Source organism: Rhipicephalus sanguineus, chromosome 6 (assembly GCF_013339695.2).
Source record: "Rhipicephalus sanguineus isolate Rsan-2018 chromosome 6, BIME_Rsan_1.4, whole genome shotgun sequence".
Classification (NCBI taxonomy): Eukaryota; Metazoa; Arthropoda; class Arachnida; order Ixodida; family Ixodidae; genus Rhipicephalus; species Rhipicephalus sanguineus.
In genome coordinates, this window is record NC_051181.1 from 93,731,308 (window position 1) to 93,994,936 (window position 263,629).

General features: G+C 46.0%; 4 protein-coding genes, 1 long non-coding RNA gene and 1 other non-coding gene across 9 annotated transcripts in view; 2 read left to right on the plus strand and 4 right to left on the minus strand.

Moving 5' to 3' along the window:
- Window positions 1–83,414, minus strand: part of LOC119397419 (uncharacterized) — a 157,792-nt gene extending 74,378 nt beyond the window's left edge. Inside the window, exons 1-5 of one of the 2 annotated variants that reach the window (XM_049416854.1) lie at window positions 83,260–83,414; window positions 45,911–46,050; window positions 43,160–43,227; window positions 32,421–32,501; window positions 30,140–30,283 (exon numbers count right to left, since the gene is read on the minus strand). In XM_049416854.1, coding sequence (XP_049272811.1) covers window positions 30,147–30,283; window positions 32,421–32,501; window positions 43,160–43,227; window positions 45,911–46,050; window positions 83,260–83,382 — 549 coding nt within the window. In that variant the 5' untranslated portion in view covers window positions 83,383–83,414 and the 3' untranslated portion in view covers window positions 30,140–30,146. Of the gene's footprint in view, window positions 1–30,139; window positions 30,284–32,420; window positions 32,502–43,159; window positions 43,228–45,910; window positions 46,051–83,259 lie in introns of those variants that run through there. The other variant, XM_049416855.1, reaches the window with a different exon arrangement.
- LOC125759000 (THAP domain-containing protein 6-like) lies at window positions 8,437–10,259 on the minus strand. 3 transcript variants are annotated; one of them, XR_007416551.1, is made up of 4 exons: window positions 9,975–10,259; window positions 9,648–9,825; window positions 8,978–9,094; window positions 8,437–8,705 (listed from the first exon to the last, which is right to left on the minus strand). XR_007416551.1 is itself a non-coding variant. In XM_049416856.1 (4 exons), exons 1-4 carry the CDS (start codon window positions 10,047–10,049, stop codon window positions 8,568–8,570), a joined length of 504 nt encoding a protein of 167 aa, XP_049272813.1. In that variant the 5' UTR covers window positions 10,050–10,259; the 3' UTR covers window positions 8,437–8,567. The 3 variants fall into 3 exon arrangements, 2 of the variants coding, with proteins under 2 accessions (XP_049272813.1, XP_049272814.1); XM_049416856.1 differs by having other exon boundaries at window positions 9,979–10,259; XM_049416857.1 differs by lacking the exon at window positions 9,648–9,825 and having other exon boundaries at window positions 9,979–10,259.
- Window positions 69,698–79,560, minus strand: LOC119395992 (uncharacterized). Its single transcript, XR_007416552.1, has 5 exons — window positions 79,455–79,560; window positions 76,693–76,760; window positions 72,153–72,233; window positions 70,041–70,192; window positions 69,698–69,855 (listed from the first exon to the last, which is right to left on the minus strand). It is a non-coding gene; the product is annotated as an uncharacterized LOC119395992 (long non-coding RNA).
- A 38,165-nt stretch (window positions 83,415–121,579) lies between the features above and the next one.
- LOC119395994 (dipeptidyl peptidase 3) lies at window positions 121,580–223,513 on the minus strand. Its single transcript, XM_037663021.2, has 22 exons — window positions 223,331–223,513; window positions 222,350–222,587; window positions 213,161–213,288; window positions 199,289–199,402; window positions 191,998–192,103; window positions 179,647–179,798; window positions 178,050–178,169; window positions 177,386–177,475; window positions 170,760–170,897; window positions 170,439–170,513; window positions 167,984–168,083; window positions 167,381–167,502; window positions 166,855–166,985; window positions 156,233–156,291; window positions 154,432–154,626; window positions 144,136–144,242; window positions 143,289–143,462; window positions 139,563–139,687; window positions 137,300–137,420; window positions 132,814–132,990; window positions 125,944–126,106; window positions 121,580–121,804 (listed from the first exon to the last, which is right to left on the minus strand). The coding sequence occupies exons 1-22, from the start codon at window positions 223,400–223,402 to the stop codon at window positions 121,662–121,664; spliced, it is 2,850 nt and encodes a 949-aa protein (XP_037518949.1). The 5' UTR covers window positions 223,403–223,513; the 3' UTR covers window positions 121,580–121,661.
- Window positions 223,514–223,627: 114 nt separating this feature from the next.
- Window positions 223,628–243,076, plus strand: LOC119395995 (V-type proton ATPase subunit S1). The gene is made up of 9 exons (XM_037663023.2): window positions 223,628–223,772; window positions 224,338–224,461; window positions 225,243–225,302; window positions 228,952–229,174; window positions 229,915–230,000; window positions 230,721–230,968; window positions 232,500–232,550; window positions 238,002–238,203; window positions 241,118–243,076. Exons 1-9 carry the CDS (start codon window positions 223,654–223,656, stop codon window positions 241,325–241,327), a joined length of 1,323 nt encoding a protein of 440 aa, XP_037518951.1. The 5' UTR covers window positions 223,628–223,653; the 3' UTR covers window positions 241,328–243,076.
- On the plus strand, window positions 229,638–229,711 carry Trnas-gga (transfer RNA serine (anticodon GGA)). The gene has a single exon. It is a non-coding gene; the product is annotated as a tRNA-Ser (tRNA).
- Window positions 243,077–263,629: the final 20,553 nt, after the last annotated feature.

Below are 263,629 nucleotides of genomic sequence, written 5' to 3' on the forward strand. Positions count from 1 at the left end.
ACGCAGAACGGCGCGCCGACCGTGCTACACATCTCAGCAAGAGTTACAAGGGGGCCGCGCATGTAGCTTACGTCGACGCAGCAGAGTACCCGCAACAACCGGTCATGGCGCTCGCTGTCGTCACGGGACAGAATCATGTAACTACCACCACCAGCTCCCTACTCACCACACAACCCGAAGAGGGCGAAGAAGCTGCCATCGCTTTAGCCTACACGACGACTACTGCCTCTTGCATTGTTAGTGACAGCAAGACAGCTATCCACAACTTCACCAAGGGCCTCATTTCACCGCAAGCGAACCGCAAACTTGCAAACACATCCTCATCTCATCGCCGCCAAGTTCATTTAATCAGGGCTCCGGGCCATTCGGGCCTTGCCGGGAACGAAGCCGCTCACGACGTTGCCCGAGAAATTGTCCACCGGGCACGTCACCCGTCATCAGAGCAGCTACCCTCCCGACGAGCCCAGCAGGCTGAGGACGAAGAAGTCGAGTCCTGGTGCGGCCACGCGAAACAAAGAATGCTCAAGTATGGTGAAATTGTCATGCATTACCGTAGGGCAAGATTGAAGTACCCACCCCCTGACAAGTCGCTAAATAAGCAACAGTCGACAACATGGCGATTATTACAGACGCGAACATTCCCTACACCCACGCTGTACAGTTGCATATACCCGGACGTTTACACACCACAGTGCAAAGCTTGCGGGATGGCTCGCGCCAACCTCGACCACATTATCTGGGCATGTCCCGCAGCGACACACACCACCAAACACAGCAAGAACCCTAAACTTAAGATAACCACGCCCGAGCAGTGGGAGGCTATGCTGCTCAGCGCGTGCCCGGATGACCAACTCTGGGCAGTCCGGCTGGCCGAAGACGCCGCCAAGACCCAACGTCTGGCCGCCGCCTGAGGAAGGGGGGCTCCGGTAGGGCTAGTCTCTTGGCCCCCGCCTCCCTTGACCCCAGCAAGGACACAAATAAAGTTATGTCTCTCTCTCAGCGGTACATACATAGAGATAATACTAGGAAAGGCAAGGCAACGGCGGCTGCAAGTTGGCGTCGAAGCAATGGATGGCTTACGCGAACGACAACGTGCCCGCAGAGCTGTGGGAGATGCTAACGCTCTGTTTCACCGCGAATTTGTGCCTCTGGAGTTTGGACATCCGTGTCTTGTGTGGGATTGTCTGTGCTTTAACTGGAACCTCTCTGTTCTGAGAAGCAACTTCGAAAAACCTAGCATCACCTAGCTAAAGCCTAGCAACAACCTAGAAGCAACCTGGAAACAACCTCGCATCACCTAGGTAAAGCCTAGCAACAACCTAGAAACAACCAAATTAGACTTCAGAATCCTTCAACTTTGCTGTTCCAAGCCTTGCACGAATTCTTGCAAACTTTGCGATGTTTTTGGCGATGGCGTTCAATAATCTTGCTTTCCGGCTGCTCTGGATTAATCTTAATAATGATTTAATATTCAGTCCCCTGAACTGTTTCATTTTAGCCTAAAATTGACATTGACTTTTGGCAGGCGGATTTTTTTTTCATTGTGCCGCTATGTGTAAGCTGTAGGGATATTTCTTTTCGTGAAGAAAGAAAGGGCGACAGACGCAATTCCATAGTGCAGTAAATCATCTGAGTCCCTTTCGATGTGACACTTGGCAAGTTAAGCACGGTCGACAGCTTGGCGAGTTGGTGATTGATCATGATAACGCGCCCGAAAGACTACAGAGTTCACAATGCACAAGTAATTGCGAGAGCCTTGCATGTGTATGTTTTCCTGCTGCGCTCGGTTCCGAGCACTGCTTCACATGCACGTTATCATGGTGGGGTAGTGAACCAGGTACAACCGCTGTTACGAAAGCGCCTATAGAGATTTAATTCAGGCTGTAGTGACCTCTCTTTAAAGCATTCGTAGTGTGTAATTTGAACACTTATCGGCTTCTATTGCGCCTCAGAAACAATTGGCTACCGTGTATTAACCGAAACAAACATTTTTTGCGCGTCAGTTAAGCCCAATTTGACTGGCTCAAAAAGAATTATTGATGTAGCATTGACCGTGTATTGCATTGAATTATCGATATGGCACTGACCGTACAGCACTGATGTGAGCCCGGCAGACTCCTTCCTGCTCCTAAAGCTCACGAGAAGTCTCAAAGGTCACAGTTTCGATGGTGTTTCCGCAATCGAACAGGTTGTCACAGGGTCTCTGATAGAGAATGAAGTAGACAGTGTTTTAGGAAGAGGAAGAATTAGAGGTCGGCCTCGAAAGCGGGTTTCTGGCCTGCTACTCCTCAACAGGGCAAAGCAAAAATGGAGAGAATGAGAAAGAGGGAGGTATGATATCAGATGACTATGTTGTAGTGCAAAGAGCCACTGCTTTTACTACACCAATGTTTTTACACCATAGCACATGCTAAAGAGGAGCATATAAACCTGCCTTGCTCAAAAACCTCAACAGGTGCTCTAACCTGCTTCGGGCGTGGCCTGCATATTTCCAAGAGCCCAAAAGAACCTTCTCCGAAAGGGGCCGGGAGTCCAGATATCAATGACGCATGTAAATGTCTGTCTGGCAGTCGCTTGTTAAGGACACGCGCAGAGGAGGTCGTGAATAGTCTCTGACGCCTGACACGCACTGCAGTTAGGTTTTTGCTCCCGTCCATACTTGTAAAGGTATCGTCGTGCAGCCAGCCTTAATTCACGTAGTTGTGTTTCCTGGTCTCTTCTTAGCCAGAATGGAAGCCGAGAAGGAAGACCAGAGTGGAGTCTCTAAAGCACGGAGGAAGGAAAAAGAGGAGAGGGCATGCCCAGCCGGCGCGCTGCGGGAAAAGTGTGGAGGAAATGACGTCATGGCGGCCATATTCACTGGGCACAATGGCGGCGTTTTGTTATTGATGTGGTGCGGTGCGGCATCGGTTAGCATCGGTCCGGCGGTTCAGCGGCGGTGTGCGCGTTTTCGTGGGCCTCGCACCTAACCGTGGCGTGCTGCAGTTGTACGACAGCATCCATTCTTTGTGCCGCATTGTTAGCTACGCGGTGTTCTCCCGGTGGTGGCTGTAACCAGAATTCTGAACTAGAAAGCGTGGAACGAGCGCGCGTATACGTACTTACTTTGGATTTGCAGTGTCCAGCAAAATCATGCTGAAGAGCCATCATAGAAGATAGCAACTGTGCTCCAGAATCTGTTCAATGAATGCCTTGCAGGTCAGTGACAGTTATGCGGTGTTGGTAATTATGACAGCGGACGATGCATTTGCGGCCCGCAGGTCCTTATTCAAGACTGTAATTGGACCTTGTTTTTCATGTTCCTTTACAGTTACGGCATGCTTGTGCGTATTAAATTACCTGTTCTGCTTCGCTTAAGATGCTCGCTTTTCGCAGTATTGTCTGTATTAGAGCAAAACTCGTTAAAATGTCTACTCACACCTGCACAAGGTCACCAGGTGCACCTCGTTGAATGCGCGTCGGACAAAGCCGTTCGAACGATGGTGACCAAATTATTTTAGAACTCAAGACAGAAGGAGCAAAACACATTTTAATGGCACTTATGACAAGTACAAGTACGGAGGAAAATTGTGAAGTACACATCGAGCAGTACATCTACAATTCAGTGACGTGCAAAAATATTTTACCACAAATATTTGTGACTATAGCAATCCGAAAAATCTGTCACGTTGTTAGTCTTTAAAAACAAAAAAAGAATCACTTTTGTTGAGCATTGGCAGCATCTATTTCAAGCCTTCTTCGGGGAGGGTGTAGGTGTACCATTCAAATGCAAATTAGAGACTGAATACGGATGTAAGAAGCATAGGTCAGCAAAACTTGTGGAGCCCACTCAAACTCACTTATCAAATATTTTTTGCGCTTAGGGCTCATTCGGACTCACACTCACGAAAATTTTCTTCAACCGGACTCACTCGAACTCAAATTCACCCCTCACAGCCTGATCCGAGTCTGACTAAGCTCCGAGTGAGTTTATTCATGAGTTAGCCTAGAATTAGCTTTTTCAACCATGCTGTCACTGCTCTTTAACGCCAATACCTCACGTTATCGGTGCTCTTCCGGGCACCTTTTGATACAGTACCTTCGAATAGTGAGTGCTCGCAAACCAGTACAGTCATTTTTCTTGAAAGGATAAAAACATAAGATGTGTTTATCAAGAACTTCCCTAGAAGAGTTGGCGAGGTGGGTAGGTGAAGGCATCTCCATCCGCAATTCGCGCCTCTGATCAATAAACATTTAAATGGGGCATGAACGTCACTGCTTTGGAATAGGTTTGAGTAGACGTGAGTATAAACGTGAATTCAGGTAATGCTGATAGTAATGCTGAAGACTAGTAGATAGCTCGGCAAAAACAGTGGAACTCACTCAAGACTCACTAAAGAAATATATCTTGTGCTTTGGGCTCGCTCAGACTCGCCAAACTTTTTTCCTGAGCCTAACTTACTCGGACTCACACTCATGAAAATTTTCTTCAAACGGACTCACTCGGACTCACCAAAATATTACTCACGCAGACTTACTCAGACTCGCGGCTCGACTCTGAGTGAGTGGACTCATGAGTGAGTTCGCCAACCTGTAGTAAGAAGTGGTGTGCAATATGAATACCAATACAATAGGGAGTACACACAAGTGTTAAACTTCTGTGGGCTTAATTCTGAGAGAAGGGCACATGATCATTTCAGTGTAATGAACATAAAGTGTACCCAAAACACAGTTTTGGTGCATTACACCCATTCAGGTGTGGGATGCCATAGTCATTTCATCCAATTATAAACATATCCATTGATTAATTGTGCATTGAAACGAGAGGCAAGCACAGAACATCTCAGTATACTCAGCTGCATTTAGACGTTAGGGCATCACACATAAGAGCATCATCACACATAAGAAACATTGATTTGGACTACAAAAGCAGATAGCAGAGACATAGGGAAGATAGAAAAAACGATATTGTTACTTAGCCAATTAAATGTTCGAATGGAATGCTATTGCCCTTTAAACTGGGTCAGTTTTGTGAACATTTGGCGCACCTGACTGCTGTGAAAACTTTGCGTTGTCTGCTTACCGACATGATATAGGCGCACATTCAAGTAAGACTCTGCGACACTTCTTAAAAGATGGACATAGTGATTCTCCAGTGGTGAATTATCAAACATGTGTGTGTGCAGTTCTGCAAAGAGTTGTTTATGCTGCAGTGATTCAAGCACTTGGAGTACAAGGTCCTGCAAGAGTGATCTTGATGCTAACATCTTCATGTGCACAGCCCATCGAAGAAGAGATTCTGATTTCTTGCAAATTTCAAGGACACTTTTAGATGGGTAGTGAAGCGCCCCCCTGCTTTTCCTTTGAATGAATGCAGTGTCTGCTGCACCTGAAGTGCTAAACAATGCTTCACTACAATGGGCACACATCAGCTTTGAGCCCAGCTTGTTTGCCACATAGCCAGCAATGTAGGCAACAGCCCGACTTCCAAAATCACTTATGTGTTCGAATGATGCACAGTAATCATGTTCACTGACTACATAACTATGCTCAACGGTCTCTTCAGACAAGAGCTGCCTCCTCTGAATGGTGGCATTCAGCAGTTCTGTTGCTGAATGCCTCTTGGTTGAGCTGCATGACAGTATAGTTATGCGGTCCAGCACTTGACAATTGCCAGAAACAACATCAGACAGTTCATTTTGGACGATCACTTTTTTAAATGCTGCTTGAAATTGTTGGGATGTCGGGTTGTCGTTGTGCCCTCCATGTGCTCTAATTAAGCCAAAAAATAATTCCAAATGATCCTGGCAAATTTTATGCCCAGGAATGTACTTTAGTATCTTCTTTTTACAAATGAGAAAATCATACATGGCTAACAGACTGTTCATGCATATTATGAAGCCCAAAAAGGCAGTTTTCCGCCCCGTTTCTATTAAATTTCTTCTGTTTGCAGGCTCTTTCAAGAGGGAAAGGTATCGTATTGTGCTGTCAAACAATTCTTTGATGTTATTTACATTCTGTTCATTGACTGGTTTTTTCCACCCTCCCTGATGCATGCTGCAGGAATTGAGTATGTCAAAGAGGTTATTAATAATCACTAAAAATTCCTCAGTTGCCTCCGAATTTGCGAATCCTCTCAAGCACATTGCCCTACATTCAGCAATTGCTGTTGCCACGGATAGGCTCATCACCTGGGCTTCCAGGCGGACCTTCATTGGTTGCCTTTGCCACTCGATGTGAGCCCTTCGCAACTTATTTGCCAGATGCACTCCCTCCTTATCTTGCAAGTCATGAAGTGCTTCTATGTGCGCCCACGATACAACTTTTCCATCCTGGTTAATAAAATATTTGTGGTGTGCAAAGGCATTTCTCACCAGCTTTAGCATGTGGCAGGGATCAAGAAAAGCTGCAACTGGTTCGTTAGTAGCTGGGTGCTTGAAGGTTGTTTGAAGGTTCTGAATATCTGCAAAATTGCAACCTAATTCTTGAAGCATTGCAATGTTAGCTGGCGCACCATCGCATGTCAGAGAAACAATCATGGCCCCTGCTTCATGAGCTGTCAGCAAGCTCTGCTTAACTAAGTTCGCTCGCTGCTCACCTACAAGCCCATCAACTAGGAAGTAGCCAAGAGGAACTTTCCAATGGCCATTAATGGAGACAGCCATTATCACGAAGGCGGCTTTTGCCTGTGGCAAGCAGTCACCTTCGGTTCCTGCGCCCATGTCTACATAGCCTTCAAAGTGACCACTTTGCCACTGTACCTGATGTCTAATTGACATCTCGTCAACTATGAGGCTGCATACAGCTTGATGTCCTCGACTGCTAGTTTCTAAGCATTTCAATTTTAATGCAGTCACAGCCTCTTTAGAGAATCCCGCTTTTCCTTCAACACTCTCATACCATTTTCTTAATGTTCGAGGGTGTGGCAGGCATGTGTCAAAGACTTCCCTTACATATTGATATGCCCGAGGAGAGTAGAAGTTCAAGGTAAGAGCAAAAGCCCTTAGCTCAGGTGAATACTTTCGGGGGTGTTGTCCTGTCTGTTTTGCGACCTGTCGTTTCAAAAGATGCTGATTTGCTGCACCTAGAGTGTCAAGCACTGAAACCTGCTCTCTGAGCAAAATGTTTTCTTTGGTTAGTGTTTTCAAAACTGATTTCAATTCGGCATTTTGTTTTTTAAGGCGCCTCTTGGACTGCTGAAGTCTTTTGATTGCTTTCCTTGATCTTTGCTGCTCTGAGGCAAGTCTTGCTGTGCGAGCTCGCAAAAAAGCCTTTTCAGGGGTGTCGACCTACAATGCAAAACCAGATAGAATAAAACACTAACTTGTCAGGTGGTAACGTGCGTCACTTGTGAAAGGCTGAAACACTTCTAATAACAATATGACTGAGCCAGGGAATTTGGACATTGAGCCATAATTTTTCCTTATTCCTGCTCCTTCTGTTGACACTTGCACTTATGGTATTTAAAACATTCAAATGTAGGACAACCTTGTACTATCATATCTTGGTCGCCTCTAAAAGACCTCATCGATATTAGCCAACCATTTTCTATAACTTGGAGCACAGGTCATTCGTCATTTAATATTGCAGTCATCAATTGATTTGTATGTCATGCAGATAAACATGGCATGTACAGTTTGCATGCGTTGCTTTGATCAAATTATGACTTTAACACCCTTTCTTGTCTTGTTATTTTATTAGTTTACTGAACTAAATATTGGGACTGGTTGTGCTACTCTTGATGTATACACGTGCATTGCTTTGGTCTGATAGCTTGCATTTGTTCATCATCTTTACCTTTGCCTGCTTTCTTTTTCTTGGTGTTTCAAATGGTGCCGGTATGTCTTCTGGCCTTTGTAATTCCTGTGGAAGTAGATGATACCATCTTAATAAAAAACGGTTATTTGTAATTCTGACAATGCTGATATTCACAGGGGCTTGCATAGCCAGTTTTAAGAGGTACTGCTGCACACTTAATAGCATTTTGAACTATAATTGAACTATTAAAATAATTGAACTATACTGCTTCTCGAAAAATTGAGGTGGGCTAGTACATGCATTGCTTCTTATCAGGACACTGCAACCACATAACTAAAGAGAAAGTGCATATTATGTTAATAAAGCCTCAGCTAGAGAAGGTATCACTTGGTATATCATTCAACATTTATGTCACGTGGAAGTGTGTGTTTACCTGCTCATGGGCCGGCTCCCATTGAATACCAGCAACTTGGCCGGATGGACCTGGTGTGGCGATGCTGGCCTGTGCTTCACTCTCCTCACCAATATCCATGGGAGTCTTTTAGAAAGAGCACGTGCTAGAAATTTTTACTTCTACATCAACTGTAACATCAGTTTACTTATAACAGAGGACAAGCATGCCTGATGAGTAGAACAGAGGTGAATTTTCACCTGTACAAGTGCTGGCTCGATGAAATGACTGGCACTTAGGTTGGAGGGATCTCGGTCAGGTAAACTGATTGGATCTGCACTTTCATGCTGTATATCCATGGCTTCCTAAAAGCAAGAATACCTATGCTATTCAGTGGTTTGCTCTTCAGCAAAGTGTTCAAAGTAGTGAGCTAATGAGCTTAATAATAAAAAAACGAGAGGGGAAAAGTGATGTGCACCTGTTGGAGTGTGGACTGCCCGTGGAAGCCTGCAGCTAAGTCAGGCGATGCAGGTGTGGAGAGGCAAGCTTGGAGGCCTTCATGAGAAGTTGCAGCAACCTGATAGTTATATATCACTGCTAGTTAAAAATGCCTTCATGAAAAGCTGTACAAAGCATTACAGATGAAGCGAGGCATTGAAACTGGAGGAATGAGTGCAATATAACTGTCATTCCCACAGTTTCTGCATATTGCGTTATTTGCATTGCATTGTACAAATACACATTGAATTCTAATGCACCAAGTACAACCACAATATTTTATTGTTGAGTGGCTGCTTCAAGCATAACTTGGCCTGTAAGCATATTATAATGATCAAGTGAAGTGTTTACCTGTGCAAGCAGCAGCAAGCCTTCAGCGCAACCTTGCATGAGCTGAGGGGAATCAAAGGATGAATCGGTGCTTGCTGCATCAGGTGCTCTATCACCTTGTTGTACTGGATGAGGTAGCTGGGGGATTAAAAACTTAGTATTACAATTGTAGATCGGATGTAAAAAATAAAACAAGAAAAGAAATAACAATGGCACAGGGGTTGCATTACTTCATATCAATATAAATTAACCATGTATACGTGATGCAAGAGGCACTTACAAAACTCTTGCTTTTGATTACCACGTTTATATCTAAATTTCTAGATGCTGGTTATGAAATTGCTACCTTAAGTTTTTTTTTGCACCCCACCAATTCGTGCACAGAGTACTAACAGGTATGAGTATGTGCTGTTAAATTTTAAGAGAAAAATATAATTTCGTCAGTGATGTCAAAAGAAGGAAGCCTGAATAGATATGAACTGGTGCATGATAATTTGTTTATTTATTTAATTGCTTATTTATTTATTTTGAATTATAACATTTATTGTATGTCAATCCTTTTTACCATCATTTACCACTATAATGCTAGCGACATACAGGTATCAAGATCGTTTACCAGAGAGAGAAAAATATAAATCGTGAACTATGTATAAGAGAACGGAAATCGGTTCCAAAGTTCATTCATTCTCACCAAGAGAGTAGGAACTGCATGCTCTCGTAGGCGGACTTTGAACGCGGACGTGCGATCAAAATGCTCCTCTAAGAAATGCTTCGAACAAACATGAGCTTCCTTTGCAGGTTCCCGGCGAATATGCGGGGGCCAAATTGCTTCTATCCACTTTGTCCGACGAACGGCATCTTTGGGAAACCTGATAATGGATGGTTACACAACATATGTATTGCACAGTAATGTATACACGCAGTATAACATGTTATATTATAAATCTACAGAACGATTGCCACTATGCGAATTCGCTTGGCCTCTACTCTAACGCGTCCACCGAATAAGTAAATCTACTTACAAATGGTAGGAGGTGGCTGGTACTCCTTGTGAGCCGCGCGACTTGCATCCTGGCACACAACAGCTGGGCATTGCGGCTGTGACCGCGCACACAGCGACGTGCTCGCAGTGGAGCTTCGAGGGATAGTGCCAACGCAGTAAGACGTGCCGCTCGTACTATTCGAAATCCTCAGGTGTACACAATCATATCCTGCTTTCGTTAAGAAAGGAGGAATGCTGTGTTTGTTTACGGGCGCTGTTTGAACCGGGCGGGCATCCTTGAAGGCTGTGTCCGCGCGTGAACCACCCCTTCCCCACCACGCAAGGTGCTTAGCCGGGTCCCCGATAAGGGAAACAGAAACAAGCGCCTTCTCTTTTCTCTAATAAACAGGCAATTATCCCGGAGTGTCATGAGTGTGCATATTCAAATGGACTTCGTTGAATAACCAAATGCCAAGTGAATTTGCGCCAAAAGAAGACGTCGCCAGACAGTGCGAATTCGAAGCCGCCCCCGTGAGCGGGCCCCCCGTATCTTACACCAGAACGTGAAGTTGCCCCCTGCGCGGGCCCCACGGTCCCGGCGCCGCGCAAAGTTCAATGTAAACACCGTGCGCACCGGCGCGGCAGGAGGAAAGGCTCCTCTCCCACAATTGACCCCAAGGAATCTCGGGAGAGGGATTTCGACGAAGACGACCTAGAGCTCGGGGCAGTCGAACCTTGGCTTGGGCGAAAGGAAGACGTACGCGACTCGAGCACAAAAGAAGTAAATTCGGACTTTATTGTCTTTTACGTGCAGAAGCGAAATTAGTTTGTGATTTGGACTCTTACTTAGCGATGTTGAATATCGAATAAGCCATTAGCTATGTAATATTGATGACAGTACCTTCTGTGTGTATTCTATTTTTTATGTATATTCGAAAAGTAAATAGCCGAAGCGAAAAGTGTACATGTGCATCCCTCTGGTTTCCTTCACTTTACTGACGGTGACGACACGGAGACCTTTTTCCCTCGCCTTCCGTCGGCTGGCTTTCTCTGCCATCCTTGGCGGCTGTGTCCGCGCGTGAACCACCACTTCACCACCAAGCAAGGCGCTTAGCTATGTTCCCGATAAGGGAGACAGAAACAAGCGCCTTCTTTCTCCTGTTCTCAAATAACTAGCCACTTATCCTGGAGACATCTTCCCTCGCATTCGGCTGGCTTTCCCCGCCGTCCTTGGCGGCTGTGTCCGCGCGTGATCCATCCGGGAGACCTTTTCCCACGCATTCCTTCGGCTGGCTTTCCCAGCTTTCGTCCTAACGCGATCCTCGCCTTTAAGTTCTCCGTAGGTACCAGTGCGCGTGATCCACACCAGAGACATCTTCTCACGCACCTTCAGTTGGTGTTCGCTGCTTCGTCCTAATGAAATCCTGGCCTTTGGGATATCCGTTGAAAACAGTACGCTTCGGACATAAGGGAAGCGAAAACAAGGAGGCCGCCGCAACCTCAACGGGCTGTCATGTATACATGCTCCACCGACGCCGATTTTAGTGGCATAACTACGGGCCTCCGGGTTTATTGCAGAGAAGACATGTTTTTGTATCGCCGTGCCTAGCTCACAGCCTGGCCGAAAGTTCCATAAAGCCTAAAGAGAAGCGTAAAAGAAAAGCGATCTGAAAGAAGCTGTACAAATTTCGGCGCCTGGTTCGTTGCGCAGCAATGAATTGGCTGGTCCGACATAACATCTTTATTTTCACAAGAAACTGTTCAAATAAAAAAAAAACTTAACGTGCAACTAGCGGAGTGCAAGAGTACAATACCCAGACGGAGAGATTTCGTCAGCCGTATCGCGGCAGAACAGCGCGTTAAAATCCGTTCAGTTGGTTTCGGATAGCACCGGCGCGCGCGCCGCGCAGCCCACGTGCTTTTCGAGCCGGAGAGAGAGTCGCGCCTTTCGCTTCACATTCGGATGTAAACAAGAGAGGAGAATTTGCCCAGTCAATATGGCCGACTTCCGGCTTCACCACGGCTTCACAACGAGTGACGTCAGGGCCTCTCCTCAGTATATTCCTTCCTCCATGCTCTAAAGGCATTCTTGGCGATCGCCATTGTCATCCCACAATCGTTTCATGGACGTTTTCATAGAGCTAGACAGCAATGCGTTGACGTCGTACCGGGAAAAGTGAATTCATATGACATCGCAACTAGTGCGCGCCGTATTTGTCTCTGCATCAGCTTGTTCATTCCCAGCTTTGGTAGCGGTAGCTACCTTTTGGAGAGCCTTTTCAGTGTTGTGAATCGTGTTGTCACCGGTTTATTGATGCCCAAGGAACCCACCTTCAAGTATTTTAATAATATGTACCCATCGCATCAAGAAAATATTTTACAAGACATAGTCTCATTACTTCAATGACACATCAACTGCGCTGGTTTGATATACCAATTAGTCAGCCTTGCACCGACACCAGCAAGTGTGAAGAAGCAAAAAATAAGAAACGGAAATGTAGCTAAATAATATTTAGGCTGAGATAAAGCACAACTTGATCATTTATTTCATATAATACTCACTAAGATTTCAGAGAGGCGTCCTTTTTTTTCCTCTATTGAATAAGTGGCGCTAACACCAATGATGTAATTGTCGTAATAAATCAACACCGCGGGAAGCAATCTGAAGAAGAAGACGTCGACGACAGACGGCAGTAGATGCACCGTGTCCAGTGAGTCCTGCTCTTGAAACATAATATGGTTATTTCTATTACCCGTTTTTTATGTACACGTCGTACAGGAAGTGCCAGATTTTATCGCACGTTTACACCGAGCTCTCGTGCGAACAGGTGTCGTAATTTTTAAAATGTTCGTTTGCGCCGACATCTGTGGCTTGGTGAAGCATTGATATCGCAAGTCCTTGCGCCATCTGTTATACGCCACTGTTGAAGCCCTCTGATGCTTAAGCACCGTTGTTGGTTGCATGCTCGGGTGTAAATTTCAGTGACATTCAATGTGGTTCCTTTTTTAAGTGTCTTAAACACTGACACAAGAAAAACTTGCGTCCTAATGAGAAGCAAATATCTGGAACAGTAAGACGTACTCTACAGGTGATGTGAATTGGCACTTTGCAGATGGCACTTCGAAGCTTATTCCTCCAAATTTTTCTTCCTTCCAACAAGTACCTACGTGGGCAATTTGTTTGGCCTCGTGATACTTGTTGATATGCAGTACTAATGTGTCGAGCATACATTATTAAGAAAATGCAATACATACGTCGCCTAATGTTTAAGACACCCGGCTGTTACGCGCTAGCTTCCTCGTTCAAATTGACGGCGAAAGTTATGGTAATTTGTCACTAATTTGACAGGTTTCACGCCTTGTTAAGATCCACCTATTCAGATATATGTAACGCTACAAGTTAGAGATTGGGATAACACACTCAGTATAGGTGGTGGCTATCCGGCATAATTTTGTTTATTCTAAGATAAGTACTTACGGTTTGCATACTCGAATATATAGGCTGTGTTTTTTTTTATAAATCGAATGACACGAAATTACCCCAATATTAGGGTCTCTTAAGCGACGAATGCTGTGCATAAAATAACTGCGGAATTGCATCGTGTGGAGGCACATTCCTAAACGGCCCTACTTGCATAAATACTATAGTGGCTGCTAAGTTTTAGACGCACTACATTTCATCTAACTAGATTACATTTCCCCGTTGGAGTTTGAGTCATCTTGAAGTAAAAACGCCTTTCTTGCGCAGCGATCGCGATGACCGAGCAAAATTTCACAAAGCAATCAGACCAATACGCCACCGTAATAAATTACTCGTTCAGCCCCATAATATAGTTAATTTATTTAAAATCCATTGAATAATTCTCAAGGGAATAGAGCCAGGATTTCCTTCTCTTTAAATTCGCGCCACAACATCAGTACCAATAAGTCGATGTGAAAGGATAGGTTAATGGGCGTTCTCGCGTTTCAGTCTGCATCGGGCAAAGCAAAAGCGATTTAAACGTGCCACCTTCATTCACTGTTTCCCTAAGATATACGTAGTATTAGTTTGCTGGTAGTCTGAAGTTATTAACTAGACACGTGCAGCTGCAGTTGAAGATTATTGCGTCATTGCTAACTGATACGAGTATGAGCGCTGACATCTAAGGTTCGATTCTTCACCTACGCTTACACTGGCAAGTTTACTATTGTAGAAAAGTAGTGAAGCGACATGGGGTCAAACATACCAGCTTAACGCAATGAAGTCTTCAGAAAACGAGGCAGTATTTTGTCGCCCTCGCGCCTGATGCAGGTTGAACACAGGACACTGCTGAGACGAAGATGGCCGGTGCGGATGATTTCAACCCTGCCCTGCTTGAAGGAGGAGATGCGGCGGAAAGACTTTTCACGAACACACTCTTTGACAGCCTGCTGCCCTGTGCATCAACGCCTGAGAGCTCATGCGAGCTTGCCGAGCATCTGTCGATGTTGAACGAGGTGCTCTTTTGTGCTGCGGTTGAACTGCGAGAAACACCAGAGCCGTATGGTCAGCTGTCCCTCGTGAGTTTGGCCGACAAGGAAGTTCACATGCAACACGAAGCGGGAAAGCCCAGCCAAGCCGTCGCCCTTCTTCACCATCTGTTAAAGACACATTCGTGCATAGACCGCGTCTACATCGACAACGCCATGCTCAGCGAATATGGGCCACTAATTTGCGATGCCCTCAAGCGCAGCCTTTCGATTAGGGCACTGAGCATTGATATCAGAGGATCCGTCGTAGAAAAATATGTCGACGACGCCTTGTTTTCTATGGAACGCTTGGAAGAATTGGAATGTCTAGCCCTTTCGTCGTGCGACGAACTGTGGTTTTTTCTGCCGAACATCGTTCGCATTCTCTCATCACTGACTACTCTCAAGATTGCCGAGTTGCGCCTGAGAGGCAGTAGAGCCAGAGACCTCGTCGCAGCGCTGAAAGAAAATAGTACACTCAAAGAGCTGTCGATCCACGGTTCTGTGATATGCGAAGCTGGACGAGGCGAGTTCGCAGAGTACTTGAAGATTAACACGTCCCTCATCACACTCACTATAGGAGCAGATGACGTCAGCAGGAGAAACTGCTTCAACTGGACGGCAGAAGGACTCCTCGTAAACGAGGTGGTGAAGAACGTAAATCTGAGTAACATACTATTCGATCGAGTGAATGCCCAACTAGCGGCGCAGATATTCAGCGAAAATAAAACCATACGCAGCTTTAACGTAGTGTACTGCCCTCAAGCATTATCTCTTCAGCCGAACACGGATTACAACTTGTGGCACGCACCACTTTCCAACAACGATACGCTAGAGGAACTCAGCCTGCCCTTCTCCATCTGGAACCCGGAGCAGTGGGCCGAGTTCTTTTGGACTGCCGCGGGAAAGGCGAGTCTGAAAAAAATTGCCGTTTTCGTGCACCTGACCGCTCATCGTCACTTGCAAGCCTTGTGCAAGGTTCTCAAAGAAAGCGGAGCCGAAGAGAAGGTCTCGCTGGGAACCTACTTCGTCCGTCACAACGTGGACTTGGTCTACTCTAAGGCATTCTCGGACATAGACATGTTCTGTTTCGGCGACCAGTTGGTACGGCTCGTGCGTCTCTTGCAGCCGTTTAACCACATAACCTCCATACGCTTCAGCGTCAGAATGGGAGATCCGCTGTTGGCTTCGTCCATCGCCGCGTATATTCAAGGTACGACGTCGCTCCAGAAGCTGCTTCTGACCTTGTACTGTGACGACGGTGACACGGAAGAGAATACGAACACATCTTGGACAGAGCTAGTGGGCGCGCTGTCTTCAAACACGAGCGTCAAAGAACTAGGAGTGTACGTGGACATCAATTACGATGACAGCGACGAACAAGGTGCCATCAACGCTGTGTTGTACCAAGAACAAGTAGAACGTCTTGCCCAAGCGATGAGATGCAGCCGCACCATAAGGAGAGTAAACTTTGGTGCGGAACACTCGGCAGAGGTTGCCACCTTCCTTCGGTGCTTCTCCGAGGGCATCGCCGACAACTACGTCCTCGTCGGCATCAACCTATGCGGAAAGTTGGGCACGCAAGCGACGCGGGACTGTTTTAAGGTTCGGGACACCGTGCGTCGAAACTGCGGATTCCTTGCACAAGCCACGCATTTCATCAGAAGACATAGACTGGACAGGTGGGTATCGTACAGTGAATGCCTGTATACAGGTGAAATTCGCTAAGGTTATCATGCGACGGAATAATGTGCGTAGGCGTGGCCTCTTTAATGGAAAACGCATGCTAAATGGCGGACATCGTAGTCAGGTCGACTCGCGTGCAATGAGAGCTACCGTCTTTCTTTGTAGAAGTGCGCCGTTGAACTATCTGCTGAATACGTAGTGTATTTGTAGCATGCAGTGCAGGAAAAACCGCTATGGAGCCCTCTGTGCAAAATATATGTGTATCATAAGTTTAAATCTCATCGTAAAATGTGGCATCGAGCAGGCCCGTAGCAAGGAATTTTTTCCGCGGGAGGGCTCCGCTTGCTGAAGGCCTTGACTATTCTAGAAAAACACCTATTTTCATTATTTATTTCTGAAAAAACACCCCCTCATCAGGTTCCGGGGAGAACGGACAGGCCCCAAGCTCCTTCCCCCCTCCCCTCTTGCCTACGGGCTTGGTATCGAGCATAATATTTGTCGATTCAAGTGTCATGAAACCAGTGTCGATGTGTCTAGTAAGCTCTCCTGCTTTAAGTTGGAAGCTCCATTACCTGTTAATTGAAAGCTTATTAGTGAAATATGTCTAATAAGTGAATAGTACAATTTTACATTGCTGTGGAAGTACATTGTGACTTTGCGTAATCGATGGGGGAGATGTTAAGCATGTAGGCGATGTGACGCTCACACAATTTCAATCTTTAGTTATTATTTAGATAGGCTGCAGGGTAGCTATTGTTTTCGGGCATGGCCACTTTGCTTAGGGTGGTAATTCGTATATGATAGGCAACTGGCTGAGTTGATGGTTCCTGCTGTTTTACTGAATTTTGGGTACTGTTGAACTTCAGAAGTAACGCCAAATGTTAGATTGGACTAATGGTAGGCTTGGCTACTAATTGATGGTCACATTTTATTGCTTCCGGCAACAGGTGATTGTCTCTTGTTGATGCGCTCAAGCGTACTCATCTAATTAGCCGAACTAGAATAATATGGGTTGCGTCAGTGCCGTTGACCCACGTTATAGTAATTTTCGTTTTCCAGCGCAAACCTCTTCAAGCAAGAAATAAATATCTTATTACGCACTATTAAAGAAGCGAGATGTCAGTTAAACGAATGTTTTCTCACAATATGGCGGCAGCCCACCAAGGTGGCTGAGAAGCCCCGCGGGCAAGTGCTTCACGGCCACTCGTCTTCAGCTTCGGAGAGCACCGCACTAGCTGATGACCATGTCGCACCGTAATATTATATGCCTTATTAAACAAATAGGCAGAGTTTATATATAGAGTTATTAGTGACTAGAGAAGCTAAAAAAGGCGGCCAGCAAAACGTCATCACTTTTCTGCACTTTGACAGTGCTCTGGGGGCCGGGCATGACTAAGCAGAAAACATTTGTCGTATTAATATACTTAAAGACGGAAAATTTCTACTTACAATGCTGAAAACGTTAAGCATTGAAAATTTGTTAGCCAAGCTATTCAGTGATTACCTCAGCGAGAAATGCTTTGGTCAACATTGAAAGAATAATATACTACTCGTCGCTTTGCAAAGATTACAAGGCAATTATATATGTACATATGCCAAGCTGTTCATGATCGCGGTATTTCATTGTTTTCTGTAAATGGCCGCTTCCTCCTTTCAATTTTGCAATCTATGTCGGAGGATAATCACTTCCAGTTCCAGCCCTCTTCTTGACTTTGGAACCCAATATTGGTCGTAAGACGAGTAATAACAAGCTCTGTGTCCGCGCTCAGTTCCATCTAGATCGTGGTATTGGTTCTATTCCATCGTACTTGCCGGCACTACTATAATATATATCTACTTTTGGAACATACTTCCCCTTCGTTATATCACCGGCTTTTGGTAATACGCAATGTACCCTCTTAAGTCGTGCGGCTAGGTTTTCAAAGTGCTTTAATTAAAAAGTCTTTTTCAATTACGCAGGCGCTCCGCCGCAGCCCTAGAGCAAGTATGGCGCCACACCGGACTTCTCGAAGAGCTCGCCGAGCAGCAGTCCCTCAGCGTGGCCGAGGTAACATCGGTGGTTCGATGTGGGCTTCGCAGTTTCGAAGGCCTGCACGACTTCATGCGGCTATCCTGCGTCGTCCAGCACAGCGTAGTGTGCGAGCCTGTCCAGGACAGTAGCCCTCAACTGGACGCTCTCAACGAGGACTGCTGGAGGCTCGTCCGCCGCTACTTGGTGCTCCATGACGTCAGACGCTCCAGGGAGCCCGCACCTCGCAGTCAGCACTGATGGGACATTGACCTATAAGAAGCTGAGTTCAAATCGTAATTTTCACTTTGTACGGCGACACGAGACTACAAATGGATTGCGCCATTCAAAATGTCGTTTTTACAAGGACTCGAGGCAGCTGTGGCAGGGACTTCGTGGCGATCAATTGACTGCAGCGATGGCCGCGCCTCTGCAGGCATTCGTAGACAGTGTGTTGCGCCACCTCAAAGAGTGCCAAGCGTGCGCTCACGGAAAGGCGAGAGACAAGCTGTGCTCTTATGGACAGCTTGAGAGCCGATTGTGTGTGTCCGAGAATGGTAGGGTAGTTATCGACATGTCACAACGATTCCCGTCACCTATGCAAGTACACTATTTGACTTTAGAGGAGCCGTTCTCTTTGCCATTTTCTAGGAATCTCGTTGAAACAGAACTTGAGAAAGCTGTCGCTGTTCTATTTTGCGGCTTAACAAAGGTCGCTGCAGTGGCCTCATATTTTACCACATGCTTATAACTCGAACTCGCTAGCGAAATTTTGTATCGCTACTACCGCAACATATAAGGCAATCGACTTTTTAACCGCCTATAAACATTCGTAAATTTTCTGTCAACCGTGCTAGCTATACTGACACACACTCGCGTGTGCAGTGTAGTCCTATGATATCGGCTTAACTTCGGTACTATAAGTAAGGCAACTTCACATGCAACATCTGACTATTGCATACTCACGCGCCTGTTATGGAGCGGTATGAGTGGAAATTATGTTTAATGAGATTATTATAGCAAAAATATTAGTGCGTTTGTATGCCAATTAATTAAACTACCGTTATCATGCAAAGTGGAGCGTCGTTGGGTAGTTGTTATTGCGTAGTCCGAAGTCAATGACAGCACGAACGACACGTACAAACTGAGATCGACGCTACGAGAACTGGCTAACAACTTTTTTTCTTTATTGCGCCTAGGTAATATACAGAAACAGGAATATGCGCGAGACTTCCCAGACAAATCATGACAAAGATGACGACGACATCGTTTTTAGTTATGATTAAAAGCTTTTTATAATTTCGAGACGGGCCTAAGAAGCAAATTCTAAGTCCAATATTTTTTTTTCCCCTAGGGATATAGGCGCCATACTGACGCTTGAAGTACCAAAGCTCTTCGTGAATTGCGTGTTCTTCCACTATCGGCCGCACGTTCCTTTGGCGGTGTCTGCCCAAAGCCGACTTCCGCGCGTACAGGGGTTTGGGAAGACACCGCCGAGAAAATTGTTGCCTTCTTGCGTGTTCTGTGTCAGAAGTAACGTAATCAAGGGCACGTGTGTCAGTACAGCGCGCTTCACCTTTTCGACCCAGCTGCGCGTGAGTGTTCACGCAGTGAGTCCACACTCAGATCTACGAGGCAGATTTCAGTCGGTGCATGTGCTAACAGCCGGTGTGGCTGCCTGAAGCCTTCTGGCGTGCCCTGTTATAAACGTCACGTAACCTAAAGTTTTGGATACGTGATAAAACTAAAAGGCAGCACAAAACTCTCGTCACACGCTTCCAGTGCTCTTCATGATGCCACTGATGTCACAACGGGTCATAGGAATTGCCCAGTGATGTACATTGTGTTTCATCTTATGTGAACATCAGATGTTTTGGCTTATTGAGGACATATAAAGCGTTATTTGGCCGTCTTTTTGCATACATGTCAGTTATACTTCAGGCAAACAATGGGCGGTAATGTCGCTCAAAATTCAATCGTGAACAGCCATTCAAGAAGAAAAAATCAAAGGCAGGCTTGACGAAACTTTTGACAATATGTTCCCCTGAAACTAGCGTGAAACTAGGTTCACTAGAACCTATTACGTTCTGTAGTGATCACCGTATTATGAACAATAGTTAATAACATGGGTATCTACTTTATACGCAGCATTCGAGGCTTCCACACAAGTTAGTCTGGCTAGCCACATACTGCCTCAAATTGAAAGAGACCAGGAAGTGTCCCCACGGAGCAAAGGCTGCTTAAGCTCATATGCGGTACATTGTTCATCGGCACCAATCTCAGCCACTGAGCACCCATACACTGCACGTTCTATGATCTCCCAGGCACCTTATCACAAGTGGTATGGCAATGTGAACAAAAAGCCGTGGCACCTAAACAAATAAACACTAACAGAAGAGCAATCGGAAACCGATGTATACCATACTCATGCCCGAAGAATCATACTGAAGTAAAATTTGAGATTTCGCTAGTTGGCAATCCATCTTCAACAGCCAGCGCAGAACGGGCAAGGGACAAGAAAAGGAACATAGATGAGCGCTCGTCTATGCTCCCTTTCTTGTCTCTTGTCCGTCATGCGCTAGTTGCTGAAGCCGAAGAATCGTTTAACTTGTGCAAGAGGTGGCCATGGCCCGCGGCTACCTAATGAGGAGGCCGCCCACCTAGAGAGCACAGTGCGCTTGTCCCGAATGGAAGTTTGTTATCTCCCTCTCGGCAAATAGAATGTCTTTGGCATATTCCCGTGTCGCACATCTCTCCGGCAATTGAAGTTTCTTCAAAATATCCCACGTCTTTGGTATAACGGGCAGAGGTGAGCAAGACACGTGAAGGATACGATACGTATTCGCTTAATCAGGAAAACATGTTACTGAAACTTCCCGGGCAGAAGGTCCCACGTGAAAATAAAACGTGCACATAATGCAGATTTTGTTGTGTACTCCCATTGGTTGTTTCCCGCACGTTCTGAATAGGCTAGTTCTATCGGCGCAGCAATTTCCATTTCTTAAAAGCAACATCACGCCATTGTTAGATGTCAGAGCTCTTTTACACTTCCATAGCGTAAGAACGACCGTTTGACTCGTAGTGCGTCTCCCTTGACATAAAGACGAAGGAGTTAAAAAAGAGTTCACAGGTGCCCGTGTCACAGCGGTAATGACACTTTCCAGATATTGCGAAACGCTAGAAAACACAACGCGCACACAATGAAAGTACTGTTGTTTCTGTTGTGGGCTCTTTTCTGCACGTGCCTTAAACTCCAGTTATTCAGTGACAGTAATTTCCTTTACGAGGATGCAAGTAGGCCTTCGTTAAACTTTTCACAGGGAGACCAGCGGTGCGTAGTGACGAGAGAGAAAGGAGGGTAAGGACGCTAACGGCCACTGGGCGGCGCGAGGGAAACAGCCCTATTGGCTTCCAGTTCGGAAAGTTGAACCCTGCCTCTTGTGTAGCGTCTCTTTTGTGCCTTGGATTCGGAACCGGCCTCCATAATTAGGTTGGTATCTGCGGGACGAGGGCACTTCAGGCTGCCACTGGCTTTGCGCCTTCCGTTTTCCTCCGGCGTTGTTACGAAGTAGAGGCACATTGCCTCGTATTTCTCAATCTCACATGGACGAAAGCTGGCGGAGTGGCACGGGCACAAGATCCACGTGAGGCGATAGGCAAGGATCCGCGGTTTTCTTGTGTTTCTTTACCAGCACTGGGGAAGCCGACAGCGAAGCGGCTTAGAAACTCCCAGCTGAAACAAGTACGTCCTCAGAATTCCTTTCGTTTCCGTTGCTTTTGTTATCTTGCAACATCGAAAAACATGTCAAGATCTTAAACAAGCTAACTTAGCATCGTGCTTGATTCTAACACCTCTCTTGGCGTCATTGTAAGGTGAAATCTCGCTCGCAAGAAGATGCGAAGTCAAGGAGATGTACATTTTACTGTTCAGCTGTATTAATGCCGAACGCGAGGTATAAAACAGGTACCGGCAATGAAAATGCTTGGGCGGATCACAGCTTCTAGTGGTGCAGGTGACGCAAACGTGAGTGCCACTAACAAAGTGGGCTGCGAATCCTAACGAAGGGACACTTAGTCTATTGTTATACTCATAACGACCTGGTGGCTCTTTGTGATTACATCAACTGACATATGTGAGCTTCTATGTGCTGTTGCAAAAGTCTAAAATTAGCAAGTCGAAAAATTAATCCCCCCCCCTTTCCCCTCCCTTCTAGTGCGCGCACTCACATATGCTGAGCAATGGAGCTGTCGATCGCAGCTACATCTGCAGCGTCCGAGTGACTATTCCAAAGTGCTAGCTGAGGGCCACTCAAGTTGCCGGTTCGTTTGTGCCATGCTTATTTTTCTTCGCACACAGTCATCCCTTGGCGCGTTCCATATTGATAGAACAGCATGTCAGTTTGCTGTAACGGTTAGGGGTATTGGTTGTCACCCAACCAACGCTGCTAGCGTTGAAGCGTGGCTGTGCCGAATAAACATCTGAGCCGCTTGATACTGCATTGGTTTGGAAAAATGCGTGTGGTTCGAAAAAAATTACACAGTGTAACTTTTCTTTCCTTGGTTTACAAGATGCAATTTTTTGCATACTTCACTGCACCCCATCTTTCACTACTGTCGTTTTTTTTTTCTTATTCCTTGCTTCGCTCTCTTGTGTTTCACTTAAGTTCAACAAAAACAGTCTGGTGGGCTAGTTGGTACCGCACAGCTTGAGTTTTATTCAGTAGAAAGACACTGCACTACGGAAAACACGAGAACGCCACAGTGCTGTGTCCTTGTGTTTTCTTTCGCCCTGCGTCCTTTTTGTCGTGCTAAACCCAACAAAACAATAAGTACCCGTTTATAAAGGCAATACATGTCCCACACCGCTCCAGCAACACTCCTTGTTCGAGGATATTTTATCACTTCAACTCTCCGTCATCATCTGAATTTTGGTCTTACATGGTTGTATACCATATGTTATTTGTTGCTTCGCTAGTCAATAGCGCCCAGCGTATTTAGAAATTACCTAAATAAAACTCATAGGGTCCCTTATACATTCATCTAAGACGACTGGGTGGCGAAACCACCTTCTTTATCTTTAGCCGATGTACTGATCTTGCCCCGCCAACCTCCGAAAGCTTTGTGCACCCAGCGTGGTTTTGCATTGCCTCCAGGATCGGAGGCAACTCACCTGGTTTTGCACTGCCTTCGTGATCTGTCCACTTTTGACCAAGCTACGATGTCATGTGATCCCGGCATGTGACGTCACGCCAATATTTGTAACGTCATCACGTGATGGTGATTTTTGCACCCCTCGTGTGGTACACGACGCCGCGGGACGCCGACGCCAACTTATCAATATCGCTTATCAATTAAACCGTAATGCACATATGTTTTTGTGTTTGTTCGACTCAACCTAACCAGACGAACAGGATTCTGCATGGCTAGACCTTTTTTTCGGCCTGTATGAAGGCGCCTGCCAGGAATGCAGATTAGTCACAAAACAATTCGCATCGAAAGTAATTACTGGCTAAATAGGTAAACGGTTAATCGTTTACCAACTAACAAAGTTCATCAGCCATGCCTGGGCCAGAACGGGCCTCGGCGGAGTAGCCCTGCCCTTGGCGTTGTCAGGGAGTTGTGCGCCATCAAGTCAATGGCATGTCAACGTTCGGTATTCGAACGCTCGCTTTCCGAACTACCATGTACACGCCCCTGAAAATCACGTAATTGATGTTTCTTTTTCCTGCCACGGCTTTCAGGCGACAGCGGAGTCGCACAGTGAGTGAAGTAGTGCTCGCGCATTACGATGCAGACGATTTGGAGTGCTATTTTGTAGGTGACTGTAGCACAACCGTGTTTCGTGGTACTACACTCAAACGACTGAGGGGAAGTTCCCAATTCATGCGTCACTCACCGCATTTACCATATAGTCGAAGAGACCTACCGCTTATGGAGCTAGAGAAATAAGCGCACCTGGGCCGAGACATATTGAAAAGCGTCCGTACTCGGCCTGGTTTCAGTTGCTCAGTTGTTCTGCCTATCCAAATAGCATTACTCATAGCATGTACAATAAAAAGTACTTAAAATTAAAGTGTGCATCCACTTAATCGTTTAACCAAACGACTGCATGGTAATAAAACTGCTTGGAATGGTGCCGTTTAAGCGCCTGCTACGAATTCATCACCAAGAAAAGGACCGGTACAACCAAAAGAAGCACTAACCCCCGTATTCAGAATCGCTCCTTGACTTGACTTGCCACCGCCTTCAACGCGTTTGGAACGTGCTGCCTTTAGGCGGTGCCAAGGCAGCACAAACGCGTTTCAAACGCGCTCTCTTGAGACTGCGGCAAGTCAAGTTCAAGTCAAGGGGCGTTTCTGAATACGGGGATAATTGTCATTGAGAGGAAGAAATTTCACCATCTCCCACTAAAGGGAACCATGTGGGGATGCGAAAGAGCACATGGGTCGACTTAAGGTTCCGTTCATCACGATCACCTTGCCCGATGTTAACGTGCCCTTGCATGTTGTGCGCACCATGAATTCACTGTAGTTGTTGTTGCTGTTACTCGTCCCGAACTCTGGTTGGAGCACGCCTCGCAGGTTCATCGCGCATCTGCAGAATCTCGTTTCCTGACGCCAACACATGATTGCTGAGAGAGCGTAAGCGGAGAGGCCACAGCGTCTTACCCAGCCCCTTACACAGGCCAGAACGCGCTAGCGCGTGCCAGCACACGTGGTTTTGTCTGCGTTACGCCAAGCTAGGCCAGCATACGGCAGCCCGCGCCCCTAAAGTGCTCTGCATGTATCGTCATCAAGGCGGTCGAAGAAGAAGACAACGAACACTTCTCCTTGGCGCAAGCGCACGCTCTGCCCGTATCATCATCAATGCAGTCGAAGAACGAGACGGAGAAGGCTTCTCCATGGCGCGAGCGCGCGCTCAATATGTTACAGATGGCTATCGTAGGTTTTAGAAAGCGGAAGGTCGCCAATGGAATACGGACAAAGCCCAGCGCAAAAGCTGCTTCGAATCTAAAAAATTACACCATCTCCCACTAAAGGGAGCCATGTGGGGATGCGAAGAAGCGCATGGGTCGACTTAGTTCCGTTCATCACGGTCACCTTGCCCGATGTTAACGCGTCCTTGCAAGTGGAGCACACCAGGAATTCACTGTAGTTGCTGTTACTCGATGAGGGTGGCGATTGGGCTTGTTGGTATGGTTCGCATGCTAATTGATGGTAGCGCAGGCCAAAACCACGGACAAAAGCGCTGTGGTGTCTCATGTACCTTCTTTTGTCTGTGTCTTTGGCCTGCGCTACCATCAATTATGCTGTTACTCGTCCCGAACACTTGTTGGAGCACGCCACGTGGGTTCATCGCGCGTCTGCAGAATCTCGTTCCCCGACGCCATCACGTGATTGCTGAGAGAGTCTAAGGAGAAGAGGCCACAGTGTCTTAACCAGCCCCTTACACAGGCCCGAACGCGACAACGCGTGCCAGCACACGTGGTTTTCTCTGCGTTGCGCCAAGCTAGGACAGCATACGGCAGGCCGGGCCCTAAAGTGCTCTGCACGTATCATTATCAAGGCGGTCGAAGAACACGAGGAAGAAGACTTCTTGGCGCCAGCACGTGCTCAGATGGCTGTGATAGGCGGGACGGTCACCAATAGAACTACGGACACAGCCCAGCGCAAAAGCTGCTTCGCATCTAAAACAAATGGGAAGAAGTGCGCCTAGCGTCCACAAGCCAACCTCGTGTGAAGCCGCTAGCTCCTCGTGTTCGTGTCACATTTTCCATCATGCTCCAGAAACGGAAACTTTATTGTCAAATCAATGAGGTTCGAGTCCGGCGTCTTTTCAGTGAGCCTGGACACCCACCGCGGACGCGGTTTTGAGGCCTTGCGAGGTCGATACAGACACGTTCAGACACGATACAGACACGCACGTATATACATACACACGCGCATATACAAGCGATACAGAGAAGCACGAATTTTCATGCACACGCGATACAGACACGCACGCACATACATACCACGCGATACATGCACGCATACACATACATACACCCGCGGGTACAAAGGAGAGACACGCACGCACGTACGCGCGTATATGTACACGCGCGAATACACACAAGCGCATGCACGCGCAGGCGCACTCATACACGCACAGATACGTGCTCAGTGCGCACACGCACATACACACGCGCCAATACAAGTATGCAGAAACGAACTCAGCGCATACTTGCACAAATACACACACATACGTGCGCACACGCACACACAGGCTCAAAGGCACATACACAAACGCACGCAAACGATGGAGCACACATGCACATATGCACAAACGTACGCACACACGCGAAACCACGTGCGCACACGCACATACACACGCAAGTGCACACATGTACACATACAAACACGCATGCACCCGCACACACACGCCTCGAGGGCTCACGCCAGGAGGGTTCATAGCGTTGCGCGAGGAACTAAGAGCGCGCGAAGTTTGCTTGCGCGCGCTTTTCGTGGCGTCAGCGTCACCTGACTTGAAGGTATCGCGTGTCGCAACCATTCAGCGTTGCGGATGTGCGGGCTCCGCGAAAGATAGGGTGAAAAAAAGAGGAGGTCGACGGTGCGGCGAGGGTGTGGCGGCGTGGATAAAAGAGCGCCGCTACTTTCCAACATCAAAGGGCTTTAGCTGTACCCAATGCGCTGCCGACGCACGTGCATGACGCTTCACAAACAAGCCTTATATCTCTCACCGGGAGATATAAGGACTGTGAGCGCGGAACGTAGCTTGAGTTGACCTCCTTCCCACATTCACGGCTCAAGCTACGAACTCTGCTTCTCGTGTTCCTGAAGCGCTGTGTGGTATATGTGTCAGCAGAGGCGTAGGTTACCCTATTACTGTGGCGCCCACACTTTGGCGTTTATCTTGTTGAATGTGGCGATTTGAAGTAATGCATATCGAGTAGGCAAAAATCAGGTGTATGCATTAAGGGACAAGGAAGGCAAGGTCACAAGCAATATGGATAGAATAGTTGAGGTAGCGGAAGAGTTCTACAGAGATCTGTACAGCAGCCGAGGCATTCAGGATGATAACGTAAGAAGGAGTAATAGCGCAGAGGAATCTGACATCCCACCAGTATTGACAGGAGAAGTAAAGAAAGCCCTAAAGGGAATGCAAAGAGGCAAAGCAGCTGGTGAGGATCAGGTAACATCAGACCTGTTGAAAGACGGTGGAGAGATTATGTTAGAGAAACTGGCCACCCTGTATACGAAGAGCCTCTCGACGGGGAGGATACCAGAATCTTGGAAGAATGCCAACATCATCTTGATCCAAAAGAAAGGGGACGTCAAGGACCTGAAAAATTACAGGCCCATAAGCTTACTGTCCGTTGTCTACAAGCTATTTACAAAAGTAATTGCTAACAGAATTAATACGACATTAGAGTTCAATCAACCAAGGGACCAGGCAGGATTTCGTACAGGATTCTCAACAATAGACCATATTCATACTATCAATCAGGTGATAGAGAAATGCGCGGAATACAACCAACCCCTATACATAGCCTTCATAGATTACGAGAAGGCATTTGATTCGGTGGAGACATCAGCAGTCATGCAGGCACTGCGGAATCAAGGCATCGACGAAGCCTATATAAACATAATGGAAGAAATCTACAGCGGATCCACAGCCACTATAGTCCTCCATAAAGAAAGCGACAGAATCCCAATAAAGAAGGGCGTACGGCAGGGAGACACGATCTCTCCAATGTTATTCAGCGCGTGTTTACAGGAGGTTTTCAGGGCCCTAGATTGGGAAGAGTTAGGGATAAGAGTTAATGGAGAGTATCTCACTAATCTACGATTCGCTGATGACATTGCATTGATGAGTAACGCGGGAGACGAATTGCAGCTCATGATTACTGAACTGGATACGGAAAGTAGAAGAGTAGGTCTGAAAATTAATATGCATAAAACTAAAGTAATGTGGAACAATCTTGGCAGAGAACAGCGCTTCGCGATATGTGGCGAGACACTGGAAGTTATAAAGCAGTACGTCTACTCATGACAGGTAGTAACCGCGGAGCCCAACCATGAGAGTGAAATAACTAGAAGAATAAGGATGGGTTGGGGCTCATTCGGCAAGCATTATCAAATCATGAATGGTAATCTACCACTGTCCCTCAAGAGGAAGGTATATACCAGCTGCATCGTACCGGTACTTACCTACAGAGCAGAAACCTGGAGACTTACAAAGAGGGTTCAACTTAAATTGAGGACGACGCAGCGAGCGATGGAAAGGAAAATGATAGGTGTAACCTTAAGAGACAGGAAGAGAGCAGAGTGGGTCAGGGAACAAACGGGGGTTAAGGAAATCATAGTTGAAATCAAGACGAAGAAATGGATATGGGCCGGGCACGTAGCACGTCGGCAGGATAACCGGTGGTCATTAAGGGTGACTGACTGGATTCCAAGAGATGGCAAGCGCGTGAGGGGGAGACAGAAAGTTAGGTGGGCGGATGAGATTAAGAAGTTTGCAGGTATTACGTGGCAGCAGAAAGCACAGGACCGGGTTGATTGGCGGAACATGGGAGAGGCCTTTGCCCTGCAGTGGGCGTAGACAGGCTGATGATGATGATGATATCGAGTACCAGTGATTATTATGTGCTTGTTGATGCCAGTTTTGCGCAGTATTCACTATAGCTGTATCCAGGTGCATGTTAACTACGTCAGCTACTACAAGACATAAATCATTAAAGTGTCGTCATTAAAGCGTCGACAGTCTGCGGGCTACTCGCAAGGCTGTTCTTCCCTGCTTGTATGCTGCGTCGGTGGACAGAACCGAAGCCGTCCAGTCTATTTCATTCATTCATTCATTCATTCATTCATTCGTTCATAGGGCTATCAGCATGGAAGAAGAAATTTAGGAAAGATCGTCACGTGACAATGCTGAAGTCAAACATAAAAAAATGAAACAGGAGCTTGCTGGGAATTGTGATCAACACATGAAAAACGAGGAGGGAGCGGCGTCCGAGGAGGCTGGTTTGTGGACTCCAGGCGAGCGCGCGTTCGTCAGTTTTTGCTGTTTCCATGAGCGCAGGAAAAAAATTACAGCATGTCCCACTCAAGGGAACCATGTGGGCGTGCGAAGCAGCGCACGGGTCGACTTAAGGTTCCGTCATCACAAGCACCTTGCCCGACGTTAACGTGTCATTGCATGTGGAGCACACCATGAATTCACTGTAGTTGCTGTTGCTGTCACTCGTCCCGGACTCTTGTTGGAGCACGCCACGCGGGTTCATCTCGCGTCTGCAGAATCTGCCATTATTGAATAGTGAGCCGCGAAGCAATTTCTTTTTATATATGATCAAGGAGATATGCATCACCCCCAGGGTGCCACGTTTGACAACAATTGCGGGAACGAGACGGTCTCTTATTTCCTTCTCCATAAATCATTTAGTCTTACTAGCTTATTAGCTACGTAAAAATATTTTGGTTAGCACACTTTTCGCAAAGGAGATAGATGCCACGAATTCTGTGTATCCCGTCTGCTTTGATAATATCTTAGCGGAGGCACATTTTCCGCTCTCTAAGCGCCACTGAAGGTCACTCACGTCACCCAGTTCATAGGGTACACAGGTATTTTGAAAGACTTGAATATATTTATGTGCACTGTATGCTTTGTGATTTTGCAGGAATCCAGTGAAAGAAATACGCAGTCGCTACGATGAGGTGGCCCGTCGCTTTAACAGCGATATATTGACGGGGATACAATTATCACACACGTTCGGTCGCCGAACCGCATGACGACGCCAGTTTCCGTAAGTCCCGCAAGATGTTCAGATTCTGCAATGAAATAGTTTTGGCATGTAATACACAGTACCTGATTTCGCGTCAAGAGGCATTAGAAACTAACGTCTCTTGAAACATACGCTGAATTAGGAAATTAACCTTTCCGCGAACAGCAGCGCCTGCTTACGGTTATCACTCAATAGAGGCTAAACTATGTTATGGACGCTCACTCACGCATCTTTCCCGCCACTAGTAGTCGCCTTCGCCATCAGGACACAGGTCTCTGCTGTGCTCCGGTACTATAACACCACATGTGTCAACGAAGTGATCGATGCAGTCTTGTGGAACGCTGTCCTTTAGCTGCTTGACAACCCAGAGCGTGCATTCTGAAAATCGGTGACGAAAAAAGTCCTTACCAGTCCAAAATTCGTAGTCGAAAATTCGCAACCGCTTCGACAGAGAGATAAGTGTCGTGTTCCTCGTTTCTTCCTGCATGCCTTCAGAAGAGCGTTACAAACACTATCAGCTTTAGGAATATTATTCTATTGAGTAATTTAATTGCTCCTTAGACTCCAGAGCGTCACGCTTCTCCTCTATACTTTTATTCAACACGGTTATTCTATGCTCTTTGACTAACTGTCGGACTGAAGTGCGCATTAGAGCAAAATACGAAGTAGTGCTAATTAGTGCATTGTTTACATTCTTCGTTGCACTAAACGTTATAGGCGTGGGTAACTGAAAAGCTCACAAGGTCCCTATGCATTCGCCTGATACGGCTCGCATGAGAAAGCTACCTCTTTTTTCTCGGTCGATGCATTGATCATCACCTTCTCCGAAAGCTTTCTGCGCTGAACGTGGTTCTGCACTGCCTCCATGTCCTGAGGCATTGCATTATTTCTGCAGCTCACCTCCTTTCGCACTAATTCCGTGACCGCCACACCTGTTACCAAGCGACGATGTCATCTGATGATATCAACATGTGACGTAATGATGACGTCATGCGTTTTTGCAATTGGTGATGATTTTTTCCCTCCATCACTTGTGTCGACGCAGCTCCCGGCGACGGTCCATTTTCACGTTTCGTGGGGCACCTAAAGCTGCAGCCTTAAAAAATCCCACTACTAATTGGCCAATTCCTTCTTTTTGGTATGAGCCATAATGATGTCAAAATGAAGAACTAACATGCACTGATCATCGTTCTTTCTACCCTTTCAGCTTCTTTTCGATATTTTTCGACTGAATGCAGTTATGGTGAAGTGGCAGAGTACACGCCTCCAACGCGGGGTACTGGATTCGATTCCCAGTGCGGCCGGGCACCCGCGGCTCTTCTAATGGGGTGAGGTACCCCGACCTGGAGCTCGGTAGTGTAGCGGTATTCATCTCAAGAGGTATTCATCTCTTACATTAATTTCTGTCCCCCCTCCACATGACGTTGTGACATTCTCCATTGCATGGGCTGAACCACTATATCTCTTATTAAATGCCATCTTCGACCGAGCGAACATCAGCGCGCTCGAGTTCGCCTGGACCTGCCACGGTGGTCAAGTGGTTAAGGTGCTCGACTGCTTACCCGCAGGTCGCGGGATCGAATCCAGGCCCAGGCGGCCGCATTTTCGATGTCGGCAAAAATGTTAGAGGTCCGTGTACATAGATTTAGGTGCACGTTAAAGATCCCCACGTGGTCAAAATTTCCGGAGCACTGCACTACGGAGGCTCTCATAATCATATCGTGGTTTTGGGACGTCAAACCTCAGCAATTCACAGTATTATTACTTATTTCGCCTGCTTACGCTTTTTACAATAGTCGCTGTGAATTCCTTCAACCGTTTCTCCTTTCCAAAAGCTTAGTGTGTGAGTAGGATTGCGCAGCCTGCGGCGACGATGTCGATATCGTTCGCGTTGCTCTCAGCACAGGCAAATATGTATTACAATAAATTATTCATCTCCGCCTTTTACCGATAATAATTCAACAGCAAAAGCACCACGGTAAAGTAGCAAATATCTTATACGCGCCGGCTGCAGATAGGGAACTGCCATGCACTACACTAAGCAGATCCTTCTTTCCCTAGAATAATTACACTATATACCTGAAAGTGCGCTTTAGTAGGCACAATATTAAATAAGGACTTCGCTATATCACCCAAAAGGCAAGAGCAGTGACATCGGTACCAGCAGTAGCTGACGCATTCGTGTTTCCACTGTTCATTAGTCCCACAACGTAGTTAGGTCACCGGGGGTGGGAGTGGGGGGGTGTTACGCGGGAAAAGAACAGCCGGACGTCCCTTCAATTTTCGTCTCGCACTCCTCCATTTCGCTCTTTCTTTAACGGGCTCTGGGACAATTTTAATTATGCTACCGGCTGAGCCAACCATGCAAGAGAGTAGCTATCACAAGTTATGAGAGCAGACGAACGAAGTTCAGCGTAGTATTTAACGAATACTACCATTCTTGCGATTTCGGTAGTCGTTACATCACTATATATTAGACTACTTTCACAGGCATGCTCTCCTTCTAAGGCCTTACGATGTCCTCGGTACTCCACATCGATCACAAGGCACTTTTTGTAGTCCGTGTAGTAGACAATGACGTCCTTTGGAGTTGGCTCTGAAAAATATTAGGAAAACAGTAGATACCTGTTAACACGAATTATAATTTGAACGCTTGCGTGTTATCGAAAGCACATTCTGAGGATTTTTGCTAGAGTATATTTACACTTTAATGTAGCAACATATTCTTCAATCGCGAAACTTGTCTTTAGAAATTATCATGAGTTGCAAACAAGTATTTTATGCACACGTAAACGCATACCTCTAATGGTATACAAGTACTTATTTTGGAAATTAGGTTAACGATGGTGTCTCTCCTTTGGTTAATATTTTTGCCTTCCACCCTCGGTATTTGCTGGAAAGGTAGCCATGATTTGAAGTAAGGGACAACCGCTACCAATTCCAAATATCACTAAAGCTTTAAACTCTTCAATGTCATTTCATTTATTTGATTTCGTACACCTCAAGGCCTCGAAGGCATTACATAAGGGGGGGGAGCACATCTGGTTTGAAAACAGTACAGCAGAAAGTAACTGGTAACAAATTATGCAAAATAAGCAGAACAAAAACCCGTAGCATGGGGTGATGTTACCATCACGCTATGGTGGGTATACTTTGTTACAGCAGATGGGGCGGGGAAGGAACAATGAATCAACTGAAGGAAAAGATGGCTGTCGCCTTCAAGTCATCTTAGGCAAATGCATAGGCTACCCTGTGAGTCTTTTTAGTACAGTGACCGCATCACGCCTTATCAGGAGTCAACCGTCTAGAGTGATTTACACTACTTTGTTGCAAATACATCTTATTGTGACGTTCGATGCGAAACTAATCAATATTTTATATCCCCGTCGTGCATGCCGTTTTGACCCGTGCTCTCAACGTTTTTATTTCTTGTTTAAATTTCAAGTACATACAACGCGCTTACACGGCAGCTGCTGAAAACTTGGATGTAATCAAAGGTTGTTGCCTGCAAGGACCATTTATGTTTATTACAATGACATGACACGTCATTTTTCATGCGCTTAGAACTCCGAACAAAGGAACTGGACCGAAGGCCCTGGCTTGGCAATCGCACACGCGCAGCACGTGGCATACGTATATTTCGCTTTAACGCAGACTCGGAAGCCCTAGCACGAACGCTGAAATCAGTTATCGAAAACGGGCTTGAAAGACATTTTGAGTGCGCCACCGCCATAGAAGAGTCGCGAAAACAAATCGTCGCCATACATGCAGATGTACACATTGATGGCTAGCAGACGACACCAGGAGCGATCGAAGCTGAACGTGGTCCTGACGGCAACTCCGCTCGATTTCGCTGGGCATTTTGCTTGAACATTCAGTACAAATTGCTTTATGAACTTGCTCACAAATGTTTCAATAACTCTTGCAAGACAGACCAGCCGCTTAGCGTCGTGCAGCCTTCACGTATCGAGTGCGCGCGCGAAGAGCAGCACCCGAGTCTTCTCTTAGACGTCACGCGCGAGACGGCGCCACTCAAAGATCCCGAGGCGAACAGGAACGCCTGATGTTACGCTAGTGGATCGAGATTTACTGTTTTTGGCGGTGCTGAATTGAACTCGACCTTACAGAAAGTGTTCCGTCCAACATACTAGTTCTCCACAGATACCAAAAGAATAGATCTTAATGAGCACATTATTATGAAATGCCCGACCAGGTACCTTTGAAAAGCCCAGAAATATTGCATTTATCTGAAGGAACACGTCCATATAATTTAGCAAATCGTGCGTAAGTCGTCCCAGTTCGGTTTCACAAGAGCGTTGCTTGCGGGAACCATGGTGTACAGAGTAGAAAAGGTTAATTGTTTCGAGATTTGCCATTAAGCTAGTAGCGATTATGTGTTCAAGCGGTTTCTATTGGATACTAGTGAGGGAAATTGGTCTGGAATTAGTTGCAAGTTCTTTAGTTCATTCTTTTAAATTGCGACAATTCTTCCTATTTTCCAATCGCTGGCAACAACCGAGTTTCGAAAGAATTGTTTAAGTATTAGGCGCCGTACTTCCAAATGCGAAGCATTTCTTAGCGAGCCCAGGCACTTTCAGCGTTTCTATCTATCTATCTATCTATCTATCTATCTATCTATCTATCTATCTATCTATCTATCTATCTATCTAGCCGCCTACGTCTTGGTGCTCTCGTGATCGCCACCTTAACATGGTTCGACCAAAATTGGCATAACGAGTGTTTCACGAATATGACTATCTAGTCGTGACATGAATGACGTGATAATCCTGTCGTGTGCGTCGTCAAATCCTTCCATCGAGACAGGTGTAGCACATGCCCGTATACCAAAGGCGGCGGTATGCGGGTTGTTCTACGGGCGATTGACAGTCTATAGCGGACAGCGTCGAGCGTTGATAACCGTCCCTGCCGGTCATACTCGAATACATCAAAACAAGACAAGAAGTGGGCGTGGCAATATCTACCCAGGAACCACGAGAACAGGCATTGCTAATTTAAATGCAAGAGTGTTAACAAAAATCAACACAATAGTGTTTACCTGACGAATAAAGAATAAAAACAAGGATCCCAGCAGGAATCGAACCCAAGAATTATGCGTCGCACGCACGTATTCTACCAGACAGTCACGCCAGGTCTTGAGACTGCTTTGGAAAAAGACCCTATGCAGGTGTAATGTCGGTGCAGCGCCAATTGTGGTTGCAGTTCTGGCTATGTAATTTTATAACGAAGCAATAAACACACATATGTACTGCAAAGATACAGGCGTCATTTCGGGTCAACGCCAATTATGTTTCCAATGTTGTCTCCACTTTTATAGCAGTATATTATTATTTCATTTGTGTTCCTATGATTCAGCAAGCTATATTCAAACGTTGCTTGACCCAGGAGGCATACGGTAACGAAAGTTACGTATGATTGGCTGGGGAAATGCATGGTATTCATATCATCACACCGAAATGTGCACTCCGTTTCGATAATACTGGTGTCTGTGCTCTAACGTGAGTGCTGGCGTTGCTTCAGACCATAAGTTCCAGTAAAATGCCAGTGTAGTCGGCGTGCCTGGTAAGTCCACAATGTGCACACAACTACTCCATTTAAAAAACACGTTGATCCACGCCGTAACGCTTGGCTCAAACCCAAAGAAATGCAGCATAGAACTACTCGCTGACAGCTTCGCATGAAACCAATTCCCACAAGGCGTCGTATCTGCCGAATTTTTTCTAGGTTCTCTATTTTAAAGACGTTTGCCATTAACGTTGTCGCAACCTGCTGATCAAGCTATTTTATTCTGTCAATCAGTTTATATAGACCATGCGGGCTAATCTAAACAAGAGGTACAGCTGTGGGTTCAAAACAGAAGTCCACTATGGTATGAACGTTAGGCGCGGGATTGGCAGTGAAAACAGACTAGAAGTAAAATCTCGCGTTTGCTTCATCTAAATCATTTGAGGCACTCTTACTGCATTATTGATTGACTGCAATTCATGCTGTCGCATATCTATTCTTGGCATGATGATATCAAATCAGAAAACACTATTTGATATGCTGGTACCAAATGCAAAAATTGTGGCAGATCTCACGCATTCTGGGATTCGACTTCATGCTCAGCTGTCAGCAAGTAGCTGCTGATGCCGCACTTTGAGGCATGTTTTTAACTCTGCTTGTTTATGTATGCTACATGCCCGCCTCGGTTTCCCGTAGAGTTACGTTTTTCGCGAAACGCTGTTGCTACTCTCAGAGTGTGTTTCCGTGCAAGTTCTTTTCTCTTATGCGCGTGCTTTTCAAGGCTAAAATAGTCGTTCAAAACTATGTGCTAACAGGCCCAACACGAAACTATTCTAATTCTTTGCGATTTTATACATTGTCTGCCACTGTGCAGGCGAAAACTGGACCGTAGATGATGTAGTTGGAAGTAGTGACCAGCGCATCGTAGTTTCTGAAAGGTAATACCCGGCTTCTGACAATAAATTTAGGCAGTCATTTTTTCGTATGCAAAGTATTTGAAATACGGGAACCTCGAAGCGCCCTTCTAACGTTACCATACCCGCTTACCGTTGCCCGTGGTATATGGGTATGTGCCACACGTGTCTGGAGGAAAGGGTTTGACGACGTACGCGACAGGAGTCCCACATTATTCATGTCAAAACCACAGAGTCATATTCGTCAAACCCTATAACTCTCTCATGCCATTTTTGGTCAACACTATGCTAAGGAGGCGATCACGAGAGCACCCAGACGTAGGCAGCTAGCTAGCTAGCTAGATAGATAGATAGATAGATAGATAGATAGATAGATAGATAGATAGATAGATAGATAGATAGATAGATAGATAGATAGATAGATAGATAGATAGATAGATAGATAGATAGATAGATAGATAGATAGATAGATAGATAGATAGATAGATAGATAGATAGATAGATAGATAGATGCGAATGCACCATGAGCGTGGCATGTAAATCATGACATACATGTCATGGATGTCATGGTTATCGTGCTACCACCTGTTATTCATGTTCTTCATAAAGGCACATCGCACAATACCAATTTTGGTGTATATCAATCTAGTGAAACGGCCGCGAGTGTGCCATCAGCGTGGCATGTAAATCATGTCATACATGACATGCATATCACCATTTTCATGTTACCACGTGTCAGTTATGTTCGTCATACAGAAATGTCTCGTCAAACCAGTTTTCGTATGTATCCCTTCATTTAAACGGCCGCGAGCGCCCCGAGACCATGTCATGTAAATCATGCTGCACATGACATGCGCGTCATGATTTGCATGTTAGGACCTGTCATTATGTTCGTCATGACCTTGTCACGCCGTACCAATTTTGGTATATATGAAATTAACGGAACGGCCGCAAGAGCCCAAAGGCAGCGGATTGTAAATCATGCTGTTCATGACATGCGTGTCATGACTTTCATGATATGACCTCTCATTTATATCGTAATAAGGCCATGTTATGACACACCAATTTTGGTATACATCCGATTAACGAAACGGCCAGGAGAGCACAAAGTCGTAGGTGGATAGATAGATAGATAGATAGATAGATAGATAGATAGATAGATAGATAGATAGATAGATAGATAGATAGATAGATAGATAGATAGATAGATAGATAGATAGATAGATAGATAGATAGATAGATAGATAGATAGATAGATAGATAGATAGATAGATAGACGGACGGACGGACGGACGCACGGACGGACGGATGAATGGATGGATGGATGGATGGATGGATGGATGGATGGATGGATGGATGGATGGATGGATGGATGGATGGATGGATGGATGGATGGATGGAAATGCTCAAAGTGTCTTTGGTTCGCTAAAAAATGCATCGCATTTAAAGCTATCCCCGTGCAAGTATTAGAAGCAAACAGATCGTAATTGGGTTTCAGGTTGATACGTACTGCATTATGCGATAAGTCCGTGTAAAGGGGCCTATATTAGAATATTCACTATTGTTCACATGTGGCTCATGTCTTGACATTTATCACTGACCACTCGCTCCCTCCGGAAATATTGTTTGATATAATTGTGGCGACCACTGCGCACAGACCTACGCAGCCTCCGTCTCGTCACTGATTAGCCCGGCGTGACACAGCTACTTGCTTCAAGACGCTTCCGATAAAAGACAGCGCCACGCAGTTTCGTCGGAGGCTTACGTCACCACTACTGGCTATATAACCCAAGCTACCAAGCTTGGTTGCATGTTTGTTTTTCTAACCTTTCGAAGCGCAGCATCGGCATGCTTGCCCTGCTGCTGCTACTACGTTAATAATATAATAATATCTGGGGTTTAACGTCCCAAAACCACGATATGATTATGAGAGACGCCGTAGTTAAGGGCTCCGGAAATTTCGACCACCTGGGGTCCTTTAACGTGCACCTAAATCTAAGTACACGGGCCTCAAACATTTCCGCCTCCATCGGAAATGCAGCCGCCGCGGCCGGTATTCGATCCCGCGACCTTCGGGTTGCTACTACGTTAATACGTTAATACTACGTTAATACTACGTTACTACGTTAATACTACGTTAATGAACATCGTTTGTTTTTATGTTGGGATCCGTCCTTCACGACTCCGCATCCCACATCTGGTGACCCGGAAAACGAACAAACCGCACCGCCATGACCCGGACCTTGGAATGACCTTCCAGAAGATTCCACGGGACCTTCACGCCGAGTCAACCGACCTCTGACACGCCTATCACGATGGCGCTGCGACCGGATGAAACCACGGCGCACTGCATCTTGCTGCCGCTGGAGTTTCCCGAATTCTGGCCGCAATGTCCAGCCATCTGGCTCATCAAGATGGAGGCTGGTTTCTCCCTGCGTAACATCGTCTCGCAGCAGGACAAGTACGCCATCACGGTAGCTACGCTTCCTCCTGCTCTGCGACGCGTTGTGCCTCCTCTTGGGCCGCAGGCATACAACCAACTTCGAGGGTTCGTGCTAGCCCCACCGCCACTGGCAGCAACCGTGCCCGCACCCGCCGTAGCAACCGTGCCCGCACCCGCCGCAGCAGACGTGCCCGCACCCGCCGCAGCAGACGTGCCCGCACCCGCCGCAGCAGACGTGCCCGCACCCGCTTCGGCAGACGTGCCCCCGGCACCCGCGACGGCAGACGAGCCCCCGGCACCGCCCCCGACGGCAGACGAGCCCCCGGCACCGCCCGCGACGGCAGACGAGCCCCCGGCACCGCCCGCGACGGCAGACGAGCCCCCGGCACCGCCCGCGACGGCAGACGTGCCCCCGGCACCGCCCGCGACGGCAGACGTGCCCCCGGCACCGCCCGCGACGGCAGACGTGCCCCCGGCACCGCCCGCGACGGCAGACGTGCCCCCGGCACCGCCCGCGACGGCAGACGTGCCCCCGGCACCGCCCGCGACGGCAGACGTGCCCCCGGCACCGCCCGCGACGGCAGACGTGCCCCCGGCACCGCCCGCGGCGGCAGACGGACCCGCAGCTGCTGAAGCCACCCCGCACGCTGCTTCCTGGCGTGTTGCTGTCAAGCTTCCGCCGTTTTGGTCGGACTCACCCGAGGTCTGGTTTGCCCAGGTAGAGGCCTGGCGCACATCAACCAAGACCGGACCCGCTACGACTACGTCGTCGCCCACTTGGACGCACGTTATGCCAACGAGGTCCGGGATATCCTCGCAAACCCGCCAACGGCTAACGCGTACGAACACCTGAAGACCGCACTTATCCATCGCTTATCACCCTCAGAAGAACAAAAGATACGACAACTGCAGTCCGCTGAGCTCGCTGAGCGCAACCCTTCGCAGCTCCTGCGCCACATGCGTGCGCTCGCGGGCAACATGCACGTACAGGATTCTTTCCTGCGATTGCTGTGGCTCCAACGACTCCGCCGCACGCCCAAGCAATTCTGCAGGCACAGGTCAGGCTACCTCTCGACGAACTTGCGGAAATTGCTGATCGCGTCGTCGAGGCCTCCTTACTGCAGTTGTCGCCCACCACCCAGGCTGTCGCCGCACCGCTGAACACCACGGAGCTTGCGCGCCGTATCGACGACATCGATCGACGGCTCACCTCCATCCAACAACACCTGGGTGAACGTCTTTCGATGCGACAGCGCCGCCATTCGCCAAGCCGCGACCGAAACACTACCTCATTGCCGCAACCTGACATCAACGGTCCGTGCTACTACCACCGACGCTTCGGCGACAAAGCCCGGCAATGTCGTCCACCTTGTTCCATGGGACATGCGGAAAACAACAACGGCAGCTCGTGGAGACGGCCGCAAGCTGCCAACCCGGAGGCCGTCGCATCTTCGTCACCGACCAGATCACGAAGCAGCGTTACATGGTCGACAGCGGTTCCGACATTTGCTGCTATCTGCTGAACTATCTGCTGCGACATGTCAACAGGACGAAGCAGGCCCTACGTGCCCCTGTGCCATCGCCGTGGTCTTTTCAACCAGCTCCACAACCTCAGCCATCCCGGCACACGTGCCTCTACACGCCTCGTGGCTGACCGCTATGTCTGGCCCTCCATGCAGCGGGATTGTCGCACGTGGGCGCGTTCCTGCATTCACTGCCAACGTGCAAAAATCACCAGGCACGTCACGTCCCCACTCGGAACATTCGCTCAGCCCTCAGGTCGGTTCGAGCACGTCCACCTCGACATCATAGGACCATTTCCCCCGGCAGGATCCTACCGCTACTGCCTCGCCGCCATCGACCGCTACACTCGATGGCCCGAGGCATGGCCTCTCGAGGGAATCACCGCGGAAGACGTCGCCTCGGCCTTCTTCTCCGGCTGGATTGCCCGTTTTGGCGCTCCCCGCCGCGTAACCACCGACCAAGGGCGACAGTTTGAGTCTCGCCTATTCAGGCTCCTGGGATTAACCATCGGGTTTGAACGCTTGAGGACCACGAGCTACCATCCCTGCGCCAACGGAATGATCGAGCGTTTTCACCGACAGTTCAAAGCCGCCATTATGTGCCACCCGGACTCAACCTGGCTCGAGGCCATCCCAGCTGTCATCCTCGGTCTTCGCGCCACCTTCAAGCCGGACATCCATGCTACGCCAGCAGAGCTCGTCTACGGGGAACCACTCCGTCTGCCAGGTGAATTTCTCGCAGCTCTGCCATCCAGCACTACGACGTCAGACCCCACCGACTTCGTCGCCCGGCTCCGACGCACCATCGCTGCCCTACGCCCGTCCCCTGCAGCCCACCATAGCAAGCCCACACCTTTTGTGTTCAAAGAGCTAGCATCGTGCACGCATGCTTTCCTCCGCGACGACACCGTCCGCCGGCCTTTCCAGCCACCCTACAGCGGACCCTATCTAGTCGTCCATCGCGACGACAAGAACTTCACCTTGCGCTTGAACGGGAACGACGTCCGCGTCTCGATTGACCGACTCAAGCCCGCATACATCGCGGCAAACGAACCTGGCAGCGCCACGCTTTCAACTGGCGTCCTTCCACAGCCACCGACGTCGCAGCCCGCTCCTTTCACGACACGCTCTGGACGTTTGGTACGCCTCCCGGATTTCTACAGACCCTGAGGGCTCTGCACTCCGCGGGGGGGGTGATGTGGCGACCACTGCGCACAGACCTACGCAGCCTCCGTCTCGTCACTGATTAGCCCGGCGTGACACAGCTACTTGCTTCAATACGCTTCCGATAAAAGACAGCGCCACGCAGTTTCGTCGGAGGCTTACGTCACCACTACTGGCTATATAACCCAAGCTACCAAGCTTGGTTGCATGTTTGTTTTTCTAACCTTTCGAAGCGCAGCATCGGCATGCTTGCCCTGCTGCTGCTACTACGTTAATAAACATCGTTTGTTTTTATGTTGGGATCCGTCCTTCACGACTCCGCATCCCACATAATCGTCCCGAACGCGAGGGAGAAGGATTCTTGAGGGCACCACTCTCAAAGTGGTGAGTGGCCTCGCTCGCGACTCGGTGATTTGCACTTCTATTGACGCCAGACAGTTACTGGATTACTAACAACTTGTATCGCATAATCATGATAATGTGCGATAAGACTGGTGAACCTGCCCTACAGGCTGGTGGGGAGCTGTTACTTTGTTACATCGAAGTGCAACATCGTAAACAATAGTGTCCGCGGAATATAGAACATTCCGCGGATATGCATCACCTGTTACTGCAATACCGACCCCTGTCAACGCTCTTGGATTTGTCGAACTTAGGTCACTACTTTGTCAGTACGGTTGCTTCCTAATAATGACCAGTTATAAATATTTCAGTGTATGTCGCATAAGATCAGGCTAGGTCACTTGAAATTTTCTTGTTGCCACTAGTAAACCTGAGCTATTACTTTGTATAAATGGCATCATTTGTTCATAGCACGGCTTTTAATTCAATCTGCATCTTCGTGCGCCAACGATCTGCATAATTTGACTTTCGTAAAAGTGACTTCTTATCATCACTCAGTCAAAGTTACTATCTTTTAAAGTGAACATTTCTTTCGGATGAGTCATGATATGTAAAAACAAAGTAAATGGGCCTTCAGAATTTTGAAAAGTTTTTTAGTTACTTCGAACCATAGCTTTTATATATTAGCCAGCCGCTCGGTCGTTAACTGGTTCCCTTTTATCTGCCTCATCACGCAGACAATTTAACTGAACGAAATCAACCTTCGTAATGATGACTGTTAACAAGTGACATTAAAAGCTAAAAATATTACTTCCGGACCAGTCGATCCTTGATGAAACAACGCTTTGTTAATGCGCGCCATTGCTCGTCGCAGTGAACGTAAACCACGCGGATTTCAGAACGGTGTGAGACTCAGTACAACAGAATAATATTTTCGGGCAGAAAAGCATTTGCTATGTGGTGCTGGGAAAGCGCGAACTTCTTCTCCATAGACAGATGACAGATACTAAGGGTTGCGTTTGAAGCCAGTCGATATTTGTCACTGATCAAGTGGGCCTCTCTATTGGGAGTATAGCATTTAATCCTGGAATCAAGAACAAGGGGAAGCCATGCGCAACCGTGGAGGCCGCTCGGCCGCTCGCCTCCCAAACTGCAAATTGTATATTGAGAGTGACAATACGGGACAGTTTTTAGACGTCTTTCCCTCTGGTCATTGCCTCGTACCAGAAGCAGTGTGGGTGAGAGAGCGGCCCTAGTTGAACTTCTGTGACACCTATTATGCCGTGCTTTAAGAACACACATTTGCGTTAATTCAAGTGGTGATAGATATCTGTTTAGTTTTTACCTCCCGGAAACGTCATTTCGGCCAACCCCGGTTCGCTTCCTGGGTTTACGTCGAAGGGAACTTCTGTCCTGAAAGAAAATCAGGAGTCAGAAATGAGGAAAGCTGGTGGTTCGTTTCGGTAGTCGAATCAAATAGGACTTATTCTAAATGCCGAATATGCTTAATGACCAGTGGGAAAACCCCGAAGGGACGAAACTGTGGAACCACCGGCGCTGATTTTCCTTGTTTATTTCATTGAATCACTGAACCATTTCGTTAAGCCTCTTTTTTTTACTACATGTTTGTAACCTTAGCGCATTTTTTTTAACCTTAGCGAAAAATGTATACCATTGACGCGAAGTCTCCTGAAGGTAACGCTACTAAAGAGATCCGAAAACTTCATGTTTCTGTGAATAACACAGAAAACGTTCTAATTTTCATGTCTCCAGTATGAGGCCGAAAACTGCAATATAGGACAAAAACTGATTCGTCGCGCATTCCTGCGCTAGATTGCTTTTTCCCGTGAATGGTCCTTCCTCTCCACTGAGGCCGCCGCGACGAACTGGGTGAGTCATAAGGAAGGCTCAAAAAGAAGAAAAAAAGAAAAAGAAGAAAAGGAACAAAGGAGGGTATACGTTTCGCTGCATGATTGTCAGTCGAAGCACGTGGCACTTTAACAATAGTAGGTTCGAAATTCCTAGAAGAAGCTAGGGCTCAACTCTCATTGGCTTTTGTTGTGTATGTGCCATACCGAGCTCCCTTAGAAACGTTAATGCCTGCTGGCTGGAGTGTATTTAACTTGTGAATAAGGTATGACTCTCTATATTTTCTGTCTCTCGGGGACCGGAAGTTTGACTGAAGTATGTAAAGTTTGAGATCGTCAAAGTTGTGACCTGCTACATTAAAATGCTGTTATAAGAAGTTATAACTTCTTCGCCGTGTCCGCGCGATGCATGTTTAACCTATCATTAACAGGCTGTCCTGTTTCGCAAATGTACCGTTTTACAGCGAAAGCTGTTATGAGATCATTTCACCGGCCGTTTTTGGCGCCGTAGTTGTCCGCCGCCGCCGCCGCCGCCGCCGCCGCTGCCGCCGCCGCCGCCGCCGCCGGTGTCCGTAACCAGTATCGCTCGAAATAAGAAAAAAAAACGAAATAAGAAAAAATTCCAGGATGGAACGAGGTTCGAACCTGGGCCCTCTGCGTGTGAGCCCAGTATTCAACCTCTGAGCCATGCCGGTGGTTGAAACTGCTTTGCAAAAAGGTCCTATACAGGCTTCGTGTCGGGAACGAACCACATTAGCATATGCAATATAGCGTGGTAGAAGAGTAAAATAAGCACCAAGCGTCGCACAACGCGAATTCTATAACCAGGCGTCACACAATGCGAATTGCGCAACGAGTAGGTTGTTGATTGCTTCCAACCCATTACAAAGGTCTCTGCCATAATTCTTCGTCGTCATCAGGCACAGCATCAACAAAGTGCGCATAATGCCTTGCATGCGTTTAGCAGATAGCACGGCTCTCCGTAGAATGAAGAAAAATGGCACAGTGCCTGCTGCCCTACTTCTCAAAAATTACAATGATTTATAGCGTAGTGGGTTCCTCGCAAGTGCACTTGTATTGGTTGCCAAGGAAGCCCATAAGCGCATGATCCATTTCCTCGGGGTCTCAGTAAAGTTCTTCGCACCCCTCCCCCGTCTCTCTCCCACGTCAGCGTATGTTATACAGCATGACGGCAGAGGGAAATAGCGACCGGGCTTCACCCAGTGCAAATTACATAACTGGTGGGCCGTTTAAAGCTTCCAACCCATTACAAAGGGCTGAGCCGTAATTCTTCATCGTCATCAGTCGTCGCGTCAACAAAAGTGCACATAATCCCTTACAGACGTGTAGCTGGTGCCTCGCTTCTCCGCAGAATGACGAATAATGGCTTAGTAGGCGCTTCCCAACTTCACGAAAATTTGATTTATGGCGTAGTGGGTACCTTTCTAGTGTACTTGTATTGTAGCCCCAAAAGAGCTTACAACGGGCTCTTGAAACGCCGCTCTTCCAGCTTTCGCTGTGACTGTGCTGCGGTTTCAGCGCAGGCCTGGCGTTTTTTTTTTGACACTATGAACATTCGATCATGTATATAACATTTGAACTAGTGCAGGTAAAACTAGATTTTGTATGAAGGACGTAATGCCTTCCGGTTCCTTAAACTATCACGTCATCTTGAAGGTGTTTACAAATCTTACATCTTGGACGACAACAAAGTGTTATGTGGGCAGTAGAATGAGGGGAAGTGTAATATGTGCTTAATTATTATTACACTACGCTATTTCAGGTGTATGGTAAATTGTAGGCTGAACAATTGTGTGGGTTTAAGTAGGGTAATTTTAACCGTGACGTAGGGTATTCTCCAAAAACTGGTGCCCCAAAAAAAGCTCACGGGACCAGTAAATGTTCTAAAAGTGTGTCACGCCGTTACTCAGAGAAGAACGGATGCCTTTTTAAGCGCTAGGAGGAGCAGAGAGAGATATTATGTGCGCTAAAGGTCATAATTTGCGACGGGGGTAAATTTGGTTTAGGCGAGGGGTCGGGGAAAGATGTTGAGACGCACCCCCGCAGGCTTTCATGGGTGGCGCCATAAACTATTTCAATTTCTTGCGCTGTTGCGTGGTGGTTTTGTTGCCGTAGGGGTGTGTACTCAAGCAGGAGTTTAACGTAAGTCAACTGTGTGAAGGAAAGACGTTATGCTCCATGCGCAAAAAGAAAGACAGACGGCTTACCCTTGTGACGGGAAGAACCAGACGTACGTTGTCTCATAAGTCTCCGGGTTAAACTCCGTTCGTTTCGCGTAGAGGCACTCGAAAATTGTGTCGTTGTCTGCGTCACTTATAGATACCAGATCATCGAACGCTGCGAACACCTGGAGAATGTTAGAATACATGACTGCATCGACATCATCTAGCAAGTAACAGTGAAATTGGCACTCTATAGCAAGCCCTTCCATTTCATCTTCCTAAAAAGGGATGAATGATTTAGAATGAAATTTCTCACTGGGGAGGGGCTATTTGAAACGGATACAGTAATTTATTTCAATTAGGCATCACTTCAGTAATGCCCCAAAGCACGGGGTGGTCTACCTGCCTTGCATTCACGCCGAAATATTTTAAACACAGGCTATAATTTTCTCCACTAGTGGGCATTTTAACATTTCGCCTTGCTTTTTTAACACGAAAGTGTTTGATGCCAGGTCCACTAAGTACGTCTGTTACGCATATGACGTTGATAAAATAGACGCCAACGGATTCCCATTATTTTAATGGTTTACGGTAGACGGTCATATTTGTTTATTTTATTTGTTTACGGATGATCCCAGCTGTACGTATGAATACCATTTTTCGGTGTCCTTACGTTTCGCAGCGTAAGCTGTTATGACCCAAATACAGCCGGTTTTGATGGCGTATTGTCCACTGTCGAGGCAGACGTCTCTGCCACCGTCGCCGTCATCGGTGTCCTTCACTGCTACCGCACACAACGAGAAAAAAATAATCGAGAGTTCGAGCGAGTTACGAACACAGGCACTTTCCGAGTCAGTCGAGTATTATACCACTGATCCAGACAAATGCTTCAAACATCTTCGCGAGAAAAGCCTATACAATCGTCGTTCCGGGCGAGAAGTCGTGTTAAACGATGCGACATCGCGTGGCCGAAGACTAAAACTACACCAGGCGCCACGCATAGCACGTCAGCGCAGGATTCCAGCGGGGGTATTTTCGCAGCAAATAATGCAAGTCATACAACTGCTTGCCACTTCTTTTAGTAATACTGCTGTATATAGGAGGAGGAGGAAGGAAATGAAGGAAAGGCAGGGAGGTTAACCAGACGCGCGTCCGGTTTGCTACCCTACGCTGGGGGAAGGGATGAAGGGATTAAAAGAAAGAAAGAAGAGGGAAGAAGGCACAGTCAGGGTACATATGCACATGTCCATTGAATGCCTACAAGCGGTCGTTTAAGCCGGTCGATTTTAAAAACAGCGGTAATGCTCGCGTCGCTTTGCTGGCCTGCGATGCGTAGGGCCACGATCCGAGGATCTTCTCTTCGGAAAACGGTCTGTCGTCTAACTTGTTCAGCGCATCGCGCAGAACGTTTCCTTCGTTCCCAAAACGTCCACAGAAACACAGTAGATGTTCTATCGTTTCGTTGCTATTGCACGAGTCACATTTTGAGGTGTCTGCCATTCCTATGCGAAAAGAGTACGCCTTCGTGAAAGCTACTCCTAACCACAGGCGGCACAGTAAAGTTGCATCACGGCGGGGGAGGTGCGATGGAACTTGGAGCTTCCTCGATGGGTCTAGTTCATACAGGCGACGGTTCCAGACACTGGGGTCACTCAACCAAGTTTGCGTCATGGTGTCAGCGAACGAGCGTAGACCCTTTGCAGCGTCTGTCCTCGACAAGGGTATTGGGGTTGTCTGGGCATCCTCGTGAGCGGACCGAGCAGTATCATCAGCGAGGTTGTTACCCACAATACCACAATGTGCCGGCAGCCATTGGAACACAACGTCATGTCCCTTCGTAAAGCTTGGTGAAGAGCTTCTCTCATTTCGTTCACTAACTGCTCGTGCACCCTTCGTCGTAATGCTGATTGCAGACTCTGAAGGGATGCCTTAGAGTCGCAAAAGACAGCCCACTTTTGAGGCTGGGCTTCCGCGATATAAAGGATAGCAGCACGTAAGGCGGCAAGCTCCGCTGCTGTTGATGTCGTCCCGTGTGACACCCTGAACTGGACAGTCACTTGGCAGGCCGGAATAACAACAGCACCTGTGGAGCTGTCGGCTAAGACTGATCCATCGGTATAAATGTGTGTCCATACTCCTCGTTGAGTAGTGACAATGTCGACTGCTGTATATAACGTCAAAAATGCCAATAGTGCTAAAATTATGGAATGGTACTACCCCCTTGGACCATCAAAGGGCAGGTAATAAGCCAACGAGTGCCCTATACCTGAAAGATCATAAAAACAATTTAAGCAAACTCTAGCCTAATTATACCGTTAATTATTACGTAAGAACATGTATCTTAATTATCAGAAGCCAAACACGGCGCCCTGGCGCAGCTCTGCAGGCCATTGACTACATTATAACTCTGCCCCTTTGCACGATCAAGCGGTTGAATATTACCTGCCCTGAATATTACATGCTTCGATTTGGACGTCAGCGTGCGGCGGCGCTGCCTCATAGACGGTCAGACTCGTCTCTCTATCTCGGGAATCCTGTCCGACATCGCTCCAATGGCCATCCGCATGCTGATACCTTCCTCGCCGTTCGAAAAAAATTCGGCAGATCCCACGCCCTGTGGGAATCGATGTAATGCGAAGCAGCCAGCAAAGAGCTGCATACATCGCCTTGTTTGTCTTTGAGCCAAATGAAATCATTCATGCCATGGCATCTAGTCCACCATATATCGCATGTTTGCCATGCACGCATGCATGCACAATCTAGTGTACACCATGGCAATGAAACGCATATTATGGTATATAAATGCATGACCTGTCGTTTATGTTCATCACGCACTCGTGTCATGCCGTACCAATTTTAGTATATATCACGTTAACAAAACGGCCGGAAGCGCACCATGACAGTGACATGTAAGTCATACCATACATGACATGCATAACATGTTTCGCATGTTAAGACCTCTCGGAGGGGATACAGCGCAAGAGAAAACGAGGACAAGAAAGGCGACGCACACAGAGCGCTGACTTACAACACTTTGTAAGTCAGCGCTCTGTGTGCGTCGCCTTTCTTGTCCTCGTTTTCTCTTGCGCTGTATCCCCTCCGATGTCTAACCAACACGCCCAAGCTTCGATACTAAGACCTCTCATTTATGTTCGTCATACAGTCACATCGCGCAATACCAATTTTGGTGTATATCAAAGGAGCGAAATGGCCGCGAGTGCACCATGAGTAGAGCATGTAAATCATGCCATACATGACATGAATATTATGGTTTTTCATGTTACCACCTGTCACTAATGTTCATCATACAGTCACATCGCGCAATACCAGTTTTAGTGTATATATCAACCTATCGAAACTGCCGAGAATGCACCATTAGCGTGGCATGTAAGTCATGACATACATGGCATGCATGTCATAGTTTTCATGTTACCACCTGTTATTCATGTTCTTCAGTCACATCGCGCAATACCAATTTTGGTTGCATATCAATCTAGCGAAACGGCCACGAGTGCGCCATGAGCATGGCATGTAAATCACGTCGTACATTTCATGCATGTCATGATTATCATGTTACCACCTTTCATTTACGTTCGTCATACAGTGGCGTCGCGCAATACCAAATTTGGTGTATACCAAGCTAGCGAAACGGCCGGGAATGCACAATGAGCGCGGCATGTAAATCATGACATACCTGACCTGCATGTCATGATTTCCATGTTACCACCTCTCATTTACGTTCGTCATGCAGTCGCGTCGCGCAATGCCAATTTTGGTGTATGTCAAGCAAGCGAAACGGAACGAGTGCGTCATGAGCATGACATGTAAATCATGTCGTGCATGTCATGCATGTCATGATTTTCATGTTACCACGTCTCATTTACCTTCGTCGTACAGTCGCTTCGCGCAATACCAATTTTGGCATATGTCAAGCAAGCGAAACGGAACGAGTGCGTCATGAGCATGACATGTAAATCATGTCGTGCATGTCATGCATGTCATGATTTTCATGTTACCACGTCTCATTTACCTTCGTCGTACAGTCGCTTCGCGCAATACCAATTTCGGTGTACATCGAGCTAGCGAAGCGGCCGCGAATGCATCATGAGCGTGGCAATTAAATCATGACATACATGACATGCATGTTATGGTTTTCATCTTACCAACTGTCATTCATGTTCTTCATGCAGTCACATCGCGCAATGCTAATTTTGGTGTATATCAATCTACTGAAACTGCCGCTAGCGCATCATGAGCGTGGCATGTAAATCAGGTCGTACATAACTTGCATGTCATGATTTTCATGTTACCACATCTCACTTACGTTCGTCATACAGTCGTGTCGCGTAACACCAATTTTGGTGTATATCACGCAAGCGAAACGGATGCGAATGCACCATGAGCGTGGCATGTAAATCATGACATACATGTCATGGATGTCATGGTTATCGTGCTACCACCTGTTATTCATGTTCTTCATAAAGGCACATCGCACAATACCAATTTTGGTGTATATCAATCTAGCGAAACGGCCGCGAGTGTGCCATCAGCGTGGCATGTAAATCATGTCATACATGACATGCATATCACCATTTTCATGTTACCACGTGTCAGTTATGTTCGTCATACAGAAATGTCTCGTCAAACCAGTTTTCGTATGTATCCCTTCATTTAAACGGCCGCGAGCGCCCCGAGACCATGTCATGTAAATCATGCTGCACATGACATGCGCGTCATGATTTGCATGTTAGGACCTGTCATTATGTTCGTCATGACCTTGTCACGCCGTACCAATTTTGGTATATATGAAATTAACGGAACGGCCGCAAGAGCCCAAAGGCAGCGGATTGTAAATCATGCTGTTCATGACATGCGTGTCATGACTTTCATGATATGACCTCTCATTTATATCGTAATAAGGCCATGTTATGACACACCAATTTTGGTATACATCCGATTAACGAAACGGCCAGGAGAGCACAAAGTCGTAGGTGGCTAGATAGATAGATAGATAGATAGATAGATAGATAGATAGATAGATAGATAGATAGATAGATAGATAGATAGATAGATAGATAGATAGATAGATAGATAGATAGATAGATAGATAGATAGATAGATAGATAGATAGATAGATACGCTCAAAGTCGCAGAAGTTCGCTAAGAAATGCTTCGCATTTAAAAACCTTGGAGAGTTTTCTAGAGTTAACAAAACCGTGCAACCTCACTCAGCCGCCTAAACATACGGTGACACACCACATCGTCACCCGGGGTCCACCGGCAGCCGCTCGACCACGCCGCCTGTTTGGAGACCGCCTAGCTATTGCTAAACGGGAGTTTGACCACATGCTGCAGCTCGGCATTATACGCCCGTCGTCAAACGCTTGGGCTTCGCCGCTACATTTGGTGCCAAAGCGTGATCCTGGTGGCTCGCGTCCTTGTGGGGACTATCGAGCGTTGAACGCCAAGACTGTCCACGACGGCTATCCCCTACCTCACATCCAGGATTTTACATCGCGCCTCGACGGCTGCACAATTTTCAACAAAGTGGATCTTGTTAAGGCGTACCACTAGATTCCTGTCGAGCCCGCCGACATACCTGAGACCGCCATCATAACGTCTTTTCACTGGTGCTCTTAGGTTTACGAGCTGTCATCTGGGCAGACCTGCAGTGCTCAACAGCAGAGCTGGCGTATGACACTTCTCTACGGCTTCCGGGAGACTTCTTCACGTCAGCGAAGCTACCAGACCAGCCACAACAATTCCTACAACGCCTGCTCGACTGCGTTTAAGACCTCCGGCCCACCTCCGGACCACGACGCGGTCAGACCACCTTTGACACTACCCTACGAAGGACCATTCGGCGTCCTTAACCGCACCTCCAAAACTGCGACTCTTCTTCAGCACGGCCGTGAAGAGACAGTCAGCTTGGACCGACTTAAGTCGGCGTACCTGGAGACCACCATAGAAAGCCTCTCATCTACGCCTGACCTTCCGTTGGACTGCCGCAAACGGCATGTCACATTCAGACTTCCAGTCGACACGGGGGGCCCTGTAGCGCCCTCGTTCGGCCGGCGCGCAAACCGGAGAGCGCGCGATGGCGAGAGAAGAAAATAAAGAAGGTGCTAGGCTGTGGCCCGTGAAGCCACGGCTCACGTTCCGGCGTCTTTCCTTCGCTGCTGTGGCATAAGCCTACAGTAGTTTACCACAGTCCCACAAGATAAAGGTATATAACAGCTGCATCTTACCGGTACGAAGCAGAAACCTGGAGGCTTACGAAGAGGCTTCAGCTTAACTTTAGAACGGCGCAGCAGTGGAACGAAAAATGATTGCTGCAACCTTAAGGGACAGAAAGTGAGCAGAGTGGGTCGGGGAACAAACTAGTCGTAAGACCATTTTAGTCGAAATCAAGAAGAAATGGGCGTGGACAGGGTATGAAGTGCGTAGGCAAGCTAACCGCTGGTCACTAATAGTAACAGGCTGAATTTCAAGTGAAGAGAAGCGCGCGAAGGGGAGGCAGAAAGTTAGGTGGGCAGATGAGGTTAAGGAGCTTGCGGGGATAACGCGGCCGTAGCTAGTACAGGACACATTTGATCGGCGAAACAAGGAAGAGGAATTTTCCCTGCAGCGTACGCAGTCAGTCTAATGACGATCATGACATACTTATACATATACAAAACGGCACGGTGACGCCAAGGAAAAAAGTCCGCCAACGCCTATATAATTCCTGTAGCATTGAAAGAATGGCGATAAATCAGTCGCTTGAGTGGTGGTATTGAACGCATAGGTGAAAAAAGGGAGGATCATGACTCATTTGAAGTGGTCGGATGCGGCATTGCAAGTGAGCCTCTGAACTGAAGCGCTCAGTAGCCCCCCCCCTCCCTCCCCGCCTTTTTCTTTAAGATGGTAAGCGGCAGTTCTCCGACGGATTACATATGGCACTCGGCAACCAGAGTTTCAACCCCTAAGGACACGAATACACGCCCTCTGTCACTAAGTAGTTCCCGAGGAGTACAACGCCAAAGTACTAAATTGTGCGTGAAGATAGCAACTTCGCCTGAAGTAGCAACAGGAAGTGCCCGGCGCCGGTGTTCCAGGGTAAGAGAACCCCGCAGCTCCGCGAAATGTAGCGGTGTTAAATACATCGCAACGTTATATGGCAAGACTGTGGCAGACCGCGTCCGCGGACAAAACGACGCGAGGAACAGCAGTTTTGTGCACCCCTAGCCGCCGCCGATGCCTCTTTTACAAGTGTCGCGATACTCGGTGGCGGCACTCCCTAGCAGTCATTGTGACCTTTTGTCTCGTGACGTAAAGATCGTCTTAGCACTGTTATCAGCACTCGCCCTTATGACTCACTATGTGACGGATGACTATCGTTCGCTCGAAGGGAAAAGAGGGGAAATTGAAGGAGAGCCAATGCGCACAGAAGAGCGAATGGGCGAGAAAACGACGTGAAGCCGCTGCCGCAGAACGTGCATCCGCACCCGATAGCTTTGCTGGCTTCCACCTTCACAGTAGTGGAAAGGCACTGAATTTTTTTAGCCACAGCGAAGGGAGCGACAACTGCCCAGAACATGAAATGAGATGACTTCACTGATGGAAAGATTGTCGTTGCATTGACTCAAACCAACCGTTTCTTTCATGATAGATGGATTTATATTTGTATTTCTTGATTGAAAGTCGCGAAGAATCACCTGTGGCGCCTCTGGCGGCAAAAACATGAATGATCCGGTGAACCCGGCCACGTGACCGTTGATTGCTGTACGCGGTCGACGATTTCTTTGTAAGTGTTGAAATATTGTTTGTTTCTTTATACTAAAACGTATTACTCCATAAAAATGTACATATGGGCCTGCGTTAGTAATATGCATTAAAGTGGCGCTGCCTTCGCGTGACGTAATGATCCCATGTTCGTCAGCGCGTCTTGAGAAACTTTTCAGCGCGCTCATGCAACCGTGCACGCAGTTTTCATGTCGTTAAGATTTCGGAGCGACATAGTTTTGCTACCTACGCATCGTCTCAGAAATGACGCGGGCTTCTACTCGGCGCGGCCTCGCATATGCGTAGTGACGTCTTCGATGCCTTGGCTTGGCTCATGCATCGAGAAAGTAACGACGGCGGGACAAGCCACCCATGACACAGGCACAGGCAACCTTGGACGCATGCGCACAACGCGGTACAAAGACAGGGAAGGAGTATAATGCCACATCATCTCACTGTAACAGCTTCTTGTTTTAAAAAATAGTTGAAAAGCACTAAATAAAGGTGGTTAAGCATAGTTACAGGAACTCCTGCGAAAGCAGAACAACAATAGCTTTCACAATCCGCGAGAAGGGCTGGCGGCATCGCTATCAATTCTCAGCGTTGCTGGAGGAAAGCTCCGTCCGTGTTTAGAGCCTTTGAGATCGAAAAATACTGCTTGTAAGATAACTACGTGCTTGTGGGATTAACTACTGCAGCTACCAACACTGCGAAGGGTGAGCTTTCTGCCGCGCCGTAAAGAAATTGGTCGAGAAAAATCAGTTGTCGGTCCCTTTAAGCAGTCCCAGCGTAGTCGCACACCAAAACTTGAATCTTTGTCTTCTCCACTTCAGGAGGCACGTGCCAACAGTGCCAGTTGCACTGTTTTCTGAAGCAGGATGGCAGACCGGGTGTGTTGGTTGGAATGCATGGTACTTGAAGAACAGCGCAAGTGACGGGACCCAAGAAAGAAAGGACACATGCGACGCTGTACTTGCAACTGAGCTTATTGGGAGAAAGGTTTACTTTTTATTGCGACAGCAAATATATGGACAGTCTCGACGGGTTTTTGCCGTCGCTGTTGCCGTCGCCGTTGCCGTCATGTCCTTCCGGTATGAAGTGCAAATTGATAAAATCCCCCCGCGAATTGTACGTTCTACCGCGGGTAAAACCGCGCGAGCGGCGGCGATGAACGCGGCCGAAGCAGAGTTCAAACGATCCGGCCAGGGTGCATGCGATAACATCACCCCGCTCGAGAGGCCTGCCGTCGTAGGAGACAAGAAACGCCCCGCCCGTTTTTAACGAGCTTTGAAAGACGCGAAGACGCGAGGAAGGGGGGGTGGGTGGTAGTGTCGCGCGAGGAGCAACTTTGAACTTTGAATCTAAGGGCGCGGTCGCGATTGCCATCAAAGCCATCACAGCGGGGTGGGCGACTCGTATACCTTCTACGTGCTGCGCTCTCAACGCGAAGTGACTATGCGGAGAGCATCGCTCCCTGGAGCGGCCGCATTCTCTTACACCAGCGTTTTGTAGTTACGCGAGATCGGATACAAAACAGTTAGCTGCCAGCCTCACTTCTTGTAACACTGCAAATTAGTTGCTATCGCATTCATTGCTTCGCCCTTGCGGTGAAACTGTGACTTTTTTAAGCCGGGTAAAAAGCATGTTTGCATGCTGATTTTCAAAAAACAACGCTGGTAAGAACGTAAAAAGCATTAAAATGTTGTCTCATATACCCACGTTCCACTAAAATTGAGCAAACCTATATCTTTACTAGACAAGCCTTCAGAAGCCTGGCTAACACAAGTTATTTCTCTTCTTGAAAAGCGAAAGGCATCCGCCACTGCTCTAGTGGAGTCATCTTTACGCGCAAACAGAATACCATATCAACAAAGAACGGTGCGCAGCCAATTCAAAGCCGTGCTTAGCAAAATCCGTTAATTAGTTCGGTAATAATTCTGATGTTCAAACATTCCCATATTCACACATTTGCCTGTCTGTCATACATCCGAAAAGCAAGACAAATATATATAGTATTCTACGCGCACTTTTACACAGAGAAAACTTGTTTTGCTGTTCTATTTCACAGATTTATGCCCTGTCCAATCGTTTATTTTTTCCTTGAACTACGGATCGTAGCTTACCCATTCTTTTTTTTCTTGTTTTGGAGCGGTAAACAGCGTAGGGATGCTAAACTTTCCCACGCGTTTTTAAACCTGTGTGAAAGCGCATGGACGCAATGCATCACGATTACATTATTAAGTGCTTCATGCGGGCTAATGCGCGGCCCACGTTGTGTTTCATGCTCAGTGATTAAGATATAATGTGAATTCACATTTATATCATAAATAGTACAATAGAGTTTAAAGAATAGACCTAACGTCCCCTATAATTCCCTTGCCCTGATTGTCTGTACATTTTCTTTTCTTTTGTGTGCAACAAAGAAAAACTAACGCTTAAATTCCCACTTTATTGTCCAGTCTTGACGAGGGTCTCATTCCAGCAGACTTGAAACCTTCAAGTAATATGCGAGGGCTTATTGGGCAGCTGCCAGCTCGTAAAACGTTCACGGGCTACGTGACACCAGCTGGAAAAAAATCACAGCATATCCACGGTGTGAATGATGATGAGTGGGCGAAGCTGCGGAGGTTCATCGGTAAACCGTGAATCTTCCGTGAATTCTGCCCAGTACATCATCACCGACATGAGATCGGGCGCGTTTATACTAAAGGTTCGATGAGTTATGACGACTTGCAGCTCACTTTAATTTTACATGTACGCTGTGAATTTTCATTGTTTAGAAAACCATTGCTTTAGAAAACATCTGGCGTCTTTCGTTAAACAGCTGGCGTATTTTCGTTTTGCTTTAGAAACATCTGGCGTTCTTTCGTTTTTCTTTTACAAAACATCTGGCGTCTTTCGTTGGTTTATTTCATCAATCAACGGCGTTTTGAACAAAATTTTTATTGTTTATTCACGCACAGGAGAAATCTCACCAGGCACTACCTTGGAGGTAAAGAATAGATGCTAATGGGAATGAGAGACAGAAGAAGTCGGCTTTTAGCTAACGCTGCGAATTTTTTATTGTTCAACAACGCACAGGAAAAATCTTCCACCGGCACAACCTTGGAGGTCAAGATCTCGTACTAGCGTTACGACTGGTTACGCACTACTACTACTACGACTACGAGGGGCGAATGGCTGCCGCCTTAAGGAGCTTCGCCCCTTAAAAAAAAAAGCATTCCACACTCGCCACCATGCCAACGAGTGGCGCTGGCTAACACTCCCAGGTTTTCATGGACAGAAATACCCGATGAAATAGACGGGTGGGCGCGCGTCGCTGTAGTTTAATTGGTAGAGCATCGGACGCGTTATCCGAAGGTAGCAGGTTCCATCCCTGCCGGCGGCTAGCTGTCTTTTCGTCCACTTCAATTTCTTCATATTTATATTATAATTGCTACAATACAGTTCAAAGACTACAAATATTCTGCCCTATACCTTTCTTGGCTTCGTGGTCTGTTGGTTTTCACTGAGATAGTGTCTAACAACGCTGAAAATGTAACAGGTCACGGATGCCAGGAGGTCAGCGGCGGTTCATGAAGCAGTTGGACAAAACAGTGGATATGCGTGAAGAGTTGTGCTGACACCTTCATAACTATCCACAGAGTTTGCAGCATGATGAATTGAAGTCATTCCGCTTTTAAGCATTACGTGAGAGTGCGTCTTGTTGCATACAGTCAAAGTGCATCATGCAGGTGATAAAACGTATTTTTATTCTCGAACCGTACCTTTTTAAAGTCGAACTCTTCCCGCGGATACTTCAGTGGTCCTCCCGGTGCGCCGAGCTTGCTCACGACGAAGACGGGCGGCAGCAGAAAAGAGACCAAAGCGAATGCCACGACACCTTGCATCTTGTGCTCTCTAAGCCAGGGATTCCCATGGCTCCTTCTGGAACGATGCTTTTATCCTGTTCAATGAACTTACTTTTGGAGGTAAAATAGCAAGTTTAATTTCGCATTTGTTGGCCTACGTGATTTATGGGCCAACCTTTTGCTTATGTGTACTAAGTTATATTAATAGCGCGACCAACAAAAAAGCAACATGCGTCACAAGAGTGACACTTGCTGTACACTTTTATACGTTTCTTCATTCCTGTCACAGACGGTTGAGTTCTGCCTAGCTATGGAACGTATTACTTGTTAGAGCCTAGCGCGACACTCATGCCGAGCATTTTCTGACACCGTATGACCTCGCTCTGATTCTGTGAACTCCGAAGCATGCTTTCATGCGTAATTCACGACGGCAAAATAACAGCGTCTTCTTTTTTTACATTTGCTTGAATAAAAAACATCCCCACATGCCACTGTGAATAGCTGTGCTCGGCGCTATTGTAGTTGCAAACAGCTGTTTGATCTGCTCCTAGGCAGAGAACACTCGTTTTAGAAAATAAGCCCCGAGTCCTTTGTGCTAACAGCTAATAACAGGTTCCACCAAAGCTGTGTCAGATGATTCACTTGGGTATCACGGCCTCGGTTTCATAGCCGACTCGATTTGATCAATCTCACGTGACCCTGCCATAGCGTTCGTGTTAGGTGTCTTAACAAAAATTATTCTGCCAGATGAGCTGACCCAGCATGCTGCTGACCTACGTTGTTATTTTTGACACCGCTGTCACTTATTAGACCGTGCAAGCCACGTTCTCGGACAAACGTCCCTTTCAAAGCATCGGTTGGGAGCCCCATCTATCGGCGACACATCATCTAGCAAGAAGCTAACAGAATGCTTTCTCGGAATATCATCGAGCCTTGCTGCATTTCAATAAATAGAAGGTCTACAGTTGAAGATATTGCGCTCATTATTGACACCTAAGTGACACCATGAAAACGGAACTCCATCCACTACAACGACGCCTTACATTGTCTCCATGGGGCACAATATCTTGTATCTGTAAGCCTTCGCTCGGATGGTGGCATCGATATGTCACTGTGGATGACATCTTGTCTGTGAGAAGATGGGCGCTATTTATTCCCAGTGGTCTCCAGTGGTTCAAAATCGTGCTCTCGGTTGGTGCATTGCACCGGCCATATTTTATTACATAGTAGGCGCTCTGCTACGCGGATTCAAGTGGGTGATCTACCTCTGCCACCCACGTGATGTAGCCGTTTGGTGTTCCGAAGCTGATGGTGTTCCAAAAAACCTAGCGCAACGGAAAAACCACGTGACGCGCTCATCCAAAGACCCTCCTCACCCGCGGCTGGCGCGCTCCAAAGGAATATAAATAAAACTAAATACCTTTTCATTCCGGAACTAGGCTTTGAGCCCGCGTCCCCCATGTCCGAAAGCGAGAGCCTTGAACAGTAGGCCACATAACCTTTTTTCGCTTAATTTATTGTCTTTATTCAGATCAGACAGAGACATAAGACAGACATACCAGCCAATCATAGGCTGGCAAGAGAGGCAATCAAAACTCATGGATATGCATCAGAGTTTCCACCCTAGGAAGCCAGTCCGCTTCCAGGTATTGGAGTTTGTACACCTGTATTATTCGGCTAATATATTCGCGAGATTAATTTCTTATCGCCTTTATGTCTATATCTGCATAACGTACGACAATTCTCGACAACTAAGTACTATAAAAGCTTAGAAGCCTTATAATATGAAGCAGCATGCCTTCTTAATTTCTCAGTCGGAAAAAACTTAACGATGTAACTGTCTATTGACAGGTCTTTCTTCAAAGTTCGTTGAAGAATATCCTAAAAGAATTACCCTCCTCAACAGTCTAGAAATACATCTTGAATCCTTTCAGGTTTTCTGCAAGTGAAACAATGGTTACACCAGGGTATGAAGGTTCATTTTTCCTCCAAATACCTCTTTACTTCGAGTATGTTGGTGTGTAATTTGAAGAAAAAACTCTTTACACCCCTCTCAGCGTCACCTTTTTGCCCTTTTGAGAATAGTACTCGGCCAGCATTGCACTGGGTTCAACACAAGGAAATGGGAAGAAACACGTCACACAAGTCTTTATACAGTTTCTTGCGCGACACATCGCAGAGGTATTTAATAAAGAAATGAGCTTGCAATACACGACACGACACGCACCATTCTCTCAAGTATCCAAACACGCTGTCTGGCATACAATACGACGATACAGCTAAATTTGGCAGAAATCAACCTAACCTAACCGGGCACACCGTTTGTAAAAATTGGTCTGTTACATTGCGGGAAAAATATTGGACCATCTCCCCGAAGGGAACCCTGATGGGATGCGAATCAGCCGCGTTGCGCACGGGTGGCGTCACGGGTTGAACGGCGCTAACGCGGATGCTGCGGTGAGCGCTGGAAGATTCGTTTGAAGCGAAACTCGGTGTAGCGTTTACTGGTGTAAACGTTTGTTTGAAACGCAGACACGGGAGGCCAGCGGGCGTTGAAGCCGCCAGCTGCGGGCGCTCCGGCGGGTGAGGGAGAGAGTGACGTACGCGTGCACCTGCGAGAGAAGCGTGCGAGGGGAGCGTGACGTCAACGCCCAGCTGCGGCGTGACCTACTTGACACCGCTCCAACACCTGCGCCGAGGGAAGCGCGTTGCCTCGCGTTTGTGCGGACGGACAGCGTTACACAGGCTAGTCAAAGAGCTGCTTCGCATCTAAAAACATAAATGATTAACCAGCTGTCTCATACAGTTTAAAGAACTTGAGCTCTCCTTGACGAACACTCCTGAAGAGGCTTGTTCCCTTAATCTTTTTCCACGTAGAACCCCAGATGAAAACAGCAAAGACGCGACGTAACTCTACAATGCTTACACGTGAGCAATGTAGTATATGCCTTACGTACCACAGCTTACTTATAAGAAACAAGTTGCAAACCGTCGCACGTGCAAGCATCGATAGACCCAGACCATTAACTCTATCGACACTATCGCACACCGGGGCAACTTATCCACGCGAGTACTGTTCACTGTCCTTACAGTGCTGCAGTGGCACTCCCCCATACTTTATTGGCGTATTGACCCAAGGCACGTTTGCAAAGGATTCTGGAGTTGATAACCAGCAGCCGTGCCAAAACCCAAGCAGTTTTTTTTTAACACGAAAGTGTTTTAAGCCGGGGTCCACCAAGACTTCAGTGACGTATTTCCGTCACGGAAATGACGTCGAAAAAATATGCACAATCAGATGGCAAAGAAAAAAAGGTACCGCCAACGGGCATCGAACCCAAGACCGCTCGGTCCGCAACAACAGATGCCGGGCACGCTATCCACTGCGCCACGGTCTTTTTTTTTTTTTTGCTTTATTGCCTGCTTCCAGACATAAACCACATCACAAACACATAGAATAAATAACATCAAATGTTGTCCGTCCTACTGGACAGACCTCAATTTTAAAATTCCTTGAGCACTGTCAAGGGTTCCACTCTCGATAACCACTCAGGTACAATCTCCTGCGTTTTCTGCAATTCAACAAATTTCGACATACACTCTCGAAAGTACATTCTTGCGGGCCTTGCATCTGGATCGCAGTGAAATCCTGCCATACGAGCCCGCCATAGACAGTGGAGGCCGGTTAACATTATTAAGTCTAACGGCAATCCATTCTCATTATCTATTGGGAGAAACCTGATACCGTATTGATCTAACGGGAATTCCTTCTTGATTGTCCTCTGTAGTACATCCCAAAAGTACACGCCCTCCCAGCAATGTATGTCAATAGTTTCTGGCTTATTACAGATAAGGCAGTCTGAGCCCCAAGGTAAGAAAAAACCACGCTCCTCAAGGAATACCTTGACATGCAATGTGCCTGTGTGAAGCTTAAAGAAGAAGGACGTGCTAAAAAGGGTTAAAAGAATGCAAGTGGCGCCTTCCACTGCGCCACGGTCACAGACTCTGGAGGCTTTACGAACGCGCCTTTTACATCTACCACTCTCCCGGTCGGCTGGGTGGTGTTGACCTCTGGGAGTGGTAAGGCAAAATAATTCGTCATTGCTGTGGCCTCCGCGACTAGCACCTGCAACGCGTTTACGCGTCCGTCCCGTTCGGCGCGTTTTCAACAGAAGTTTAATTTTGTCAATGCCTTAACACACCGCGAGGTGGCGACCTTTGCCCAAGCGTCGTAAAAGCGTCGGCCTCGCTCAGCATCACGCTAATACAAACCAAAAATAGCTCTGCGACGCGCGCCTGCCTCACCTGGCTGTAACAGCGCGTTCCATGCTCACGCGCTCGCCCCGAGAAAAATCGCGGCCGGGCTACCGGGGCGGCACGACGCGCTTTGCTTTTCCCTCTAGTCCGGCCGTGGTGTTCAATCACATTTTAACATGCCGCGGGATGGCGACCAAGTTCTGCGTCCAATATGCGACGTTCTTCTGGCTATCACACCGCGTTCTCTGATTACGCTTTCACCGTTAACTACTACAGCTACCACAAGGGTTTATTTATTCATTTAACATGGACGTTAGTCGTCGGGATGGAGATGTACCACCAATCATCAAAGTGGCTGCATACACGTTAAACGGCACCATTAGCTGCCAGACATCAATATACAGTGTGCAAACTCTCTTATTTGAATGTACAGTAAACATTCAATTACTTCTGTGAGGGCACGCTTTACTTTCGTGTTATTCCGATTCCTATGACGGAGGGATCAACCGTGTTTTTTCAGTTATTCGAGCTGCTTTTTACTGCATAAAGTTGTTTCGCATTTTCAACAACTCTCAGTATGCTCTCCTGGCCCGCACAAAATACAGCTATGTCGTCATCACGCGCAAGGGGACGTACTTCTCGTGTGTATATGCAGGAAAGTCTCGAATGCCGATGCTAGCGATTGCACTGAGCCGCAGAAGGGCTCTATTTAAAAAGAGAAAATCAGAGCGTATTCCTGGAGAACAGAATGTGGTATTTTGATGCGTTTCCCTACGGTCTTATTTACTGCGAGCCGTGTTGAACAATTTCTGTAAGGCATGGCGACACCGTTCATGATAACAGTACCAAGATTAACGTGCTCTAAAAGGCCTGTGAGTAAATCGTGAGGCACTTTATCATACGCTTTTTACGAATCAAGTCGTAGCATTGTGATTCCTTCGCCTGTAACATCGCAACATCCGAGAACACATCTCGCCTTGTGAATGTTTGTTAGTATTGTTCCGCCTTTCATTCCGCATGTCTGGCGTTGGCCAACTGATTCACGTATGACAGTTTGCAATCACTAAAGCACAATGCTACTGAAGTTTTGTCAGCATTATTTAATAGCGTCTGTGACCTTGGCGTGCTACAACCGTTGGTCTCAACCTGGCATACTGTCTTCATCCTCAAAACAAAAGATGCCACGCTCCCGAGACGAGTTTCATTCTACATACCAATAGCGCTCACAAATGACGATTGTAAAATTTATATGACGGTTTTGTAGCGTTAGCTCCACTGGCCGAGCTGAAGCAGTTTCGCGTGGCAGTCAAAGAGCTGTGCTAAGCATGCGCGAGAAGCGGTGACGTCACGGCACACAGTTGGCGCCACTGGCGCGCCGGAGCCGCTGCCGCCGCGGGCCTCGCGCGTCTGCACATTCCAGAGGAGTGACGTCATAGATGCGGCAGACACACTAGAGCAGGCGCGTCCCCAGCTGTGGCGCCTCCGTTGCGCAGTAGCCACGTTTCACACTGCGCCGGGCGTTGGAGCCATAAAGACGGCATCGTGCTTCTACATTCACCACCGGGCTGTCTTTGTGGCAACAGAAAAATGACGCTGAGCAAAAAATAATTATACATGTGTCACGTATTGCGTATACCGTGTCTCCTCTCAGCTCTCCTGGTTGTCTAGGATCAAGCTAATCCTAGACAACCAGGAGAGGTGAGAATAATCAGCTGAACCTTAGCTCACGCTACGTATATCCTGGCATATCCGACATAAGCCACTACAATTTGTTACTCGGCCATGCGCCCACGCATGTCCAATGTGAACTGAACTGAAGCGTACGGCGGCGTTCTACCGACGATGCAAAAAAAAAGAACTCGGAGCAGTAGACTTGCTATGACAGCTTCATTGCAATATTTCGTGCTGGCGTACTAAAAGCGATCTGCTTCACAACGCTTAAGCTAGATATCAGAAATTGCAGATTTCAGGAAAATTTCAACTTCGAAAAAAATTTTATTTTTAAACCGCGTCTCCGTGATCGTATGACGGTCATTTCGTTGTACCGTTTTAGACGGTGACGAACGCTGGAAAGAATATCGTAGACATCATGCCGATTCAGCCCAAAAAACAGCGTTCCGGGGACAGCCGCTACTTTCAATAGAATTCAACGCTTAAAGGGTGCTTTCCGCAATGCGAAAGAAAGAGAAAAAAAAGAAAGTTAAAGATACAGAGAAAGAGAGCGAAAGAAAGAAAGAAAGAAAGAAAGAAAGAAAGAAAGAAAGAAAGAAAGAAAGAAAGAAAGAAAGAAAGAAAGAAAGAAAGAAAGAAAGAAAGAAAGAAAGAAAGAAAGAAAGAAAGAAAGAAAGAAAGAAAGATGGGGGAAGGACTCCTGAATTTTTCCTCCGCCTTTTACGAGGCATCACGAAACATTATCGACATTCCTATCTTTCCGTCGTGTCCGCCCTGATCAAGCAAGATTACGGGCTCAGTAGAATTTTCCTGTGCAAACCTCTTCTTAAGACGTTCGCAGCTTCTTGGCTATTCGCTCCTACTTTTGCAAATTTGTCAAAAAAATTTCCGCGCTTTGCTCGCCCTCCGACTCGGCTCCTCAGGCAAGTCACTACATATATCCAGAGTACTGAGAAAATCTCATGCGTTGTCCAGTCCCATTTTTACTGCTTACTTCTTCCCCTATTCCGGCTCTCTTTGACGCGTCAGCTCCAACAGAAGTGCGTACCCATGCCCGTGGTCCTGTAATTGGCGTTGACCTAGCCCAGAAACGTCTGTTTAGTCTGTAATGTTGGGTAATGTCCCTGAATGTGGTCAGGCGATCACCCCACGATCATTCCAGTCGCTTTTTTGTAGTTGCCAATGTTGTCATCGTCCTGCTTTCTGGGGCGGAGGCGGCGACCGAATCGGCCGCGGCTTGATGATTGAGACTTCGAGCTGCAGCGTGGGCCGCCTGATTGCCTGCAAGCGGGACGCTGGTGGGAGCCGGGGTCTGCAGGAGGAATACCGTCGCATTTTCGGTTTCGAGATGTGAGGACGACGACGTCGAGGCCATCGCTCCTCGAGACTCGCCATCGTCTCCGCTGAAATAGTGAGCTTGAGGCATGCAGGCCGCCTCCCACGAGACGCGACGCGCGCGAAACCGCGGATGACAGCCTGCGAGTCGTTGATCACGACAGCAGCTTCCGGCACCGCGACCAGAGCGAGAGCCATCGCGGCCTCTTCGTCTGCCTCTTTGTGTCCCGTGCGCACCGTGGCGCTCGCAATGCATTTGCCCTAACGTGCCCGGATATTTTAGATGCGTAGCATCTTATGGTGGAGGCTTTGTCCCTCACTCCCGCGTCCCGCGGCGTCCACCCCCCACTGCGCATGCGCGTCCCCTCCCCCTCTCTCTCCTCTCCTTAAGAAGAGCGATGAATTGGGCTAGTTGGTGGTCGTTCATGGTTTCCTTCTTGTGCTGCAGATGACGAGACGAGGACGGTAGGTCGATACAGGGACACAGGACAGGTGGTGTTCCTGTATCGACCTACCGTCCTCGTCTCGTCATCTGCAGCACAACAAGGAAACCATGAGCTCTCCTCTCCTGCACTCCCCCTCCTCTCCTCTAGGAATTATCCACTCTACGGAGTGGCGCGCACGACAGGTCGTGCGACAGCTGCATGCTCCGCAGGGGCGCCATGGTAGTTCCGCGGTATGAAAACGACGGAGCGCGCGCTCCTCATTCTTTCCTGTGCTGCGCCGCGATGAGCGCTCGGGCTACTGCCGCGAAACGGGAGCGGTGACGTGGCGATCCCGAACTTCGGGCTCGCGAAGCCGAAAGGAAACGTGAACGGCGGCAAACAGACCCTGAACTCGGGGCTCGGGAAGCCGAATCAAAACGTCAACGTCGAGCGGTGGATCTCGAGGCGGCGCGGCAACGCGAAGCCGAATCGAAACGTCAACGTGGAGCGGCGTTGTCTATCTTCTCTTATAGATTCTCATTCATCTTCACAATAAAATTACACCATCTCCAGCTAACCATCTCCCCGCTGCTTCGCATCCACACATGCTTCCCTTTAGCGCGAGAAGGTGTAATTTTAACGCGATAGCGTTAGGGAGCTCGTGTCGCAGAAATTCCGCCGTCGGCGTCGGGACCGTTGGTTGTGAGCGAACAATCGTCCGTGAGCGAAAAATCGAGAAAGAAGCAAATAAGATTAAGAATAAAATTTTCGGTCCCATTGAGGATCGAACCCGAGCCGTTCGCGTGGCAAGCAGGTGTTCTACCACAAAGCCACGACGTTACTTGCAGCTGCTATGGGAAAAAACACGACATAAATGCCATGTAGTGGAAGGAGTCTCCTTAACGCATTTTGTTCCATAGGTGTCACGACGAAAACGAGCCCATTCGGCGATTCGTAGGCGTATTTGGGAGGCCATCAGACTACGTCGAAAAAGGCCGGGATAGTGCAGCCATCGCCGCTAAAAACACACACCAACTTTCAAACACCTCTAAAAATGGACAACTATGTCCATCTAGCGGAAAACATATCAAGCCAATGCCGCCTTTCCAGAGGAGGCGTTGATCAAGCAAACAGCAAACGCTAGATAATGTGCTGCCATCTGTGAGGCATTGTGAGACTCTTCATGGCCTCCGAGATGGGAAGCGCGCGGCGTGTATATTGGAAGCCATGCGACTCTTGCTTTAGATCAAAAACCTGTATGTACCATTCTCGCGCGCTCGCGTGTGTGTGTCTGTGTGCGTGTGTGTGTGTAAGAATACACATTAATAAGTATGCACTTAGTGGTTGAAGTGCGCACTATGGGCCGGATTTCGCTATTGCGTTCAACTCTTAAAGGCGAAGCCTAAGGGTCCCCCAATTTTTCCTTTTTTTTTTTTGGAGAGTACCCTCCTTCTTTTAGCCGAGCCGCCACTCCGTGCGCCCTCCTCTCCTGCCTCTCGTCTCGATGCTTTCCGGAGCGCCCCTCAGGCCGTCACCCGGGAAACGCGCGCGAACCATTTTAAATGCGAAGCATTTCTTAGTGAACTTCTGCGACTTTGAGCGTGTCTATCTATCTATCTATCTATCTATCTATCTATCTATCTATCTATCTATCTATCTATCTATCTATCTATCTATCTATCTATCTATCTGGTGACAATAGTGTATGTATGGCGTGACAATAGTGTATGACGAACACAATTGACAGGTCCTAATGTGCAAATCATGACACGCATGTTATGTACAGCATGATTTACATTACATGGTCTCGGGGCGCTCTTCGCCGTTTAAATTAATGGATACATACCAAAACTTGTATGATGAGACATGAACATAAGTGACACATGATAACATGAAAATCATGATATGGGTGTCATGTACGATATAATTTACATGCCATGCTCATTGTGCGCTCGCGGCCGTATCGCTGACTTTGTATACACCAAATTTGGTATTGCGCAACGATACTGTATGATGAACGTAAATCAGGGGTGTTAACGTAAAAACCTTGATATGCATGTCGTGTACGACAGAATTTACATGCCACGCTCATTGTGCACTCGCGGCCGTATCGCTGACTTTATATACACCAAATTTGGTATTGCGCAACGATACTGTATGATGAACGTAAATCAGGGGTGTTAACGTAAAAACCTTGATATGCATGTCGTGTACGACATAATTTACATGCCACCCTCATTGTACACTCGCGGCCGTATCGCTGACTTTATATACAAGAAATTTGGTATTGCGTGCCGAGACTGTATTATGAACGTAAATCGGAGATAGTAACGCGAAAATTATGACATGCAAGTTATCCAAGACATCATTTACATGCCACGCTCACTGTCCGATCGCTGCCGTTTCGCTCGCGTGATATGCATCAAAATTGGTATTGTATGACGCGACTGTATGAAGAACGTTAATGAGAGGTGGAAACTTGAAAATCATGACATGCAAGTCATGTACCACATGACTTACATGCTACGCCCATGGTGCATTAGCAGCAATTCCGCTCGCTTTATATACACAAAAATTGTTATTGCGCGACGAGACCGTATGATGAACGTAAATTAAAGGTGGTAACTTGAAAATCATGACATGTACGACGTGTACGACATGACATGAAAGATCATCGCCCCGCTCCTGCGAACGCCATTGCTCTTCGCCCTACAGGGCGTAGTCGCCTTCGTGCGCTTATCTCGAGGAAAGAAGGGGCGGCCGGTGGGGTGGAGCGGGGGGTATGAAGGTCACTTCGCTCGCTGCAGTGGCCGCGTTTGCGAAAGGAGCGCGCTGCTCGAACAAAAATAAGTAACAACTGTGACAATTAGTTCGCGCTCTTCCCCTGTATACCTGTCCGTTCCTTTCGTGCGCCCTGCTTTATGTATGAGCAATGCGCTTCAAGTGTCGAGCTGCGACGCATTAGTTCGTGCTCGTCCTGTCTGCGTTCTTTTCGTGCGTCTTTTTGGCTCGAGCGACGCGCTGGCAATTTCGAGCTGCTTTCCGTTCTTCGCGTTACATTCCAATTTATTGCTATCGCATTCATTGCTCCGCCGTTGCGGCGAAACTGTGACTTTTTTCATAAATTTAAATGGGCAAGCTACTATAGCCACTGTAGGAAACCGATTAGAATAAAAGTAGATATTTCTTACATTTATCGATAAAAAGTGACGTTGATTAGAAAGATGATGATAATAATGAATAATAAAATTATAGCGGTGTGTAATAAAAGCACCCATATTTTAACTAACTTAGCTTTTCTTTACATGGGAGCCATTTCAAGGACGACCTACAACATTATCTCACAGAAATATGAAAAATTTGTTAATCGAAAGCCCTCACAAGACGTCTGTGTCGTTCACAGTATGACACTGGTATTTCATGAATAATTATCTCAGCTCTGACGCAGTCGATCAAATTCTTCTTGGTTTCCAAAGTTCTCATCCGTCAGCTAACAACGCTTTCAAATTCCCAGAAAGTTCGGTCTCTCCCTGCGTCTTCATAGACTTATGTTTTTTTTTAAGTAGTTTGTGTGGATAGCTTTTTTTGTATCTTTATGAAGTCCATCTCACGTTGCATACTGACATTCGCGAGATGAACGTCGAAGAACAGGACGCCCAGTTAATGGAAATGGTTTCGCAATAATTACATGGCGTTCTACAATCCACTAAAGCTTTCTTGTAAGGTGATGATGAAGGCACCGACACTATGTGAAGGCGGCTGAACAGAAAAATTCGTCAAGAGTAACCTGCTCAGTATATTCATCTACCACTTCATCACATCCAGTTGTAAATACACGCAACGCACCGTTTTAATAAAGCACGAGTGTTGGGAAATTGAGAAGGAGAGGTATCCAGCAGTTTCTATATGATGTTTTTACAGAACGAAAGCAAAATTGATGTTAATGTGAGAAGCTCGCCGCTGCGGTGAACACTCTAAAAGGAAAGGTTTTCAATAATTAGGGGAACAAATGCAGCGATAATTTACTGAGTTACTCAAGCAGTTTTAGTTTTCCTAGCCGGCACCTCAGCGGGCACATCTCTACTGAAAGCTTATGGGTGTCGGGAACAAAGCATTGCGCAAGCCACTTGAAGTTTATTCGCAAGCTAATTTATCATTCGTTTTGTGAACCAAGCCATTATTGAATAGTGAAGTGCGAAGCAGTTTGTTTTTATATATGAAACAATGCGATTTGCATCACCCCAAGGTGCCATGTTTACCAACACTTACGGGAACGAGGCCGTCTCTTATTTTCTTCTCAATAAATCATTGACTATTAAGCTACATAAAAATATTTTCGTTAACGCACTTTTTCAAAGGAGGTAGATGTCAGCAATTCTTAGTATCCCGTCTGCTTTGCTAATATATTTGCGGATCTACTTTTTCCGCTCTCCAAGCGCCAGTGAACAACACTGGCGTCACTCAGATCACAGAGTACACAGGTGTTTTGAAAGACTTCAATATATTTATATGCACTGTATGCTGGTGTGATTTCGCAGGAATCCAGTGAAAAGAATACAGTCACTACGATGAAGTGGCCCGTCGCTTTAACAGCAGTACTATATTGATGGCGATGCAATTATCACACACGTTCGGTCGCCGAACCGCATGACGACGCCAGTTTCCGTAATTCCAGCAAGTTGTTCAGATTCTGCAATGAAATATTTTTGGCATGTAATACACGGTACATGTTCTCGCGTCAAGAGGCATTAGAAAGTAACAACGTGGCCAAAAAATAACGCTGAATTTAGGAATTAGCACTTTCACAGGACACCAACGCCTGCTTACGATTATCACTCAATAGAGACTAAGTTATCGTCATGGACGTTGACTCACGCATCTTTCCCGCCACTAGTAGTCGCCTTCGCCATCAGGACACAGGTCTCTGCTGTGCGCTGGTACTATAACACCACAAGTGTCAACGAAGTGGTCGATGCAGTTTTTTGGAACGCTGTCCTTTAGCTGCCTGACAACCCAGAGCGTGCATTCTGAAAATCGGTGACCAAAAAAGTGCTCAGCAGTCAAATATTCGTAGTCAAAAACTTGCAAACGCTTCGACAGTGATATAAGTGTCGCCTTTTTCGTTTCTTCATGTATGCCTTATGAAGAGCATCAGAAGCACTATCACCTTCAGGAATATTATTCTATTGAGTAATTTGATTGCTCCTTAAACACCAGAGCGTCACGCTTCTCCTCTATACTGTTCTTCAAGACGGTCAATCCATACGCTTGGATTAACTGTCAGACCGAAGTGCACATTAGAGTGAAATACGATGTCGTGCAAGTTAGTGCACTGTTTACATTGTTCGTTGCACTAAACGTTATAGGCGTAGGTAACTGAAAACCTCATAGGGTGTCTTATGCAATCGCCTAAGATGACCCGAATGCGAAAGCCACCTCTTTCTTCTAAGTCGATGTATTGGTCCTCGCCCGCCCCCTCCGAAAGCTTTCTGCGCTGAACGTGGTTCTGCAGTGCCTCCATGTTCGGAGCCATTGCATTATTTCTGCACCTCACCTCCTTTTGCACAAATTCCGTGATCGGCCCACCTTTGACCAAGCGACGATGTCACGTGATGACGTCAGCATGTGGCGTCACGTTATGTGACGTCATGATGACATCGCACACTTTTGCGATCTATGACGTCATCACCTGATGATGCTTTTTTGCATCACTCGTGTATACGTAGCTGCCGCCGACGGCCAATTTTCACATTTCATGAGGCATCTAAAACTGCAGCCTTAAAACTCCATCCACTAATTGGCCAATCCCTTGTTTTGGGTATGAGCCATAATGATGTCAAGGTTAAGAACTAAAAATAACTGATCATCGTTCTTTCTACCCTTTCAGCTTCTTTACGACAGTTTTCGACTGAATGCAGTTATAGTGAAGTGGTAGAGTGCACGCCTCCAACGCGGGGTACTGAATTCGAGTCCCAGTGTGGCCGGTCACCCGCGGCTCTTCTAATGGGATGAGGTACCCCGACCTGGTGCTCGGTAGTGTAGCAGTACTCATCTCCAGAGCTTCCTTCACCTTTCCACTTTCTTACTATAATGTATCTCCCCTCCGCCCGTGACGTTGTGACGTGCTCTCTTGCATGCGCTCAAGAAAGTAGACCCTTGTGAAACCACTATCTCTCTTTTTGAATGTTAACTTTTATGAAGTGAGCATCGGCGCACTTGAGTTCGTCTGTGTACGCTTTTTACAAAAGTCGCTGCGAATTCCTTCAGCCGTTACTCTTTTATAAAAGCTTAGCGTGCGAGTCGGATTCTGCAGTTTGCGCCGAGGATGTCGACGTCCTTCGTGTTGCTCTCAGCACAGGTGATGATGTCTTACACTGAAATTATCATGTTCGCCGTTGACCGGTACCAGTTCCACAGCAGCAGCACCACGGGTAATTAGCAAATGTCTTATGCGCGCTGGCTGCACACAGCGAACTCATATACGGTACTCTAAGCACACTCTTCTTCGCTGGAATACATACAATAGCTGAAAGGGCGGTTTAGTCGACACAGTGTTAAATCAGAACTTCGCTATACCACAGAAAGCAAGAACCATGAATTCGGTACCAGCAGTAGCCGACGCATGCGTGTTTCCGCAATACCCTTCGTTCCACATCGTCGATAGGTCAGAGGAGTTGGGAGGGGTTGGGTGTGCTAGGGTGCCTTGACGCCCGCTAGGGTGTGTGATACGCAGGGAGGGAACAGACGGTCGTTCCTTCAGTTTTCGCCTCGAACGCCTCCATTTCTCTTTTGTGCTGGAGCTTTGGGGCAATCTGAAATATGCTACCGGCTGAGCTAATCGTGTAAGACAGCAGCTTCCACCAGTTATGAGAGGGGGCAAAGTATCGCGTAATCTTTGACATATACTGCCATTTTTGCGGCTGGTAATCGTTACACCGTTATATATTAGACCACATGCACGGGCTTGCTGTCCTTCTAATTCCTTACGATGTCCGTGGTACTCCACATCGACAACAAGGCAGTTTTCATAGTCGGTGTAATATACGTTGACGTCCTTTGGAGTCGGATCTGAAAAATTTTAGGACAAATAGTATATACGTGTCAGGCCACGAATGTAATGCTTCCGCTTTAGAAAAAGCACATTCTCAGGGTTTTTTCTAGTATAATGACCCTTTAATCAAAAAACATATTCTTAAATCACGAAACTTGATTTAGAAATTGTCATGAATTCAAAAATATATTTATATGGTATACACACGTAAGTGCATACCTATAATTGTATACACGTATTAAAGACGATAGTCTTTCTTGGGGAACTTAAACGCAGAAATTTTGGTCTGTCTTTCTGTCTGTCTGTCTTTCTGTTTGTCGGCACGTCCCTCGATTCAGCCACTCGGCCAAAGTTGAACCACGTGCCCAAGGGCCAGCCGTCTTGAACTGGTACAGCTGTTCATACTTGTGAACGTTGTCGATCAAAAAGTAAATATCATGCATATCTGAGGTGCAACATCACTAGGTAAGTATTAGGTGGCGTGTTCCTTTAATAGAAAATGCATACATACGTAATTTTAAGGACCCTAGTTTCTTAAGCTGCGCTGAAAATGCATAAGAATGGAAGCTTGAGCGAGTTGGTATGCGTTCATCTTTGTTGAAACAGCGCTCACTAGACGACGACGAAGTAAAAAAATCACAGCATATTCACGGAGTGAATGATGATGAGTGGGCGAAGCTGCGGAGGTTCATCGGTAAACCGTGAATCTTCCGTGAATTCTGCCCAGTACATCATCACCGACGTGAGATCGGGCGCGTTTATACTAAAGGTTCGATGAGTTATGACGACTTGCAGCTCACTTTAATTTTACATGTACGCTGTGAATTTTCATTGTTTAGAAAACCATTGCTTTAGAAAACACCTTGCGTCTTTCGTTAAGCAGCTGGCGTCTTTTTCGTTTTGCTTTAGAAACATCTGGCGTTCTTTCGTTTTGTTTTTACAAAACATCTGGCGTCTTTCGTTGGTTTATTTCATCAATCAACGGCGTTTTGAACAAAATTTTTATTGTTTAATCACGCACAGGAGAAATCTCATCAGGCACTACCTTGGAGGTAAACAATGGCTGCTAATGGGAATGAGAGACAGAAGAAGTCGGCTTTTAGCTAACACTTACACTTCTACAGAGACAGAAGAATTCGGCTTTTAGTTAACGCGCACGCTGCGAATTTTTTATTGTTCAACAACGCACAGGAGAAATCTCCCACCGGCACCACCTTGGAGGTCAAAGGGTAAGACTTGTTACTCACTACTACGAGCACGACGAGGGACGAACGGGTGCCGCCTTAAGGAGCTTCGCCCCTAAAAAAGGCACAGGACAGGCGCTGCCTGTCCTGTGCCTTCTTTTACTTCGTCGTCGTCTAGTGAGCGCTGTTTCAACAAAGCTGAAGATGCGACTGCGCTGAAATTTGCCTTCCTCCGTGCCCTTCGCACGAGCTCATTGTTGTGTTTCGGTTTCCGTTCTGTATTGCACTGTACGAATGCCATGGGTTGGTGTTGAAAAACTTTAGTTTTGAGAAGGCCGAGAAGGTGAAAAAAAATATTTAAAAAATGAAAAAGCAGCGTTGTGGGCGGCCTTCAGGCTGCCGGTTGTGGGCGCCGCTCTGGCGTTCCTGTTTTACTCAGGCGACGTGTAAATAAAAGAGTGTGTGGAGAGTACTCATTGAGTGCGGACGTTTCTCTGCTTCAGCGCTTCGCGCCAAACCGCGTTTTCGGGCTGGCTGGCGTCCCCGCCGGTCGCGTTGGTCACCGCCGGTCTTCGCCTGCTGCTGCGCCGGGACTACCAGCACGCAACACAGCACTCATGTTTCCCGACGTATTGCCAGATGGCGTCCATATCTCACACAGCGACTCTTCTATCGTCTTTACACGACATTTGCAGCGAAGCACGCAGATACGCGGCCATTTTTTTACTACGGCAATTAGGTTAACAATGGTGTCTTTTCTTTGGTCAATATTCTTGCTTTTCACCCTCGGAATTCGCTGAAAAATTAGGCATAACTTAAAGTAAAGCACGATCACTACAAATTCAAACTTTCGCCAAAGCTTCACACATTTGATTTTCGTTTCATATATTTTATTTATTACACTTTAAGACCCCGCAGGTTCTAAAAGTGTAATAATAATAAATTATAAGGGGGCCATACATCAGGTTTCAAAACAGCACAGCGCAAGACAAAGTAAGTGTTAACATATTAAATCAAATAAATAGAACAAACAAAAGCAGCATATGGTAACACGAGGACAAGTTAACAGCACGCTATGGTTGGTGTACCTTGCCAGACCAAATGGCGGATTAATTGTTCGCGACTTTTTTCTCGATCGGAGCCCCAAGCTATGGTGTTAGGAAGAGTATTCCACAAGGTCATTGTGTGAGGGAAGGAGTTATTCATCGCCGATGTTCTACCACTAATTTGTGTGGTGGGACGTCTGTGGGCTAATCTTGAGGTGATTTCACAGCCGAGTTTCGTAGGGCCTCCCTTGCAAGCGACTGATATAGGAAGGAATGAAGCAGGCAAATATGAGCAATTGAGCGACGTGATTCGAAGTGCTGGCTGGTATGTGTTATAGTTATACTAATGTACGGTGACTTATGGGATGATATGACATCCTGCGTGGTTTCGTATTTCATTAGTAAGGTATGATAGTGATGGGTAGGATTACGCGTAATCGATTTTCAGTCGCATATCTGCTTGGTGTGCCAGCTTCTTGATGTCATCAAATACGGAACCAAGTGTACTCGATGCCTCAGAACAGGTTGTTTCAATATGTAACACCCATGATTGTTATGGCGTTAAATACACTCCTAGGTACTTGTAAGTTTCGGTGTAGCTGAGAGGGGACGAATTAATGTGGTATGCATAGTTTGTCATTTTGTTTATTCGCGAGAATGACATTATTTCGTATTTCGAGAAGTTCAACGGCCTGAACCATTGATTAGACCATGCAGCGATACTGCCTAATTATTTTGTAGAATAGCCACGTCATTTAAGATGTGAATAATACTATAAAGAACGCAGACAGCGGCGAAAAGTCTTGAGTTTTGAGCGTATGTTATCGGGTAGGCTTTGATGCACATTTAAAGCTACCCTGTACCTGGAAGAATGCCTGACGTTACTGTAGTTTTTCGAGATTTACTTTTTTGGCGCTGGTGAATTGAACTAGACTTTTCAAAAAGTGTTCCAAATAACATTTAGGCTTGACCGCTCCCAAAAGAAGAGAGCTTAATCAGAAAATTATTATGAGAAACCCGACCAGATACGTTTGAAAAGTCCGAAAATATTGCATCTATCTTAAGGAGCTCCTCCATATAATTTAGCAAATCGTGCGTAAGATTTGCCAGCTGAGTTCACAAGAACGTTGCTGCGTAATCCATGCTGCAGAGGGTAGAAAACGTTCATCAACTCGAGATGTGCCATTAAGGTAGATTATGATCATGTGTTCAAGCAGTTTCAATTGGATACTAGTTAGGGAATTCGTTGGGTAATTGGTGGCAAGTTCTTTATTTCATGCATTAAAATTGCGACAATTCTTGCTATTTTCCCATCGCTGGCCACTACCGAGTTTCGCAAGAAATAATTAACATTAGGCACATTATTTTTCTAGATTTGCTGTTTTTAGCAATTTTACCTTTAATGTCGCAGCCCGCTGATAAAGCTATTTCAATGTTGTCAATCAGTTTAGATACGCCATCCAGGCTTATCTAAACATCAGGCACAGCTGTGGGACAGAATTCCGCTATGGGTTGAAGGTTACACTCGGGATTGGCAGTGAAGACAGACCAACAGTAATTATTAAGAGATGTTGATCACTCGTAAGACTTGACTGGCTCATTAATTTCGTTTAGGATTTGAATTTGGTTTGATTGAGCCTTGGTTCAAATCATACTCCAGAAGTTCATGGAGCTAGTATGCAGAATTTTGAGTAAATCGGAAGAAAGGAAGCTAGCGTTGGCTCCATCTAATTCTTTGATGCTCTCTTACCGCACTTTTGATTGATTTCCATTCATGATGTGGCATTTCTATTCTTGACATGATGGTTTTTTGAAGCTCTCTTACTGCACTATTGATTGATTTCAATTCATACTGTCGGATTTACATAACATCATGCGCAAGCGTATTAATCTTTGCTGCTGCGTCGCTTCTTGATAGTGGAATAGGTTCCATCGCGCTTTTTTCGTGAGCATTCTTACCCTATTGAGAGTATAGCATTTAGTACTGGAAACAAGGGCAACGGGAAGTCATGAGCAACCATGCAGCTTGCTCGATCCCGCACCTGCCAAATTGCAAATGGTATACTGAGAGCGACAGTACGTGACAGTTCTTAGACATCTTTTACCTCTCGTCATTGCCTCGCACCAGAAGCACTGTGGGTGAGAGAGCAGCCCTAGTTGAACTTCTGTGACACCCATTTGTGTTAGTTACAAGAACACACATTTGTGTTAGTTACAGTGGCGAGAGATATCTGTTTAGTTCTTACCTTCCGGAAACGTGAATTGTACCAATCCAGGTTCGCTTCCTGGGTATGCGTAGAAAGCAACTTCCGTCCTGAAGGAAACGCAAGAGTCAGAATGACGAAAACTGGTGGTTCGGTGCGGTACTCGAATCGAATAGGGCTCATTCGAAATGCCGAATATGCTTAATGGCCGATGTGAAAACCTCGAAGGAACAAAAGTATGGAACCGCCAGCCGTGGCTTTTCTTGATTATTTCATTGAATCACTGAAGCATTTCATGAAGCCTCTTTTGCATTACAAAATTGTAACCTTAGCGCCTTGTTTATTCACACTTCCGCGTTCACGCATTATCTCATTGTCAAACCTAGAGAAAAATTTGCCTCCGTGCTGCAACCTTCCATATGCCTTTATGTTTTTCTCTCGTTTACTACAACCACTCCTCTTTTAATGAATTTGGCTTCGAGGGTTTTATTAACTAAATAAAAAATAAATAAATAAAGTACCAAGATACATGCAGCTCAAGCTTTTCCAGGACCACCGACGCTATATTGATCACCGCATGGTAGCTTTTTCATAGAACTCGAGTATCACCGAAGCAACAGTGTCATCAATCTGTCATCAGCTGCGCATTAAATTAAATACTCCTGAAAAAGTGTCGCCTTGAATACTGCAGTCACTGTTGTATTTAAGCCTACTACAGTTGCATATTATCTCGAACGCTCTAGTCCCTACTGTATGCGAACTCGCTCTAGTTTTCTTTATTGTGTTATTTTTTGTCCGTTGAACGTTATCAAGGTAAGCTAGCGCTGAATAATTGTTTGACGTTTTAGGTATTAACTGAAAATGGTTGCCTTAGTACTAGGAAACTATTCGAATATAATTCCATCCTTATCCGTATTCGATTAGGTGGCATTACTATTCACTATTCGATTGGTACTCGCTTAAGGTCGAAAAGAAATCATTACTCGAACAACCCTAGACATAATTGTTCGATCGTAACACTGGCGATGAAATAGAGCTGTGAGAGAATCCTTCTGGGTTGGGTCTTTGAATATACCTTGGTAAATTCTCATGCAAATTTCAGCATCACACCTATACTCTATCCGGCATTATATGCCGGATAGAGTATAGGTATTGCCTACGCGAGAAAACTGGCAAATATTATTTGCTACTTTTTTGTCACATTGTAGACATTGTCGTGAAAATATTCCGCAAGAAATTTTTTGAGTGAAGACTGAAGTTTTCCGTCTGGTAACATTCAACTGTGCTCGGTACAGTAAGGACCCCTAACACTGAAGCTAAGCAGCCAACATAGCCAAACTAGGTCGATGGCTGTAAATATCCCTTCTATTTATTTTTCTCCCACTGAACCGTTTCGCCGAAATGCTGAATCAAAATGGAATAGAGGAAAGCGTGGTGTACGTTTTCGTGTGCATTAGATACGGCTCTGCGCTGCAACCTTACTAATTAGAAGGTTTCGTCACCTCCTTTTTAAATGGAGCATTGTGACAGGCTACGATAATAACAATGACATTGTAGGCACTAGTATATATGACAATGTTGCCAACCATAGGGTAATTACTCTACATGTGGGGCATTTTCGGAATTTTTTGGGGCATCGTGGGGTTGCAGGGTGGTAATATGCGTTTCTTATCAAATGTAGGGTAATTTCCATTTTTCGCTCTTTATAGATCAGAGAAACATGTATACGATCGACGCGACATCTCCGAAGGTGACGCTACTAAAGATATCCGAAAACTAAATGCTTCTGTGAATAACACAGAAAATATTCTAATTTTTATGTCTCCAGCATAAGGCCGAAACCTCCAGCATAGGACAAAGACTAATGCGTCGCGTAATCCTGCGCTGGCATTATTTTTTCCCATGAATAGCTTCTTTTTCTTGTGCTCTCCTTTTCGCTCGTGGCGTGGAGGGGCTTTTAAACTTTGCGTCGGCGGCCCGCTCCAGTTATTAGGAGCAAAGCCTTAGATTTTTCTTCAACCGCGAAAATTGGCCATCGGCATCTTCAAGATCTCGCGATACCTGACGATAATTCGCGAGAGATGGCATCGGTGTGAATGGGAGTGGTACGAAAAGCCATCATCATGCGAGGACGTCAATCTATGACGTCATTATGAGATCACAAATCGCCCATATTTGTGACATCGTCATGAACAATTTGTCTGCCCGTCTCCTGTGTTTCATATTTTTTAGTCTATCTTTCAACCTAATTTTCAAACCTCTGAAGGCACCGCCGACTTCAGTGTCACCACAGGTCAGCATGTCGTACTGTGAAATATAGCATGTGATTTATTATTATTACACAAGGTTATTTTAGGAGTATGGTAAAATGTAGGGTGAACAATTGTGTGAGGTACAGTCGGGTAATTTTGATCGCGACGTAGGATATTCCCCACAAATTGCTTGGCAACATTGGTATGTGAACCGAGCTCACGGGACCAGTAAATGTTATAAAAGTGTGTCACGCCGCTAGTAATAGAAATAGCAATGCTTTTTTCAGCATCAAGGCGAGCATGGGGGTGTTATGCGTGAGAAAATTTGCGAGGTGGGCAAATTTGGTTTAGGCGAGGGGTCGGGGAAAGATGTTGAGAAGCACCCTCGTAGGTTTTCATTGGTCGCGCCATAAACTATTTCGATTTCTTTCGCTGTTGCGTGGTGGTTTTGTTGCCGTAGGGGTGTATACTCACGCAGGAGTTTGACGTAAGCCAAGTGTGTGAAGGAAAGACGCTATCCTCCATGCACAAAAAGAAAGACAGACCGCTTACCCTTGTGACGGGAAGAACCAGACGTACGTTGTGTCATAAGTCTCCGGGTTAAACTCCGTTCGTTTCGCGTAGAGGCACTCGAAAATTGTGTCGTTGTCTGCGTCACTTATAGATACCAGATCATCGAACGCTGAGAACACCTGGAGAATGTTAGAATACATGATTGCATCAACATCGTCCAGCAAGTAACAGTGAAATTGGCACTGTATAGCAAGTCCTTCCATTTCATTGTCCTAAAAAGGGATGAATGATTTAGAATCAAGCTTTCTCACTGGGGAGGGGCTATTTAAAACGGATATAGTAAATTATTCCAATTGCGTATTACTTCACAAATGCACCGAAGCAAGGGGTGGTCTACGTTCATGTCGAAATATTTGAGACACAAGGTATCATTTTCTCCACTAGTGTGCATTTCACCATTTCGCTTGCCTCTTAGGGGCGAAGCACCTTACGGTCTCGGCGTATCGGCGTACATCGTGCATCGTCGTCTGCTGTCGGGACGGTCCATTTGCTTGGGCGCAAGAGAGGGCGCGACCGCCTCAGCGCTCGCCATGTAGCCAGAGAGAGCGAACGGCGCGCCTTGGCTATGGAAACGCTCTTTCTGCGATGAACGCTGAACTACCAGCTCGCAAGGAGCGAGAACGCGCTCTCGCCCGCGAGGAACAACGCCGACGCAGGCAGCGTCTGCTAGCGAGTTTCTTGGTTGAAAAAACCGACTGCTCGTGCTGGACAACCGTTCACCGGCCACCGCGTATATAGAGGCACTGGATTTTGACCTGCAGTGCAGTGCCGGTGGGAAAATTCTGTTGTGCGAGTTGAACAATAAAGATTAGAAGCGTGCAGGTTAACTAAAAGCGCACTGCGGGTCTCTTCTGTCTCTCATTGCCCATTAGCAGTGATTTTGCTGTGGGAAACAACGGCGCACACTGCATGCTCGGCCCCTCCACAGGTTTTACGTTAGTGGAGCTAACACACCCCTCTCTACATGCTTCGCCTCTACCAAAATTTTTATACTACTATGTCTTTCAGCGTCCCCTGCGGGCGTATATATGTCTTCACATAGTTTTTGTACAAATTTATTCCCTATGACAATCTCAGCCGTTTTTTCGCATACGATGCTTCGACTGTGTAACTTAATTCTATGGACTTCACGACAGACATATACTGTGCAATAGGAAGTGAACTTTCAAGACTACATTCTAAATTTTTAATTTTGGGCATTGGGTGCATGAGAGCACCATTTTTCCCGTTAGTGTAATGGTTTACACTAGACGGGCATATCTGCTTACTTTATTTATTTACTGATGATCCCAGCTGTACGTAAGAACACCATTTTTCGGCGTCCTTATGTTTCCCAGCGTAGGCTGTTTTAAGATCACAACAGTCGATTTTGATGGCGTAGTTGCCACTGCCGTAGCCGACGTCTCTGCCGCCGCCGCCATCGGTGTCCTTCGCAGCTACCGCGAACAACGAGAAATACACAATCCAGAGTTCGAGCGAGTGGAACGAGCGGACACTCTGCGTGGAGGCCGAGTATTTTACCACTGATCCGGACAGGTGCTTCAAACATCTTCGCGAGACGACCCTATACAGTCGTCGTGCCGGGCGAGAAGTCGTGTTAAAAGATGTGATATGGCGTGGCAGAAGAGTATAAAATTACACCAGGCGTCCCGCAATGTGAATTGCGTACCGAGTGGATGGTTAAAAGTTTCTCACCCTTTACGATGGGCCCATCCGTTATTCCTCATCACGATTATGATCAGCCACAGCATCAATAAAGTGTGGTGCTACGTACGTGCGCGTAATGCCTTAAAGACCCGCAGTGGGTATCTTGCTACTTCGCAAATATGATGACAATGCATACAGAGGCGCCAATGGGCGAGAAAACAACGTGAAGCCGCTGCCGCAGAACGTGTATCCGCACCCGATAGCTTTGCTGGCTTCCGTCTTCGCAGTACTGGAACGGCACTTAATTTTCTTAGCCGCAGCGAGGGGACCAGCACTAAGCAGTCCAAACTTAGCCGCACACCAAAAATCGAATCGCTGACTTTTCCACTCCAGGAGCCAAGTGCCAACAGTGCCACTTGTACGCTCCTCTGAAGCCCAATGGCACTGTGTGAGTGGGTTGAAATGCATGGTACTTGAAGAAAAGCGCACAAGACGGGACCCAAGAAAAAAAAAAGACACATATACAACGCTGTATTTGCAACTGAGTTTATTGGAAGAAACAGTTACTTTTTTAAGCCGGGTAAAAAGCATGTTTCCATGCTCGTTGTCAAAAAGCAACGCTGGTAAGAACGTAAAAAGCATAAAAATGTTGCCTCATATACCCCCGTTTGACTAAATCCGGCGTTAGCCCTCATTGAGCAAACCTATATCTTCCCTATACAAGCTAAAGTGGTTGCTTGGGCGAGTTGGCACGACATGTTGGAGGGAAACCGCGCGAAAGACAAAAGACCAGGCCGAGAAGGACACAAAGAGCAGCGCTGACTTACAACAAAAGCTTTATTCGTCAACCCACGCATTATATAGCTGCGCAGTCGAAAACGAAAAGAAGAAACAAAGCATGACAAGTCGAAGATAAAAAACTAACAGAAACGTCACCAAAAAGCAAGCTCATTGCGCGTGCAGTCATTCAGATAGAAAAACAACCTCCTTTTCTGACAAACTGAAGATCTGCTCACGCATGCGTCACCCAGCCTAGCTATTTCCAAGGCCTCTAGTATTTCACGTGTAAGTTGGTCCCGATGACGCTTCACAACCACACATAGATGAAACTCAGGAATGCACCCGCAATCTCGGCAATGAATGCCCAGGTGGCCAGACACCGCCGAGGAAACGCTGTATGCGCGTTCTTCGAGACGCTCATTAGGACACCGGCCTTGGCCTATGTATCGTGTACCATAGGTGTCGGGCCGTCAACCCTGGAGCTAGAAAAACCCGCGCCTGCCCGACTAAGCATCGGACCAAGTTTGTTCGTTGCGTGCAAGTCATGGTGTATTCCCTACCATTGTCTATTATAATAGCAGTATAATACGGTTAAAAGGCTACAAATGACGTCCTTATAATTCCCTTGGCTTCAATGTCTGTAGTTTTTCCTTCCGTTTGTGTCTAACAAAAAAACTAGCCCTTAAATGCCCACTTCATTGTCAGTTCGTGGCGAGGGTATCATTCCGGCAGACTTGAAACTTTCAGATAATATAAAAGGGTTTATTGGTCAGCTGCCAGCTCGTAAAACTTTCTAGTGCTACGTGACACCAGCTGGAAAAAAAAGACCATGCCAACGAGTGGCGTTGACTAACACTCCCAGGTTTACATGGACAGAAATACCCGATGAAGTAGACGGGTGGACGCCCGCCGCTCTAGTTCAATTGGTACAGAATCGGACATGTTATGCGAAGGTAGCAGGTTGCATCCCTGCCGGCGGCTAGTTGTCTTTTCGTCCACTTTAATTTCTTCACATTTATATTATAATAGGTGCAATACAGTACAAAGACTACGAATATTCTCCCCTATACCTTCCTTGGGTTCCTGGTCTGTTTTCACTGAGATAGTGTCTAACAGAGCTACAAGTGTAACAGGTCACGGATGCCAGGAGGTCAGCGGTGGTTCATGAAGCAGTTAGACAAAAGATTGGATATGCGCGAAGTGTTATGCTAACACCTTCTTTACTATCCACAGTGTTTGCAGCATGATGAAATAAAGGCATGCCGCTTTTAAGCATTAAGTGAGAGTGCAGCTTGTTGCATACAGTCAAAGTGCATCATGCAGGTGATAAACACGTCTTTTTATTCTTGCACCGTACCTTTTTAACGTCGAACTCTTCCCGCGGATACTTGAGTGGTCCTCCCGGTGCGCCGAGCTTGCTTACGACGAATGCGGGCGGCAGCACAAGAGAGACCAAAGCGAATGCCACGACACCTTGCATCGTGTGCTCTCTAAGCCAGGGATTGCCATGGCTCCTTCTGGAACGATGCTTTTATCCTGTTCAATGAACTTACATTTTGGAGATAAAATAGCAAACTTAATTTCGCATTTGTTGGCCTACGTGATTTATGGGCCAAGCGTTTACTTACGTGTACTAGATTATATTGATAGCACGACCATCAAAAAAACAACATCCGTCACACGAGTGACACTTGCTGTATATAAACAACTAGACTTTTATACTTCTTAACATTTTAGTACGTTGTTTCATTCCTGTCACAGACGGTCGAGTGGTGGCTAGCTATAGAACGCATTACTAGACAGAGCCTAGCGTGACACTGATACGGAGCATTGTCTGCCGCCATATGACCTCGCTCTGATTCCGTGAACTCTGAAGCCTGCTTTCATGCGTACATCACGACGGCGAAATAACAGCGTATTCGTTTTTACATTCGGTCGAATAAAAAACATCCCCGCATACCAAAGTGAATAGGTGTATTCGGCGCTATTTTACATGCAAATAGCTGTTTGATTTTCTTCTAGAGAGACAACGCTCATTTTAGAAAATAAGCCAAGAGTCCTTTTGTGCGAACAGCTATTAACAGGCTCCGTCAACGCTTTGTCAGACGATCCACCTGGACATCACGGCCTCGATGCCGCAGCCAACTCGTTTTGACCAATTTCGCGTGACCCTACCATACGGTTCGTGTTAGGGACCTTACAAAAATGATTCTGCCATATGATCTGACACAGCGTGCTAGCGGCCTACGTTGTGTTTTTTCACAGCGCTGTCACTTATTAGACCGTGCAAACCATCTTTTCGGACAAATGTCCTTTTCAAAGCGTCGGTTGGGAGCCCCATCCATCGGCGACGCTACCCTTAGTGAGTGACACATCATGCAGCAAGAAGTTAACAGAATGCTTTCTCAGAATATCATCAAGCCTTGTTGCTGCCCATGGCCACCCCTGCTGTTCCCATTAAACAAAAGGTCTACAATATAGATGTTACGTTGATTATTTACACCTAAATAACACCACGAAAATGGAAGTCTACCCGCTACAACGACGCCTTTGATTGTCTCCATGGAGCGCAATATTTTGTTTCCGAAAGCCTTCACTCCGTTAGTGGCGTCTATATGTCACTGTCGATGACATATTGTCCGTGAGCAGATCAGCATAATTTTTCCCAATAGTCGCCATTGGATCAAGAGGATGTTAAAATGATGCCAAAATGATGCAATGATGACCTCGGTTGATGCATTGTACCATCCACATTTTAATACATAGTAGGCGCTCAGTTACGCGCCTTCAAGTGATTCATGTGCCTCAGCTACCCGTGTGATGTAGCCTTTTGCTGTTCCGAAGCTGATGGTGTTCCAAAAAACCCACCGCCGCGGAAAAAAACACGTGACGCGTTCATCCGAAAACTCTCCTCACCCGCAGCAGGGATGCACCAAATGAATAATAAACAAAACTAAATACCTTTTCTTTCCAGAACTAGGCTTCGAACCCGGGTCCCCCCTGTCCTAAAGCGAGAGCCTTGAACACCAGGCCACGCAGTCTTTTTTGCTGTATTTATTGCATTTATTCAAGTCAGAGATTTAAGACAGACGTACCAGCCCTTCATAGGCTGCCAATGGAGGCAATCAAAACTCAGAGATGTGCGTCAGAATTTCACCCTAAGAAGTTAGTCCGGTACCGTGTCTTGGAGTTTCTACAACTGTATTACTGGGCTAATATATTCGTGGGAGTAACTGCTTGTCGGCTTTAAATCTATATTTGCGTGACGTACGGCCATTATTATTATCGTATCAAACAGCATGCCTCCTTAATTTCTCAATCGGTAAAAGCTTAACGCAGTAACTGTCTATTGACAAGTCTTTTTTAAAGTCCGTTGAAGAATATCCCAAAAGAAATACCCTCCTCAACAGCCTAGAAATACATCTTTAATTCTTTCACGTTTTCTGCAAGTGAAACAAAGGTTACACCAGGGTACGAAAATTCATTTTTCCTCCAAACATCTGGGGCCGAATTCACAAAGCTTTCTCTTGCCTACGCAATTTCTTAGCCGAGAATTCTCGTATCTCGAGGGAGTACGATAGCAATGGCACGAATTTAACTTACTCGCCACTTTTGTGGGCAAGGAGGCAACGCGAAAGCCTATGAAAAGACAAGGAAAGAAAGAAATGCGCGCAGGTGATAGCAAGACTGCACGCGAAGCGTCTAGCATCGAGGGTATACGATGATAGCTAATGTATTTTCGCTACATCTTAGCTTCCAGTTCCGGGCGTCTGCTACAGCGCTTACGCGTTGCCGTGTTGCAGTATACGTCCTGGAGTCTTGCGCGAAGCCAAGTGCTCGCGTTTCATCGATGACCATAGCTAACCAAAATCTAGTTACTCGATGGCGTTAATAATCCGGGTGTTATCTCGTCAAGTGCAGGCGACCAACGCTCCAGATGCACCGCATCTATAAACCGCGCATAAATTCAAACATTGAAGGTTTGCAGATGTGACCGAAACGTCCCCCCCCCCCTGTTTACCACAACCAGTTTAGTTAAATTTTAACGCGACAGCGTTAAAGAGCTCGTATCGCAGAAATTCCGCCGTCGGCGTCGGCGTCGGCGCCGTTGGTTGTGAGCGAAAAATCATCATCTTGTCCGTGACCGAAAAATCGAAAAAGCTGCAAATAAAATAAATATTAAAAATGCTGGGTCGGAGTGAGAATCGAACCCAGGCCGTCTGCGTGGCAAGCAGGTATTCTACCACGATGCCACGCCTCTGCTTGGAGCTGCACTGAAAGTAACTTTCATGCTTCCCAAAAATACGCGTCCTGTATACAGGTGTCACAGTACGAGATATAATACAGTAATATTGCGTGGTACAAGCGTACATTGCCATCGGGCGTCACACCATGTCAATATCATAACGACTTGGTGGTTTAAAGACAGCCACCCATTACAAAAGGCACACACATTACTGCGCGTATTCCCTTAAGACCACGTAGTGGCTGCATCGCAACTTCGAAAAAGTTTCTCGCACATAATTGCTCCTGGTTTAAAGCATGCTACCCATTACATAAGGCGATAATGCGCGCATTCTGTTAAACACTCGTAGTGTTCGAAGTGCAAATTAGGGGCAGGATATCGCTATCGCGTTCAACTCTTAAAGGCGAAGCTTAAGCGTCCCCCAATTTTTCATGAAACTGCGCTGCCACTCAACTAATTAGGCATGTTCGAGCACGGTATGGTGGTTGTAATTAGGGTGTTTTGTAGCTATGTGTAAAATGTTTCATTTCTTACAAAGATCTCAGTACAAGACATAGGAGTGGCTTTTGACCTACGGAGAACTGTACAGAAACATAAAGCAGCAGTAAGAAAGGTATCATGAGCGTAAAGCCGCAGGTTGAATTAACCGCAACGTTTTGACAGGGCCGGAATGCGAGAGCAATCGTATACGCTTAGATATGTGAACGCGTAAAACGAGGAAGAATCGTCGGGAGGTTTCTACGTGCCAATGGTTTTCAGAAAACACGGCGCAGTCCCTTCATGCTTGCGGAGTTTGCGTGAGCAAACATAAAAGAAGCGGCGTTCAGTTGTCTACACGTGCGCCTGGATTTACAGGGCGCGCGTGCTGCGCGTTCGCACGAATAACAAAAGGAAAAAAGAAAAGAGACGACGTTCGCGTTACTCAGTAACGTCTATGGAAGCGAAAGACATACAAAAGCGAGTGAAAGTATGATTGTGCTTATATATGAGAATCGAAGCAAATTAAGTGAGTAGTTATTTGTTTAGTGAATGTTTAGTTAAATGACGATAATCGAAACAAATTGAATATTTACATAGTGAAAGTGACATTAGCGACAGTCAATTAGCGATAGTTTATTAGTGATGTCGCACTCGATACAAAGTGCACGGTAATATAGCCACACTTGATGGCTTTAAACTTCGAGTCACCTTACGCGAGTGCATTAGGATACAAATTTTTTTTTTCTTTTTTTTATCGACTTTCACCGGACTCGTTGCATTAGGCGTCATTCGAGAGAAAGATTATATATATATATATATATATATATATATATATATATATATATATATATATATATATACACACACACACACACACAATGAAGTAAGCGTTACAGTGACCAGCTCTCTTCTGAAACACTGCAGCGGTGGTCGAGTCGTTACAGCGTCTGACTACAATGCGGGCGGTACTGGGTTCGATTCGCAGTGTCGCCAAGCACCCACGTATATTTTTTATGAAAACACGGATAGCACGGCCTGAGGTTGTGTGTTGAGGGCACTCTTTTCTTCAAAATGTGGCCTTTCCGCTCTCTTCTTTCACTCCCCTTTAGGCCCAAGAACGCTGCGCCATGCTCCCTCACGGATCACAGAAATAAGAGTATCTTTCTTTTTTTTTTTTTTTTGCTCTAACCACTACTATCGCAAGAGCGCCCAGCCCCGAAACCCAATTATCATACCAGGCCATTACTTTTCACGACTCTAGCTATTCGAGCGCCGGTCAGACATCACGGTGTTTTCAAGAACATCAAGAGACACGCGGCGGCCAAACTGCTTGCGGCCAAGATGACTGCCTTTGTCGGAACACGTTTCCGTGCAAGTTGGGTGGGATTAATTGCACGCAGCAGCGCAGAACGACAGGGACAGAGAGAAAAGGCACAAACACAGTGATGTGTTTTCTCTCTCGGTCTCTGTCGTGTTGCGCAGCTCCGTGTAATGCCTCTGTCAGTAATTATAAAGAACTCCAGCAAGCTATCGAGTTCTGAGGAGAGGGCAAAACAGTAGGCCTGGGAAAAGATTACGGCAAATTCATTTGTGTCATAAAGGGCTACTCTTCCCTTGGTAACTACATGAAAATTTTAAATACGAGTTTATTCTTTATCAACGGCAGTTACAGTATAGATGACAGGTGGACAGACGAAAATCCGCGCATTCAGCTTGACTAGTTTTGTGCCTTAATAGTAATTGGCAACACGTATGACAATACGTAGAAATACCACGCACATATGTAAAAGTATGTAGTCACGCGCGAAAGCTTGGTTATGCTGTTCGAAGTATACTAGTCTATTGTGCATATTAGACAAACGCAATGTGTAGAAACAATGTTACACAGAGGAGCTGTCCTATAAACTTATTTTTGCTAGTTGGTTGCATAGATTCCAACTTCTTGCTCAGAACTGTACGTTGTAAAATGAAACATCTTGTTTGAATGCACACATTTTATGTAAGGTTACATTCATTTTTCTGCAGTAGGAAACGTACTTGAGAAATGAAAATGAGCTAGAAAAAGGAGAACTAGAAAGCAAGTAGCAAAATTCTTATAAAAGTTACACTAAACAAAAAACGCAAGCTTTTGTTTAAAAGATACATACATACATACATACATACATACATACATACATACATACATACATACATACATACATACATACATACATACATACATACATACATACATACATACATACATACATACATACATACATACATACATACATACATACATACATACATACATACATACATACATACATACATACATACTACATACATTGAGGTGTAGGTAATAGGATGAACTGCTATAAAATGACAATGCTGACACACTCAGTCTTCAACACATGAGGTTTCAAGGCAGGAACTTACGAGAGAAATATCTCACCGCTCTTATGTGCCAACTCGGCATTTCTCGAACCCACTTGTAACAATTTGATGCATAGTTTCTGCTGCTGCCCACTCACAAGCAATTTTTATACATTCTCCTGATGGCAGCCCACGACGATATATAAGAAAAGAGCCCCTGACAATGTGATGCCAAGGAAAAGCGCAATGCATCACATTTTGGTACATGTCCACAAGATGACACATAGTTTATTTACATAGTTTGGCACATTAACAACACAAGCCATGTTAGGTGACGTGAGCTGAAAAATTGGCACAGCTCGGAGAAATTCTGGACAATACATAAATAAAACAATTCGCTGTTAATAAGCTCCTCGGTACAAATAATGCTGTTGTTGACATGTCAAGACCCTATTGCTTCTCCTGAAAACGCTCCTCAAAAAGGTTTCAAAGTGTGCGCATGTGTCGACTTCCTTCGAATGAGAGACTGCTGTATTGGCAGTCTCTCATTCCGCTTGAAAAAAAATTTAGTGCACTGTTGGGCAAGGCATGTGATGTGAAGCTTCAGTGCCTTGCATGTATATCTTGCTGCTGGCCTCAGCTGCAATGTTTATCAGCAAAAATGTGCAGAGTAACAATTTATAATGTGCCACGACAAAGTAATTATGTTTCAGGTGCATAAAAGATTACAACAATAAAAGAATTCAAGAACATTTACCTGGCACAGTTTACAGAATCTTAAATACATTTTCATGGAGCTATCACAGCTTATCTGAGTATAGTAGTAATGGTTATCAGCCTTCAAATTTGTTCGAAGTCACCAGTTTCAAGATTAGCACACTAGCAGCCCTCTTCAGGCTAAACCATTGTACAGACGCATCAAAAAGCATAAGCAAATGCATGCTATAGTCTCCCTACAAAAAGCAATAAGTACTTTCAGCAGTAATATGAGCAAAGCTGCATAGATGATAAACTATTTGCAGAGTATACAATTACATTATGGAGAAACCTATGGCAGCAAACACTATATTAAAAAAATTAAACTTACACAGTACATGCAGAGAGGTTGATTGTTGAAGAGGACAGACAGGCGATGGGATTACATTACACAGGTGCTAAAGGCTGTTGGACATACTAGGAATAGTGACGCTCCTTTTGCATCCAAATAATCCGTGGAGAAGGACTTTCCAGAGCTTATATACACATAAAATCATTTGTGCTTTACAAATACGTGTATCGTGAACGACTATATCGACCAAGTGCAAGATTACCCGCTTCAATGGTTTCATTCTTGCACTAACAAACATGGAAACACGGTTTTGGTTGCCGACCATGGCTGCTGTTTCTAATGGCAGTGAAATGCAGAGACACACATGCACTTTGATTTACATGCATGTTAAAATTTCAAGGTAGCCGAAATTAATTTGCACATTACCACTACAGTGTGCTTTACATTAATGTCAAGGTTTGGTGTAATAAATGCAGAATTTAATTAATTTTGAATCCTCAAGTGCAAGGAATTGCTGAATGATGCACTACTCAACAATTAAACTGCAGCTGTGCAGATTCTCACCATACAATTCAAACTGTTCCAGATATCACAATGCATTCTGTCTGTTGACGTGCACTTTGAAAAGCAGGACACAGTGGTAGTCGCTCTCTACTTGTTGGCCTTGTGTCTTTTGTCCGAGATACACTGTACAATTACATGACAGTGGGGCACCTGATCCCGTGACACTGCTGGAACACAGAAAAATACAGATGATTGTTACAACCGTGATATGTGTAAAAATCGACAGCTGATATGTGCTAAAAACTCTAGCTGTCGTATTTTCAGAAGCCGATGACAAGTATGAAAAAATAATAAAAAGAACAAGAAAAAAAGTCTGAACATAGAGCCACCAACAATTAAGACGCTGAAAAAATATTTTATAATATAAATATATACCTACAATGTTCATTTTGAAGGCAACAAACTTCTGCCTAATAGTGAGACATCAGCCAATAAAGTATTTTCTATTTCGACTTTACACTAGGTGCAAGAAGCCGACCAATAATGAGTTCACTATGCAACACTCTAAGAAAAAATCAAGTACTTGGGGAGTATTGCTACCCCACAACTATAACGTCATCCATCTCACATACTTTCCTTGCGTTATCACCACGGTCCCGGCACTTCCCGCTCACGAATGACGCGCGTGTTATCAGAGTGACATAGCATTCTTGATAGGAAAGTGCCAAGAGTCGGGTTTTCAAAAAAAACGCGAGCAAGCAAGATTACAATTATTGTTGTGTGGCAGAAATACTCCCAAATTACTCCATTTTTTCTTAGAGTGTACTCATGTATTGTTATGTTACAAGACAACAGCTATTGTTCATCACTTGAAAGTTACCTAACATAGCCACCTCATCATACAGTGTGCAGAAGCAATCTTGAAGACTAGAAAACACAAAGCATTTGCGGATTAATGTGTGTCTTTGAAACCCCGTATTCAGAAACGCTCCTCGACTTGAACTTGACTTGCCACCGCCTTCAACGCGTTTCGAACGCGCTGCCTTTAGGTGGTGCCAAGGCAGCACAAACGCGTTTCAAACGCGCTGTCCAAGACGGTGGCAAGTCAAGTTCAAGTCAAGGAGCGTTTCTGAATACGGGGGTTTGTTGCTCAAAACCGTTTTTCCTAACAAAAGTACACTTTGGAAAAAATGCACTTGATTAGGAGAAACGCTTGTGAGCAACAAACACACTCATAATCCACAAATGCATGTTAATGGGCTCTTATGGCTTCCACAAACACTCACCATTATTATTATTGATGTCAATGCCGTGCCGGACGGGTACGATGTGTCCTGCTCAGAACACCAAAGGTGCACTGTATGACTTGTCTTGCATGGGTGGGGGCTTCACTGCACTGCTGCTTAGCTGGGCCAGTGACGGACAGAAGGGTGAGCATCCATGGCACTCAGGCATAGTGAGGATCGCCTTCAGAGATCAACAAACGTGTATTTAGGTCACATACGATTTCTAGAAATAACCGTGCCACTATGCAATTGTGCTGAGAACATGTGTGGCGGAAATACAACGTGCCACAACATTAAAAAAGATGAGCTACAGCAGGTAAAATGCGCATTTACTGCTTCTGTGTGGCCTGAGGCTTGAACTAGAGCTCTTTCTCCCTGCATTTTGCGAATAGCCAGGCGATTTTCACCCACTTGCTATTTCCATGCATAGCACTTGATACACTGAGCGAGTCGCAAGCACAAGAGCTCAACAATCAATAAAAGTATTAGTGCTGTTTCAAAAGCACCACTTTTTTAGTCTCACATGTATGGAGTAAAATTCATAAGCTGCAGACTTTACACTTTCGACATTGTCAATTCTATCATAGTTTGCTTCTTCTTAAGTGTCCAATTAGCATCGCTGTGTGAAAATAATACAAGCATCCACTGTAGTAACAATGTTTGGGTTGTGAAGGTGCGTACATTAACCAGTGTTTACTGTGCCATCTGTACTTAAAAAAACTAACCTAGCAACCAGCCATTATGCAGTTTTCTGCCCTTGAAGCTCCCAGGCAGAGCACAGTCCATCCAGATGAGGCTGCCATGAGTGCTTCCAAGCCCCTTTGAGGTCGGCTGGATGATGACAACCCCACCGTTGTAAAAGACTTGGACATTTAGGGAGCACAAGTCCTTCCTATTTCTGTACAGGTGCTCCAAGACAAAAGGTGGCTTGATTTGCCAGTGCTTGCAATCGATGGATCCCAGGACCTTACGAAAAGTTCGCGATCTGTGAAGAGGCCGAAAAGGATATATTCAAAAACGATCATTGAAAGCGCTCTTAATACATATTTGGCAGTAACACAAAAACTATCACTTAGTCAAAGCTATCATATGCTATATTCAATTTCAAACAAACTGAAGCCCCATGCAAGCTTTACATACTGTAAGGTATATATGTCCTGGTAAAGCACAGTGCTGCCACAGCGGTAATCTTTTATACAAGTAATTTTGCAATATGAAGGGAATTACTGAAAAAGTGCTACATGGCTCCTGGAAAATGAAGTCACATCAAATATTTTTCTCTCAACTGTCAAGCGTGGTAAGCAGATAGGCTCCTCTTAATAATCAGATAAAAGCCTGCTTAAGCCAAATCATAAAAACTGCTGGGGTACTTGCTCATATTGCAATATATGTATATTGGTCATATATAATATATACAAAGCGGTAGTAGTCCATTTTTCGTACTGGAACTTAACATGGGGTGACATTACATCTGCTGAGTTGAACAAATTACAAACGTACGTTATAGCACTACACGAATAACAACGAAATTAGTTGCGCAAGTTCAACTCACCGATGGCAGAACAATATTGGCAGCCGTCAGCGTCATCGGGAATCGAATGTGCTCTGCAGCCACAGGCAAAAGACGTCTGTGGACTGGAAGCTGCCGTTTACGTAGAAATGCAAGGCTAGCAAGACGTGTACGTCCACTGGTGAAGCGTGAGAAATCGCCGTGGGCCGCTGTAGTCAAGGCTCCAGTGCCGTGCAAAACGACAGGACAGATGGACTCGAAAACCTGTACTTAGCAGGTGCTGGTCTACGAATTCATCCAAGACAAGGCACCAGTGAGAAGTGTGTTCTGTCCGGAGCGAAGTGTGACGTCCACATGCCTTCGCTGCCAGGTACAAGTCCAAGTTTTCACCGGAGAACAGTCAAGGCGCACTTCCGACGCAGCCACATCTACAGCAGCATATCTCGGCGCGCGACTTCGGTTCGACACGTTATGACGTTCGGATTACGGTCATCACAAGAAGCAGAAGCAACGAGTTAAAAAAGAAAACGCCAAGCCCAGCGCCAAATCCTTAAAGCCCTCATAAAGCACCATCACAACTTCGTAGGGCGAAACACGGTTATAAACGCTTTTAATCTTCTGTCACACGGGCACAGCCTCTTCACAAGTCTTCGAAATGTCAACACAGCGCACATCGTTTCACTCACGAACACTGCATTTGCCTGGACTGCTCACAAGAAAATAGAAGCGCACGGGCTAACCAGTGGCGAAGCAAGAACCAAATACAGGGCGCAGTTCATGCGTTACCGTACGAGCACGGAATCACTCAAGTAACGTGCCAAAATGCTGTCAATTCGAAATGCTGCACTGCACCTTAATGAGACACAGGAAAGCGAAGCAAACGAACTGTTACCGACACTCAAACACACATTGCAGGCTCCTCCAGTGCCAGTTACCGTCGGTACACAGGCGCCGATTCCCGCTTCATAAACACACTGAGGCACAGGCTTCGCTACGCTTCACCGCACACCAAGAGACACTGCCGTCGGTCTTCACACGGCTTGCGCGCACCGAAAAAGCTGCGGTATTCACAGCACATCCAGTCGAACGCTGAAGGAACTCAAGCGTTTGCGAAAATCAGCACCGAAACACACAGTTTACGGCGCCATGTTGTTTTCGCGAACTGCGCAGCAGGGGCAAGCGCTAAGAGAGCTCATAAAAAGCTCTTGCGCGTTTTTCACGGCGAGATAAAAATTTCTCTTATGCGCGAGAGGGAAGATATGACGAACACGACAGCAGCGCGCGATAAAAGAAGTATTTCGTCAACGTCATAAGATGACCTGGTGTAGAGAGTACTGCTTCCCAACCAATCACAAGCTGCGCTTCTCGCCCAAGCCGTCATCTGCTTGCGTTTGTCGTCTGCTACGATAGGAGCCTGCAGTGGGGGTTTCGCCTTGGCTACGCGATGATTTCCAGGTCAAGGTGACGCTTCTGAGCACAAAATACACTTATGAGTGGGCGAAGCCAGCTTTATATGATATTCTCACGCCAAGTTAAATGGCAGTTAATAATCAAAGGGACATGAATTCGGCAAAGGTTTGTTTATACTCGCAAATCGTGAGCATTCGCACGTATTTACGATGTCATTTCAAATTACTGGAGCCATTTCTTTCTGACTACTTGCCATATAAGCGCGTTCCGTTTCGGTTTCCGAACAGTGAAGGTCGAAAAGCTCGATTTGTTTGTGGTTTCATTCATAATCGCGAATATCTATAATATGCTGTGATTTGCATTGTACGAGCCCGCTCTGGATAGGCCCAAAGTGCATAGCGACAGTTGCATTTCGGAGATCGTGCCTATTGGGTAGTTAAAGCCAATCCAACTAGACATGTTGTGGAATCATATAATAGGCTTTCATAACGGCTGACTGAAATGCTCCGCTCAATTTTATTTCCAATAGCATGCAGCTGATGTGCTCCTCCGGACCTCTTTGGTGGTAATTTCGACCAACGCTGCGTACATCATCGTACGCTGGACGTCTCATTGGAGGAAGTAGGACGCAACACAACAACATAACAAAAAAAATGTTGACGAAATTCCGCGCCGCTTTCGACTTCATCGACCATTCATGTAGAACATTGGTTTTAATCCAACCACAAGCCTTTGCATGCATAATTTTTCGCCATTGACACCCAATAGGCTTCATTAATTACTGCGACTCCCAACTTATTGGACTACTGCGAGTGTCAATACTGTCCATAGCGTACAAGCAAAACGACACACGAAACTCAAAGCGCCGAAATAAATTAAAACATACCAGCAATCATCAAGCAGCCTTACATGGCCGTGAATTAGCTCAAAATCAGCCACGGCACCCAAACACCCGCCGCAGTTGCATGTTCTAAACCGCCATATTGTTCGTAAGAGTGGTCCGGACCACTCTTGGGATTTCCTCGCAGCCACGCTGTTTCTGCGCAATTTTTTTGCTTCGTGAATCCACTTACGAGCCTTTTTCAGTGACGTCGCCAAATATAGCAACTGTAACACCATCGCTAACATGTTCCTGGACAGTCGCAGCGCGCTTTACCGCAGCGGCCGATGTGATAACGATGGCCTCTTACGATGCTTTTTTTCGCTTCGTGAATCGACTTACGCGACAAAATTTCTCTTACGCGGCAATTTGCTCGTAAGAGTTTTGTGAATTCGGCCCCTGTTTACTTTGAGTGTGTTAGTGTGATTTCAAGAAGAAGCTTTTACACCCCCTCTAACAGTCATTTTTTTACCCGCTTGAGAATGCCTTGTACTAGGCCAGCATTGCACTTGTTTCAATACAGGGAAATGGGAAGAAACACGTCGCACAAGCCTTTATAGCCCTGCCTCGGTGGTCTAGTGGTTATGGCGCTCGACTGTTGACCCGAAGGTCGCGGGATCGAATCCCGGCCGCGGCGGCTGCATTTTCGATGGAGGCGAAAATGTTTGAGGCCCGTGTACTTAGATTTAGGTGCACGTTAAAGAACCCCAGGTGGTCAAAATTTCCGGAGCCGTCCACTACGGCGTCTCTCATAATCATAGCGTGGTTTTGGGACGTTAAACCCCAGATATTATATTATTATTACAAACCTTTATACAGTTTCTTGCGGGACACATCACAGGGGTATTCACGAGAGAAAGCTTGCAATACACGACACGATAGTTACCCTTGTCCCTTGTATCCAAAGACGCTGCCTGGCATACAATCTGGCGACACAACTAAATTTGGCAGAAATTTACCCAACATAACCGGGCACACAGTTTGTAAAAATGGGTCTGTAACATTGCGGAAAAACATAAAGCGATTAACCAGCTGTCTCAGATAGACAAATTGAGCCCCCTTTTAACGAACGCTCCTGAAGGGGTTTGTTCGCTTAGGCTTTTGCCGCGTAGAACTCCAGATGAAAACAGCAAAGACGCGACGTAACTCTTCGATGCTTACACGTGAGCAATGTAGTATATGCTTTACGTACCACAGCTTACTTATCAGCAACATGTTGCAAACCGTCGCACGTGCAAACATCGACAGACCGTGACAATTAACACTTATCGCGCACCAGGCAACTTCGCCACGCCAGTACTCTTCACTGCCCTTACAGTGTTGCGATGGCACTCCCTAATACATTATTGGCGTATTGACCAAAGGCACGCTCGCAAAATATTGTGGAGTTGATAGCCAGACACCGTGCTACAAACCTAAGCATTTTCTCAGTTAATCGAGCTGCTACTTGCTGTACAAAGTTGTTTCGCATGTTTAACAACTAACAATAGGCTCTCCTGGTATGCACAAAATACAACGATGTCGTCAGAGTACGCAAAGAGGCGTATATCTTCTATGAAAATTCTGTCGAATACTGGTGCTAGCGATTACATGAGTCAATACGACTCTATATAAAAACAGAAAAGCAGCGACAAAAGAGCGCATTCCTGGCAAACAGAGTGCGGTATCTTGATGCGTTTTCCTACGGTCTCATTTACTACGAGCCGTGTTGTACAATTTTTGTAAGCAATGGCGACACCATTCTTGATAACAGTACCAATAATAACATTTTCTAAAAGGCATATGAGTAAATCGTGAGGCAATTTGTCAAACGCTTTTGTAGCGTTAGCTACACTTGCCTAGCCGGAGCCGATTTCGCGTGGATCCTCATGAGCCGTGCTGGGCGTGCGCGAGGATCAATGATGTCACACAGCTGGCTCACCGGAAACGGTATCTCACGCGCTCTCCGCTACCGCCGCGCGCTGCTCGCCGCTGCTGGTCTGCGCGTTCGGGAGGAGTGGCGTAACGACAAGTAACGGCTTTCTTTCTACTACAGCTGAACAGTTTTACTTTATGATCATGTGTCAGCAAAGCACTCTGGTGGAGAACACAAGCATGTCAACTTGGTTGCCTTTCAGCCTGCTCCTCCGGCTCCACTATGCACCACGCGCGCGTGGCACGAAGTTTATTCTGCAATGAGTTCGCGCTGTTAATTTTATACTATCGATAGCACCATCAAAGTTACTGTCGATGGCGTTATCGATAGTATTTTTTACTATCGATAGTTCAATATTGACTCAGCCATCGATAGTATCGATAGTACCATCGATAGTTCTGCATCACTACATGCTACTCTTCAATATAATAATCTATAAAACTCCTCTCTGAGGGCTTCTCCTTGCAGGTTTCAGCAGTGTATGTTATGCACGGTTTGTACTATGCTATTTTTTTTTTCATATTGCAATGGTGTGTGCCTTGCTAACGATATTGGATAAGGCGGGTAGGACTGGCAGAATGTAGGCGAAGAGATTTCGATCTATTTTCGGGGTTCATTCCAGTTTCGTAATAAAGCCACGAATAAGCTTCCCGATAATTGCTCATTGGGTGCTTATGGTTCGATGTAAAGGGACGCCTCCTGACACGCAATTAGCACTTGTCTTTTTTCAAGCGAATATTCTTTGCCCCATGCGTTGTTTAATGGACCTATGCTATTCCTGCCCATTCCAACGCTGTTGCGGCAGTACCATGTAGCTCTCGCACCATATAGCGGAACAAGACGAAAGTTCAGACGTTAACAATGTGGACAAACAAAACAGGCTGCGCATGTCCAGGTCACGATACGTGACCACTGGGGGCCGTGACGGAGCTACGGAAAAAGAGTGTGTCTTTATAGTGATTCTGTGTAACGTAACTCCGCGCAGACCTTTCGGTTTAGTGGGCTACTGGAACTGTAAAGAACGACGCCACGCTTTGGAGTTCTGTGATCGCTCTTCCGATGAAAGTTATAGAGGTCAATTTATTAAGTACATTTATTACTGCGATTGCAAATAACATTCGGGATATAAAATAATGACAAATATAATGATGAAGCGAGGCAGTGAATGCGATAAGTACACGCCGTAATGTTACGCGAACGAGGGCTAGCAGCTAACCCTTTTTGCTCCGATCTCACTTAACTCTAAAAAAACGCTGGTGTATGGCAATACGGCCGCTCCCGGGAGAGAAGCGGTTTTCGGTCAGTTTGTAGTATCAGTGGTCCGAGCGAAAACCAGTGAGATCACAGCGCTCACAGCGCATAGAAGGTATACGAGCCGTTCGCTGGGGATGTCGCGTGCCGGCGCTCTCGACCGCGCTCTTATAGTCAAATTCACAGTTGCTGCTCGAGTTACGCAGTCCCCTCTCCCCAGACATTCCTTCCTGCTCCTTCGCCCAGCAAATGACGGGCGGGGCGTTTCCTCCTGCTTCAGGAGCAATCGACGGCAGGCCTCGCACGCGGGTTGATGTTATTCCGTGTGACGGAGATGGCCAGCTTGTTTCATCTCTGCTTTAGCCATGTTCCTTGCCAACGCTCGGGAGCTTTTACTCGCGGGTATAACATACAATGCGCGGAGCGATGTTATCCATTTAGAGTTTATACGGAACATGACGGCGACGGTGAAAACCTGTCCTGAGTGTCCATACAATTGCTAACGCAATAAAAAATGTACAAAAAACCGTCGAAGCGGGTTCGCCTTTTTCCTGGAAAGCTGCATCGTCTTCTCTGTAAAGAGTGCTTCCGTTGGAAGAATCATATAATCCGGCGCCTTTTCCATTGGTTTCATTCTTGCCTTCAATACCCTTCTTACAGAGAACATCTCCTCGTCACTTATTTCTTCATAAAGCACGCGTACAATGTCGGCACTAAGCGCTGAACCTATCATGATTTCGCGCTTGTCGGCTACAGTCTGTTATCTCTGCATGCGCGGTCGCAAACGCGCAAAATGGAGCGAAATCAGTTAATCGCGCACGATGGTTGTGCGAGAGAAGCAAGAGCGGGTGAGCGGCTGCATAGCAAAGCAGTGTGGGAGACAATTCACAACTGTTATTTTTTTATTATTTCCAGGTACTGTTGGCCAATTGGGCCGTTACTGGGGTGGGGTACAAATATGACACAAATCAATCATTGTGTACATGAAGTAGCAACATATGGCTAATACATATATTCTAGAATTCATAATATGTCACTACACGTAAATAGTGAAAAAGTAAATAACTTGCATATAATTATTATGTAAAACACAAAGCAGCAATGCATAGGCGATAGAAGGAAAATTTACATCACGATGTTTCATTCTCGAACTTACATTATACACACATTACATCACCTACTTCACAGCATTATACATCGCAATACTAAATTTTACAACTCACATGAAATATGTCAGATTAGCTACATTCCATGGCATTATTTCAATCGCAAGAGAAATAGAGTTGACATTCATGGAGATTTACTCAGAAAATATATTTCTCGTATATGGCAGGCCCGAAGCCGGGAATTTGTTTTGGGGAGGGCCCACTTGCTGGAAACCTTGACTATTTGAGAAAAAACACCTATTTTTATTATTTATTTTTGGTCAAAACACCTACTTCACCAAAATTTCTAGGGGAAAGTGCGCCGAGCCCCCCCCCCTTCCACCCCCCCCCCTGGCTACAGGCCTGGTATATGGACCAGTCGAGAGTATGTACCTTGATGATGTCACGTGAATCACTGTTCTGGCATCACGAAGTGTACCAAAAGACAAGAAGCGCCAAGAGAGAATAACGCGCTCGTTGTTTTTGTTTTTTGTTGTATTTCCAGAGGCTGCTAGGGGCCTTTTATAAAAACAGGGCGTGCAAACACGGGCACAGGAGAGTAGGCGAGACACCAGAGACGCCGCTAACAACTGAAGAATCACACAGCGGCGGAAACGAAGGTAGACACAAATATTTATCTGCGCATTCCCACGTAAGAAGCCATACCTATCAATCAAGTGCGAGTAGTGGTCTACGTGAGAGATCGCAGTTCACTCTCTCGACTTTTCTCTTATGTCCGTGTTTCCACGTCATGTCTTCTTAACATGAATACCTACCAACTAGCTCACCTATATTCTAAGTTTGCCATTCTCTTTATTTCTGTATATATTTATCGATTTACTCGAGTAAGAATTAAAGGAAAAAGTGTACTAACGCACCAAGATATATATATTACTTATCTATTTTATTTATTTATGCACAGTGTACTAGGTCCAAGACTCCAAGAATGTGCTATCCGGCGAGTTGGCTCTTCGCCCTTTAAGGCTAGAGGACGCGGCAGCGTTAAGGTCAGGCAATACTCGTGATATTTCTGGAGAAGAAAAAGTTACTACAACTTCTGGGGAGCTATTCTCGATACGTTCATCCAAAGGAGGTGTCCACAGTCCATTTCGGCAGAGCGCATTCAGTGATTCGAACAAGCGGTGAGCCGTGATGTCACCTCGCTCTTGACCACATCGCCGCACCGAACCCGCCAGCACATTCCTAGCGTAAGAAGAGAGTGGACAAAATGCACAGAAACAGGGGCTTTTGAAGTCTCCTGTCACCATGTTAAAGGGGCCCTGCACCCATATTTTACCCTCCGATTTTTACATCGGAACGCGTTCCTTGTATCGCCCTGAGAAGAATGCAAAAAGAATTTTGGAGATAGACGCACGGAAACGGAAGTTATTGAACTTACAAATTCAAAATAAAAGCAGACGACAGAAATTGGCGTACCCTTTCGTATTTCACTCGCCCAGTGACGTGTCACTGGAGTTCTGTCTGCTTCCAATCAAAACGCGACTTACATTTTGCCATACCGGAACCCACCAGCACATGGTGGCCTTCTAGTCGCAAGCGGCCGCCGCTCCTTTTGACGGCTTCTGTGCCGCACAAGTTAGCAGATGACTGTATCAATGTATGCTGACACGCAAACACACCTAGACACCTCGAGCATATGGAAAATCTGTGTGAGGCAGAAATGCAAAGCACAGTGTATTGATGAAGGCTGCGCCTTGAGGATGGATGGATGGATGCTATGAGCGTCCCCTTTATAACGGGGCGGTGACATGTCTGCCACCATGCTCGAAGAAAAAAGAAAAACTTCCTTGTTTCATGCTGGCCTAATACCTTGTCTACATTGATTAAATCTAGCTTATTATACCAAAAAATTTATAAATTCACGGTCTATCTTTCTGCCTCTTAAGGCAGAATGACCTTATTTCCCCCCCCCCCCCCCCCCATTATTTATTTAGTAGGCCGTTCGGCAGCGCCATCTGTGTCGCAGTTTCTGATAAGTTAAAATCGATGCACAAATTGGTGTCCTTTTCGCAGCTGTAACGAGCATTGAACACATTAAAATGAGTAAATTGCACATACTGAGTGTGTCGCAAGCGTGTACTATATATTATTTATTTCCCACCAATCAAAACGAACAGCATAAGTCACGCACGCTACCTCACTTCCTGTAACAGAAATTGTCGTTGTACGACGCTGCAATCGGCGCGGAAGCCCATTTCGGAAGCAAATTAAAATATCAAACGCATTCGTTCTCGCCGCTTTCGTTGGTGCCGCAGCAGTCATCAAGACCCATAGAAAGCAAACGGCCGATAAAAACAACATGCGTAATTGAGGGTGCAGGGCCCCTTTAAATAACAAAGTATGTGGTCGCATCGAAGGCGTTTGTACTGTAGCTTTGGTAGATATTGGTGGTTCCTTGTCCGTGATGTCCCTTTCTTTCAAGAATCGCCTAGAAAAGAAACTTATGTTTGCTTGGGGCGGGAACTCCACGTTTCATGGAGTTGGCGGCGAGCTGTTGCGACCTGTCAGCGTATGTTCAGTTTTGGTCACCGTGGGTGACGAGGCGTTTCAAACTCATATCTCTGTGCTACTCATGACGTAATTCTTGGCATTGACTTTTTGCGAGACTGTGGAGCGACATTAGAATGCAGAGCTGGTGAAATATCTCTGAGAACTGACACGCTACCGCATGCTTTTGAAGATATGACATTCCATTGAGTTGCAGTATTTTCCGTGTCCGATGCTGTGATTTTGCCTGGGGAAGCGGCAAAGTTTATTCCATTGATTTCGTCTCCTCCCTTGAAGGTTTGTCCCGTGGATTGATTTGTCGGACGATCCTAACACGCTAAAGAAGAACCTTATTGTGTCCCGTTCACTTGTCAAACTCGTAGATGGTTCTACTCACGTGTGGACGGTAAATGTGTCCTTCGAGTCGGTTCTCCTACCTGCTGGGTCGAAGCTAGCGTGCTTTGAAGAAGATACCGCTCAGAGTATTCGCGCAGTTGCTGTCACTACAGGCCACTCTGACACACTCGTCAGAGTTCAAGAGCATGACCAACAAATCGCTCCCCTCGTCCGACCAACGCGTGCTCCAAGAGCTTCTTGTGCGCTAGGCTTCCGTCTTCACCTTTGCACAGCCTGAGCCTCTGCCTTCACCACCGCAGTCCCACGCGCACCACTGCATCAGTGCTGGGCAACGGCCCCGCTTCAACAAAAGCCTTACTGCATCTCTCACGCCGCGAAGAAAGTGATCGACGACGAAGTTAAAGAAATGCTACTGAAAGGTGTAATGCAAGGGTCCTGTAGTTCTTGGATTTGCAAGGGTCCTGTAGTTAACGCGTGAGGGGGAGACAGAAAATTAGGTGGGTAGGTATAACGTGGCAGCAGAAAGCACAGGACCGGGTTGATTGGCGGAACATTGGAGAGGCCTTTGTCCTGCAGTAGGCGTAGACAGGCTGATGATGATGATGATGATGATGATGTAGTTAACGGATTTCCACCAGCTGTACTATACCTCACACTTCAATGCACTTAGACCCCTCGTAGCCGCAATCACGGACGGATCGATTGACAAGTCCAGTCCAGCTGCTGGGGCTCACTGATCACGGTGATGATGACCTTTATCGTGAACTTTCAAGAACCCCTTCCACACATGCACACGTGTTTGTAAAACGTGCGTGCGGTTTTCGTCATAACGGACAAGTATAAACATAACAACTCTAACAACTGCAACTGTGACTGTAAAGTACGTGTAGTGCGCCTGCGGGTGCCTGTCGGCTGTGTATACATCTAGGAAACTTTCCTGAATGAAGCTTAGTTGCGAGTAACGCCTGTCCTGCGCATCTGTGTTCCTTCTTTGTCTTGTTAGGATTCGCGCTATTCAATATTGAAGAAAATAAGCAATATAAGCACATATAAGCACTACATGTCAGCTTACCGCGTCAGGTATTGGTAACACCCATGTTGCTGTTGGCATCATTGCGCAACTGTAAACAACTGGGGTGCTATGCAGGATGGCCCGAGCTTCTCGGGCACACGAGCTTGCTCCGAGCTCGCATTACCGCGGTCATGACAGGAAGACAGTGCGGAGCACGCGATAGCAGCGTTGATAAAAACGGCTACAAGAACGAGCATGGTCGTCACATACGCATGTGCGGCATTTGCGGCGGTTTTCAAAGGAATGGCGCGTGCGAACGCGTCAGCGCCGCCACTCAGTCAGCATTTTGACAGTGTAGCCACGACAGCGTGATTGTCGCGCTATCTTTTTGCCAACTGATCGTCACGCCTCCCATGGGCGTGTTCGTGGGCGTTTGTCCTCTTTCGGAGAATTCTTTCGTTCCACCTGCAGCATGGAAATTTCCACACTCGAAGGCAACAAGGGCACACACGCAGCACTCTGGTGCAGCTCGTTTCGTTTCTCTGGAATATTACAGATAAATAAATGGACAGGTTACTGCTATACTTATATTACACGTCTCAAGATTTTTTAGTAGTAACGAATCGGTAGAAACAATGTCTCCACAAACAAATAAATAATAACTTGTCTCGCCGCAAATCCCACCAGGGGCGCTTGCTTCGTGATCGTGAGCGCGGTGAAGTTGAATGCGAGACATCGTAGCCACGTGATGATATAACCTTTAGTTCTTCGTGCGTGTGTGCATAGTCTGTGCAATTAAGCTGATAGATTAATCGTGCCGCTCGCTGGCGTTGCGCCGTGAGCACTGCTACTCCGCAAGAGCAAACGCGGTGGGCGAACCCGATCTTCGCCGCGGGCGTCTGTCAATCAAATTGATCGAAGTGCGAACTCGGGCACAAACTCGTTGATTCTGAAAAAGCCCCAGTTCAACTCGGGAATGTCATAGTACCGGTGTGCCTGTCAAGCGCTTCATGCAGTGGACGCTACTCAGCAGCTTCTTTGCATATAAAAGCATTTGGTCAGCTTGCACTGCTTGTGCAAGGCTGGGGCCATCGAAGGAGCTTGTGGTCACCTAGCTTCTTCGAGCTTATTACGTGGCTCGTCTACTCAGTATGATTGGTCTGCTTCGGAGTAATGACCGTGCCAGTTCGGTCTCAATATTCATGCTATTGAATAGCTAGGCCTTAATTAACATGGTAGTAAACAGTTATGTCCTAATTCCTCTTGTTTTAAGTAACACGGCATTAATCAATCAGATTTTATTATCAAGGTCCTCATTAGCACGAATGTACTTAACATAATGCTAATTACCGTAATCATAATTACCGCGTAATTGGCGAGAAAGTTCCTAATTAGCTTGGTTTGAATTAGCGTGCTCCTAATTAGCGCCGTGTTAATTAGAATGACCCTAATTAGCTCCGTGTTAAGTAACATGATACTGCATGTATAGTGCTGTCTTGATTGTTAATGTTTTAATTACCACGACAATAATAACTCAGGCTTAATTTGCAAGGTCCTGAATAGTACAGAAGTAATTAGCATAATCCTAATTAGGACTATATTAATTAACACGATCACGCTCCTAATTAGCGCCGTGATTGGCTTAATCAGCTTCGTCATAGCATGTCCTGACTTAGCTAGGTATACCGCTTAGCCAATTAGCTAATCAGCCGGCCGCACCTGCTCGGGGAGCGGGCAGAGAATTATTAAGAGGACGAAGAGGGCGCGCGCCGGCGGAGCAACGAGCTAGAATGTAGAGGCCGACCATGGTGATTATACACGTGGCCTCGGCGATTAGCTCTAGCCGCGGTGTTGTAAGGCGCTCCGTCGGAAGTAATCTCGGAGGCCACGATGCTGATTTTTCTAAAGGATACTTAGTGCAGACATTAAACGCTTGAACATGGATTCAAACGGCCCGCGAACACATAAAAACATAGTAGAACTTTCTGTCACTTTTCTTGCATGGGTGCACTTCTGCACTCAGTGGAACGACAAACGAATGAAAGAAGGTGCCTCTAGTTTGAAGACACCACCCAACCATCTCGACCACCCTTGACGTGACGCCGCGTTCCACCGTAGCCAATGGAACGGAGCGGGCGCTGAAGGGTGGATTTCACCTTCGCTTACAGTTAGCTCGTTCAAAAGGGGGTGTCGCCAGAGCTGGGAAAGATCCCGAGTTTCGTCAAACTCGGGCCATCCTGCATAGCACCCCTGGTTATATAATACATATGCGACTCTTCAACATATGAGCGTGCGTAAGCCACTTCAACATTTGACTAGCATCGTTCCGTAACGTTTCACTCAATGTGAAAAATTAAGCCACAGTCACGATCCCACGCATCCTTCCCATAACATCGATTCCCATGGTGCGTGGGATCTGCCGAATTTTGTATTGCACCATCTCTTACTTTTCGGTTCTTTCTCGTTGACGGGAAGATGCTGAAAATGGAAGGCGATGACGGTCACGCACCGCGCGCCACAGTCATCATTAGGACTAGTGTGGAATTAAAGGTGGTGGAAGAAGGCAGCCTCGCCGTTCGTCTCTTTAATTTTTAAATTAGCATTATTAATTTATTCTAACTATTCTATAATTCATTAGTCATAGAATTCATACGTGACCACTTTTATCTGTAAATTATTCGTTTCCTGGCCAATCCCCCAGTCTGGGTGTTAGCCATTCATAAAGGCAATCATCATCATCCCCATCTCTTTTCTTTATAAACCACTCCCTAGGTTTCAGATGCACTAATGGCAAAGAAAGTAAATTTGTTTGTAGTCAACCCTTCAAAACCTTTGCGTGGTGTGAAAAAATTGGGAATATAAAGGAACACACAGGAGTTACAGAGGCAGTGCCCTCCGATGTTCATTTAGGAATAGTTGAACGCAATATTATACTCGCTGATGTGCTTAAGAACTATAAGTTAACATATAAATCCCAGCATCCTGCAAGTGCAATTGCTGATAACTTATTGATCACCAGAGCATAAGCGCATTCCCAGCCACTATAGTCCAGGGTTTGTCAGAGCACCGTCTGGCGAGGGGCATGCATTTCATGAGGATGTATACCCAAGCTTCTACGTGAGCAAGAAACAGGTAGCTGTCTCGAAACGTCATAACTTCAATTTTTTTTTTAATTTTGGCGAGTGTTTACTATTCTCAAGAAATTCCAACCAATGTTTCCACGTGGGGGACTTCACGTGGGCTGTGAGCACACTTGCTAAGCCGTGTGAATTCTCATACCGCTTTGCTAACGGCGGTGTGAGTAGACCTTCAAATTTCTAAAGAAGGAAGAAAGATCAGCCGTAGCCTCGAACGAGGGAAAGCCCTGCATGAGGTTTTTTTGCTATTACCTACTTACTTTAGGCTTCGTAGAAATTTAAGCAAGATGGTAAACTTAATCTTCAATGAAAACCTCTCGTGACTACATCCCCTCCTCTCTCTACACAAACTCGCACAGTCAGCAGGTGGTGGCAGAGGATTGTCACGGACAGCACATACGCTTCCGGGAAAGTGTGGAATTGTGCAGCGCAAAAGAACCAAAGGTACGTAAAGCGAGTCAAAGAAATTCGTGCTTCGGAGCTGCGAACTCTGGCTCGACAGGAAAATATTTCCGTGATTGAGTAGCCTTTCCCTTACCTTGTTGCACGCGCATGCATTGCACAATGCACAATGTCTTGTCATTTTGCTGAGCTCGGCTAACCATGAGGTGTTAAGCGCGAAGCTTCCGCACAGCTGGCCGGCCGAAGAAAGAAGATATTGTTTCTTTGAAAGCTGCCCAAATTTTGAAATCGGCTTCGGGACTATATAACCACACATTGGCGACATCGCACCTCTTCGAGAAAGCAGTACTAGAAAAAAAAAACGTTGTTATTGTGCAGCAATTGGTGCATTTCTAAATCCTGCGTTGAATGTAGTTCCACTACTGTGAAACCTGAGCAAGCGCTTAGCACGGGCACCCAGCGATTCCCGTTCTTATAGTTGTCACTGCTCCGTTTACCAAGCAGTCGATGGCGTCAATGCTTGAGGTAAGCATGTAGGGTTTCCCCGGCACGAGTAAAATCTTGTTAAAGAGATTTGCAAACTCGGTGCGCAACATGCGCACTACTTATTTCTGGGCTCTATCGACTTCCAGCTTCTTACGGCAGTTGATATATATGTCGTCTGCAGCGAGTTCCGTAAGGTTGTTTCCCCCTTCAGATGTAGCGACGAAGGCGCCGTAGAAGCGCCGGTGGAAGGATCAGTCGCGCGTTCGGAGAGGCAGTGGCGCCCGGTCTTACGCGGCGCGGATGTCAGCCGCACGTTTCCGAAATTTTTCAGGAATTTTAAAGTAATTTTTTAGATTACTTCTAGAATATTTCTGTTAACTATGTTATTTCAGACCCTGTTCATTTATGTCAACCCGGTTTTGAGCATTACTAGCCATGTTTTAGGCCTCTGTTGACCACTCGATTTTGACCGTGATCACTCTAAGTGAGATTTACGGATGTACGACATTACGCATTCAAAAACTTGAAACGAGGCACTATGCCGATATGTTAAAACTATGTTGTTGTCGCTCTATCTAAATATCTTCAGAGCTGATCAATCGGCAATCATATAGCGCCTGCCATAAGCCGCTTTACTCGGTGTCTTGTCACAAAAAAGTGGCTGAGCTGAAGGGCAGAACAAAAACTTTTTTGTACGCTTCCTTTCCTCGCCTTATATGCTGATGCTGTAGAACGTTCAAAGGATGATTCGTTTCTGCAAGTGATCAAAAACTGAGCTGCGTAGGCGCCACTACGCTTGAAGTGCGTTACATCAATTTCTCACATGCTAAGAGGGTTATCGCTTTGCTGTGTTGGAATAAATGGTGATAATTTTCGTTGTCCGCATTTGTGTACTATAGATATGAGTATGACTGCCGTATAATTTGTTCTCTTTCTTGTTTGCATAAATTACCGACGTTATTGCTTCGCAAAACGTTGCTTCGCGTTATTTTTACAAAATACTTCGATAATGAGTGACTGTCAGAAACAATCAAATTTTAAATTCTTTTTTTTGTAACACCGACAGCTTCAAACAACTTGCGCGTTCCCCTTTCAGGTTGTGAATTAAATGTCTTGACCTTACGCGTAAATAAGTTTGCAAGACCGACACCTCCGCTTTTAACCGGAAGGAACAGGTTAGTTCGACTGCTTTTATTCCAAGTTGATGCCCAAATAAAAACTGCGAAGACATGATGTATCTTCTGAATACTAGTACGGGAGGCACACAAGCCTGTCATGATAAAACATTCGCAAAATTGTGATTCATTAGCGGAACAGACCGTTGGGCTAGTTGGATATCCATGAACACTGAAAGAATAAGCGCTAAAAATTTACGAGTACAAACAGGACAACAGACAACGGACTGGCGCTACTAACAACTGTTTATTTTCGCCAGACCCTCGGAGTTTAAACACCTATAATCATGTATTTAAAGTGTGATTGACGTATGATACTAGAGTGTGATTGACGGGTCAGGGATTTCTTTATCTGCGCTAGACAGTACTGAAAGAGAAACATGCACGGCCATCACAAAAACATCATGCGCGACACGAGTTAGATTTCCTATATCTAACCAACTAGCCCACAAAAGACGGGCTTTCATTCTGCATGAGCTTCTGGTATGTCGCTTCATTTCCGTCACTGAGCGCTGAGGTGTGCCTAATGATGAAACTTATTATCATATAGAGCCATGCGCCGTATGACCGTATGACACCGTGTGACCTCGCACTGATTCTGTGAACTCCGAAGTATGACACCATGAGGACATCACGACGGCAAAATAACAGCTGTTTTCCTTTGTAACATTCTCCTATCTTTGGGTGATACCGGGCATCGCTCGGAACGCTATTTCGACAGTAAACGTTTATTTATTTCTCTGTCTCTCTCGAACCTGTCCGACAACTGTGTCATCCGCTTCTAAACCGACAGCTCTCACTTTAGAAAAACAAACCGAGTCCTTCTATGCTAGCACCTATTAATTGGATCCTGTAAAGCTGTGCCGCACGATCCACCTGGACAGCACGCCCTCAATTCCGTAGCTAATTTGAATTGCTCCATTTTACGTGACACTTCATTAGAAATCGTGTTAGGGGCCTTAACAAAAATGATTGTGACAGATCATCTGACCCAACATGCTGGTTACCCACGATGATGATGATGATGTGCCTCTACACACATGGCTCATACCCACACGTCGTCTTTAACTTCTTCGACCTTGGAAACCAGCTTCTCAAACAAATGTTCATTTTGTTTGAGAAGGTGATTCATATATCAGGGGTTTCAAGCACTCAGCCCGCGGACCTTTCGGTAGCGGCGCGCGGCTTCACAAGAAACAAACTTTCGTGACTTCGCTAAATGATATTCGCTTATTGCGGTCTCCACGCCTATTGCCATTAATAACGATTTTCAGATAAGGATTTCAGAATTTTGGCCACTCCGGACATCAGTATCAATATGTTTCTCGATAGCTGACGTCAACTCCCCTTAAGGTATGACCCATATATGAGATATGGGAAAGACGCTCTTTCAAATACCAACTTTAGGATGATTAGCGGTAAAAAAGACCTGAAGCCGCGCATTTCTACGGCAGTACGCGTATTCATGTAAACAGAAAAGCAGAGTGCACAAAGTTCTACTTCATCTAATTACGCAGAAATACAGGCTCTCTTTCTTTGTAGCCGTTATAGCAAGAAGTAAATACTTTATTGGCTCAGTCGCGTAACACAGTTTATATTGTGGTACAGGCAAAACACTCTTTAAACACTTGCAAATAAAGCAAGAAAAAACATCGAGCACAGTGCAAAACACGAATGTGACTGAAGGCCAGTACCCCAATGGTTGGCAGATTGCACTTCTCTCACAATTAATAGGTACGTTAGGACGGTTGCGTGCATTGATGTGGCAATGGAGGGCACATACATCACCTTCAGGCTGCAGTCAACGAGCTTTACTGGCCAACAATCGACTCAAACCGCATACGGGGAAGCGCCGCTGCGTACATTTGTATACGCGCCGCCGACCGCCTATCCACACAAACGCGGCGATGGTGCTGCCACCTATAGCCTGATCTCGCGGCGAATAGTGAGCGTCGCATCATCCAGCGAGAAGTTCACAAAATGCTTTCATCAATGGATATCATAGAACTTTGGTTCAGCCCACACGTACCCCCTGCTGTACTCAATAAACAGAAGTACAGTTAGGTTATTTGCACCTAAATAGCGCCACGGAAAAAGGCATCTACCAAATAGCACGCTTTGGCAGCCCCTGGATTGCCGCCATGGAGCGCAATATCTCGCTTCTATGGACCTTTTTTCTGGTAGTGACGTCGATATATAGCTGTTGATGACATATGCTTCGTGGGAAAGCTTTATTAAATGCGAAGCATTTCTTAGCGAACTCAAGGCACTTTGAGCGTTTCTATGTACGTATCTATCTATCTATCTATCTATCTATCTATCTATCTATCTATCTATCTATCTATCTATCTATCTATCTATCTATCTATCTATCTATCTATCTATCTATCTATCTATCTATCTATCTATCTATCTATCTATCTATCTATCTATCTATCTATCTATCTATCTATCTATCTATCTATCTATCTATCTATCTATCTATCTATCTATCTATCTATCTATCTATCTATCTATCTATCTATCTATCTATCTATCTATCTAGCCGCCTACGTCTGGGTCTTCTCGTGATCGCGTCCCTAGCTTGATGTAGGCCAACATTGTCATGGAGGGGTAGGAGGGTTTGACAAATATGACTGTCTGGTCATGACATAAACAGCGTGAAAATCCTGTCAATTACATTGTCACACCCTTTCCTCCAGACACGTGTGGCACATACCCGTATACCCCGGGCCATGGTAAGCGGGTATACGCCACAGGTGCTTGAGAGTTTAGATCTTCTCAGGAACGGCGACGACAGACGTTAGTAATTTAAATGCGAGAGCGTAAAGAAAAACCAACATCAGCAGCGTTGACCCGACGAATGCAAAAAATAAAATTCAGAAGCCCAGCAGGAATTGAACCCAAGCATGCTGCGTGGCAGTCAGGTAATCTACCACAGAGCCACGGCACGTCTTGAAATTGCTTTGGAAAAAGACCCTATGCAAGCGTAACATCGGTGCTGCGTCAGTTGCGGCTGCAGTGCTGGCTATCTCATTTTACAAGAAAGCCATCAACATGATTTTGTACTGCAGACCCTACCCCTCCGAAATTTTGGTGAAGTAGGTGTTTTTACCAAATATAAATAATGAAAATAGGTGTTTTTGTCAAATAGTCAAGGTTTTCAGCAAGCGCCCCCCCCCCCACCCCAAAAAATATTCCCGGCTACGGACCTGATGTACTGCTATGATACAGGCGTCGTTTACGTGGTTTCAGTGTCGGCTCCGCTTTCATACTTCACATTTGTATTCCTAGATTCAGCGAGCTGTAATAAAGGTTACTCGACCCCGGAGGAATACGCTCACGAAAGTTATGTGTGATATTCACATCATCGCACCGGATAGTGCACCTCGCTTCGATAATAAGTCTATGCTCTAAAGTGAGAGCTGACGTACGTCAAACCTAAAGTTACCCTTTAAAACGCCATTGTAGTCGACGTGCCTGGTAATGCTACGATGCGCACACAAATACTACGCTTACAAAAACACGTCGAACCACCTCGTAACGCTTGGCAAAGTCAAAAAATCTAGCATCTACTCGCTCACTGCTTCGCCTGAAACCGATTCCCACAAGGCGTGGGATCTGCGGAATGTTGGTCCCAGTGGCGTCATATGGGGACTTCATCACATGATGATTATTTGCATCTCTCGTATTGACGGCGATGCTGCGGTACGCTGACGCCACCAACGCCGACACTTTCGTGTTTCACGAGGCCTCTATAAGGGTTTCGCTTTAATATGACGCCCGTCGTCTCGACATGCACAACACACCGATTAACCTGGTTCTCTCTTGCAGGGGCGTAGCCAAGGGGGGGGGGGGGGGGGGGGTTGGGAGGGTTGAAACCCCCTCCCCGAAATTTTTCAGTTTTGCTTGCGTATATAGGCACGCACACATACAAACGCACGCACGAACATACATAAAGTATGGGTGAACCCCCCCCCCCCCCCCCCGAAAAAAATTTTTGGCTACGCCCCTGCTCTCTTGGTTCCCGTAACAGAACGTTGGCGTTTGGGAAAGGCTATTTTCGCGCTACTTAGGTTCTTGCCGCGTCTTGCGTCAAGTGACCGACTCCACGTACGAAATACCTCCTAATGACACGGGAATCTGTCTCAGATTGAATTGTGAAAGTCGCGCATCTCCAGCCTTGTCGCTCTACCACCCGATACCCACCAGAAATATTAACGCGATAGCGTTGCAGACCTCGTTTCGCAAAAATTAGGGTGTCGACGTCGGTGTAGGCGGCCGCATCCTTGGTTGTGAGCGCAAGATCAGCGTTGTCTCGGAGGGGAAAATGGAGAAAGACGCAAATAACTAAATATTAGAAAATTTCGGCTCGAGTGAGAATCCAGCCCAGATCTTCTGCGTTGCAAGCTGGTGCTCTACCACAGAGACACGCCATTGCTCTAGACTGCTTCCGGAAAAACAACACTATATGAATGTCACGTAATGGCAGGAGTCTCATTAACGCACGTAACGGTGCGAGCCGGAAGCGTACAATCACGCCATACGTAAAGACATGTGAATTGCACAACGAGTGAAGGGTTTAAAGGCCTACCAATTACAAAGCCATCAGGCCAAATTAATAGGCAACATCATTAACAATTAAATTAATAATAACAATTAAGCATTTAAGCAATTAATTAAACAATTAAGCATTAAATTAATAGCAACAGCATTAACAAAGTGTGCAGAAGCGCAGGTGCATGTGCTGCCTCATGGGCGCGTAGGAAAAATTATGGCGCAGTGGTCGCTTCGTAACGGTACTTGCAGTAGGCATTCTAGAATACTGCAAATCAGTTCTGCGGAATCCCGCAAGGTGGCGGAAGGGTTAAGAAAGAGAAAATAGACAACCACCCGTTTGTAGCACGAAGCTACGGATTTCCTTGTGGCTTCGTGCTACAGACGGGTGGTTGTCTATTTTCCCTTTCGCATTCTAGAATAGTTTGATACGGCCACTGTTACGCGCACAGACGTTCGTTTCCTTGCGGCTCGTTTGACGTGTCCACCAAGAAGCGAATCCTGACAAGCGACTGAGAAGATGGTGCGAACGGGGCCCGATTACGCTATCGCGCTCTGTTCTTCAAGGGGAAGCTCAAGCGTCCTCAAACATATTTTTGCCACTTAGCGAAAACTGACAAAGAAGCGAGACGCGGGGAACAAGGTGCGCGCTAAAGAACTTAAAGCGCGTCGTAACGGTGTCCGTTGTCTCGTTTCATGCAACGAACTGGAGCGAAACAATGAAGACTACAATTCAACTTCTTTTCGGTCTTCGCGAGCAAACCCCGATCTTGTCATCCGTGGAAGTGAGCATTTCCAAATATGTACGTACGACTCTCTAGTACATTTAAAGTTAATAAATTTCACCACGTAAGATAGCAATATTCATCTCCGGCTCTACTTGACAAGCGAAAAAAAAGATTACACATCACAAAGAGAAACTAAAATGTCTCAGTTGTGCCTAATACACCAACACACGATTTCAAAGTTCACCGCAGGCTCACTCCTGCACATGTCTTGCTTGCATGCCTATTAGCTCCCTTCGCCGCGACTTGACGCAGGTGCACGCGCAGCCTCAGCCTCGCGGAGTTTGTATTAGCAGCTTTTCCACAGCTTCTTCGTGTTGCTGACAGCATCCTGCCAACTTCGGCCGCGGAACCTTGTTTAGGTATGCAGTCGCAACCTTCAGGGGTGATTTCATCGAAAATACGCTCTCGGTCCAACCGGTAACACATTACTATAACTAGAGAAGACAGCACGCAGCATGCCGTCCCAGCCTCTTGGCATACGAAAAGAAAAAGCTTCGGTAGTCTTCCATGTCACGTGCAAGTTTTCGTGCGCTGAGTACGAAATAGGATTACAAACTCTATTTCTAAAACTGGTACAGACACGCGCAGAACTTTACAATGGGATTTGTTTTCTGAATGCTTTACACTCACAGTTAAGAGTTAGCGTAACTTGTAAATTACTTCGTACGCTGTTTCTCATCAAGAAACATTGTCCCGAACGCGATGTATAAAGGAAGATCTTTCAGTCATCACCCTCGTGCTAAAAAAATATTGCAGAATAAACAAATATTTTGAGGGAATTGCGTAATACTCACAATTCACACGGACGAGGTGTTTCTAGGCTGCCAATTGTTGCGCTTGATCTTAGCCATCCGGACAGTTCTCCTTCTTGGATCCCTCGGAAAGTAGAACAGTCGCCAACCATTGCTCGAGTGGTTTGAGCACAGTGGCACACAGCCAGTGACGTAGGCAGAAATATTTTTTCGGGGGGGGGGGGGGGGGCATCTTTTTCATCCGACATTGGGTCTGAGCAGATAAGTGGGGTCGAGTGTCATATTGTGCTCTGAATCCCATGAGGAAAAAATTCTCGGGGGGGGGGGGGGCACGAGCCCAGCGTGCGCCCCCCCCCCCCCCCTCTGGCTACGCCACTGCACAAAGGAGCCAGGCATTTCGCGTGAAAGCGCTCAAAGAACGCTGTAGTTACACCCGCATCAAATTCCTGCCGACTACCGCCACCATAGCGCCACGTTGTAGCCACGTCTCGACACGCATGCTCGGCGTGAAAATGGCGGACAGCGCTACGAAAACCGGTTTTGGCGACAGGAGTTCAGTCAAAGGATGTCTCCACTCTCTGCGGAGGGGCGGGCTAGGAAGACATCGAGGCACTCTAGACGGGCGTAGAGTGCCTCGATGCGCGCGCCCCCGCCTGCTCGGGCATCAAGGCACCCTAGACGGGCGCACTTAAAGGCGTCGGCCAGCTCGCCCCGCTCCTGCGAACGCCGTTTCTCTTCGCCTACATGGCGTGGTCGCATTCGTCCGCTTATCCGAGGAAAGAAGGGGGCGGGAGGGGTGGAGCGAGGGGTTGTCTGTTTTGTGATTCCTCCGCGATGTCTGCGCTGAAGTCACAGAGCGTACGAAGGTCACTTCGCTCGCTGCAGCGGCCGCGTTTGCGAAAGGAGCGCGCTGTTCAAACAGAAATAAGTAACAGATGTGACAGTTCGTGCTCGTCCTGTGTGTACCTCTTCGTTCGTTTCGTGCGTCCTGCGCTTTATGTGTGAGCAGTGCGCTTCAAGTGTTGAGCTGTGACGCGCTGGAAATTTCGAGCTGGTTTCCGTTCTTCGCGTCACATTCCAATTTGTTGCTATCGCATTCATTGCTTCGCCGTTGAGGCGAAACTGACTTTTTTTAATTGTCACGTGAGCTTCCGGTCTGACGGATTACCTGCGAGCCTGGTGCGCTCAGTTTCGGCATCGCCTCGATTGGGGTCTTGAATTTCGGTGATTATCATCTGCAATTACGCGCGTTTTTTTCCGATTTTTAAAAAATGGTTATGTCATAAGTTGTCACGCCCTACTACTTTTTCATATAAACAACTGCCCTGAAGTTAATAACTAAAATGTTAATTAACAGATTTTTCTTAATTACTCATTTGAATGCAACTTTAGGAGCGGCAGTTTTTCCGCCTCGGCTTAGAGTTCGTATGCGACTACTGGAGCCTCACTACCATAGCACTTTCATTAAAAAGCTCTACTGTTTAATATCTATCTATCTATCTATCTATCTATCTATCTATCTATCTATCTATATACATATATATATATATATATATATATATATATATATATATATATATATATATATATATATATATATATATATATATATAGATGCGCTACACAGGCGTGACCGGTCTCGAGCATAATTGTTTTTTCTCGTGAGCCCCCCCCCCCATGCGTTCACCGTGTGTGAAAATATGACCGTGAAACAAAAACTATATTTCAGAATCGGCGTCTATATTTTATTCATTCGGCAGATCAGTATCGATATGTTTTTCCAATACTGAGGCCAAATCCCTTTGAGAAATGGCCCGTATTGAAATATAGGAAAAGCCGCCTTTCAAAGGGCAACCTCAACCCTTTGAGAGTTTTCGCCGTACATGTACGGCATCACCTAACATGCACCAAATGGTTTCGTCAAACATGTACGGCGTAGCTGTATGTTTAAACGCGCGCCTTTTTCGATCATTTCTCTTGCTTAGAATGTGCTGCCACGCTTCGGGAATACGTGGAATGTTTTTCATGCGCCGATGTCTCTCCTTTGCATTTTTTTTTTGTTGGCGAATTGGCGCGGCGGCTTTCACTTGCACATCAGAACGCGCGCGCGCGGTGCGGCTGGTTTCGGTTTCGTCCCTCTCGCACCCGCAAAGCTGATGGCTGTCTGGTTTCCAATCTCTCAAAGGGTGACCGCTTGTGACTCTCTCGTTTATTGCTCCCCGGGGCGCGATTACGTGTTTCCGTGCGGCGCTAAATTACACAAAAAACGACGCCGCCACGGTTGAGTTTCCTATTTTGGGGAGCACGAACATTTTTTTTACCGCAAAAGTACTCTGGTGCGCTTATTTTTGCATGTCTGTGAGCTATGTTTAATACTTACGAGAACGGAAATCTGGGCGAGTTCGTAAGAATTCATCATAGTGCAGGTCGCGCAAGAAATACGGGGACACAAGAAATGAACATAAACACCTGGTGTTAATATTCCTTTCTTGTGTCCCCGTATTTTTTGCACTACCTGCTCTATGATGTTTAATACAATGCATAATTCTTATTTATAAAAAATCGTATGTGTTCTTTTAGGATATTGTTTGACGTTACTACGAATAAACCATGTGTAACAACAAAAACGATTTTTTTTTGTCACCTTACGGTCACGCAAAAAAATTAGACGATTTTTTTCTTAAATAGAATCGACTGGAGAATCTATTTCAGCAATAAAAAAAATGCACATTTTGGACCGCATTTCGCGAAAAAATTCGACCCTCAAAGGGTTAACTGACATTTTGTACAAACTACTACCCGACTCCCGCTCTTCTTCAATGTCCCGGCAACTGCGGGTCTAAATTTCGTGACTGCAGCCCGCTAGCCGAGGCGAGTTTGAGACCCCCGACACAGCTACAGCAGCAGCAGTTCCATTAGACGGCCACCCTCTTACAAGGTGTTCAGACGAGAAAATACAGTGGCCTAGCTTGCCCGTCCAGAACAGCGATGCTGCCCATGGCATGACTGCGGGCACGATGTTGCAGAGAACCCAACAAAATTCAAGTTGGCTTAAGAATTTGGGACCCAAGAAATGTGCAATCCGCCAGGGCGCATGTGCAGAACCCAAACCACTCTTGGACTCTTGCACTCGCGTTGTCCCAAGACTAGAGCTGTGCGAATAGCAAAATTTTGGGTGCGAAGCAAATTCGAATAATAAAGATTGAGTGCGAATCGAATCGAATAATTTCGAATAATTGTCGAATATTTCTCATTTTTCGAATAATTCGAAGTGAAATTACAGAAAAAGGTGCAGAGAATCCCTAAGTATGTTCTTGTGAGATAGCAACATGAAAGTGTTTCTTTTCGCTAGGTTGATGAAGCGCTGGTGGGGTCATATTTCATAGTTGTCTTTCTTATCAAGAGTGAGGCAATGTAGAGGCCGAATTGTATTTATGTACATGATTTGGTGCAACCAAAGTGTTGGCGACAGCACTTTTCACGTGAAAGGCAAAGATGCCATTTCCTCAGCCTCTCCTCCTCTTTCAACTTCTGTGGAAGCCCAACTGATGTGGCAGACAAGGGTGTGCTCCCTTCAAGTCCGGAGTTCCAAATCTGCCTCGTAGACGTCGATATATAAAAACATTTGAAATTTTGGATGCTAAAAAGCTTCGGCTTCCGACTTTTCGGACATGCTGCCCAAATTTCAGGTCCAAACAGCATTAACTGAGCCCCCACTGCTGCCACATCTTTCATCTCCATGTTGGAACCAGCGTTTTCTTGAGTTAATACATTTGCGACCGTAGCGGAGCTTGAAAGGCAGCTTTGCCGCAATACGGGGGTGTGAGTAGGTGAATCATATTGAAAATCTAGGGACCACTTCCAATCAGACGTTGACTGTCTCTTGCCTAAGTTCGACCGTAACGGAGCTTGAAAGGCAGCTTTGCCGCAATACGGGGGTGTGATGAGGTGAAGCATACTGAAAATCTAGGGACCACTTTCAATCGGACTGTCTCTTGGCTAAGTTCGACCGTAACGGAGCTTGAAAGGCAGCTTTGCCGCAATACGAGAGTGTAATGAGGTGAAGCATATTGAAAATCTGAAGGGGTCACTTTCAATCGGACGTGGACTGTATTTGGTTTTTGGAAGTTCGAATAGTTCGAATAGTAAAATTTCAGTGCGAATCGAATCGAATAGCAAACACTATTCGAAAAATATTCGAAATTTCGAATATTCGCACACCCCTACCCAAGACCCAAAAAACGAAGACTAGCGTGGATCCTCAAGTCGTCTTGGGTCGCCAGTGAGACGACACAGACGCAGTATGGCATGTGTCTCACAAATTTTTATTTTGCGCCGTGCATTTGACCCTACGCCGCCAGTGTTTGACCCAACTCTCAAACTCTGCTGCTCCTCTGAACACAAGGGCAGCCCACCCAACGCAGCTTGGGGACCCAGCGTCTTGGGTCCCCAATTATAAAACTCTCTATTAACTCTTTTCCTACCGAGCTGTTGGCTAGAAATGATACAAGAACACCATTTGCTCATATGCCTAATTGAATCTACATATGTTCCAATTATTGAAAAAAACATGGTTGATCCCTCCGTCATAGGAATCGGAATAACACGAAAGTAAAGCGCGCCCTTACAGAAGTAAACTGGATGTTTACTGTATACATTGATATAAGAGAGTTTGTACAATGCATATTGATGTCTGGCAGCTATAGCACCGTTTAACGTGGATGCGCCCACTTTGATGATTGGTGGTACTACATCTCGATCCCGACGACTACCGTCCATGTTAAATGATTACACAAAAACCTTGTGGTAGCTGTAGTAGTTAGCGTAATCAGAGAACGAGGTGCGATAGCCAGAAGAGCATCGCATATTGGACAAAGAACTTGGTCGCCATCCCACGGCATGTTAAATATGATTGAACACCACGGCCGGACTAGAGGGAAACGCAAAGCGCGTCGTGCCGCCCCCCGCCGCGATTTTTCTCGGGGCAAGCGCGGTGTAACAGCCAGGTGTGGCAGGCGCGCGTCACAGAGCTATTTTTGGTTTGGATTAGCGTGATGCTATGAGCGAGGCCGACGCTTTTACGACGCTTGGGCTGAGTTCGCCACCTCGCGGTGTGTTAAGGCATTGACAAAATTGAACTTCTATTGAAAACGCGCCGAATGGGACGGACGTGTAACGCGTTGCAGGTGCTAATCGTGGCGGCCACAGTAATGACGAATTACTTTACTTTACCCCTCCCAGAATGCAACACCACCCTGCCGACCAGGAGAGTGGTAGATATAAAAGGCGCGTTTGTAAAACCGCTAGTCTGTGACCGTGGCGCAGTGGATAGCGTGCCCAGCATCTGTTGTTGCGGACCGAGCAGTCGTGGGTTCGACGCCCGTTGACGGAACTCTCTTTCTTTGCCATCTGATCGTGTAAATTTTTTCGACGTCATTTCCGTGACGGAAATATGTCACTGAAGTCTTGGTGGAATAAAACACTTTCGTTTTAAAAAAATAATAGGTAATGAGGGGCGCTTTATTTGCAAGATGCACAAAATTTTTTTTTTTTAAATATCTGACAAATTGGCTTCTTTGAACTGCACCGTGGGGAGTCTTGCAAGCTTTCTAGTCATCAGTGCAGAAAATTCCTCTTCAAAATTTAAAAAATGAAGCAAAGCGACACGTGAGGCTATGAAAAGAAGCTTTGGACACCCCAGTGGCATTTTGTCTACTTCTATCGACATCCACTGCCGATATGTTGAGACATGGTCGCCGTCCTAATCTGATGGTTCAGAGAAGATATGTACTGCTCTGTGTCGTTGCGTTCGCATCAAATAACAGAAATTGTTCTTCACTCTGCGAGTACGACAAAACTTCGACGAACAAGCATCTTTTCTTTGTTTTCTTTTGAGCGCCGCTGTTGTCGTTACGTGTGCGTACACATAAAGGAGGACGCTATCTGTAATTCCGGTTGCCAGAATTTAGTTTTTCAATAGAAATGCATGATTTGAAAGAGTTTTTAAATTTTTTATGGAGCCACCTGTCGAAGCCAAAGACAATTCGGCAAAATGGATCAGGGTAGCTTGATTGCAGCGCCCAAAACAGATTTTTCAGCGTGGACGAGCTCGGCACGCATTTGGTAGGGAAAGGGTTAAAACTGCATTGCCTTAACTGGTAGTCAATTGAACTACTTATATTATAGTGGGCATTATCAAGTAGAAGTAACCAGTTACAAAAGCAATGAATATGACTGATAGCAAGTACTAATCGTTACATGCAATTTGTCACACACAAGTCTGACTAGAAGCGAATAGAGTTGGACCTACTGTCAGGTGTGAGCTACATGCACAATGTAATGAACAAGCTTGAAAACCAGGCCGCTGTTGCAATATCGCTAACACACTTGTTTCATATCATGAATTCGGCCCTGTGCCTTCAGGTTTTCTTTTAAAATGTACAAAACAATTGTTTCTTTATTGTCTCACGCACAAACGATTGTAAGCCTCATCACGTGCCTCTTCTAGGCCGTGTGATGAAACAGACGGTGTCATTGGCTCTAAACGCGGTCGCTTCAAAAGTGGTCCTTGTCCTTCTTCCACAAGTCAAGCACAACCCGGTCAAGTTCCCTGGCTGTGCTTGCGTCAAAACGCTCGAGCCACGACTGCAGGTGACCCTCTGGAGTTGACTCGTACTCTCTGAGCTCCACTTTGTCACCTTAAACAAATTGCAGAGATTAAATAATTTTCAAAGATGCAAATGAACAATGTAATGACCGATATTTCCTGTTGCTCAAATTCTTGTGTTCAGGCCTTTTGAAGCATTTAAAATGAATGAATGTGTTAAACCTCTGCATAATGAAGGTGGTAGCACCGGGAATCCACTTTGTTGTACCAAAACCTCATCATAGTAAAATTTGGAATTTTATGCAAACGACAGTCACAAGGTTTCCTTTTTTGTGTGAGAAATGCCACATGAAACATCTGAACAAGTTCTTTCATCTGAATATGATCTGAAAAAACATTTATCTGCATAGCGCTACTCTAGAAATGAAGGGCTCAAGAGTATACATGAAATCTGCAGGTTACGTGCATGCCAAAAACTGGTTTCAATAACAGAAAAAAATTAATTATGATGACCCTGAAAGCCGATTCCAATGATCTCCAAATTACATCATCCTGCACGAGTTGATTACATTTCATGAAGTTGGCTAGGTAATTTAGTGAAAGCACAACTACCGTGCACATTCCATCAAAACTTTGGGTATTGCCCAGAGTGGTGTTTGATAAACACACAATGTCAAACCCCTTCGCATGCCCGCCACAAAAGCAATAAAAAAAAAACTGGTTTAAAATCACGTGAAAGCGAGGTGAAAACTTGAATAATGGCACTCTCATTCATGGTGACCATCTGTTTCGTGACATTGCGCACATGCATTATGCCCAAAGAATCGAACAAGGTTTGATAGGGTAGCTCAAATTTCAGTTGCCGCTATAGTACGGTCCAACAAAAGTCTTGTAAGTTGGTTTTATTACAGGATACGCGCATAACTTTATGGAGCAGGTAACGGTGCAATGGGTAACCACAAGCAGCTTAAAAAAAAACCCGTTGGCTACTTAAAAACAAGCTGCAGCAGTGAACTTGACAAACGGACTTCAATCTAATTATAATATCTGAAACAACTTCTTTTGTCTGAATGTGATCTTAAAAATCTTATCTGAAAATATTTGCATAACGCTACTCTAAAAATGAACAGACTCCAGAGTATACATGAAATCTGCAAGTAAAGCACAGGCTTCTTCAGGTCTGATCACAAGAACGTTTTCATAATCTGCAAGTGTGCTTCGCTGCCATGCACATTCGCCCAACTAATGGCGGCACCTGTCATGCTTCAAGTGGAGAGGAGGTCCTACTTGCATGTGCTGAGGCTTTCCTATTATGAGTGTCGATGTCACATTCTCCGCGTCATAGGGCAAGCAAACTGTGCTTGAACATGTTCTTTGCAGAAGTGACTAGCCACCACTAGTTGGACTAACTGCAGCGCAGGAAAGCTAGCTTACAATCATGAAAAAGGTCTCTTGTGTTCAAGGTTTCACGCGAATCCCACAACTATTTGAACTGCTCTAAGTTCTTGGTTTTTATACTTCAAAATCATTCTATACCAATAACTATATTCATCTCGACTTCAACTTCACTTCAAACCAAGACACCCAGATGTTTCTAAATTGCGAGAAAGGTGTAAAAGTTCTGCAGCCTTTTTGCATTAACAGTGATGCTACCGAGGACTTCTGATTTGGAGCAATTTTTGGAGCAGCAAAATTTCCGTTTTGGAGCACTTTGGAGCAGCAAAATTTTCATCTTGGAGCATTTTGGAGCAGATAATTTTGCATCTCGGAGCACACTGGAGCAGCGAATTTTACATCCTGGCCTGAGTGCACTACAGAAGCATATTGCAATAACATTCAAGCACCGGAATATTACTATGGGGCTCTTATGAAGGCTAGAAATATTTCGATTCATTGCAAATCTCATGGAAAAAATCATCTCAGGAGTACTCCATATTTCACTCGCTAATGAAAAGTAAAGGCTCATGCAGTTGAGTGTTCTGGATTAACCTCTTCGGTGATTATTTTCGACACTAGCAAATAAACAGAATACCAGATCAATAAAATTGCACTTTATGAAATAACTCTAAATGCATCTATGTGGTTATCAGCAGACATTGTAGACAAACACCGTGATGTACAGCAGTGCCTCAATGCCAAAGAGCCAAACTATCCCTAATGCATTCCCCTAAGAAAACTCCAAGGCGAAAGCCTGATTATTTTTCTTCTCGATCAACGGGTTGATCCTCCCCCTCCTTCTCTGCATGCTTTCTGCACCTCACCTGGTTTTGCGCTAGCTCCATGATCGGCGCACCGATTACGGAAGCATTGTAAAGCGACGACGTCATGTGATGGCGTCATCACGTGACATCACGATATATGACGCTATGATGACGTCACAAGTTTTGACGATCTACGACGTGATGATGGCGGCATCACATGATGATTATTTTTTGCATCAATCGATTTACGCCGCCGACGGTCAATTTTCGTGTTTGATAAAGCATCTGAGGCTTTCGCATTAATATTGCGTATTGAACGTTAACAACCTGGCCTTACATACCAAACTGTCCTCCACCATGTCACCTCTTTGCCATGCGCGAAACAGCTTCGCTTATCATCCACTTCACAGAGTGCAATGGCTCCTCAACTTTTTTAAAATGTTTATTGTGATAACAATTATATGGACACTCGCCGCGGATTTTTGCCGTCGCTATTGCCGTAATTTTCTGTATAAAGACCAAATTAATAAAATCACCACGCGCATTCTTGCCGCAGGTAAAAGCTCGCGAGCGCCGGCGACGAACGCGGCTGAAGCAGAGATTAAAATAGCCGGCCGTCTGTCTCCGTCGCACGGACAGCGCATGAGATAACATCTTCCCGTGTGCGGGCCTGCCGTCGATTGCTCATCAAAGAGAGAGGAAACGCCCCACCCGTCTTTCGTAAGGAGCATGAAAGGACGGGGGGGAGCGGAGGGGGGGGAGGGGACCGCATCGTTCGAAGGGCGCAGTCGCTTGCGCGCGCGCTATCTCGAGGCATGAGGAGACGGCTCGTAAACTTGCTGTGCTCTCAACGCTTACTTCGTGTTTAGAGATCTCAGAGCAAGAAAATGCTTCGGTTCCTGGAGCGGCCATATTCCCTTAAACCAGTGTTTTGTTGAGTTACGCGAGATCGGATCCAAAATAGTTAGCTGCTAGCCTTACTTCGTTTAACAATACAATTTGTTGGTATCGCATTCATTGCTTCGCCCTTAAGCGAAACTGAGTTTTTTTAACCGTCAGCTATTCACCCTCGAAAGCGAGGGGCGGACGTGTAACATGGCGTAGCCGCTTCACTGTGGGCCGTCAGCGACGGGCCCGCTACTGACAGCTGCGCATTTTCAGCTGCTCCGACCAGGAGATATGATTTTACTAATGAGATGACATTTTTAAAAAAGCAAGCAAAAAATTCGAATTGGAACCCTAGCACGTGAGCTCGAAAGGGCAGGGCCTTTTAGGGGGTATTTACCACAGAGTGATTACAAACTCGGACGTGCTGGTATAAGCAATTACGAAAAAGCTCTTCCGAATCAAGATCCGTGGATGAAGTATATCTAAGGAAAAGTGTGAACGCGTTTCCACCGTTCGCGTGCTCTTCCATAAATGCGAAGCAAGGAAAATTCGATATTGTCCCATATATCTACTGCTAGCGATCCCAGATTTCATTCCGCGATGTCCGGAAACAGAATTGACAAACATTTTAGCAGCACACATGTAGTTATAACTGAACATTGCTTTCCTTACGTGCCGTAAGACGCTTGAAACAAGCTATCAGCAGCGTTTCTAGAACAGACGAGGTCCGCCGATGAATCGTCGTCGCACTTTCTCGCTACCGATAGGCCTAGACGTCACGAGCCTGTGCGGAGAGCGCGTTTTTCTGTCGAGCCGACTTGCAGAACAGAAGCTGCGTCGGCACCGTGCATAGCATCGTGGCTTACTAGGGACGCACGCGCGAGCGCTATTTATTCAGCGGAATAATTCTTCGTCCATGGTTGCGACTTTGGCAGCCCCAAGATCAAACTGCACATGTTCTGACGCGCCGGCCGTGCGATTGCCGGTGATAGACGCCCCCAAACCCGAGACTTTGGCGCAGTTTGGCGCAATTTTCGTCGATATTATCAGGATGGCGCAGTAAATACAATTTGGCGCATTTTGGCGCAGTTGGCGCAGGAGTGGAATCACTGCATTAAGAACTGATTGGCCGAACACCCACCGTTGAGAACTGTGTTGCTCTGGACAAAAATACGTCGGGGCTTCTTGCGGGCCATCACAATGTCCCAATACTTGAGGAAGGGATAGCGGCCAATGTCGCTCACTTCGGAGTACCGATCGTACATTTCCGTGGCTGCACGAAGATTGGCCGTTGACTTGAATAGCTGCAAGGAAGGCAAACGCACACTTGGACGTAAATAAACACAGATGGTAAGCATCAGGTAGGCTTACAACTCGGGGTGTGCAAATAGACTCTAACCTCGTTATAACGAGATGGGATATAATGAATTAATGGATGCAGTAGACTTTCATCATTTGGCCCTGGAGGAACTGACAAAATCGGTTGAATTCATAAAGAGTTGGGGAAAACAATAAAACACACTGCCATGAACTCACTTGGCAGCATTTGAGCCACTTGTGACATGTACTAAATCGAGCGTGTACCCAACATTTTATGGGTCCAAAGTAACAATGATATTGCCTTAACTAAGAATTCAAGGCACACCTGATTATTTAGCAAAACAGTATACTTTGCATTCAGGCAATACTGAAAATTAGGGGTGTGCGAATAATCGAACTTTCGAATATTTTTCGAACAGTGTTTGCTATTCGATTCGATTCGCACCGGAATTTTACTATTCAAACTATTCAAACCTCCGGAAAATAAATATAATGATAATAAATTGGCATGCAGCGTGCTTGGTCTTGCGTTTTGGGGCGCCGAGCTTGGCCAGGGGTTCAGCTGCCGATGCGTGAAGTGCCCATCCCCGATTCCGAGGAGCCAGGGATGCGATTCGTTGCTTGCAACGAAGCACATTGCAGCTGCTTCGCTTTCGCAAAAAAGCCGCAACTAGCGCAAGTTAGGATTAGCCACGACTTCGAGCAGTAAGCTTGGTCGCGATGTGCGCGGTTGCGGTGCCCAGTGTTTCAAAGTACCGTCACGTTCGATCGTGAGTACAAAGAGTCGTCCAGCGATGGTCTTCGTTATGAGGTCCGAAGTGCTGACAAGCAGAACCTCTAACCGTAGGTCCCACGAGTTGATCCGAGATGCGTATCTGCGATGTTCGCGGTGCACTATCGTAATCTAATGAATGAGGTTCCGTTTGCAGCTGCCAAACTAAAGCATAATTATATTCTAAGTGATCGTCGACCCGTGAACACAGAACGAGCGAACGCGTCACTAAGTAGCATGATTGTCGACAACCGTGACATCGCGACGAGCAAGCAGCAGACGAAGCTCTCCCGGAGCGAGCATTGGACTAATGGCGAGGCGTGCTGCAGCAACATTGCGGACGCAGCCAATGGGAGACCTCGAAACGAACTTTAAACATTTGCTTTTTGTGTGATGGTTTCTGAATGGAGGACTTAGCTGAGGAGGGAAATTTGAAGATGGAGAAATGCTCTCTCCGAAGAGCCCAAAATGGTGGCGCCCGGTTGCGCCATTGTGGAACTACAGTGAACTCCCGTTAAGACGAACTCGGTTAAGACGAATTCTCGCTTATACCGAACAACACGGGACCATTTATTTGGTTTCCCATAGACTCAATGCAAAAAAAAATCGCTTAAGACGAACCGCCCAACTGTACTCTTCTGTTAAGACGAACTTTCGCGATGATCGACAACGCTAGCGATTCTGCGAAACGAACACTGCAGTCTTGGTGGGGCATTCAGGCGACCGAGAAAAAGCAAAAAAGATGAAAAAAAAAGCACTTCCTGGAGCAAAGACGCGAAGCAAATCGCGACGCGGAGGGCGCCAGATAAACGAAGAAGACGGGTCAGCGGATAAAGCCGGTATCCCCTCTCACCGTCAGCCTGTGGGTGGGGGAGCTGTGGGCTTTATCAGCAAAGAAAGCAACAAAAAGAGTGGGGGATTCACAACTTGGACCCCCAAGCCATTGCGTCCTTTTGTATCCCCCCCCCGCTCTTCGGCTTCCCAGCTGGAGTACAAAGGAGAACAGAACAACACAAGAGCTTGGGGCCCCTCCGCCCAGAGGGGGCAAACGCAAGGGGAGTGGGGGGAAAAAAAGAAAGCGACAACAGGAACAAAAATGGTCTGTGCATTACAATCGAGTACGAAACCGAAACCACGATCAGAGGGGTCAGGTGCATTGTCATCGCCATCACACAATGGCGGCCGAGCACATGTATTTTGTGGTCAATTCGCGTTGGTTCGCGTAGGACCTGTACGCGTTCTATCTGTTCCCAGTGAAGTGCAAATTGTGATGAGCCATTTTGATTATGGAAACGCACGACAAAGGAAGGCTATTTTGCACAGTGAATATAGCTGCGTCGTGTCTTTTTCGTGGCGAGGCTTGTGACCGTGAGTAGCCCGATGGGATATCTTCAGCTGCACGTCGATCAGGAAAAGTTACTACCGGCCGAAAACGGGAAAATATCCGGACCTCGAAGAAAACCTTGCAGACTTTCTTACAGCGTATAATGACTTTGTCAAGGCAACAGCACGCGACCGAGGCGTATCCAGAAGTGATCTTAGAGCCAGCAAAACAGGCTCACAGAAGAAAACGAACTGCCAGGACAATAAATTTTGCATTCTTTGAAGGAAAATTGTGCTTGTCTCTTAATTTTTTTTCTTATCGTCAACATAGGAGCGTGTTACAGTTTTATCATTAAAATGTGGTAGCAAATATCTTCACGAGCATTTTTTTTTTATTTTTGAACGCGCGAAATCGGGTGCTCGTAGGATTCGTGTAAATACTCTGCTTGAAGGCATAGTCTTTATCTAGATGAGCCAAATAAATGCTTTTTCTTGTCTTTTTGCCCCACATTGTAAGTCTACTGCATTCAGTGTTTCAAGTAACATATTTGGATGCACTTGGCATGTTAGCATCTCTCTTTTTGGGGGCACTTCTGATAAGCCGAACTCCTGATAAGACGAACAGATGACCGCGGTCCCTTCGAGTTCGTCTTAACGGGAGTCTACTGTATAATTTATTTATTTATTTTTACATACTGCCAGTCAGATTGCAGGAGGGCAACCAAAAGATACAAGAGATACACTTAAATTGAAAAAGTGAAAATGTATGACTACAGATCTAATATGATATTACATGGATTGTATGGGAGCATAAGCAATGTGGTGAAAAACATTTAGAACTTAGATTTGGTACACAGTGGACCGTTTCAATAACATGCAAAAAAGTCACTAATAAACATGAAAGAAAATTCACTGCGTATGGCACTGATAATTAACATAATCAAAAGGCACTCAAGAATTGTACAAGTAAAGGAGAAAAAGAAAACATCAACTTAGCTATGGGTGGCACGAATATGGTTATCAAGCAACGTCAAAAAAGTATTCAAATCGTTACTATTAGTTATACAGCCGGGTAATCTATTCCATTCTCTAATTGACTGTGGGAAGAAAGAATACTTGAAGCAGTTGCTGTTGAAACGGTATTCCTGTAAAGTTAATGGATGTTTGTGGCGTGACTGTCTGGTTTCCGAAACGGATATGAAGCTAGAGCTGTCAATGTTTAGCTGTTTATGAATAAGTTGGAAGAGCATTTTTAGGCATGAGAATTTAGCGCGATTTCGTAATGTTAGTAGCCCAGCTCTTGTGATTAATTCAGTGGGTGAATCGAGCAAACTGTATTTGTTGTAGATAAACCTAACCGCCTTTCTTTGTACACTTTCTAGCTTTTTAATTAAGTTGTTTGTGGCCGTTAACCAGACTAAGTTAGCGTATTCTATTGTAGGTAAAATAAAGGTTTCATAGGCTAAGAGTTTTGTTTGAGGTGGTGCAGATCGTAGTCGTCTTTTAAGGAAAAATAATCTTTTTAAGGCTGAAGATGTAACGTAGTTAACATGTGCCTCCCATCTAAGGTCACTAGAAATGACCAGTTCAAGATACTTATGCTGTTTGAGGGAAGTTAGTACAGGGGTGCAACAGCCGAAATAGGATTTGGAGCAACTTTTGGAGCAGCAAAATGTTGCTTTTGGAGCACAAAAATCCAAATTTGGAGCAGGTTGCAAAAAAAAAAGCCTGAATTTTTTTAGCCCGAAATCCCAAATTTGGAGCAGTATAACAAAGAAGGCTTACTTTTATAAAAGAAAACAAAAATATGTAAAAACCATTCAACATCAGCTAATTCTTGCACATTGCACGTGAACACTGCTATTTCAAAAAAAGCAGTGTGTCGAGCCACCCCACAGTGCAAACAATGACCAAGTCCACATTAGCATTTGCAGGACCTGTCAAATAATTCGACAGGCACTGGAAATGCTAATGTGGACCTGCGAACCTGGCAACCTGGAAATTTGGGAGATTCGTAAAGCAGGAGCAAGTGGGGGTAGCAAAAAAAGAAAACTCGCATATGCTTTTGTCTATTGTTTTTCAAGGCCACAGAAACGCCGTACACAGCAGCTCCAAATGCTTGCCAATAATTTTTTAGACATCAGAGATCATACAAGTACTCGTGATTACACGGCACGTGCACGAATGAGTAATTAAGGAACAAAATATGCTGTGTCCCTGACAGCTAGTACCTAATAACCCCTTCTAAATCTCAGTATGCTTTTCTGCACGACACCAGTGTAATGCAGCAAAAGTGGCTTAAAAAGCGTTCTGCACGCAATAATACGAGCATCAGGAAATTTGAGAACTACTGTCCTTTTCCATTGCGATAGCAACTATATGGACACTCTCGACGAGTTATTGCCGTCATCTCCCGTATAAAGTCCAAATTGATAACATATCCCTGTGCATAGTATGTTCTACCGTGGGTAAAACCGCGCGAGTGTGTGCGACGAACGCGGCTGAAGCAGATATCAAACGAGCCAGCCCATCTCCATCGCTTGGAGGGCGCATGCGATAACACCACTGCGCTCGGGAAGCCTGCTACGAAGCATAGAGGAAACGTTCCGCCCGTCTTGAACGAGCATGAAAAGATACGAGGGGGCGGGGGGGGGGGCTGTCGCTCGAGCAGCAACTTTCGAACTTTGATTCTAAGGGCGCGGTTGCGATCGCTGGCGCGCGCGCTATCTCGGCAGCCATTAGCGGGCGGCTCGTATATCCTGCTACAAGGGTGTACACGAGTGGGCTCGTGTACACCCTTGTACACGAGTGGGCTCTTTAACAATTTGAGAGAGATTAAATGTCAGCATAGTAATCAATAATAATGTCGGGCGAAGATGACTGATGGGTCACAGTGAGCCAGTCGATATCAGGGAGGTTAAAATCGCCAACAAGTATAAGCCTGCATGCAAGAGCGTGAATGTGCAGGTATTGATACAGGGAATGCGTTGCTTCCGAGTATGACGAGGGACTCCGATAAACGCAACCAATTACCATTGGACAGGTGGTCAAGTGCATTTTACAAAAAACTGCTTCCACCCCTTCGACATCGGGGAGGGCCGTGAAGGCGATATCTTTTCTTATTAGGATGGCCACACCTCCCCCCCATGTAGTTCTGTCTTTACGTAAGATTACGTAGTTGGGCGGCGTTATCTCGAAGTCCATGACGTCACTTGACAGCCACGTTTCGGTGAGTGCGACGAAGTCAGGATCTGTGCTGAGTAAAAATGATTCTAGCCAGGTTGTCTTTAGAAGAATGCCGCGAACATTTTTGGAATGTAATTAATGTTTTTGGAATGTAATTTACAATATGCTTAGGAATCCTCTGAAACTTTTTTCCTGTAATTTCGCTTCGAAGTATTTGAAAAATATTCGAGAAATATTCTAAAGTTATTTGATTCGATTCGCACTCAAAATTTTGCTATTCGCACAAATCTACTGAAAATATGAAACCAGCAAACTTGATCTTCGTGGAATGAAACTTCATTTTACTTAATGTCTGTCATCGTTGTTCTCAGGCAGCACTTCATCACTATGAAGAATGACATATGCTGTCCCGAATGTTCATTCAATAACACATTTTCATTTACGAAACAACTGCTCAATAACTGCAAACAGGAATGGTGGCCCCCATGAAAGTGACCACTTTGCCAGTTTGTCCTGCGATGCGTGCAACTCTCCGGAAAGCCAAACACCCTTGGCTTTTTGCCGTATACTGAACATGTAAAAATAACTTATATGAAAGTGGACCCATAATCAGATGAAAGTGGACCCATAATCAGACTGAAAGTACTGCGTCATTTTTGTCATGCTTCGCAAATCACACATGAACCCGCCATCCATGGTTGCCATCTAGTGATTGCAATGGCGATGGCCAGGCTGCCTTCAAGTAGGTTGTTGTGAATGCAGTTTTTGTTTTGTGTTGGACTGCACTGCCCGAGAAATCTAAGTGATAATAAGGGTGTATACGTGAGTGATAATAAGGGTGTATACGTGGGCTTGAAGCTAGTGGGTCATTTCTTAAGCTTCGTAGTAGCGCGGCAAAGAACTTGGACACCAGAAAGAAACTTATGACGACACACAGTGACAAGTCTACTGATATTTCTAAAAATAGAAAAAAAAAACGATTTAGAGTTGAATATATGCTCTACTAATTCATCGCAAGCTACTGTTTTCTCACTAAAGCAGGCGATTTCGATGAGTGATGATGCGTGTTTGAAACGTTCACTGTGCCCTAAGCACCGCAAAGTAGGACGCTGTTGTTACTGAAACCATTGCTGGAGTCACTGTTGTGGTCAAGTACGTGTGAGATGACCGGCCAAGTCTGAATTACCTGGTGAAGACTACTTTCGGGATTGAAATAATGAGCGTTTGCTCCCGCAGAAACATACAGGGTGCAAGAACAGACATTCGGTTGTGACAGAACTAACGAAAAAAATTGAATTAACTAGAGTTGAATTAACAAAAGTTTACTGTACTGCCCTATGCATAACACCAAAAAACCAGTGTTGACCAGGGCAGCGAATGCTTTTTCTGCAAGATGGCCAGGACAATTACCTGTAGCTTGAGGAGGAACTGCTCGATGCAGGGACGGCCGAAAGAGAGGATTTTTGTCCGGTCCACGGTGATGAGCAAGTCCGGCTTGCCGTCCTCGCCGGTAGTCTCGCGGATCTCCACCAAGTCGCCCGCCTCCAGAAGCACACGCATGATCACAAACCGGGCGCGCGAGTGTGCCTGCCAGAATAAACACGGACCCAAGAAAATGTAAAAAACTTGCCTCAGACCTGAAACTTGAGGCACAAAACAAAAGATGAATGCCCATTTAAAATAGGAACTTCACCATCCTAAAAGGCGCTTTATTGCGGGGCTAGAAGACCAACAGAAATTTTTTTTAGTAGAGTCCTTCAGCGACAAAACAGCAAAATCTTGTTACAAGAGACATGGTCTCAAGAAACACAGAGTTAGAAGGGACACTTGAAAATTAGGGGTGTGCGAATATTCGAAATTTCGAATATTTTTCGAATAGAGTTTGCTATTCGATTCGATTCGCACTGGAATTTTACTATTCGAACTATTTGAACTTCCCAAAAACAAGTACAGTCAACGTCTGATTGAAAGTGGCCTCTTCAGATTTTTAATATGCCTCACCTCATTACACTCTCGTATTGCGGCAAAGCTGCCTTTCAAGCTTCGTTACGGTCAAACTTTGCCAAAAGACAAAGTCCGGTTGGAAGTGGTCCCTAGATTTTCAATATGCTTCACCTCATCACACCCCCGTATTGCGGCAAAGCTGCCTTTCAAGCTCCGCTACGGTCGCAAATGTATTAACTCAAGAAAACGCTGGTTCTAATATGGAGATGAAAGATGTGGCAGAGTTGGGGGCTCATTTAATGCTGTTTTGGACCTGAAATTTGGGCAGGAAGTCCGAAAAATCGGACGCCGAAGCTTTTTAGCATCCAAAATTTCAGATGTTCTTATATATCGACGTCTACGAGGCAGATTTGGAACTCTGGACTTGAAGGGAGCGCACCCTTGTCCGCCACATCAGTTAGCCTTCCACAGCAGTTGAAAGAGGAGGAGAGGCTGAGAAAATGGCGTCTCTGCCTATCACGTGTAAAGTGTTGTCGGCAACACTTTGGTTGCACCAAATCATGTACATAAATACAATTCGGCCTCTACATTGCCTCACTCTTGATAAGAAAGACAACTATGAAATATGACCCGACCAGCGCTTCATCAACCTAGCGAAAAGAAACACTTTCATGTTGCTATCTCACAAGAACACACTTAGGGATTCTCTGCAACTTTTTCTGTAATTTCACTTCGAATTATTCGAAAAATGTTTGAGAAATATTCGAAAATTATTCGAAATTATTCGATTCGATTCGCACTCAATCTTTATTATTCGAATTCGCTTCGCACCCAAAATTTTGCTATTCGCACAGCTCTAGTTTTCAGTCTTTCCGTCGTGCAGTTTTCATGAGAGCAAAAAGGAGATGGAAATGTTTGCCCAGGCGAGAAGCTGGTCAAAAGCATAGGGGGAAGGCGTAGCTATCAGACAGTAAAAAAAGGGCCCACGTACATCTACTTCAAATCATGCAACACTGGTTGCAAATGTGGAAAATTAGAAATTGACCACCACCTCGCAAGCCGCATGATCACCCGAATGATCACATCTATGCCTTCAATGAGTGCGCAAAGCGAACTTGACAGACAAATCTGTCTCTAGAAATCGGCGCCATCTGCAAGCCCTTTGTATGCAACTCCAATAAGCATGAGGACGGACTCGACATAGCAGCAGCGGCCGAAAAAGCCATCATCCATTTGAGGAAGACACGGCAGAAGTCTATTAAAGGGACACTAAAGGCAAATAACAATTTATGTCAGAGTGAAAGCCCAATGTATGACAACTTCTAAAACAGCAATATTATCAACAGCAGTGCCCTACTTACCGAGAAATTAGGCTAAATGTATCATATGATGAGCGCCACGAGTGGGACATTTTCGAAGTGATCCCGATGACGTATGGAAGTCGGCCTACAATAAATCACTAGTAATCAAGCTAGCAGCAGTAAAAAAAGAACATTCCAAGCATCAAAAGACGTAATAAAATGCTGTTTGTTCGTTTCCGCTTGATTCACGGAAAACAAAACCTCCGTGGCGTTGCCATGGGGAACGGCGCGCGTGGTTCAAAGGTTGCGTTTTCGCCGAACTGCGCCAACTGCGCCTCGCCCGTCTCAGTGGTAGTTTCGGGATCGCGTACTGCCGTGCGTGTTTTGCGCGCTCGTGAAAGTCGCTCTGACAGAAATTTCGACAAAATGCCGCATGCGTGTGATATTGCCGGATGCCCGAATGGTGCACAACGCCAGTGCTGCAGCAAGGAAACCGGTGTGTCTTTTCACTGGGTGCCGCGGAATGAACCCTTACGCTCGAACTGGCTTAGTGCCATGCCATTGCGCCAGTTTGCTAAACAATCAAAACCTCTGCGTGTGTGCTCGCTGCACTTTCTTTCTGAGGATTACGAGACCAACCGCAACTTGGTGAAGGCTTTGAATGTGCCCATCCGAGCAAGTCTTTGCCGCAGCGCCGTTGTTGCTACTGTGGGTCCCGCTACTTCCGCTCGGCTGCTACTAGTGTCGGCGGCCGCGCAGTAAAAGCGGGCAACGTTGGGCACGGCAGCAGTGACGTATGAAAGTCGTATTTTCAGGCGGGAGATTTGAAGCGCGCTAACGCAATGCGGACCACTAAAACGTGATTTTATTTCAAAATAAGCACTTCCTTGGCACAAAAGCAGCACTACGAGGTTTCTGGACCGCTATTTCAACAATCAACGTCGACTTAATATTTGCCTTTAGTGTCCCTTTAAGGACTTTTTTTCTGCCAAGTGAGTCACCAGCTGGCGTGCCGAGTTTGGCGTGAATAAAGTAGGAATTCTTTGCTGTATTTTTTCTTTTTTTTCTTTTACTAGTTTTTCTCCGTGCGACGGCAGTTTTTCGTTTGCGTGGCGGGCTGCTGTGACATTCGGTGGTGAGTACATCCTCTCTTGCGTGCTAATTGTCGGTAGAAATGGATATTGGCTATAACGGACTAATGGTTATAACGAAGTAATTACGACTCCCCCTTCAACTTCATTATAACCAGGTTTTACTGTATTTATTTTCATCATGGATGAAGAGAACCGTAGCAAGGGCAGTCACCGGCCAGTGAAGTATCGCTCGGTGAACAAATTTTGAGGACGCCGGCGCAAATTGAGGCCAAACACTCGGCAAGTGCGTCTGCTGCCACGAGGCCTAGCGACGGCGACAGCGATGCTTCCGATGAGTTTGCCGCGGCGTTCGAGTATGTCAGTGCCTCTCAAAGAGAAGATCGGACTCTTCGACGACGAAGAAAGATCACGGTAGAAAGAGTCTTCCTTGAGCACTGACATGACAGCATTGAACATCCTCGTGATCGGTGCAGTGTGTCCAACGTGTCATCGTTTGAGAATACGCGTCCGAGATCCAGCTTACAAACATAAAAGCGTCGTTTCTGGAACTACAATGCGAGAACAGCGAGTGCCCCGAAAGTATTATTTCGATGACGTATACGTTGCGGCGAGTTGCTTTGAGCGAGGAGGCCAGCGTAGGGGCGGCGAGTGACAGACCGATCGCAAGCAGAACCTACGGCAGCAGGAGCTCGCGCAATAGCTACTCTGCTCGAAGAGCTGTGAAGGAGAAACTTATGGCGCTGGCTCATTTTAGTGGCAGTGGCTAATAGAAGAACAATTTACCTCTTTTGTGTGCAATTTTGATCGGATTTCGTTACCTCTTTCATAAATAAACATCCAATTTTAACTTTAAAATTCATTTTTCTCTAAACACACTTTTTGGCAACTTTTTGAGCGTGCCCCTCTAGTTTTCGGTACTTGTGGTACTCGGATCTGCATGAAATTTTGCCCAAATTTTCACTAAGGTGTGAGGAGTGCAGTTATCTCCTCCAAATCTCAATATTATTTATGCATATTAAAAAATTTCCAAGTAAACGTTTACCGGGGTCTGGGTAATGATGGATTTCCCATGTTTGAATTTTTCACGTCTAGCAAATATTTTCTATGCACTTTCTGGATAGTTTTCGGCACTCTACAGTTCAAATTGAACAATATGAGCCATTAATTGTGAAAATGTATATAGAAGTTTAAGGATCGAAGTAGGGGGAGTAAAAGGCCTATGTTTTACACATTTGTCATGGTGCACAACAAAAAGTATGCAACTTACAAGAAAACTAATTACATATTTGAAATCAGCGTAAAAATCTCTACAAACACCTGAAGTTTCATTGCTCTAGGCTGAATATTAAAAAAAAAGTGTCTTCGACCCGCATCTCCCCTTATTGATAACAGTGCATGAAACGCTACCTATGCATTCATGTTTTAAATACCCATAAGCCAGAAATTAACCTAGAGAAAGCATGTTTTAAATCTTTCTTGCCAATTTGTACAGCAATCACAGAGAAATTAACAAGATAGGCCATTAGTTGCTGGTGCATTGGCATATTGGTTCCTTACCTGAAGCCAGGACTTGGTGTGTGGGTTGTAGGTCTGCATTCCCTCGACTCCCTTGACCACCATGGTGAGCCAATTGACGTACGCCACGTCCTGGCCAAGGTCACCCTCAAAGCCAAACAGCCTGTTGAATACAAGCACAGTTATGTATAGATATCTGTTTACCAATACAAAAATGTTCAAATGTGAACTGAATATAAATAACTTTATAATGTCATTTAGTCATATACAGACGCAATTATACACACGCTTCGCTATCTCTACATGTTCGTATGTAAAGATTATGTTGCAAATAGTGAAAAATGAAGACTCACTGCATCTGCATAAAAGCCTTAAGCGGCCTAAAGTGACTGCAGATAATAAAGAAATGAGCTTCCCTCAACACAGTGAAGCTAGCTCCCCACCTATTTTCCTTTTTATTTGAAAGTAAAGCCAATGTATAGAATAATTTCTAAGCAAACAGTCCAGGTACAGTCAAGCCTCAATGTAATGAAGTCATACCTGCAGTGAAAAACTCGGTTTTATTGCGAATTTCATTATGTTGAGGTTTCTACATTTTAGCAGCAAAAGCACAGGTCTGAAGAACAGTCCTGCCTCTCATTGGTAAGCACACTGAGGAGAGCACAGTAGCACGACTGGTCAAAGTGTGCAAGAAATTCGAGCTCTCGCACGGCTGTGTACTAATGCCCAACGGCAATACCAAGGAACCTTTTGAAGCCATGACAGGGAACATGACAGCAGAACGGACCAATCAACTTTTTTTCCTGGTGCGTCTATGTTAATTTGTAGAACAATCTGCTAATTCAGTGAAAACTGGCCCCGCTTAAACGGACACCAAAGACACAAAGCATTTATCTCCATAAGTAAGTTGCAAGTTCACGATACTGAAAGAACCACTCTAACCACAAGAAGACGCATGGTAAGAGAGAAAATGTGCAAAAAGAAAACACAGCTGGCAACGCTGTCTTGGAGTTCCCGCACCAGCTCCCCATGATGTCAGAGATTTCGACAGCCCACCCACCCCAACCTCTTTCGGCAGGAACCATTAACATCTAGAATTACCTCTAAATTGATTCTATAGTCCTGCACAACTTTAGAAGGCAGCGGCCACGTCACCAGCAGATGCACACAAGCCTGCACCGATGAGCTCGCATTCTAAATTTGATTTCATGAGCCGGAGGGACGGTGACCCTGACGTTGGAAAGCACGGACGAGAACAGAAGTGGGACTATATTTAATTAGTTGCAGAGGCAATCAGCTGCTGTGCTTCAGTCACCTGGGCTGCACCTCTCCAGTCTTCCTAAGCTGTGCCCAACTATACACACAAAATAGACTGCTTGAAAAAACATTGCACATATAAAGTTTGTTCAATCAATTAGTTATATGAAGTGCTGTATAGTGTTTCTTCGAAAGGCCGAAAAAATGACGTCTTGGCACATGCTTGGTGCAAATTACAAAATTTTTTGCCGAAATTGTAGCAGGTTTCATCACTCGGCACAGTTTGGCGCAATTGCTACAGCTACCACACCACTGCAGCTATTTTAGATCCTAGGCAAACGTAGTGTTCTACAACATCTGTTATGTTGTTACAGTACACTTTTGTTAAATGGAACCTGAAAGCGCTAGGAAAGTATGTTCCGTTTATCAGGAGTTCCATTTATTGAGAGATGAACAGAGGTGCATATTTCAAGCATGAAACCAATCTTATTAGGGGCAGTTGTTCCATTTAAGCAGCAATTCCGTTTAAGAAATCCGTTTACTGAGAGCCTACTGTATTTATATGAATGCTCTGTGTTTCACTTGCTGTCGTAACCATAGTGTTTCCGGGCAGGTTATATGCAGGACAATACATACATTCATTTGCTTCGAATACCTCGAAAATTTCAAATTTTAAAATCCGAGCCAAACCAAAAACTGAATAGCAGAACATTCAATCGACTATTTAAAAGCATAGGCTATTTGCGTACGCCAACATGAAAAAAAAAAAAAAACACACACACGAGAGTACCACGTGCTTCTAAAAAAGAGCTTGCACTTTGAAACAATGCACCCCGTGACACAGTTTCATGAGGGCAAGTGTTCCTTGCTTCGGCAAGATAGCGGGCAAAAGAACCAATGAAAGGTACTATTCACTTCCAAAAATTTACAAAATAATTTGCTGCTTGCTACTTGCGGACAAAAAAAAAAGCAGCGCTCCACTAGCAAGATTCACATTTCACATTGCTGAAGCATACGACAATCATAGCAATCGCAGGTGTCACCTTACTTGAGAACGTCTTCCACAGTGCAGAGGTACAGCCCAACACACTCTGCCCGGCACTCTTCGTAGGACGAACCCAGGGCCCCAAAGACCGAGTCGTACGTCTCGCCTTCCTTGTACCAGCTCGACACCTATCGTCACACAGAGGTGGGCGCAGGAATGAGTCAGCAAAACCGACTCGTGGCCAGACTTTGCTGCTATTGGCAACTCTCGTGTCCACATACAGTTATAGCTGCAGGGCAACACGGCCTAAACTTTCTCTAGCAGACCAATAGATCGCAATCAGTTGAATATTGCATAGAGGTGAGAGCTTTCGATTTATTTTATTTCGTCATACGCTTGGTGAAAAAAATCTTAGTCTGACAACATTAAATATTTCATTTAGCCTACAACTAGCTATTGCACAAGGGGTGCAAAGTAGTGCCACGTTGTGGTCAACGTTATATAGTAACACCTTGAATGTCGGGTATTTTGTACAAGTCCATCAAATATTCTTGCAGTTGCTTGCCAACAATAAATTATTGAATGAAGGTGAAACTTTGTGCTGTGTCTTATATTACACACCTAGGTCAGAAATAAGTTGTTTCACCCACTATGAAATATGACAGCCACCAAGTAAACCAAATTCAGCCATCTGAGAAAGCTGGCCTTGTTGCCTATATGGACGTCACATCAGACAACATAAGTCTTTCATTCATTTGGCTTCAGTAAATTCGATCTTGCAGTTAATCTGATCTTCACTGAAAGCTCCAGTTGGCATCCATGCATTTCTATGACCCTAAACTCTTGTTATTTCAATTCTGAAACTAACCTGCACTAGATAATTTGAACATGCACCCAGACACATACTGTATTTACTCGATTGTAACGCGACCACAAGTGTAACACGAGGGGTGATTTTTCATTGAGTCCAGGAAGAAAAAAAATAAAACAAAAATAAAATAATTGTGTCCATTATTGCACTTTTTAGACAACTTGAATTTAGGTAATTTCAGTATTTAACTGTAACACGAGGGTCAACTTCAGGTAGCAAAAATCTGGAAAAAAAAAAAACTGGCGTTACATTCGAGTAAATACGTAAGGTACTCTTGAGGGTACAGTGAATGCACCTAACAACTTCCCCTCCAGTCAAAATCACATAGTACAGTAGAACCTCGTTGATACGTTTCCGAAAAAACGCGGAGAATAAACGTACGATCCGGGAAAACGTACGATCCGAATCCAGTAAAAATTGAGGCTGACAAGCCCATATTGAGGTGCAAGGGCAAAAAACATTTATTTCTCAAAAAACATGGAGGGACTCTTCGATTTTCGAACTCCTGGCATCTTGCTGGCCGCCGTAGGTGAGCCAGCTAGTTCCGGTCCTGACCGAAAATAACGTCGTGGTCACGTGTATTGAAATCCCGAGACAACCCGAATATTGCAAAATCGAACCCTGGGACAACCAGCGTAAACGTAAAGAAACGCTATCGCCGTGTCAGCAGACGAAACTTTGCGCCGCGTAAGCGTTGGTTGGGCTAGGTTTGCCGAAGGGCAGAAGTGATATTCTCGAGCATACGCATTTGGGATACGATCACGTACATTCGCAAGATCAAGCGTGACTCGCCCCGTCCGTGAAGAAAACTGCCGCCCCTCTAAAGGCTTAACAAGCTCAACTCTTCGCCGCGCACGTAACAATCGCGGTACAACACGATATGCGAAATCTCGCGAAAGTGATAAGCGTCCCCGAAAGCGACAGCTGCTTGCGGCTATCGCATACTACGTCACACACTTGCGCTGATCAGTTCGCGTTCTGTCTTAACTTGAGACATGCGCTGGTATGTTCGCCGCCACTCGTAATCGCACCATCTCGCACGGCGGCACGGGCTTTAAAAGAACGCCCGGCGTAATGGTAACCGAAGGTGAAGTCCCCAAGCGCCCGCACTGCGATCTGTCGAGTCCTCAGAAAGATGGCGGCGAGCGCACATCGTCTCGTTTTGTCGTCTGATAACCAGAAACCTCCCAGATATCTTCCAGAACAAATCTTTTCTGGCAGCTTCTGACGACCCGCTGGTAGGCACAATTGCCCAGCCAGAGAAATACGAACGTCGACTTGAATTGCGCCGGGCGGAGCAAGCCAAAAACGAATGCGCTCCGGGAGAAAAGTGTGGAGGAAATTAGGCCATATTGACTAGGCACAATGGCGGCGTTGCTATGGTTACGGGTCGCGGCGTGTTGTGCAGCGGTGACGATGCGGCGGCGGCATGTGCGTTTCCGCGGCAAGCCGTTTGAAGATTTTGACGGCCAGCATCGCCGCCTGCCTTCGGGTCGGTGTGTGGTTGACAGAGAGCGGCGATCGAGCAATTCGTACAAGACACGGAGGGGACAATTGAGCGAAGCAGAGAAAGCGCGGAGGGGGGAAAGGCACTGTGGAGAAGCTGCCGTCGCCACGAGGCGGCTGTCTGCCACTTCGCGCTTCAAAAGTACACGAGAGGGCCCTTTTTGCACACCCGAATGAGAGTTTCTGAGTACAAAACGTATCATACGACCACAGTTTTTCGCGGTGCTGAACGTTGCTACCGAATAATCGTATTTTCCGGGAACGTATTAACCGGAACGTATTACACACAGTTGTATCCGGCTATTTTTAATTTTCGCAATTTCGAGCGTAGGAGCCGGGAAATCGTACTAAGCGGGAACGTATCAACGAGGTTCTACTGTATTTCTGACCTGCCCCGGGAAGGTTTTGATGCGAGAACGGTAGCTAATGATGAATAATTACAGCAATTATTCTAGTACCTCTCGCTAAGCCTATTTGCTTTTTTTTGCTTTATTACTTAACCTAACTATAAGAAGTAGTATTACATGCATGGCTATTGCGAAGCATCACCAACTGTCACGAATTGTCCTTATCCCCATCCCAACATCTCGGCCTCATTTTAGGACCTGTGGGCTCTTGTTCACCTCCTGAACTCTCTCGGAGAACTCCAGTGCACAAGAGACTACCCTTCCTACCCGTCGGGGCAGCTTAGCACATAAGCTGCCGCGCTGCTAAGCCCAAGGATGCAAGTTCAATTCGCAGCCACGATGACTGCATTTCAATGGGGGCGAAATGTAAGGACACCCTTGTACTTAAGATTTAGGTGAATGTTATAGTGGGAAAGAAATGGATATGGGCCGGGAACGTAGCACGTCGGCAGGATAACCGGTGGTCATTAAGGGTAACTGACTGGATTCCAAGAGATGGCAAACGCATGAGGGGGAGACAGAACATTAGGTGGGTAGATGAGATTGAGAAGTTTGTAAGTATAACGTGGCAGCAGAAAGCACAGGAGCGGGTTGATTGGCGGAACATGGGAGAGGCCTTTGCCCTGCAGTGGGCGTAGACAGGCTGATTATGATGATGAATGTTATAGAACACTAGGTGGTCCCCCTTTAGCCTGCACTATAACACTATGGTGTGCCTCATAACCATGTTGTAGTTCTGGCATGTAAAACAAAAGAAATTAGTTATACCAGTATCACACGGTGCGCTACTGATAAGGATTAAGCCCGATCGGGATCGGATTTCGCTACAGTGATTGGGTCCCTTCTTCAGCTTGCGTAAAGCAGCCGATCAAGATAAAGAAATTCGACTGGGATCAGGGCCGATCGCGATCAAACATAGCCGTGTGACACTGGTGTCGGACCACAGTTCCAAGATACACTGCACCCAATTGAAGTCAGCAGAAAGTGTAGCTGCAGACTGCCAACCTTGGCCTCGGGGTCTGCTCCCAAGCCAACGTGGGGCACCTTGACGTTCTCGTGGTCGAAGTTGAAGGTGCCGTCCTTGCGCTGCACCAGCAACTTGCCACTGCCATGGCCCAGAAGCTCATGCAGGCCCACTTGCACCTCAAACGCCTGGTTTTTCAACCTGTTGAAGAGCTCCTGCGAATGGCACACACATAGAGCTTGAACAACTAATGTGGACGTCGCGGGTTCAGTCCCCACTGGTGGCAAGTTTTTGCATCCACCTTCACCTTTGCTTTATCACATAATTACTACACTTTAATTAGAAACTACAAGTTATGTCCGCTATGTTTTTCTTGGCTTTGCTGTCCTATGTAACAAAAATGGGCCCCGCAATAAGTTACCCTTCTTGCGTTCACTTTATACTTCTATAACACAGGTCTCGACTCTAGCAGGTTTGGTGCCTTTAGGTATAGCATGCAAGGACTTACTGGTAAGCTATAGACTTGAAAAGTTGATGTGCAATGTGATGCTGTTAGAAAAATGATGTTCTACATCCACTGTCATGGCGACACAGTGAATGTGGAGCATTTTTTTGCCTTCCTTGTTTTCTTCGGCTTTAACGTCTGTTGGCCTCACACAGTTGCGTCTAACAAACACTGGCATCTGTATCAATTCCACATTTTCTCGCCAACCCCAGGATGGCTTCGTGTGGTTTGCTTACTTACTCCCTTCCAACCTGCACATTTTTTTCCATAATATACTGATTAAAATTATCTGCCTTGAGACTTAACAGTAATGTAGCCATCTTTGTTCGAGCATCGAATTCATATGCACAGGTTGTTAATAGTCATAAAGGCACAGTACTTACGTTATCATTGGCTGTCATAAAGTTTGCCTTGGAGGACTTGTCGTCGGCGTTGATGACATTACCCAGCGAAACATTCTTGAAACCCTCATTCTGCCGAATTTCGTCATCTAGAAGGTAAACGAGACATCCAGTTTCAGATTGTCAATACGATAAAATAATATACTCAACTCTCAGGTTGCGAATACGTTTGACAAAAAAGACTGGTGGGCTAGTTGATTGTGTACTCATGTCTATTGCCATCCTGCGTAGTTTTTTAGTGCTAAGCCTCAAGATGGTGCCAATAAATTGTATGGATGATAGGGGGCTGTATCTACAGGGTATTTTAAAGCAAAAGTTAAGGCATCTACTAAGCAGAGCAGTAGTCGATCCCGGATATATCGAACTCGAAGAGGGCCGCGAAATATTTCGTTATATTGAGAATTCGAAATGCAAAATATGCGTATTTAAGGCTTAAATTAAAGCACTGCAGGCTTCAACACAGTTTTCTGAAATCGTAAAAAGCGCAAACATTATGATTTGCTCACATATGCTAAAGAACAAGGTGACAACAACTTCTTCTTTTGCAAGTTACCACACTTTATTTCGCATGAAAGTAGTCCGCAAACTTGTCTTGCTTCTTGCGCGCTGTGAATTCATCAAGTCACTGTTAATATCATTGACGCTTTCCAAATAGGCAAATTCAGCACCTTCGGCCAACACAGCAGTGATTGACGCTGAACGCCGATGCAAGCTCTGTAGCACGGTAAAGGGTTTAGCAGTGGCAGCGGCGGCATTGGCATCTTCAAACCCCACGGGTCCATTTCCGCAGCACCGGCAACATCAGCTATGGTCTCGGCATCGATGCAGTCAGAAACAGCTACGTCGTTATCTGCACCGATGAAGTCGCTCGCTGTGCTCCCGTCCGATTGTCGCAAAATTCACTGACGCACCGTACGCTGGAGCCAGCGGTCATGACACACCCAAAGTCATCACCTGGCACCAAGGCCCACAAGGAAACGGTGCACGACTGTGCTTTACTTGACGTCGCTCCAAGCACCGGTCATCATTTTTAACGCTACGAGTGGGACAATGTTACGTTCGACTCCCAAATGACGATTTATCAAGAACGAAGCGAGAAGTACACAAGTCCACATGCCGCAAGAGACAACAACAACGCTGCACAAAGAAATATTTCTCCACCGTCGACGTGTTGGCTATAGCGACGACACTTGCGGCTTTGCAAAAGGCAGCCGCTGCTTTGGTAAGAAATGCGAAAGAAAGCGTAGCCTCTGAGATGTGCGCTTTAAAACCGAAAACACCAAAAATACGTCATGAGATTGCATATCTCGAAGGCCATGCTTTTCGGGCCTGCATTCCTTTCTGCGCGAACAAATAAGGAAGGGGATGCAAACATTACGAGGCTGCCGAGTCACTTCGCATTCTCATTTTGAAAAACACTATGCCTGCGAGTTAAAACCTGCGGATCGCGCATCAAATATTGGCGGTGAGGAGTTACGGAGTCGCCCTCTATCGGACGCGCCTCGATTGCGTGCTAGGTAGGATACCGCCGGCGCGCTCCCCATAGGTTTTGCTGTCGGCGCTCTACAAAAACGCCTCGCGGAAGCCCTCCAGGGCATTTCTGTAAGCACTTAGAAAGGAACTGTGTTCTTTACTGTCAAAATAATCATTTTCGACGAACTGAAAGCACAAGATAGTCTACAGTCACTGTCTCTTTGCAGAAAACCGAGCACCCGCTTCACGCGGTCAACGCGTTGGAGACCCCTGAACCGGCTTCTTGCGTGAAAGGTAGTCACTCGCTGAGTGCAAAGTATGTGAAATATTTCATTAGAGTAGACTGCTTGTATAACCAAACGGAGCATAACAGAAAGAAGCCTCAAGGCAGCGATCGCACGGGCTCGCGACGACTGACGGTGCCTCTGCATGTATGAGCGTCTGCATATGTATGACAGTACTGATGGTTTCGCTTTTGCTACGAGTGCATTTTGGCACCGCGCTGTGAACTTTAGGCTGCAAAATATGAGAATTTGTGAGTACACAAACAACTACTGTTGCGCGGGTGCCATCAGAGCAGTTCAAAAACAATTTCGTTACAACTACGGTTTCGTTGCACATGGCAACTTTGTGATGTGCCGTCCCGACGATTCAGTGGTTTTTTTTTTTTTTCGGTCTAAATTCGTGTACGTTTCAATGTCATTTCACAAGTTGTCTCGCACTGCGTATTGATCGGCCTTCTCAGTGGGCAAATGCTGCTGCTTCTGTTTCTTTATTCAGTGCATTCGTTTCGTTTGGTGCTCACACAAAACGTGAGCAAATGCAACGCCTTTTTTTATTGCTCCTTAATTATCGTTCCATTTGCATTCCAGTGAACTTGCCGCTCTCTGTCATCAACAAATTCACAGACCAAAGCTTCACCACTTCGAGATTGCTGGTGGAAGGAGAAGTAGTCTACGAGACCGAGCATGTAGTAGCATGCAACGCCAAGGAAAAGATAGAAAATACAGTAATGCTGGTGGAAGGAGAAGTAGTCTACGAGACCGAGCATGTAGTAGCATGCAACGCCAAGGAAAAGAAAGAAAATACAGTAACGTTCGCCGGACTTGTTCTGCAAACGTCGCCTGTGAACTAGGACCCGCGTGAACTTTAAATAGCGGTAAATAAAATAGAAGTTATTGCAGCAACCAGCAGCCGCAAAACAGGATAGTAAATATTTGACGAGTACCCCAGCAAGTTTGGCAGCAGTGTCGTGTCTAATGCCAACAGGGTGGCATCTTTCCCACGTAAATAAATGAGGCTCCAAGAAAATACATGGGGTTGGAGAGGCCCAACGTCACTTTGAGAGTGGCACAAATTAAATTTCGGCTTTTTAGCACATAGTGTTTGCATCAGGGCAACGCAAGCTTGACTGAAAAAATGTTATTGCCAACATAAATGCAGCACACAGCCGCAGCATTGGAGTCTCTCGCTATGTACGTCCACCAGCAAACGTCGCGTAGCTTATGAAGGCGAAAGCCAGATCCTCTTCAAACGGGAAGATTGACTGTCGCGGCGTTAAGACGGGTGACGCAAAAGATAATCGTCACGTGATGACGTCCCCATATGACGTCATCATGACATCACAGATCTCCTAAATTTGTAACTTAATTATGACATCACCATGATGTAACATAACGTGATGTCACAAGATGACGTATTCACACGGCATGGTCCCTTTGAGTTGCCTCCGTGATCAGTGGGCCGATCACAGAGGCAATGCAAAACGTCGAAAGCCCTAGGTGCCTCATCAAACGGGAAGATTGCCCGTCGGCGTCCCGCGTCGGCGGTGTCAACACGAGTGATGCAAAAAATAATCGTCACGTGATAGCGTTATCATATGACGTCATCATGACGTCACAGATCGCCAAAATATGTAGCGTCATTGTGACGTCACATAACGCGACGTCACATGATGACGTATTCAACGTCATGGTCGCTTTGCATTGCCTCTGTGATCGGTCACGGAGGCCGTGTAAAACTGCGTTAGGTACAGAACGCTCTTGGAGGGGGACGCGGGAGAATCAATACATCGACTGACAAGAAGAGGATGGCTTTCGCCTTCCAGTTATCTTTGATGAGTGCATAAGAGATCCTGTGAGTTTTTGACTGAACGTATCTTAACAATGACTTGCGCATCTGCAGCCGATTTTGTGGACGCCGAGCATGGGGCCGACGATCAAGAGGTCGCACGGGAGGGTTCTGAGATCGTATCGCATGTGGTAAAAGGTAGCGCCTGTTCCATCCTGTGGCAGATACCATCTAAACGCGTGTAAGGGCCGCACCCCGTTCTTTTGAAGTGCATATTCTAAAAAAAAAAATCCGCGTAAGAGCCGCACCCACACTTTCCTCAACCAATACGTATTCAAAATGCGCGCGCGCGTAGGCTTCTAGGCGTAGTCGATAGATGGCGCAAGGAAACGCAACCATCATCATCGTCACCAGAGTATATAGATATATATTTTTGGATTTTATTCGTGTTAAGATGTTCGTGAAATGGGCTAAAAATTTTAACTTTTTATTAGTATTCATAGACCCGCCAACTAAAGGTTAAAGCAGGATTTTATCTTTAGCTTCTCACATCTCTATACAAACGCGCTATCGGTATGGTCCCAATCGGCGCTATCCATATCGGCATTAGCATCACCAACTTTGGCATGGCGTTCGCGTTGTTCGGTTTTTGCAGTTCAGCCAGCCGTTTGCTGTAGTTTCGATGACCTTCGTGCTAGCTTGTTTTCTACTCGGTGTTCACGTTTTGGCAAGATGGGCAAGTACTGAATAGCTACACTGCTGGCTATAAGTTGAAGGCGATCGAGTAAGCTCTCGAGCATGGGAAACGTGCCGCCGGCAGAAAATTCGACGTTGACGAGAAGTGTGTTCGACGTTGGTGTGCTCAAAAAGAAGCCTTGCGAAACACCAACAGCACTAAGCACGCTTTCCGAGGAGAGCAGCGCAAGTTTGCCGATTTGGAAGAAGACTTGCTCCGCTATGTGACTGAAGTGCGGAATGATGGTCTTGCACTCACAACGGACATGCTGCGTGTGAAGGGACTAGCCTTGGCGACTGTACTTGGGTGGATCCCATCTGCGTGGAGCTCGGTGTCGACGGACATTGTGTCCCGAAGTTTTAAAGTCGCCGGGATATCTAACAGCTTGGATGGCACGGAAGATGACTGCATGTGGGGTGACGGCGCTTCGCAGCACACCATCTCATCTCGGACTCCAGGTCTGAGGACTCGCCGAGTGACGACGATTGAGCACCTATGTCGCAAGAAATGTCGTATACTGCAATAAACGCTCTTCGTTCGCTAACTGGTGCGTTTTTACTTAAAAAAAAAAAATGTCGCGTGTATGGGCCGCACCTTGAAAATTGGCCCTCATTTCTTGAAAAAAAAGTGCGGCCCTTACACGCGTTTATACGGTAAGCATCATTTGCCAGCGGGAAGCGCGCGTGAGTCATCATCTCAGTGCGCGCTGTCTGCTGCTCACCGAACATCGCAGGCCTGACGCAGTAGCGAAAGTATTCGTCACGGAAGTGCTTGTTGCACACAAGGCTCGTAGCCGATGGCTGCTTGCCGGTTCTTAGCTTTACAACCCATGCTTCACGCAGTTTCTTGTCCGCGGTTACCGGTGCAGGCTGACACTGGGCTCCGTTGCGTAAGCGCGGCACTGCGGTACCGAGCGGTAGAGCCCCATGTTCGTCGCCTTCGGAGGCAGCCACTCTATTACAATGGTTTCAGTTGAATAGAAAATGAGAGAAAACTTCCGTATTTGAGCAGACCGCAGCGCATGTGGGACTTGAAACTCGTTTTCAAAGCATGCGGCAGCACTGCACAAGGAGTCGACGTGGCCGCTGAGACCACGTGATCCTACCAAGCACGTCACACCGACAGCGGCGCCGGCATTTCCAGTGGTGGGCCTCGCGGCCAATACCGGTGCAGTGATAAGTGCTGCGCAACGAACTAGATCAACACAATGGAATAATACCGCCTTTTCGTCACCTGCGCGCAACAAGGGATTGGAACTTGTTAGAACGCGGCCGAAAAATGATCAGTATTTGTTCAGAAAAATGCACTTTCAGGTCTTCGGCGCGGCGCAGTGTTCAATATAGCGGATATTTCGCTGTGCGGGAGTTCGATATACTTGCGCACCAGCCCCATACTTTTGCATGGGAAAATCAAGGGGATTTCTCAACTGTTCGATATAGCCAATAATTCGATATATCCGAGTTCGGTATATCTGGGATCGACTGTAAAAGCATTAAGAGACACTTTACTTTTTCCTGAAATGCATCATTCACGACAGTGGCTCACAGAAAGATTGCTACATAGTAAACTCATCGCCTGAATTTCATGCCTCTCCAGTGAAATGGGAAATAAACAAATGAAAGGAAAAAAAACAAAAGGAACAAGCAGGATGCATTTGAAGCAGTTAAAGGGAAATAGGCAATAAACGAGGGCATTCCTTCTCATGCAGCACGCAATTTGAAAAATGCATTCACAAAAACCGTGCGCAAGTCAACCATATGACCACTGGCACCAGCGGAAGTTTCAATTTATTACCTTGGCCCATGGAGAAAGGAGTATTTGAGGAGGAGAATCTCTCCGCCGCAGCAGCGCGCCAGGGTGGTGCGATAGCGTCACGGCGGAATGCGGTTACGCCGAAGCACGACAGATGATGCTTTCGGCCTGTTGCCATCTTTTACATGCTTTTCTATGGACGCGACGAATAAAAATCGTGATAGCACCTCGTACATTCCAAAATTTCCAAGATTTCTGTCTGTAACGTCAATCGGTATATATGACAGATATTTTAGCTGCAGTTCCTAATCGATACTGCCAGAATTATAAGCCGTACAGCGCTTGAAACGAACTGCTAGTAGTGGCTCCTGAGCAGACGGCGTCTGCCGCCGCATGCACACGCCCCTCGCTCGCATGTAGTGCGCGCGCATGCGTAGGTGGCCTTGAGAGGGAAACTTCCCTTCGCGATTTGCTGGTTTCTTTCTCTTTAGCGCTCTCATTGGCTTCCGCGTGTTGCGCCGGTGGCGCCGACTCCTCGATTTTTGCGCGCGCTTTTCACGCTGCGACAAAGGAGAGTGCTTTGCAGATTTCGACCGGTGCTTCTTCAGGATGGGGCGGAAATGTGTCGTGCCGAACTGCAGCAGTGGGTACGCGTCCTGCAAGGAGAAGGTAATTACCATCGAAGTTCTTAGTGACCCAGTGAGGTTGGAAGCGTGGGCTCGCGCCATACCAAGAAAAGACCGACAGCTGACGCCTCGTGACTACGTTTGCGAGAAACAATTCTCGGACAGTGACATAGACAGGCGGCGCTACAGTAAAAGCTCGTTAATTCGACACCCGTTAATTCGGAAATTCGGATAATTCGGACGGCTCTATTGGTCCCAGCCAAAGTGCATGTTAATCTACGGGAGCAAACCTTCGTTAATTCGTCAGAATTGGGCTCCGCACCGCTTAATTCGGACAAATGGTGACGGCTGCCGCTACACAAAAGTGTGGTAAAGCATCGCTGGCACCACTGGAGCGAAACCGAAACCTGAGTGACATCGCCATCGTCATCAACTAGTGGGGGCGATCGCAGCGTCACCGAACGTCGGCGTCTTCTTTCTTCGCTCCAATGCGCCTCCGACGCCATTTTCCCTTGTGTTGTGTCGGCACCGTCTCTTCTTGCGGAGTTCTCTTATTTTTCCCCGTTGTGACCGTGTTTACATGTGAGGCCCGAGCATGCGGCAGTAGCTGACGATGGCATCGACGAGTTATCAGCCGAGTGCACCGACGATGACTGTCCGACCTTCGATGCTGTCCTTCCCACAATATGACCCTTCAGGACTACATCGCGATTGATGATTTTGTCGCCACGACTGGTCTCCTGCCCGATCAAGAAATTATTAATGATGTCGTGACCTCATCGTCGCACCTCACGGGAAGTCTCGGAGGCGCTTTTGATATTAGAGGACGTTTGCCTGAGCACTTGCAACAGTTTGCGTGCTGTTGGCCGTTTGGAAGAGTTAAGAAAAATTGTAATGTCAGCCGGAATCTGCGCGAAAACGCAGACGACCATTACAAAATACTTCAGCAAATAAAGGTATGCCTCTGCAACTTAATTTTAATGTCGTTTTTCCTGTTTATTCGTTAATTCGGCATTCGGTTAATTCGGACATTTTTTCCGGTCCCGTGAAATCCGAATTAACGAGCTTTTACTGTATTATGGCGAGCTTGGTGGCAAAGTTCTCCTTGACAAACCGAAACGGTCAGTGTTGTTACGAGACGCCGTGCCTTCAATCTTTCTGCGCGCTGTCCCAGATACTTGTCTGCTGTTCTCAAAAAAAGACAATGTGAAATTTCAACCACCTGGGGTTTTGTAACGTGCACCTAAATGTAAGCACACAGGCATTTAGCATTTCGCCCCCATGTAAATGCGGCTGCCACAACAACCTAAATCTGAACTGATGGCATATAGGGTAAGTCCCATCATTCGTTGAAATAAATTATACCTAACTCATTCAGTTCACATTATCAAAAATTATATATTTCACGTTGTACAAAAAATATCACGCTGGTAATTTTCCTGTACGTGACGCCATTTTTCTCGTTAATTTACTGAAAAAACTTGGAGTGCGCTTAAACTTCGCCTTTAAAAGTAGAACGCGATAGCGTAATCGGGCCCCATGCACATGGCCTTCTCAATTGCTAGCCTCACCGACACGGACACCGGCATTTCTGCAAAACGAGTTCTTTAAAGCTGTCGCGTTAAAATATGGAGCTGGCGAGGACGCACAAAAACACATCCATTCGGGCGTAAAGCGCGAACGGCGAATCGGCGACGAATGGCCTTGAACCGACAAGCTTCGTTGGAGAGCGCGGTGAGAGGGACGCGCGCATTTTTCCCTCTTCACTAGCGGACTCTCTCGACAGAGGGCATGTGAGCGCTGTGCCCGATTTCGTGACTTTATTAGGACGCCCGAGCGAGCGCAGTTTCGCCTCCTCAAGAATTCTTGCTCCGTGCCTTGGCCTTCCTCCGCAGCAGCTGTGAAACTTCCGTTATACTGAAACACACTTCCTAAAACTAAGGTTGAAGATACATTTTCATCTATGGAGATGAAGTTGTAAAAAACTGAAATAGTTATATCGAGGATTTTGTTACAGTCAACTGCCGATTTTTTGGACATGCTTGAAAACTAAGACGCTCTTGCGGCACCGTCACAAGCCCCACAGACGTCAATGTATAGGAAAGTGAAATTTCGGGCACGGAAACTATTCGGCGTCCGATTTTTCGTACTTTCTGCACAAAAGTCCAGGTCGAAACGGCATTAATTGAAGCCCCCACATCTGCCGGACTATCATCTCGTAGGCTCGAACCAGCATTTCGCGAGCCCATCCGTTTGCAGCCGTAGGAATGTCCGGAAGTCAGCTTTGCCGCAATGCGTGTTATCAGTTGAAGCAGACCAAAAATCCGAAGGAGCTACTATCGCGGCGTAGTACGGCAATGTCTACGAATATGCAGCGGAAATGCACGGAGGCGTGATGGTAGCAGGAGGGAAACACACCAGCACGACTTCATCGCTGTCAACCCTTTACGATAAGCGTCTTCAGCTAACTGCTTGGTAGTGCATGTGGCCTAGCACAGTTGAGCACACTTTTTAAAAGCGCCGCACCGCCATTCATGCTGCCTCTTTGTGCGAGGCTGCTAAGTGCGCCACACAGACGCACTGCTTTCATGAACGGAAGCAGCCAGCCATTGCCGCACCCGTGTGCAGTCAGGAACGGAGTGGGCATAACGAACACTTTCACAGCAAATGCGTGCATGCGGTACAGCAAGCGTCCCAGCAGTGAAGGTGTACGTCAGCTTAGTTGGCGACGTGCTGCACAAAACTAGGAACGATCGGCTCGCGCAGCTGCAAATGATTCGTGTCAGCGGATATTTTCATAAAGTTGCGCATCGCGGAAAACAAAGCGAGTCATCCGCTCTTCCACCACAGCCTTTGTGTTCTGCATCATCGTTTCCAAACGCTCCATGTGAGAGAGCTGTAATTTTTTCCACGTTTTAATGGCATCGGCGGCGCTCATCACGAGACACAAATTTGCAATTGGCGGGTGGCACGCAGTTAAGCGGGGGTTCGTGGCAGGTACCGAATGCATTCACGAGAGCCTGGGCACGCACCAAAATGCCTGATAAGTGTACTGGCAGGCATTGAAGTTGTTTCGAACGTTGCTGTGGCGATTTGACCGCTTGAGCGAAATAAACAAGCATGAATCCGTTTTTTTCAGACTGCTCGTTTTGTCGGACGATTTTGCGGTCGGAAGTCCAAAAAATCGGACGTTGATTGTGTGAGGTTTACCTGTGCTCCACTATAAGTGCGTCTAACTGCAAAAATCCTGAACTTGAATGGAAAGTTATTACATTTGTGCATCTATAAAGACATGACTGCTTGCAAACATCACATGTGGAAGCTTAGCAAATAAATTCACATGATCGGACAAATTCACGAGCTTCTTCTAACTCGCATGGGTAGATGGATGACCATGATGACAGGTCTCCCTCCAGTAACATTAGTACTCCAGTACATTAGTACATTAAAGAGGTGGTGGTTTCAAGGCCAGTACAAATTTCTTTATGGTGCCTTGAAACGCTCACTAAATGACAAAAGGCACCGCTTTTGAAAGCTCTACAAGATATTTCATTACCAACAACAGTGATGCCCGCAAGATCAAGCGCAGCAACATGTGTGAGGACATGCAAGAGCACTCACAATTTGGAATGTTGATGCCCGCAGGTATGCCGCTCCCGCCGAAGGTGAGGACATCGAGCGAGGTGAAGTCTGGCCGCAGGAAGCGATCCTTCTCGAAGCTCTTGGACCATGGCAGCAGCTGCAGCAGCGACTCGGCCTTTTCTACCAGCGCGCCAAACTTCTCGCTCTGCGGCCGGTTCACCATGGCGACAAAGCCTGCGCGAAGTGAACCAATATCCCATTACTCAGAAACCAAAACCACCAAAAAAGTAAATGGAAAAGGAATACTTCACACCGCATGTGCCATTAATGCTCGAATGCAGGAATTTAGCACAGCTCAAACACCGATGCAAGTTCTCCGGCATGCTGAAACGTTACTTTCTCCCCTACACAACTTAAAAAAGAAAAATATTTCTCAGAGACAAATTTCCAAGTGTAGTCAGTGCTATGTACCACATCCGTGAAATATACACAGACACAGCATCATCTTTGGCACATATTAAACCTGAGGTAGCAGCCTGAGCAGCCCAGTCTCGTACAACCACCCACGTGAAACCAGAAACCGAATAATTAAATTGCAAAAAGTCTCATGCACTTACATGTAGACCAAATCCTATGCATATTTCTCCATGGTGCATGCGTGAACACGCCGATCTGATATGGTCTACAGGCCCTTTCGCAGTTAATCGGCGCGACCTCTGCATGTGCTTTCACAATTTCCGTATGCACTGAGACAGTTTCGTTTTCGCAAGACCCGGCGCGAGAAGTATACGACACTGTTCTTGGCAGTGTGCGAATCCAACATTTCATTACAGCAATGATTTGAAGGTGCGGTGCTGGTCTTGGCTTTTGTTGCTGGCCCCTGTGCCTGCACTACATGTAGTAATGTTCGAGGGGGATGCAGGTCTTAAGACTGCAAAAAATGACTAAAGATGTCTTATTTTCGGAAACCACCATTTTCAAGTCTTCATAAGTCCAAGGTATGCTCTGGCAAAATATTATTGCTCAATTTTGTCAAGAAGTGCTCAAAAACAATAATTTAGAAGCGTCGACAGATGCAACTAAATGCCCAAGTTCGGAAACTTGCACCAACTTCAAGCCACATAGCTCTACGATGACCGATCAGCACCATCTTGGCCTTGTTACAAAGCTGTTTCTTAACATTTGAAATTGGCATGAGTCAACGCAAGCCTCGTGAAGGCATGGCAATCGATGCCTTTTGACAGGTTGCAAGAAGGACGTTGACTGGGCAGAGCATGTGCTTTGGCACTGCAGAGCTAAACACAACCCTCCAATTGGCTCTGATGCACACCTCGCCCAGCCTCCCCGCAACCTCTGGGCCTCATTGTCTGCGGCATCTGCTGCCGCTTGTCCAGAAAGTCATTGGCAACAGGTTCGGATTCTGGCCTGGGATGAATTCTTTGTCAACCAAGAAGCTTTCTTTCGAAAAATCCATACAAACAGCAGAATCTCATTCATACGTTTTGGAAGAAGAGGCAGGCAAAGAATGTACTAACGCACTATCAGGGAAAACATACAATCCATATTCACTAAAACATCACGCAGTTTCACTTCATTACCATATCGTGGATGTTGGTACCAGGAAATCGTATGAAACGGGATTGTATCAATGCGGTTCAACAGTATTTCTCTTGAAGCTTCGTGTAATGAATGAGTGCATGCCAATCTTTCCCTTTCGTGTACATTACCCCACCTTTAGGGCTTCCACTCAATTTATTTGCCACAGACAGCATTTGAACCAAGCGAGACCGGGCCCTTCTGCAAGAATACCTCAAGAGTGAACTTCAAATCATGCACCCACCTTCGAATTCACCACGTATGCCAGCTGGATCCCTGTACGTCTCTATGAATCCTATGTACCTGCACAAGAATACGAGTGAAAATACACTGTAAATACGGACTACACACCAATGTGTGTGACAGTGTCAGCATGTCCCAGACAAAGACAGGAAATAAAGAAGACTTTATTAGGGCACAAATTTACATAATTTAATAAGTGCAACATAGAACAGCACTGAAATTTTACCTGCAAGAAAGTCACAGTTTCGCCGCAAGGGCGAAGCAATGAATGCGATAGCGAGAAATTGAAATGTCACACGAAGAACCAGAAGCAGCTCAATACTTGCAGCGTGCCGCTGAAGCACAGAGAAGGACGCCCTAAATGAACGTACAGGCATGCAAATGGCGAACGTGAACTAACGACTGTCACAGTTTTTACGTCTACGTGCTTCAGCAACACGCTGCAAGTGTCGACAATGGAGAATGAGACGCTCTATGATACAGTAGAACCTCGCTGTTATGTTCCTCACTGCTGCGTTTTTCCCGGCTGTTACGTCGTTTTCCGCCGGTCCCGGCATAGCTCCCATAGGATACAATGTATTGGGAACCCCGCTGTTACATCGTAACTGTCGGACCGTTCCCGTATGATACGTCGCGAAGTGCGCTCGGAGCCGACCGAGTGACTACCAAAGAGAGCGGCCATGGTGCATTTTCACGCAGTTTGGCCTCGTTTGACCGTAATATTAGCCGCATGAGACGCGCAAGCAACAGAATCTTTCAATTGATGCAAACAAAAGCATGGCCTTCGAGATTCAAATTGCAAAGATGGCGTCTATGACATAACTGCTCGCGAAAGCAAGGCCTTCGAGATTGGCATTTACTATTGACAAAAGCATAGCCTCTGAGATTTGTATTGCACAAACATGGCGTGTATGACGTAATTGCTTGCGAAAGCAAGGCCTTCGAGATTGGCATTCACTTCTGCCATCGCGTTGGCGTAGACTCATCATCATCGTTATTTGTCGGAGAACGGGAGGCGTTCGAGCTGGTTGGAGCTCGCGTGGTCGTGCGTGCGGTTCGCGGTCGAACTCGCCGCGCCGGTCGTGATTGCGTGTGCTTAGTTCTTTCATGCCTACAGCTGTTGGTGTTAAAAAAATCACATACGTTGATTACATTTCTGTGGATGAGGCCGTCCTAAGCTCCGCGTTTCTATCCATCGACTAGATCGCGGCTGAGCGCGCCAATTTTCGTGCTGCTCGTAAGAATTGAAATAAAATTCTGTACCACTAAATATTTTGCCGTTTTTCCTGTTTTTCGGCTCTTACGTTTCCCGTCTCTTACGTTTATTTCCTACGGTCCCTTCAAAAACGTATCAGCGGGGTTCTACTGTATTTCTTTTTCTTTTAAACGGTGGCACGTAGTGTGACCCCTGCATCTCCAGCCACACAGGGGCGTCTGATGCAAGGTGTGCCCGGTGTTCGTTGTTCTTTTTTTCCTTCCATATCACGAGTGGGTACAGAAAATGGACACTTTGTCGTGCGCGTCTTAAGGGCAGTTTTCAAATTGAAAGAAAATTAGAAGTGTTGCGTGATAGAAAACACGCTCACGCTCCTCCAAGATTTGCCGTTATTTCGCCAGCGCATACATGGCGTGTGGTTGAGTTGTCTAACGCAGCGCGCTGGGGAGTGAGGGGTTGCTGGTTCGAATCCCCGGTCAGGTACTTCAGAATTTTTTTCTTCTGCTTTGTTTTTCTTTGTGCCTTTTTTATATATATACATACATATACATATCTGGGGCATGACGGCGACGGCCAAAATCAGCCGAGAGTGTCCATATAATTGCTATCGCAATAAAAACGCTTTGCGAGTTCTGCCTTGGGGAACTTGCAATACATCAAATGGGATATTTGGGAAATCTTCAGCACCTTTTGAGCACATCACACCATAAACCATCCCACCAAAACTGTTGGGAAAAGCGCTTCACATACACTAAGGGTGATCTATTCACCCTTTCAAGGTGAACATACACCATGTAACATTCTCAGTACAGTCTATCCCGGATATATCAAACTCGAATATAAAGAATTATTGGCTACATCGGCCAGTTGAAAAATCCCCTTGAATTTCTCATGCAAAAGTATAGGGCTGGTGCACACGTACAGTAGAACCTCGTTGATACGTTTCCGAAAAAAACGCGCAAAATAAACGTATGATCCGGGAAAACGTACTATCCAAATCCAGTAAAAATTGAGGCTGACAAGTCCATGTTGAGGCGCATAGGCAAAAAACATTTATTTCTCAAAAAACATGGAGGGACTCTTCGATTTTCGAACACCTGGCATCTCGCTGGCAGCCAGAGGTCAGCCACCTAGTTCCGGTCCTGACGGGAAATAACGTCGTGGTCACGTGTGTTGAAATCCCGAGACAACCTGAATATTGCAAAATCGAACTCTGGGACAAGCAGCGTAAACGTATAGAAACGCTACCGCCGTGTCAGCAGACGAAACTTTGCGCCGCATGAGTGTCGGTACTTTCTGCATTGCCACTTGGAAATATGAGGCTAGGTTTGCCAAAGAGCGGGAGTTATAATCTCGAGCATACGCATTTGGCATACGATCACGTACGTTCGCAAGATCACGCGTGACTTGCCCTGTCCACGAAGAAAATTGCCGCCCCACTAAAAGCTTAACAAGCTCAACTCTGCACAGTGCACGTAACAATAGCGGTACAACACGATTTGCGAAATCTCGCGAAAGTGATAAGCGTTCCGAAAGCGACAGCTGCTCGTGGCTATCGCATACTACGTCGCACACTCACGCTGATGAGTTTGCGCTCTGTCTTAACTTGAGACATGCGCTGGTATGTTCGCCGCCACTCGTAATCGCACCATGTCGCACGGCGGAACAGGCTTTAAAAGATAACGCCCTGCGCAATGGCAACCGAAGGTGAAGTCCCCAAGCGGCCGCATTGCGATCCGTCGAGTTCTCACAAAGATGGCGGCGAGCGCGCATCGTCTCGCCTGATCACCAGAAAACTCCCAGATATGTCCTAGAAAAAATTTTTTCTGGCAGCTTCTGACGACCCGCTGGTGGGCAGAATTGTACAGCCAGAGAAAAACGAACGCGCCGCGCGATGGGCGGAGCGACCCGAAAACCAACGCGCTCCAGGAGAAAAGCGTGGGGGAAATTGTCAGCCATATTCACTGGGCACAATGGCGGCGTTGCTGTGGTTACGTGTCGCGGCGTGCTGTGCAGCGGCGGCGATGCGGCGACGGCATGTGCATTTCCGTAGGTCTTGTACCGAACCGTGGCGGACTGGACGAGCGACAGCCTCCATTCTTTGGGCCGCATTGTTAGTTCCCCCGGCTGTTGTAGCCATGGGGTCTGAACAAAAGTGTGTGGAACGAGCGTGCATCTATGTACCGTGCTACGGATGAAGGATTTGCAATGCTCAGCAAAATCGTGCCACGTGCTACAGAAAAGACTTTTCTTTTTTATAAAGCCGTTTGAAGATTTTGACGGCCAGCGTCGCCGCCTGCCTTGGGGTCGGAATGTGGTTGACAGAGAGCGACGATCGAGCAATTCGGAGAATACATGGAGGGGACAATCAAGCAATTCGGAAGAGACGCGGAGGGGACCATTGAGCAAAGCAGAAAAAGCACGGAGGGGGGAAAAGCACTGCAGGAACGCCACCATCGCCGCATGGCGGCTGTCTGCCACTTCACGCTTCACAAGTACACGAGAGGGCCCTTTTTGCGCACCTGAATGGGAGTTTCTGACTACAAAACGTATCATACGACCGCAGTTTTCCGCGGTGCTGAACGTTGCTGCCGAATAATCGTATTTTCCGGGAATGTATTGCACACAGCTGCATTGGGTTATTTTTAATTTTCACGATTTCGAGCGTAGGAGCCGGAAAATCGTATTAAGTGGGAACGTATCAACGAGGTTCTACTGCATATCGAACTCCCGCACAGCGAAACATCCGATATACTGAATGCTGCGCCGCACTGAACTCCAGGGAGTGTATTTTTCCTAATAAATGTTGGTCATTTTCGGCCGCGTTCTGACATGTTCCAATGACTCTTCGCGCGCAGAGTTTCCTAAAATTAACTAGAGGGGACTCTGGCGCTGCGATCGTTCAACTACCATGGGAATGATGGGTAGTACACAAATCACTTCCATGCTGGTTGAAGCATCATGCGTTGTAGCTCCCATAGACACTAGCGCCAATGTTCCCTCTAGTACCGTATTTACTCGATTCTACCGCGCCCTCGATTGTAACGCGCACCCGTTTTCCGCGACCAAAAAAAAAAAAAAAGTAATACATCGATTGTAACGCGCACCCATTTTTCGTGAGAGAAAAGAACAAAAAAAGACCGTAGGAGTCAAACTTCGCACATTCAGAAGAACAAGTATTTGGGTTTTAAAGAACTAAAGTTTCAAAAAAGTAAAACACAAAGTCAAAAAGCGGGCCTTGCCGCTAAAACTGTCACCACTACGGCGGCGATACGAGTCACGTAATGGATCAGTCCTCGTCGCTGTCGGGCAACTCCTTGTCGCTGTCAACACTCTTCGATTTCGGGAAACCGGCCCTGCTTTTGTCCACAGAAACTTTTTCGTGAAGCTTTGCTGTAAAACATCTGTTTCTGTTTGCGCCAGTCTCGCACGCACGTTTCGGGAACTCCGAACGACCGCGATGCGGCCCGATTTCCGTCCGTCTCTCTGCACATGTAATAACTATTCTTTTAAATGCGGCATCGTGGTACACTAGTCGAGTATTTGGAGTCGGCACTTCCATGCCGTCGATGCGAACACAGAACGGGATGACAATCTCCTCAGCACACGTACGAACTGAAAAAATGGCAGAAATGGCCAAGGCGCGTAGGAGGCGGCCATTTTGAAATGTCGATGGCAATACGATAACCGAGTTTCTTTTTTTTTTTTTTCGGTACTCGATTCTAACGCGCATGCGATTTTTGGACTTGTTTTCCCGGAAAAAAGGTGCGCGTTAGATTCGAGTAAATACGGTAAGTATTGTAGGAAACTCTATGTTGGCGCGCAGATGGCGAAAAGGGGGTGTCATTGCGTTACGTTGATCTGGTTGGTTGCGCAGCGCTTGTGAGTGCACCGGCTTGTTTGATGCGCGATCTGTAGGTTGTAACATGCAAGCATAGTGTTTTTCAAAGGGGCCGATTGCCGAAGACACCAAAATGAGATGAATGCAGAGATACAAGGCAGCCTCGTCGCGAAGTTCGCATTCCTTTCCCTGTTTGTTTGCGCACAATGGCATGCGGGGCCGAAAAGCATGGCCTTCGAGATTCACAATGTCGTGACGTATTTTTGGCGTTTTTGGCTATAAAGCACACATCTCGGAGGTTACGCTATTTCTCGCTTTTCGCGCCAAAGCAGCGGCTGCTTGCTACAAAGCCACAAATGCCGTCGCCATCGCCAAGATATCGACGGTCGGGACTTGTTCCTTCGTTGTTTTCGGGCAGCGTTCTCGTGTGCCTTGAGGACTCATGTACTTCTCGCTTCGTTCCTGACAAATCCTTATTCGGGAATCGAACGAAACATTGACCCTCCCGTAGTGATAAAATGATGACTGGTGCTTGGAACGACGTCAAGCAAAGCACGGTCATGAACTGTTTCCTTGCGGGCTTTGGTGCCAGGTGACGACTTTGGATGCGTCAAACCGCTGACAACGGCGTACTGTGCCTCAGTTAATTTTGCAACTTAGCATTTCCGGGCGTGCTCTCAGATAGGAGTACAGCAAGCGACTTCATCGGTGCAGATGACGACATCGCTGTTTCTGACTGCATCGATGCCGAGATCAAGGCTGACTTTGCCGGTGTTGAGGAAGTGGACCCGTGCGGTTATGAAGATGCCAATGCCGCCGACAAACAACCTTTTACCGCGCTCCAGAGCTTGCATCAGCGTTCAGTGTCAATCACCGCTGTTGTGGCCAAATGTGCTGAATTTGCTTATCTGGCAAGCTTCAATGATATTTAGGATGACTTGATGAACTTGACGGCGCGCAAGAAGCAAGAGAAGTTTACGTACTATTTTCGTGCAAAATAAAGTGCGGTAACTTGCAAAACAAGAAGTTGCCACCTTTTTATTTATTAGCATACTAGTTGTGAGCGAATCGTCATGTTAGCACTTGTTACGCATTCCGAAAACTGTTTTGCGACCTACAATGCTTAATATAAGACTTAAATACGCATATTTTATATTTCGAATTATTATATCGAACTATTTCGCGATCCTCTTCGAGTTCGATATATCCGGGATCGACTGTATTGGGCCCTAGTGCTAGAGGTCCTCGAAAAATTTTGATTTTCTGATCTGCACATTGTTTATTCAATTATTTTCTTTTTTCTTTTCCTGTTTTCTATATATTTTGATTTATAAAATAGTTTTTATATCCTCTGCACTGGCCTTCAATCCACTAAGGTTGACGTCTCCATTTAGGAGGGAGAGCACAGTCCCCACTCCCACTTTCTTTGCACATTACAGGTTCTTGCTTGGCCCCTGATAAAGCCATTCAGTGGCAGTAAACGTGAACTTTTTACCCAATTCCTTCAGAGAGGTATAGTACCTACATGGCTGGTTACCTTCAGGGATAGAGAGCTGTGACTAACAGCGGCGATACCAAAAGCTTCACAGTGTTAAGATCAAAGAAACCCACTCAATTCTCCACAAATTGAATAGCGCATTCAATTCTCCAGAACACACAAATGCAACTTCTTTAAATGAGCAGAACTTGTTGGGAAATCTGTAAAGTAGAATGATTTTCATACAAGAAAAAAGTGGTCAGCTTGCACTAGCAGTGCAAGGCTGGAGCCATCGCAGAGCTCGTGATCACCTAGCTTCTTCCAGCTTTTTAAGTGGCACAATGTCAACTCAGTCTGCTTCGGAGTGAAGGTCGCGTCAGCTCGGTCTCAATTGTCGTGGTATTAATTAGTATTGCCTAAATCAACATGACATTAGCTAGCTGTTTAATTAGCAAGATCTCAATTAGCAATGTCTTAATTCACTAGATCTTAATTGCTCATAATTAGTATCTTAATGAGCCATTTCTTAGCAAGATGTGGCTTAATTAGCTTGGTCTCAGCATGTCTAGGCTTAAGGGGGGACGTGGCTTTCGGTACCAACTTTCTTATTTCTTCATGGATTTTGATGAAAATTGGCACACTTATTTGAAATGTTGTTTTAATGCTACTGTAGAAATTTCATGAATATATCTTTACAACTTTTTGATTTACAATATATTTCACCTTCTGCTCTTGTTCCGAGTCTGACTCGCTTAAAAAATGCGATAGGAAACTAATTCAAAGTGCTATGCATTCTAAGATGTCTGATTGCAGGCGTGACATTCTTAGATTTTTTTATTTGCGACAAAATTTTTTTTAGTTTTCCTTTTTCATGAGGTGACTGCGCAACAGGCATCGAGGCTTTGTGCAACTCGTCAAATAGCTAATTATCAAAACGCCATACTGAAAAAGCAAGAATGTCACGCCCTGAACTGTGCTTCAAGGAATATAGAACAAAAAACGGAACTGAAATAGACCCAGCGGTCAGTGAGAAATCAGCGGAACAAGCGAAGCAGGAAGCAAGAAAAGTCGTTTTGAGAAAACGGCTTTTAAAGTTGTACCAACGAAATTACTTCATCAAAAGGCACTGGAGTCGTAATCTTTTGAGTCCTTCATAATGTGCGCTTTCTTGAGTGCCCTGTCTTTAGTTTGAGGTGCCTTGCTTCTCTAAAACACAAGAAGATTGTGATCTTTAAGGTGTTTTATAAGGTTGGACCTCCTGCACATGTGGCCTTTCATCGGTTGTGCCTTTGTTTTCTTTCTTTTTTCTTAAAATCCTTTTCTGATATACAAAGAACATGTAGCATGAATTTTAAACGAAGTTATGAAGTGGTGTAATAGACATGACAGAAAACAAGATATTGTAATTCAAGTAGGTCATGTACTATGATGATTTGCCAGCTTTCTTGTATTCATGCTCTCATTAACATAATTAACAGTCTTGATTGCAATTGATCATTGAATCATTTTTATAGGATACTAAAAGCGGCTCTCATCATGGCAACCTATCACTTCCTCCTAAATAACAGGCAGTTATGGCCAAGACATTGGTGGAATAGGAATTCCTTAGCAGTTTATTCAAGACGCGAACTGGGCAGATATGAATTTATCTCCCTGTTTCACTCGTCAAGCTAATTTGTAAACCTCGCCTGCGATGCGCTTCATCATTCACCCGGTCGCGGACACGGTTTTCTGCGAGGCTTTTATTTTTTCAGATGATTCATGAGCGCTTACGGCGATACCACGCACGGCTCCAAGCGCGCCTAAATTGCATCAACAGTGCTTTATTTCACCTCGAAGTGCTCGGCCGCATAGTCCGGGAAGTCAGCACGCGATGTGCTGGGTGGCGGCATTCGGTGACGATGCGCAATATGCCTAGGTGCGGCGACGAAAAATAGGCGCGCAACGTGTTTGGCCTCGCATTGCGGGACGCCGACGCGCGCCCGCTGCGCGACGAGCTTGGCCGTGGGGTCCGCTGCCGATGCGTAAAATGACCATCCGCTGTACCGAGAAGCCGGCGGGGGAAGCGCTTCGTTCCTTGCGAAGAAGCACACTGCCGCGAGTCCGCTAACGCGTTGCTCTTGCCCGCAAAGTTCGAGGTTCGTCTCGCGTGCCGACGCCGTGAGCGGAGTTAGGCCTAGTGACGACTCCGAGCAGTAGACGCGCCGGCCGCGGTGCCCGATGTTTCAAAGTTCGTAAGACGTGGTCGCGAGTACAAAGAGTCGTCCTGCGATCATCTTCGTCACGACGTCCGAAGTGCGCATAAGCAGAACCTCCAACCACGGATCCGACGAGTCAACGCTAGAAAGTCGGTCCGAGACGCGCGTTTGCGATGTTCGCTACGAGTGCGGCGCGCCATCGTAATCCCACCGAGCTTCCGCTAGTAGCTCCAAACTAAAACGTAGTTCTTGTTCAAAGTTATCGTCGAGCCGTGAACACAGGGCGATTGCGAACACGCAACGAAGTAGCGCGACTTTCGACAGCCGTGAGCTCGAGACGCACGAGCTGCAGACGACGATCTCCCGGAGCGAGCATCGGACCAATGGCGAGGCGCGCTGGGGCAACATGGCGGACGCGGCCAATCGGAGGGCTCGAAACGACCTTCGAACATTTGCTTTTTGTGCGCTTGTTTTCGAAGGGAGGAGCCAGCTGCGGCGGGGAATTTGAAGACGGAGAAATGCGCTTTCCGATGAGCCCAAGATATCGGCGCCCGGTGGCGTCGTTGCGGAGCTATGATTTTTTGAAAATCAGTGTTTTTTTGCGATTTCCCCAATAATTTTCGCCACCTCGGCAGGCGCAACAATTTTTTTATAGCACTTCTACGCGGTTTTCGGTGAAGATATTTTGGAATCGGATATAAAAAGGGCTACAGAAACTGAAAATGTGATTTTCAAAAAATCGATTTTTTTGCCATTTTTCGCGATACGAAAGCCGCGTCCCCCCTTAATTAGCTATGTCTACTGCCTAGCTTATTAGCTGTGCGCAGGTGTTTGGGGAGTAAGAAGATGAAGAAGAGGACAAAGAGAGCACGCACTGGCCGAGCAACGCACTAGAAGGTAGATGCCGGTCATGATGATGATAGTTTTCTGGTGACACCACACAGCCAAACCAAAAGTTTGACAGCTCCGCTGTAACTTTAATGAATGGAGAAAATTTTCTGCCTGCGGACAACCTCCATCTGGTGCATTACAAGACGGATCGTTTAGTTCCTTAGCTAGGCATTCGTACAGCAGCTGCACCAGAAAGGCAAGGATGTCAGGCATAATTCACTGGCCAGGACAAATTTTTTATCGACTGTAATGCTTTCCATCTAAAAGGCTTCTTTTTCTTTAAAGGGACACTAAAGAGAAACAATGAATTGGTTTAGAGTGGTAAATTGTACTTTGAGAACTACAATGTCGTTAACTTCACCATCACATGTGTATTAATAAAGAAGGAAATGAAGTTCAAACTTTCATTTTTAAATTTTGCACCAAAATCTCCACGCGTGACGTCACGGATTTCGAAGTGTATTTATTGTATTTTGGAGCCATTGGCTCAACAAAATTTCCTCAAACTTGGTATGTTAACTACATGGCCCCCTCAGAGGACAGTGTACTTTATTTTTACCGTTTAGGAACTACGTAGGCCATAGTAGGCACCGTCAAAATATGTGACGTCACGGTGAATGGTGCGGAAACTTCAAGGTGGCGTCGCCACCCACATTTTCTTTTGGCGCAATTTCTCACTTACTAAGCGTCTTCTCGCAGCAAGCGTGGTGTTTTTGGTATCGTGGAAGATTAGTTTACTAATACGAGAAAAATCGTTTTGCTCTTTTAGTGTCCCTTTAACTACATGCTGATACTTTCAGACGGGTGCAGCTACTCTGAAGTTCTCAGCAGTTTCAAAATGTTGATGCCTACAAACTTGACAGCACTTGAAATGTTTGTAGGCATTAACATTTTTCCAACATTTCAAATGTGCCTTCAGGACACTATAAAAAGACCTGTCCTCAACATGGCCTCAAGTGGCCACAAGTCCAGCACACCACTCTCGCAAAATCACACTTACGACTCAACGTTGGGCCCCTTGTCGCGAATCCAGAAGCGCGAGCCATCTTTGTGGGCATCCAGGCTGCCCACTGTGAAGCTCTCAATGTACTTGCCCAGCATCTGACGCTGCGTGTCGTCAGCTGCATTCTCCTGCGCAAATATCAACATGACATCAGCACCACACTCAGCCTACCACCACTACTGGATAAAACGTCTCTCTCCTAGAGGCCTCAAAAAAATGTTCCTCTTCCTTTTAAACAAAACCCATACATACATGCAATCATGTCCTAAAGGTCACAGCTTGGTTTGTCTTGATTGAAGCTGATAAGCCAATGTGATAACCCATACTGAAATTCATAAGGAGTGAACATGCACATCAAAACATTTTTCTAGCTTTAGTGTATGCTGAAATTCGAGCCAGGATCAATTGTTCAACATCATGCATGCCCATCTATGCTGGTCATAAGTGCACATATCATCATTTCCACGATTCATGGCTGCACGATTTACAGGCTCCCAAAATCTTTTCAGCCAATGCCACCTACCTGAGCAAGCCGGAGGTTATCAACGGTGAGTTTGAGCAGCGGCGAGTAGTCGCCCCGAGTAAAGGTGACCCTGCTATTGTCCATCACATCACACACCAGAAACTTGGAACTCTCGGGATCCTCTGTACGCGAAGGCAGGAACAAGAATTATGGTTTAACGCAAGCTCATCTGGCCAGGAAAAAGAAATCTGCAACAACAGTGTAGCAAGATCTCGATCATGGCAAGTAAAGAAAGACTCTCTGTGACCCGGCATGTTGGCTTTCTCACGCGAGCCTCCTTTATGACGCAAAGTTTAAGCAAACTGAACGTTGCAAACACTGCCTTCCCCTTTTTCAGCAAGAACTTGAAAACATAAACATCAATCATCCTTAGTTTTTGCTTATCTTCAACAGAGCTTAACCAGGCTTCACAGCTTAAATCACGCGGGCACTGCATTGCAAGACAGTCACTTGTTCTTGCGCAATTGTTTTTATTGAAGGAGCTTAAAATGAAGCTACACAGATCCCCTACAGCATTTTTAATGCAAACCGTTTGTTACAAGACAAAGCACGACTTGCCTTACTAAGAAATGCAAAACAGGCATTTGTATGGCACAGACGTACCTGTAGATAGAACAGATGCGAAGCGGATCTCATAGTGATCCTGGTCGCCAGCCTCAGCAGCCGGTCGCTTGAATAGCCTCGTGATGTAGCCCTCGATACCCTGTTCAGGCAAGCGTGAAGCTCAGTGAATTACCAGGGAAGTCTTTTCAGGAAAAGTAATCCTAAAAGTCTATAGCATCATCACTAATCTATGGCAGAATGGTGACATCTGCATGGGCGACAACGAAAAGGCAACAAAAATACGGAACATGACCTTGCCATAAACACCTTTATGGCAAGGTCACCCTTGCCATAAAGGTCACACCCATCATTCCAGTAATGAAGTCGGATAATACAGCATTTAGTGCACATTTTGTCAGATATGTTTGTTAGCCGAGTGATGAGTTGCCCTGTCATTTAACATCTTGCACCCGAGCTCACACCTTTTGTGTGATACCTACACATTTACCCTGTGAACGCAAGAACTGCTACTTTCTCGTGAAGGAATTATAAACGATCGTTATGGCAAGATGTGCCTATATAAAAAAAAAAGAGCGCACTTCTTCTAAATACATACAAGTTTCCTTAAAATCTGAAGACATCATTCTTTATTGACTAAGCAGATGAATAGAAGAAAAGCACTTTTGCTGGTGGACAACAACCAACGCGAAATCTACATCACCAGGAAATGCAGGTCTTGTGCATTCGCCAGACTTTGTCTCCGGACAAAGTTTTCTGGTGTTTCAGAGAGTAACAATAATTCTTTTCTATGAATGCACTTTTCTCTGACTCTATGACACTTAAATATTCAGGACAAGATATTTCGAGTTCGAATGATCTATCAACGACTGAATGCAGAAACGTGTGTACAGTTAATCCTACAACAAAATGATGCAAGCAAAAATACAAGGCTGATATAGTCCAGAAGTTGCACCTGAGCACCTCAATACACATTCTCAGGGTTTTCAAGTGGCCCTGCAAAACCTTTCGAAGTAATCATCGAATGGCTTCATTTAAAGGTGTTTATTGCCTCACGAACCAACTGCCGCAAACATTTTTAGAATCCGTCAAGTACGAGTGGAAATACAGGAATTTGTCGCACACTTTCAGCGTTTTCTACCTCAATTTTTTCGTACCAGCGAGCGCGCCAACAGCTACGCAGAGGGGGATGTCAAGGAGGCAAGAAGCTACGTCCTTTCATCAGCGCACATCATGACCTTGAGCACTTTCTTTTCTTCCTTTTTTTTTTCTTCGAATGCGCACCATACTTTGAGCGTGATCGCAAGCGAGCGCGTGAGCACGTTGCGGCATCCCGCGGCAGCGACGGTAACTATGCAGCTCTCAACACTCAAATCAGCCGATGACCATGGACTTGGTGTTTATGGCACGGTCATTTGGGTATAGTATGCCGCCATTTATTGAGAGAAGAACGAGCGATTTCTAGCTGACTTGGAGAATTGTAAGTTCCAGGCCGTGCGCTGCGCCATAATATTTGGCTCGAGTGCTCTCAGTAGCCTTGACTACCGATCGGCAGCGCTTTCTGACCATGCTGAAAAGTGTCGCAGAGCCCCTTTAAAATGCCCTTTTACTAACGCACAACAAATCGAACGCTAGCCAGTCATGTCATCGGAGCTTTGCAGATTGAAAGTAAAGAGAACACTCTACTGTTCTCAGTACAAATATGAAAAATACAAAATTAGGATTTTTTTTCTGCATGAACACAACCGATGGAATTGGCTGCCAGAACTTATTAACATGAGAAGTCTGCAATTTTCAAAAGTGAAGCCAGAACAGCTGCCTGGGTGCTGCGTAGTTTTTTTTTTAATTCAACCTGCGTCAGAGAAATTGAACATACATTTCACTATTAAAATTTCTCTTGCCGAGTCATTCCAGTAATGAAGTCGGATAATGCAGCACTTTCCAATTCTGAGCTCCTTTTTTTGCAAAAAGAAATTCTACAAACGTTGCCAGTTGATGCTCCCTTCCAAAATATATGCAGCAATATTTACTTACTTAATTTGCAAAGTTTAGAGCCTACAGTGCAAAAATTTGTAAGCTAAATGCTTACAAATTCTTGCGCTTTGCTTTTATGCTTTGCTCCCATCAAAATGCAGCTACCACGGCTGGCAAACAAACCCACAGCCTTGTGCTCAGCGGAGCAACTCCTGAGATGCTAAGTCGCCACGTTGTGTTCACAAGAGTTGCAATGATGGCTTGTTAATAACGCATGTTGAATAAGTTTTCCATAATGCAATTAAAAGACAGGACAAAAAAATGACACGAAGACATGAACATGCCATGTGTAGTAGACTAGTATGACTGTTCCATCTTTTACTCGCGCTACAGAAAACCCATTTGAGAGACTGTGCATTTTTGCATACAGGGGTAATCCGGTTAATCATTATTTCCCTGAAAGCTTCATTCCATAAGGAGTTGCTACAGAAAGCAAGAGCACGTAAAATATAATATCACTGACCTTCTGTTTCATGTAGCTGGACACCAGCTCCGCATCCTTTTCTGTGCAGTTCTTTGAAAAGTAAGTGGTGGTCGCCTGCACAAAAGCGCGTGCCTCAATATAACACAAACACAACAAACCAGTCCCATTCAACAACACACCATCAATGCCACACATGCCATCCACAATTCAACAAAGTAGAGGTGCTGTATTGCTACACCATGGCACGTAACACGGCCCCGACAAGAGTGACAACACAGGTGTAGAACAAACACAGACCACCGGTTCTCTTCTTTAAAAAATTTTTCCCCACGTGTGCAGACGTGTGACAGGCTAACTTGCCTTTGGCGGGAATCCAAGATGCTTCTCAGAGTCGCGAAGAGAGTACAGCGGATCGGACACCTCGGACCAGAGGTGCTCCAGCGCTGCAGGTTCCTCCTCCCAAGCCTTGCTCAGCCTCAAGAGATTCTCCAGCTTGTCCTACTTGCGGCAGCAAAAACAAAACAAAACAAAAAAAAAGCTGTCGGCTGGCACTATACAGAGGAACACTTGCACAGTGGAACCTCGTCAGTTAAAATTGCAGGCGCAGCAAGAATTTGTTAGAATAAAATGAAACTGAAGCTCAACATTTACCACCTTGTGGATAACGGTGCGGTGAATGCAAAAACTGCTCCGTAGGAAGGAAATGTTTCATTAGAAATATGTAATGCACTTGGAAGTTCCTAGAATTTGAATGTTCTGGAGAAACCAGTTGTGCAGTTTGATTATCCATCAATTCAAATTAAGAGATTCCAAATTACTGAGATTCTACAGTTATTCACACAGTTCTAAATTGCAATCTTTTTTCCGGAAAAATGGATCCAACAACAGCCTGCAGGCTATAATCATATACAAAACCGAAATCGTATTGTTGGCATGGCAACAGCATTAGAATGATTGGTGCTGAAACTGTCCTAACAAAACGTGGACAGAAAATGCCACCATTATTTATACCTAGACCGGCTGTGTTGATTGGCCTCCTTTGCTATGAAAGCTCAAGAAGTGTCATGCTATATTAATATGAAAGGTAGCAGTGCAATGACCTTCTGACATACTTTTGGTAATCTGGAAACATCACTGACACTCGCTAGACAATGTTGGAAAAACTCATTGAGGAACAAGCCATTGTCCCTTAGTTGAAGATAGTTTGTGACGTTCACGAAACTCAGAATGTCAAACACAGTGTACGGCATAGAAGACAACGCAGTGTGCTTAGTCAATAGCGAAAAAAAGAAACAACCAACTGTGAAAGCAGTGGACGTTAAGTACCAGAAAATTTCCATTGTGATGCAAAACAGGTTTCAATTCTAAGGAACATAAACATTCATCAGCAACAGAGAATTTTTGTAAAGACAAACTGCTTAAACGAAATCACTACTTAAATGAAATGTCTGCCTCTAAGTTGGTTGATTTTGTATTCGACTGCTGTACCTGCAAGCATTTCTTTTGGTAAACAAAGTTCCTGTTGAATAAGGTATACCGTATTTACTCGAATCTAACGCGCACCTTTTTTCCGGGAAAACGAGTCCAAAAATCGCATGCGCGTTAGAATCGAGTACCGAAAAAAAAAAAAAGAAACTCGGTTATCGTATTGCCATCGACATTTCAAAATGGCCGCCTCCTACGCGCCTTGGCCATTTCTGCCATTTTTTCAGTTCGTACGTGTGCTGAGGAGATTGTCATCCCGTTCTGCGTTCGCATCGACGGCACGGAAGTGCCGACTCCAAATACTCGACGAGTGTACCACGATGCCGCATTTAAAAGAATAGTAGGGGTGTGCGAATATTCGAAATGTCGAATATTTTTCGAATAGTGTTTGCTATTCGATTCGATTCGCACTGAAATTTTACTATTCGAACTATTCGAACTTCCCAAAGACAAATGCAGTCAACGTCCGGTTGAAAGTGACCCCTTCAGATTTTCAATATGCTTCACCTCATTACACTCTCGTATTGCGGTAAAGCTGCCTTTCAAGCTCTGTTACGGTCGAATTTAGCCAAGAGACAAAGTCCGGTTGGAAATGGTCTCTAGATTTTCAATATGCTTCACCTCATCACACCCCCGTATTGCGGCAAAGTTGCCTTTCAAGCTCCCTTACGGTCGAACTTAGCCAAGAGACAGTCAACGTCTGTTTGGAAGTGGTCCCTAGATTTTCAATATGCTTCACCTCATCACACCCCCGTATTGCGGCAAAGCTGCCTTTCAAGCTCCGCTACGGTCGCAAATGTATTAACTCAAGAAAAAGCTGGTTCCAATATGGAGATGAAAGATGTGGCAGAGTTGGGGGCTCAATTAATGCTGTTTTGGACCTGAAATTTGGGCAGGAAGTCCGAAAAATCCGAAGCCGAAGCTTTTTAGCATCCAAAATTTCAGATGTTCTTATATATCGACGTCTACGAGGCAGATTTGGAACTTCGGACTTGAAGGGAGCACACCCTTGACCGCCACATCAGTTGGCCTTCCACAGCAGTTGAAAGGGGAGGAGAGGCTGAGGAAATGGCATCTCTGCCTATCACGTGTAAAGTGTTGTCGGCAACACTTTGGTTGCACCAAATCATGTACATAAATACAATTCGGCCTCTACATTGCCTCACTCTTGATAAGAAAGGCAACTATGAAATATGACCCCACCAGCACTTCATCAACCTAGCGAAAAGAAACACTTTCATGTTGCGATCTCACAAGAACATACTTAGGGATTCTCTGCAACTTCTTCTGTAATTTCACTTCGAATTATTCGAAAAATGTTTGAGAAATATTCGAAAATTATTCGAAATTATTCGATTCGATTCGCACTCAATCTTTATTATTCGAATTCGCTTCGCACCCAAAATTTTGCTATTCGCACAGCTCTAAAGAATAGTTATTACATGTGCAGAGAGACGGACGGAAATCGGGCCGCATCGCGGTCGTTCGGAGTTCCCGAAACGTGCGTGCGAGACTGGCGCAAACAGAAGCAGAAGATTTTTTACAGCAAAGCTTCATGAAAAAGTTTCTGTGGACAAAAGCAGGGCCGGTTTCCCGAAATCGAAGAGTGTTGACAGCGACGAGGACTGATCCATTACGCGACTCGTATCGCCGCCGTAGTGGTGACGGTTTTAGCGGCAAGGCCCGCTTTTTGACTTTGTGTTTTACTTTTTTAAAACTTTAGTTCTTTAAAACCCAAATACTTGTTCTTCTGAATGTGCGAAGTTTGACTCCTACGGACTTTTTTTGTTCTTTTCTCTCACGAAAAATGGGTGCGCGTTACAATCGATGTATTACTTTTTTTTTTTTGGTCGCGGAAAACGGGTGCGCGTTACAATCGAGGGCGCGGTAGAATCGAGTAAATACGGTATTCTTCCAAGTCCCCTCGGGTTTCGTTAAACGAGATTCTGCTGTACTACTTCTTAAGCTGCAGCCCTCCTAGTGGCCAAAAATGTCTTTTAGAAAGGAATATCTCTGAGGTCCAGACAGCTATGAAGTGTTCCTCACTAACTTGAGAACAATGTCTTCGAGTGAATCACGCACAAGCTGCTTTAAGGCAGGTCACAGTGGACGGTGCAAATATACAATGAACTATTCAGAGGCACAACATTTGCAGACAAGTAGATGGTGATACAAAGGCAGGAAATGAGCAAACAAAAAATGATGGAACACGCAAAACAACAAAAACAAGAAAAAGGGGGAAATCGAGACTCCTCCCTTTTTACTTTGTGATTTTTTATGCTGGCATCACCTTCACATTTTATCAATTAACAAATCCTTCAAATAAACGGTTCTAGTATTTAGTGCTCATCTCAACCAGTGCTTTTCTTTGCCATCTGTTTGCGCCATATATTCTAAACATCAATCTAAACGGCCATGTTTTCTATCCTAGAGTTTATAAAGAACATGTCTAGCAATTAGGGGTGTGCGAATATTCGAAATTTCGAATATTTTTCTAATAGTGTTTGCTATTCGATTCGATTCGCACTGTAATTTTACTATTCAAGCTATTCGAACTTCCCAAAAATAAATACAGTCAACGTCCGATTGAAAGTGACCCCTTCAGATTTTTAATATGCTTCACCTCATTACACTCTCGTATTGCGGCAAAGCTACCTTTCAAGCTCCGTTACGGTTGAACTTAGCCACGAGACAGCCAACGTCCAATTGGAAGTGGTCCCTAGATTTTTTTTTTCAATAGGCTTCACCTCATCACACCCCCGTATTGTGGCAAAGCTGCCTTTCAAGCTCTGCTACGGTCGCAAATGTATTAACTCAACAAAACGCTGGTTCCAACATGGAGATGAAAGATGTGGCAGAGGTGGGGGCCAAGACCGTACTAGAGTAACCTAGAATAGGGGGAGTGTCCAAAGCGCCGCGCGAATAGATGGGAGGAGCGAGGGCCTTTTGTGGTGAACTCCCGCGCCGCGGCGCAGCCGTGCCGAACCCTTGGGCTTTCTCCGCGGCGGAAGCCATGTCAAAGCGGCGAGCGTCTGCTACGCGCGTGATATTTAGGCCGCTATTAGCTAAAGTTGCGGAAATTTGGGCAATATTTAATACTGCATCACTGCAACATAATACTGCAGCGACTCATCACACAGAGAACGCGTTTGCTAGTTTGTGTGTTGTGAAACGGGGATTTTGTATATATCCTTTCAGCTGGTTTGTCACCGCATTGGTCCACACTTCCGTGGCTGTTTGAGGAACGCATCCTGCACGCACTTCATCGTGAGAAGAGGCGCTTAACTTATTTTTGTGTGGAATGATGAACGTAAACTTGCAGCAGGAGAGAATAAACTGGAGATAACCAGGAGAACGTAGCACATATGCACGTATTAACTAGCTCATGCATGCCAACGCGTTTGCACCGTTCATATCCCATCTTTTATTTAGTGCATTCGATTTGTTTTACAAGGCTGCCTCCCGCGCTCTGCTGTTTCAAGCCATTTCATGCGAAGCCAAATAAGTCAGTCGGCGTGGCCGCGGTACCAAAAGTAAAAAATTACTTGCGTAACTCGCGTCTCGTTCACTTGGTATACACGAAAATTGGCACGGAGGGGCACGGATGTATGTATGCTCAACACGCCCGATAGGTCATGGCATCACTAACTTGACATGCTTGCCATTTGCGTAACGACTAACAATAATAATATGGTGTGTGGCGCGCAAACCCGCTTTCTGTAGCCAGAAATAATTCTGACGATGTGTGGTCTGACGATTTGTTTCCGTCAGGTTATAAAAAATGCGGTGGTCACCAATATCGATATCAACATGTTAGACTTACCCATACATTTTGAAGAACTGACCGCATAGGTAAAATGTATGCGAAAAAATTACATGAAAAAAAAAAAGGCAGACTGCTGCGCCACGCGGTGCACGAGCCGCTCCCACACGGAAACGACTCCTGCACCGCATGGAAGTGACGTCATGCGTTTTCCGGTTAGGCGCGCCGTTTGAATATGCCGTGAATTCGCCGAGTCGGCAAGCGAGTATGCCTCCCCATCGGCCGGACTTGCTGCTGCTGCGCTGCTGGTGGTCCTGTCTGCAGGCCCTTTGATAGTGGATGTTTGATGATCAGATGCAGCTGGCTGCATCGGTTTCTCCGGCATCCGCGTCAGGAATGTTGATTTGCACGGCTTATCAAGGCTCGGATGACAGGACGTGGTCTCAGAACTGAGTCACAGGTGCCTAGATTTCGCGAACGGCTCGTGGTGACGTACTATATCGCGATGAAAAGAAACGCAAACTGCGTAAAGCGCGGCTTTCGGCACAGTCGAACTTCAGCATGCTTTGAATATCGCTGGACAAATCTGTGCTTTCGGCCGGCGTCACTGTAGCGCTAGAATATTGCTCCGGCTGGCGCTATCGCATTGCGTGTGTGTCCCGAGTACAAGACATGACTGGTAGATGACAACCATAACAAATAATGATGGACAAGTTTCCTGCCATCATTTTTTTAGCAGCTAGCAGTCACTGTTTCTCTTCGCCTCTTGTAGCCACGCCGAATATGCAACACGAAATCTTGTGTCGCTCAGTGTACCGTTGGTACCGTCACCGCCTCACGAAGTAATCGGCAGACTAAGTCGCTTCAAAATACTGAAGTGTTGCCGTGTTGCTCTAGGCTACACTGTACTCTAGGCGATCAGCACTTGACAAACGATGCCCAATGGCAACAGCCGACTGCGTTAGCCCACCTACCTACAAAACAGTGCCGCACAGTTTGTCTGCCTTGCTGAATACACGGCCGGTGACAGCACAGCATGATTTACCTAGCAACGGATGAACGGCCGCTACGTTTTCGCACTTTGCGAAAAACCTGCAGTGCAGGAGCATTGGCCATCGGAGATCACAGGCTTAGTAAAAACACTTCGCAGCCGCACTGGGATTTCTTGTGCGTCCGGACGTTCACACGAACTGTGCAACAACATCTATCTCATCGTCAACAGAAGTTGAAAGAGGAGGAGAGGCTGAGGAAATGGCATCTTTGCCTATCACGTGTAAAGTGTTGTGGGCAACACTTTGGTTGCACCAAATCATGTACATAAATGCAATTCGGACTCTACATTGCCTCATTCTTGGTAAGACAACTATGAAACACCACCCTGCCTATGCTTCATCAACCTAACGAAAAGAAACACTTTCATGTTGCTATCTCATAGGAATATGCTTAGGAATCCTCTCCAACTTCTTTTTCTGCAATTTCACTTCGAAGTATTCGAGAAACATTCTAGAAATATTCGAGAAATATTCGAAAAATATTCGATTCGATTCGCACTCACACTTCAATATTTGAATTCGCTTCGCACCCAAAACTTTGCTATTCGCACAGCTCTACTAGCAATACAAAGTGGGATCCATGCTTGTGTATAAGCATAGAGGGCTCCTTTAGGCCAGCTAAAAAGAAGCATGCAGTCGAAACAAGTAAAAACCGTGTACAAAAATATCTTGGAGATTGAGCTTGCCTTTGCCACGCCGGGTATGAACTTGTTGTCGCCAAAGCCCTTGTAGTTTCCCATGTTGGAGTAGAATGCTGCAGCGTACACAAGCAGTGCCTGAAAGTAAGAAAGAAAAATGAACGCCACATCGCAAAACAGCGCAATGGACTCCAGCTATTATGCTCCATGTGTGCAGACTGCAGCAAAATTTTCCTGGTGAGCTTTCATTAAAATTTATTGTTGCCAAGTAGTCATGCATGGAAGTTCATTACATTAAAAGATCGAAATACTAAAGCTTTCTTTTCCTTAAAAAAAAAAACAATTACATTCATGCTGTGGCCACAGGCAAGGTTGCGTGGTTGGTACACAAAACAATGGAGTTTGAGTAGGTGAAAAGAATGCAAATAAAAGCGAGGAAATTACAAAAGTGAAATGAACTATGCAAATCTAAAAAACTGTGCATAGAACTTTCAAAACTGAAGAATGATGCTTCAAAAGAATGCCAGGCCTGCGTGGAAAGTGCAGCACAGTCACAGCAAAAGCTGGAAGAGCAGCATTTCTAGAGCATTTATAGACTCTTATTGTAGTATATCTACCTCACAGCTTTCTAAATACTGGTAATGCGCTAGCGCAATAAGGAAATATGAAACATATTGTGCCTTCTTCTACAAAGAGGGCAATGTCTACCGACCTTGAACTCTTCCTCATTGAAGCCAGCCTTTTCCAAAGCTAAAGCCTTGAGTGAATCCAAGTTCTGTGCACGGAAGAGCCGCTCCAGTAGCAAGAAGATGAGCGGGCTCTCGCGGGATGTCTGTAACAGATGCAAAGTACATATTACAGTAGAACCCCGCTGATACGTTTTTGAAGGGACCGTAGGAAATAAACGTAAGAGACGGGAAACGTAAGAGCCGAAAAACAGGAAAAACGGCAAAATATTTAGTGGTACAGAATTTTATTTCAATTCTTACGAGCAGCACGAAAATTGGCGCGCTCAGCCGCGATCTAGTCGATGGATAGAAACGCGGAGCTTAGGACGGCCTCATCCACAGAAATGTAATCAACGTATGTGATTTTTTAAACACCAACAGCTGTAGGCATGAAAGAACTAAGCACACGCAATCGCGATCGGCGCGGCGAGTCCGACCGCGAACCGCACGCACGACCACGCGAGCTCCAACCAGCTCGAACTCCTCCCGTTCTCCGACAAATAACGATGATGATGAGTCTACGCCAACGCGATGGCAGAAGTGAATGCCAATCTCGAAGGCCTTGCTTTCGCAAGCAATTACGTCATACACGCCATCTTTGCAATTTGAATCTCGAAGACCATGCTTTTGTTTGCATCAATTGAAAGATTCTGTTGCTTGCGCCTCTCATGCGGCTAATATTACGATCAAACGAGGCCAAACTGCGTGAAAATGCACCATGGCCGCTCTCTTTGGTAGTCACTCGGTCGGCTCCGAGCGCACTTCGCGACGTATCATACGGGAACGGTCCGACAGTTACGACGTAACAGCGGGGTTCCCAATACATTGTATCCTATGGGAGCTATGCCGGGACCGGCGGAAAACGACGTAACAGCCGGGAAAACGCAGCAGTGAGGAACGTAACAGCGGGGTTCTACTGTAGCAGCAAAATATAAGTGACAGCAAATCAGAAAGCTCGAATCGACTTTACTACTTTTTTTTTAAAAACTCCATCGAAGTGCTGTTTTTCTTCTTTGAAGCCACAGCCTACATGCACGTCTCGGTACTTCTTGTTTCATTCACTTTTTCCAATGAACGTTGCCGAACTGATAAACAATAACATGGCAAAAAGATAAGCATAGTTGCCATTTTTTAACCACCCTATCAACCTGTCACAAAAATTATTTATACACAAGTGTCCCCCCACACTATGCAGCTGAAGAATGTCGACGCCCAAAAGCCATTCTGTCTTAGTGATGACACAATGAAGTTACTGATAACACAACGATAAATACATACTAGAACCTCTTACATCAATCGGTTTATTGAAATCTTAGTACGAAAAACACCACACAGATACATATACAGGGTAGAGTAGTTGGTGATACATTGCTATTTTCTCTCACCCATTGCCTTCGTCCGTGTATGTCGTAATTCGCATCCCTCAATCTACAGCTATGACAGTTACATTAACATTTTTCACATTTCAGAGTTGTTGTCATGTCAACATTCTTTTAGACTGCCCTAACTCTGCTCTTGCCAGCCCCTCACAATGCAAAAAATCAGTACAGGAATGAAGAACCAAAGACCACAGTTACGCACCTGGAAGAGCACGATGAGGCCACCGAACCAGGACGCCCGGCTGAGGTAGTGAGCATACTTTTTCTCCCGATCGCTGAGCCCCTCGAATGCAACGCGGCAATCGAGTTTTAGGAACGGGGTCTCGTTCGAGTACACCTCGTCCGACATTTCTCCTGCAGGAAGTAGGGCCGTTGAGTGGCGTTCAGGAAAGAATATTTATACGCTGCGGTGCAAAAAACAAGAAGAAAAAGGAACAGAACAAGGATATGCACGTGGTCTAGTGTTCAAGGCACTCACTTTCAGACTGCAGGGTCCCGGGTTCAAACCCCAGCCACGGAAAGAAAATTTATCTTGTTGTATTTAATATTTGTTTGGTGCACGCACAACAGCTGTGGGAGAGCAGGGGTTTTTTGGAACACCACCAGCTACACAAGTCCGTCAATACAACCTTCGCTTGAAAAATTTACTTTTAGAGTTTTGTGCACTAAACGAACGATATGATTGTGAGGCTCACCGTAGGGGGATGGACTCCAGAGCGTTTTGACCATCGGGGGGTGCTCTAACACGCACCTAAATCTAAGCACACAGTTGCTTAGATTCCCGTGGCCGGGAATCAAACCCGCATACTTGAGCTATCAGGGCAACACCTTAGCCCCTACGCTACCTCAGTAGCACATGAAAAAGGTGGATCATATCACGTAGACAGAACCAAACTGATAAGATCGTTGCTGGCAGACAGAGTACATCTGCGACATTGTAGAATATGCATTTCACAGGTGTGAACAAAGCTTCAGACTCCAAAAATTTCCCGAATAGACATACAGCAGTGTCAAGCTATCATCTGTCAATAACACTGCTTATAAACTTTGTGCAAGGCATCATACACACACTGCCAACTGGTTTATCTTATGCTACAATACAACATATGCTACACCCAAGGTTTCGCTGGGCCCAGTGATGATGTGCACAAAACATTTCTGTCACTTCTTCTGTGTTGAGTGGTTCCCCATATTGCATCTTCATCAAGAAGTCATCAGACTGAATCAACTAGCCCCCCATTAGCGTTGCCTCTATAATGCTTTACGATAGAGAGCTGCCATTTTTTACGAATGCGCCGAGGATGGCATACTGTGCCAGACAGCATAGATATATGTGCAAATTCCAAATTAATGTTGTTGGACGTTCAGTGCTCGTCTTGTCATCTTGTTTCGTCCTTGTTTATTGTGCTGCAGCATCTTGACGGGAATACACAAGTCGGGGAAGGAACAAGGTGCTTCATTAGTGAATCAATCCTATGGGAGCCTATGTTTCGGTTACACGTGCTACTGCACTCCTGCCATCCTCAGCCTACAAAGCAAGGCTTTTTGTCCACAAGATAGTTGTTTGTCCCAGCTGTCACTTGCATCTTGGCAGACAATGGAAGTTCCGAATACAATCTCTCTTACGACGTGATACGCTTAAAGAAGACCTCGATCATTGAGCTAGGATTTGCTTTCGCCCTCTATTTTCCTTTGTTAGTGCCTGTATTTATGGCCCTCCGGCGACAACAGGCGAAGTGATAAGACCTATCTTCGGCATTCAGCAAAGTCTGGGGCATAGGGAGGAAATTGCAGAAAAAAGACACGGCGGCCTAGACCACAGGGAGCACAAATTTTCGTCATGCGGTTGTCACATGGGGCTATTCCGATCGCGATTGCGCCCCGATCGGGATCGAAATTCTCGACTGTGAATGGCTACTTCTAGGCTGTTTCCCGTCGTTAACGACTGCGCAATATAATAAAACGAAAATGTGTTCTTTCGCTTTCACGGATGTTGACCCGCGAATCCATATGCCGCCGATGCTTATTTCAGCGGAAATTTGCGCGCGGATACTCTTGCAAGCGTCGAGTCGCGTCGACAATGCTATTTTCGGGTCGTTACGTGCTTTTCTAGGCGCGCGGCAACGTGTGAAAGAAAATGGAAATCGGCTCCTTATCACATCCTGCAACGTGCCAAGGCTACCGTTTTCAAATTGGCAGGTGCGGAGCTTAACAATGATTCCGATACTCCACTTCTCTTTATCACGATCGCATGTGCAAAACGCTCCTTTCGAATGAAACTCGTTGCACATATTACTTCTTTCGTACCTTGTTCTTCTCGCGTTGTTTATCGCTGGCTCGCGCTCATTGATCAAGTTGCCGCTTTGACGCGAGAGGAATATTTGGCGCCGGTGCAATGGAAGCCAATGACCGCACATGACAAGGCGCATTTTGCGTCTGACATATTTATACTCGCGCTGCTATGCACTTACCTGCCTTGATCTGTGCCGCTTCGGTACAGGTAGGAATGACTGCTCACTCGGCAACGGAGGTGCCGTTACGCTAATCTGTAGTGACGGATTAAATGCCGGGTAGCGAAACCGGCAAAATATTCTTCTCTCAACGTTGAGAAGCGAGCGAGCACACACCGGCGAGCGATCGAAGCGACAAAACCGGCAACTTAGGGAAGTGTAGCGGAAAAATTAATTAGAAACTTGGTAGAGAAAATAAGAGGCGGCGTTTGACCACTTAGAATCGCCTTTATTTTGTTGCACGACAGCATCGCAGTGCGCCGTTTCGTTTTAGGCCAGCTCGTACGGTCGCGAAAACTTACGTGTACATTCAGACGTCATCGGATGTTCAGGCGCGAGTTTTGAATTCCTTCGGAGCACACCACCCGCGGCGTTATCACCAGTACGCCTTCACCGCGCGCGGCTAATCCTTACCCAGGGCTTTACCCAGGGCTAAAAGTCAGGGAGAGCTCTGAGGGGTCGGGCCACTCCACCAATATACAAGGGCAGGGTCACGGTGGGCGGCATCACCAATCGCCCAATCCCACTTCATCGTCATCGTCAGTCCAATGCAGGGCAAAGGCATCTCCCTATGATCTCCACCCAACTCTGCAAATGATAAGCGCACTCCCACAAACACACATCCACACAATGTGATAGGAGGGGGGGGATGTCCTTGAGCAATGTTACCCCCCCTCCCCTGGAGCAAATGGAGACTTTATGCCCTGTCCTTTAACATCTCACCTTGCATTCGAAACTGGGACACACTGTGAGAGACTTGCTGTGCTAGCTTAGCGGCTAAGGTGTCTCACTGCTAAGCTCAAGAATGCTGCCTTTTCTATTCCTAGCTACAGCAGCAATATTTCAACGGTGGCGATACGCATTCCCAAGAACCTCAGGAAGTCGACATTATCCAAGCAGACCTATGCACCTGCAACGGCCTGCCTCATAATTATAAAGTGGTTGTAGCATGTAAAACCCCAGAATATAACTTTTTGTACTTCAACCTTATAATCTGAACACCGGGCTAAAATGAGTCAGGTGTATCAGATTTCACGACTCAACGTTCCATACGTTCCTGTGCGAGCCACGTATCATTGAACTTGACACAGACTATTAAAATGCTTCTGCATCACTGGAGAAGTATGGTATAATATTTATTAATTTCTTCAAAATACCTCACAGGCCTAAAAAAGGCATAGGGGAGGGGGGGGGCGAGGGAGCATCACAAAATGTAATAAGGTTTAGACAGCTTACAGCAGGGGTCTCAAACTCACCTCAGTTAGTAGGCTGCAGTGACGAAATTTCATCTCCCAATGGGCCGATATGGTGAAGGAGGTTACAGCAGGGTGGGAGGGGCGGACAGTTTCAATAAGATGACACCTAATGGTGCTCAAGAAGAGCACCAAGTCGGGCTAGTTGGTTTAAATTCAACAATTCAATAAACTACACCCACTTTTTAACTCCTAGGGTAAGGACGGCACAGTAGAACACAAGCATTGACGACGGGCATGTGCACATGATCTCACATTTGAAAGCAATGCTCCAGATCATTTGAATTAAGGAACACAACTTCAGATACGGCAATGGCTCGTTGTGCAGCAAAAAGACAGGCACGTAATGTTGTCGCAATAGTGTACACTGTGTATTCGTCTGTGTTTTTGTGGCACTTTATAGCAGCAAGCTCATTTTGATGTTTTCAGCACTGAACAACTGACTGTGAATGCTAGAAATTAGGTAACTGCAGAAGAGAGAGTGAGCACAGACCTCTGTATGAAAAGAGGGTACCTGATAAAATGGCAACTTTGGGCGCCACTTCTAAACTCTTCTTGCCATGCACGACTGCAAGATTTGGCTGAGAAGTTCATAGCATTGTCTGCTTTCCGCAGGACGTGTTTTCTCACGAAGCCCGAGGAGTGGTTCATGACCTCTTTAAGTGCGTGCTACATTCTGCTCCTACAGTTCAATGAAAAGTGTTTCATTGGGCATTTAACAGTGACAAGAGACAGCTAATTAGTGGATTTCAGCACATAAAAACACAAGAGCGAATGGAGAAGTGGACAGGCACAAGAGAAAGCGGCCTTTTATTTGAAAGCAAGAGAGGATGGAGTAGAAGAATGTGTGTGACTCCCCAAAGCAATAAAAAAACTGGGGAAAAAGATTTTGGCATTGTGGTACCCCATGCTAGTGTGTTGCTTACATGTTCATTGTTATGCACGTGCGACGTTATATACACGTCCATGATACATATTGCACGCAAACTTACCCCTGAAACAATCATGAACAAGGGTCCTGTATGAGCATCGAAAGAAACAATTTGTTTTCTTTTATAATCATAGTAAAACCTCAATATACCAAGTATGGACGTAACAAATTATCGGTTATAACGAAGTAATTAAAGTATGGTCTTGCCATTAACAGTGTTACAAATATGTGTTTATAACGAATGTTCGGTTAAAACAAAGCAATTCTCGTGTCACATGTTACTTTATTATAATGAGGTTTGTGTGTAATACCATGGTCTGTGTCCATTTCTGCTCAGTAGATGAGTTTTTGCCGAATCCTCGATTTCATTCAAGTTTAATATAATGATGACCACCTTGCACTTTTTTCTATTGAAATAAGACACTCGTAAAAGGGTGCCAACATGCCAAAAAAACTGTTTTCTTTCCCTTTGTTTGTTCGTAAGCGTGCATTCTCTTTATAAACCATGTTCTTACCTCACCAAACAAGCCTTCATCAAACCTTTGATCATAGGCATGTGCGAATATTCGAGCACTCCGAATATTCAAATGAATATTACAGTATTTGAATTTTTTTACGGTATATTAGGCTGCATGTAACCCCCTGTAAAAGCAGTTTCACTGCAGCATAGGAGTGCTATGCAATGAAAACACCTATCCAAGAAAAATCTGCAATGACACAAAGTGCCACTTCAGGGTTGAATGAACATAGTACCTTCACATCGATTATTCATTTCCTAAGTTTAAAATCTTGTTATTGGGGCTTATATGCTCTAAGTATAGTAAATTTTAAAACGTAATGTATCTTACCGGTTATCGCTTGCATCCTACTGAAATTCAAATGCATCCTTGAAGCAGCGCTAAAAGACAGAAACTAAGAAAGAACAAACACACAGGACGAGCGCTGCTTTGTGTTTGTTCCTTCTTAATCTCTGTCTTTTAGCACTGCTTCAAGGATGCATTTGTGCCAACTAGCCCAACTTTCTATCCTGTTGAAATTCAAATCCTGCTACAGTCGAATCCCGCTATAACGAATACCACTACAACGAAATTTCCGCCACAACGAATAATTTTCGATTCCCCGTCAGCCGCCCATAGAAAACAATGCAAAAAATGTCTCGTCACAACGAATACATTTTCTGGGTATTTCCGCTTGAACGAAGTTTTCGCAAGTGCCACCACATAAGGAAAAGGAGCTTGCCTAGAATTGCCGCGAAATTCCGCTAGAAACTCGACCATTTCTCGTTGCCAGAGCCGTGCGGCCGCATCGCAAGACCCGTGTCTTCATCGGAGACATGCTTTCTGCCACCTCACGCACATCCCGGTAAATTTTTCGCCACTGAGATGCTCGGCGACAGATCGTCCATCCGCCATGATGCTGCCGGCGGGTTTGATGCGCGTGCGGGCCGCGGAAGAATCGTTGATGAAGTCCCGCCATTGTTTTGACGTAGCACTCAAAACAAAACTACTGCTCGTCGTCACAAGCCCTGCGATCGTGAATGACATCCATGGCGTTATGAAGGCACACGCGCCGCCAGCGCGCACCTAGTCCAAGCGTAACCGCATTCTGCCGCAACCGCTGTGAATACAAATGCGGTCGTATCGACGCGATCACGGGCGACCACGAAAGTACGCGCGCATCCATCGAACGTACGCGCTCCGACTCAATGCAATGCTGCGGCCAAAACCACGGTAGACGCGATCACAGATAGCAACGACGCAGTTCTGAAGGCACACGCACGGCCAGCGCGCACAGATTGAAAACGGATCACTACCGTCGCTACCGTTTGCCGGAAGCGCTGCGCAGAAAACCACGGCAGAGACTGCGGTCGCTATCGTCGCGATTATCGATAGCGAATATGCTGAAGTACGCAGCTAACACACCAGAAGAAAGATTAAAGGCAACAAAGTTGTAAAACGGCACGAAGCGTTTCGACTTTCCTTTCTCTCGCTTATGACTCTGGTAGTGCGGAGCTTCGGCACTTCGTTTTCACTTAGCCTCTACCAAACTTTGGCACGCTCCTTCGCGGCGCTACGCGCTCGGCAGGCTTCGAGGGTAGCCTGCATATAGTATTTGCTCGTGTATAACCCACGTGTATAACTCGCCTATTGACGCAAAGCCGCCTTCATTGCGTTGCCGTGAAGCCAACTTGCGCAACGAAATTCGCGTATAACCCGCACCCCGAGTTTAGCGCTAAATTTTCTGTATATTTTGTGCGTATTATACGCGAGAAAATACATTCACACGGTGTGCGGCCAAGTGCGTCCGAGTTAGCGACAGTTAAATGCAAAGGACAATGCATGCGCTTGCCGGGACCAAAGGACGAGTCATGATCATCAGATCTTCCTAACTTTTGTGGTCTATAGATGAAATTTCGCTGCAACGAAATTCCGCGACAACGAACTTTTTCGCGCGTCCCGTCAATTTCGTTGTAGTGGGATTTGACTGTACTACACAAAGTTGCTTTCACTTCACTTCGAACCAAAAAGAATGGCATTCGCACACGCCTTGTTCCAATTTTAAAAAATATTGTGCAGGTTAGTTGGGTCATGGCAAATATGCTCATTTTTCTTTATAATACGCGACATATACTATTTCAGCTATTCGATTCGAAACTATTTGACCAAATTACTATTCGCACATCCCTATTAGATCATGAAGAAAACACACATAAGTGTGCTGACGTTTATATCTTTCCCCTAAATGCAGTGTACTAACAATCAAAATTATTTTCATTTATGCATAGTTTCAATTTCTGTGTATATTTTGTTATGATTGTCTTGACGGCAGCTCAAGCACATAGCGAACTTATTATAATGTACCAACGAAACATCTTCTCAGGTGACAGTTTGTAATGCCGAAGATGACGGTCTGTGACAATTTCATGTCTTAGCTGTTCCAATGAAACTCTGATTCAAAGGAAAAAAACAGAAAGTCACAGTTTCACCACAAGGGCAAAGCAACGAATGCGATAGTAACAAATTTGAATGTTACACGAAGAAAGACTAGCAGCTAACTCCTTCAGGATCCGGTCTGGTGTAACTCTACAAAACAGTGGCATAAGGAAATACAGTCGCTCCAGCGAGCAAAGCAGTTTTCATGCTGCCTCTCGCTTCAACGCGAAGGATATGGTGGAAGCACAGCATATACAAAGGTACGAGCTGTCTGCTGATCTGAGTCGAGATAGTACGTGCGCCGGCGCACACGACTGCCCCCGTTTGATCGAAGTTCGCAGTTGCTGCCCGAGCGATGCAGCCCCCCCCACAGCAACCCTTCATGCTCCTTCGCCCGATGAAGTCGACCGTTGTGTTTCGTCTCTGCTTGATCCGTACCTGTCAACAGCCTTCGCAAGCTTTCACTTGCACGTAGAACATGCATTACGAAGGGTGATGTTATCGATTTCGACTTTATATGGAGCATGATGGTGACTGCAAAAATGCACCTCGAGTGTCCGTATAATTGCTATCACATTAAAAAACACTACAATTATGGCAATACAATCCGCCATGAAAACGGAAGACAATGTCTGCCATGCCACACTGTCACGTAGACCACAGCGTCAGCGCATTAGTATCCTTCTTGGCCACTATACTCTGTTTCATACTCCAGGTGCAACGGCGTGTAGGCAAGCAAGACTTCTTGCAGTAGATGCATTTGCACCAAGAAATAGTTCAATGATTTCACCAACCGTAACGTGATTGGATACTTTGTGCCTTAGAAACAAGCGAACCTAGTTATAAGGTTGTCAATACGTTGTTCTGGATCACGTAGCGTCTCTGTTTTCGTTTTTTGGCGTTTGGTTTGCAGCCCATCGCGATGCCTCACGCATACGCTTGCACGAGCATTTACAACGACGAAAGCCAAGTGCAAGACATGCTGCCTTACAAATTTTGTTGACTGCACTGCTTGCATAGTTTCCACAGTGTTGCATGTGATGTATGAATCGGAGTATAGATAGCACCAACAAACCACTAGACGGCACCCACACCCTTGTTGAGATTTCCCTACTTTTGCTTCTACCAGGGGGCCTATTTTGTATGCATTCTGTGATAGAACGGAATGAAATGTCACGAGAGAACGAGAGGGAGCCGCAGAGGATTGGTCGAGGCTCATCTGACGGTCAGACGTGAGAATAGCAATTGGAAACGGCAGTGCTGTCAATCATTTTGGCACAGACCGGGCACAGAATGGATAGAGGCACCATTCTGTGCAATAGAACGGTCTCCGGACAACTTGCATGGTATCGAAACGTAAGCGCTGGGGCTGGAGAATCAAATTAACCTGCTTTGTGTCTGGCTTACTCCAATCCCGCACTGATAGTTTGCGAAAATTGCAACCAGCCCCCCACCACCGAACGACTAGTCAAATTGTGACACCACCCAGCGTCCACTCAAGACATTAACACAAATAAATTGTTATAGCCATCGCGCTCTTCAATTTCAAGCTCTGAAAAACAATGCCCGCCAATATTGATATTCACCTATAATAATTCTACATTTCCTCATGCATTGAAAACATATCTGAATTGTTTGAGCTCGCCTATTGGCTGTCTGCCCCCTCTCGTCCTCTCGTGACGTTTCATTCCGTTCTACCACAGAACGTGAACAAAATAGCCCCCGAGAGGAACTGTTTAGCTGGAACATCTAAAGAAACTTACCCAGCTGTTATAGTGCTAACTTTTATGCAAGAAAAAGAAAATATAATGTGGTGATCGAGATTTCAAAAGTTAAACAAAAGGGCAAGTGGTCCTTCAAAAAAATTTGCAGTGGCTTAGCTCGGCTATGCCATGATATACGTAGCGTTAGCAAAGGTTCAGCTGAATATTCTTAGCTTTCCAGATCGTCTAGGATTATTAGCCTTCTTCTGTGCATTCTTCGTACGCTGAACCGCTAATTGGCAGGCAACTACTTCGGGATCTGATGAGATAAGCTTCTCGGCTCTTCTGTGCCGTCGAGCAGCATTTGCTCTCTCCTCCTCCATGGCGTTACCCACCTGCAAACGCCAGTCAGAGGCGCTATCAAGCGGCCCCAGCGCAGTGTCAGACGGCGACTGCACAGCGAAGGCGAATACCTGCGCGCACGCCGGCGCCACTGTGCGTCACTCCTCTCGAATGCGGCGCAGACCAGCAGCGGCGAGCTGCGCGCAGCGGTGGCGGAGTCTGCACTCGCGCCGGCGTCAGCGTGTCTGCTGCGCCTACGACGCCACTCCTCCCAACACGCAGGCCAGCAGCGGCGAGCCACGCGCGGCAGTGTCGGAGAGCGCGTGAGGTGCCAGCTCCGGTGATCCAGCTGTGTGACATCACCGATCTTCGTGCATGCGCAGCACGGCTCATGACGCTCCACGTGAAATTGGCTCCGGCTAGGCAAGTGTAGCTAACGCTACAAAACACTGTGGGCTCCCAGTGACGAGCAGGAATATTGGATTGAGCTTCTGCGTTCCCGAAAGTATAGCGACAGATGCAGTGGTTCCGCCACACGTCACACAAAACCAGCGCCGCATCCCAAACTCACAAAATCACAAGAGATTGCGTGGCGTCACCTGCAAACACACACCTTCCCGTTCCCACAAGTATACACGCACATCTACCCCAATCTTTTCATTCCGCACTGCTCACAGTGTGGCTCCGTGACCTCCCTCTCTCACATACTATGGGCCTGATCTCCTGACCACTCCCTCGCCCGAGGCGTGGGAAGTGTACTCCATAATACCAGCCTCAAAATACAGCTCTGGGCCATCCAATGACCCGAGGAGATGGCAGCCAGGCATGGCCTGACCACCATTTCTCAGTGAAACATACATTTTTTTTTTCACTTGAATAAAGTTGCTTCTTTCTCCCTTTCTCTCTGCAATATTCAAACCATGTGCAGTACCTTTTCAATTGCGGTTACTGGGCATTCTAGAAGAGGAGCGTTAGCACTGTTGGGAGAGAGAAGGGTACAATCACACTCAATCTTAGCTTCAGCACGGCACCTGCGACTAAAAGGGTCCCCAAGCCTGTATGACAACAGTGGCAAACGTTAAATTGGTTTATGAAACACTAGCAATGAGAACAGCGTTTAATTTACAACTTTTTCTTACGTTGGTGCCTCCACAGAGCGTTCGCCCCACTACCGCAAACACCATAAACAGACGTACATGCAAAATCATATCAGTATGGTTGGCATTTCCATAATGGAACTGTGCCAACTATGCAAGTTCTTTTCAGAGTTAATGCATTTCACTTCCACAGCATTATGGGGGACTTGTTAGCATAATTAAATTTGCCTTTCTTGTGTAGTTTTTATACGGTGCATTCAAAGCAGCTAGGCTAGCCCTACAATAGTAAACTTAGATGGCATGCACCAAACTAGGCAACATTCTCAAATGACCACTTTTGGGGCACTTTTCCCTTTCACAAGATTTTTACCTAGCTGCACCATAGACATCACAATCTATAAACCTATGAATGATTGCATTCTTGAATCGCTGCCAAGCGGGCCACTGTGGCACAGTGCCGAAAACACTGTTGCCCGTGGACACTGACAGTCACGTGAACTCTCCAGAAAAAAGCCTGTGGCCGGGACTACGGGAACGGTCCCATTGCCACGTCAAGGCAATAGACGAACAAAATGTTTCTGCAGCTAAAAGAAATACAAATTCATTCCTCACCACTCTACACACCTTTTTGCAAGCCATGGTGCAAACAAAACGGAACAGGAAGCCGCCTTATATGCAATGGTATGGCAGCTGAAATTCTAGCTGTAAGTACACAGCTGCAAGCAAAGTCAAATCTACTGATAGACAAATTATCAGCTAGCCACTGAGCATGTAGCGGAGAGGAGCCAGCAAGCAGTTCAAGAGAGAAACCATCTAAAGCTGCAAGTAGACGAGTGCTAATTTATGCTAGTCAGTCGTGTTTTGATAGGGACTAAATTCAAAAGTGCCAGTGTACTTTAGATTAAGGTGAACATTAAGGAAACCCAGGTGGTCAAAATTAATTTGTAGTCTTGAAAGAACGTGAGCTTGGGCATGTTGGTAATCGTAAATAAAACTTTTGTTGAAAGTTAGCGCTGCGTCCACGTCATTTCTCTGTGTTCCTGTCCCTTCGGTGCGCTATAGGTGTTAAAATTTGTAGTCCCTCACTTCGAATAAACTAGATGCCGAACCACAACCAGAAGAAAGAAGACACAGAAGGAGTGTGGTGGTGGTTTGGCATCTAGTTTACTAAAAGTAACGTACCAACTAGCCCAGCAATGTCTTCTGCTAAGTTGTAGCCCCTCACCTTGGTGTCCTTCAAAAGCACATCATGGTTTTGGCACGTAAAACCCCAGAGCTCAAACGTTTGCGTTTACAATTTTCATAAATGCAAGAAAACTGTGAAATACAAATGCGCAGGATGAAACAGCAGTGCTGATGGCCACTTCTTCAATACAGAGCAGGAAATTTTAATTCGCTGCGAACCCGAAGTTCAAATAAAATTGGAATTTGGATCCACATGCCAGCCTGAATTTGATCGACCTGATGCAGAGGGCATGCATGAAGTGTGACCATTTCATTAGTAATTCAATGTGGGCGGCTGAAATAGAGATTAGATGCCAAAACATGCTGTGCCATCTGTTCGTAATGGTGCTTTCACCTACTTCACTAGCATCCAACTTGGCATAACCCATTGCCCCAAAAATAACGGCGAAGTTCACGTAACTTGGCAGTGTATATATGTAGCTGTCACAAAGGCCACGTGTTGAGAACACCCCGTGGAGGGGAAGACGGAAAGAAGCTTATGGATAGAGAGATAGAGAGAGAAGGAGAAGGAGGTAAAAAACGGTCAGTTGTATACATACTATATGGACACTGGTATTCCCTCTCCTCATGGCCATCATCACCATCGCCATTGCTTTCAAGTTCATTCACCTTCAAACCTAACCTTGTGCTGCCGCTACCAGCAGGCTGAAAGGACAAATGAACACAGAAATACCGGTAACCCTAAAGTAATGAAACAGCTCTCAACCCATGGCATGATCCAAGGGCATTCTAAGTGCATGGCATTTATTGGGCCTTCTCACAGCCTGCTGGCCAGGTACACTTAACAAGGACAGGATAGGACATGTCCTGAAGTGTCTTAGCAACACAGATGGTTTGGTTTTGTGAGGTTTACATCCTAAAGCGACTTGGGTAATAGGACTCCATAGTGGAGGGCTCAAAATAACGTCGACCATCTGGGGTTCTTTAACGTGCACCAACACAGCACAGTACACAGACCTCGAGCATTTCACCCCACAGAAATGTGACCACTGCAGCCGGAATCATACCCACATCTTTCGGGTCTGTAGCTGGCACCGGAAACATTGAGCCATCATGGCAGCCTTTTAGCAATGTAGAGACCTTATCAATGTGCTCTCGGTGTTTTATCGTACGAACTCTACGCAACAATCCCTATGTTTTTATTATAGGTTCACGGATATGCTTATGCACGCTGAAGAACACAGTATCCTTGCCGTCGATCATAGTGCCACGACCGCTTCTTGTTTTATTTTGATGTATTCGGGTGAGACCCGCAAGGACGGTTAGCAACACTCGACACAGACCGCGCCGCAGCATTTGAGAAGCTTCGCGATTGTAGTAGATCACTTTGTTAAGATTGCGCGCAGGACACACATTGTCCGAATTATTCCCGAGCTTGTGCAACCACCAGTGATAAGGCTGGAAAGTTCGAACGGTGATGTATAAAAGACAGCACGTCCCAGCCATGATCAGTTTTTCGACGGCCGACGCTCTGTTCACCGCTATCAGTGTACCGTGTGTAACGCTGTAGTTTGACTTTCAGTTTGCCGGTCACAAGTTCGGCCAAGTAAATAGTTTCATCGTGGACACGCCCACATCATGACCCCGTGACAATAGTGTGGTTAGCAAAAAACTTGGAGGAGACATGAGCTTCGCCTTCAAGAATGGAACACGATAGTGTAGTCGGATCATGTTCATATCGCCTTCCCAATAGCTAGCCTGGCTTCGCTTCTTGGTGAAGGCCTAAACCATGCCGCAACGAAAGCGAAAGTGAAGACGTCCTCCGGCTACAATATCCATGCATGCAGCGCGACGAAACATGGCCACACGGCGAAGCGATGCCATTTAAAAGCGCGCCCGGTCGGTCCTTTGCGCCATCTTGTGGGTGATAATCAAGCCACTGAAAAACCTCTGAGACGTGTGCACCACCACCGCTAAATAGTGTATATAAACAGCTCGCCGTTAGTATGCCAGAGGATGTGCGCGTGATGGCCGAGCGGCTAAACGAGTCGTGCCACGGAGCAAGGGGTCACAGGTTCAAATCCCCGGTCTCACTCGAACCAGAGATTTTTATTATTTTTTTATTTGCATCTACCTTGAATTTTCACTCACGGACAACGCTGACTTTTCGCTCACAACCAAAGACGCCGACACCGAACGACACCGGAATTTCTGCAAAACGAGCTCTTTAACGCTCTCTTGTTAAAAAGTTGCAGTGGCAGTTTACATAAAAGATACAGTTGCTTTGTTGATGACGCAAAGTGCATTTGTCTTTAATTCATTGTTAGGTTTCCTGCTCAGGTGTTTTTATAAACTGACTGATGGTAGTACTAGTACTACTAAACTTCTCCAGCCACTGCTCCTGTATAACGTGTGCTTGTTAAGATGGCAGGGGCAGAAGTAGCACTTGTGTCGCCCCTTTCTTTTATGAACGATGAATGTAATACAACTCACCCATGTTTTATCCTTATGTGGAAACAAGCAAAGCAAAAAAATTCACATGTCCCATCATGCTTAGTTGTGCAGTCGCCTTTCAACGCAATAAGATAACTGTGAAATTTCATGAACCTACACAAATTTTAGTACTCAAAAACTATCTTGCATATTATAAAACATTGATTCCATGAACCTGTAGCACTGACCTTCAGAAATTTAAGACAGCGTCCTCCCTTAGTGTAGTGGCTTCAATGATGCTTCAAAGCCATTCTTCCAAATAGTCTATAGTACTTTTGCTCAGTTGCTTTTACATACTCTAGGGAACTGCTAGAAGGCATAAACTCCTCATAGGCATAATTTGTTGAGGAGCACTGAAAGAGTGTGGTAAGCACTCATGCTGAGGGATGGTGCTGCGGTCCGTTCCTAGATTCTGAGGGATCACGTGGTGACAAAGAAAATTTGTCAAAATAGGGCAACGTACACACGAACATTTTTTTTTTGTAATATATGTGCAGGGCTGTAGCTGCGACAAAGTCTAGCATTTGTGAGTGCATCCCCTATCAATCTGGGTTTCAGTTTTATCATCGAATGGTACAGACAACAGTCAACCACTGCTTTTTCTGCACCGTTGAGGCTATGCCCCAATCACGATAAAGCGGTTATGTGCAGGCCCAGAAATGCGGTGCGCTTAAAATGTCAATGAATGATAATCAGTGCTAAACAAAATCTGAAAGATGCAAAACAAAAGGCCCGTTTCTCTGACACAAGCGGGCAAGCTGAAGCAGCAAATTCAAGAATACGACTTTGTCGGACCCATAAAAGTGCTGTAAGAAAAAAAAAACGGCAATGTGCGGCAAAATGCTTTATGCTAAGTGTGTCTCCTGTGACTAGATTTAGGTGATGACACAAAATGCAATGCACGGATGACATCTAGTACACAATATAGTTTCATGACATGTCTCTGAGAAGTGTGGCGGTGATGAGCTGATGATAAGCATGCATGGTTACAACCATAGAGTTTCCTACAATACTTACTAGAGGGAACTCTGGCGCTAGTGTCTATGGGAGCTGCAACGCATGACGCTTCAGCCAGCATGGGAATGATGGGTAGTACACAAATTTGTCTAAACTTCGTTCTTTCGGCTCCGTTTGGCTCCGCGTCGGCTGCATCCGCTTTGTCGCAAAACTAAATTCAGCAAAAGTCAGCAGTTCCACTTCACCACTTTAACTTTTTTAGGCTAACCAAATCAGACCTGGCCACGAAGTTCACAACGGTCTATTCTTTTATCCGAAACGAACGCCGAAACACAGCAATAAACAAAGCCACAAGTACGTTTGAAGCCTCAAGCACGAAGACTAGGCAAACTTGTGTACTACCCATCATTCCCATGGTAGCTGAACGATCGCAGCGCCAGAGTCCCCTCTAGTTAATTTTAGGAAACTCTATGGTTACAACATACGTAAAGCCAGTGCCTCGTCTAAGTGCAGGCTTGAAGAGTTGCTCTAGTAAGGTGGCAAACTGGGCTAGTTGGAACATACTGAACATGTTCAGCGCAAAAAAGAACACGAAAACACAAGGAAGGGCACGACACAAGCGCTGTCTAACAACTGAAAGTTAAATGGAAGAAACGTGTCATATATAAACATAAAAAAAAATATATTATCCCCACCAGGCATGTAATCACGTACGCTGTAGATATGCAATCTCAGCTTCTGTGAGAGCGATTGATTGAAGGCTGGCTCATGCATCTGTCTCTTGCTTTTATAATTTCAAACACTTCAGTGATCTCACGCGTGCGCTGGTCCCTGTGCCTCATCATCACAGCGGCCTTGTTTAGCTCGGCTGCGCATCCGCACTGCCGGCAATGGAGGGAAAGATGCGTAGATGGTGTACCTTTCAGAGAGCTAGCAGCTCCCCTAGATGGACGTTAAGACAAAGACCCGAGTCAAAGACAAAGACCCGACGTAAATGTTGTTTTTCGCGCCGGCAAGAAGCTAGGAAGCGTGTGCGCGAGAGTAGAAAAAAGAGCGCAGAAGGGGCAGGCCGCTGACAGCACTGAAGGTTGCCCTATAAAGCACTCACTTTTCACTGAATGCGCGAGCGGAGTGGTGTACGCCATCCCTTTGTCATGTGGTGGTGCGTACATTGGGCAGACGGGTCTTTGTCTTAACGTCCGTCTAAGGGAGCACGCTAGCTCTCTGAAAGGTACACCATCCACACATCTTTCCCTCCATTGCCGGCAGTGCGGATGCGCAGCCGAGCTAAACAAGGCCGCTGTGATGATGAGGCACAGGGACCAGCGCACGCGTGAGATCACTGAAGTGTTTGAAATTATAAAAGCAAGAGACAGATGCATGAGCTAGCCTTCAATCAATCGCTCTCACAGAAGCTGAGATTGCATATCTACAGCGTACGTGATTACATGCCTGGTGGGGGAGAAGATTTTTTGTTTTTTTCTTTGTGTTTATATATGACACGTTTCTTCCATTAAACTTTCAGTTGTTAGACAGCGCTTGTGTCGTGCCCTTCCTTGTGTTTTCGTGTTCTTTTTTGCGCTGAACATGTTGCGTTGCTCTAGTTCCCATAGGAAGCGTTTCGCTGTGATTTGCGACAAATTATCGTGCGAGAGCACACGTCACGTGACGTAACAAGGCATTATGCGGCGTGATGTTACGAAACGTGACATTACGTGATGTTGGAGGTAGTCCGCGCCACCAACATGATCACAAGGGGCAGCTGTGGGAGGCACTGGCCACTCAAACAAAAGGTGAGAATAGGCGAAAAACAGGAAAGGGAAGGGCAAAGAGTTTGCAGCTCACATTCGAGGATTACAGCTATAGAAGGCATTGGTAAAACATAGCAGAAAGAATAAACGAAAACACAGAGGCAAGGCAGTGCAACCCATTCATAATGTTTGTAGGTTTGTTCGTTATGCAGTCATTGTTAGTGCTTAGGAACATCTCTGCCTGGAAGATTTCTTTGCAACGCTCCGAAATTCAGCCTTCGTTGGTTTAATTTGCATTTCCTTGCTTCCCAAAAACTACAAGGGTGCGCCCAGCCAAATCAAACAAAGTTGCGGGTTTCACATGCCTAACCATTGCCTACAAGAGGCACCATACCATAGAGCCTGTGAATTAATTTCGACCCCATCGGGATCTGTTCTATGCACCAATCTGTTCACGAATGTTTATTTTTTAAGCACTGCACTTACCAGCCGACGAAAGAAACAAAACATACCAGCAGTAAACTGGCCATGACTGGTCAACAACTGTTTTTAGATGCTGAAGAAATGGGAAGCATACTACTCAAAGAGTGGAAAGGAATCAGATAAGGTGATGGAATTGTTACACTGCAGGAAAGTTCAGCAGACAGAAGAAAAAAGCAATTTTATGAATATATCAATGCAACTTTGGACTGCAGTAAACTAAACTAACCAATGATGGAGCTAAGCAAATAAATACGCTAGAGAATTTGGTGTACGAAGAAATCTAGATCTCACTTGGTAGCACTCTATCGTACTCGTTCCTCTGCTGCAATGAGCGTATCTTAGCAAACGGGCAAACGGGCTAAATTTTGAGAAGGTACACGGGGTTCTCCGAGACAGCCGAGCCAGCCGACGTTTACAAGATGACTAATTCACAAATAATATTTACGGACAAGGCCATGATGATATTGTGGAAAGCATGTTGACTAGACTGACATCTCTTGATCCCTGCACTCTAAGAAAAAAACGACTATTTGAGGAGTATTTCTGCCACACAACAATAATCATCATGTGGCTTGCTCGTTTCCTTTCTTGAAAACCCGGCTCTCGTCACTTTACTATCAAGAATGCTATGTCACACTGATAATGCACGCGCCGTTCGTGACCGGGTAGTGCCGGGACCATGGTGATAACGCAAGAAAAGTGCGCAAGGTAGATGATGTTTATTGTTGTATGGCAGAAATACTCCTAAAATAGACGATTCTTTTTTTTAGAGTGTGGTGAAATTCCAAGGGAGGTTTCAATTTTCGCACAACCTGCGACCGTCAGGCATTCATAGACAAGCCACCATTAGGGTAGCTGCAACGGTGCTTCAGCACAACTGTAGTTCACACCCAGGGGCTGTAATCTAATGAAACCTTTCTAATGAAACAATCTGGACCGCTGTTTCGTAGCAATCCCTCTTCCGATGCTAATACCTTTTCCATGCTTTCTGCATCTGGCCAGTGGCCAGAGTGACATTCTGGCCGCGTCATCAATGGGATCAGTTGACCAATGGTATAAATAACAAGAAAGACTAGCAAATAATGGAGCATAACACATTGCTACAAAAACAACAACCCTACATTCCTTGCTACTCCCGTGGCAAGTGGTACCTCAGCTCGTCTGTGGTTCTACTGATGCCCTCAATACTAGGAGATGGTTTGCAATTGTGTTGATTGATGCTGCACATATGCTTACAAAAAAAAAGGCACAAAAGGTAAAGACAAAAGTGCTATTATTCAGACAATTTTAAGCAAGGATGGAAGGTAACATTTTTCAATGGCACTTAACATTCCAAGGCTATACCTGTCCAAGGCTACACGTGGAGTGGTGGACAGATGGGATTGGTTTTGAGTGCTTGCCACTTTTCAACGTGCTGTTAAATCTAAGCCAGAGTGCTTTGCACAAGCAGCTAGGAGTCGAATCTGTGACCTCACAGTTGGCAGAAGCATGCCATCACCGCTCAGCTGTCCTGGTAGGTGATACTTAGAATAGTTTGCTCAGGGGCCAACACACCCAAAGTGCATGGTAGCTACAACACAAACTGTTGTTACCAAAAAGGAGTGGAGAAGCAGATCCATTTACAAAAGTGCTATGCTAAGAAAAATGGTTCTCTGTGGTCAGCACCATAGGTCGGCAAACTCACTCATGAGTCTACTCATTCACTCACATCGAGCCGTGAGTCTGAGTGAGCCCGAGTGAGTAATATTTTGATGAGTCTGAGTTCGAGTGAATCCGGCTGAGAAAAATTTCAGTGAGTCAGAGTCCAAGTGAGCTCTAAGGGCAAATTATATTTCATGAGCGAGTCCGAGTGAGCTCCACATTTTTGCCGACCTATGGTCCGCACACAGTCCTTCGTTAGCTGTGAGCAATATGCGCAGTTTAATGAAGTGATAACACACACATACTGGCATGCAAAAGACAGCACAGTGAATTCACTACGTACATCAGACATCTGCCTTTATTGCGCTCTTATGGACCAGACACTAGCACACAAGCATTGCCCAAAGGAATGAGAAACATTGTGCCGAGTAATCTAACAACAGTCTAGGGTTGAATGAAGTGTGATGTGTGCTGCACGCTCTATATGTTCGCACCATTCTGGTCCATGGACACTGCTAAGCACGTGCCAACACTAGAAGCCCTTCTTATACAGCCATTCTTTTACCTCTTCCACGAAGGCACCTTTGAAGCCCACATAGCTTCCAAGTTCGTGTACCTGCGAGAGCACTTCTTTGTTGACCAAGCTCTCGAGGTGTTTCTTCAGTTCATCGTGAAATGCCTGCAGGAAAAAAGAAACGCGGGCAGAAGACATCATCAGTGGGTGCACTCTGCCACTTAAGGTCAAACGTTGCCGGCACGCATGGAAAGAACATGCATCAACACAGCTATGTCATGCCGCACGTAGCTGAATATGCCAACAATGTCTGGACAGTAGAAGAACGGTACGCTGAAGCTGCTTTAACAGAATTTCCAATCAAAAGGAGCAGCAGTTACCTCTTAAATGGTTGGTTTTGCATTTGGACAAGGCAAAGAAAGCTTTGTTAGTTGGAATGAAATCTCTGCAAACGAAGCCACAGAAGCAAGCTCTCAGAATCTTCCCTAAAAGCGTAGCAATCTAAAATACCCATCTACATTCCTGTGACAAATATCTCCCATCCAGAAAGCCATCTTTATACTGTATACACTTGACTAAAGGCCGCGCTCGTGTGCGGGCTGCTCACCCCAATTTGGCAGTCCAAATTTTGAAAAAAAAAAAAATAAATAAAAATCTCACCAGCAAATGCCAGCATCGCCGCGTCTTGCGTGCGGCGCATTTTGCGGGAGCCACCAGATGGCAATAGTGTCCACAGACACTATTGCCAAATGGTAACTGCCAGATGCCACTATTGCCACTGTAAAGAGTTTTAAGGTCATCGGAATTTCCAATGCCATGGACGGCACTGAGGACGATTGGATACATGAGCATGCGGATGACTCGAGCAGTGGCGACGAGCCGAGTCCGAGCAGCGATACCGATGAAGACATCTAGTGAGGATGTCCGCAGCTAGACGCCAGATATCCCATCGTTAGGTATAGTATATGCCACGACTAAATAGGTTTTTTCATACGCGAACCGAAAATTGAACAAAAATTTCACACTTCCGTGGGAGGGCCGCACCCCACCAAAATCACGCAAAAAAAGTGCGGCCCTTACACGAGTGCATATGGAAATCAGTGACAAAGATTCTCCATGCGCTGCTTTGTGTTATTTGGTCGCCGACTGGTGGTGTAAGGGCTATGTTCTTTCTGTCCCACTTATGTATTGCACACCTAGCACATCCTTGGAAGTGAAACTGGCAAAGCCTAGCTCATTCAATAGCAATTCAGCCATGTCTTACACCACAAGACAATCTAGCTGGCGCATTCAGTTTCTTTATGTTTAACACATCGAACAATGCCAAGAATGTTAATAAGAACTAACAGACAATAATGCCAAGGATATCATAGGGGATATTATTTGTAGTAATTATGATATAAATGTGAAGAAAGAAAAGTGGACGAAAAGATAACTTGCTGCCAGCAGGGATCGAACCTGCAGCCTTCGAATAACGCATCTGATGCTCTACCAATTGAGCTACAGCGGCGGTCATCCCCCCATCCACTTCACTGGATATATCTGTGCATTTCAACCTGGGAGTGTTAGTCAGCGCCGATCGAAGCCGTGGTGGCGAGTGCGCAATTATTGTCGATATTATGGAGCGCCGCATGCTGCCAACATACTCGAGCTCGATCAGCGAAGCAAAATGGTTAGAGCGATGAAACGTGCAGTAAGGGCCACAATCCACGCCTCTCGGCTAACTTCTGTATTTCACCGGTACCTTCCGAACGGCATTGTTGTTCGACGAATTTCGCAACGACAAATTCTTCGATTTGCAAAAAGCATGCGTGTGCATTATTTTCGATAATAATTTTTGGATTGTGCTGATCGAACCTGCAACATCCCAGTGAAGTGAATTGCACATGACTAGAGCCTGAACATGACTGTGACACTAGTGCTACTGAATTGGATGTTGGATGCTTTTGTTCCGTTGAAGAAGTAACTCCGCATTCCTGAGTGTGCAAACGACGACAGCGTAATATACGTCTGGAAACCATCAACACGTTAAACATGTGGCCCCGTGCAGCAGCGATGGCGCTACTCACTAGCAGCCTACTACTGCGGCAAATCCGTCAGGCAGGCTCGATAAGTATTACCTCGGAGTGCCGTTCAGTTCATACGTCAACTCTAGTTCATGCAGTCTTCTGTAGCACGCCCAGGATTTCGCAAAGCATCGTTGATGCACGGTAACGGAACTGAAATGCTATAACCTTTCACACCACAGCAAATAATTAGGTGGCGAGCACTTTCCATGGTTTGAGAAAGTATTTTGGTCTCATATTCATTTCAGTGCAGCTCATGGCTTCATTCGGTGAAAGTGGCACGGGCCGTACGTCCGCACATCCTATCTGTTCCCATGCTAAGAAACGAGTTGACCCTCCTCCGGGCACCATCTTGAATCGAACGGCGCGCCACCTATAGTTCGTGGGCATTGCGAATACACCGGGGCGTGACGACGGCTACCGACGAACGCGCCGTGGCTTAGCGCTGTTGCCGCTGGTGTAAGTGTACTGCACAACCCAAACACGTCGTTCGTTGCCGCGCCCTTGTGAGGGGACCGCCTCAATTAAGTGCGTGTCGCTTGCAGAAATGAAAGCAGCTTGCCATCGCCGCATTGGCCTGAGAACGTATTCAGCACACTTTTGCTCGGTCCAGTGCTTTCCGAGCGCGGAGAAATCACGCTGTGCACGGACAAACGCAGGCATACGTTACAGCGAACGCCCCGGCACCTAACTGGGTGAGCTTAGCAGGTGACGCACTGCACACAACTAACAAGGGACCCTCAATAACGGATCGCCGTACGAACGTTCGCGAAAGCGTCGCCAAAAGCCGCATGAGTCGTCCGTCCGCTTTGCCGCGATGTCAGCCACTATACTTGGCATAGTTCCGAAATGATTCGATGGTTTTGGCAACCTTTACTACAGCGTCATCCATATATTTCCTTCTAGCTAGCTGTGGCGCATGTCAGGCGATAAATATACCGCGTAGTTACGCTGCGTTCCCGACAGCACGCCTTTAGAATCTATCGAACGTGCATCACACCCGGGCGTATCGTTCGTGCAATCTCGCCTATCTCGCTCTTTAGCCAGCGCCAGTTTACTGCCGGCAGCAACGAGTGCACGAAGGCGGTCCTCGAAGTGGCGAAATAACGCGCTCGTCGCCGACACCACATTTTGAACAGGAGTTGCGGCTCTGTAAACTAAAACAAAAAAGCGTATTCGGAGCATCTTTTTGCTACCCAACAATAATGTCACCTATCTCGTGGGCTTTCCTTGCGTTATCATCCCTATCAGGAACGACATGTGGCTATCAGCATGACATAGCGTTCGAGATAGGAAAGTAGCCAGCGCACAGTTTTCAAGTTTTCAAGAAAGGAAAGGCAAAACAACCCCTATGATGATCGTTGTGTGGCTGATAGACGCCGTTTGCCTTAGAGTGTTGACCGGTGATAACAGGGGTGAAAGTGCATAAAACATAACATAAACATTAGGGTCGGGGGGGAGGGGTAGTGCCGAAACTCACAAAACCCCGATATGACGATGATAGTGGGGGAATCCTGACCAGTTGTGACCACCTGGGGTTCTTTAATGGGCACTGTTACACTTGACCCCTTCATAATGAAGCTGGGAAAGAATCAAACCAGCGGCCTCGTACTCACTAGTATGACGCCACAGCCGCTAAGCCACCAAGGCGGGTGCGAAAGCTTTTTTTTTTTATTGCGATAGCAATAATATGGACAATCTCGACGAGTTTTTGCCGTCGCCGTCATGTCCCGTACGAAGTCCAAATTGATAAGATACCACATGCATCGTATGTTCTACCGCGGGTTAAAGCGCGCGAGCGGGGCGACGAACGCGGCCAAAGCAGAGATCAAACGAGCCGGCCCATTTCCGTCGCTCGGAGGGTGCATGCGATAACATCACCCCGCTCGGGAGGCCTGCCGTCGAAGCAGACAAGAAACGGCCCGTCCCTCTTTAAAGGGGAACTCCGGTGCATTTTCGACCATATTGAGACAATGCCGTTTCCAAATACTAGTAAGCATAGACCGCTTATAACGTAAGTCGCCGGAGTCGCGAATATCCGCACTATAAGCGGTACCGCGGTATAACCAAAACAACATTTTTGAAAGGTTGCACGTGTGCAAAACATGACCAACGGGTAGGCGCGCGATTCCGACTATCGAGGCATGCGACTGGGACGTAAGTTTGCGTCTGCTTACATTTGGAAATGTTGAACGGTTAGCGTCCGCGGACCTGCGGTGCCGACATAACGAACGCGGAAAAAATACGCCATCACGGGAAGTCGCCGCGGTAGCACACTGCGCGTGCACTATGTCGAAAACGGTGGCGACCACAAACCACCACTCGAGTGTTTCACACGCACGCCCGCATTTTCGTTAAAGATGTAAGTCACCCCTTCTAAACGCAACAACTGCAAAATGTTTCATTGACTCGGCACCAAACCGCAACTTCTGTAGTCCGCGGCCGTCGACATGGCAGCTAGCTCTCGTTAGGCCTAGTGTGCAACTTGGCATGCCGCCGCGAGAAGCTCGCCCTAGGCAACACGGATATCGGGCGTAGAAAGATCGCACTCGCGAGCTATACCGAGGGCATCACGCGTGAAACGCAGTTTCGATTCGCGGTCGGGAGAACAGCCGCGGCAACTATCCTGAAAAAGTCTCTCAAGCTTGTAAGTCCGCCTGTTGGTGGCAAAGGCGAAAGCTCAATCGCGTCTCAAAGCATTGTTGCTTGCGGGGGAATCGAGGTTGCACCCGCGATATCTGCGCTCTATTATGACGAAGCAACTATTTTCCCGACGGAGACAAATAGCGGTAACGCGCTCTTGATGCGGACGCGGGCGCCCGTACGTAGCGGAGCGCGCATGTCATGCGGCCGGGGCAAAGCGCGCATGTCAAGGGGGCAAAGGCTTCTCCGTCGGCCACCGCAACCGCTCCCCCTCCTCACACCACGCACCCGCGCTGGGCTGCTGTCCCCCACCGCCATCCCCCCCTTTTTTCTTCTCCCCCCCGCTCCTTGTTCGTTCGTTCCGCGTCCCCTCCTCCTTCGTAACGCCGTCGCCGCTCTCTCCCCCGCCGGCGCATCTCCGCTGAGAAGCACGCTCGCTCCCTCGCATCTCTGAGAACGTTCCGGCAGCCGCATTATAACCGGTCTTTCATCTCGGGGGACTGCACAATAAGCGGTATGCGTATACATATGGGAAGGTAAACGGGAGTCAGAAAAAACCGCATTATAGCCGGTACTGCACTGTAAGCGGTTACGTTATAAGTGGTCTGAGCTGTATTAACAGTCCTGCAACGGCAAGGGTGGCTCATTTTGCTGAGAGACTAGTCAATAATTTTAAATAAGCAATAAACGACGAGTCGAAACCGAAACAGGGAGCTAAGCTGGGTATGCGATGACGTCACAAAGTGCGCTACACGCCGCCATGGCTGGCCAGGGTGTAAACATAGCACACGCGCTTCTTCTATCACGCGAAAAGCAAGCTGGTGATGTCATCCGATGCGGAATCAAGCAGTGCCAGCCCGTCTCAACTTACCAGTGACGAGTTCAGCGATGATTGCAGCTACTATATGAGCGCGGGAGCATCGCCTTTTGATTTACCCGCCGGCGCGCGATGTAGCTCATGCGCCCCGCATCGATCTCCTCGTTGCTCAATACTATTGTGCGTGCTTACTCTGAGACCCGATGTCAATGACAACCAAGACGCTACGCAGCTACAAAGCCAAACTTTGCTCGTGTCGTCGCCGCCTCGTAGCAGAAAGCGCGCGCTGCAACCGTCTGCTGGGCGAGGCGGGGTCGGAAAAGAGTAGGCACGTTACACATCACATACACAGGGTGGCCCGCTTTAACACTAGTGATTCCGGAATTGGCTACCAATTTTAAAATTCGTTTTCTAAAAACCCAAATGACTTACGGTAGTATAATTTGGCACATATCATGAGCGTACCGAAGAGAACATATGTTAAAAGTTTAATTGAAATCAGTGAATATCGAAAATCCCCGGAGTTCCCCTTTAACGAGCCTGAAAAGACGCGAGGGGGGGGGGGGTCGCGCGAGCAGCAACTTTGATTTTTGAATCTAAGGGAGCGGTCGCGATCGTTGGAGCGCGCGCTATCTCGACCGCCATCACAGCGGGCGGCTCGTATACCCTTCTACGTGCTGCGCTCTCATCGCGAAGTGACTATGCGTACAGAGCATCTCTCCCTGGAGCGGCCGTATTCTCTTACACCAGCATTTTGTAGTTACGCGAGATTGGATACGAAACAGTTAGCTGCCAGCCTCACTTCATATAACACTACAATTTGTTGCTATCGCATTCATTGCTTAGCCATTGCAGTGAAACTGACTTTTTTTTTTGGTGTTTGTTTTTCTAATACAGCGCTACCACATAAAGAATAGGAAAGAAAAAGTTTGTTCAACATGTGCATTGAGCCTAAGCCATTAAGTCACAAGCTCCACTAAATATAGCACAGTCATGCACTTCCTGGCAAGTACAGATATTCTTTTGTGCAATAACAGGTTTTGTCCTGATAGCATACAAGTGTACTGTTTTCATCATAAAAATGTAATAAAATAAAAGATTACTGGTGGAAAAAAATTACCTCTCTTGATTATTTGGTATTTGATTCGTATTCGAAGCTGTGTATTCGTATTCGATTCGTATTTGAAAATTTTTGATATTCGCACACCCCTACCAAGAATGAGTATGACAAATAGCTCGGTGCATCTTTCTCAGTAAATTGGAAGACATTGTTCTGGTCCCTTGAGGGCCCTTTTAATGTGGTTCAGCTGTGTTCAGAAATATGCTTCGAGTAAAAACATCACAACCAATGCCGAAGCATGGTCGTTTCACTGTTTGCCATGATGAACCTAAACCAACCAGGGTTGCCACTGACTTTCGAGTAAATGTCGCCAAACGACGAGCAAAAAGTCGCCAAAAGTCGCCATTTTTTTACAAATTTCGCCAGAAAAGTCGCCATTCTAGATATGTGCGTCATACCTAGTAATAAAAATTTCCTCTCACGTATAGCCCCGTAGAATACAGTACCATCCAAGACCCTTAAATTATATTGACGTTTCTCAATGATAGTCGTATGGCCCGCTTTACCATGGGAGTGCATGGTGCTGCTTAGAGCTGTGCACGGGCCGTATTTCCGAGCCCGAGCCCGGCCCGGGCCCGCTGACTTTTTCGAAGGCCCGCCCGAGCCCGACAGCAAAGGGCTGTGGGCCCGCCCGGCCCGGCCCGACTTACGAAAACACAATCCCGGGCCCGGCCCGGCCCGGCTTTTTGAAGGTTCGTTGCGAAAACAAAACATCGTTTTCCGGTAATTTGGCACTTTATTGAGCATATAAAATATGTTCATACGACAGACGACGAACGTCTCTATTACACAGATTACAAATTGTCGTCCAAAAACAGCAAGGAGTCCAACGATTCCGGCTTCAACGAAGTGCAGCGCTTTTGCTATACAAGTAGACGGCCTCATGCCAGCAACAATGGAGTTCGCTCGCCAAAGCCGTCACGTGTATGCGCATGCCCATGCAAGCGTCAGCTTGCACGAAGGCGATCTACGTCGGGTCGCTCGTCGGTGTCGCGTGCATTTTCACTCATATGGGATTTGGCCTTAAATCTAACGTGAACAGTCGCGTGGCGCCGTCACTAGCTCAGGTGGTGTTACTTCTCTGTTTGTCAGAGTGCAAACAGAGGCAGTGCTTTACCTGCTCCCCTTTTGTGTAATGTAGCGAATGGAAAGGAAAAGCGGTAAAGGGCGGTCGCGGAAAAGGCGCTGTATGCGTGCTGGAAAAGAATTCCCGCTCATTCTCTATTTCGGGCTTGAGTCGGGCTTTGCGCCTGGCCCGAGCCCGGCCCGATAAAACTGCAAGTAGCCCGAGCCCGGCCCGGGCCCGAGGTGAAAATACGTCGGCCCGTCCGAGCCCGGCCCGCGGGCCGGGTCCGGCTCGGGCTTTCGGGCTACCCGGAGCCCGTGCACACCTCTAATGCTGCTTCTCCGACTAGCCGCAAGATGTGCGTGGTGGCGCAAGGGTGAATGAAAGAAGCACTCACGATATCCTTCCATCCCTGTCCGCTCGTTTCAAAGGTAGTAGTGTGGTAAACATTGGGCGAAAACCGTGAAAGCGTTGTTTGTAGCCAGCTTTACGCGAACATTATGAATTAAAAGGTTTATTGAAGGTAAGACAACAGAATTCTTACAGGAACCGATCATTAGCGAGTCTTACACCTTTTCAGTGTGAACTAATATGATAAAGGACGTCACCGACCCTTTCTTATAGTCTCTTATATCTACACGCGTCAATCCGATGCGTTATTAATGAACAGGTAGGCAATGTAAAATGTTATATAGCAATTGTTTTCATTGCACACGCTCACCGAGAACAGTGAAAAATGCCTCAATAAATATTTTTTTATTGCACAAATAGCCGCGTATCCGCCTCACTTCGCTATTCTAAAACAGTCTTTACGAGCTGAATTAGGGGGTACTGCAACAGTGAATAAGTAGCCGAGCTATTCAGAACATTTGGAGCTTTGACGAAACAAATGGTTGGAACCTTCAGCCCCTTCAGAAGCGAAACTTTAGAGAAGCTTAAAGCGCCGAAAGCTATTAACTTATAGTCAAACACTGTCGCCTCGCGGTTTACATTTTGCTAGAATGTCTCTGGGGGACGTTGCCGTATCTCCTGCCTGTATATGATTTTAGGAGATACGCACGAGTTACAGGACAGACATACGGAATGACGCGTAATGTGCACATTCTGCTCTTGGGTCTAAAACCAAGAAAAATACAGAGAATGTTGCCGCTCATTCGTTGGGAAGACACTGAGCTTAGGACGCATGACTCAGTGGAGATCTAAGCCGAAAATCGCCAAAAATTCGCCATGTCGCCATTCATAATTTTAGGTCGCCACGGGCCCCTCAAATTCGCCAATTTGGCGAAAAGTAGCCACCATTGGCAACCCTGAAACCAACTACCCCGGCTTAGCAGCTTTGAAGCTATCTTACTCGATAGATTAGAGTGCAGCACGACCCCTGTATGAAGACGTAGCGCTTCAATGGCTCCTCGATGACCTTTACCATGGGAAGTTGCTTGACCAGAGCTCTCTTATCCTCTCTATCTAAAACGCATTCAAGCTGCCCTGAAAGTGGGTAGTGTCAAACTTTTCTAGTTGAGGAATCGACACATGGTTGACGAAGTGCAGCAACAGTCGTTTTAGTGCCAGTCTTGTACAGCAAAAGCTCGTTAATTCGAACTTGAAAGCGACACTAAAATTGTTTGAATTAAGGGGAGATGCTACTCGAAGACACTTTTTCTTTAATATTCACCCTAGAGCAATGAAACTTGAGCTGCTTATAGAACTTTTTATGCTGATTTCAAATATATAATTAGTTTTCTTGCAAGTTGCATACTTTTAGTTCTGCAACATGACAAAGTGAAAAACTGAAGCATCTTGCCCCCCCTCTTTTCAGACCTAAACTTCAATAATTTTTTACAATTGATAGTTCATAATGTTTCAAATAAAGTGCGGAATGCAAATAACTAATTAGGAAGTCCATACAAAATATGTACTAGACGTGAAAAATTTTAACGTTGGAAGTTTATATTTCTCCTACCCTAGTGAAAGTTTACACAACTTTTTTTTATTTTATAATAAGAATATCGAAACTTAAACAAGATAATTGCATTTCTCGTACTTTGGAAAAACTTTGGGAAAAATTTCATGCAGATCTGAGCACCAGAAGTACCCGAAAAAGGAGGGGCACATTGACAAAAATGGCAAAATTTGTGTTTTGAGAAAAACGAGTTTTAAAGTCAAAATTGCATGTTTATTTATCAAAGATGTCATTGAATGCAACAAAATTTGTACACAAGAAAGAACAATCCTCCTTGTAGTGGCCACTGCCATTAAAATGCGCCAGTACCATAGGTTTGGCCCTCACGGCTCTTTCGAGCTGACTCCTCGACAAGAGATTTTTTCTTCAGCGCACGCCGACAGGCCCTTGCTTCTCCTGTTAGTTTTTGAGACATTTTTTTCTGGCGTGTGCTGTCCCGTGATGTGCCAAGAGCAACCAGATCATGAGACGGGAGCACGCCAAGCTCTTCCAGAACACGTTCAAAACTGGAGTGCCCTCGATTAAACCAACATGTTCAATGCTGTCATATCAGCAATCAACGAAGACTCGTCGTCCGGCGATTTTTCTTCGTCTTCGAAGAGTCCGATCTTTTTCTGGGAGGCACTCACATATTCGAATGCCGCGGCAAACTCGTCGGACGCATCGGCGTCACTGCCACTACGCCTTGCGGCAGCAGACGATCTTTTCGTGGTTTGAGTGTTCGGCTTTGATTTGCGCCGGCGTCCTCGAAATTTGTGCGCCGCGTGAAACTTCACAGACCGGTGACCGCGCTTCCTACGGCTTTCTTCATCCATAACGGATAAGCACTCGAGAAAAGCGTTGTTCAGCTGCGCTGCTCGACGAGACACGGATCCTGCAAGTAGGCTTCACAGCACACACAGGCGCGCAGCGGCCAATGGCGGCTCCCGATCCGTACCACGTGATTTAAAGCCAGTCGCGGCGCTCGAAGAAGGCGGCAAAAGCGTGCTTCTCTTTATTATTTCTTGCGCTGCAGCAGCGCGGGAAACTGTTGTTATTTGAAGAGTGAGGCTCGGCTCTTCGCCTCATGCGGTCGACAATGGTGAGCGGCGGCGCATTATCAGCGGCAAGGTGCTCGAAGATGACACACTTTCGGCCTTTTGACAGCCACCTTGTGCTCTTTAGACGCAATTTTAAAGCATTTCCAGTTGAGTCTCGACATTGATTTTTTTTTTCAGAACAGCAGAGGTACTAATCTTAACAAAACAGGCGAAAACAAAAAATCGATAATTTTTTAGAAAACTCGTGTTTTTCGACCCGCATCTCCCCTTAAGCGGAGTTTGAATAAGCAGGCGGGCGCTACAATGAACGGACATCGCACCACACTGCGCTGGCAGAACCCAAAGAAGCCACCTCTGGACTCGTTATTGTGAATTAGGAGATACTACTACATGTTTGTGGCAGTTGATTTCGTAAATTAAGTTCAAGGAGCTCTAACAGCGAACAGAATTATTTGATCAGTCTGTGATACGCGACAAACAAGCAGCGACATGCATTCGTGTGAGCAGTGAGCCTTAATGTCGAAATACAGTAAACCCTCGTTAACTCAAACTCGCATATCTCGAAATCTCGGTTAAGTCGAAACTTTTTTTCGCCGTGCATTAACCTCCCATAGGTGCTATGTATTTGCCCCCTCTTATCTCGAAACGTTTTCTGGAGGGAACACCGGATATCTCGAAATCTTGACCGGGAGGGCAGAAGGCAAAGTCCACTCCCAAAAGGTAACGAGGGCTCCGTGCGAACGCTTAGCTCTTACTATACGTGCCGAATGCGGTCGTGAAGGGCGAATTTGAAATTCCCGCAGACGCAACCGTTTCCTATCAGCCTTGTCAAGCAACTGTGGGAGTGATCACGTGTGCGCACCCGCGCGTGACTTATGCGCAGTGGGCGGCGTGTGCAGCGTGCGCCCGTCAGTACGCAACCTAGCCCTTGCATATGCGAGCTGGTGTTCTTTGTTTTCCCCGCGATCTGCGCACGACGCATCTTGAGTTCAGCTTTGCTGAGCAGTGAGTGGTCTGTGCAATGGACGCTTCCAAATATCGACCAAGATGCCCCGCCCAAAGCAGTGCAAATCTCTGACGTTGGAGAGAAAAGTCGCGCTAATCAAGGAAGTCGAAAAAGCAGGTCGAAGCAAGTCGTGCATTGCCAAAGAATTCGGCATCCCTTTGTCAGCCTCTCAACAGTGCTTAAAAACAAACAAAAGGTTTTGGAAGGCTTCGAGCAAAGCTTCTCAAGCAAGCGGAAGCGCATTCGAGCGTCCAAATTCCCGGACGTCGAAGCAGCACTGACTGCTAACTGCTTCGCACATGCAGGGTTTTCTCACGCCCCGGAATCGATCGAAGAAGACATTGGCGCAGAATTCAGCAGCTGTGATGGGCTGTGCAATGAAGTGCGCAAGGCAACTGGCTGCCCGAGCAATACTGAAGACGGCGAGATCGCCTTTGAGGAGTATGCACTCTTCGAGGCGGACCTCCCCGTTACCAGAATGCTGTCGGACGCCGATATCGTTGAGATGGCCGTGAACGATGCAGATGACCATGCAGACGAGGAAGAGCCTCGAGAAGTGCCTACGATGACAGAAACACGTAACGTGCTGCACTTGCTTTGCAACAAGGTCGAATGCAGCGGTGGCGACCAACGGCTCATGCGATGTGTTGAGCAACTGGAGAACACCTTTCTCGAACGCGAACACAAAACAGGCGAGCATCACGCAGTTTTTTGGTCCTCGGTAATAAATTTTTTTTTCCTCCGAATTCTTGTGCCTTTACTACTGTAGCTGTCTCGTGCAGTGGAGCTTTTCCTGGCAGCACTGGCTTTTCTTTTACAGTGACCTGAGCAAACATTTTCGGCGTTTTGCTTAACTCGAAATACCGCTTATCTCGAAATTTTCCCCGGATTTGATGGCTTCGAGATGACGAGGGATTACTGTATATGACGCTAATTATATTCCAAAACACGTTCATTTGCATGGCAGAGTTAATGCAATAAAAATTAAAAGTAATCAGTAATTCGCATTTGCTTGCGCTTCTTCTGTCGCGACTCCATGAGCGTCGTTTGCAGCTTGCTCAAGAGTTCCAGCGCAGCGTCCGAATTCTCATAGGTGGAGAAATGCAGATGTTTTGCATCTCTAGTAAATTTGGTTTGGTTCTGCAACACACTGCGATCACCCTGGGCCTGCTTCTACAAGAAGCGATGAAAGCCAGAGGGCTCCCAGTTCGAATTAACCATTGTAGATACCGACGCGTTCGAATTATCAGGAGTTTTCTCCCATAGATGTATACAGGGCTGTGCCAGGACCAGGGCGTCAGTTCGAACTAACTATCAGTTTGAATTAACGAGCTTTCACTGTATTTTTAAAAGGGTCATGAACGACTTATCCAAGTAATTATCGAATGACCTCAGTGCCGAAATTTATTGCCTCGCGAATCAATTGCTGCGAAAAATTCTCGAATCCGTCAAGAACGAGTGGAGTTACGGGGGTTTGTCGGGAGCTTTAAGTGCTTTCTCTCTTCTCTTGCCGCGACGAGCGTGCCTGATGAAACACGATCGCTTTCTCCCGCTGTGATTCCCAAGTGCGCGACGAGTGTGCCTCACCATGTAATGTTAGCAGACTATGGAGCGCTGCGCCAGCATGTGACGGCACCCCGTGGCAAGAAGCACATCTGATACAAGCGCCGACTTATGTCGGCTATTGGGCCAATAGCATGCTACCTGCTGTTTGACGTCAAGCAGCAGGCGCCAGCAGCTACGAAGCGAGTGAGGACGGGCCTCTGTATGAAAAGATGGCGCCTGAGAAAATGGCAACCCTGTGCTCCGCTGGTAAACTCTCCTTGCAGCGCACTACTGCAAGATTTGGCTGAGTTCATAGCAGTAGGACGTGTTTTCTCACCAAGCCCATGGCGGAGGATGAACAAACCTTTACGGGGTCGAAATTTTTGCAGTAGGTTTTTGTTAATTCAACTCCAATCAAAATAAGAAGTCAAGCTTATCTTGGCTGAAGCTCCCAGGTAGTACCCCATTCATTCATACGGGACCAAGCCTTTGTCATTTATGTCCTAAAATGAGCCTTTGCCAGGTAATTTGAACATGACCAGCAAGCTTACACGTGTCCCACACAGATCATGGCAGAGAGCTAAAATGGCATTCAAGTGATTAAAGTCTACTTGCACAGGCCAAGTGACAACCACTCAAAAATCAGAGGTACAAGCTCACCCAGATGTCGCCTTCGATGTGCTTCACCCGTGTGATAAGCCTTGGCCCGCGTATTTCTGTCCTGAGGTAAACGGGAAGCAAGTGGTTTCGTGTTCGTGGCACAAAATAAGGCAGCTGGGGAGGCAGAGCTGAAAAAGGCAGAACGACTTGCAATTACAGTTGTCGCCCTAAACGTAGGTTATGCACAATTAAACTTACTTTTGCTTAACTTTGTATTATGCACAAACCAAAGATACATCCCTTGCTAACAGCAAAATCAAATTTACTTTTGCTAAGTTATGTTACGCACAAAAGCTGCGCGCTTGCTAACAGCCATAGGCTTAAAGGGTCTGACAATCAATTTTTCTCGACCCAGTTTTTAACAATGCAATGAAAAGCTCCTCCTCAGTAGTGGTTAAACCTGCAGCAGTTGACTCTAAAAAGCGTGTGGATATTTTGTAAGCAGAATTTTTTTATGTGAAAAGCCACTAAAAAAAGTTGCAGCGCCTCCTCCAGCAATGCTGAGAAGAGATAGCGATGCCGAACTGTTCATTGCACTTAACGTTCTGCTTTCACAGGAGTGAGTGCAACTGTGGTTAACCACCTTCATTTTGACATTTTCAACAATTTTCGAATACAAAAGGCAGGTAGAATAAGTTTTCCAAACATCCGTCGCCATGCAATGTCCCTTTAACGCCTCACAAGCCAGGTGCTCCTCGCAATTCTCCAATTCATCGGCAGGTGCCGCTAGTCTCTCAGCTAACAACTCTCATGCTGTGCACTCATGAGCATCAGATCATGTGTCAAGCGAAGGCAGCGCCACTACCCTTTTTCACACCAACAGTCATTTTTCATGACCTTAGTGAAGAAACAAAAATACTAATCTGCGCTTAATGAGAAAAACAGGGTTTGTTTTTAGCCAATACAATAAACAATCTTTCCATAACAGCGGTTATCTCAATATGTGTTCTAAGCAATTGTCTGTCCCTTGAATAAGAGAACTTTTTAAAAACTTTTTTCATTTAGTTATTCCTATTGTCCTTTACGGCACATCACACAAAGTGCATTCTTGTTGAAATGCTATATTAAGCATTTAAAAAGCCTTTTCTTTTGTGTTTTCTTTCAGCAACACTGTTCTTAAGTTTGACAAGTACAACCATATTCTCTTTGAGAGAACAAAATTAAATAACCAAACCTATGCCAAATTAAGACAAATTAATAACTTCGCTGCAGGTTAGGAGATATCAATTTTCCTGCAAGTTAGGAGATAACAATTGGCACTGTGTGTCGTCATACGTTTCTTTCTGGTGTCCATTTCCTTTGCCGTGCTACAACAAAGTTTAAGAAAACTGTGCCATGTTCTGGTAATGTGATGAGAGCGAGTGTGAATGCAGCCATGACGTGGGGAAAAAAGAAAACGAATGCTTGACTAAACATTGCTGCACAGTTCTTATGAACATCAAGCAAGGTTTCACATAGATCCCAGTGTATACAGGTACACGTTACAATAGATGCAGTAAAGCTGCACCAATAATACAGCGATATGCTTCAGCACACCGTCACACATACAGTCAAGGCCAAATCTCATATGCATGAAAATCCTCGCGACGGCGACAAGTGAAAAAAGCGGTCTCGGATACAGACACTACCTAGGAAAGCAGTTGTTGCCCTGAAGCAGAAAAGCATTCTTGTAGAAACACTGACTACAAAGACGTTTCTTTTGTTTTACAATGTAAGCTGTAAGGAGCCCACAAGAACACCCGATTTTGGTAGTGACATTGTCTGCCGCTGCCAGTGTCCGTTGCAGCTGAACCCAGGCATTTTGCATGGCAGTCAGTGTTACACCACAGTGCCTGAAACTTCTTTGGAAAAAGACCCTACACACGTGTCATGTCGGAAGAGGAGTCGCGTCAACAGATGTATTGCATGGCAGAAGCGTACGATCGCACCAGACATCAAACCATGCGAGCTGTATAATGAGCGGGTCGTTTAAAGCTGGCCACCCCATTAGGAAGGAATCTGCCATAACCAAGGAGGTTTAAATAAAACTTGCTGGAGAGGAGGCCGCCTATACTTACCAATGGGCTGCAGTGAAGCCGCGCCGCGCGCGCGCGGCGGCCATCTTGCCATAGGCAAGAAACGGGAGCCAAAGCGCGCCCGCTGCACTGACCGCGTCTTTCCGCCGTGGTTTTTAATGGTTATGGCGAACATTAAGGGAGAAGTTGTCAAGAATAAGAAGCGAAATCGCACATAAGAATGCGGTCAGTTTTATTCTGTTTCTTTTGGCGTTTTCTTTGCAAGCATGCACACCGAAGGGCCTGTATCAATGTTTTTTTTTTTTTAATAATTATCCTCGTAAGAGCAGACCTCACTTCTCGGCACTCATTTTCCTGTTTATTTCGTTCGTCATGTGACGGAGTCTTATGCATATATGGAGTTCGGCCACTTTCTTTGAGCGGAATATAAATGTGGGTCCAAAGCACCACACTTGATATGCTCATGGAGAAGGATATATATTCGTCAAGGCTTGAAAGCCATCTCTTTTCTCAAGACAAGCTGAAAATCTCCAAAACGAATAGTTTTGGCTTTGCATGGACGTGCTTCCAATATGGGCATTCAGCTCGCAGTCGACACTATTTCAATAGATACAGCTTTTTCGATACTATATCGTAGGCTCGGCTCTCTCTTACCCTCTCAATGAATCAATTAAAAACGCCCAAGTGGCATAAGTCATAAGTTTAAGCCAACGAGCATATACACATGCAGTCTGTCATCATGTATTCCAGTCCCAAAGTCCGCATATATCTAACCGTTTAGTCGCCCACAATCTCAACATGTTTTCTCATTTGTCATCAACAATCAAAGTACAGTAGAGTTTTTGTGCGGCATTGGGCTAGTTTTTTCGAGACAGTGACTCATCTGTGAAGCCAGCATTTCCTTTGATGGAATTCTGTATACCGTTCTCATATAGAGCGCTCTGCTGACAGTGCGCGATTAAACTTCGTGCATACTATTAAACTTCGCGCGATTAAACTTCGTGCATACATATTAAACTTCGTGCCGAGGAGGCTCGATCGGCTGAAGGAAGCCTGCTGGTCTTGTGGGCGGTGTCTTCCGTCGCTGACAGTCTCGGCACGTCCTTACGTAGCGAGTGACGTCGGCTGCAAGGCGCGGCCAGTAGTACTTTTCCTGTACTCGTGCGAGCGTTCGGGAAAGTCCGAGGTGTCCAGCCGTCGGGTCGTCGTGCAGGGCATGCAGAATTTCTGGTCGCAGTCCCGAAGGTACAACGATAAGGTAGCTGGCTCGGGCCGGAGAGAAATTCTTCTTTACGAGGACGTTGTTTTTCAAGAAAAATGATGCCAATCCTCGCCTGAATACTTTTGGGACAGCGATGGTCCTGCCCTCCAGGTAATCCACTAGACCCTTCAGTTCCGGGTCGGCTCGCTGTCGTTCGGCGAAGTCTTCGGCACTTATGGCTCCCAAGAAGCTGTCATCATCCTGGTCGTCGGGCGGTGGCGGGTCGACGGGGGCACGAGACAAGCAGTCGGCATCGGAGTGTTTCCTTCCGGACTTGTACACGACAGTAATGTCAAATTCTTGAAGTCTTAAGCTCCACCGTGCGAGGCGACCTGAAGGGTCCTTCAAGTTAGCTAGCCAACACAAGGCGTGATGGTCGCTCACAACTTTGAAGGGCCTGCCGTAGAGGTAGGGGCGAAACTTTGACGTAGCCCAGATGATGGCGAGGCACTCCTTTTCTGTTGTGGAATAGTTGACCTCTGCTTTAGACAGCGACCGGCTAGCATAACTGATAACCCTTTCCAGTCCGCCCGTCCGCTGCACAAGGACGGCGCCGAGTCCTATGCTGCTTGCATCGGTGTGAATCTCTGTTTCGGCGTATTCGTCGAAATGCGCAAGTATCGGAGGCGTCTGCAGGCGTCGTTTCAGTTCATGAAATGCTTCGACTTGCGCTGTTTGCCACCTGAATTCGACGTCGGTCTTCGTGAGCTGCGTTAGTGGTTCGGCGATCCGTGAAAAGTCTTTGACAAAACGTCTGTAATAGGCGCACAAGCCGAGAAATCGGCGCACGGCCTTCTTGTCGGTGGGTAGCGGGAAAGCGGCGATGGCAGCTGTTTTCTGCGGGTCTGGGAGCACTCCAGTCTTGCTGATCACGTGACCCAAAAACAAGAGCTCCTCGTACGCGAAGCGGCACTTTTCTGGCTTCAGGGTGAGCCCGGAGTTCTTTATTGCTTGAAGTACGGATTGAAGTCGCTGGAGGTGTTCGTCGAAGTTCGAGGAATACACAACGACGTCGTCCAAGTAAACAAGGCAAGTCTGCCACTTCAAGCCAGCCAGCACGGTGTCCATGACGCGCTGGAATGTCGCAGGTGCCGAGCAAAGACCGAAAGGCATGACCTTGAACTCAAAGAGGCCGTCGGGTGTTATAAAAGCGGTCTTTTCTCGGTCTCTTTCGTCTACTTCGATCTGCCAATAGCCGGTCTTGAGGTCCATCGACGAAAAGTACGTCGCGTTGTGTAGTCGATCCAGGGTGTCGTCTATCCGTGGGAGGGGGTACACGTCCTTCTTCGTGATTTTGTTCAGGCGCCGATAATCAACGCAGAAGCGCAGTGTCCCGTCCTTCTTCTTCACTAACACCACGGGTGACGCCCACGGACTCTTTGAAGGCTGGATGATGTCGTCGCGTAGCATTTCGTCGACTTGTTTCTTTATGGCCTCGCGTTCTCGCGTCGAAACTCTGTAGGGGCTCTGTCGGAGTGGTCGAGAATTTTGTTCTGTTATAATGCGGTGCTTAGCAAGGGGCGTTTGTCGGACCCGCGATGACGACGAGAAACAGTCCTTGTATTGCAGGAGCAGGGTTTTCAGCTGGTCTTGCTTGACCTTCGGAAGGCTCCGGTTGACGTCGAAATCTGGTTCGGGACCTCGATTCGTTGAAGCAGGTTCGGCAGCATCGAAGAGGGCGAAAGCATTGCTGGCGGCCACACATTCGTCGATGTAGGCGACCGTCGTACCAATGTTGAGGTGCCTATATTCGTGGCTGAAATTTGTCAGCACTACCTTTGCTTTACCGTAACGCAGTTTGGCTATACCTCTTGCGACGCAAATTTGACGGTTCAAGAGTAGTTGCTGATCGCCCTCGATGACGCCTTCAAGGTTCGCAGGTTTTTCGGTGCCGACGGAAATAATGACGCTGGAGCGCGGTGGAACGGTCACCTGCTCTTCTATCACGTTCAATGCATGGTTCCCTGGCGTCGCGTGGGGCGGGAGCGCTTTGTCTGAGGTTAGCGTTATCGACTCAGACCTCAGGTCGATGACGGCGCCGTGGTCACTTAGGAAGTCCATTCCAAGTATCACATCCCTAGAGCAATTTTGTAGGATTACAAAGCTCGCAGGATAAGTCCGGTTATTGATGGTGACTCTCGCCGTGCAGACACCAATCGGCGTTATCAGGTGGCCTCCAGCTGTCCGGATTTCGGGTCCACTCCAAGCGGTCTTTACTTTCTTCAGCTTGGTGGCGAATGGCCCACTGACGACGGAGTAGTCGGCCCCAGTGTCGACGAGAGCGGTGACGTTGTGGCCGTCGATGATAACGTCGAGGTCGCTAGTTCGTCGTCTTGCGTTGCGGTTGGGTCGCGGCGTCGGGTCACGGCTGCGTCGGTATGTTCCGCTGCTTCCATGTTGCGTCGTCGGGTCTTCTTCGGTCCGCGAGGTTTCGTCGGCAGGGCTTCGTCTGCTTCGCGTCGTGTTCTGCAGGTCTCGTCGCGTGGTCGTCGGCGGCGGAGGATCTTCGGTAGTTCGTCGTACAGCAACCGCACCTCCATCGGTTGCTGCCCTTAGTTTTCCGGATACGGGCTAGGCGACCGGCCCCGGTTTGGGCCAGTGTACGGTCGGCGGTGCGGTGACATGTAGCGGCCGGGCGACGGCGAGCGGGAAGGTCGTCGTTCTTGCCACTGTGTTCCGGTGAGGTAGTCGTCAATGTCGCGCGGCCGTTCGCCTGGCTGCGGGCGCGGCGCGTTGATGGCGAATCCGCGTAGTCCCATCTGTCGGTACTGGCAGCGGCGGTACGTGTGGCCGGCCTCTCCGCAGTGGTAGCAGAGCGGGCGGTTGTCGGGGGCACGCCAGACATCGGTCTTCCTCGGGGTGTTGCGCTGGCGGACAGGTGGTCGGTAGGGCGTCGGTGGCGGCGGTGGCGGCGGCGGCGTCTGGCGACGGTACTGCGGCGGTGTGGCGTCTTGGCGCAGGCGTGGAGGAGGAGCATGACGGCGGGCTGCAGCAGCATAGCTCATAGCTTGCGGCTGCGGCTCTGCTAGCTGAGGCGCGCCGAGTGAATGCTGGATCTCCTGGCGCACGACGTCGGCGATGGACTCTACTTGAGGTTGCGACGAAGGTAGAATCTTTCGCAACTCTTCTTGCACGATTGCTCGAATCGTCTCACGTAGGTCGGCGGGTCCTAGGGCTTGAACGTCGGCGTAGCTTGTAGCCGAGAAGCTGCGGTTGTATTGCCGCGTTCGCATCTCAAGCGTTTTCTCGATCGTAGAAGCCTCCGATGCAAATTCAGTGACCGTCTTCGGCGGGTTCCTTATCAATCCAGCGAAGAGTTCCTGTTTGACACCCCGCATGAGGAACCTCACTTTCTTCTCTTCGTGCATACTTGGGTCGGCGTGTCGAAACAGGCGATTCATCTCTTCCGTGTAGATGGCAATATTTTCGTTGGGCAGCTGCACACGGGTCTCCAGCATAGCCGCGGCCCGTTCCTTGCGGACCACGCTCGTGAACGTGCTTAGGAACGTCGTCCGAAAGAGATCCCATGTTTGTAGGGCGGATTCTCGGTTCTCGAACCACGTCCTCGCGGCGTCTTCTAGGTAGAAGTACACGTGGCGCAGCTTGTCCTCGCAGTTCCAGTTATTAAATGTTGAGACCCTTTCGAAGGTCTCGAGCCAGGTCTCGGGGTCTTCACATGGCGAACCACGGAACGTCGGCGGCTCCCTGGGTGGCTGCATCACGACCGTTGTAGGTGGCAGGGGGTCTGTCATCGTCTCGGCGGTCGAGGTGACGGTCTTCGGCTGCCTGGCGTTTTCGGGAAGGAGTCCGTACTCTGGTTGTAGTCCCTTCTGCCGGCGGCTGGTTCGAGGATCCGGGTTGTCCTTAGAGTCGTCTTCTTCGCGGCTTGGGCTTGGGTCAGCGCTCCGCGGTGGCGTCCGGATCATGAAGCAGCACCTCCACCAGATGTCACGTGGTCGTGACGTCGACGAAGACAGCAGTCGGCGTTTGCAGGATGAAACTGTTTATTTGGCCGAACTAGTGGCCGGAAAATGAGAACTGGGACTACAGCAATATACGCTGTACAATGATAGCGGCGAACAGGGCGTCGTTCGTCGATCAACTGACAAGCAGTCAAGCGCGTCGGCTTTTATACAGGCGCTATCGAACTTTCCAGCGATATCGCTGGTGGCGGCGTAATCTCTAGACAAAGCTGGAACATTCGCGTGCGGGGCGCAATCTTAACAAACCGATCTACTACAATCGCGACGCTTCTAGAACACTACTTCGCCGACAGCGTCGAGCGTTGATAACCGTCCCTGCCGGTCAAACCCGAATACATCAAAACAAGACAAGAAGTGGGCGTGGCAATACTCGTAAGCTGATGGAGAATAGAAGTGCAGCGTTAACGCAAACGCCCGCAGCTCGGATGGAATACGTGCCTTTGTGGTCTTTTCCTGCCCTAGGGGTTGCTGTATGTATGGGGGAAGGCTGCAGTGACCATCCCCCTGCCCTACTCAGACATGAGCTTTTGATCCTTGATCTCCTTTATTATCGCTTGAGGATCGAGCCTCGCTCTTTTTGGTCAGTCTGCAATTTTTCTGCTGCAGAATTTTCATCTTGAGCTGTTTTATCTTCCCTTGGGAAACATGAAGCATTTCTTTGTAATGCTGCCGCGTAGGTGATGCAAATGTCACATATACAACAACTTTTTTTCAATTTGAACACACATAACGGCCGGAGTACCCCTGGGCGATAGGTTAGGTCGCTTTATTTGCAGCTGGAAAGAGCACTGCACATGGTTTTACTCGCTGCACTGCATAAAGCAAATACAAATATAACGAAAAAATGCACGAATGTAAGAAAAAACAGGTCCTTGTATATTGCCCAAATGACGTTACATAACCTCGTAGTTGTGAGCTACCCTTTTATAGCACGAACAGGGAAACCGATAACGAAATCTCGCCTATTTATATAATTTCAATGAATAGCAAGCGGTGCGTTATTTTTCTATTCGCGCTCCACACCACTGGTATCAACAAGCACAAGAATGTGTATCAATGGGTTTTACAAGTGTTTTACAAATGCGTAAAGCACAGCTAGTCGGACGACTCCCAGGTCGCAGCCTAGACCGGTCGAAACAATTCGGCGAGAAGTGCCTCTAACATATGCGATCGCCGTCTTTTGGCTTCCAGACTTCCCGTCAAACAGGCTGCCCCGACGTGCTTCGAACATATGAGTCCTTACGAAACCGGTTAGGAAAAAAGAATGACTGTCAGATGTAAAATTAGAGACAGATTGCGGGCTGTCAGCATGTGTTCCGGCATACAGAGAAGTTTTCATCGAGCTCGAAATGTTCTGCTTACAACTGAAACTTCATCCCAGAGTACCTTTTCGCTCGATTTATGTAGCCGTACGCAACGCACAATGTGCCCAACAACGTCCGGACGCCACCACGCCAGAGAGCAGCTAGAACATCTATGCGGCCGCTGCAGCACGCGTTGCAGAAGGCGTGCTTTCTGCCTATGGCAAGATGGCAGCACGCGGCTTCAGCTGAGGGACGCCTCCTCCACTCCAGCAAATTTTATTTTAACCTCCTTGGCCATAACTCATCATTATTAGCAACAGCATCAACAAACGTGGCATCTATGTAGGTACATACATTGTGTTACAGATGTGTAGTGGATACTTCATTGCATTGCAAAATGATGATCAATTATGGTGCAGTGGACACTTCACTACTATTTTTGCACTAGGCACTGTAAAAGAGTTTAAAATTTCGAAACTATGTGAAAGAACAAAAGAAAGAGTTTAGAATGGACTCCAAGGCCACTTCTCCAGCCTACACTGTGACTGCGCTGCGTGTTCCACGCAGGCCTGGCATTTTTTTCATTCAAATTCCGTCGACTACTTTGTTCCCAGCCGGAAGCTTACGGGATGGTGGCTGCCAGCCAGAAGGGGCTCGGCCCTCATGCCTGGGAGGCTCTGGTGCCGTCTTCAAAGGGAGAAGACGCTCCACATAGTGCCAGTGTCCGGGAACTTCTTCAACCTTGGTGTACTTCTCGGATGCCTCGGACGCCCACCGGTCCTTGTATGTCTCGGGGTCAGGACGGGCATCTGGCAGATACTGCTGCAGCATCACGTCCTCTGGGCGGGCATCTGAGCTCTCGCGCTAGCCAAAAGCAAAAAATACAGGTATATGGTTTCAAACACACACACGAGCACGAAGTTTAGTTCCTAGCTGTAAGGTGAGAAAACTTGCACATGCCTGCACTGTACAAGCATATATACACAGATTAACGTAATGGTACACATAAATCAAGCGAATGTCCGCAGCAGTAATCCACTCGATTTGATAGTTTTCTGGCGGCAAGTGCAGTTTCACCACGGGCACACTCGCGTTTAGCCCGCGCGATGCATCATAAGTTGCACAGGAAATGCAGGCCAAGGCCATAGCAAGTTCATTCTTTTTCTCCAGAGTCATATCAGCAGCCAGGGACGCAGTTAAGTGTGCACAACGTAACGCGGCTGCAAAACAAACATGCGATAAGGTCACCCTGCGCGACCTTATGAAAAGAGTATAACGCTCGCTGACTAATGTCAGATCTTATAAAAGTTGTCGTTGGCAGAATAAAGCGCTCGCAAAAGAATGCCCCAAGAGCTCGATCACGCGTGCTTCAGCAAGAGACGGGACAGGACAGTTAGCACTGGAAAGGCGCGCACCAATGTCCAATAAACGATCCCGGAAAAAAAAACTACACGAACATCTCTGGGTGCTGTGTGAATCCTGTTCAGCTGACGGCAGCCAACTTGGTGTGTTCACGAGCACAATCACGAGGTAGTGGAATTTGAAAAGCGAAGGGAGTTGCGGAGAAGCTTGCCGATGCTTCACGCAGGTGCGTGTGTGCCACTTACCCGACATACTAGCAGAGCAGGCGTTTTAGCTCGCAAACTGCGACTCAACCTGCATATCCTCTGCAGAGACATGTTTACTTTGCAATCTGCAAGGTACCCGCTTTGGAACAAAATAGCGATGGTTTCCAAAATAGACTACGCGCACATGGTCACCTCGCCCGTGTTTCTCTTTTCGGGGTTTCGTGACCTCATATACAGATGAAAGCAAAACCTGTTCTACATGCTAGAATATGTGCAGTAGGCAGCGCCATCACAGCATCAAGGCACTACGCTAGGATTTGTCTAGTAATAAACCACTGCTGTGGTCATATGATCACACAAACATGGCGGTGGTTAGCGGTGACCGGCGGCTCACCGTCGTAGTTTTACTAGCGTTTACTATATATTCTTCGGTGCTTAGCGCGAATGTCGAAGTTCCAGCCTACATTTGGGGTTCCGAAAGGCAAGCTAGTTTGGTTTTCTTTGTAAATGGCGTGCGTGCACCGGATTTACCTGTGTTTCGAGTGGGGGTGTGCCGCAATCTGTTGGTCACATGAATCGATGGTCTTGACGGCAGTCTCGCTCCCCAAAGCTGTAAAAGGTCGATTTTATCAGCGCAGTGTCTCAACCACGATTATTTGAAGTGTGCTATCTTAAACTTATCAGAAGAAGCGTCTGTTACATGGTATATGAGCTCGCTTAACCAAAGCTGGCGTTTCGAGGCTACAGAAAATTTAGTTTGCTCCAGTTCATCAGGTTTGTCACGCGGCTCGAGCTGATTTAAAGCAACTTCGCACAAACACACGAAGCTCGTAAAGTGGCGAGACACAATGCGCCGAAGGTTAATTTTCCAGGTGTGTATGAAAATTGCCGTTCGGGTCGAAACACTGCAATATGAAACGGTCGTCGCTATGAGAGCAGCTGCAGTCCTTATTTTGCACTCATTAAATTCTTCGTGCGTTTGCTCTGTTGCGCCATGGTCTGGTTGCAAAGCCTCAAATCCACATTTGTGAACGCTTTCATTTCAGTGGCTTGAAGAAAATCCCGCAAGTGGGTTCATTCGACAAGGTTGAGCCATCTACTTTCGGAAACTCAGTGGCTAAGCTTGTGGCCCAAGAAAATGCTGTGGTCGTGGCGTTTGTGCAGGACAAGGTGGGTTGTGCGTCCTTTTTCTTTATTTCTTTTTTTCCTTCCATCGTTTTAGTGTAAGTACGGGAGGATTACATTCTTTTCAAATTGGTTTCGCCTTGCCTTCTCTTGGCTGGTTTCGTAGAGTTCGGTGTCTTGTATCTGGGCTCAAACGCGAATTTCATTACTTTCTGACATGGTCACCACCCTATGTTGTACAGTACGGTCCACTGTGAAAGGGAACACTCCAATGAGCACCTTTCATTTTGCTGGCCCTCTAACAGGAAGTGGACAGGGAAACATTGTTCATACACTGCACGAATCTGTCAAAAAGAGGCTGAACTGTCAACCACCAAAAGTTTTATGCAAATGTAAGCCACTATGTTTTTGCAAGAGCGCGAAATCCAAACATGCCCTGCACGCAAGTGTTCCCTTTAACAGTGGACCCGTCTGTACAAGTGCTCGTGCATAGCAAGGAAATTTGACTATTTGGCACTCTCTTTTACCAAATGATAATTCTGGTCAGCAGTTCTTTAAACCAAAGTGGTTCTCTGTTAACCTTTTTGTTATCGTTTATTGAGTTTATCCCTTTGTTATACACATCAAGTCATTTCATGTTTTGGCATATCCACTGACATGAGAAAAGTTGTTAGATCAATTTAGCAGATGCTGATAGCTTCGAGGCTGAGGAAGCAGGTGGAATTCACATTTAGTCGTCTGCTGAGCACAAGCACGATTTTGCTGCATCGTGAGCAGTATTTGCACTTCAACCATCTTTTGTTTTTTTTTCCTTCCTGTTGTACAGCTTAGCGCAGAAGACCTCTCCAGGGCATCCAGTGATGACAGAAGCTACAAATACTTAAAGGTAAGCATACACTTATCAGGTACAGTCGACTTATGGTAATTCAGCCACACACCCCGTCACAGTGGTCAATTGGTTGTGGTGCTCGAGCGCTGACCCGAAGGTCGTGTTTTTTCTAAATCGTTGGATTCGGATGACGACCGCGTCTCAGCGTATTGGCATGCAGTGGATGCCAGTAGATGGAAACAAACCCCCACCAGTGCATCCGAGGATTTTTTTTAGGGTCTCCTTGTCACTGCGCATTATTTGTGAAATTTCGAAGAGAAATTTTCTGCGTGGAAGGCTAGAGAGGTTAGGGCATTTTCTGCAGTCCGGTGCAGTGAAGCCAATCATCTGCATATATTAAAAAAAATGTTCTGCTTGTATCTTGCTAGTAAAGCGCCCTTAAACAGTCTTTCCGGTTGTTTCAAGACACCTAGAATCGAATAGGCAAATAAAAAAAATCTGTATTTTCGTATCGTTTTTGTCCGAAAAAAACTGTAGGGAAAGGATTAAAGAACCCCAGGTGGTCGAAACTTCCGGAGCCCTCCACTACGGCATCCCTTATAATCATATTGTGGCTTTGTGACATTAAACGCTAACAATTAAAATAAATTCAGCCATGACGGGTTCAGCAAAATTGGCCAAATTGAGCACAAGGCAGAAAACATAGCTAGACATATCACTGACTCATGTGGCAATATTTGCTTAAATTGAAACACGGCCCCAGCTTCCAGCCAAAGTATAAAATTAACATAAAAATGACATTTGAGTGCCTGAACTATGTAAAAGTCCAATGTACGCCCAATTTCATGCCAGGATGGCTTGTTTCCAATTCCAGCACTAAGGAAAATACGAAACTAGCAAATCTTATATTTGCATAGTAAAAGCTTATTTAATGATGCCCACGATCATCACTTCTGGATGGCACTAGCATTTTGAAGAAAATATCATTCTCGTTATGGTCGATAGTTGGTTTGATGTCTTGCATTTATAAAATGACTTCATTGTTCATCTTAAACGGGACTGTGGTCCATGCCTGCAAAGTGTTGACATCATGCTGCATGTACAGTAGCTTCCTGCAGTAATTACTGAAGGGAGCTCAGGTGCTAGTGTCAACGGGAGCTGCAAGCATGGCATTTCAGCCAGCACTGGAATGATAGCTGGTTCATGGATTCTACTTAAACTTCATTCTTCTGGCTTCGTACGGCTTTGTGACATTAAATACCAGCAATTTATGGTGAAACATTACACTATAAATGTGGGACCTCGTAATGAGTATGCACGTGGGTGTATACTTATCGCCCACATGTGCTTAGAAAAAGTATGGTCGCCCAGAAATTCGGGAAGATGGTGTCGCACAAGAGACGTCGGTTTCCCATTCGCCCCAGGGCGTGAAAAGAAAAAAAGAGGGGGAGGGGGGCACATACCGTACCAGCCAGGATTGAACCGGGGGGGAACAGTAAAGTTGCACAACACAGATCTGTCATTCTTGCAATCGAAATTCGCAGTTTGATCCAAAAATTGAAAAAAAAGAAAAAAAAAAGACAGCAGATGCTCAGTGCTGAGCTTTGCAAAACATGGACTAACTATACTTTCAGGTCAGAACCAAGAACATTTTCAAATAATTTCTGTTGCCAGAATACATATATTAGCAAAACTGATACAAATGACACCCTAGCAGCACGCACTGTTGCCATAACGTTAAGGCAACGTGTGCCACGCTAAGGAAACATTGTGGCAACACTTGCGGCCATTAAGGCATGTAAAGTGCATCAGCCGTGCAAATAATGATTTTAGTTCAGTTTAGTTTATTCTTCTTACATAATTTGGAATATACAGTATATATATATGTCTTGATTCACTCGAATGTACACCTTTCATTTTGTTGACCCCCTAACGGCTAGTGCATTTGGAAAGATTGTTCGTGCATGTTAATAGTCTAATAAGGGTTCACAACTGTCAACCACCAGTAGTGTTATGCAAATCTAAGCCACAATGCTGTTGCAGGAGAGCGAAATCCAAATATACTCGGAACGCGAGTGTTCCCTTTAACAGTTGACCCTTCTGTACATGTACTGTGTGTTAGTGCAGGTAAATGGAAATATTAACCCTTTCAGAGTTTTTTGGCCGAAAACAATTCAAAAATACCGATTTTTTTATCTGCCTATTTGATTTTATGTCCCAAATACAAAATAACTACAAAAATTTTTCAAAAGCACTTTATTTGCAAGGTACACACAAAATATATGTTTTTGAAAACTTGCAGAATATTGACTTTACTGCACTGCACCACGGAAAGTGCCCTAACCTCTCCAGTTTACGGTGCAGAAAATGTATTTTTGAAACTAAAAAAAAAATAAAACGCAGGGAAGCGAGTCCTTGAAAACAAACCTTGGACTGTTCTGGTGAAGGTTTGCTTACATCTAAGGACATCCACTGCCAATACATCGAGATGCTGTCGTCGTCCGAATCCCATCATTTAGAGAAACTATACTGCTGTGTAGTTGCTGCCACACTCGCAGGAGAACCGAAATCCTTCTTCATTTCACATAACTTCGACAAACAAGGGCACTTTTTTTTTTTTTATGACGGGGCTGTTCCGGCACATGTGCACCACTCACGCACAGAGGAGGATGCCATTTTTTAATTCCAGGTGGATGAATCCAGTCCTTTCTCGACCAGAATGCATGCTTTGAGTGCTTTTTAAAATTTTTTACTGTGCTATTTGTTGAAGCCAAAGAGAACTCGGCAAAATTAATCAGAGTAGATTAACCGCAGCACCCCCAAGTGCTTGTTTCATGGTGGACGAGCTCAGGTTATCTTTGATAGGGAAAGGGTTAATACCTTGAAATGCCACTCGTACATTTTAAGCTCTTTGCAGCCAGTTACCTCTGAGCATTTTATTCAAATAAACACGAAAATACATTTGGCAGCCACAATTGTTAGTTGAAATTTGTGTAATGTGAAATATTGCGTAAAGCATTGTAGCACAAGATGTGGGCATTTGTTAAGCGAGTGGAATTTGTGCGTAAATGGTGAAATAAAGATACAAGTGCCTTGGCCGGCCAAGTTCTGATAGCATTATACTTTACTGTCACTCTGATTGGCCTACTTTTGATTGGCCCGCTTCGCAACGACGCTTTAGTAAGATCAATGGGCTAACTAGAAAGGACCAATCTTGGGTGATGGTTGAAACTCCTATTAACAAAGGTTTGCAACCTTTGTTAATAAAAGGCCTTGTGCAGCATAAAGATTTGGGCTGGTCATATAGCTTCATCTTCAACACCGTGCACACGCGAAGACACAAGAAAAGAACTGACAACACGAGTGCTGAGTCCTGCTCGGTGCTCGTGTCATCAGTTCTTTTTGCGTCTTCATGTGTACGCGCTATTTGAAGCTGTAAAAAGTGTTGTTTGACCTTGGCTCACAGACAAATGCTTCACATTACAAGAGATACCTATTGCCATCAGCAATAAGAAGTGCACAATATTATAATCGTCTACTTTCTCTACACTGGGAAGCACCGAGAACTCTCACTTTGTTCCTTAAAATCTCCAAATTGGTTCACTGTTCTGGTTTTCTTCAGCTTTAACTGAAAGCTCTGTTTGTGGGACACAGCGCTGCAGCTTTGTGGACAGTAAGATCGCAACGATCAAATCAATGTTTGCAGGATGCCTTTGGCAAGGAGCACGTGCTTGTGTTGCCCTCTGTGGAGAACCCCGTTGATGCGCTGACATCGCACGGTGGCCTCGTGGTGACGCGCCTCAACATTCCCGACGTTGGAGCGGTGCAGTCCGCCCTGGACAGCCTGCACGACGGCAGCCAAGTGTTGCTGGTGGACCTGCCTCGCACCGTCGGCGTTGAGAGCCGGTTATCGGCACTCCAGCAGGCCGGTACGGTGCTCTGCTTTCAGTATCGCTGCTCACGTTGTTCTGTCATTTTATAACTAGGTGGAATCCGAGAAGTGCTCCTTACATGTCCTCACTCATGGGCTGACTGTCAACATCTGATGCTTTCTGTGGCAAGGCGAAAAATTCAGCAGTTGGGGATTTCATATCTACAATGAAGGAAGCCTTGCACGCTTGATCGGCTTTCGTGGGAAAGAAGGTTCAATACTTCTTGAACACATCTCGTATTCGTGTCCCTTGCCAAGCCTTGTGTCATTGTAAGAGTGGTGATTTAGATATCACAGGCTTACTAATATTCATGTTGATATACCTACATGATGGGCTTTCAATCCGTAGTCCTACATCATGGCATTCCTTTACGGCATTCCTTGATTCAGCCTGATTGGCAGATGATTAGATAGTCACTTAATAGAAGATGAATTCGCCCTCGCGCTGCCAATTGCTAGCTTCCTGGTTAGCTCAATTGGTAGAGCGACCGCCCCGGAAAGGCGTTGGTCCCGGGTTCGAACCCCGGACCAGGACGAATTTTTCAGCGACTAAGAGGCTTTATTTCTGAGAAATCTGTATGGATTTCCTTGTGGCTTCGTGCTACAAACGGGTGGTTGTCTATTTTCCCTTTCTTAACCCTTCCGTTACCTTGCGGGATTCCGCAGAACTGATTTGCAATATCATCAAGGTAGTAGTGATTGATCAGACAATTGGATCAGCTGGGACGTCACTTGCAGATACCATCATGGAGGCCACCATGCAAGCCCTGTCATCAGGAGGCAAGAAGTTGTTTGGCTTGTACACAGGCCGAGATTTGGCATCGGTGAGTGCCCAAGAGGCTTTCAACAGGCTTTTTTAACACCGGCAATTGTGTCATTAACTAGGTGCCACTTCCGTAACATTCTCGGTGTTTCTTTTTAAGTCTTAAACAAAACACAAAATTTACCACACGTCACAAGGAGATATTTTTCAGGTCTTTCCTTAGTAACAGCTGTCTGTAGACAGCGGCATCACACTTTCTCAACCCTTTCCCTCCATTTCTTTTTTCATACCGCTAGAGCAATCTTCGCGCTTTATTGGCTCAATATTGTTGCAGTTCACAGCCTGAACCATGCAGTGCATAATAAGTGGCGCTAATGTCGCACAAGGGTGCTCTGTGGCAAGGACGATCGTGATGTTGACATACAGCTTTAATCCATGAGCATTTTCTTGCAAGCTCTCTGGGCAAAAAAAGGTATGTGTGCATGTAACTGCGTAACAAAACACTGAAAGAGCATATCCTTGCAACACTCCCTTCCACCCTCTCTATTTTTGAAGAGCAGTGAGGACACTAGCACATGTACTTGCATATACGTACATACTATCAGCACTCGTTAGAACTAATTTATGCCAGTTAGTGTTTGCTAAATAGTAGCTCATGTTCCATATGTGTTGCCATATGTTAGTTAAGAATAGAATTACAAGTATACAGGTTGTGTGCTGTCTGACACTTTCTCAGTAGGGAGCTCCTGCTTCAATTTTTTTTTTTTTTTGTCACGAACAGCCAATGGTGGAGGCTGCTCATTTGACGCGCTCCCGGCGCCATCTGCTGGCCGTGCCCGAGGCAGCGCCGTCCAACGAGACTTCGGGTGTGATCATGGTGCGCAAGGACTGCATGCTCATGTACGGCCGCACGGTCACCGTCTCCTTCACCGAGGATCCCAAGGCAACGACGTTCAACTCGGTCACCTACAACGACACGCTGAACCCCATGCCTGTGCCTCAGTGCAGCTCGGACAGCCAGCATGCCAAGTGTGTATATTTAAATAGTTGTTGTTCTTAAGTGTGCGAGAATTCTCTTTTTTTTTCTTTTCAGCTAAGGGTACCAAAAGAATACAAAAATATTACAGGATCTGCTTTGACCCGTGCCATTCCTGAGTGTACTCAGCTGGCCACTGATACCATATTATGCCTGTTGATATTATTAAGGCGAAAGCCTTACATGCCTCATTACATGCGAAAAGTGACCATCAGCATCAACACAAGGGATGCGAAAATCATGTAATAACTTCATCAAGATGTCACAGGTCACCAAAATTTGTGACGTCATCACATGACATCTTCGCTTGGTCAAACCCCGGGCTGATCTCGGAGACACTGCAAAACGACGTGAGATGCAGAACACTCCCAGTGTCTCTGATCATGGAGCCATTGCAAAAGCAGGTTGCGTGCAGAAAGCTTTCGGGGGACGGGGGTGGGTGGTCAGCGCAGTCGACCGAGAAGAAAAAGATGGCTTTCACCTTCAAATCATCTTAGGCAAATTCATAACACCCCGTGCGACTTTTTCACTTTTGTTTTGTGTGGGACAACAATGTTTCAGCAGCCATGCAAGTGCCATAATCAAGGCATTTTATATTCGGACCAACCGTAGTGTTGCACCCCGACAATTTCTGGCAGCGGAAGCAAGCCGGCGGCACGTGACATGTACACAGGCGTCCTCTGTTAAAGGGAACATTGGAGCGTGTGGCGGCAGCTCGGCGCCACCGCCGGCCGTTGGCTGCAACGAGTTTCGTGCAGGCGCAGTGCGCGCTGTGAGTCGTGCTCTTTCGTCGTCTGCTGCCGTCTGCTTCCGTGCTGCGAATCGTCGCGAAGCGAGCCTCTGACGCGACGAAAGAGCACCGGGCATGGTGCTCACTGCGTCTGCGTGAATCTCGTTGCAGCCGACGGCCGGCGGTGGCACCGAGGTGCCGCCACACGCTCCAATGTTCCCTTTAACAGTGGACGCCTGTGTACGTCTATGCTGGTTCGCTTTCATCCGTTGGACACTATGGTTTTGCTGAACACAGTAATGTCTTGCATGTAGCCACTACCTTTTGTACATCAAAGCAATACAATCAAACGAGAAGAAACTGAAGAAGGTGGCTTTTGCATTCAAGTCGTCTTAGAGAAATGCATAATAAATCGTGTGACTTTTTATTATTGTATGTACGTTACACTTGGCCTGTATGAGCTGCTTTGAAACATTAAGAAACTATCCGGATTCAAATAGACAATACGCACACTTCACTTTGAAGTATGGCTTCATGGCTGTGTGAATTGGCCCGAAAAGGTTGTCTTGTGGCATTGTGACAGCGCAGTGCGGTGAAACCACCTTTCTGGGCAGGCTACTTGTGGGGAAAGTACCGCATTTGTTTGGTTTGAATCCTCCGAAATTTCAGGAATTTAAAGCTTGGCTCGACACCAATTCGAATATATTCTAATATTTCCTGGAATATGAGGCCCTTGATTATTCGAAAAACAGAGTATTAATCACTTCATGTGTTGTTGCCTTTTTTTTTTCCAGCATCACTTTGAAGTTCCCTGATGCTGGACTTGTTAAGGGCTTCAGCATCTCGTAAGTTATATTTGGCTGACGTGTGCACAGCATGCAGTGTGCCAGAACATTTTTCTTGTTGCACCAGTGTTGTCATCACTCCTTTGAATGACGACAGAGAGTGCTGCACTTCTCTTGCTTTTCTAGTGACGTGTTTCGCTTACTGACGAACGTTACGCAGTTCTTTCTTGGCGCAAGATGCACTTTCTTGTATCGGAAGCTCCACGAATGTTATCGCTGATTTTTAACGAGATTGTGTGCGTGATCCATGTAGCGATGTATGTGCTAGATTTAACTCGAGCACCGGCAATTACACTAGTATTCGGATAACCGATGTATAACGGGACCGAAGCTTTTGTCCATAGACCTGTTTTTTGACGACTGACGACTGTGCTCGCGGATAGTTGAACATCAGTGTTAGAAAGTGATGCTTACAGCCGTAAGACCTTTATATCACGAATTTCATTAAGTCGGAGTTCCCACCTTTCAACAGGAAAAACAACCTCATGGTATCCCAGACTAGTCCTGTATCTCGTCTAATCAGTAAAGGTACCGTAGCGTGGCAGCCAAAGTGGAAAATGAAGTAGTGATGAGCACGGACGTGACAGCCAAGACTAAACTCAAAATCCCAGAAGAAATTAAGGCTCTCTCACATGGCTGTGCGATAGTGCATGATGGCAATAACCGAGGATTATTTCGAAACTATGACAGGCAACACAGTGGCAGAGCAGACGACTCGTCAATCTTTCCCCGATGCATGTGTGTGCATCACTACAGTAGCATCCCGTGAAGTGAAAACTGGCGCCACTTCTTTGAAAGACGGCACCTTGCTACCATGTGTTGCCGACACCGCCCGCCATGCCAGGATGCTTGCTGCATCGAATATGCATGCTTGCTTGCTGTTGGAGGGTATGTAAACTTAGCAGTGTGGTTTCCTCAGGCCCATGTCACTCCTGACTGTGCACAGTTGCGGCATGAATATTGTTGGGCGTACGGGGCGACTGCGATGCTGCTTTCATTTGTGTCTGCAGGCAGTTTACAGTAGGAGCAGTCCTGCACAAGTATATATAAGTGACAGCGAACTGCGTCACGGCGTGTTTGGGTTATTGCATATTAAAGGGACTGCCAACTGATTCTTCTGAACCGAATTTTAACAGCGAAGCTGTTCTAGCTCGGCATAAAGTGTGTGGAATGTGTGACTATGCCCAAAAGCTATCATCATCATGAATGGGTATGTGCCACAGGATTTCTGCAATACCTACTACTCACCACTACGGCGTGGCCTGTAATAACCATGAGAATGAGTATAGAGAGAGAGAGAAAGAAAAAAGGGAGAAACAAATAGAGAGATGGAAAGAAAGGTATGAAGAAAGAGAGAGAAAAATTCTTGATGAAAAAACATTCTTCATGAGGCGGGATTTGAACTCTCATACCCTCGCTCCGAAGGTGAACGTCCTAACCACTTGGCTGTCCAGGCATGCTAGCAGAGCATAGCATAGCCTTGTATACAGTAAAAGCTCGTTAATTCGGATTTCTAGGGACCGGAAAAAATGTCCGAATTAACCGAATGTCCGAATTATCGAATGGTCGAAATAAACACAATAAATGCAAGAGTTTTTTTTAACATACCTTTACTTTACAAAGTAATCATGGATGCGTGTCTGTTTTCGAGCAGAAATTCGCGTGGACAGAATTTTTCTGAGCCCTTCAAGGTGCTTAGCAGCTCGCATGCTGTCTGCAGTGCCAAAACAAAATTCTTGAAAGACGACGAGGGCCTCCGCGGCTTCCTTCACAGTGTGAGGGCGCCTGTGTGGCTCATGGTGTGGCTGCTCCTCTTCAGGCTCTTGGTTCTCGGATTCGTCGCCATGCATCACTTCCTTGACGATTAGCTCATCAGTCAGAGAGCCGGCAGTGGCAACGCCATCATCAATGTCGATATAATCATCGAGTGTCACTGCATCAGGCATAACACTTCCGAAATCCTGCTCGTCATCGCCACCGTCGTCCGGCGACACTGCGGCCACTGCGGCATCGCTGGAGTCGAGTACAACAAAGCCACTGTGCCTGAAACAGTTGGCAATGGCGTGCGCAGGCGTGTTCTGCCACACATACACAAGAATGTTAACTGCGCTGAGGAGGCTCATGTCGTATTGCTTGCCGACGTCATGGCACGGGAGCAACTTATCGGGAGAGCCCATTTTTCAGGACACGCAAAATTTCTACTTTGGTGGTGAAGTCCTTGGCCTCGTACTTGGGCCACTTCGTCGGCGTTGCCATCGGCGGAGAGTGCGTTCACACGAGAAGTCAGCACAAAAGCACCAGCAACGATCAAGCTAAAGGAGCCATACTGAATCGTTCCTGGATAAAACGGCGTTCAACGATGCAGCACACCGACAGGAACAAAGCAGCAAAATGGCAACGCCAAACCCACACGCCATTATCAAGTTAAGCCAAGTCGATAATTGATGTCCATGGCGATGCTGCGTTTGAGCTTCACTTTTGTTCCGAATTGTCCTTTTTTCGTTTTCGAGCCTCGCCAGCGGCCCGAAAGTCACCGAATTATCCGATTTGCGGTCAAATCTGTCTGAAATAACGAGCGCCCAGTCCCATAGAGTGATGCGTAAATTTATGGGGACTAAATGACGTGTCCGAATTAACCGATTTTCCAAATTAACGAGAGTCGAATTAACGAGCTTTTACTGTAGTATATTATAGTAGGGGTAAGTGAGCTTGAGGAGGAGAGATGTGATGGTGAGGAGGTGGAAAGGAGGAGGGGAGAGAGTGAAGCGTAGCACAGAAATAATGAGAAAGAGAAATAGAGACCGAGGAGGAAGCCGCGCATCTCTAACCTAGACGTGTTGGTCAGCAGGGAGTACGAGCGGCGATGGGCCCACGCTTCGCTGGGCCTAGCTTTGCACGACTTAGTGCAAACTGCCCGCAATTTTTTTACAGTGCAACAGAAAGCTGTTCTTCGGTAGGGGTTAAACCTGCAGCAGCGTATTCCAAAAGTGTGTGGATATTTTGTAGGCAGAATTTTTCCATCTGAGAAGCCATTAGAAAAGTCCTCCTCTAGCAACACTGAGAAGCAAAAGCGGTGCCGATAGCCCTCCTCTTAAACTGTTCATTCTGCTCAATATCCTGCTTTCACAGTAGCCAGTGCAACTGTGGCTAACCACCTTCATTTTGATATTTTCAATTGTTTTCGAATCTAAAAAGCAGGTACAGTAAATTTTCCAAATGCTCATCAGCACGTGAGGTCCCTTCACCACCTCGCAAGCTAGACACTCCTGGTACTTCTCCAACTTGCCAGCAGGTGTCGCTAGCCCCTCGTCTAACGCCTTCCATGCTGCCGCTCATGAGCATACATCAAGTGAAGGCGTTGCCCCTGTTCTGCTCACTACAAACCGAGGCTTATCTGCACATTTTAAGTCGGAAGAGGTTATAATAGAAAAAGATGTGGTGTGTTTCAATACTGATATAGAGATCATTAGTTGCGTACACCAGTAGAAGCTCACATGATCGGCCTCTACTGCATCTTTGCGTTTTCGCCATGTTGTTGCACCAACAGTCATTTTTCATCTTTGTGGAACAGCGCTCACGAGACGATGCCTTCTTTTACTTCGTCGTCGTCTCGTGAGCGCTGTTCCACAAAGATGAACGCATACCAACTCGCTCAAGCTTCCATTCTTATGCAGTCATTTTTCAGTATTTTCGGGGAAGAAACAAAAATATAAATCCACGTTTAATGATGAAAAAAACAGGGCTCGTCTCAGCCGATACTATAGAGAAGCATTCCATTAGTGGGGTTATCTCAATTCGTGTCCGGAGATTCTGTTCCTTCAAAAGTGTGCGGTACGTTTTACAATGGCACCGATGGCACTGCACCAAATGCACCATCGAGCAGGTAGTTACAGCTGCTTATTACAGGGGTTTTTATGGCAATAAATAATAGTCAGTTCTCGTCATTATGTGTACTCTATGCGTTGCAGTGCATATCTATATAGCCACCATGCCGAAGTCATAATTATTGATTGGCTAGTGTTTGCAATTGGAAATGCAGGAGATCTTTTGTCGTTCGCAAGATGTCAATTGCCACATTAGAGTATTCACCTTTTCAAGATCGCAATAGTAGCAGCAAGGATTGCACGCTTCATTTATCATTCTCTAACACCAAAGCGTGAACCATGTTTTTAAGTTGTCCAAGGAAGAATCTTTTTACGTTTTCAGTAGGGATGGGCGAATAGTAAATTTGAGGTTCGAAGCGAATCCGAAGCGAATAGTGATTTGTTCGAATAATTTCGAATCAAATAGTTTGAATAGTACTCACCACATGTTAAGAAAAATGAGCATTCTCGTAATGACCCTTGCACAATATTTTTAAGAATTTGGAACTAGGTCTGAGTCAATGTCACTTTTTTGGTTTGAAATGAAGTGAAAGAAACCTTGAATGAGGGGAGGGGGGGGCAATCAAAATTTGAGTAGCAGTAGGGTGCGAGTTATAAGTGTTACATTACGTTATAAGTTAAAAATAACTATACTTAGCGCATATAAGCCCATATAACACGCTGTTAAATTTTAAAAAAATATGTACACTTAACCTTGAAGTGTGGTTTCGCGGCATTGCAGATTTCCCCTGGCAGGGTGATTTCACGGTACAGCAATCCGATGCTGCAGTGAAAACACCTTTACAGGGGGTTATGTGCGGTCAAACATACTTATACACGTTCATTTCGAATACTTCGAAATTTCGAATAATATAAATTCGTATCGAAGTGAATTCGAATACTTTAATATTCGTTCGAATATTCGAAACGTCCGAATATTCGCCCATCCCTAGTTTTCAGATAAAATAAGGGCACGTAGAATTCAAGAAAACCTGTCATAATCCTGTGTATAGCTTAGGAGAATATTTATTTGTGTTATTTGGCTAAAAGGACAGAGAAGTGCTGAAAGTCTGTGGGCTACTAGCCAAGACTATTCTTTCCCGCCACTGCTGGTATGCTGCAGTGGTGGACAAAAACCAAAGCCTTCCAGGGTCTGTGTTTGTATAGACCCTTTCGCTGTTTACAAACACAGATGCTGGGCGGCTTCCAGTTTTGTGCGCAGGTGTAACCTAGTAGCATTGGAGGGGAACAAAAGTCTTGGTGACTAGCCCGCACATTTTCAACACTTTTCTCACTGTGTCTGGCCAAATATTTTAAATAAATATTCTTCTAAGCTACACACACAGCATTATAAGAGTTAGTCCTTAACTTTAAGCGCCTTCCTTTTAGCTGAAAGCAGAAAAAGTTTCCTTACTCTGGCACAACTTAAAAAACACTCTTTCTGCGTCGGCATTAGAGAGTGATAACTGAAGTGACTGGAAGTTTCTTGGGGGACAACACGGGCTGCTGCTATCACAATCTTGAAACCAACCTAAAAGGCAAATACAGCGCAAAGGTCGATACGAAATGTCGTCGTACGCTTCTCCAGGATGGTGTTCAAGTATGATGAACGGGGTGGCTATGCCCTGACCGCGATGAATGCCACCCTGAAGGACTACAAGGACCTGCAGATGCGTGTCAAGGACCTGTGGTGGCCTCGAGGCTTCTCCTTTTCCTGCTCCCTCTCGCAATTCAGGCAGCACAATGCCACCAAGCTGCCTCAGCTGCAGCTGCAAATGGACACCTTCCAAGTGAGTCACCTGGGTAGAACACCCACCACAGTACTTTAGCAGCTGTAGTAGTGTTCTGCTGCTAAGTACAAGGGTGTGGGTTTGATTCCCGGCCACTACTGCTGCACTCAGTGGGTGGAAAACGCTAGAACACCCATGCACTTAGGTTTAGGAACGTGAACTCAAGCACATTAAAATTAACATGTAGTCCTCCACAGCAGCGCACCTAATAATCATATTATTGTTCTGGCATGTGAATCACCAGATTTTAATGTTTAACCTGAGTGCTAGCCCTGCCACTGTTGACCCTGAAAATTTGGTAATACTTTCGGTCTTGCCATGGTGCCTGCAATATTCTTCTGCTCAGTGTAAGGCCATGGCAGTTATATTTTGATAACGGTAGAATGCAAAAGCACTGATGTATTCGTGTGGTGCATGATGAAGGGTCTCTAAACCAACCAGAGGTCGAAATTTAGTTTTGTCGTTGTAGTTGTGCACGAGTCTTCAAGAATCGCGTAGCCACGACAATTTCTCACAGTGGTGCCGTAATAGCGGAGTGTTGGAGTTGCACGCCTTTGATGAGCCAAAAAAGGCCCTCGCTCATTTCACTCTTTCCTTCGCTATGCTTCGTTGATCAGCTCGTCTCTCCTCCTGGCCGAGTGCTTCTCCTCACCGTTTGAGGAGGAAGAGCGGCGAGCGTGCGTGGGTGCGAGCGGACAGACAAGTTCTTATTACGGATGACTACATAAGCAGGCGCGAATGTTGACGTCACGTCGATCGCTAAGGATTACTGAAAGGCTCGTAGAGGAGAAGGGATTGTTTCTTGGAATTCGTGGCACGCCCACTCCTCGTAGCGCTGCCGCGTTTGGCATTGTTGATCGTGACGGCATTCTCAACTCGATGCACACGTCTACTTCAAATGTTAAAAAATTATCGGAGGTGGTTAAGGGGCCCTTTAAAGAACCCAGCCAATGAAAATCAGACCTTTGCTCCATAATGGCATTTGTCACAACCAAGTGTGTGGTTCCGCGATGTTCATACTTCTATGGCTCATTTATGTCGCATGTTACCACATGATGTGTGAGTGTGATGAGTTGCGAGGTGCTTTAGAGTGACACTTGAGGACACACTGAGAAGAAAAGTCACTTGACTTGTGTTACTATATTAACGTATTTACTGGAATGTAATACAACCATGATTGTAACGCTCGGGACGACTTTCCATTCACACGAAATAAAAGAAATAATAGAACTACGGCTGTAACGCGAGATGAAATAATGAGAGAGAAATATGGTACTTTATTTAAATTTCTCTAAAAGTTGAGGAATCACAATTTAGAAGTGAATTGACTCGTCATCGTGTGAGAAGCTCTCCTTGGGCAAGATTCTAGGGTCATCACTTGCAGGGACAATTTCACCTCTGCAAAATGACGCATCTCTCAGTAGTACATGCAGCGTTCCTGTGGCTGGGCCTTGCATGCTCCCTTCGCACAGGGCTAAGAGTGCTGTTGGCATGCATACTTTGGGGGGGTTGGTCCTGTGTCAAGGTGTGTACAAAAGTGATCACCCGAGAGTAATGTCATCTTCCATGCCGTAGGGCTCATCCTGGATTGAACAGTTCAAAACTGCTCAATCATTTTGATCTGGTGGCCAGTCCACGTCGATTCAAAGAGCACTTCCCAGCCGTTTTATGTTTGCAAAAGGCCTACCATTAGTCCACCTTAGTCGACTTGCTGACATAGAACTGCCAAGCTCTGGTGGAGTTTCCCAGCTTCTTGTCCCTGGTACAGGTGTCGTATCGAGTGTACTGTCAAACCATAATGTTTCGAATGAATCAAATCAAAGCACAAAAGTGTTCAGGAAACTGCAGCTCTGTAACAGAAGAAAAGAGAGGATTTGAGTGAAGAATACGTTTGGTTTTTGGTCGACTTCTTTATGGATGGATTAGATCAAAACATAAACATACGTTTTGACAAAGTAGCTCTATAAAATGTGGAACTTAGCAAACTTGTGTTTTAATGATCACTTTTGCCAATATTTTTTTTTAAATGTGAAAGTGTACTTTAGGCAACGAAAATTGTGCGTAAAGGCTCATTACTGTAGAGTCAAAAGGGACGCCTTTACAGCGCAAGGGAATTCTCTGTAACGCTTGTAAGGCCTCGGAGGCTTGTTAGATGGACAACTATGCTTGCTTCTGCGGTGATTTTGATGTTGCTTATTTTTCCATACACAAATTTACCCAACAAAATGTTGTAATAACGAACTCATACTTTTGTCAGTGTTTGCTTCTTCGCAGCCACTGTGTGACAATTTGGCAGTAGTCTTACAAGTTTAAAAGTCGAGCCTAGCAACAGTGGTGGAAGAATGGTTGCTTCCAGACGTATTTTTAGATCAGTTCAGACCAGAAAACCTCTGTAGGGAAAAGTTTAAATCTAGGCTTGTGCAAATATCACTTTTGTGGCTCAAAGCATTTGTTAAGAAGTTTCGAACAATTTTGAAGCACATTCCGATAGTAGCAGGACTTGAGTCGCAGTAGGCTGCTAGCTATAAGCAGTAAAATATGTTATTTTAAAATTTGCCGTGCTTTGCACGTATAAGCCCGTATAACACGCTTTTAAATTTTAAAAAAAAAATCTGTCTAGGTGCGAGCAGTATGCACACTTAACAACCATGAAGTGTGCCTTCGCAGCTGTGCAGATTTGCTCTGAATAGGCGGTTGCACAGCATAGTGGCACCACGGTGCAGTGGAATTATCTTTTCAGACAGGTATCATGCAGTAAAATGTGTCTATTAATTAGTCTCGAATACTCGGAAATTTTGCAGACTTTAAATTCGAATAGAATTCGGATACTGTACGTTTGTTCGAATATTCGAAGCAGTCGACTATTTGCATAGCCCTAGTTAAGTCCTGTTCACTTTCTATTCACTTTCTTTAGGTCCAGCTCGTCCAGAATAACACGGGCCAGTTCTCAGAGAGCTATGACTGTTCGGGCTTCTTCACCACGGTCATATGGATGGGCCTGCTGGTTGTGCTGCTCTACCTTGTCATTCTGGGCACGGGTGTCTTCTTCATCTACGACATCCGCACAAACGACCGCTTCGACGACCCCAAGGGCAAGACGATCACCGTCACGGCCTCCGATTGATCCCTTCGACATCTCGTCTTTCCGTTGAGGTCCCTTCTTGCTGCTGTTAGTGATCGTCATAAGGACACCATAGCAATGTTCTGCGTGGAACATGTTCCCGTTATATAAGTAACTTCTGGGTCATTGTTAATGTGGTATCAGAAGTCAGTGATCTGCTTTTTCTTAATGATGTTTTTTGATGCTCTTGAGGCTTGCAGTGAATGCTGAGGACAGACTTTAAGCAGACAGTGAAAATTTCATCTCTTGACAATGTTCAGAATGTTGCAACCAGAATATTGCAGCCAGACGCGTTCATTGCTTTGTGTCTGGATGTTCTCCCTTTTGCCAATTCTGTTCAGTAGCTATCGCCAGTCTACACTGGACCGTTGCCTAATGACCCTTCGTGTTACACAGATTCAGTGCATGGCAGTTCCTGTTGTGTGTATGTTCCATGTTACACTGCCAAGCGCTTTAATGGTAATATCAGCTGAAATACTATATACACATCATCGTCGTGAAGAGTTGTTTCACTATATTTGTTCTTAGCAAGGAATTGGTGAACGTTTATTTTGAAGTTGAGTAAATGGGTTTTGCGAGCCTTTGAAGAATTTTTTGACCAACTTAATTTGAGGAGCCTGTAAAAACAGCTATGAGAGGTGGTTGAAAGAGCAGAGCACAGCAGTTTACTTGTATATAGTACATAGCGATATATTTCCTTGTGAATATCGTTTTTTTTTTTCTTTTTCTGTCTTACTGCAGCATTGTAGATAGTGTGTGGCCACTTGGAATTCAATTTTCAGGCCTACTTAGACAAAAAACTTTTCTTTGTTATTTTTCCTGATGTCAAAACAAAACGTGAATGTCTTTATGAATGATAGTTATGTGCATGTTATTTTGCCGACACATTTGCGGGGCACAAATGTCTGCAGACGTGGAGTTGTCTGGTATAATTGTGTACAGCGCGAGCAAAATTAATTCATATAAATGTGCTTTTAACGCGTGTGTATGGCACAGTCGTGCATGCCTGGCAGCCTGTGTGCTTTTGGTCCGGTCGGTCGAACACGCAAGGTGCTGCCCGAACTTCCACTGTGGTTGTCAAGTGACGGATAAGCATCTGCCGAGATTCAAAGCATGTCAGATGGGAATTCACCTTTTCGCTTATAGTTCCAGTGCACGACCAGGGTTGGTACCACTTCACACGCTGAAATTTTTTTTCATTACGCGATCACTACTACAAAGAAATGCAGGTTGTGCACGGGTTCCTGTAGGAGCTCTAACCCTGCATGAAGTGGCTCGCACATTTTTCGCAAATGGTGCACTTTAGCAATTGTTCTAAGTATGCTGCTGCAGTGAACACGCCCGGTTCCTATGTCATGAACAACATCCAAAATCCAGTCAAAGTGTGGCACATATTAGTTAAAAATGTTCGACCAGACTCGACCAAGCTGGCATTCTTTATCTAGCAACTTCACAAGTGTTGTCTCCCTGTACAGTACGCCTCGTGCAACGTGTCGTGTGATGCCAAGCTGTTCATGCCTAGTCATACGCAGCGAGCACAAGTGATTCTCAAGTCTTCAAGAAAAGCAGCGCATCCTGTGCAGTGGAGTAGCGCAAGGCTTAAGAAATCCTGTCTCTCCATTCCTTGTTAGAGTGCAGCGTGGCATGTCGTGGTCGTACCTTGATTTAAAATTGTGTAATTTATTCTAGTATACACCTTTTATGTGCCACTTGTTTTTGTTAATCAAGAATAAAGCACTTTTTTTTTCATAATCGGTCTTCTCTCTTTTATCACCCGTACATATGGGCTCTCTTTGTTAAGCCAATACTAGCTGTTTTACGTATTTGCGAAGTCCGTCACCTATTGGTGGTGTGCAGAGTAAACCGCTGTCTCGGTCCTTAGGAGGTCTAAAAGCAAGCAGGAGGCAATGGAAACACATTGTACAGCCCGTTAAGAGAAATGTATGATGCCATGCTGCTTTCATTACACCACATTGAGCCGCATTGAAGCAAAACTACGATAACGTACCTAGTCAAAGGCAACACAACTTTGTAGTGCTACCATGCCCGTGCTAACGTAAGGGCTAAGTAATGCGTTCTATAGCTACAAATTCGAGTGTTAACCGATGTAATGCTAGCAGCTAACTCTGCAAAATGCTTGTGTCAGGGAATACGGCCACTCCAGGGAGCGAAGTGGTGTTTGTGCCACCTGTCGTCTCAACGCAAAGTAACCGATGAGAGTACAGCACGTATTATGGTATATGAGCAGTCTACTGATGTCTCGAGATAGTGCACCAGTGCTCATGATGAAAGACTGACACGGGTTTCCTCTTGCTAAACTGCAGAGCGCAAATTCAATAAGGAACATAGAAGAACACACAGGACGAGACAAGCGCTAAGTGTTTCCTCTTGAGGAGCCGTCGATGGCAGGCCTCGCAAGCGGGGCGATGTCATCGCATGCGCCCTTCGTGTGACTGAGATGGCCGGCTCATTTCATCTCTCCTTCAGCCTCGTTCGGCCCCAGCGTTCACGCGCTTTTGCTCGCGCGTATAGCGTACGATGCCGTGGGCCATGTTATCGATTTGTACATTATACGGAACATGACAGCGGACAGCAAAAACCCGCCGAGAGTGGGCATATCATTTATGTCGCAATAAAATGCCCCTGGAGTGACCATAGCATTTTCACTGAAATAATATGTATCATTAAAAATGATATTCAGGCTCCCACACAATAGCCTTGTTCGAAATCTTCATCTGTGTTATTCTCTGACCAGACATGATTTCATCGAACTCTTCGAAGAAATAGACATGTTTTGTAGCGGACAAGTCGGTTTGTCCACTGTGGCTTGGCGCACATTTGCAACTTGATAGAGACCAAGAAAAGCTCCTTTGCCTACCCGGCTAGTGTCTGCTAGGGCCTGCACTAGACACACGAAAGTGTGGCCACACCGCCTTGTCATCTGCTCATCCTCCTAGTCACGCTTCTCTCCCTGATGGTGCTAGCGTTCGCGGACATGGTGAATGAACCTTGGAGTTCTCTCTTACTGTTGGTTATGACATATTGATAATTAATCATAATGCTGTCATTATCATTAAGATAAGTATGCAATGGTACCTGTCATTTTCAATTAAATTTTAATGATCGTTTCATTGTTTGCTCTTAATGCATATTACATGGTGGTTTACCTACCTATGGTATTGCCTTGAGCGGTACCGCTAATTTTCTCATTGTTTCAGTTCCATATTTTTAACAGCAGTAACAGCCGACCATTAGTCCGTGCAGAGTGAACGGAAGACTATCATCATGAACCAGCACGCGCTCTCTTCGTCCTCCCCAGGTGAAAATGGGTAACTGGGAATACAACTGGTTTTAACTGGAATAAACTGGGATCAACTGGTTCCAGTTGGAAACAAACTGGGGTGCAACTGGTTCCAGCTGTGATTGAACTGTAAAGTTTTCCAGTTTAACTGGAAGCAACTGGTTCCAGCTGGGATTGAACTGGAAACATTTCCAGTTGAACGGGGAGCAACTGGTTCCAGTTGGAGACTGACTAGTTCAAGCTGGAATCTGGAATCGAACTGGAAACATTTCCAGTTTAACTAGGAGCTACTGGTCTCAATTGGAGACTAACTGGTTCAAGCTAGGATTGAACTGGAAACATTTCCAGTTGAACTAAGAGCAACTGGTCCCAGTTGGAGACTAGCTGGTTCAAGCTGGGATTGAACTAGGAACATTTCCAGTTGGAAATCATTTCACTCCTGCTGGAAGCAAGTTAATCCCAGTTGCAGGTCGTGGTTCTGGTTGGGAACCTGCTGAGAAGCAACTGGTTCCAGCCGAGATCGAACTGGAACCACGTCCAGTTTTACTGGAAACAACCGGTTCCATTAGCGTTTGAAATGGAACCTTGACCTGTTGTGCTACAGGTGAAAACTGCTTGCAGTTTTCACCTGTAGGTTGATACAATAGGTTGATGACTAGCAGTTAAGTGGCACCTAGTACTTGCGATGAATATTAAGCAGCAAGAACTGGTCCTAGCTGTACTGATCAGCAGTTAAGGCACGGATTTGTCCAGCAGTCGCATAGATGCCCATAGTGATGTGCTGCTAGTGCGGTGTAATCACTAAACTGAAGTAGCAGTTCAGGATATACGAAATCCATGTGCATATTTATCAAAAACCATTTCAACAACTGGACAATGTCATTGCCTAAAAGATATCACAAGAGTAATTGTGCTTATTGTTCCGCCTTTGTATGAAACGATGTCGTATACAATGGTAGCATGTCTACTTTGATATCACGGAATGAGCAAAGCTAATTGACTGGAGAACCTGTAGAAAGTCTTTTTGGAATTATGCAGTGGTGAATACCGCTTATGATTAACGTTACTGTCTCATAGAAAATCAATTATCTGTTGCCTTCGCAGCATGCATTTTGTCATAACGTTCAATTTCGTAAGCTATTTTTAATACACACTAATATACAGATTGGATTAACATATGCAGGTTCCAAACAGTGCTTCCGCTTTATTAACCGAGGTTGAGCAGAGCACTCGATCGGCTTTTCATGTTGAAACGAAGATTAGGATCGAGTGAAGGCGACGAGACGCATGTGGCGCACGAAAGGGTTTTTGCAGCAGTGCCGCTTTACCGTAAATGCTTTACCGTCGTGGTTGCTTCTTCATTTCCTGCTTCGCACCCAGCACACGTGCGCCGATGTGTCCGGCGTGGGATGCAATAACTCTGATTGGTAAGAGAACGAGTACACAGAGAAGAGTGAAAACAGGCAGATAGAAAGACAGAGAAGTAGAGACAAAGAAAGGGAAGAAAGACGGAAAAGAAAGGAATTGACAGAGAGAAAGGTATACAAAGAAACAGGCACAAAAAAAAGAGCAAGACGGAAAAATAAATAGAGAATCAAAGAAATGGAGATTAAGGAAACGAGAAATAGAAAGAAATAGAGAAAGGGAAGAAAGAGAAAGATAGAAAGAGCGATAAGAGAGAGAGACGTAGAGAAAGGTAGAAACAGAATAAACAGAGAAAAAAAGAGACAGAAAGAAGAGACAAAGCGGAAGAAAGAGCAACAAAACGGCGACCAGCTCCGCACTTCCTTCATGCTTGGCACCTCTAGTTCGTAGCAGACTTAATTTTTGTTTCTGTTCTCAGAAAAAAACGTGCGCTCTCTAAAGAGTGCACAAATGGACCATGTTATGATTGTGAGCAGCCAACTCGCAACATATTTCTTGCAGTGTCACACCATGATGACAGTGTATTGCAATTGCTTTGTAATGTTTGTGTACTGAAGTTTCGTACGTCGACATGTCCAGTGAGGGGTGATACTGAACACTTGGCAATCACTCCACGTCGTGAAGCTGTGCTTGGTGGAATGTCGAAATTCTCTATTTCCTCCACCTTATCGCCTTGTTCATTTCTGCACAAGTGCTATAAGCAAGTTAGATGCTTGCGCCTTGTGTAAGAACTCCGTGGCCATACTTACCCTTTGTGTGTTCACATATATTTTTCGCAGGATAACAGAAAATATTCCCATGGAATATCGAAATAGCGTACTCAGAAATAGTATCATTATTAAATGCGAAGCATTTCTTAGCGAACTTCTGCGACTTTGAGCGTATCTATCTATCTATCTAGCCGCCTACGACTTTGTGCTCTCCTGGCCGTTTCGTTAATCAGATGTATACCAAAATTGGTGTGTCATAACATGGCCTTATTACGAACACAAATGACAGGTCATATCATGAAAATCATGGCACGCATGTCATGAACAGCATGATTTACATTCCACGACCTTAGGCTCTTGCGGCCGTTCCGTTAATTTCATATACACCAAAATTGGTACGGCATGACAAGAATTCATGACGAACATAATGACTGGTCCTAACATGCTAATCATGAAGCGCATGTCATGTGCAGCATGATTTACATGACATGGTCTCTGGGCGCTCGCGGCTGTTTAAATGAAGGGATATATACGAAAACTGGTATGACGAGACATTTCTGTATGACGAACATAACTGACACGTGGTAACATGAAAATCATGACATGCATGTCATGTATGACATCATTTACATGCCACGCTAATGGCGCACTCGCGGTCGTTTCGCTTGATTGATATACACCAAAATTGGTATTGTGCTAGGTGACTGTATGAAGAACATGAATAACAGGTCGTAGCATGAAAACCATGACATCCATGACATGTATGTCATGATTTACATGCCACGCTCATGATGAATTTGCGGCCGCTTCGCTAGCTTGATGTACACCAAAATTGGTATTGCGCGCAGCCACTGTATGACGAACGTTAATGAGACGTGGTAACATGCAAATCATGACATGCATGACATGTACAACATGATTTACATGTCATGCTCATGGCGCACTCGTGGCCGTTTCGCTTGCTTGATATCCACCAAAATTGGTATTTTGCTATGTGACTGTATGAAGAACATGAAGAACATGAAGAACAGGTGCTGGCATGAATACCATGACATCTATGACATGTGTGTCATGATTTACATGCCTCGCTCATGTGCACTTGCGGCCGTTTCGCTTGCATGACATACACCAAAATTGGTATTGCGCGACACGACCGTATGACGAACGCAAGTGAGAGGTGGTAACATGAAAATCATGACATGCAAGTCATGTACAACCTGATTTACATGCCACGCTCATGGTGCGCTAGCGGCCGTTTCAGTAGATTGATATACACCAAAACTGGTATTGCGCGAAATGACTGTATGAAGAACATGAATAACAGTTGGTAAGATGAAAACCATGACATGCATGTCATGTATGTCATGATTTATATGCCACGCTCATGATACATTCGCGGCCGCTTCGCTAGCTTGATGTACACCAAAAGTGGTACTGCGCGCAGCGACTGTATGACGAACGTAATTGAGACATCGTAACATGACAATCATGACATGTATGACATGTACGACATGATTTACATGTCATGGTCATGGCGCATTCGTGGCCGTTTCGCTTGCATGATATACACTAAAATTGGTATTACGCGACGCGACTGCATGAAGAACGTAAATGAGAGGTGGTAACATGGAAACATGACATGCAGGTCATGTACGACATGATTTGCAAGCCACACTCATGATACATTCATGGCCGTTCTCCTAGCTTGGTATATACCAAAATTGGTATTGCGCGACGCAACTGTATGACGAACATGAATAACGGGTGGTAATTTTCAACGGTATGTCACCTTTTCTTTGTATATAATTATAGCGTTCTGCGCACTTAACCGAACCGCAACCGCACAGCAAGACGAAGTGACGAAAGCGTGAAAGGATAGAGAGGAGAGGAGGACTAGAAGAAAAGAAGATGGCGATCATGTAGCCTCAATGAACTACCGAAGGAGCGCTGCTTTCGTAGACTTTCGTACATGTATATAAAGAGAGAGAACTAGTTTTTCGACATGAATCCGGCAGGCAGCGGACAAATATGTGTCCGGGCTCAGCGCCGCGACATTTAGTGAGACCTCCAGGCGGCGCGCTGGACCGCGTGATGCGGTCGCGATGTGGAACCGATGGAACCGCCCTGTGGCCGCAGGCATTGTGGCTTTTGCGCTGGGATAACCCTTGCCTTTGTCTCTGCGCCAATTGTCTCGGTTGCTGTGCGCCGGGGTCGGTGTGTATACACGGATTATGGGCGCGAATCCCCGTGATATGACCCCTCGATTCTGACCCCTCGATTCTTCGCTGCCATCGGCCATTACCGTTCGGCGATGCGTTTCCGAGACCCGAGCTGTCGCAAGGTCCCACCTCCCGTCGTCTCGGGCGAGTGACGCGCCCTATTAAAGCGAGCTGCTCTCGTGCGAAATTATTTTTGCTCTTTCTTGTGCAGGAGTTCTGATATCTTGTCCAAAAGCTCAAGAGAAGACGCCACACGCATGAAGAGTTGTAGAATGCGTATTGTACGTATTGTACGTAGAATACGTAGCCATATACGCACATAGTCAGCTGCGCTAAGGCCACGAATTTGATGGCCACTGCTGCGTATTTCTTAGAATAAACGCTTATAGCCGCACTGAAACAAATTTGCACTACATCAAATGCGTCATCCTTAAATAAAACGAATTGGCTTCTGCGGATATGTTTCAGCTGTTCTCGTGATTACACATCAACAACACGTTATTTTCATTTATTAACGCGAAAGCCTTACATGTCTCATCAAACGCGAAAGTTGACCGGCGTCCCGCGTCAGCGGCGGCAACGCGAGCGATGCGAAAAATCATCACCTGATGTCACCATTTGACGTCATCATGACGTCGCAGATTGTCAAAATTTGCGCCGTCATAATGACGTGTGATGTCACACTATGAGGTCATCACACGATATCGTAGCTTGGTCATTGGTGGGCCGATTACGGAGGCAGTCCAAAACCTGGTGAGGTGCCTCCGATCCTGGAGGCGTTAGGTGCAGAAAGTTTTCGGAGGGTGGCGGCGCAGGAACAATACATCGACTGAGAAGAAAAAATTAATTAATTGGGAATTGTGCTACCTTCTACAGAGAGCGAAGTGTCCGTCGCAGGTGGGAGGTGGGTAATATAATGACGTAAAAGGGGCATGGCTAGAACGAATTCAAAAGACGAGATGAAGACAGAACATGCGCTTTACTCACAACTGAAGTTTTTATTGAAGAAAACGCCCTTTATATGCCGCCAGCATCGTCACACACACAAAAAATTATTACAGAAGGTACAAAGCGAACCACACCAAGATATCAGCAGGAGGGACATCGCCTAGTGGAGAACATGCACATCAATAAACTACATTATGAATTGGCACTATGCTACACACGCGTTGATGAGGTATTCAAGTTGTTTTGGCGAGAGATTTACAGATGCCTGGCTAACGCATTTGTCTTTTAATCTGCTGATGTGGAAGGCTTCAATTCTCTTGTTATTTTCCTATGCTGTGAAAGTATAGCAGTATCAATAAAATGGGGATCACATCCACACGAAAGACAATGATTGGCCAGATGATAGGTGGTGGCATGAGAGAAGGAGAGTGAGCGTCAGTGTTCTTGCAGCCTTGTGTTCATGCACCGCCCGCTCTGTCCGACGTATACTTTACCACACGATAAAGGAATCATATACAAACACCCTAGCTTGCAAGGTACGAACTTATTGACATGATTAGTTTTACATCCAGAATTTACAGATGAACCTGGCTTATTTTTAGGATAAGAAGACAAATCCTTGAAAGTTTCTGAGGAGCAGAAAAAAACATTATCAACCTGGTATCTGCTGGAAACGTTTTTTTAGTCCATGAGACAAGCGATGCAGATATGGCACTACAGAGAATTCGCTGACGCGACTTTTGCGCTCTTCACAAGCTCTCGCGCGGTCTTTTTTAGCCCATTTGATGAGCTTGTTACATGCTGTAGTTATTGCAGAATTGTTGTCGCCTGCCTTCTTCAACCTGAGAAGATGGCTGCTGAAACTATCTTTAACCTGATTGGTGGCATGACTTTATAAGTGAGGAACGTAAGGAAGAAAATACTATGCCGTTCTTGATAATCTTAGAGTGGGCTGAATTGCCATGCCGCAGTGTTTTTTATTTATTTTTTATTGGTTGGTATTTTCAACATACATGCCGCGAAGTTAACGTCTGGTGTAGAGGTCAAGATATTGCAGTTGTTGCTGCTCCATTAATTCGTTAGTGAAGCATAGACCAAGGCCACAATCGTGAAATGACTGTACAATAGTTTGAGTCGTCTGGTTGTAATTGGGGTCATTATTAAAAAATCACAGTTTCGCCGCAAGGGCGAAGCAATGAATGCGATAGCAAGAAACTAATGCTATACGAAGTGAGGCTCGCCAATGGATACTCTCAGTTTGAACAGCGCTCCTGTTGCAAAGGCGGCCGAAGCAACGAAGGAAACTAGCGTGCTTCAAGTGTTGAGCTGTGACACTTGATAGTTCGCGCTCATCTTCTGTTCGTTCCTTTAGCGGCGTTGTTTAGCGGCGCTCCGTAATATGAGCGCGGACATCACGGTGAAAGCTTGAAACATCCCTCTTGCCCTCACCACAAGAAAACCGCGCGAGCAGACAGCGGAAGGCTAAGGTTCTCCTTGCGCAAATATAAGAAGAAGCGAGCGAGCTCGCCGACGACTTTTAAATGCGCCCGCCGCGCTCCTAGCGCCATCTCGCTGGTAATGAAGAAACGCTTCTAAGCGCCGGCCATCTCCGAGTCCGTCCAGCGGTAAAGGGTGTGTATATAACGCTCGCCGTTAGCTACGTGGAGGACCTGCGTTCCGTGGCGTAGTGGTTAGCGCCGCTCGCTGCGGAGCAAGAGGTCCCTGATTCGATTCCGCGCTTCGGAAGCATTTCTCTGAATTATTTTTCTTTGGGGATTTTATATATATATATATATATATATATATATATATATATATATATATATATATATATATATATACTTATACATATACGTTGCATGACGGCGACGGCAAAATACAGCCGAGACTGTCCATATAATTGCTATCGCAATAAAATTACCAGGTATTCATTGCGTATTTACAAAGGGGGGAGGGGGGTGCTGACGTGGCCTTTGCCTGCATTGCACGCACGCTCCGACCTGTTCTCCGACGCGTTGCGCCACGCTCTTCCCTAACTTTTCTTCCTCCATGACAGCATCGCTCGAAAAACAGCGTCACACGTTCCGAAACACGCTACTTAAGAGAGAAAGAGGGGATGCCTGCGGAGGACATAGTAAAGAAGCGCATATAACTGGACGCGTTCGTCGCCGAAATTTTCTGCGCGCTTCTCATGGTACCTCGCGCGTTTGTGCGAAATAGAACACGTCGTGTCTCGTGATTCAACACGTTTCGATGATGAATACAACTTCGAATTTCTCGCTTTGTCGCACGTCTCTTGTCGTAATGAGTCACACCGCCATACTGACTCATTACAGTTTCGCGTGCACCGATTCCTACTGTGCATAGCATCCGCATGACATTTCATTTGCCACAAACAGTTTACCACACCGAGGTGTGTTTATTCACTTTATAGCAAACACATCCATAGCGTGTGTGCACATAATTTGACGCTGTAGGACTTGAATATGAATTCACTGAATGCTTTTGTAATGATACGATATCTATTGGATAACTTGAAGGGTACATTTTGGTTGCTGCGAATAATTGAGAGTTTGTGACTCAGTCAAAAATACTATAATATTGCAAATATGACATCAGAGTGGCATTTCAAGCTCTTCAAGTCTACAGGAATACTTTGAGGCGTGTTGTCGGCTTTGATATAAACGTAAGAATTTTTGTACATGCGTATACCTAGGGGGCACAGCACCAGTAAAAAAACAAACAAACAAACAAAAAACTATATAAGTCATCACGCATGGTCTTTGCGTCTTTCAGAAGTAACGTCGACATTGGAAAATCATTCGCAGATTTCTGCAATACAGATTTGGCACCGACCGCGGTAGCGCTCAGATTTATGACGAAAAAGCCACGTTCAAGCGACCGAGGCTGTACAGATAAACGAGCGACGAGTTATAAATAGAATATAATAAAAATAATAGAAAAAGACAAGTATCGACCGCCACGCCTCTGACGACGATCTCAGGGCGACGCGCATCCAGTTCACTCCTGAAGCACGTAGTTGTAAGGCACGTCCTCGAGATCCTTGTAGAACGTGATGTACTCGTACAGAACGTACACCTGCACCAATGGTCAATAAATAAATAAATAAATAAATAAATAAATAAATAAATAAATAAATAAATAAATAAATATTGCCCATTCTTTTCATTTTTAGATAAGCGACCAAGTGCCGTCCTTAAGTGGCGGTAGGAGCCCCTATGCAATTTTCTTTCCAGAGTCTCTTGAAAGTAAATTATGCGATGGTGCTTATGACAAAATGACTAGATGAGGGACGTCGGTGGGACGTCTTGGGGAGTATGTCGACGACAGTGTGGAATGGAAATGGCGCGGTGTTTCTCAATTGACCGCAATGGCACAATGAGAGTGTGGCAAAGACTGTTGGATAAAAAACCCATAATGACAATGATGCGATGACCACGAGCACATACGTGGTGCTGTGCTGTGCTAATATAAACTATCTTGTTCGGTGACGTCAGGAGCTCACCTTAGCGATGCTCGCTATGACGGTGATGCCCATCCTGGCGTAGAAATAGTCCGTCTGAGGACGAGACGAGTGCGTACGTGTTAGAGCGTTATATTCCCGCGTTATCAATCAATCAATCAATCAATCAATCAATCAATCAATCAATCAATCAATCAATCAATCAATCAATCAATCAATCAACCAACCAATCAATCAATCAATCAATCAATCAATCAATCAATCAATCAATCAATCAATCAATCAATCAATCAATCAATCGCTGTGAACTATTCCTCTTCATGCCTCACTGAATTGGTGACCAAGGTTGCCAATGGTGGCTACTTTTCGCCAAATTGGCGAATTTGAGTGGCCCGTGGCGACCTAAAATTATGAATGGCGACATGGCGAATTTTTGGCGATTTTCGGCTTAGGTCTTCACTGAGTTATACATCCTAAGCTCACTGTCTTCCCAACGACTGAGCGGCAACATTCTCTGTATTTTTCTTGGTTTTAGACCCAAGAGTTGAATGTGCACATTACGCGTCATTCCGTATGTCCGTCCTGTAACTCGTGCGCATCTCAATTCATCTAGAGGCAGGAGATACGGCAACGTCCCCCAGAGATATTCTAGCAAAATGTAAACCGCGAGGGGGCAGTGTTTGACTAAGTTAATCGCTTTCGGCGCTTTAAGCTTCTCTAAAGTTTCGCTTCTGAAGGGGCTGAAGGTTCCAACCATTTGTTCCGTCAAAGCTCCAAATGTTCTGAATAGCTCGGCGACTTATTCGCAGTTGCAGTATCCCTAATTCAGCTCGTAAAGACTGTTTTGGAATAGCAAAGAGAGGCGGATACGCGGCTACTTGTGCAATAAAAAAATATTTATTGAGGCATTTTCCACTGTTCTCGGTGAGCGTGTGCAATGAAAACAATTGCTATATAACATTTTACATTGCCTACCTGTTCATTAATAACGCATAGGATTGACGCGTGTAGATATGGGACTATAAGAAAGGGTCGGTGACGTCTTTTATCATATTAGTTCACACTGAAAAGGTGTAAGACTCACTAATGATCGGTTCCTGTAAGAATTCTGTCGTCTTACCTTCAATAAACCTTTTAATCCTTTTAATTCATAATGTTCGCGTAAAGCTGGCCACAAACAACGCTTTCACGGTTTTCGCCCAATGTTTACCACACTTCTACCTTTGAAACGAGCGGACAGGGATGGAAGGATATCGTGAGTGTTTCATTCATTCACCCTTGCGCCACCACGCACATCTTGCGGCTAGTCGGAGAAGCAGCACCATGCACTCCCATGGTGAAGCGGACCATACGACTATCATTGAGAAACGTCAGTTATAATTTAAGGGTCTTGGATGGTACTGTATTCGACGGGGCTATACGTGAGAGGAAATTTTTATTACTAGGTATGACGCACATATCTAGAATGGCGACTTTTTTGGCGAAATTAGTAAAAAAAATGGCGACTTTTGGCGACTTTTTGCTCGTCGTTTGGCGACATTTACTCGAAAGTCAGTGGCAATGGCAACCCTGTTGGTGACACGCCTGTAGAGCGAGCTATGCCGCATATCTATGTTTTATGAGAGGAAGCCAACTTTTTGCAAATACGTTTGCCACGCTGGTGGCCCTGGGCGTAATCGATTTTGAAACCGACACCCATACGTGCGCAGTCTACGCGTTTTGTGAAATAGAATATCATGCTGAAGCCACGCCTTAACGCTGACAATAGACAAGAAAGCGCGTATTGCAGTGAAGCGCACTTGCTAACGGGCAAAGCAGGCTCGAAGTAAGCGACTGAAGCGTAATCTAAGGGAACGTGAAAGTGAGACTGCAATAACAGGAAACCATTAAAATGTCGCAAAGTAAAAGCAACCAACAATGTAAAAACTGAATCTTCCTTTAACTGAGAAGATAATCTTAATTCTGGTGACCTAGAAAAGAATACACGGCTACGGGAAGATGAAGCCTTGTAGAGATCGATAATGATCGAACAAAGCGAGTCTCCGGCGGTAGACAATGTGCCGGCGAGGCTTCCTCGCGAGGTCAAGTACACTTGTCAGTAAGTTGGCCTCGGCTTCCAATACTTGTCATTGTCGCCAAGTGCTATCGAAATTTTAGCGTTCCAAGTTATGCAACCTACGTCCCGCTGGAACTGCATAGCTGATGGATGGACATGCTTTACGTAGGAACGGATACCTTCATAGTTGTCAATATAAGCTCATGAGTTTGAGTTTCAACTTTCCAATTAAAAAAATAAAAATAAAGTAATGTGACCTAAGTATCGATTATTCAAATGCCAATGTCTCGTATTTCTGAATGCTGGAATGACGATGTATAGTTAGGGTAATTTTGAAAATTAGCCTTATGAATCAGTACAAGTATAACATTCTGAATCAGTCCAAGTTCACCAGGTTCAAGGTGAGACTGCATATCGCTCTCTCTTGTCAATAATGTCTCGTGAAAAAGCAATCCCTGAAAGGCTTACGAACGTGGAGGATCACTCGTCTAAATAAATAATTTTCCAATACTTACCGTCACAAATTGCGAGAAAAAGCGGGCAATAGACGTCAGGTCCTGTAAGAAATGCCAAATTTAACCACTTCTGAGAAAAAAAGACGAACTAAAAGTACAACATTTTACGTAGTAGTTCCGCTCCGAATCATGTATTTCCAGAATCGCCAACTGTTACCTCTTCTACCCAGAATATCTATGAAACCGAAGAAGTGAGATAGTGGGATATGCATATTTTTAGCTATAACACGAGGATAATTATGAAACAAGGTGCTGCGCGAAGTAAACACGGACACGGTAAACGACTAAGGGAACACCAGCTTTCGATAAAGAACGGACAAGGTTCTAATTTGCCTATTCACTGCAGCGCATGCCCGTCGGCTGCCTGTGGCAAACCGTGCCAGCCTTTGCTGGCAACAACAAAAATTTTGAGGCGTAGTCAGAACCAATTCGCACGTGAGCTTGCCGAGGCTTTCTTCATCAAGAAAAAAAGAGACATTTGCGTCAGTGATACCTCCATAACATTGTACGATAATGAAAGCAGGTTCCTCGCATGCGCATAGATGATTTTGCGGTTTGTGTCGTATAAATGTGCGTTTTGTTGTTCAATAAAATTCAGTCGCGAGTCTGCGCCCGTCTTCGTTCACTTCCTTGTCCGTGTTTACTTCGCGCAGCACCTTGTTTCATGATGTACGACCGACTCGCCCAGCAACATGCAATATTGAAGTACGAGGATAATTGCTGGTGATCTGTCATATTGAAACCGTAACAGTGATTGACGAATCGAATCCAGCGTCTGGAAGTAATGACCAAACTATGAAACGTTCCGAAACTGCGGATATGCTTGTACTGTGCTAAGTGTTCGTTAAATCGTCCAGAAATCACAATACGTCACTGTGGCGGCGTTCAGCTCGTGTTGAAGTGCAACTGCCGCTGTCTGTAATTGAAGTCGTGATCCCGAAGCTCCGCGCCAATTGTCTGCATGGCGTGTGTGAGGAGTGGGACGAAAGCGAACTCTGAGTCAAACTTGAGCGCTGTCGTCATGTTCATCGATCACCTCTCAAGTCACTGGCCAATTCTGGTCTCATGTCTAAGTCTTAAAGAAGTTAAATATTAGGCACGTCCTCTCCAGTCTTCTACCACGTTGAAAAAAAAAACTGCTGTATTCGGACACATAATAATAATAATAATAATAATAATAATAATAATAATAATAATAATAATAATAATAATAATAATAATAATAATAATAATAATAATAATAATAATAATCAATCAATCAATCAATCAATCATTTATTTAACGTGCCCAGGAACAACCGGGAGGTCTTTGTGCAGGCGCACGCAAAAAAAAACAATAAAGAAAACAATACAATACAGACAGTCTCCAGAAATAAAAAGAGCAAAAACACGTAGACAAAGAGAAATGAACACAAAAGGGGAGGAGTAAAATAAGACAATATGAGACATATTGAAGAGAAATAAAAAATTAGATTGCACATATACAACTATGCGGAAAGACGGAGAAGGGAAGACTTGTACATTGTGCCATACTATGTCAAAACAGTGCAAAGCTCGGATAAAAACAATGATTGTGGACTATGAAAAACGTCAAGATCAAGAAAATTAATATTATAAAGACTTTGTATTCTGTGAATGGTAGAGTGTTCGAAGAAGCAGGCGGGTACATGAAACGGTCTGTTCTCTCTGGTTAACTTACGCGGCATTCGAAAATTAACACAATTGAGAAGTACAGGGCAGGACATGATACCATGGACTAGCTTGTAAAGAAATAAGAGATCAGAACGATTTCGTCGGCAGTGAAGTGATGGCAGTGATAATGATTCAGCAGTATTTGAACGAGATCCAGAGTCATTTTTAGCAAAGCGATGGTTATATACGCTGAGGAATTTTTTTCTGGACTCGTTCAGTGGTGTTACCGCTGGATTGAGCAATGCCATTCCATATCACGGACGCATACTCAAGTTGCGGAAGACATATTGCCGTGTACAATTTGTGTAGGGCCATGGGAGACCTGAATTCTCGAGATATTCTACAAACACATCCGAGAGAACGAAGGCCCCGCATAGCAGCACGCTTAACGTGAGAAGAAAAGTTTAACGCGCTGTCAACAACAACACCAAGATCACTGATTTCATAAACCTTGCATAACGGGACAGGATTGACAGAGTATTGAAATGACACGCTAGATGTTTTGCGAGTGATAGACATGAATTTTGTCTTTGAGGTATTCAGAGAAAGGTTATTGCCGTTGCACCATTCGGAAAAAGAACACAAATCTGACTGCAGCAAGCGACAGTCGTTAACTGAATGAATTTACTTAAATATCTTGATATCATCGGCATACAAGAGGAAAGAAGAATTATGAATGGCAAAAGAAACATCATTAACGTAAATTAAAAATAGGAGTGGGCCTAATACCGACCCTTGAGGGACCCCACTAGTCACTTTATACAAAGAAGAGGTTTGGCCATTTACGGCAACATAACAAGATCTATTGAGCAGATAGCTGTGCAAGAGATTCACAATCGACAAGTCAACGTCAAAGTTCGCAAGTTTAACCATAATCAGTGTGTGGCTGACTACGTCAAAAGCCTTGCTCAGGTCACAGTAGATTACGTCAACCTGTCCTCTCTGAGAAATAGGTGTAGAGATCTGCGTCATGAAGCTAGCAAGATTTATGGTAGTTGAGCGGCCAGCAAGAAAACCATGTTGATTTGGAATCAATGAGTTTTTCACACTAAAAGACAATATTTTGTGAAGAGCCAGTTCGAAGATCTTTGATGTGGCACATAGTAGAGAAATCGGGCGATAATTAGAAACATCTGTCTTAGAGCCCGACTTAAATACTGGAAAAACACGAGCAGTTTTCCACGTGCTAGGAAATGTGTAAGTGTCCAGGCAGTTATTAAATATCGTAGTCAGTACTGGGACAAATATACTACCATAAGCTTTTAGTATGGCGGAGAGGATGCCATCTGGGCCACATGATAAGGATGGTTTTAAGCGCTTAATGCATTCGCTGATAAGATTTTCATCCAGCGACAAAGCACTGGATGAGCTAACTGCCTTGGGCTGTTGTCTGATATCAGTGCTAGAGTCTGAGGCCTTATAAACGGATGAGAAATGCGTGGCAAGACAGTCAGTGACGGCATGCACTTCTACCTCATTTGAGTCTAGTAGTCTGAAGGACTCTCCGCTTTTGCTAGACCGTTTAGGTACATACTTCCAAAACTCGGCCGGCCTGTCAGAGGCGCTTTTTTCTAAGAATTCAATATACGAACTATGATCCTGTTTATATAGTCGTTTAGAGAGAGTTCGAAAAAAGCTGAACTCTTCCTTCCACTCGCTGGATGGAGAACATTTAGATTTCCTGTGTGCGTGATCTCTGTGCTTCAGTGCACTGATAAGTTCAGTTGAGAACCAGTGGGCATATTTACGTTATTTAGGTGTATACTGGTGAATAAAATTAAGCACGTTGCTCAGTACAAGCTCTGTAAAGCGATCAACCTGGTCATCAACATTAGGTTTGTCAGTAACCTGTGACCACTCAACGGTGGACAGGTGATGACAGAGGCCCGTGTAATCACCTCGCTTGAACGCAAATCTTGGAGATTTGTTTACGCAACTGCTGTAGCTCGTTTCGGCTGATGCATATAATCTTACGTTAAGTGGTGGGTGGAATTTGTCCGGATGTACAAGAGAGATGTTGGAGCGGGAAACTTCAAGGGGTTGATCGTTTGACACACACAGGTCTAAGACGTTGCCACTGGAATTGACGACTGAATTATGTTGCAGTAGGGAATTAAACGACAGAAAGTCCAAGAGCAGGCTGTACTTTTTCTCTGTGAAATGATTGTAATGAGAAAAGGTAAGCGTGCTCCAGTCAATTCCAGGTGCATTGAAATCCCCAAGAACAATAATTCTGTGCCCACTATGAGAAGATATCACAAGTTCAATAGAAGACATGATATCGTGAAACGGCGCAGGGGAAATGCTGGGCGGTAAATAGAAGCATCCAATCAACAATTTTTCACGGCGCTCAATAATATTATAATAACAATAACAACAATAATAATAATAATAATAATAACATCTGGGGTTTAACGTCCCAAAACCACGATATGATTATGAGAGACGCCGTAGTAGATGACTCCGGAAATTTCGACCACCTGGGGTTCTTTAACGTGCACCTGAATCTAAGTACACGGGCCTCAAATATTTTCGCCTCCATCGAAAATGCAGCCGCCGCGGCCGGGATTCGATCCCGCGACAGGACTCATAATGTTGCCCAAGCTGCGATTCTTCAGTTGTAAATTTGTGCAATCTAGGATGGCGGTCTGGCTATTCTGAGCAACTTTTAAGGTCGTTTGGCATGCAAGTCTATCTTGGCCAAGTGTCCTGCGGTTCTTTTCTTTTGCAGTTAAGATGAATTGTGTTCAAAATAAATAAAAGAAGAAAAAGAAACTGGAGTTTTATATTTTTTTTATGGAAAGGAAAGAATGAAAAGAAGGGAAATACACAGTCCGGAGTGTGCTTATTAAGGTCTGTAGAGTGATCTCGCTAACTATAAACGAAACTTGAATAAGGAATTGCATAAGAGACAAACAGAGCCAATCTGAGATATATCTTATCGACATCAATAAAAGAGAGAGAGAGAGAGAAACGCAACAGCATAATACGTTTTTCCAGCCATGGTTATCTAGGAGCACTAAGACGCACAGCACTGAAATACACTTGTAAAACGAGGAATAGTAGACTTCGAACAAAGACTTTGTTTCTGATAAAGCGCTTCCAACGCTTTGTCGAGCTAGGCCCGCTAGACCTGCAACAAACTTTCAAGACATTTACTTCGTTGAAAATACGCGTCTGCGTAAGCGTTACGCACTAATTACAATACACCACGATATAGGGTGGTTGTGCAAGCGGTGACACTGCAGGGGAAGAGAACGATTATAACACAAACGCAGTTTGTGTCGTCTCATTTTTTTCTCCGTTGGCCGTGTTCGCACGCCCATCCTTTTTCGGGATGAATCCTAAACAACTAGCTCAATATTCTGTCGTTCTAAATGCAATAGCAGCGTGTTTTTGTGATGCTACTGCGAAGTGGACTACAGAACTCCCATCCTCCGGGAATAATGCAAACACAGATGAAAGTGGAATGAACACAATACAATTGACTAAGGACGTCAATGTAATTCGTTCAGTGTCTCGTGAGAACGTATAGGCTTTCGCCTGTGCTCTTCTTAGCGTTGCCTAAAGGGACTCTCACTTTGCGTCTGTAAATATTGTTCTATAGATCCGGTTTCCTTCTTTTGCGGCTGGTGACTTCACAGTGAAAGTAGCCACATTTGTTTAAACGGTGTTAACCGCTCCAATAATAAAAAAAAAAGAACCCAACGAAATCCTCCGAGCGAGAAGACTGGCAGCAAGGACGCGAGTCGGGTCGAGACGCAGCTTTTCTCGGAAGTTTTCCATCGAACGCGGTGGGACACAAGGAGACAGTTTGTCGCAGACTCAAGCTCCATCAAAGCCTACTCTATCAAGGCTCGTTGGCCGTCCCGGAAAACATTTCTCTAACAAAAGAAAAAAAAAGTTCACCGGCACCGTCGTTCCTTTCACGACTGTCTCGAACGCGGCCCGCTCGGGGAAACCCAGCGAAGCGCTAAGCCAAACAGCGGGGCCATTGTCGAGCAGTGCTTAATCTGACGGCCGAGAAAAAGAGGGAAGCGAGCTGTCTAGCTTATTTTCGCTTCCGGAAAAACCCGTACACCACCGCTTCCTTCCCGATTCCGGCCAACTTTGTCTCGCGGTGTGTAGGGTATACTTTGTTGCGAAGTTGCCCTCTTCTAGTGTAGCAGTCAAAGGCCGTGAAGTGTAAGTACAGCGGCCACTGTTTCCTTCGACAGCGCGCCTTCGAGAGGCGCAGCAGAGCACACTGAGTGTGCAAACAGAGTAAATGTCCTAGAGACATTGCGCATTGCCAACTTTTTTTGGCCCCCAGGCTCTAAAGAGCAAAACGAAGCCCAAATCTTTCAGAGTTTCGAACGGCAGCTGCTCTAATTTCCTTATTTCTTCCTTTAATGCTGTTTTTTTTCTACAGCAACGAACTCGAATCCACGCGCGAGGTTTTTCATGTTTTATCGTACTTGTGGAGTGAAAAAAAAAAAAAAAGGAAGAACGTGTGGGATGGCTTTGGCTGCCGAGCTCAGCAAAAGATAAATGCGGGGAAGCCGGCCTCACCGGGGAGAAACAGGATAAAGATTTACGGCCTTGCCGGGTCGTCGGGCGGCCCTGGTTCCTAACGAGGCGTGAAGGATCGGCAGAAAGCTCAGCCAGGGCAGTAAACCGTCGAGCGAGTCGGAGTTCCCTTTCCTGTTCCTTAATTAAAACCTCTTGGAATATTCAGTGGTACCGAAGACTTGCCAAGAGGACGAAAAGAATAAAAAAAGAAAAATGAGCAAGAACTGCTACTCCCACCCCCCACCCACTCCCCGGCCACTCTTGGGCGACGAAAACACGAAAGCAAGAAATCGGTGCCTTCTTAAACGATCGCCGCCTTATACGATCCGTATATACCGGGCCGCATTCTGCCGACTCTGGCCTCGTAAAGAAACGGGCGAAGTCGTAAAATGTCTTTCTTTTTTTAGTATTTACGTGTGTAAGCGCGTTTCGCTCATTCGTCTTCTTTTGGGCTCTGTGTCACACGCCTCTGTGCGCGTGCCGTATTTTCCCGTCTGTTGTCCCCCGCATAAAAGAACACGCGCAAAGATTGACGGACAATTCAGTCGTTCGATAGAAATTGAATACAGACAATGATGCTGTTGTTGTGACAGCGGAGAGGCGACATCAGCTTACATTGGGAAATATTGGCCATAACTTACCAACACTAGCTGACATTGGACCAGTCAATTACCAGCCAGAATCAGGAATTATTTGTCGCCGATATCAATCATCCGGGAATTGTCTTCAGGAAAGAAAAACAGAAAAGCGGTGGCTGATTTGCTCGAGATTTAACGCCTGAGCTTGAGGAGATGCCGTAGTAGAGATATGCAGGCTTACTTTGGTCCTCTAGATGGCCTCAGTGTTAGCACATAGGAGTCTCGGAACTTCCCGCGCTGCAGGGCATCGGACCCGTGGCAATTTCTTCAAAGTACCGATTCGCTACAGCCGCTGATTCGTCACGACGCGCTCATACTAAACGAAAATTCTAAATATTTCTTGGTTCTTTGAAAACATTACATATATGATGTTCGATGTAAAACGCCTACTAGAGATAGAACGACATCTATATGATTTGAATTGGCTTATCGCTAAATCTATTAGATAATTCACTAATTAGTAATAGTGCATTGATAATAATATTGCCTATTGCCAAAACGAAACACTGATTTTCCGAACCCTTTGAATTTTTTTTATTCGTGGTTGGGTCATAGGCGTTATCATATAGAGTGAAATAGGCAGTTGACCGCACGCACTTTGTGAAACTTGCCTGTATTTTAATGTGGTGTACTCAGATGAACACTTTTGCTGCTACGCCCACCGCGTATAGGATGCTAGCACGATGTTAACTACCGCCTTTTGTGCTGACCAGCAGGCAATGGCTTGTGTTACAAAAGTAATAATAAAAAGTAATCATAAAAAATAA

Excerpts from the sequence above, each read along its gene's own strand:
- LOC119395994 (XM_037663021.2), bottom strand. The coding sequence starts at position 223,402 with ATGTCTCTGCAGAGGATATGCAGGTTGAGTCGCAGTTTGCGAGCTAAA. Across the intron at positions 154,627-156,232 it reads CATACGTGGTGAATTCGAAG|GCTTTGTCGCCATGGTGAAC; the intron begins GTGGGTGCATGA and ends CACTTCGCGCAG. Across the intron at positions 137,421-139,562 it reads ACTGTGGAAGACGTTCTCAA|GCTGTTTGGCTTTGAGGGTG; the intron begins GTAAGGTGACAC and ends TGTATTCAACAG.
- LOC119395995 (XM_037663023.2), top strand. The coding sequence starts at position 223,654 with ATGGCGGTGGTTAGCGGTGACCGGCGGCTCACCGTCGTAGTTTTACTA. Across the intron at positions 232,551-238,001 it reads GTTAAGGGCTTCAGCATCTC|GATGGTGTTCAAGTATGATG; the intron begins GTAAGTTATATT and ends ACGCTTCTCCAG. Across the intron at positions 238,204-241,117 it reads TGCAAATGGACACCTTCCAA|GTCCAGCTCGTCCAGAATAA; the intron begins GTGAGTCACCTG and ends CACTTTCTTTAG.
- LOC125759000 (XM_049416856.1), bottom strand. The coding sequence starts at position 10,049 with ATGCCCAGCTGTTGTGTGCCAGGATGCAAGTCGCGCGGCTCACAAGGA. Across the intron at positions 9,826-9,978 it reads CCAGCCACCTCCTACCATTT|GTTTCCCAAAGATGCCGTTC; the intron begins GTAAGTAGATTT and ends ATCCATTATCAG. Across the intron at positions 8,706-8,977 it reads GCTTGCTGCTGCTTGCACAG|GTTGCTGCAACTTCTCATGA; the intron begins GTAAACACTTCA and ends TATAACTATCAG.